Genomic DNA, 288,358 nt, shown 5'->3' on the forward strand with positions numbered 1-288,358 from the left:
TCAGTAAGAAAGAAATTAGAAAAAGTCACTTACCTGTGTTGTAATCTCAAAATAAATCAACGAGGGCTTCCCTGGTGCCCTCCACCTGCCAATGCTGGAGATGCACGTTGGATCCCTGTTCTGGAAAGATCCCACATGCTGCAGAGCATCTAAGCCCCTGTGCCACAACGACTGAGCGTGTGCTCTAGAGCCCAGGAACCACAACTACTGAACCTAGATGCCTGCACGCCCTAGAACCCGTGCTCTGCAACGGGAGGAGCCAGCACAGTACAGCGTAGCTCTTGCTTGCCGCAACTAGAAAAAAGCCCACACGGCAACAAAGACCCTGCACAGCCAAAAATAAACAAATAAATTAACCAATAATAGTGACATCTGAAAGACCAACCTTCCATCCTAGAAAGTAGTCTGTAGTTCTTTTTGTTTCAAAATTTAGTATTATAATAATAAATGATTGCTTCCAATTACTTCTAAATATTCTGCAAGTGTTAGGATGATGAATAACTTTGTTTTTGTTTGTATTTGAAACATACTTCACAACTAGTAAGTTGTGGGTTAATGTTAACACTATTGCTAAAGTCCACCTGATATTTAAGAGACATCTATTTTTGTATCTTCGTTCATTTGAGATATTAGAACATCTTCATTCCAGATTGTTAAACTTGAAAACAAGTCCACTTACATTTTTTTTTTCCCAAAACCTGGATCCAAACAAACAAGACTAGCAATCTCCCATCCATTTACCACAGAAAACAGTTTCAACAAATTTTTATCAGACAGAACTCTGGCTGTGTGCATGTGGATCTTAGTTCCCTGACCAGGGATCTAACCCACACCCCCTGTGTTGGAAGCACAGAGTATTAACCACCGAATACCAGGGAAGTCCCAGGATTCTCAGTATTAAGGCAACAGCAAGCAGTGCTATTAGTAGAATCAAAAGGTTAACTACGATGTCTGTTTTGGATAAATCTTAATAGCTAAATTTAGGTTAACACTTCAAAGCATTCCTGCTGTTAAAAGGTACCAATACCAAAATTTATCACAAAATTTGAGAGAATACTTAATGTCACTCAAATGGTAACACAAATTTTTTGAATTATTTATTTTCAATTTAAGTTTCAATGAAAAGATAATGTAAGACATCCCCCTAAAGGAATAGTTCATTTTTTGTGAATCATGTCTTTAAGCATCTAATTATATTTAAATAAGTAAAACACATTTGTTTTCTATATTGCTTTAATTCCTCTACACCATCAAAAATAATTTGTATTAAATAGCTTGATGGACAAATGTCACACTTAAAAAAATTAAACTAAAAATAACTAACCCATGTCTCTTAAGTATAAAGTCATAGAAATCATTCCAAATTTGAGATATCTCTGTGATCAGTGTATTTTCAACAAGTTTAAAAATTCACAGTTCGTTTGTAAAGTTCTTTAACTCATGAATGCTGTATTTTATATTTTCTTTTTTGTCATGATATTTTGCTTTTGATGGTGGAGGAGAAGGCACGTTCATGAAGAAAAGAAAAAAGAATGGAACAAGGAAAAGGTGATTAAGAACAGAAGGGCTAAGGAAAAATAGAGGCCTTGAAAAGTGAAGAATGAAAGAAAAGTAAGAGGCAGTTGTTATGTTTGGCAGTGGAAAAGGAGCCAGGAAACCCCCTGTGGGGAAAGGAAATGGATCAAATAGCACAGTACAGTTATCTGTTTTGGGTGCAGGGAGAGGGGATTGAGAGTTCTGCAAGTAGTATAACCCCGCAATAAGCTATCATATTACAACAGTAGAAATGGACAAACCACATCTATAAGAAACAACTTGGGTGGATTTTATAATGAACAAAATAATGCATATTGTATGACGCCACTTCTAAAAGCACAAAGCAAGTACAACTAAGTGATAATGTCAAAGTCAGGATCGTGGGTAGGAGCGATAGTGACTGGGAGGGGGCACAGTTGGCACTTCCAATACTTTGGTGCTGTTCTGTTTTTTGACCTGGAAATGCGTTCATGGATTTCACCTTGTGTTAGGTCATTGAAATATACGTTTGCGTTTTGTACACTTCTCTGTTTAGGTGTTTAATTCAAAGTAGAACTAAACAAAGAAGTACTGAGGGAAAAAGCAACAAGGTAATGACAAAGATGCAAAGCTAAATACTCCACTTCAGTCACATAATTATTAAGGCTCAAATACTAATACTATTTCATCTATATGGACATAACTACCCAGGAAAATATGTGTTTAATTAAAAAAAATTAAACCAGTGAACTACAAAAAAATTCAGATGTCAATCTTTTTAAATCCTTTCATTGAATTAAACAAAACAAGTTTTAAGTAAACAAATGTTAACTACTGTACACAGCATAGGACTTAATGGGGGAACTATGAAAGCATTCTTATTAAATTAGGAACAAGTAAAATGCATTCTTTACCATCATTATTGTTGAACACTCGTTTATTCGTTCAACAAACATTTATTTAGAGTCAGCTGGTGCTAGGCACTTTTCTAGGCAGCTGGGATAAATCTTTGTACAAGGCAGCTAAATACCCTGCCTTCATAAAGCTTATAGTATTAGGAGAAAACCAATAAATAGGCAAATAAATGTTAGATAGGGATAACTGCCATGGACAAAAAATAAAGCAGAGAAAGAGAGAAAGAGTGAGAAATACAAACATTTGAAGAGAAAGAATTATCATTATTAGTAGATAGTAAAGTCATTTACTTAGAAAACCCAAGAGAATCAGCTAAAAAGCTATTCTAAATAACAGTAAAATGACCAGGAATAATATTAATATTTAATCAATAGCCTGCATATATGCAAACAGCAACTTAGAAGATAAAATTTAAAGATCCAATTATAAACTCTAAGAAAAAGGTAAAACATCAAGAATAAAATTGACAAGTAATATATTAGCTCTATATGATGATAACATTAAAATATTATAAATGAACACAAAAGAGGAGATAGAAAGGCATACCATGTTCTTAGACTATAAAATTTAAGTTCATAAGTAGTTTAATACTCTAATATTTAGTGTTCTCTTTTATCCCAGTAAAAATAGTTAGACAATATTTTTGGAATTTGACAAGAAGCTTATAAAGATCATATTGAAAAACAATCAAGCAAGAATGGCCAGAGAATTCTGAAAAATAAAAGAGTCCTACTCATTTAAAGCACTAAAATATTCCAAGTGGAATGGGAATAGTATTCCAGGTATTAAGACATTGAAAAACCACATTAGTTAAAAGAGTATAGATTGGTCCATGAATGTGTGGGTCTGTATCAATGAAAAATTAATAAACCCAACTATATATGGGAATATTATAAACAATAAAGGAGGCATTACAAATAAGTGAGAAAAAAAGACTGGATTATTCAATAAATAGTGTAGAAAAAAATACCAAGAAAACACAACTTTGTAACCATACTGCATACCTCACACTGAAGTAAATTCTAGGTGGATCAAAAATGTACTGTAGGAAAAAAAAGTCATAAAACTTCTCAGGCTGGGAAAAGTCTTTTAAAATATTATATTTAAAAGAAATGTATAAAAATATGTAAACCATATAAACTCAAAATTTTATGCATAATAAAAAAGCATAAATCAAGTCAGATATACAAATTCAGGAAAGATATTTGCTACTTGTATTACAATCATTTGATTTCTTTAATATATTTAATGATAAGAATCTTCAATTTTTTAGAAGTCATTTAACTTTTTAAAAATCTCCCCAAATGGGCAAAAGACATAGACATTGCACAGAAAAGAAAAACAAACAGTCCTTAGATTATGAAAGGATTTTACCTTCCCTTATAGAAAAGAAATGCAGGTTAAAATAGCAGTGTATATGTGTGTGCTCAGTCCTGTCGGACTCTTCGCAACCCCTTGGGCTAAGGCCCACCAGGTTTCTCTATCCATGGGATTCTCCAGGCAAGAATACTGGAGTAAGGTTGCCATTTCCTACACCAGGAAATCTTCCCAACCCAGGGATCAAACTTGAAACTCTTGAGTCTCCTGCATTGGCCAGGCAGATTCTTTACCACTGTTCCATCTGGGAAGCCCCCCCCATTCTACGCTTGATCTTAGCCAAAAGTCCTCAATAAGATACAGTTTTTAAAATTTATCAGAGTGAAAAACAAGAAAGTTAAGTACATACTGTATTGTATTGTCCTGTATGTCAGAAAATAGATACATTCATAAATTACTAGCAGGGGTGTATGTTGATATATGTTATCAAATTTTTTAAAGTGTAAATCATTTTATTCAGCATTCCACTTCTAGGCATGTTTGCTTGCACAGATGAAAAATGATGCCTGTAAAAATAAATACAAAATTGTTGGTAATAGCAAGATATTGGAAAAATCTTAAATGTTCATCAATAAGAAACCAGCAAATAAATATTACAGGGTGTTAAAACTGAAGTTTCCTCCAGGACATATATGAAGTTCCAAAGACAGATTGTTATGTATTGAATTTACAAAGCACATTAATAAAATATTTCATCAAATCTAAAAACTTGTTCATCAAAGAATACAATCAACATGGTGAAAAGGCAACTTACAGAAATGGGAGAAAGTATATGTAAACTACATACCAAAAAAGCAGTTAATATCCAGAATATATGAAGAACTCCTATAACTCAACCATAGAAAACCAAATAACACAACTTAAAAATGGGCAAAGGACTTGAATGGACATTTCTCCAAAGACTACATACAAATTGCCAGCAACCATATGAAAAGATGCTCAGCATAATAATCATCAAAAAATGCAAATCAGAACCACAAGGAGATAATCTCTTCACACCTATTAGGAAAAGCAAACTAACAAGTGTTCATCCAAATCTGTACAAGTTGAAACTCTTGTATCTCTTGATAGGACTGTAAAATGATTGCATCCACTGTGGCAAACAACATGATGGTTCCTCAAAAAGTAAAACTAGAACTATATGATCCGAGCAATCCCACTCCTGGATTTATAGCCAAAAGAACTGAAAGCAGGGTATCAGAGAGGTATTTGTCCACCCATCTTCACAGCAGTACTATTCACAACAGCCAAGTAATAGAAGCAAACAGCAAGGATAAACAAAGTGTAGCTTATACATACAGTGAAATACTATGCAGCCTTAAAAAGGAAAGAATTTCTGTCACATGCTACATGGATGAAACTTAAGGATATTATGCTGAGTGGAATAAGTGCGAATATGCAAATGCTGTATGATTTCACTTATCTGAGTCATCTGAAGTAGCTGAATTGATACATAGAGAAAGTAGAATGGTAGTTACCAGGTTTCGGGTCAGGAGGAAAAGGGGAGTTGTTTAATAGGTATAGACTTTCAGTTCTGCAAGATAAACAAGTTCAGGAGATCTGTTCCATAACAATGTAAATAAACGCTACTGAACTCTACACTTGAAAATGACCAAGATGCTAAATTTTATGTGTTTTCTACCACAATTAAAAAAGTAATGACTAACACTTAATCTATCATTACTAACAAGTACTTTATATGAGTTTATTCTTTTAAACCTTACAGGGACTCCATGAGGAACATAGTGCTGTTATCTCAGTTTTACAGATGAGGAAATTGAAGTTCAGAGAGTTTAAGTAATTTCACTTATAACTGAAAAAGAAGGATGTGAATCCAACCAATTGATTTCTAGAGTTAACCATGCTACTTCCTTACCAACTACTCAGAGCCAATTTCAAGACTGGTGGATGCCTCATCCAGATCAAGCTATAAAAATAATTCAGAGAGCCCAGAAGTAAACCCACACACCTGTGATTAACTAATCTATAACAAAGAGAGCAAGAATATACAATGGAGAAAAGATAGTCTCTTTAACAAGTGGTGCTTATAAAGCTGGACACCTATGTGTAAAACAATGAAATGAGATCATTCCCTTACACCATATATGAAATAAACTCAAAAATGGTTTCAAGACTTAAATATAAGGCAAGATACCATAAAATTCCCATAAGAGAACATAGACTTTTTGACATAAATTGTAGCAGTACTTCCTTAGATCAGTCTCCCAGGGCAAAAGAAATTAGAGCAACAATAAACAAATGGGGCCTATTCAAACTTTGCACAGGAAAGGAAATCACCAGTAAAACAAACAAAAAACAACCTATGGAACAAGGTGGGCAGGGGGGAGGCCCACAGGAAATATTTGTGAATGATGCAGCAAACAAGACGTTGATATTCAAAATATACAAATAGCTCATAAAATTCAATACCAAAAAAACAAGCAATCCAATCAAAAATTAGGCAGAATACCTTAATAGATATTTGCAAAGAAGATATACAGAGGGCTGACAGGCACATGAAATCATATCCAATATCACTAATTATAAGAGGAATGCAAATCAAAACCATGATGAAGTATTGCCTCACACCCTCAGAGTGGATGTCATCAAAAAGTCTACAAATAATAAATGCTGGGGAGGATGTGGAGAAAAGGAAACACTCCTATACTGTTGGTGGGAATGAAAGTTGCTGCAGCCACTGTGAAGAACAGTATGGAGGTTCCATAAAAAACTAAAAATAGGATTACCATATGATTCTGCTATTCCATTCCTGAGCATATAACTGGAAAAAATTAAGCAAAAAGCCTAATTTGAAAAGATACATGCACCTCTATTTGTAACACTACTTATAATAGCCAAGATGTGGAAGCAACCCAAGGACTCACCAACAGATGATTAACTTAAGAAGACGTGGTATGTATTTTACATACATATATGTATGTATATATACATATATGTATATAATGGAATATTACTCAGCCATGAAAGAGAATGAAATAATGCCATTTGCAATGATGTGGATGAAGCTTGTGGAGAATAATGTAATTAGTGAATTAGAAAATACTATATGATCTCACTTATATGTGGAACCTAAAAAACCAATACAAATGAATGCTTATACAAAACAGAAAGAGACTTATAGGAAACAATCTTGTGATGACCAAAGGAGAGAGAAGTTGGGGAGGAACAAGCTAGTGGTATAGGATTAACAGGTATAAACTACTACACATAAAATAGATGAACAATGAGGATTTACTGCACAGCACAGGGAATTACACCCATTATCTTATAATAGCCTATAATGGAATATAATCTGCAAAGAAACACAATCACTATGCTATACACCTGAAACTAATAATATTATAAACCAACTATACTTGAAAAAAGCACTTCAAAGTATGAATCTACAGAGGAGTTTGTGAAGAGTTTTTGGTTTTTTTTTGTTTGTTTGTTTGGTTTTTTTGGAGAGAAGTGTTGGACTGATGTGAAGGCGAAAGAATGAGGGATTTCTTCTCTTTCAGCTCAAGGAAGGAGCAGATCCAAATGCAAAACTTAAGGGAGCTATCTATTTTTTTTTAAGGGAGCTATCTTTTGTCTATTATGAATAATGCTGCAATGAATATTTTTTATGTGGGTATATGTTTTCATTTCTCTTGGGCATATCAATAGAGACAGAAAGTAGATTAGTAGTTGCCTAGGGCTGTGGAGAAAAGGGACTGACTGCTAATGTGTTTTGTGGGGTGATTAATGTGTTCTAAAATTGTGATTTAAAAACTCTGAGAATACACTAAAATTCATTCAATTGTATACTTTAAATAGATACTATGATGTGAATTGTACCTTAATAAAGCGATTATTTTTAAAATTTAAAGAGGATGCCAAACAGTAATCAAGATAAATAATAGTTAATGTAAGATTTTTAGAAGTCAAAATTAATGCAGAACCAATCCACATTGAACAGAATATCAAAATTTTAAATAAAGATGAGTTGTTTGTTTCTGTTTAGGATGCTACATTATTGTGCAAGGGAAGAGTCATTTCTAAACACCCCTCCTTTCAGACCAGCACAGTCATTGTGTTCTTCCCTCTAGGCATGTTTATGTGGGTTGGCAAAAGTGTGCAAACACATTGGACAAAAGTGAGGCTTTATAGGACTTTCCTGGAGACACAGTGGTTAAGAATCCACCTGTCAATGAAGGGGACATGGGTTGCAATCCCTGGCCTGGGAAGATTCAACATCCTAAGGAGCAAACAAGCCCGTGAATCACAACTACTGAAGCCCACAGGTTCCAGAGTCCATGCTCTGCAAAAAGAGAAGCCACCACAGTGAGAAGCCTGCACACCGTAACTAGAGTCGGTCCTGCTCGCCACAACTAGAGAAAGCCCATGTAACAGCAGTGAAGACCCAGCACAGCTATAAGTAAATAAAAATTTTTTAAAGAAAGTAGAATTAAAATTTTTTAAAAGTGAGGCTTTATATATACTCATAAGGGGAAGCTTTTCACTTTCTTTCACTTGGTTCAAAACAGGCGGATAATTTGTTAACTGTATAGAGGGGTGCACATCTTTTGCCTCGGACTCTACTGTAATTCAGTGAGGTACTAGAAAAGAGCTTTGATTGAGGACATTGGGACAACTTGACATGTGTAGCCTGTAGAGGACCTCATGGGAGCTGAGAAGTCCACAGGATAAGAAATGGGGGTTAACCAACCACTTAGTGATAAAGCCAAGAGAGGTCTGTTGTGTTGAGTAGACCACAGTCCCAAAATTGTCAGGGTAAAAGATATGATTCTCTAATGGACAAGTTATGGACATTAAAGAACAACCAGGTTAAGACCATCTTTAGTTTGGCCTAAGAGGGCATCTAGAAACTGGCAGAGGGTGAGGGGACTCATCACTGTATAACTATGGAGGGTGAATTACCTGGCAGGGAAATGTAAGTTGAGGCAGGATAGGAAAGACCCTGCTGAAAGAAAAAGTACATGGCCCATGTCAAGAGTGTTATATTTTGTGGGACCCTGCAGGGAACCTTTGAAAAGCCCACCAGAAAGTCCACTTTAGACATATGTTTGGTCTAGTGGGCATGAAAAGATCTTGATGACCCAGATAACCACGATGTTGTGATCACTCACCTAGAGCCAGACATCCTGGAATGTGAAGTCAAGTAGGCCTTAGGAAGCATCACTACGAACAAAGCTAGTGGAGGTGATGGAATTCCAGTTGAGCTATTTCAAATCCTAAAAGATGATGCTGTGAAAGTGCTGCACTCAATATGCCAGCAAATTTGGAAAACTCAGCAGTGGTCACAGGACTGGTAAAGGTCAGTGTTCATTCCAATCCCAAAGAAAGGCAATCCCAAAGAATGCTCAAACTACCACACAATTACACTCATCTCACACAGTAGCAAAGTAATGCTCAAAATTCTCCAAGCCAGGCTTCATCAGTACATGAACTGTGAACTGCCAGATGTTCAAGCTGGATTTAGAAAAGGCAAAGGAACCAGAGATCAAATTGCCAACATCCGTTGGATCATCAAAAAAGCAGGAGAGTTCCAGAAAAACATCTGCTTCTGCTTTATTGACTACACCAAAACCTTTGACTGTGGATCACAACAAACTCTGGAAAATTCTTAAAAAGATGGGAATACCAGACCACCTGACCTGCTTCCTGAGAAATCTGTATGCAGGTCATGAAGCAACAGTTAGAACTGGACGTGGAACAACAGACTGGTTCCAAATTGGGAAAAGAGTATGTCAAGGTTGTATTTTGTCACCTTGCTTATTTAACTTACATGCAGAGTACATCATGAGAAATGCTGGGCTGGATGAAGCACAAGCTGAGTCAAGATTGCTGGGAGAAATATCAATAACCTCAGATATGCAGATGACACCACCCTTATGGCAGAAAGTGAGAAAGAACTAAAGAGCCTCTTGAAAGTGAAAGAAGAGAGTGAAAAAACTGGCTTAAAACTCAATATTCAGAAAACTAAGATCATGGCATCTGGTCCCATCACTTCATGGGAAATAGATGGGGAAACAGTGGAAACAGTGACAGACTTTATTTTGGGGGCTCCAAAATCATGGCAGATGGTGATTGCACCCATGAAATTAAAAGACGCTGGCTCCTTGGAAGAAAAGCTATGACCAGCCTAGACAGCATATTAAAAAGCAGAGACATTACTTTGCCAACAAAGATCTGTCTAGTCAAAGCCGTGGTTTTTCCCGTAGTCATGTATGGATGTGAGATTTAGACTATAAAGAAAGCTGAGCACCAAAAAAATTAATGCTTTTGAACTGTGGTGTTGGAGAAGACTCTTAAGAGTCCCTTGGACATCCCTTGATCAAACCAGTTCATCCTAAAGGAAATCAGTCCTGAATATTCATTGGAAGGACTGATGCTAAAGATGAAACTCCAATACTTTGGCCACCAGATGTGAAGAACTGACTCATTGGAAAAGACCCTGATGCTGGGAAAGATTGAAGGCAGGAGGAGAAGGGGATGATGGAGAATGAGATGGTTGGATGGCATCACTGACTCGATGGACATGAGGTTGAGCAGGCTTCGGGAGTTGGTGATAGACAGGGAATCCTGGAATGTTGCAATCCATGGGGTCACAAAGAGTCAGACACGACTGAGTGACTGAACTGAACTGAACTGAGAGGGCGTGAGAAAATATCCCTTGAAAGGGATCAGTCCAAATATCTTGCCCTTCCGCATCCTCCCAGTTCTAACCCTGGAGGGCTCAAAGACTAGCAAATTTCAAGGGTCAGGGTAGGGGTTTGGAGGAGCTCCATAAGGAAGAAGAATTTCACATCAAAACAACCCTGTCCCTAAGCTTGGTGTGTTATATCAATTTTGAATTGATTATCTCTGAGTTTTGACTAATCTCTAAGACGGTGCATTCTGATTTCTGAATTCAGTCTGTGTTTTGACAAAACGACTATAGGATTATATAATCTCTTAAAAGGGAGCAAAAAAGTCATGGAGAATCTGCCCAAGCTTCCACCATAGGGGCAGGGGAAGATTATGCCTACAAATTATATCTTGTGAGTTTCAGTGACATAATTATTCATGGATATAAAATAAAATATTATGCACAATTAAAAAGGATGCAGCAGTTGTATATGTTTGTATATGGAACTACATTCAAGATATAATAAGTTTTAAAAAAGTATAAAACTGTGTATGGTGTATGCTATCATTTTTATTTAAAAACTAAAAATATTTATGCGTGCATGTATTTATATATATATATTTATAAGTGCATGCATGCTAGGTCACTTCAGTTGTGTCCAACTATTGGTAACACTATGGGCTGTGGCCCGTGAGGCTCCTGTGTCCATGGGATTCTCCAGGCAAGTATACTGGAGTGGGTCGCCATGCCCTCCTCCAGGGGATCTTCCCAACTCGGCCCAAATCCACATCTCTTACGTCTCCTGCACTGACAGGCAAGTTCTTTACCACTAGCACCACCTGGGAAGCCCATAGAAACATGAACATATATATTTATTTTTTATGCACAGAAACCATTCGTTTTTGGAGATTTACACTAGAACTGGTAACAGTAATTGTCTCTAGGGAAAGAATCCATATTGATGGAAGGTAAGAGTAGGAAGAATACTTACTTTTCACTGTACACACCTTTGTATATTTTGCATTTTATGCTGTGTGTTGCCTATTCAAAAAATTAAAGTTAATTAAAAAGAAAATAAATGATTTCAGGCTTACACATAAGGATGGCCAAATGAAATCATATTACAGAATTGACTACAAAAAAATAGTAAACACTAGACAAAAAATGTCATATATTCAAGGAAAGGGGCATAGTCTAAGGCCATTTTTTAAAAAAAGGCACGGGAGGAAGTGGTTAAGACTCCATGCTTCCAATGCAAGGGGCACTGATTCTATCCTTGGTGAGGGAAACTAAGATCTCACATGCCATTTAGCGCAGCCAAAAAGTAAAAATTATTGAAAAAAAAAAGTAGCCAACAAAATAAGAAAAGGATTTTGGAAGACAGCATGATATATCTCTCAACATCAGCCTCCAACCTGCCCTATCCCCACCTAAATTGCTCTATTGAGGTCACTAAGGGGTTCTCTCTGGCCTTCCTGTTTTCTGAAAGGGAAAAATGAGAATTAACACAAGGTATAGGCAGTCCATGGGGTCGCTAAGAGTCAGATACGATTGAGTGTCTTCACTTTCACTTTTCACTTTCCTGCATTGGAGAAGGAAATGGTAACCCACTCCAGTGTTCTTGCCTGGAGAATTCCAGGGACGGGGGAGCCTCGTGGGCTGCCATCTATGGGGTCACACAGAATCAGACACGACTGAAGCGACTTAGCAGGAGCAGCAGCAGCAGCATAGGCAGATGAGAGACGTAAATGTTTCATTTGTAGCTGAAAGAAGTTAAGTGGATGACACAGTCCAGAGTTAGAGCAAAATGAGCAACCAGCTAAAACCCAGAATTAATTATGTTTATGTACCAAATCACAGGCATCATTATCCATCAGAGAAGTAAATATCATCTTTGGCACAAAGAGTTAAGAAAGGTCAGAAAACAGTGCTAAGGAATCTCATTCAATAGGAAACATACCATCAGAAGTAAGCAACTTTCCCTTTTCTTTATCCTGACTGGAGAGTAGTGGAAATGTTCCTAATGGAGAAGGAGATGATAAAAAGCAAGTGAACAAAGAAGTGAGGTCTACACTTAGAATTAAGAGACCACCTTAATTCCAAGTAAATTCTTCTTTAAGAGTGAGATATCCCACCACTGCCCATGAACCTTGGTAGAAAATGAAGCAATGGAGCAATGAACCTTGGTAGAAAATCTTTAATACAATTTATGAAGTGATAGCAGAACCCAGATGTTCACATAATCTTGAGTTCTCCTACTTGTTCACTTTGCCATCTTGGTTTGAGAAAAAAAAAACCTAGAACACTAAATTCCTAGCTATCAACTGTTTATGAAGAGAAAGCAAACTGGTTTTAGTTAAAGTAGCAAGTTATCAAAACATTCCTTTAATTACAAGAAAACAAATACAGGTCCAGACAGATCTCCATGCACATGCATAATGAAAATAAATAGTAGGCAATAACACAAACATATTAGGAAGGGAGGAAAAGCATATAAAAGACCGACATTGAACCAAGCCTAGAAAAAAGTATAATGCAAAAAAAGTGAATTAATTTCTCTGCAAAGCTTTGCCATGTAGAATAAACTTAAGGAAAACAAGAACTCAAAAATGAGTTTTAAAACAGCAGAATGAAGAAAAGAGGGATCGCAAACCTAAGGAAGTAGAGCACTAAAACAATGTCATAACGAATTAATAATAAGTTTTAAAAGCAAGAAAGAACTGACCTGAGGTAATCATAGGAATGCAAATGAATAATAAAGAAGTTAATAAATTGGAAGGTCATGGCACAGTGGTAAAGAATCTACCTACCAATGCACAAGACACAAGAGACATGGATTTCATCCCTGGGTTGGGAAGATACCCTAGACTAGGAAATGGCAACCTGCTCCAGTATTCTTGCCTGGAGAATTCCATGGACAGAGGAGTCTGGTCGGGCCCCCTACAATCCATGGGATCGCAAAGAGTCTGACCCGATTGAGCATGCACAATATGTGCTCTTAGGTTGTGCACAATAAGTGTCTCTTAGGTTAGAAAATTCAGAGAAACATAGCAATGTACTCAAAGACATAATTTCTTTCTTTCTTTTTTTCATTAAGGAGAATCTTCCTTTGAATTGAAGCAAAAGTTTAATTTGCAGATTGAAAAGTAACATATTTTGATTAGGAAGACTCATCTCTGAGATAAATCCACAGTTAAATTACCAATCTTCAAGGATAAAGAATTCTTCAGGCATCTGAAAAAAGAGCAAATCTCCAACAAAGGGAAGTATCCATGCTGGTCTCATATTATTCCACAGTAATAATCAATGACAGATGTCACTGGAAAATATCTAAGAAATTTCGGAGTAAAGGAATATAACAGTAATGTAAATGTCCAACATACACAAAGTATACATGTACACAAGATAAACAACAGCAGTGTGTAGAACAGGCAGATGTTTTCAAACATGAAAGAAGTCTGAAAATACAACACCCTTGCACACTTCTTCACCAAAACCACACAAAACACAAACCAAAAAAACAGAGGAACACATGCTACTTGTTAACGAAATCCAACTACTTGAGAGATGATGGAAAAATAAAGAGAAAACACATAAAAAGTCTTGGGCAAACACTGAATCAATTTAAAATATGTCTAAATTATAGAACAGGATATAAATGTAAAAACCTTGACAATATATAAATAATAATATAAATAAGATGGAAAGGTAGAAAGGGAGCAAAGAGAGAAGTTAATATCTTCATCTTTCAGAGCATGGAAACATTCAATGCCATCTACAAATTGAAATGGGTAGGTGTTAAAGCTATGACTCAGCATTTGCTTATTTTTAGTCATCTCTTCTTAACTTTAGAGGGATCTCTTAAGAAATAATAGAATTCGTATTGGATACAACATTTATTTGAAATTTAGCAGTCCTTTCCAATTCATTTCTACTTCATTTGACTTCTTTCTAATTCATTACTTATTTGTAAAAAGAGTAAGTATTATAAAATAAAAAATAGCAAGTACTGTGTGCTAATAATGGTTAAAAAGGGATTTGCGGTGATTTTTATAAAAACAGCTCTTTTTACTTTTCTGCATGACTTGAACTCATTAAAATGAGCAAGCGTTACATTTACAAAATCAGTGAAGAATTTTTCTTTAAAAATGAACAGGAAAGATAAAAACAAGGAAACATTTCAGTTATTTTAATAAACTTATATTGAGCTCAGTAGAAATAGTGTTGTAATTTAATTATTTCTCAGACTTAAGATTTTCTGTGCACTCAGATATATCTCATCTTCAAATTCCAGATAAGCACTTCCATTTGAAAATCATTTGATTCTGTAAACAGAATTTAGCATGCAGGAGAAGTCCAAACACTCAAATTACTGACTTGGCTGCTAAATCAACAGTATAGATGTGATTCAGAGTTGGGGCCAGAGGAAATGATGAAGGTTTGAGAGTGGAGTTATTACATTATAATAAGAATGTAAAAAACTGCTTCTGCTTTTATGAAGTCATCTTTTGTTCTGTTCCCTTCTGCTTATTCCTCCACCCATTTGAATTGGTCCTCATTTCTTTGGGGGAAGCTCATTTTTACAAATGCTGTCCTCACATACATAAGTATGATATGTTCGGGTTAAAAACAATACTCACAGAACATGAACTACAGAACTACATAGGCTTTTAAATATATATATATATATATATTCACACAGGCTATTTATGGGGGGTGTGTGTGTGTGTATGTGTGCTCAGTCACTCAGTTGTGTCCAATTCTTTGCAACCCTGTGGACTGTAGCCCACCAGACTCCTCTGTTCATGGGGTTTTTTCAGGCAAGAACACTGGAGTGGGTTGTCATCTCCTTCTCCAGGTGATCTTCCTGACCCAGGAATTGAACACATGTTTCTTGCATCTCCTGCATTGGCAGGCAGATTCTTTACCACTGCATCATCTGGGAAGCCCATGGGCTACTTACTACATAAAAATTTCCTTCTCAGACTCCGTAGGATTTTTAGTTCATTACATGAGTTCCCTAAAGTCAAAGTGCCTGACACAACTTTATTCGTCTTTGTAATTCCTAGAGAGTAGATGTTACAGATACCTGTTTACGATGAGAAATATTTTTTTGTCACTACATGGATGTGTTAAGTAGAATAATGACCCTCCCCTAGGATGTCTATGTTCTAATCCCTCAATTTTGCAAATATACAGCAAAGGGAAATTAAGGTTGCAAATGGAATTAAGGTTGCTAATCTGATGACCCTGAGATGGGGAGAGTATCCTGGATTATCCAAGTGGGCCCAATGTAGTTGTAACAGTCCTTATAAAAGAAAGAAACAAGAGAGTCAGTATCAGAGGGACACGATGTGAGGAAGACGCCACCCCCATCATTGCCTTTGAAGATGTCAAGGGGCCACCAGTCAAGGAATGTAGGCAGTCTCAAGGAACTAGACAAAACAATGAAACATATTCTTCCCCTCAGCCTCCAGAAAGCAGGCAGCCCTCCTAACAGCTTGATCATAGCCCCAAAAGACCTGGGCTTATGACATAACAAAGTTTTTGTTTTAAGCCATTGCTTGTGGTAAGTTGTTGCAGCAACAGTAGACATCGAATCCAGTAATAAAAGGTGAAGACACAGCACAACCTTTCTCCATGGACCATGCTTCTGAATTTCCATGGATACGGGGCAGGCTTTAGGCAAAACAAGAAGTAGCTGTCTAAAGTAGCTTGTTCCCTCTCAGCATCTTACTGCTCCTTTTGGGTAACCTTGCCTAATAAAACCATAGGATTTAGAAAAATTAAAAGGGCACTGTCCGCTATATACCTATACTACACTGCCTTTCCAGGACCAGGCCATAAATCCTATTTCACTTTCTGCCCCCTACCATTCATTTCTAAGACCTAGGTGGTGGGTGAAACAGCCGCGTTGAGAGAGAATGGCATGCACAAAAAGACTGGGTGTCTGAACATAGAAACAAGGCAAGAGAGTCATTATTCAGAAGACAGCCATTCCAAGTAAAGAGTTCCATCTTTTGTCTTCCTGGGGAGAATGTAAGAGGACAAGGAAGCAGAGCAGAGAGGACACAAGCACAGTTGGCAAGTAAATCCTGTAGCAAAAAAAAAAAAAGAGCAAATACCTAGGCAGGTAAATATTCCCTGATATTAAACAGGGAAGTTGAAAGGCAGGTATTGAACACTAGGACAGGTGATGAATAAGATCTGTGCATGGTCATAACAGGCAGTTAATTATATGAGAATCTAGTAATCCCCACTAGCAAAGAAAAGGGAAAACAAAGTAGGAGCTCTCTAACTAGAAAATTATGGTCAAAGTAACAGCAATAAAGTCTATAAATTGCTGGGCAATTCTTGAAACAATCTTTATAAACCGAATGTTAACACCTCAAATAATGTGATGTCTTAACCTTATTAAAGTGTTATCAATATAAAGCTTCTTAAGGACAGACTGGAATAGAATGTATTCTACACTTTGAGTAGGCTGTGTCAATTAACATACTGCTGCATAATGAACCACATCAAAACTCAGTGGCTTAAAGCAGTAAGCATTTACTATTCCTCATGTGTCTGTGGGTTGGCTGGGCAGTTCCTCTCTTGGCTGGCATTATTCATATAGCACCTGTGGAACCTGCAGGCAACTCTCCTGATTTTCTCTGGGAGTTGACTGGCTGTTGGCTGGCCGGGATGTCCCAGTCTGGCATACCCGGGTTCTCCTCCATGTGCTCTCATGTCTGAATACGCTACTCTGAGATTACTAAAATGGTAGTGTCAGGGTACCAAGGAAGAGGAAAACTGCAAGGATTCTTGAGGCCAGGGTACACTGTTACTACTGCCACATCCTGTTGATCAAAGCACTTCACAAAACCAGCCCAGATTCTAAGGGTATTGATAGAGACAACTTCTCTTGATGGGAGAAACTGCAGTGTCACATTATAAAGGACATATTCTTTTGCTCAAGCCTGCAGCAGAGGTTCTCAAATTTTCACAGTCATCAGAATCTTCTGGAAGGCTTCTTAAAACTTAGATTTCTAGGTCTACTTGGGTTTCTGATTCAGTAAGTCTGGAATGAGGCCCAATTATTTTACATTTCTAATAGTTTCTCAGACGATGATGGTGATGATGTTTGTAGATAATACTTTGAGAACCACTGGTCTGTAGTTGACTCCTCTCTATCAAAAAAAATTAAAGTTTAACATACATTTACTTTTATTTCTGAATAAACTATTCCCTGCATAGCATAACATTTATTATTCACGATATATTTATCTTCTAGTAAAATAAGTAAGTGTTGGTCACTCGGTCATGTCTGATTCTTTGTGACCCCATGGACTGCCAGGCTTCTCTTGTCCATGGGATTCTCCAGGCAAGAATACTGGAGTGGGTTGCCATGCCCTCCTCCAGGGAATCTTCCCGATCCAGGGATTGAATCTGGGTCACCTGCATTGCAAGCAGATTCATTACAGTCTGAACCACCAGGGAAGCCCAGTAAAGTAAGAAAAGTTTAAAATCTAAGTCCTTTTAGAGGATTTTGATTTTCCCTTTCTTCTGAAAAATATAATTTCCTTTTTGAGGTCGCACCCTAAACACACAATAAACTCTAGTCAATCAAAAACTATTGAAAGATGTTCTTTTATCTCTCTTCTTTCCTCTGTTTTACTTTCCATTCTGCTTCACACAACTACAATTAGGTCAGTAAGGGGAAGGTCTTGATTCAAATGAGAAAATTGTGTTTTATATTTAAAATTAACTAGAAGCAAGTAACTGAATACCTTAAAAGTGTATTGTTTCATTTTCTTATTTAACAGATGAAGGAATAGGCTCAGAGGAGTTGAGTAATTTATATCCAAACCCTATTTTTGTTTAGTCACCTCTGCCTGACTGTCATAAACATGATCTAAATTAACTGCCATCTACCTTCTCTTTTTATCTTAGATCTCCAAGTAATGGGCGAGGGGTATGGGGTGGGGCTTCCCAGGTGGCTCAGTGGTAAAGAGTCTGCCTGACAATGTAGGAGACAAAGTTTCGATCCCTGGTCAGGAAGATCCCCTGGAGGAGATCACCCCAGTATTCTTGCCTAGAGAATCCCATGGACAACGAGTCTGGCCGGCTATAGTCCGTGGAGTCGCAAAGAGTTGGACACGACTGAGTGACTGACCAACCAACTGCAAGTAATTCTGGAGATCTTTGGTAAACTACAAGTTAATTGTGACTTCCTGGCTATTAGCAAATGCTCCCTGTTTTCTGTTCTTTATTTACAAGAGGTAAAGAAGTAATTACTGCATTCTTAACTATTTTTTGAGAAGACAGAGATTAGTTACATTACACTGAAGAAATGAGACTTAGATTGTTTTATCTAGAATTATACACTGAAATATATATACACTGTGGGAGAGGGTGGGAAGATTTGGGAGAATGTCATTGAAACATGTGAAATGTCATGTATGAAACGAGATGCCAGTCCAGGTTCAGTGCACGATGCTGGATGCTTGGGGCTGGTGCGCTGGGAAGGCCCAGGGGGATGGTATGGGGAGGTTGGGAGGGAGGAGGGTTCAGGATGGGGAGCATGTGATTTTTTTTTAAATAAAATTTTTAGAATTATACACTGAAATATAACTGCATCAAACAAAATAATAAAATACCCAGATTAGTCCATGTTAACTATCCATGATAAACTATTAACTGACAATAAATTTATTGTGCACTTCTTTAGTCTGTTTTTCAAAGTGCCAAAGAAAATACCTTTATTCCATTAGTTAGCATATCCACTCCTTCCATTTTTCCTTTCCTAAGAGATGTGTTTCTAGGAGAACTGAAAGGGAGATCAGGGAAAAGTGAACTTAGTAAAAAGTATATTTTTCAGAAAGTCTTCAAAATTGTTGAAAATTAGAAGTATACAACTGCATGCAGTTCTTGGTAGAACTCCTATAAATAACCTATTATTGTTTACCTTTTAAATAATTCAAAGACTTCTCTATTTGCCTAACATAGTCTTATCCTAAGTGATGCTTGTTGATCACCAAGTATATCCCAATCATAACACACAAAGTTCATAAGTATTATTTTATTTACTATTCACAATTCTCTAAGATATTAATAGATACTATTTTTATCTTCATTTTACAAATAAAAAGTAGGCTTAAATGATTAAATAAATAATCATTCAAATTACACAGCTGGTGAGTAGTAAGGTTGGAGCTCAAATAAAATTCTGTTTGATTCAAAATCTTACCAGTATTATTATTTTGTTTTGCTATTTGTACTTTTCTAAAAAGCAACTCTAGTAAAATTACAGTACAAAAATGGCTTTCAATCAAATGAACACTGAACTTGTTTCAGAAAAAAGAAATTTATGACAGAATGGAAGGGGAAAGATGAAAAGGAAACATCTGGTTTATCCAAAGAAATTCCACCTGAGCATAGCTATTACGTATTCTTGCCAGGGAAATCCCATGGACAGAGGAATCTGGGCAGGCTACAGTCCATGGGGTCACAAGAGTCAGACACGACTTAGAGACTATACAACAATAACAACACAGTTATGAAACTGACGAGTTTAGCTAACATGTATGACCAAGTGTGTAGAACTCCAAAGCAGTCATCTTCGGAAGACATATTCATTTAAATCATGTCATCAGTGTTGCAACACATTTTAAACCTGATTATTTTGTGTACATATCGAATTGTTTTTTACAGTAACAAAAAATGTTTATTTTCCAGTTTGTGATTGCGTACTTAATTGACTAGATTTGACTCTGAACAATTTTTTGGATATTTTCCAAATTCAAAATCAATCTTAAGAGTACATATTTGTTGATCTTTCCAGCATGCCCTAAAATTATGATTCAGATTCTGAATATAATCACTAAAAGAGGGCATTTAAAATTGTTTTGGCTTTGCCGGTAAATTGGAGTCATCAATTAAATAAGCGTAGTCTTCCCAGGTGAGGATTCTGAATGTTGCAATATGAATACACTCCAAGGTGACTATGCCTATATGTTTATTTGAAAACGAAAGCAAAAAGGTATTTTATTATGAAAAGAAGGTGGAAAGACATCTGGATTAAATAAACTCTAAGTTCAATCTATTATAGACAGTTATGGGAATTCCTTAAAAAGAACTGTCAGTTGAAGGACTTCCTCAGATAAATGGTCCTTACAAACCCACTCTTGGTTCAATCATTTGAGCAGATCATCCCACCAGTACTAGTGACCTGATGTGGGTGAAGTCTCAGAGTAACCTTTACCTAGAATTCTTCAAAATGGCAGACATGCAGAGTCATTTGAATAATCAAGCAGATTTTATGTATAAGCAGGAAACTATAACAACAGTAGTAGATATGTCAGCTAGGAAAGCTTCAAGCTCCAGAATACTCAGCTAAATACAGATTAAATAAAGAACAGTATATTTTTTCATATAAAACAAAAGTTCCAAAGTTAGGAATCCCAATTCTTCCCATCTTTATTTTCTACCATCTTTCAGAGATTGGCCTTCAACTTATTGCCTGATAACTGCAAGATGGTTGTTCCACCTCCAGACATCACATAATATTCAGGCAGGAAGAAGCAAGTAGGGCAAAGGGGCAAAAATGTGTTGGCAGCTGTGTCTATTCCTCTTGCATCAAGAAAGCAAGTTTTCCCAGAAGCCCCCTCAGCAAATATGTATTAACATTTAATTTTCCAGAAATACATCAAACAGCCACAACTAACTGCAAGTAAAATTGGAAAACTCAAATATTCAACTTAGCCTCTAAATTAGAATAAGACAGGAGGAAGGAAGTTGAGATTTTGTTTTCAGTTCAGTTCAGTCGCTCAGTTGTGTCCGACTCTTTGTGACCCCATGGACTGCAACACACAGGCCTCCCATCACCAACTCCCAGAGTTTATTCAAACTCATGTCTGTTGAGTCGGTGATGCCATCCAACCATCTCATCCTCTGTCATCCCCTTCTCCTCCTGCCTTCGATCTTTCCCAGCAAGTCAGTTCTTCACATCATGTGGCCAAAGTATTGGAGTTTCAGCTTCAGCTTCAGTCTGGAAGGACTGAATGAATATTCAGGACTAATTTCCTTTAGGATGAACTGGTTGGATCTCCTTGCTGTTCAAGGACTCTCAAGAGTCTTCTCCAATACCACAGTTCAAAAGCATCAATTCTTCAGCACTCAGCTTTCTTTATGGTCCAAATCTCACATCCATACATGACTACTGGAAAAACCATAGCTTTGACTAGATGGACCTTTGTAGGCAAAGTAATGTCTCTGTTTGTTAATATGCTGTCTAGGTTGGTCATAGCTTTTCTTCCAAGGAGCAAGCGTCTTTTAATTTCATGGCTGCAGTCACCATCTGTAGTGATTTTGGAGCCCAAGAAAATAAAGTCTGTCACTGTTTCCATTGTTTCCCTGTCTATTTGCCATGAAGTGATGGGACCAGATGCCATGATTTTGTGTTGAATGAGCCCAATTGCAATGGGGTTTACACTTTACTAGGTGGTGTGTTTTCATTCTTTGTATCATTAAATCATCACAATGGTAGTTTGTCCTTGCTCTTAATTTTACTAAAAGGAAAAGTGTAGTCTAGAGTACTTAAGAGAATTGCCCAAGTCATCCAGTTTATAAGAATTGGAACCAATTTCTATATGACTCCAGAAACCCTACTACCTAATATGGGCAAAGAAATCTCAACAGCACAAAAATAATGCTTTCCTAGAGGCTGAGTATTGAAATTGCTCTTAAAAAGGCAGCACGCAGGAGAATCTTTTGATTCCTTATTGGAGTCTTACAAGAATCATCTTGCTCTTTCTTGTAACAAAACTCACTGAGAGGTTCCTAAAAGGGGAGAGTCAAGGTCACTTGGGATGAACCACTGTATTCTACGAGTCACTGAAACCTTGGCATGACTCTCAATATTTACCCACTGGTGGGAGATTTACAGATGGTAAATTACTTATTTAATACCTAGCTTATATATTTTCCAGACCTGGTTTGTGTTTATTGATGATAATCTCATTCTTGATGTATGTCAAAGAAACTATTTTGTCCTCTATTTTTCCCTGCTACATACAGCAAAGAAAATAAATCAGGCTTCTAATTGTAATAAAATAGATTTAATAAAAATAGAAAATAGAATATATTACCTTTTTCAGGTGTTAAACATCCTTTTTAAAGTGTACTAATGCTATAACATAGGTTATCATGGAATGGGCTAGAGAATTTTGGGAGGAGAAACACTTTTGCAGAATGGTAAGTTTTTTGTTTTAACATATCTACAGTTTTTCTTTGGGCTTGATATATCCTTCTCTCCTAGGCAAAAATCAATTTACATTTAGGCATATGACTCTTGCTAATTTAGTACAACTGTGTTCCACACTAGGCTCCAGTTCTCCTCATTAATGCTGAGTGAGTTGATACGTCTTAATAATCTCCAACTGTGTTAACGTCTCCCAGGTGCAATTTCATGTTTTGCAAAGTTAATACATTTAATGCATACATTTACTGGAGCTATTTTTATCACATCTTAAAATTTTAACTTGTTAAAAGACCCAGTTTCCAAATGTATTGTTCATTTCTTTAGTCTGTTTTTCAAACTGTCAAGGAAAACCCCTTTATTCCATTAGTTAGCATTCCCATTCCTTCCATTTTTTCCTCTCCTAAGAGTTGTAGTTCTAGGCTGGAGGAGCAGTGCAGGAGACCAGAGAAAAGTGAACTTATTCAAGTACATATATTCTAGAAGGTCTTCAAAACTGTTGAAAAGGAGTGTAGGGGGAACTTACCCAGTCACTTAATGAGCTATTCTTTGAAAAATGTCCTGGGTACCTTCAACCAGAAAAATATGCTAAAAAAGAAAAGTCCTTAGTGTCTTGCCAAACTAGGTCTTGAAGTAATGGTGAGTTTTAAGAACAAAATAAACTTTTATTCTTTATTATTACACTTATAATAATATACTACAAAAACCATTCAAGCTCTGTCTCCACTCACAACTGTTTTTATGAAGCCTTATATATTATGCAAATTATTAGTAAAACAATGTAAGAGGAAATATCTTTTAAAAAAGTTTTCTATGCTCTTTAAAGAGCTATTTACATAGAAACACTTATTTTGTTAATTATATATAATTCATATTCTTATTCATTAAGGTGTATCTCTAAGAAGTTCCAAGGGTTGTGAAAAGTAGTTGGTTAAAAGAGGGGAAAGTTTTTGTGCCCTTGAAGGTTAGGAACAGTAAAGTCAACACCATATCCTTTTTTCCCCCGTATGCTGAAGGTCTCTGACAAGATCTCTGCTTGCTGTCACTAAATGTGGTTTCTTATTAGAAGCAATTAAAAGCTACCACCGGTTCCTTTACCTTCCCTTTGGATCAGAAGCTCTTTGAAGAGTGGCATAAAAATCGTCTTTAGTGCTCTCCCACGGCCTAGAACAGTCTGCAGAACCTATTTATATATGCACAAATTTTAAGTGATTAATAAATAGCTGACATAAAAACGGAGAGATGCTTCATTATACATAAACTTTCTGTTTTCTCTCTGCTTTCTCTTAACTGCTGTAAGGCATGAAGAAAATATAGAAGTCGATTACAGTGTCAGAGAAATGGAGCTTCATTAACTCTAATAAAAATAGATAAATATGATCCACGCGCTTCTGGAGAAGTCGCTCAGGTTGTTCGAGACAGATGCTCTGTAGCCACATCAACTGGAGAGCATCACAGTAAGTTGGGAAATGGAAAGTTGAGTGTAAAATAACAATCTATTTGTCCACACAGAGAAATAAAGTAGACCGTAAGCCTTTCCCATACTTGAAAAATCACTGCTTGTTAACAGGAAAAAGTATCCGCGGATGTTTTCAACCAGGCAATAGGAAGGCAGCGAAGCAACGATTCAAGACTCTTCACAAAAGAGGCGAAAAGAGAGACGTTTTCAGGTGCTTTCTGCCTTCTGGGGGGTGCAGAGCGAGCAAGACGTAGGAGTGAGACTGGGAGGGGTGGCAAGGTTGATGGGAGGGGAGAGGTAGAGTCGTGGAAGCCGAGACTTTGATGCGCACCTGCGAGGGCGGCGCTTCCGGACCAGGGAGCCGCGCCGAACTAGCAAACGGGACGGGGTGTCGGGCCGAGGTGTACCCCTCTGTCGGGGACCAAATCCCTGGCCCGCTCCGCGGGTCTCGGACCCGGAACTCACTCCATTACCCTGGCAGCCCCCTGCCCGGCCGATCTGGCTTTCAGTCCAGCTGCAGGGTGCCTCGGCTGCCGGCTGCGCGCGGTCAGGGCGCCGGGACCCCTTCTTGCAGTCTGCTCACGGGCGGGGACCTTTCGTGTGGATTTTATCCCCACTTCTCCCTCTGCGCCCGGCCCCCAGGTTGGTTCCGGGAGGAAAGCGGAGCGCTGGGAACTCAGTCTCGCGCCTCCCGAAGCCGAGCGGAGGTGCGGGTGCGACTGACTGACAGTTTTAAACTATCCGCTCGTTAAAGTCCCGGGCGCACGACTGCTCCCCTCCTGCCCCAACCTAGCTGTTCTCTCCACTTCCACTTATGCCTGTATGCTTCGATTTTATGATCTTCTCTTTCCTTACGGACAAATTCGCTATCCATTATCTGTTCACATGGAAAGGATCCGATGGTTTTCATACTTTTTTGAACGCTGACAGTAGAAAATCCCAGAGGGAGGTGGAGAAAGACGGAAGTGTGCGTGTGTGTGTGAGAGAGAGAGAGAGTGAGAGAGAGAGAGAGAGAGAGACCATCCGATCTAGGGGGCAGGGCAGGGGGCTTCCCTCTCCTGGAGGACAGACAGAATGATACATATTGTCATTAACAGTTTTGACCCACCCAGACCCCACCCTTCGGTTGCATCCATCACACAGTCATTACAAAGGGGCAGCGCTGTCACACTGCCTGCCCTGCTCCCGGGGCTCTCGGGCTGGCTTAATGAAGTGCACCCAGCCGGGGCTATTGTGCAGCGCGAATGAGGCAAGGACGAGACGGCAACGATCCTAGCAGCTGCTCTCTGCAGCCCCGCAGCAGTGGCCAAGCCCAGACCTCAAGTGGATGGATGCCTCTGGAAGTGTCTTCCTGAACGAACCCATCAGGCAGTAGAAGACTGTGGCGGGGCTAGTGAACTTAGATGAGGCGTTCGTCTCCTGCAGTTGAGCCGGCCGGAGGCAAGTGCAGACACTTGGGTAATCGCGGGGGTGCTGGGGGCGGGGAAGAGAGAGATAGTGGTGGTGATTTTAAGCCCGTCTTCTGTCTAAAGGCGGCTTGGACCAATTTCTCTTCCAACCACTCTTTACCTTTTGTTTTGTTAGCTTGGCATTTCCCACCCCACCCCCTCCCTGGTGTGGTCTGAACCTTGCATCTTGCTCTGGGGGTTGTGCATTTTAATGTAATTCTGATTGGTGAATGTTCTCTCCTTTTTGTTGTGATTACTAGAGACACTTTAGTCCTGCCTTCCCAGTTCTGCGCCCTGCACAAGCAGTTTTGAAAAATTAAGTGCAAAAAGCATGACAAAGCAATATGAGGTTGCCGTGGTAAGTGAACTTTTAAACAAAAAATTACCATTTCTTCTCGTGTGCTCGGTCTGTGGGTGGTTTGAAGGGGACTCATCACACACAAAGGGCTGGGGGCTGGGTGCTGGGAGCAGGGGGCGGTGAAACAAAAAACAGTAGTTTTAATTGTTTTCTCTTTACTATGGTCAGTCAGTTAACATGTTCCGTGTTAATCTGTTTGATAATCTTGGGATGGCAACGTACCTGATGCATTTAAAGTGGGTGAGAGTTGGCAGTCTGCAGGGTCGAGGTACAGGGGAGGGAGAAGGGAACTAGGTTATTGTCTGGTTTCAAAAGCTCCGTGCAGTTCTGACTTCCTGAACTCTGCACAGTAGCCGGGTCATTCCTGATCAAAATCCTAAAGAGAAAAGGAACAATGGGGTCACTGCAAGTTACTACAACGATCTCTTGCTGTCACCTGCAGTGTTAGACCTCCCTCTTTCTTCCTTGCACTAACTCAGGTAGCAACCTTAGAAGCCATCATTCTTAGACAAATTTTAAATGCTAAATGATGATCAAATGATGCATTTGGAAAGTTGTGATCTTAAAAGATTGGGTGCTGGAGAAGAGGATTGCTTGCTACCCTCCTTGCCACTTCTCCCTGCCCTCCTCCCGACTCCATCCTGTTTTTCAGCTAAAATGACCAGGTTCATTTAAGGGTCTTTCCTCCATCTCCTCTTCTAATCCCTTTTATTAGTTTTTTTTAATGAGAGGTATATTCCAGGGAAGGGTTTCTGAGTTTTGACCCTGTATCTCATTTACTTTCCTGAGGATAAACTATCCAACTTAATATTTGTGGCAAACTCAAATGATTTTCAAGTTTGGTAAAGGGCTCAACCTTTCATCTAAAATTCTGAATTGTTTGGCCAGCTCTCAGTAGTCCTAATTTTTTCCGTTTGTGAATCTAGTTGCCTTTTAACTTGTCAAGGGCAGGCCATGGAGATGACTGGGCCCCCCAGTATTGGAATGGACTTGCACATTCTCTGATGAGGCAAGGGCATCCAAGTTTTCTCATTTGAAGGATGGGATGGAAGCAAAAGTACTCCCTTGAAAGTAATTGTTCTCATGTTTTGTTGAAACCACTTCTAACTTTGATTTATATGTGTGTAAATATATAATCGTATGTGCTTACATTTCTCTCAAGATGTATTCTGAAATAAAGTTTTTTAAAGTTGTTACAAATGTCCTCTGATCATGAGAAACACATATAGTAACTTTTAAAACTAATTATTTTGCAATAAAGATTAATGTATTTTATTAGACTTACACTTTAATAACTTATTTTAACAACTGACTTATTTTTTGTCTATTCTACATGAAGCTAACTGTCATTTACCAGTGAATATCACAGGAAAATGACACCTTATGGTTAACTTTCAAAATAATCACTATTTGCAATTACTATCCTTAAAACAGTTTTCAGTTTGAGAGTTTAAATACAAAATAACTAAAACACTTATCTGTTGGTAAAAGCAGAATCAATTCAGTAAAGTTTTGACTCTCAGAAGAGTTTAGGTTAGAATATAGTATTTTATATATTTTTAAAATATATAATTAAATCCTATTACAGTTGGGAAGTTTGCTTTTCTTATGTATTGATATTCTTAGAGCACAGGTAGTCAACTAACAATCTTTTTCAATTGTATAATTTATTTTGGACCATACTACTCAACTTTCATACCTATTTAAATATATGGCCTGAACATATATATAGAAAATTAGATTGCTTTGACACTTGAACTGAGAAAAACATCTTTAATCAGATTTACTTTATCATACTCATAATCTCAAACAAATCCTCAACTTTACTGTAGTTTTTCATTTATACATTAAAACTACTATTTCAGCTAAGGATAATCATAAAAATTATTATTGAAATAAGTTGGATAGTTGAAAGTTGTCTTCTAATATTCTCTATATGCAAATTTCTTTATATCAGAATATAATATTATAATCATTTTTTTCTCAATGTTCTAATTATATGTTATTGGCACATTGGAAATACAGTGGCCATGTTTTGATATCTTCCCCTAAATCTTGTTCCGTTAGAACAAATTTTACAAATAACAGAAAGCTTATAGTATTCATAAGAACAAAATTTTAAGTGCTTTCAACTAAGCAATATTTCTGTTTTCTCATAGAAATATTCATTTCCCATGACATTGACTCACTTTAAGTGAATAGGTATCATAAATAAAGGAGGAAAAATGGATGAGATATAGGGAGTGGGGATGAGTGATAGCCAGGGTCATCTAAAATTATATTGTAGATTTTACCTTTTAAACCGTATCTTGGACATAAAATGTTCCTGTAAGCAAAAAGTACAGGTAAAAAAGAAATGGCTGAAGTGAAACTATGATTTTAAAAGTGAAAAAATAACTTTCATTTATTATGTCTAATTAGCATTAAGCTTAGTGTGTATCTTATATCAAATACACAATGTAAAACAGCTAAGAAGTTAACTTTAATAGTTAATATTTGTTGTCTTTCTACCATGATCCAGTCAGGCATCCTATCATATATGTAAGTGCTTTACCTGTGTTATCTCAGTTCATCTTCAGAATGCTCTAGGTGGTAGGTCTAAGAACTGAGTAGTTGAGTCAGACAGCTCATAAACCATGAAGTGAGGATTTGAATCCATCTGACTCTAAACTTGGGTTCAATATCAAGCAAAATGAAAAGGAAATAATAGAAAATGTGAGCTCATTTACTAAATTTAAAGAGACCTGCCACATAAAACCCATGGTATCTCCCCAGATTCCAAACATAGGAATGACTACCTGTTACTCTTGGCACTTTCCTCAATAAAACATTTTGGAGAAAAAAAAATCTTACTGAAATATTCCTATGTCCCCAAATTGGGTTTGGATACATTTTGCTGGTTTGGCTGGTTGTTTCTTTTTGAGGATGCTAATGGAAAATTTATTGCATCTTCTATCCCACCCCAAAAGTTAACAAAAGAAGAGGACGATTAAATTTAATGACAAAAGTATTTTCAAATATGTGCCAATATATTAGAAATGTACACAACATACACAAATATGTAGCAATAACTTCATAAAAGGAAAGACTAACTGAAAACCAGTTTCCCTTAAAAATAAGGGACTTAAAAATAAGTCCCTTATTTAAATTTAACTTAAATAAGCAGTGATTTTTTTTCATTTTACCAATGTAAATAAGATTAATTTTCCGTTTTAAAGACTTTTTTAAAATAAAAAAATTCAGTTACAAAAGAAATTCAGTTACAGTAACATTTGCTAAAGTAGTGAAATGTTATATGACTCTATAGGTAGCAAATCATTTCATGATTTTTTTGGCCATATGTTTATTTTCTAAGAGTTTAATCAATTAAGTTTTAGCCTAATTATTCAGTGAATAGGGACCTCCATTTTAAAAATTACTTTCATTTAATGAACTAAGAGACTTAAAGATAGAAAATGATATAGAAAAATAAAGTCTCAAATGGTGCTTCATTTTGTGACTGTTTTTTAAATATTATAAAATGATAGACTCTAAAATACTAGGAAAAAAATCTTTTCTCTTTAAAAAGCTCCAATTGTTCATTTTTATTTATAAAATATTTGAACCTAAGAGATTGGGACATAGATACTGTATCTGCTCAGGCTTATTTATTTACTACCTTGGGACTGCAAAACTGAAGATGTTAAGATTTTGTCAGGAGCATCCACTCAAGCCCCCCTAAGTACTAATAAAAGATCTTTAAGCACATCATGTCATTCAACAGAAAACTGCTCAGTTTTTTCACTTTCACCTGAGAAGAAACGAAAGCACTGTAACTGCGTTTTTTGCAGTGGGTAGAGTCCTCAGTTGTTTTGTGTAGACCCTTCTCTTTTAAAAAAAAAGAGTTGCTTTTATTAAATGCAGAGAGCAGTCATATTTAAAAGGCATTTGAATTAGTGCTCCTCCCCTGATAGCTCAGCTGGTAAAGAATCCATCTGCAACGAGGGAGACCTGGGTTTGATCCCTGGGTTGGGAAGATACCCTGGAGAAGGGAAAGGCTACCAACTCCAGTAATCTGGCCTAAAGAATTCCATGGACTACTCCATGGTGTTGCAAAGAGTTGGACATGACTGAGCGACTTTCACTTCACTAAGTAAAGGACTTTTAAAATGGATTCATTTTGATATTTGGCAAAACTAATACAATTATGTAAAATAAAAAAAAATAAAATATAATCAAAAGCAAAAAAAATAAAATAAAAAAAAAATAAAATAAAATGGCTTATCCACTTTGTAAGTTTGACTCTTAGAAAGAGAAATCATCCAGCCCTATCCTGTTTAAACCTATGAAAATTCCTTTTCAAAAAAAGTTACTTTTTAAAAAGTCTGATAATTTTGGACTTTTAAGAACAATGTTAACAGTCTAGGAGTCAGTCACATATAATTCAGTTCTGCCTCACTTTGACCTAGGAAACCATGCCTTAAAAGACACTCTTAGACTTTTACCCCTGATCCCCAAATCTAATTCTAGTTATTGCCTTATTTTAATTAAAATTAAGGCTAGGTTGTTTAACAGCATTAATAAAATATTTGTGTAATCTTTTATCTTATTATATATTTTATATGCATAATATATTTATCATAATATATTTGTTATTATACATATATTTTAAAATACATGTATTATTATAAATATGTATCTGTACATAATAATATATATTTATTATTGTAATCTATCCTTGATTTGAAAATTCACATTCCATTATTACTGACTAAAATCATAGTTTTATATATAATTTTCTTTCCCTTAAAATTCATCAAAGTACATAAGTCTGTATGTATAAATAATAACTATACAAAAAGTTATATTAGTATGAAGCAAAAAAGTTATTAAAGCAGTTTTTCAGTTTCAGTTTGTGGGATAATGCCACAAAACTGAATTTTGTCTAATAATAATATTAACATTTATTATTCACTAAAAATCTAAGAGTATTTTAGGATAGGTTTGTGGCATCTCTTGCACCTCTCCTCCATCGCTGTCCCGTAACTTCAACAAAATAATAATTTCACTTGAAAAATTAGGAAAATGTGGACTCTGTTTAAATTAGAAAAAGAAATGAAAAGACCTTAAGATAGTTCCTGCATAGGTCCTGGAATCTTTAATGCTATGCATTTCAATTATTACTTTAAATTCTTTCAAACATGAAATCTTTACATTTTGTGTTCAAAGTAAAATTACATGTTATGGATTTTCAAAGCCCTTCAGAACACGAAAAGTTTATAGCAAAAGGCTGAATAATACTAGCTGCTGCTGCTACTGCTGCTAAGTCGCTTCAGTTGTGTCCAACCCTGTGCGACCCCATAGATAGCAACCCACCAGGCTCCCCCATCCCTTGGGATTCTCCAGGCAAGAACACTGAAGTGGGTTGCCATTTCCTTCTCCAATGCATGAAAGTGAAAAGTGAAAGTGAAGCCGCTTAGTAGTGCCCGACTGTTAGCGACCCCATGGACTGCAGCCCACCAGGCTCCTCCATCCATGGGATTTTCCAGGCAAGAGTACTGGAGTGGGGTGCCATTGCCTTCTCCAATAATACTAGCTACGTACCGCCAAACCAGACAAAGTTTGACAATGGCTGAGAAGGCAGTATTAATGATTCTAACTTATAGAAAGAAAGACATGGAAAGCTAATGAAACCTGAAGTCATTCCCATTAAGAAGTGAGAACTCAGTTTTGTGAGTGTTTCCATTAAAAAAAAAAATTACCACTGGACACATTATATTTAATAAAATCTAAAGAATTACCCTTATCCTTTGTTAAACATAAGGAGAATAAGGACTGCCACAGAAATCTAGACTGGAATTTCTAATTTCTCAGTGCTTTAGATCACCATTAGATCACCATTTAGATCACCATTAGATTTGATGTTATGGTAGAGATAGTATTTAATATATGGTTGATCCTTATTAATCACCATAACAGTTTGATATGTCTTGGAGTATGGAAATGATAAACTTCACTCAACAAACATTATTGTATGTTTACTAGGTTTAAGGTACAGTGCTGGAGCCCAGGAATACCCTGCTGGAAAAAGATGGCTTTGCTGTCAGGCTATATAGAGTCTGTGCAGGAGAAGGGCATGTCAGTCTCCTTATAATGCAGTGAGATAATTGTTATCAGAGGTGTGTATGAAGTGCTTTTAGACAGTAGAGGAAGCCATCGCCAATATGTCCACCGTTGGCTTTCCTGTGGGTATTCAGGAAGTGCTTCCCAGTGGAGGTGAAATTTTGCACACTGACTTTTTTTTCCATTAATAGTGGAACTTCAAATAATATAAAGAAAGATGAAAGTATATATATTTCCTACTCTCTACATTATGATATGTACTTATGATGAGGAAGAGCAAGTTTTCTATGTAGGATGCTGAATTTTTCAAGATTCATTAGTGTAATTTCTCAGTTATACTGTTTTTGACAAATGCGCACAGCCAGGAAAGACTTTACTCTATTGATTATGTTAGTGTTTTCTTGGTAGTAGCATAATGGATAATGCAAAGGCCTCATTTTTATTCTTCAGTGCTCTACCAAAAAAGGGTATCTTGTAAAACCTTGAAAGGCACACAAAAGCAAAAGTAATTAAATAACACAAATGGTGGGAGAGATTGCCTGTGATCTGGGCTAGCGTTAGAAAGGGAGGTGTAAGAAAGAGGTTATTTGAGAGGAAATAATAGGCAAATGTTTTAAAATAGGAAAAAGGGTTCTGCTTCATAGCAATTGGGGATCAACTTAAGCGATTTCACTTTCCTTTGTATTGCTTTCCCATTTACAGTGGAGGAGGAAAGTACTATTAATCTTCAATTTTCCTTATTTATGATTGTTTCATTATTGATCAGACTAAAACCACCCCATTTTCTTTCTTTAAATGCATGGGAAATCTTCTCTTCAGAGTGATTGGTACTTCCTGTGAATATCATGCTCACCGATGTCGTGACAATACTGTTTAGTCCATTCCTTCTGGGATTCTCTCTTGGCAACAATTTTTTTTTCTTAATTTCCTTGTGTTCATTTTTAGGAAAATCCTCTCAACATTGTTATATGTATTATTTTATAGGAAGGAAGCATGTAAAATACTCTTGAACTCATATTACTTGTGAGTTTGAATAGCATTCAGATTAGAATGATTTCCCCAGAATTTTATAGGCTTGCCCAATCCAGCTGTATATTTTATATGCTAATGTAAATTCTATTTTTGTTCCCCTTGGGGGTTTAAGTGATTATAATTGTTGCTCTTCAAAAGCCAAACAGATGATGATTGCTGCTTCAGGAGTATACCAAAAGAAACTGGCTTTCATTAAACCTGCTCATCCACTTCATAATTATCTCCATTTTATCTAGCTAAGAAGCAGGAAAAAATGGCAAGTACAGTTCACTGAAGCCAGTTCAGTTATTTAAACATCGCTTTATTGAACTAGCAGGAGGTGTTAAAGTAGGGGGAATGTTTTCATTCTAACACCGATATGTAGCCAGTGGCCCAAGTCAAGAGTTAGTTGAACATCAAATGCCAGAGGCCACAGGGAATGAGAGGAGAGATATGTTGAGCCATTCTGAGAGGTATCCTCTGGTGAGTACAGTAAATAGTACTGCAGTGGCAGCTATTCTGAAATAGTCTTTTTGCTTGTTCTTCTTCCTATATGTTCAAAAGGGAGTTATTATTTAGTATCCATTGGAGAAGGAAATGGCAACCCACTCCAGTGTTCTTGCCTGGAGAATCCTAGGGACGTTGGAGCATGGTGGGCTGCCGACTATGGGGTTGCACAGAGTCGGACACGACTGAAGCGACTTAGCAGCAGCAGCAACAGGAATACTGGGGCTCCCAGGTGGCTCAGTGGTAAAGAGAACCTGCCAATGCAAGAGACGCAGGTTCAAGCCCTGGGTTGGGAAGATACCCTGGAGAAGGAAATGGCAATCCACTCCAGTATTCTTGCCTAAAAAATCCCATCATTAGAGGAGCCTGGTGGGCTACAGTCCGTGGGGTCACAAAGATTTGGACATGACTGAGTACCTAAACAACAACAAACAATTCATTAAGAAGCACTCAGAAATACACCCTAAATAAAAGGGAAATTTCCTATAAAGTGTAAAAAAAAAAAAAAGCCAAATTCTGAGACTGGTCAATATCAAAAGTCCTTCAAGGAATCTTTATGGTCACATAAGCCTGAGACCTAACCATGGGTCAGAAAGCAGATTTTTGTGGAGGTTGGTTTTCCTCAACTGAGAGACTATTTCCGCTAGGTGACCCAGGGCTCTGAGTTATCTGTGCCCTAGTCCTAGGGAGAGGATAGAAGGGTAGCCTTGGAAATGGGCTGGCGTGGGACGTACTTCTGACCACATACATTGCTGAGTGTCCTCCTAATGGCATGAGGAGGGTCCATGAACTCTCACCCAGAGGAACAGAAAAGTGTCAAGTCAACAGCTGTTCAAGCTTCCAGCTGGGAGAAAGCAATCCTCTCTGGTTAAATGAAATATTCTGAAACGGATCTCTCCTCTAAAACTTTAGAGAGCCATGTTTTAGAAGCCAATTGTCTAAGTCTAGACTTATATAAAACATTACATTCACAAACAACCAAAAAGGAAGGTTTCATTTTTTTCTACAGATTTACATTTCCATGTTAATTGTTCAGCAAGTGTGAGGCAGTTTCACTTTTTAAGGCATAGGGTTATCTTCCAAGTTGATTTTGAAACTTTTGGGGGAATTATATTGAAAAGAAAAGAAAAAAAAGCTTACATAATAAATAAAAGTAAATATATTCCTGAAAGGCTTTGGATAATTTGCTAGAAAGCTATGTACATTAAAAAATAATTATTTTTCTCTCAATTCTTATGCCACAGCAATAAGTATTTTTTCCAGTTTTCATATATGTAATCTTATTTTGACTTCATGGCATCCTTATAAAGTAAGAAAAGAAAATACTATAATTTCATTTTACCCTTATAGAAACATAGAGATTTAAAAATAGTTTTGCAATTAGAATTTAGGGAAACCCACTTCTTGGTCAGTATCTTAATCAACATTTCTTTGATCTACCAACAGCTTGGCAAAACATGATGTTGAATTATATGTAGACTGTAGAGTCATTAGTGAACCCTGAGATGGGGTTGCAGGTAGAATGTTTCCAGATGTTTTCCCAGAGAGATCTTAGGTGAATTTTTGCATATTTAGATCCAAGGAAAGGGTATTGGCCTGCTCTCTAGAAACTCTCTAAATTCAAAATTCTATTTGGGGGTATGGCTGTATTGGATTTTCTTGGATTCCTGTATAGAGATGTACATGCGTTCTAAGTCACTTCAATTATGTCTGACTCTTTGTGACCCCATGGACTGTAGCCCATCAGGCTCTTCTGTCTATGGGATTGCCCAGGCAAGAATACTAAAGTGGGAAGCCCTCCTCCAGGGGATCTTCCCAACCCAGGGATCGAACTCACATCTCTTACATCTCCCGCATTAGCAGGCAAGTTCTTTACCACTGGTGCCACCTGGGAATCCTGAATAAAGATATGCTAGAGTATAAAGAACTCTGATTGCCTACCAACAAAGAAGGCCTTAAGTCTGAGACCATACCAGCTGGACCTAGAGCAGCCCTAGGCAAAAATGGTGAAAAAATGGTGAATGACTTATCTCACCTCCCTATCACCTACCCTTGATACCCCTAGCACCTGGCTATCCCTTATTCCCCTAGGTTCTCATTGCCTCTTTACAAACCTTGCTAAAATCCAAGATCTACTAGGACAATCTCTCTTTCAACAGGGAGACAGTTTATAATCTAATAAACTAATCTCCACTAATGGGACGATATTAAGGAGAGTCTTGAAAAGTGAAAGTAAAAGTCGCTCAGTCATGTCCGACTCTGCAACCCCATGGACTATATACAGTCCATGGAATTCTCTAGGCCAGAACACTGGAGTGGGTAGCCTTTCTCTTCTCCAGGGGATCTTCCCAACCCAGGGATCGAACCCAGGTCTCCCACATGGCAGGTGGATTCTTTACCAGCTAAGCCACAAGGGAAGCCCAAGGAGAGTCTTGGTTTCAGTTAATATTTAAAAGTTGCTCCCAAGGAAAATGCCCTCATTTTTGTTAAACAATCATGGTGAGTTAACTCGTTGGGTGGTCATTTCAGGCCAAAATATATCTTTCTCTGGTGGTTGCTTTTCTTAATTGTGTGGCAGTCCTAATCTGTATCACTAAGAAGATTGCTCACTTGTCTTGGAATAGGAGAGTTAGAAATGAACTCAACAGGAAAATATATCACTGGGAAAAATTGATTTGGTAGTATTGGCTTATCTGCTTAAGTGTGTTAAACAGAAGCAAAAGCTACAAGAGGTGGTAAACACTAAAATATATCCATGCCAGTGGAATGACTGTAATTTCCCAGGTTTATCTCACAAGTCTGTTCTTTTATTATAATAACAGGAAATTGTAGAAAATCATGCTTGCTCTGTGACCTCACAGACATCTGAATACAAATAAAACATTTAAAATGTCTCCCAGTTAAATCTCTCAGCATAATCCAGAATACAGATTTGTCAATTACTCAGTTCATCTACTCAACGGAGAAAGCCAATCCAAAACAGTTCAAGCGAGAGTTTACAAGTCCATATTTAACTGAGCAACTGAAAAATCTGTATCATTTTTTGCTTTAAACCAGTAGCTCATGAGAATCATCCATAGAGGTTTTTATAAACATGTATGCTTAGCCCTCACCTTGGAATTACCGAGTAGAATTACTCCTGGGATCAAGACCAGGTATCTGTACTTTCAAAGGAAAAAGCCTCTGCAAGTGGGTTGAGGTATGAATGAACTTTCATCTGATCTCTCACAAGTTCTGTTGTTCATTGAAGACCCACTCTGTGCCAGGCACTCTCTTAAACACTTAACAGACATTTTTTCACTTTATGCTCACAACATCCTCCCTAAAAGGTAGCTATTATTTTAATTTTTTTATATTTATTTATTTTTCTGTGCCAGGTCTTAGTTGCGGCATGTAAACTCTTAGTTGCAGCTTGTAGAATCTAGTTCCCTGGCCACGGATCAAACCCAGCCCCCCTGCCACTGGATCCCCAGGGAAGTCACCTATTATTTTTATACTCATTTTACCAATGAGAAACCTGAGGCTTGGAGAGATCAGGCAACACGGCTAGAGTCATATACCAAGGAGTGAGGAGAGGCAGGACCAAAATGAACGTCTGCTTGAGTAGTTTGAACCGCTACAACCCTGAAAAGGCCTTTTTAATATACAGATTGCAAATGTATGGCTGCATTTTATAGCTGTAATTTCCAACCTAGAAGCTTCCATTTTGCTGCTTTGATTACCCTAAGATTATCTGGAGCGTACAGGGATTGTTTCATTTTATGGCCTTAAAAGAGAGCCACTATATTCATGTGAAAGGAGACATGGTCTAATAGGTAAGAGATACTTTAAAATTACAGGTAAAATGTTTTCTTTCTTTGTGTAAAAGTCACAGATGGCTTTGTACCTTAGTTCTTAATTCAGAAACTCAGGAGCTGCTGAAAACTACCTTTTAATTTGGTGGCTGAAAAATATTCAGAAGTAAGACAGGGTTTGAAGAGCGTGATTTTCGTTCCAAATCAATTTCTTATTTTAAAAATATTTTTAAATTGTATAAAATCATTGCTGAGAAATGCAGTTTCCAGTGTGGAATATGCAATTTTAGGATATGTTCTTTCTGATTTGGGACTGACGCCATTATTTAGAATAGTGATGACTCATGTCTAGGACTGAAATCTGTTTTTCATGGGTTTATACATTTTTCCCCTTGAATTGCACCAAAAATGGTTTTTTAATTGGCTTTAACTCATGCCCAATAAATTGGACGAAAATTGATTGCCGCAGTCATGTTTGGTTTAAAATTATTCAAGATTGCACCATGAGTCAAATGAGTGCTTGAGTAAGGGCAGAGGCATTTTATGTCCTCTATTTATGACAAATAACTTTTTTTCCAAAATGGTCATAATTTATGTATAAAAGTTAATATATATTCACATTTTATAAAGCTTAAAAGATAATAACAGGTCCACATTAAAACACACACATCATGTTAAAAAATAAAATTCTCTTGTTTTGATATTGTTTCTTAGTACCTTCTTTTTCACTTCTGTCAATACAAGTTTATTCATAGTATTCCTTTAAAAATAAATAATGCCTGCGCGCAGTTCTTGTTAGATTCATGGTCACAATGTTAGATAAATGAGGCTGTTTGGACTGTCCCATCCTATAGAGCTGAGATAGTGAAGAGTGATTTTAGAGACAAAAATTAAACAATATGAAAATTGAATTAACTCAGGTAACTGTCTAGGGCACTGAAATAGCAATTCACTAAATGGTACCTGTCAGGAAGCCAGTTATTGTTCAATCTCATTATAATTCTTTACTGTATTAGAGTTTTCATTTATTTATTTGCCATAGAAATATAAGGGCTTTCTTAGTTGGGAATAAAGGTTCATTGTATGAGATTCTTCAGCAACTTGCAAGAAAGGATAGAATAGGGAAAAAGAAATGTTTAATTAAATGAAAGAACATCCCTTGGTCATAGGCAGTGAATGAAGAAAATAGTTGTTCCTGTGTGCAATTCATACTGGGCAATTCTAAATGGACAAGATAGTTCTATCTGATACTGCATTATCCTTAGAAACTGGTAGAGCAATTTCTGAGATTTTTTTTCATTTTGTTCTATTATATTTATTTTTTATATACATTAAATCTCAGGATTTGTCTTTTATAAATTATTTTGTTTAAACTATAAAGCCCCAGAGCTGTTAATATGTCCTTCTCTAAATCTACATCGTCTTTGAAGAGGTCACCAGTCCTCACGACCCCGTATCATACAAGGCTAAAACTTGACTGGAGCTGTAGAGATTTTTTTCCTTCTCAAAACTCAAAACTACCTGTTTTTCTGATTTGTAAAAAAAAAAAAAAGCTCAGAATTTTTACAAGCTCAATATTGCAGAAAGTGTTAAGAAAAACTAAAGTCCAAAAAAACAAACTTAAAGTCCAATCCCTATTACCTCTAAATAGGCACCGTTTAATATTTTGGTGACCATCCTTAACTGTTTCCTCTACGGTTATGGAGTAAACATATGAACACTAAAATTTACAAAAGCTAAATAATTTTTTCTTTTTTTTTTCTGGCCTTGTCTTGTGGCTTGTGGGATATTAGTTCCCCAACCAGGGATCAAATTTGCAACCTTGACAGGGAAAACATGTAGCCCTAACCACTGGACTGCCAGGGAATTCCCTAAAAAAGCTAAATAATTAAGATTTCTTCAACCCCCCTGAAATTGCCAGTGGTTAGGACCTCCTAGTACATATTATGTAATATTTCTCAAAATTTTATTGCATTTGATCTGAATTGTAGAAGCAAATCATCCACTTATCACTTTTATCTCTTTTTCATTTGTCAGCAATAGGTAGCATGGCAAGACAGGAGTATAATTATTTTCATAATAAAAAATAGAGTTTTGTTTGGTAACTGTAATATCTATTTTCCTTATGCCTTTGTTTTCTTGCACGTATTAAGTTCTGATTTGTTTCTTTAGAATTACTGAATTTTATATCTGAAAAGTACCTTACAAGTCATCTACTAAATAGTGGTTTCGGACTTGGACCGTTCAAATGGTCTACTGAAGGTCAAATCCCAGCTTTGTCAACTTCTAGTTGTGTGGTCTTGGGCAAATTACTTAACTTCCTTAGTTACTTCATCTTTAAAATGATAGGATTGTTGTGAGGCTTAAACGATTTAATGCACATAAAGCATCAGAAACTTTCCAGGTGTGTAGTGGTTGCAGACAACACAAAAGATGCAGGTTTGATCCCTGGGTCAGGAAGATCCCCTGGAATAGGAAGTGGCAACCTCCTTCCTTCAGAAGAGTGAAGAAGCTTTTTGTCTAAAACTCCAAGGACTCCCTGGATGAGGTGGCAAGGTCAAGGGACAGAAATGTGGAGAAGACTGATATATATAAAAGAAGGATTTACACAGATAATAATGAAAATGTTTTAATGGTCAAAGTATTTATAGCAGATGTTAGGGAAGTGATAGCGTTCTAAACAAATAATACTTTTGAGCCAAAAAAAGCTGAAGAAAGCTATGAGGAAGAGAAATCAGTAATCAGAGCCAATCATGTGGTAGCCTAATTAGCAGTGAAAGTGAAGTCACTTAGTCATGTCTGACTCTATATAGGGCTTCCCTGGTGGCTCAGAGGTTAAAGCGTCTGCCCACAATGCGGGAGACCTGGGTTCCATCCCTGGGTCAGGAAGATCCCCTGGAGAAGGAAATGGGAACCCACTCCAGTATTCTTGCCTGGAGGCTCAGAGGTTAAAGCATCTACCTGCAATGTGGGAGACCTGGGTTTGATTCCTGGGTCAGGAAGATCCCCTGGAGAAGGAAATGGCAACCCACTCCAGTATTCTTGCCTGGAGAATCCCATGGACGGAGAAGCCTGGTGGTCTACAGTCCACAGGGTCGCAAAGAGTGGGACAGGACTGAGCAACTTAACTTTCAATATATATATATATACCTTGTATCCAGTAGTTTTATGTCAGTTTTCTGCTCTGCTGGCTATCTATGATGTGAGGCCACAAAACCTAACCAACCTGGTAATTCTGTTGCTCTGCAGCCCACTTCCTTCATGACAGTCAGCCTAGTCTCCTCACCTCTCAATCTCGTTTGCTCTAAACATACACAAACACACACACACACACACAAACATGCCCCTGCAATAAAGTAGATTTATATAAAGTTCTTTTAAAACTAAAGAGTAAAACACCATAATATATTTCATATTTTCCTCTTCTATAAAAACCTTGTAAAGAGGCTCAAATTTTTCTGCATCCTTTTGATATGACTAATATGAAGATGCACCTCTATTTTAGTAATAATTACATCTAGGAAATACTAGTATTCTGCAAGACAGTGCTCTTTGAGTTAAATAATAAGCCCTGACAAAATAGAGACTTTTTTTTATTGTTTGCACAAGAAATCAAGAAATATCAGCAAGAAAAAAAAAGAAATTTCACAGTAAATTATGTCAAAATAATTCAAGGAAACGTCTGTTTGTTACTCAGACAACTTAAGCAGTCTGAAACACCATTCATTTATGTTATATCTTCCAACTCGTGTTTATAAAAACTGACATTTCAAACAACCTATTCTCTAATTTGTCATCCTGGAATGACAGTGACCAAAGACACCAAACATTATTTCTATTACAACAGTACTTTCAGTCTTTAAGATGCATATACCTGTGCTCAGTCAGAGAAACAGATTTTCCATTTAGTCACATCAACATGAAGGGTTAAAAGGGGTTGGTGTGAAATGACAGTGAAGAGTAGCTCTGGCTGTTCTGTGTGTGTGTGTGTGTGTGCTTTTGTTTACTCTTGGTGGTAATTAGACTTTCTGGTAGAAGTCTGGCAGTCACATGGTTGGACTTGATTTTGAGTGGGTCAGTCCTATCAAATTATAAGATATATTTAGGCTATAGAGAGATGCCTACTGAAGTTTAAAGAATAGTAAGTTTGTTTTTCCATTGTAACCTATGAACTTACACATCCAAAAGCCTAAGCTTCATTCTTTTATCAGGCTGCAAAGTTTGGTTTCCTTTTGTTCTGCTTACTCACTGAAAGTCCGCATCTGTAGCTACATCTGTATTAATCCATGGCAAAGTAAGCCCAGGAGGGAAGTGCACAACCATAAACCATACGCAAGGTTTAGTATTCTTTTGACGTCTTATATTTTACAATGTCAAGTGGACATTATGGCTCCATTTTGTTTCATTCAAAACAAACTATTGTAAAAAGCATAGTCTCCTGTGCCCTTTATAGAGTTTACCTCTGTGTTCTTTTGGATATTTATTTTAATAGATTTTCAAGCACAGACAACGTAAGAAATACAAAACTAGAGCAGAAAGTACTGTTCACCTATGTAAATGGAATAAATATAATAGCCTATAAAAATATATGTGGAGAGAGGGAATGAGCCTGGGGAGAGGCAAGTGATAAAGAGGTGGAAACTGATTTCTTTCAAGGTCATAAATGACAGGTAACTTCTAAAAATCTTGCTGTAAAGGTAACAAGAATGGTAAATAAAAATGGATAATGTATGTATATATGTATTGTGTTAGTCACTCAGTCTTGTCTGACTCTTTGCGAATGGAGTATAGCCCGTCAGGGTCCTCTGTTCATGGGATTCTCTAGACAAGAATACCAGAGTGAGTTGCCATTCCCTTCTCCAGGGGATCTTCCTGACCCAGGGATCGAAACCAGGTCTCTCACAGTGCAGGCAGATTCTTTACCATCTGAGCCACCAGGGAAGCATATATATAATATATATATATATGTATATTATACATATGTACACATACATATACACTTACATAGGTACATATACATATGTATATTATACATATATAATGTACTTGAATAATAAAAGTTTCTCAGCACAAAATGAAAATATTTTTATTTGATTAGACTGTGATAATATATATTTGACTCATCTTGATTTCTGTGAGTATTTAACTGAATTATAACCTATACTTAATGCCAAACACTAACATTGGTAGCCTAACTAAAAGAACAATGGTTGCAATTAATGCCAAAGAGAGTAACACATTGCAGAAAGAGTGGTATTCAGGAAACCTATTCTGTATTCCTATTAATCTTAGAAATGTTACCTAAATTCCTCGTGCCTCTGTTATGCCCTTGAAAATGAGAAATAATTTATATCCTTCCTTTCCTCCTGAGTTACAATGATAAATATGTAAAAGTACATTGAGCTTTTTGTGATAAAAGTTACTATAAAAATCTAAGGTGTTTTTATTATTATATCAATCAAATGGGATCTCAGACTAAGTTCCTTTTTGAAGACGCACAACTTTTTTACAGATGAATCATGAAATTGTATTGGGAAATATATTGAAGCTACCTTACAGGGGAGACAGAAGATTTTATGCCTTTTGAAGCCTTTTAAACTTGGTTACAATTAGAAATGTCAGAAGCTATTTATCATAATATATATCAGGAAATTAATGAGGGCAAATGAAAATGTTTAAGAGACAGCATATACACACAGGAATTCTAATTCTGGCGTCATCAAATAAATGTGCTAAGTCACCATTTTGTTCCATAGTTGTAGTTACCTTGTATGGACTACCTCCTCCATGCCAGGAAGTCTGAGTACTTCACACTTATGGCTTCATTTAACCTTACGGTGATCCTAAATTAAACAATATCATTACCATTTTATGGATCAGAAAAATCAAGGCTTAAATGAGATAAAATAACTTATCCAAGACCCCATACTAGTGGAGTCAGGTTCAGATTCAGATGTAGCTGAAGTGAAAACCCAAGCTCTTAAAATTTTCAGAAGTGTAGCTCATAATAAAGCAACATATCAATTTCTATTTAAAGGACTAATTTTTGGATGAACCATACTATTAAAAAACTTATAAGAGATATTTTACAAATATAGGCACTCAAAAGATGCTTAAAGCAAACTGAAATGGGTCTTTTGTCAAAGATTCAGGAATAGTTAGAAATAGGAAATGACTATGTACCACTCATCTGACCCTCACCTGAAGATAAATGTTATATCTGGGAAGATACATTTAGTTGTCTGGTTTTTTTAATAATAAAATTATAATCAGTTTTAAATAAAAATATTTTAACTTTTATATATTTCCAAAGCTTCCAATATTTTGCCTTTATACATCATAGAGAGACTGTTTACCTTAAAAATCTGTGATCCTATTTCCCACAGAGAAGAATTAACATGGGGAATCATTTTAAAAATAAATTTTGCACTTAAAAATTTTAAATTATTTTTTATCATTCATAATGTATTGCTATGCTTTTAGAAACTATATATATCATTTGTGACAAAAATTAGACAGGAGTGGTCTTTATAATAATTTCATGCTAAAACACTTTTCTGTTCAATAGTGAAAATTTTCTTTTTAAAATTATCTTTTCCTTTTGAAATGTTACAATAATTTATATTTATAAAATATATTTGTCTCACATTTCAAACTTATAATGCATCTTTTAAACCTTATGTAAATTTATCATCTTTAAAAAGTCCTACTTGTAGTGACAAAGAATAGGTTAAACAGTTCTTTGTATGCATATTTTCTATTTACTTAAGGAAAATAAAAATAAAACCCATAGCTTAAGAGACTCATTAAAGCTGGCAATTCAAATTTGTTTGACTATTTGTAACAAGCAGGGAAATGTCTCATTATCAGAAGATAATATGATATTGCCTAAAACTCTGGAATTCATTAAAAATATTTCTTAAAACGTGTATATAGCCTTCATTATTTAAACTAATACCATCACATTATGGAAAGTGGTGTTATGGAAGGGAGAAATTGCTTAACATAAACTTAGATTTCTCTCTCATGGAAGAACCCTTGCAGCACTCATTCATTTGTGTGCTTGAGTGTTTTTAATACCTCTTGGTGTTACAAGGCATGAAGGATTTTTGCAAAAAATGTTCAACAGAAACATGTTTGAGGTTCCATGGCTTATATTTATTTGCCTACTTCCCTATGAGTAATCAAATGGCAATTTCAAAGTTTAAAAGAAGTGTTTTTTTAATATATCTAAGTAGTTCAATAACTGGAAACATACACTAGCATCTTAAATTTTTTCTCATCATTTTTCTTGACAAATTTATTTTCAATTCTTTCTCACCCACTGTGATTTATGCAGCCTTTATATTGTCAATTAAGTGCACTCTGACATTGATCAAAGTTTTGGGGTTAAACAAAGTAAAAACTGATCGATTTTCTAAAACTGTGTTAACCATGTCTTATCAGCTGAAGGTATCTTTTTAGAAAGGTTGCTAAAACTTAAAATATAAATGCTGCCTGGAAAATGTACTTCGTCCTCTCATACTTGCACACTCTCAAAAATGCACACCAGTGAATTTGCAAACTATTCAACAAAATAGAGAACAAGATACAGTGCAGAGTCATCAGTGAGTCAAGACAACAAGGTCACTGGCTATATTCTGGTTCTTTTACATTTGAAACTTTTTGCCAAACATTTATTTAAATAATGCATAGAATTTCATGTCCCATATCCATAAAGCAGAAGTGTGTAGATGTAAAGTGTGCTGAGAGAATCAGGTGATGTCCAAATACCTATGTGGAATTTCTTGAGTTCTGAAACAACCCATAGTGATTATCTGGGTAAAGAGGGTGGGGTGGATGAAATAGAACTCTTATTCTTGTAAGTAGCTAAAGCAGATTCGTTTCTGTGGTTGACGACTTCTTTGGCTATTCTAAAAGCCACCCTGGAATCTCTCCTGTGACCCCATCACTTCAACAAAAAGGTCAAGTTTACCTCCGTTTATGGTACGTACACTCCTCTGTATCTGGTTAATCTACTTTTCTTACAACAAAAGGAAAATTTGAGAGCCCATTTGGAATCAGAGAGCTTCCGATTCTAATACTGGAGTCAGAGAGCTTCCTCTATCCTACGCTCTGAAAAAGACGGAATCCTGTTTTTTTAATCTGATTGGTTTAAATTGGCCCTTAATCTGTATTTACATCAAACTTCACACAACTTTATTTTGTTCTAATTGTTTCTACATCGTAACTATGACTAGGAATCATGACTAAGATGTTGTGTCCCTTTGCAACTTTTCCTTACAGCTTCCTCTCCCCAAATAATTTTTAAAACCGGTGGACTTCTCTCACCGCTCCCCTCCCCCCATTAAAAAAATAGATCCCGTTCCGGGCGCCCCCTCTCTGCCTGCCGAAAGCATTTTAATGACAGTTTACTTTAGCGGTCTATCAGCCGACTGCTGCCTCTGCCACCTGAATTTCAATTTCTTAATTTACAGCCCAGATAAAACAGAATGGAGCAGGATCTGGACTGCTCTCTACATGGTTGGCCTTATCAAGCGTGAAGTTTGGCGCATTGCAAACGTATTCAAGTGATTATCTGTTGAGGACCTCTCGAGCCATCTCCATCTCTGCAGCGGGCTGATAAGACAGCTGTTTCTCTAGCCGCTGTCTCCCTGGGCCTCAGTCTTCTTCTGATACAAACTCTGCCTTTGTCACCGGGCTCCGGTGCGGTCACTTGCTCTATGGGGCAAGGGTTTGATCTGAACACACGTGGGGGAAAAGTGGGAGTGTGTGAGACAGCAGAGGAGAGAGGAAATAGGAGGGGGAGAGCAAGGAGAGCGAGATAGGGGGAGGAGGAAAGAAGGTTAGGGATCGAGGGAGGTGGGGGCAGGGCTGCGTGCCGAGCAGCGTTGATAGCTCTGATTGACTGGTTGCTCAGCCCGGCTATATTATTTCAAATTAGACGTGCATCGCACACAAGTGGAAACATAAATCTTGAATATAAGAAAGAGTCTCCGAGCCTCGGAAGCAGAAAAACCGCTTCTTCCCAGGACCCGGCAAAGGGACCGACGAAAAGACTGATTGCCACCAGCTGAGACAGATGGTTTCCTTTAACTTTGCAAACTGCTATTTTTAATTACTTGTATTAATTTTGCATGAGATGTATCGGCTCTAGGAGGAAGCTTAGATAAGGCTGTTAGCACCTCTGAAAGAAATGGACACGAAGCTCTGATTTGCCCTTTCTCACCTCCCGTTTTTCTTACTTCACCCTCCCTGGTCGCCTAGATCACCCTTTGCATGCTCAGGAAAGACGTGAGTTTATCTTGCTAAAAGTTGGTCCCGAGTAAAATAGAGGAGGGAAAGAAATCTGAGGGCATTTGTAGGAGCGTTTACATAAATGATCGTTGACCCGAAGCTGCAAATAAATTTTCTGAAACACTCTGGGGCACATGCAACAGATTTTAGCCTGAATATCCGCTGGCAAATGATCTAAAGGAGAATGAACCCCATACAAATTTTGCCGAGAAAAAAAAAAAAAAAAGCGATGGTGGTGGGGAGGAAGGAAAATATAGGCTGATCTTGAAATTTTACCGAGACACTACATTACGTTTATTTAAAAAATTATACAATTCATGTGTCTTTAAGTGTAAACAGTAGCCTCAGAATTTAGGGTCAATTCTTGCTGAGGTGTTCCGTTTACAGCTTTTTCCATTAAATAGGAGTTTAAAGACAAAATTAAAGAGAAAGTAAAGGATGTCTGTGATCCTGCTCACTGCCATCTCTGGCACAGTCCCTAATAGAAAGTGTTTGCAATGTAAAGGGTTCCTTGCAAAATAGTCTCCGAGGTCACTCACCTTCTGATAGAAGGCTTTGCCCCTTTGCCAGGCAATGGAGGGAGCTGGGGGAAGAATTGGGGGAGGGGAGAGTAGAGGTTTTTGTTGCGATTCCTCTGGGAATTTCGAGGATTACAAACTCTGGAGTAGGTTTAGTAGACTTTTTGATGACTACCTGGATTTGCATTATTTTGTATGAACACACTGATGACTGGCAGGCTCACTAGGGGAAGAAGTGTCTGAAAGGATTAGAGTTGAGTGTGCACAGCCAGTTCGGGGCATTTAACCTTCCTGGCGGTGTGTCACTATGGCCGAGTCTTAGCAAAAGCAAGCCTAATCAAAATAAACATGTTTCTATGGATAGGAGAGACTCTTCCTTGAAGTCTGTAGACATGAAATTTCCCCCAAAATTGCAGTTTCGGTGTCTCACTGGGAGGGACAGAAAACTCTATTAAGCTTTGCAAACGTGTAGTCAGGCTGGCTCGGCTTGTCTCTGTCCATGGTGCTAATTCCCGCCTCATTCTTTTGCTCCGCTGCCATGTTCTAATTCAAGTAGCATCAGTTTTCTCTACAACTTCCCCACCCCACCCCCCACATCCCCCGCCCTGTTTTTTAAACCGTGGAAGTAAAGTTGACATACTTCTTTAGGAAGGATAAATAAAATAGTAATTATCAAGCTATATATTTCTCACGCAGGCAGTAAACTGTCACAGTTTCAACATTATGAACCACAGACATTCCCCTCCCTCATCCCAAACAGCCCAACAAATTAACACAGACAAATATTTTTACTTACCTGACAGGATATGATGTTTTAAATCACCTTAAGCCAAACATTGTAAACTCATTTAAATAGCTTAACTGCTTTATTTACTTAAAAAAATGTTACAATTGTAATGTACAGTCACCTTTATCATAAAATCCTGAAAGTTTTAGAGGATACTAAAAGAGGATAGTATTTCTCCCCAGATCTAATATAAGGGGGTTATTTATCATAAAAAAATTGCCACAATAGCTTATGAATATTCCTGTGAATGACTGTTCCTCTATAAAGATATTTTTGTAAAAGAATTAATTGAATTCATTATTTTTTCCTGCTTTGAGAACCATTCATTTTGCAGCTTTCTCTATGTCAAACTTTTTCTCCAAGCTCTCAATGACTCCCCATACCTTTCCTCCTCTGCTGTAGTTTAAAATAATATCAAGTACTTTGAAGACATATCAGAGTTAACAAGACAATCATAATTCAAATGCTTTTCTAATGCAAGACCAGATGCTCTGGATAATTCTTTACCCAACTATGAATGAAGAGGGATTGATTATAGGTGCTTAATGTACAATGTGATGTTTACACATGGTCTGTATTAATTGCAAGATAGAGTATATTAATATTTCAGTTTATAACAGTATAAATTTCAAAGTGAAATCCACATCCAGATACCATTTGTTTTAAAGTGATTGTATTTCATTTTTTATTGTTAAAAGTTGGAAAAGTACAAGTTACTTATACTATATCCATTTAAAAGTTTTTAAATTCAAAAACATTTGTTTTATTGAGGAAGTAAACTAGTATTTTAAGATATTTTCAATTTCTTACATAATTTAACTCCACGTTACAGAGAAAGAAACATGTTGAAAATGACATTTTGAAAAGTATTTGCTCCTCTGAAAAAAACTGAAAAAAGCATATATACTGAATGAGTAGAATTTAGCATTTTGTGTTTGAATGGACAAGTTTACCATTTTTCAGGTAATTTCTTTAATGACATAACACACATGCTGGATTTTCATCACTCCACACCACACCCAGCTTTCCATATCCACCCTCCCCCAAATCTTGGAAAAATATACTACTGTTATCTACAAAATCTTTCTTGTGGATACAAACATCACAAAATAAAGTATTAGTTTCCATAGTTAGACAAAACTTATGTAATTATAAGTTAATGGTAAAGATTTTCTTCAAATTGCTGAAAATATTACATGATCAAATGCAACTCATTCAATATTAAGAGCATATTAACAAGGAGAAAAGACAATTTACTTCATTGGTAATTCTGACTAAACAGTATTACACTTTTACCCAACTGGCATTTATTATTTTATTTTTTGTACAGATCTAGGGGGGAAGGGAACGTTCGAAGGAAGATGACAAATGGAATCTTCCAGCTGTTTATTCATACATTGATTATTGTGGATGAGGTGGAGACTTTCTGTTTTTTTCCCTTGATTTGTTGTTCCCTCCACCCCTTGACTCTCTTTCTTTAAACAGCTTTGCTTTCTTCTTCCCCTGAGTTCCACGCAGGTCTAGAGAAGAGTCTTAAGTGAAATTATGACCCCAGGCCTGTTGTTATGTAAAATGTAGGGGTGGGGATTACAGCATGATAATTATAAATGGTAGTTATATAGATACAGGCCTTGTTTCTCAACTCCCAGTTATTTTTATCCAAGGATCTCAGACATATTATATGGGCTATATGGGAAATAAACAGGTTTTATGTTTTTTTGTCAGTAAGCATTTATCAGCACTCAAGGACACTTTCAAGGAATTATGATTTACTTCAACCCGACTTTATAGTCATTTTGCGTTGTGACTATCTGTCCGTTTTCCTTCCATCCCACTCCGCCCTCCTGCCGTCTCTAACTCTTACCTGTGCCTCCTCTTTCCAGCATTCTCAAAGATAGTGGCTAGTAATAAACAAGTAAAGGAATTTCTTTTGGAAAGGAATGAGCTTCTAGAGAAGATATTACATTGTGTAAGAATTGTAAGTACTGTGTAGGAAGCTGGTGCTATTTTTCAAGATTAAAAGAAGAAATTCAAGCTGGAAAAGAGCCTAGGTCAAGTGGATATTGTTTCTACTTATACATCAAGTCGATCCTGACGACTACAGTTTCACTTGGAGGATGAAATAAATACCATGAATAAAACTCAATTTCAGCTTCCTGAATGTTATTAATATATGGAATTTAATAAAGTAGTCTTCATCTATAAAGCAGAAGGGTTGACAGCAAGCACCTGGTCTTCTGGTTAAACTTTCTAAATCCAGATAAAGGCTCGACTATCTTTACTGTCAGCAATACATGTGTGGTCCAAGAACTGTACCGCCAGCAAATGCAGAGGAGTGGCTTGTTCTAATTTTATATACAGCTGCTCTTTTTGAGAGTCATCATACACCTCAAAGTGAAGGACCTTAGCTCAACTCAGTACCTCTTTCCCTGGACAGGATGTTTATCCTGCACTTTTCTATTGTAACATGAAGTGATAGGTAATTCAAACCGTGCAGCTTTATTTGAAAGCATTTCTGACTTCATTCTTTTCCTAAAAACCCAGAGAAACAGCAGCACTATGCATATATTCAAATAGAGAAACACATAAAATTGCCTACTATCTAATATAGCATACTGGAACACAAATCGAAAAAGGCATGCGTGCAAGTAATGGATGTACATTCATCCCTTTCACTCAGATCAAAGACAGGGAGCTCTCAATGACTCATACATACCGGACAGAGTTTTAATGTTATAAAGAAACGTGCCACAGATGCGGCAGTGATGGCAAAGGAAATGAGTCTTTCCGAAGCAGAAAGATTTAAGAAGAAAGGAGGTCGTGCCATATCGCAAACTCTGATAGTACAGTTCCAACCCTCCCACGTTGCTCTCTCCCCATCTCTTTTTGCTTCTTGCATTTCCCTTCGCCGCCAGTGTTAAGTGTGTACCTCTCCGCACAACTTACCTTGAAACGGGACTCCATTGAGCTCTCGAGAGTGACACAAGCACCTAGCCAATCATATCGCGCGGCCTCGCTTGGGCGGACTCAATAGAACCGTCTAGGCCAATCAGGATCCTAGGGAGATGAGCAAGTTGCGTTGTGAAGCGACCTAGCGTATACTTCCGCGCGTGCTGCTTGGGATAGGAGCCTGGCAGAGCAGCTGCACACACGGCAGTGCGGAGGCAGAGAAGGGGTTGGTGATACCGTGCTATAAATCTGTGGTCCAGTCCACCTCCCTTTTAAGACGTCCTCCCCCCTTATTTCTGTTCTCAGTTAGAGATGCAGCAGCTTACTCCTGTAGCGACCTACTAAAAAGCAACAAGGAGAAAGACATCGTCTTTTTGAAAAAACGTTCTTTCGTCTCTTTCTTTGTTCCTTCGTTTGTTTTTCTTGCCCCTTTTTGTTTAGTTGAAAGGCAATAGGAGGGTAGTCTCTCCGTCTTTTTAAACTCTCTTTTTTAAGTTTCCCCTCCCCTTTCATATTTTTTTTTCGCCATTTCTTTTAGCGTTGGACTTTGGGGTCGAAAGCATTTCTTTTTATTTGCTTCTTTTAAGCCGAGCACAGTTTAGGTTTCGTGCTGTCTTAAGAGAACTATCCAGCAGCTTCTTGCTCATCCTTATTGGGAGAACTGCACCGTTACTTTAAAAACACACATACACAAAAACCTTAAGGGAGAAAGGTAAGTTTCGGTTTGGTTTCTTTAATCATTAGTTGCAGCGATGCGCTGGCAAACCCAGAAAACCTGTAAGTGAGCGGAATACAGAATAAGAAGTTAATTGCACATGTTTGTCTCATTTCAAAGCTACTGCTCTGCTTTTTAATTCTAGAGAGCTAGACTAAAAGACAGTGGACGCATGCTTGACGTATTGAATATTCGCAAATGTCAGGGGCAAAAACTTAAGTGGTAAATGTGGCCAGTGTATAACAGGGGTACAGTGGGAGTCTAGATGATCAGTGAACTGGGATTCAGGTTGGAAGTTCATTTCGTGGGAAGAGAGGGATAACTTGGGTTTAAGGGAGGATGCATGCCTCTACTTTCGCGAAGCAACCGAAGGACCGTAGAGGCTTTAGAACCATTAAGGGGAATCAGAAGCCTGGACTTGGAGATTAGACCAGCGAAAACCCCATACTTAATTGCATTAACCAGATAACATGTGCTGGGGAGATAGGATTGCCAGATGGAATTTAGATGCTGCACCAGGCAGCGAGTTGTAGTTGACTGAAAAAAAGTACATGCCGCCCGAGGGCTGGGGCTGGGGCTGGGCTGGGGTGGGTAGAAGCTGTCAAAACTCATCATTGCGAGGTATACGGACTCTAAATCACGGTCGCCAATTATCGTGCTTCTGTTTTAAAAGAAGATAGCCAATTTAGGGCCGAATTCTTAAGCCTGTACCGGATATGAGATTCCCTTTGTTCAGAAAAGCGTAAATAAGATCCTTAGAGCTGTGTCTGTGGAGGGGCGGCTGCATGGAAGCCGAACTGTGCTGGGCGCTGGGAAGTGGATTCCAAGCCCTGTCCTTGGTCCTACGCGGCTGACTTCGCCTTCTGGGCGAGGGGGAACCCCTTAGCAGCCGACAGGGCTCCACAGCCACCTCAGTAGCCAACTAGGCTACAGAGCCCTCACTCACCCCCTTCCTTGCTGCACCGCCCCCCCCCCCAGCCCCCGTTTTCTCGAATAGCTATTGTTAAACTGACGCCTGAAGAAAGATGGTTGGGGATGAGACGCTGGGCAGACTCTTGCTTCATTTTAACTTTTGTGATTTGTCAGGGTTTAGGAGAAACCAGCTGGCTTTCTGCTGCGAAAAAGAGAACTCAGGGTAGAGGTGGGAAAGGGGGAGGATGTTCGCGCTGGAAGGGTGATCTTGGGGCGAGGAGGGTGGAGGGAGTGGTGGTGGCGCTGGCTTTGCCTAAGAGAAGTTTAAATTATTGGCACGAGGGGATGTGGGTGAGTGTGTGCGTGAGAGCGCCTGTGTGGTGCTTGAGAGGGAGAGGATGGGGGAAACATACAAAGCCGGCTGGGGTTAATTTCTCTTTGCTCTCCTCCCCACCCACCCACCTGGTTCGAAAAGCCAACGCTCGGCCGGCCTCCTCTGGACTCGACTCTGCCATCTCTGGGGCAGTGGGGGTTGGGGATTGCAAGGTGGCAGTGCCTACCACGGGATCTCAGCGGCGAACAGGACTTCGTGTGGCCATTGTTGCTTAATTTATGCCCAGCACGTTGCCACATACCCACCTATTTCACGTTTGTAAAGAATTAATATGAGAGCTATACAACTGTGGGAAATTGGAGGTTGGATACATTTCCCGTTTTCCATTTTCGAGCATAGGTTAGCGAAACTGATGTCGCTGGGTGTTTTCTCTCATAATTACCAACTGCAGATCTGGCTTTATTGTGGCCCGAGTGAGAGAAATAGTCAACCATTTAGAATTTACTCTTAATACGGCTGGGCCAGGATGGATGTTCCTGTACTTTCTCCGCGAACAGGTTCTTTTCCCTCTCCTACTCATGTACAAACACTCCTGTTGGTTAAGATTCTAAACCTTCAGGCTTTTCCTACATTTATTATACCCATCCTCTGGATGTTGAGAGTGCGAGGGAAGTCGAGGTGATTTATTTCTTAGGCCTACAGTGCAATCTATAAAATGTAGTCTTAACATGGTGGGGGGAGGGTAAAGAGTGGACATTAATAACCTAAGAAATTATTTCCCAAACAGGAAATCAGTTCCTAAAAGTTAGGGGAAAAGGTGTGAGTGTTTGGGGGATGGAAGGATAGGAAGTCTGGGGCCCATAAAATTTCCTTGGTAAAATGGTTTCTTAAATGGGACATCTGAAAGATGTATTAGAATCTGAACAAATAAGTCTGAAAAAAGAGAGACAAAATGCCGAGTGTTTAAATATCACCTTTTGGGGGATTAAAAAGTAACTATTTCTCTTAGTTATTGCTTAGTGTGTCTTACACCAGGTACTCCTGGGTTCCCCTTCCCTCTTTTAACCAAGTGATTGGCAAGCCTACTTTATAAAGCTTAACCTATTCTGGAGTTCTCCACGAAAATGCAGTGTTAGCCAAGTAGAAGCGCTTTGGAAGACTTGGGGAACTCTGTTGAGAAAGAGGACTCCCATAACTTCAAGAAGTCAGTTTCAGGAAGTAGGGCGTCGTAAGGCATTCTAAGAGTTTTAGGCTTGGATTGGCAAATTTGGTAGGCCCATTTTTGCCTGACGTTTCGAAACAGGCATTCTTAGCAATCCCGCCTGCCTGGGATGGAATATTATAATTGACTGTTTAGAGGGAGGTCAGAGAGACGCAGGCGCTTTGAGCCATTTTCCCAGGAACCCGTACAAAGTCAATTAAGGTCATTTAATTGCAAATCGTAACTGGAGTGACAACAGAAATGCTGATACAGAATCAATTAGCTCTTTCTGGTGTCCCTCGTCCGGGTCCCCCAAGTTGAGGGATGGACTTCTCCATTTCGATCATGGCTGAGCCCCCTGCTTTACTGTGTCTGATTTAACTTCACGCAAGAGGGCAATTTTGTCTCCCCTACCCTGGTCCTGGGTTAGATGAGTCTTTCCCCTCTTTTCCCCCAGCCCCGCCCGTCGCGTGGGGGCGGGGAGCGCTGGCCGCCCTTAGCGGACCTTGCTGCATCAAACCCGCATCATGCCCTTGAAGCTGTAACCTCGGTCACGTTCTTGCGGCGACTCAGCTGCCCACTGCTCAGTTCCTTTCTCTTACCTCTTGCGATTACAGGTAGGTTTGACAGGTGATATTTTTAAATGTAGTTTTTTAGGGGGAAGGGTTAAAACGGAAGCTTTTGCAAAGGAAAAAAAAACAACACGACAGGTGCTCTCGTAATTAAACGGCTGAGCAGGTGTAAAAACGTGCTTCCGCCGCGTGGCTTGGAGTCGGTTTTGACTCCCAGCCTTGGGTTTGAGGACGGGCACAGGTTTTTCCTGAGGAAAGAGATTGAGCAGGGCGTGGGGGCGGGCCAAGGAAATACAGCGATGGGACGCCCCCTCGGTGAAGAGTTGGCCATTTCAGGGCTTCGGTGGGTGGCGTTGGAAGGATGCGGCGAGAGGCAGGCGCTTATACAGTCGAGTGCAGGATTTCCTACTTTTGCGTTTGAAGCAGAGAATAGCACCCCGCACAGGTACTCGGGGCTTATTTGAACATCAGATTCCATCTAGAAAGGCAGAGAAGGGCAGCGCCGGCAAGCCTGTAGTTTTTCGCGAAGGGACCGGACCCTTCCGCTGTGAAGTAGGAAAAAGCCCTTTAGCTTTGCTTGCAAGATGTGAGTGTATGTGTGTGTATATATATATATATATATATATATATATATATATATATATATATATACTTGATACACATGATATATCAAAGTACCCCTCGCGCAAATCTCTCTGGTTGCCGGTTAGCGTCCGGAGCCTCGGGGTTTGCAAACTTGCACCTGGTATTTGACGCTTCTGGGTGCGCGACGCTTTCCGCGCTGCCCGGGGAACCTGGTCAGGGGGCCTGCTCGGAATCGGAAGCCGGGCGAGAAGGACGGGAGCGGCTGCAGTCAGACGTCTGCTCCCAGGCACCGACCCTCGGGGCGGCCGGGCAGGGCACGCGCCGGCGGCAGCAGCCGCGGCGCCGCGAACTCGCCGCCGGCCCCGCCTCCTGGCGCTCTTCCAAGCAAGCCCCTCCTCCCCGCCCCGCTACAAACGGCGGGACCGCGGCGCCCGGGCGTCACTGAGGCAGCTGCCGGCCGGTTGAGGAGGCCGGTCACCGGCGCGCGCGGGTGGGGCGTGGGTTCCGCCGGGTTCCAGTCCGCCTTCCCGCCACCGTCAGAACTGGGGACGCCGCCGCCACCACCGCCTCTCCGCGGAGCCCGCCCGGAGCGAATCCTCCGCGGCTGTGTGACGGCCGGCGGCGCGAGCAGTAGTAGCTGCAGCTCCGAGTCGCAGCAGGCAAGTGCAGGGGGCGTGGGGTGGGGGCGGGCACGCCTCGCCGGGCCATGAGTCGCTTTCGGACGCCGAGGCTGAGGGCGGTGCGCGCCGCCGCGGCGCTGGGCTGCGGAGTCCGGCCTCGCCTCGGCGGGAGCCCTCGTCCGGGCTCAGGGCGGGAACGCTGTTGGGGGCGGCGGAGGTGGTGCACGGGAAGTTCCTAGAGCTCGGCCCCTGGCGGCGGGAGTCGAAGGAATTGGGCGCCTCGGGAGGTGGCACCGCCCCTCGTGTGGGCACGGGCTGGTTGGGGGCGGCGGGAGCCTAGCGGGACCAGTCGCGCCCGGCAGCGTGCACGGGCGTGGACGTGCCCGGGTACGGCCGCGTGTAGCGCGAGAAGCACTGCGCCGAGACGCAGGTGAGTGTATTGGAGGGAAAGTGGGGGAGGGGGCTTTTCTAGAAAAAGGGCAGGATTCCTGTGGTGCACTGGCACCTCCGCCTTGTGGGAGGTGGCGTGCACTGGCTACCCCAGCCGGGTGGTATCAGGTCGTGTGCCCCGTGGTCCGGCGCCCCAGCGCGCGTGGCCCCCGGCGCTCTCGGGGCGTCTCGAGACTTGCCGCGGTCGCGCAGTGTGCGGAGGTTTGGGACCGTGGGCGCCCGGGGCAGAGCGGAGAGGCTCCTCGGGCCGCTCTCCTCCCTGGCGCCGCGTCAGGTGAGGTCGGGTGCAGTCGCGGGAGGTCGCAGCTCGAGGTCGCACCCGGGTTTGCGCGCGAGCGGTGCACTGGGCGGGAACCGCGGGTCGGGTCTGGCGGCCGGGTGAGGCAAGCTCCCGGCTTTGGCTCGCGGCGGCGGCAGCTGCCTCTTGCTCTGCCAGCTGCGCCCCGGGGCACGGACGTGTGAGCATGCCCTGGTGAGACCGGTAGAGTCTCGGGCGGACCTGCCTCGGTTCACCAGCAGGTGCTCCTCCAGTGGTCGTGACAATGACCAGCAAACAGCCTTCCACGGCGTTTCCTTAAAAGCCGACTTGTTATCCTAGAGGGCTGGAGCGCAGAATCCTGCCTCTAGATGTGACCTACAAGCACGGAGTCGTAGTTGTCCAGTTGATCATTTTAATAGTGTGCGTTTTAAAAGATCGTCTTTACGATAAAAAATTTTATCTCTTCTCTACGTTTTATAAAAATGTGCAGAGACAAGGGTTTCTTATCGGCTCTCTACTCTCCTTTTTTCCTTCCCAAAGGATGGCGTTTAACAATGCCAAACGAAATATGTCCGGCAAGGACAAAGAGGTTTTAAAAACTTAATATTTCGGTGGACCTACCCATAATAATTCTATCTTCATAAAAATGTACCTTAGTCCCGAACTTACCGGCAAATAAATCCATTTAGGAACGCTGCTAATACCAGTTGGGGTGTAATTTCCCCATCCCCTTAAGTAAAATCGGTTTGTTTGAAATACTGTTCAGTTGCCCTTGAAGACAACATTGTCCAGAATCGTTTCCCCCAGAGTCGTCTGAATTTTTCATTTGTGCTAAGGTCGCTCTTTTTTGCGGAAGCTGATCTGGAGTCTCCATTTTGGTGAGCGGGCGGAAAAGGTTTCCTGGATCTACTTTCTCATCTGGACCTTTGGCTCTAGAAATGCGAGACGGACTTGCTGGAGGACTGCAAGGTTACTGCGTTTGTTTTTGAGCTGTTCCTTATAATAGGTTTGTAGGAATGTTGATGTAACACTTTTTAGGGGGCGGGGGATGTACATACTTAGAGAAAGTTCTCTTGGAAATGGAGGTAGAGCTATGAGGGGGCAAGAGGGTTCTGGAAAATCAGATTTTGAAGGAACACATAACATTTGATTTTCTATGCTTCCTCTACTTCTCTTTTCCTTCTTGAGAGAACATTTTTGTGTCTGTGTGCTCAAAACTGGCCCCTTAATGCCCTTTTGGGTAACTTTGTGCTGCCACCTTTAGGGGAATAAGGTTTTTTTTCTCTTCAAAGACGAGTCGTAGGCGTTTAAGGTGTCCTTTCTCTCCGTTTTTTAGGTATTTCCTTCTCTGTATCTTGTTTACTCTTAGAAATTATATCGGGTCATCTGTTTAAGCTTCACACATTCTTTCTCCATGGTTCAAGAGAATTCTAGTTTTAGGATATTCTCCTAGAATCGACCAGGTACCCCAAACTGGTCAATGTCCATCAGGCCTATTATTTCCTACCGAACCTAGTTTTCCTGTTCTAGGCTCAGAGTGTGTTAGTAGTTAGAGTTCCTTTTTTGGTTTTGGTTTTTCGGTTGGTTGGTTCTGGTTAATGCTTCTTCACCAGAGAAGCAAGATAATTCTGTCTGGTTGGGCGCTTTTAGGTAAGACCCAGCTCCCAGCCGGTTAACTGGAGAACAATGCTCTTAAGTGGCATTTCTGCTTTCTCAGTTCTTAATCTAGCTTCTGGTTCTTTGTGTATAGACAGATGTTCCTGGCTGGATGCTTGTTGTCCCCTTTCAGCCTTTCTAGCTTTTTGTGCTTTTCATGTTAATGTGATTGTTACAAAATACTGCTTTACCTCAAACGTCTTTTTCTCTTCTAGAAGGAAGGTGCACAGTTCTCTTTAAGGACACAACAGAGCCATCCAGAATACCCCAGCTTCTAGGCTAGGGTCAACCTTTTCCTCTTTATTTGATTGGAGAGAAATCTTTCTAAAAAGTGTGATGCCCTTTAGGCCTCAGCATGGTGCAAGAGCACTACAGTGGCAAAACACTCTTTGATGTTCTTTGTCCCGGAAGGCCTAAAATACTCTGAAGCAGCATCTTACCAAGACTGACTTTTCCCTCACCTCTTTGATGGTTTGGGCTGTCTGGTAGGGTCAGTTCTTTTTCTCTTACTTGAAATCTTACTAAATCTACCATATTATCACATTCTTATTGTCACCTTTCTCGCTGATCATGTTTACTTGGAAGTAAGGAAGGTTGGAGATACACAGTATTTAGCCTGGCCAGGTTAGTTTTTTTGATGGTGTAGGGCCTGGATGATGTGCCACCCTGTGGAAAACCTACCCTAGCGGTTTCTGGTTCTTTGGAAAATCAGCTGAACAGGCCAATGATCATAGTAAGCTACCATATCAAAAACGGTGATGACGATGATGTTGTTTTCTTTAGCGTTAGTAGTTGGTTGGAGGCAGGGCTGCTGAATGGGCCCGTGAAACGGACTGAAAGGGGCCAAGCCTGCCCCTTGAAATTCTTGATTTTGAACAAGGGGACCAGTACTTTCGTTTTGTTCTGGGTCCCACAGAGTATGCTGCTTGTCCTGCTTAGAGGCTGTCTCAATCGTTAATATTTAGCTGCTAGCTTTGCTGCTTTGTGTTATGGAAGTGTTGGAAATCCAAGGCTTTGTGCAGTGGTGATGCCACACCCAACTCTTGAATTAACTCGGTGGAGGACATTAGATGCATAGAATGTTTACTTGCTCTGGCCAGTTTCCTTTTACAGATGTGGAAGTCTTCACTGGTTCTCCTTACTTCCAGAACCCACATGTTGTGTACTCGGATGCCAAACCCATTGTTTTGTTACTAATTTGGAAAGAACATTTATCATCTGTTTATTTGATTCTAGATACTGGTTGGTTTGCAACGCTTGTTGATTTTTCTTTGATTTCAAGTGCTAAGTATCAACAGAAGGCACTTAAGCTTAAAGGCAGTAATTTGTTTTAAGGCTTTTTTGTATTAAAAGATATGCATTTTTTATGGTTTAAGTAGAACTGGTAACTTGAAGTCTGAACTAAAAATAGGAATTAGTGTAGAGTAAAATCTCACAGGGTTTTATGGTATATTTGAGAAAATTTTCACTAACAAGAAATGAACAGATTTGGCTTTTAGCATGCATCATGTATATCATGACTTTAATTTTGGTAAGGTCACAGGAATTTTTTTTTTTTCCCTAAAGAAAGATGACTTTCTATATCAGCAGCCTTGTTTGTAATCCACTGTATAAAACAAAACAGAAGGCGGCGACTCTGTAACACTGCACTAGGTGCATCTCATGTATACCGGCTAATACAAATGCTGAGTTTCCAGAGATTAGTCTACGTAAAAATACTTGTTTTTGGGTAAAGATATTATTTATTTTCTCAGCGCTTTGGGTTAGATTTTGAATACATCAATTTTATTAATATTCTTAGCTGTGTATTTCCCTTTACAGGGTTGCTCATTAGTTTTGTGTGATGACAGATAAGGGTTTTCCTTGTTAGCAGCCTTTATGCAGAAGAAGATAGGTGCTTTGGCAAGGAGTGGGATAAGTAAAATAACGGAGAAGGTCATAGGAATAGGTGGTGTGGGGTTGAAATCGAACGAATTTGGAGGTTGCCTTATTAATTGCAAGTAATTGTGTTTTTTTTTTCTTTTTAATAAACTTGCACTTTCCTAGTATTTGTTTTTATTACTGATTTCATTATATCAGTTTCTGACTGAAAATGAGTAGCAAATAAGGTTTGGCAGTCAAGACCCTCTTTCCTGCTTTTAGAAATTATTTGAAAAAAACCGAATGCTTTTTCTCAATAGATTTATTTATCCTGAGACAGTTATAGTAAAATGTTAGATTTTTTTTTTTTTTAAATCATGAAGGTTTTGTTTTAGCATCAGTTAAGTTTCAGACTATTAGGTTGAGGTATCTGTATGTTTTTTCTTTCTCTAATAGTGGTAATTTATACCAGCCTTTTTCCTTGAATTAAATAAGGAATCTGTCTTATAAAAAGGAAATTTATATTTTACATGACTAGTGTTTCTTTTTCCCCAGAATTTTTGTTGTTGTGGGCTGTTGATTACTGGAGATTATTTCAGCAGCTTTAAAGACTGTTAATGGAATAGCACAAAAATCCTTATTTTCATATATATCAGACTGATTAACTGTTCTTTCAGGATGGATTTTCATTTTATTTTGTTTTGCTTTTAGTTGTCAGATTCACTACAATCCAAGCTCAGTACTCCGTTTGACTTATCTCTTTAGGAGAATATGGGCAATGGTTGCTTTAGAATTCTCAGCTTTCCTGTGTTTCCTTATTATGGAGTCACTGTAAAACTGAAACTTCTTGTCAAGATTGAGGAGTTTTGAAACTCTCTGAGAATCTGAAGAAAGCTGTGGGCCTTCTTTCACTGGAGAAATTCACATCTACAGAAATTTCCATACAGTTTTTTGCCATCTTGCCCTCTGGAATAAAGACTATTAAAGTTCTATTTGTGAAACGGGACTTTGAGACTTGGAGTTGTCTTGTGTTGGTGAGAGCAGGGAGAAGTCACTCAGCTCTGTTCTGTGTGCCGGCGTGTTAGCGGTGCGGGCCTTCAGCTTTCAACCAGGACAGACTCTAAGCTCCCTTGTCTCCTCACAGTTTGTTTTAAAATCCATTCTGATTTTGTAAACAAATATTATACTTGTAAGGTGGTCTTGTGAGCACGGTGCTGCCAGTTTAGCTACTAAGTTGTCTTGCTTGAGTAGGTTTTGTCACTTCAGTTGAAATTCTTCATTTAGCAGAGCCAGGAGGAAAATACTAGGCTGGAATTTTGAAGTTTCCATTGTCTGATTTTTGACTCAGTTACCTGTGTCCTTGGTTTCTTAACCTTTGAGTATAAAACCTCAACCCTCCACATCTCTGTGATGGTGTGAAGATCAGCATATTAAAGTATAAGATTTCCGGCAGTGGAATGACAATGTTTCCTGAATTGGAAAGGTGGTAATAGGTGGACCTTATAGATGACTTTTATATATTTGACTTTCAGTGTGTTTTATGAACCATTGTTTTTAGAACATACCATCCTTATAGCATACTGTCATATAATATATATTTCTGCCATGGAGAAAGAAAATTCCCAGACTGTAGGGAGGTTTTGGGAGAATTATGTCTTTGAACATTTCAATATGGAAATAGATATAAATATATCAGTGGAATTTGGAAGGGAAGTTTAAAATGTATTTTTTTCTTGAAAATATAAATAAAGTTAAGAGATTACATGTAAAATTATGAGAATTTAGCCAGCTGACATTCCAGGAATATAAATGTCTCAATTTAAATTTTCCATCTTTTTTTCAATGAGAAATCAAAGTCTAAAATTTAAGCATTTACATTAAAATAATCAGTCCATATTTTCTTGATTTGAATTTTAATCTCTTATCAAGGATCTATTCCTATACATCAAAAAAAAAATGAAATTTACACAGAAGTAACATTTTTTTCCGTGTTTGTTTTAATACCCTCTCACACCCCAAGTGAAAAGTCATTGATGAATGCCCTGTCAAGTAAGTTATTGGAAATTGCTCACCTGTTCAGTTTTTAAAGGATGTTTAACACTTTTTTATCCTTTAGGCATCATTTGTGTATATCAGAAATAAAAGAAGTATGTCTCAAAGCAAATAAATCACAGCGTATTTGAAAATAGATTCACCAGATTAAGGTGGGGAAAATATTCCTGGAACTGATGGTACTTGGTCCTGAATTTCCTCTGAGCTGCTTTTCAGAAGTGAGCTTTTTCTATTTCTCCGTTGCTGCTGCTCTGCTGGAGGTACCTCTGGTGACGCGAGGATCACCCACCTTTATTGCAGAGCTATCTAGAATGTTTTAAATATACAAAGCTTATTATAGAGTGAGCAAGTTTCTATAATCTCTTCCAAGGTAAGGCCTATTTCTGTATGAGTTTACTCAACACCACTTTGTCTCCCCTAGGTGCTACTTACTGGTGCCTGGCTTGTTTTGTTTAAACCCTTTGGGTCCTTTCTGGCCTGTGACTGTGAATGACTCATGGACTTTCCCCAAATACCAGAACACCAGTGCTTTAGGCCTTTATCCTTTCCTTGCCTTTGTTTCTGCAGAAACCACCCACAGCCTTCCTCTCCTCTGTGACCCCTCTGTGCTGGCCCTTAGTCACCTGTCTGTGCTGCTGAGCCCCGTGCCAGCTCTACTAGCCTGGCAGTTCTGGGTCAGGTGTAACCTACTCACTTGCCCTTTTCTTATTTGGCTTGCACTTTTGCATTGGCCCTTAAACATTTTGTTGCATTTTACTCACTGAAGACTCCCTTCTGTGACCAAGACAATTGCTATTACAAAACAAAAAGGAGAAATAGGTATCAACAGACAAGTGAATTCAGCCCCTGATTCCAAATGGTGGCCCATGGGTTACATATTCTGAAGTTTTTATTTGGCCTAAATTATGTTATTAGAAAAGTAGTGAGTTGTTGGTTTAGGCTTTGGGAAATATCAAATAGAGATCTAGAGCCCTATTTGTGTTGTCTCGGAAATGTGTGAAGATGGAGCAACACTGAGCCCATATTCCTTAACTGCACCCTTTATGTGGAGCCTGGTTTATTTCACTTCAAAATAAATTGCTGTCTGGCCTTTATGGGTATTTGAGCCTGTGAGTTTAATGCTACAATTCCTAAAGTCATGGGAATTAAAAAGTTTATTCAAATATTTAGGCAAAGGCAATAGTTCTAAAGGCTTTAGTTCTTTTGATTTTCTTTGTGTTTACAAGTAATATTTGAATTACGTTAGGTTGTTCCTTACAAATACACATCTTGAAGTCTTTGTTTTAGATAGAGAAGTCTTGTCTTTGACCTTCTTTTCCTTAATGCCTCCTCCTTCCTTTATATGTGCCTGCATCAGTTTATCTTACCTTTTCTCCGCTCCCACTCTGGGATTGTAGACCTGCCCCTTTGGGAGCAAATATTTCTTTCTGCCTATTGCCTGCTTATATTTGTTCAGATGCTTCCAGGTCAGCAGAAGTTTCTTGGTGCTGTGAAAACTAATAGGATGTTCCAAACTGTTTAAAAGAGGCCCGTGGCCCACCTGCTAATCTCAGTGCTGATGGTGTCAGCTTAGAAAAGACATTGTCCCCTCAGAATCCTGTGAAGAAGAGCTGATACGAGAGGTTACCAGGTGTGAGGTTTATATGTGTTGTTTTTCTCTCCTGCTCCCCCCCCACCCACCCCTCTTTTTTTTTCCCCAGTCTTCAGCCTTTTCTCCTCTCTAGAAACAGCAGGGCAGCTCTGCAAAGCTTTCTCCCACGTGTGCAGTAGAGCAGGTTGATGCGCCAGCAGAAGTAGAGAGAGGCTCCACATGTCATGTTTGGACCAATGCTGTAATTTTATTTTACAATAAGGAAGGTGGATATTATTAATCTGCTCCAGAGCATAATAGCACAATTTAAATAGCAGAGAGCAACTTTGGTGTGTGTTAATGTCTAGTGAGATGAATACAGATGAATGCTAAGGAGGTAGAAAATGTCAGTGTAGAGCTTTCCTTTTGGTGACTTTAAGCACTTACATTTCTAGTTAACTTTTTGTTCAGCCCGGCACACAGATATGAAGATCTGTTTTATCAAGCTGGCATTAATGTGGCTTCTGAGGACAGAACAATGCTTATAAAGCCCTGCTCTCCTGGCAGCCTCTTGAGCTGGGCCAGTCATAACGAGGAATTCTGTATTGAACTTCACAAAACCCTTCAGAATAATAGGAGCTTAATGCTGGCAGTTTTAAAAATTGGTGCAGTCTTTAGCCCAGCCAGATTTTTTTTGTTTTTGATAACTTGGAGTGCGAATAAAAGTGTGTGCCTCATTTGAGAAAGCAACTACTTTTGAATTAACTCTGTGTATAGTTTAAAAAATACTGTAGGTCTATTCTGAACTTATTTTTCAGAGGCACGTAAAAATAACTCTTGATACTAAGAGTATCTTCTTGGTGTCATCTTCCATGATTATATTATTCTTTTAGATGGGTATGTTGCTTATTTTGACATGCCCTGGAGTGTTTGGTGGAAGGGCTTCCAGGGTGTCTTTCTTGTTGGGGGAATTGAGAATTTTTTTCTTTTTTTAATTGTGTTTTACCTTCCTAAAGGTTGAGAATCATCGTCACGGAGCTTCTGCTGTGCTATCAGAAAAGCTTTGGTTTTGGTGGGCCGGTGGGCTAGTCTACCTTGGAGACAATACTTATTCCAATTCACCTGAAGTTTTTTCTTCCAGTTTTAGTAAAGGATCTTAAGAAACGTCTTCAAGTCTTTTCGTATTGGAACTATGTTCAGAAGCCACGAAGTTTGTGTAATACTTAATGTTTCATCACACATCAATCCTGAGTGCCTAGGTACTGAGAGAGCTTTAGAGGAATTTGTAAAATATCGCTGTTTTCATTCCTTGGTCTGCTTAAGGAGATGAGGCAGAAAAGAATAACTTGAAAGATGTCACAGGCCTCTCCCTCCAACTTTAATAGTCTTTTGAGGACTTGAGAAAAGGGACATAGCTCTGTAGTCTGGGTATTAAGGACATGGCCGGAATACTGCATATTGTTTTGGGGAGAGGGTGTGTGGTTTTCTTGCTCTCCGTGTATATTATATTTGCTTAGTTTTTGTCTTTCCTCCTCCTCAGTCTGTTCCTCCTCCCCTCCCATGTCATTGTTGTTTCTTTTGGGTATATCTTTTGTGGCATGAATAATTACTTCCTGGTTTGCCAGGAGTCCGGCCACAGGTAAAGAATGTCTGTGCAGTGCAGAACCTGCCAAGTGTAAGTTGTGGCTGAAGAGAGACACCACTGCGGCTGTCTTAATTCTGCCATTGTCCAGCAAAGCTTGGAAACATACGTGTGTGTGGAAACACTTGACGCCCCCCTAGTTTTCCCCCCATACTTTTATTCTCTTGCTAACATGTTGTGTCAGGAGCTTCCTCCATGTATAACATTTACTTTTCAAAACACTTAGGAAAAAGTCGTGAGGATGATGTGGCTTCTTCGACTCCTTCCCTGCTAGTGTAGTTGCAGTAGCAGTGAGTGAGTGACAGGCCAGAACCCGGGATGCTTTTCCGAGCACTAATCTCTGCCTTCTCTTTGAGTCTTCCTCATGCTGGGATCACGTGTCCCAAGACCACGTGTCCTTAAGGCTGTTGAATTAGCTTTCTGATGCCCGTTCTTGGTATTCTCAGCTCTGCCTGTTGGCCTTTCTCCATTAGTGGCATTTGCATTATTTTTCTTCTGAAAGGTGATTGGACAGCCTGTATGCTGCTTCATCTCCTTGTTTTGCTGGAGAGGTTCATTCCTTCAGGTGGAACTGGCTCTTCGGAAATATGTATTCTTGTTTCTTGGACTTTTTAAAAAAAATTTGGCTAAGCTACCTGTATTGTTTGTGGACAGTAGGGGGCAAAGTTTGATTTCATGGTGAGCAACATAGTTTGTCATCCAGAGAGGAAAAGTGAAGACGTTGGTACAACTTTCATACAACTTCTAATGGTAGGTTCAGAATTACTGCCTTGTAAGAGTGCAGTGAGAGTAAGAAATTTTGTAGTGGGCAGTCAAGTTGGCATTGTATTAGGTGGTGGGGCAGCAAGAAGCTGCCTGTTTTTAGTTGCTCTAAGTCCTGGTCATTAGGATAGAAAGACAGATGGAATCAGTACTGGAAGGTGGTGTACTGTGCACAGTGATGGAGCCGGGAGACAAGCATTTCCTCTAGGAACAGTGATGACAGCTAGAGTTTCTCTTCTTCGAGGACCTTAAGAGTTGCCTGGGACAGTGAGTTTAGAGGTGAGGGAAATGAAGCTCAGAGCTCGGTGGTTTGTCAGATTCATCCTGCTGAGTGGGGATGAAAGTCTGTGACCCCTACCTAGTTCATGACCTATTACCCTGGACTCCAGAATGATGTTCTTTCTACCTCTGGTAGTTCTGTTGGTTATAGTCTAAGGTGGCTGAGGACAGAGACAGATCCAGGAGGCACCTCAACAACTGTATATCATCTCTAGGTCGTCTTATTTGGCTCCTCAGTGGTGGGGCTGTTTTAACAGGTTTTTGTTCAAAAAGCTTCACTCTGGTCTCTGTAGCAGTCCCAGCGGAATACCCACACCTGTTTCCCCAGGGCCAGGATTCTGACCTTGCATTATTTTAGGTCTATGATCAGAGATCTTCTAGGAGAATTTCATCACAGGCTGGTGTCTTGATGCCAGCTTGCAGTCTTAACCTGCAGGAGTACTTTTTGGAACCATATGAAGTATGGATCTGTAAGCAAGGAAATGAAGACACTGTCTTTTTCAGACTTTCAGGATTCTGTTGGGTTCAGGATGGGGAACGCGGGTATACCTGTGGCGGATTCATTTTGATATTTGGCAAAACTAATACAATATTGTAAAGTTTAAAAATAAAATTAAAAAAAAAATCAAGGGGAAAAAAAAAAAGTTGGTGATACTGTGTGCTGTATTCCTGGTACAGTTGTCATTCCCCATTACCCTAACTTGTTGAAGAGAATCTGTAAGGGATGTTCCTTAAAGTTGTTAGGTTTCTGAGACTAATATGTTCCAAATCTGGTGGGGTTTTAGAAATGGAGCTGTCTTTGTTCTTAGAGAAAGTTGCAGGTCACGTATACCGTAGAATGTATGATGTATAAATCTGAATAAACAAAATAACTACCCAGTAAAGATTGTTACTGATTTATCTTGGTTCTCCAAATTAATTTAGAAAATCCAATTGGAGGGAGGGTGGATGGAGAAGAATACAGATTCAAGATAATCTTTTTGTTTTTCCCTTGAAAGGGGACATCTGTCTTGTTTATTATCTCTTGCACCTAGTGTGCTACTTGTAGTAGAAATTCAGAAAGTTTTTGTTCGGTTCAGTCGCTCAGTCGTGTCCGACTCTTCGCGATGCCATGAATCACAGCACGCCAGGCAGTACCTAAAAAAAGCTATCAATTGAGAAAGTTTTATTTGCATCTGTAGGTAAACCATGAATTATTAAAATTTTAATCACATTGAGGAAATTTTAGCAAAAAATATTGTTTTAACTAATACCATGTTTCCTCAAATCCTTTATGTACAATTTTTACATGTTTTTGAATCTCATAAATATGTCCACTTAATGTACTGATTTTTATTTCTCTTACAGCTGGGAAGCTTAGTGATGTATCTTTCGATCACAGTATTGGAGAATAGAATAGCTTCTTGGTTTCTTATCCTTATGTATATTTTACTTTTTCAAACTTGTAAATATTATCCTTGTGCTCTGTGAAGCTGTTGGAAATCTGAAAAAAAAAAATTGTCTCTACATATTTCAAGCAAGTGTCTCTGGTGTAAAATTGGCCCAACGGGCTATGTACACAGCGAAAGTATAGCATAGCAGTCAGGTGGAATCCTGCCAAGGGTACTCCGTACTGTTTAGCCATATTTAGGACATCACAAGATGAAGTAGAAGTTAAGATAGGTATTGAGAATTCAAAGCTGAATAGCTTTTTGTAAAATCATTTAATTGTAGAGGACACCACAGTCCTCAACTTTGACTTGAATACTGCCTATTTAGATACCCCCCTACTTCTTAATTTCTCTAGGTTTATTTTAAAGTTTGCCTTCACTACCAAAGACTTTGAGTGAAAGTGGTCTACAGTTGCCCAGTTCTCTGAGACACTAAAAAAACATAAAGAGGCCAGGGGACTTGTGATCAGGTCTTGGGCATTTTATATTGAATTTCCCTAAGAATCTTTATGGAACTTTATCTTATGGAATTTTTTTATTGTGACTGGCGCTTCTTTCTCTTCCCCATTCCCTGTGATGATTTCCTGTTTCTTATTGTGTAAAGAAATGAAGCAAATTTGCTGACAGTTTATTAAATAGCTCATGGGTATTTGAAAAAGTCCACTATACTTTTTTGCTAAAAACTGGCTTCTTAAAACTTTAGAAGTTTTTTTTTTTTTTTTGCTCTGGACCCGTAGTTTTATAGGATTTAAATTTTTATGGTTATGTTGTGCCTGTCCTCCTGACCTTAAGGATATTTTGCTGTCTTCTTGATTTCTTATTCATTCCCATTTTTCTTGGATTGTTGATCAACCTCTTTTCTCTGCAGTAGTTTAAAAACAATTATTTTTCAAGCTTATATGTGAAAATATCTTAGTTTCCTCAGTTTCATTTACTTGATAAACATTTGATTCATACTGTATGCCACACACTACCTTAGATATTGAGACATAGTGGTGAATGTGATCTAGTCTTTGCTGACATGAAACTCAGAGTTTAGGAGGAGACATATAATAATAATTCTGGAAATTATTATTTAGAATTGTGACTTGTGCTATACAGGGAAAGAGTCTTTGGGGTGCCTAACTCTGTGGATGGTCAGGGAAGTTCATTTGCTAACCTTATCTTCCGTCCCCCATCTTCCTGCCTTACTCCCACAAAAGCAGACTTTTTTTTTTTTTTTTAATTTCATAGGCATTAGGATATTAGAATAGAAAGGGGTCCTGAAGTTGAACTCTCTTCTCCCTGTTAAATTCATGGTGAACTTTGAATCCTGGATCTGATGTATTAATAGTTTATATCTCACCAAAAATCTGTTCTTAAGTATACAGTAATTGGACAGTTTTCGCACTATAACCTATACAACCACTGCCACGTCCGGCAGTGTTATCTGCATAGTCTGCATCCTTTATTCTCTTTACTCGTGGTTTTGAAAATATGCTGTCTTACCCAGTTTTGAAGTATAATTTATCAACATTATTTGATAATACTTTTCTGGTATAAAGATTGCATTTATAAAAACTGTAAAGAGGAATGTTTGTTAAGCTTTCTGCTTGGTCTAAAGGACTGGACCAACTTGCCCAAAACTATCATTTGTCGTGGTTTGAATTATTTGGTTAATTTATAAATAAACTTTGTAGAATCTCTTTTATATAAATTCCTTTTATAGAATCTTTTATAGAATCCCTGTGCTAGATCAAGGGAACCCACCCTATTACTTCACAGTACTGTGTTCCTCCCAGTATGCATTTAAATTTGAGCTAAAATCAAGTACCATATTATTTTGAAATTGTCTTTGAAACATTTGTTGGGATGGAAGAACTTTGGCAGTTTTTTTGTAGAAACCTTGGAAGACATTTATTGGGAAACACTTTTTTTCTTAAAATGACCTGAATGTCTTTTGGCCAGTCCCTTAATCATAAAGGGCTGTGTATGTTTATAAGATATTGATTGTAGAGTCTGGGAAATTGCTCTAGGTAATTAGAAAAAGAGAAGAAAAAGAGGTTAAAAGAAATGAGGAAGTGAATTCTCCATGTGGCTTATTTCCTCTCCCGCACACATCATCAGAACAGTACCATAAACTTATAGCATGGTATTTTAAAATAATGTCTTACCTACCTATTGGAGCATTGTATTTACTAGAGTATATTGTTTTTTTTAATTGGAGGGTAATTGCTTTACCATGTTGTATTGGTTTCTGCCATACAAGAATGCGAATCAGACATATATATCTATCCCCTATATTATACATATGTATATGTATATATATCCCCCTCTTAAGCCTCCCTCCCCCCATCCCACCCCTCTAGGTCATCACAGAGCGCCAGCCTGGGCTCCCTGTGTTACATAACAGCTTCCCAGTAGCTGTCTATTTCACACGCAATACTGTACACATGTCAGTGCTGCTTTCTCGATTGCTCTTACTCTCTCCTCCCCCACTGCCTCCACAAGTCTGTTCTCTACATCTGCATCTCCATTCCTTCCCTGCAATAAGTTCATCAGTATTATTTTTCTAGATTCCATACATATGTGTTAATACACAGTATTTGTTTTTCTCTCTCTGACTTCACTCTGTATAACAAACTCTGGGTTCACTCACCTCACTAGAACTGACCTGTTTGTCCCTCTTTATGGCTGAATCATACTCCATTGTATGTATGAACCTCATCGTCTTTACCCATTCATCTGTCCATGGACATCTAGGTTTGTTCCACATAGAGTGTGTTCTCTACTCATTGGTTTCCTCAGAGACATGAACTCTGCTGGCTAAAACAGTTGTTTTTCTCTTGTTTTTAATACTGTGTGGTCTTTTGGAAGGTAATCAAAACGTTTATACCCCTGAAGGTTACATCATCTAGAATTGTTTTTTTCTAGTTGGATCTTATTTCATCAAAGCTTTCAGATCTTAGTCCTTTGTTTCTTTAGGTGGAGATTGATGTCAGTGAAATGACACATGAATAATCCCCACTGTTGATTGAGGGAACATAGAAGTAAAACAAGTTTTAGCTCAGAAGAGAATTCTTGTTTTTTTCCTCCACTTTTTTTTTTTCAATTTTTTAATTGTGATAAGATCTACATAATGAAATTTGCTGTCTTAATCATTTTTAAGTGTAAAGTTGAATGGCATTAAATACACTCACATTTTTGGCCAACCAGCAGCACCATACACCTCTGGAACTCTTTTCATCTTGAAAAACAGAAACTCTGTACCCATTAAACATTAATTCTTCATTCCCCCCTCTCTCCAGGCCCTGGTAACCACCATTCTGTTTTCTGTCTCATAATTTTAATTACTCTTCAGTACTTCATGTAAGTAAAATCATTAAGTTTTTGTGCCTGTCTTGTTTTACTTGGCATAATGTTCTCAAGTTTCATCTGTGTTGTAGCATGTGTAAAAATTTCCATACTATTTAAAGCAGAAGAATACTCCATCGTCCATATATACAACATTTTGTTATCCACCTATGGGTGAAGACTTGTGTTGCTTCCACATTTTAGCTATTGTGAATAATATTACTACAAACATGAATGTATGAATGTCTCTGAGGCTTGAATTGTAATCCTTTTGAGTGTATACCAAACATGGAATTGCTGGATCATATGGTAATTCTATTTTTAATTTTTTGAGAAACTACCTTTCTGTTTTCCACAATAACTGTCCCATGTCATTCCCACCAACAGTGTACAAGGTTTGCAATTTCTCTGCATTCTCATCAACTATTATTTTTTTTTGTTTTGTTTCGTTTGATAGTGGGCATCCTAGCAGGTGTAAGTGAAATGTGAAAGTCGCTCAGTGATGTCAGACTCCTTGCGACCCTATGGACTGTAGAGTCCGTGGAATTCTCCAGGCCAGAATACTGGAGTGGGTAGCCTTTTCCTTCTCCAGGGAATCTTCCCAACCCAGGGATGCATTTCGCTAATGACCAATGATGTGCACGCGTGCTCAGTTGCTTCAGTTGTGTCTGACTCTGCGACCCCGTGACTGTAGCCCCTCGGCTTCTCTGTTCATGGGATTCTCCAGGCAAGAATACTGGAGTGGGTTGCCATGCCCTCCTCCAGGGGATCTTCTTCACCTAAGGATCAAGCCCACATTTCCTGCATTGTTGGTGGATTCTTTTCCACTGAGCCACCAGGGAAGCCCAAGCGATGTTGAGTATCTCTTAATGTGCTTAACCAGTTGCAGATCTTCTTTGGAGAAATGTGTGTTCAAATCTCTTGCCCATTTTTGAATTTGATTCTTTGTTTTCTTGTTGAGTTTTAAGTGTGTCTGTGTATTCTGGATATTAATTTTTTATAGATGATTTACAAATCTTGCATTCTGTAAGTTGCCTTTTTACTCTATTGATAATGTCTTGATTCACAATAGTTTTTAATTTTCATGAAGTTAAATTTGTCTGAATTCTAATGTTACTTCCTGCATTACATGAACAGCAAGCATGAGAGTTAAGGGGCTGGTGACGGAAGTGGATTTGGGGGTAACAGTTTCCCATTGCCTTGAGTATAGATTTGTTCTTAATGGCTCTTTGAGTGAGTTTGCATTTTTAGGACACTTACTTAATGTGTTCAGCTCCATTGGAAGCTCCCTGAGGTCAGTGGTTGTGTTTTACAGCTTTGTTCCTTGAACATAGTAGATCCTGTATTTTAAAAATAAAATTTAAAATTATACAGGCCAAAAGTACTGCGTATAAGTTTAATTTTTTAGAGGGATGGTATGGGGAGGGAGGAGGGAGGAGGGTTCGGGATGGGGAACACATGTATACCTGTGGCGGATTCATTTTGATATTTGACAAAACTAATACAATTATGTAAAGTTTAAAAATAAAATAAAATTGGAAAAAAAAAAATAAAGGCATACTCAGCCTTGGTACTCAGACTACTGAGAAGTTGCTGTATATAACATACATATTTGACCAGTTGGGATTAATCAAAATTCTTAATGTTTGAACTGAGCATTTTGAGGTTTTTTATAGACATTAATCATTACTACACAAAAGTATTTTAAGTGCTGGATAGTACATAAGACTAAAAGTCATCTTAAAATATTAAAGTAACAGTGCCGTTTCTCTTCATCCTTTCCTGTGAATAATTACGACTTTCCCAGTTCTCTTTGCACTCTCCTGGCTGGGAAGTTTAACAGTTTACTTGGAGCACACAGGAAAAGACCTGGTGTGGTGCTTCTACAGCCACTTTGACATGACTGAGATTATGCCTTTTACATGTATTTATGACCTCTTTTATATAGCTTCAAAGCATGCTGTATTAAAAAAAGTATCACTGCTTCAGGACTGAACTGAGGTGGCTGTGTTTGCCAGAAGTAAGGAGGCAGGCTCCAGGGATGACTGCCAGGCTGGTCTTGCAGTTTGAAACCTCCTCTGGCTGTTGGGAAAATGACTGCTTTCTGCTCAGCACTGAGTCTTTGGAAGCAGAGATGCTGAGGTCCAAGGTGGAAGCTTTGATCAAGGAAGGCTCATCTTAAGAAAGGTTATTGGACTGGGTACTCCTGAGGTGCGCGCTTGGTGAGCAGACACACACACAGTCCCGGGTACAGCAGCAGCTCCATCTGGTATGTTGCAGGCCTGCCGTGACATAGGACTGTTTGTTCTAAAGCGACTCATTTGAAAACTGCAATATGTTAAACGGGCAGCCCTTCATTGGAGGCCCCTGGTATGCTGGCAGTTCATCAGCAGCAGGGTTGTGATCCTGTCACTTCTTGTTAATGAAGGCTTTTATTTAGCATAGCAAATCATATCTCCTGTTTACATCCACTCTTTCAAATGGTAAACTTGAAAGGGATGTGTGTGACTTTTTATTAATTAGTAGCCATCAGGGTGCTGTGGTTGTCCCTTGTGATCGCCATTTAGCTGCATTTCTTCTCCTGAGATGCTGCTTGTCTTGACTAGGAAAGCCTCCAGATGATTAAAATGATCCTTTTTTTGTTTGTTTGTTGTTTTTGAAGTGGTTTTTTGTCTTTCCTCTTAGGTGGCCATTTCCTCCAGTCTCAATTTCACTTCCATTCTAAAATTCCTAGCAGGGGTTTTATCAGAGCATTTACTCTCCCAGTGCAACAATTTGACTTTCCCAGCACTTGTTTGCTTATTTCTGGGCAGCCCAGGAGAGTAAGTGTTTTGTCTTCAGATAGAATATGCATTTGTTATATACGGCAAATTCAAGAACATAGAGAAAATCAGAGCTGAAGGGGCTCTTATCCACAGTGTTGACCAGCACCTTCATTTTATACATGTGGGACTTACAGTAAAGATGCTGTCAGATGTCTTAGGAATAGTGTCAGCAGTTGGTAACTCTCCACCCACTGCTGGTTCCTGACATACTTTTCCTTCTCCCAGTTCCCTCTCCACATTGCTGCATTATTTCCACTTCATTTTTAAAAATGCAGGCAGTGTCTTGGTGGGATTGTAAATTGATAGAACTTTAGAGGGCTTTTTGGCAGCAACTAGCATAATTAAAGATATAAATTGACTATGAACCAACAATTTCTGTCTTTGTATTTTTGCTCTCTTGTGTAGGGTATTTATTGCAAGTGTTTGAAATAGGTAAAGCCTTGGGTATTTATCAGGGGATCCGTTATATAAATTTGGGCACATCTCCTATAGTCAGCCCCTTTGTGGATTCAATGAACTGTGGACTGTATAATGTGTTTACAATCTGTAGATATGGAACTGAGACTGTGGATACGAAGGGCTGACCTTGGGGCTTGGGAATCCTCAGGATTTTGGTATCTTTGGGGATCCTAGAACCATTACCTTGCAGCTACGAAGAGACCACTTTATAGCTGTCCTAAAGAAAGCATTCTCGTATGTCTGATACTTAGATCTAAAAACCAAGTTGCAAAGACAGTTACAGGATGATCTACCTCTGTGAATGTACAGAAGTATTTGCTTTCTTCACCTGTGCGTGTTTATGTTTATATTGGCTTTGAAAATGTTCAAATTTTTAGTGAAACTGTTAACCTCTGGTGTGTGTGTTGGAAGGATTATATTTTTTTTTCATTTTACAGTGTACGACAGTTAACAGTCTTTGTGTCATATATATCTAATTTGCAAAAACATTAATGTATAGTTACTAATTACTGCAGAAAATAATCCCTCATGTATTTTTGAAAGCATTTTAGCAGATTTTCATCTCTGCATCTCAACTATTCATTAGTGGTTCGTGCCTCTGAGAGCCCGGCTTTGTGCCAGGTCTTTGGGAGTTCAGGAAAAGTTGGATGTGGATACTCTCCTTAGGTTAAGTCTAGTGGACAGCCTATCATCAGGAAATGTGATGAGCTGATTGTGGGAGAGGCGATTTGGTGAGGGCTGCCACTTCGTTGGGAAAAGGTTTGTGAAACTACGGAGATGTGAGTAACACTTTGGGGAGGTTTTATATAGATAAGACTCTTTTCCTCAGACAAAAGGGGATTAAGCATAACATGCTCCCATATTGAGGAAACGGTTTTGACTATTAGAGGGTGGTTAAGTTTCCAGAGAGCCTTGAAACTCAGGAAGGAATGTTTTCCCCTCTTTATATGGTGTAGGGTGTTTAAGCTTAAGGCCTTTGGACTGTGGGCATAGTGGGATGAAAGCTAGAGAGAAACCAGATTGGGGACAGTTGCAGGATGGCCCAGGATGAGGAAAATGGAAGTAAAAGATGTCGGTGCCACAGCAAAAGCAGCCTTAGAGAGGAAGGAGCAGGGCTTCTGGAGGAAAGTAGAATGTCATTTGGTGCCTGACTCTGGTTGAATTTAGCAAATGGAAAATGACCATCTGGTATATTGTATACACTTAGTATTGTCTAAGCCGAAGTAAGTATGCAACATGAAGTATACCTTATTATGATGCTTTATAAAGTGTCTTCTCTGAGATTACATTCATGGTTCCTCTATCATGGTTTTGTAGCATTTCTGTCGGAGAAGGCAGTGGCACCCCACTCCAGTACTGTTGCCTGGAAAATCCCATGGACGGAGGAGCCTGGTAGGCTGCAGTCCATGGGGTCGCTAGGAGTCGGACACGACTGAGCGACTTCACTTTCACTTTTCACTTTCATGCATTGGAGAAGGAAATGGCAACCCACTCCAGTGTTCTTGCCTGGAGAATCCCAGGGACGGGGGAGCCTGGTAGGCTGCCGTCTATGGGGTTGCACAGAGTTGGACACGACTGACGCGACTTAGCCCCAGCAGCAGCAGCAATTCTGTATCAAAGAAAGTTGAACTGATTAAAGTAAGTACTGGGATAAGAAGTAGTTTACATAGTCCCAGGGCTAGAGAAACATCTCTTGGAAGATAAGGAGAGCTATAGGATATCATTCTAAGGTTTATCTGTATTTGCTATAAAAATTCACCATGGAAGAAAACTTACTTAGCATGCGATTCTCAAACTTACCAGAGATTCTCAAACTTTTTTTCTTTGGACCTCTTTTTACACTTAAACTGCTGAGGACTGAAAAGACATTTTGTTCATGTAAGTTATGTTATATTAATATTTTTATTGTGTTAAAAATTAAGATGAGAAAGATAAACATAGATATTTAGCTTAAAAAATCCAGTAGTATTAACAAAAATAACATTTTTAAAATGACAGATATGTGTATTTTTCTAAAACAAAAATAGTAGTGGTAAGAATGGCATGCTTTTACTTTTTTTTCATTTCTTTAATTAAGCTTAATAGAAGTCAGCTGTTTTCTTAAATTGCACCGGCCTGAATGTAGAAGCAGCTATCACATATCATATAACTTTTAGAAAGCTCTGCTGTATGCTTATGAGAGGATGGGAGAAGAAAAGGTATTGTTTTGACCTCCTGAATCTATGAAAAGGTCCCTGAGACCTTCGGAGGTTCCCGGAGCACGAACTGCTGAGTTGGGCTAATGTCTTCCTGGGACAAATAGGGCAAGGCTTATTTGAGCCTTAAAGGAAAATTTAGAATCTGTATCATGGGTATTCATGGACAGTCATGTTTCCTGCGAAAGTGCAAATTTAAGAATAAAGGCATGATATTAGGGTAATGAAAAGTTGAGACTGTGCTGGGAATCGAAGCCTTGAATGGTGTAACCAGGTCTGTCACTCGCAAGTTTTACCTTGGTCCAAAGACTGGTTCTTATTTTCCTTACCTAAAACTTGAAGCTGTGACTAGCTCTCAGAAGTCCCTTGTAGCACTAATGTTCCATGAGTTATTCATTTTTTTATAGTGCTCGCAACACTTCCTCTAAACACACACATGGCCACACATCTATGTGCACGTTTGGAGCGCCGTGGGAGGTCACGTGAGCTAAAATGCACGTTGGAGCACCTCACCTAAGCGTTTTCTTTTTCCTGCGTTGGCTTCATTGTCCTAGTTTGTTTCTTAAATAGAAATTGACTAAATGGTACTGTGGGTGTATATAGAATCTTAACCTCTTTTGTCAGCTGTTGAACACACCTGCAGTTTTTTTAAACCTCCCACTGCATTTATTTACCCCCCAGTTTAGTCATAGGACTGGAGGAAGGTGAGATGTCCTCCAAACCACTGTGTCAGGCAGGGCTCTGCTTGCCCGTTCCAGGTTGCTGAGGTCCTCACGAGAAGAGAATGGCACCAGAGTCCCTTCCTTTGAAAAGCAAAATGGGGCTGGTGGTGGTGAAGTGGTGCCCATTTACTTTTTTGTAATACCACATTCATTTAATGTCCTTATAGAATTAATTTCTTTAAGTTTCAGATTTGTTCAGTTAGACATTTCCTGGATTTTAATTTGCATAACAAATTCCTGGATGTTACGTTGTCATTTATTGAGGCCGTCATATACCCGGATGTGATCAGGAAATAGCCACTTATATGTGGAATCTAAAAATTACAACAAACTAGTGACTATAAAAAAAAATAAAACAGACTCAAAGATAGAAAAGACTAATGGTTACCAGTGTGGGGAGGGGCGGCGGGAGGAGCAGTGTAGGGATAGTGGGTTAAAGAGGTGCAAGCTGCTGTGTATAAAATAAACCACAAGGATATATTGTACAGCACGGGGATTATAGCTAATATTTTGTAATAACTGTAAATAGAGCATAACTTAAATTTGTGGGTCACTGTGTTGAACACCTGTGACTTATATTGTGTATCAACTACATGTTAATTTTTTTAAAAAGCTTATTTTTAGCTAATAAGAAAAATCCATACCAGCATTGTCTAGCATTCTTAATGGTGTTGATTTCTGTTTAAAACCAGAGTCCCCTTGCTAGGATACCTCTGGTGGGTGGTGGTGAGGTTTATTGATATTTTGGAGTTTCAGGTTGCAAGAAACTTACTTCTCTGAAAACTCTGAAGTCCCTGAGGACAAAATGACACTTGTATATTCTGATGGTTCCGTGAACACAGAGCTTAGTTAGTATTTATTGAATGAATGACAGTGAAACTTTTATTTCCTTTCAAACACAAAATTCCAAACAAGAAGTGTTAGTTCCTTTTTTATTTTGGAAATCTCTGTAGCTATAAAAATGAAATCAGTCTGAGAAAATTTCTGCCTAGGTTAAAAAGAAATAAGGTTGCAGTTAATATTATTTTATATGCAGGCACACACTCATATATATTTAAATTTGGAACTTTCCAGTAGTGCTGCTTTTGTATGTCGTTTGGGCTTTTATATTTCATCCTTCCTGGAGTCTCAGGGTAATGGTGTCTCTACAGGTAAATTTTTGGAAAAAAAAAAAGTCTGGAGGACACCTGTATCTGTGTTATACAGCTCTGCTTAGTAAATGAGAATGAGATCCTTTGAAGAGATTTAAGAAACATACTCATTGCCCTTGAAGGCACCCACATCCAAAGAATACAGATCTAAGTTAGTACTGGAGTAAGAATTTCAAATGTGATATGTTTCTCCAAACTAAATTTAAAAATTAGTTTTAAGTTGTTACTGTAACTAAGTAAGTTGAGTTTTTTAAATTTTGTAGATTCATTTGCTGAAAAGGATTCTAGACTGATTCTACGCTCGCAGACAAGTCATCTGAAGTAGCTTTTCATTCTCACACCTTAGGTCACAAGAAGTTACCATTAGTCAGGATGGGGACCTAGGCCCTTTGAAAGGTGCTTTAAAATTTCATTCTTAGTTTTTTAAGAAACTGAATGGGGCTTCAGTCCATTTCAAGTTACCCTTGAATGAGAGAGGCTAGGGAGAAGCTGAATTGCAGGTTTCAGAGTCACTTGGTATTGAGGCCTGCTCATATATAAGGGCTTCCCTGGTGGCTCAGTGGTAAAGAAACACAGGAGACACAGGCTCGATCCCTGGGTCGTGAAGATCCCCTGAAGGAGAAAATGGCAGCCCACCTCAGTATTCTTGGCTGAGAAATCCCATGGACAGAGGAGCCTGGCGGGCTGGAGTCCACAGCTCACAGAGTTGGACACGACTTGAGAGACTGAGGCAGCACACGTGCTCATACCACCTTGGCAGAGCTGCTCTTTGGCTGCACCTTCTGGGGTTGGAGGTGACCCGTGTAGGAACTGACAACCTGGTTATTTCTGCCTGTGTTAGAAAAGCTAAGAGTGAGAAATATGAACTCTCCCATTTCAGAGCTTGATTGTTACACCTAAGGTTAGGAATTCAGGGTCCTTATTTAAGTAACCAACCTCTCTAAGCCTGTAAGTTTGACTTACAAAACGGAAATAGTGGTGCTACGTGGGGCAGAAGGTTAACTGGGATGCTATAGTGATGCTCCCCTCCCCCAAACAGTAGGTGTTTTCTTTTTTCGTTCCTGAATTGGAATTCTTTGGAAAACCAAAGATACTGAGATTGTTTTAGGAGAAATTTAAGGCTTCGAATCCTGCATAAAGATCACTTGTGTCCTCTGCACTAGAGTCCTTGGACAAGTAAGTTTAAAGGAACAGGCTTGGTATAGATCTGCTAGGAGACCTCTCGTAGCTTTTTGAGAAAGTAAAAAGAAAGGAAAACTGAAGAGATGAAATTTCTTTTTGGTGATAAATAGAGTCCTCTCAGGGTTTTCTAATTCTTTATGGATTTTTGGCCAACCTCGTGTCTCTTGCTGGGTGTTTTAGGGCTGTGAAGAAGCTTAGTCTAGCCAGAAGGGACTTGGGTGTGGTAAGGCAATTACAGGCTCTCAATAGATGATGCACTAATTAGTGATCTGCATCCCTTTCAAACTAGGATGTTGGCTGCTGGGAGTAGCAGGAGTTGCTATTAAGCATCAGTGACTAAGAATTAATCTTATTTAGCTGGAAATGGGGATGGATATTGTAATTAGATGTAAGAGACACAGCTATCGGGCTTGAAAATGTAGGGCCTCAGAATTTCAGCTCTCCACACAGTGGGGTAGAATACAAAACGCGTTTTTTTTTTTTTTTTAAACTGGAAGAGACTTGGGTTCTAGCCTGAGTTTGATCCTGAATGTCATAGGAGGGTACCAGTTCTTAGCATCTCTGTTTCTTATGTCTAAAATGTGGGGTGGGAAACAAGCATAGGGTTGTGCTCCTCCTTTGAGGGCCTGATTTGCTGATGTCAGAACCAGGGTAGGGTTGAATGCCGTTAGCAGTGACTTTGTTTTCTTGTTCGGAAAGCACTAGGTGAGAGTGAGATACTACCTTCTATTTTGGGCTTTTTGTGGGCTGTTGTTTAGAGATGGAGGTGAAAAATTTAAAAAGCTGTTATGAGATTGCATTGGGTTGTGTTATGCTCTCTATTCTCAGATTATGTCTTTCATAATTGGGTAATAATTAGCATTTTAGAAGGCCATTATGATAAGGGTTTTAATAGTTCTTCCGCCCTTCACTTTACGTGACCACCACCTGGGAGAATATTTTGTGCACCTATCAAGGAAGAAAATGATCAAGTTTTGGATTTAAGAACCCAATTGTTAAGTCTTGATTAAATGATGCCTATTAGGTTGTAATTATATCTACCCATAAAAAAAGATGATAGCAGATTTGATTGCTGGGTTTCCTAAAGCAATCTTTTAAGATAATGAATTTTAATTACATATGTGTGCCTGGGAACCATTTTAAGCCATTGAGAGGGGAAAATGTGTGAGACATATTGAAAGAGGAAATGTTCACCTGGTTATATAGCCTTTGGCTTGTGGTTTTAGGGGAATAGGAACAGAAAAGTCTGTCTCCTCATGCTGTCCTCTGACATAACCTCCTCTACAAAGGCTCCTGGATCAACAGACTTCCATTTTATAGGAACTGTTTTTATAGGTAACTTTGGTCAGATGTGAGAAGGGTGTGGCACGGTAGAAGTGGTTGTCTCAACTTCACTAGGAGGCTTCTTCTCGATGCTCGGCATTATTGTAAGCAGTCCTCATTCTTTCACTCCAGTGCTCAGCACTCTGAGGTGCACACACACAAGATTCACCAGTTTTGCAGATGACAAGTGGCAGCCCAGAGAGGTTTGTAAGTTACTGACCTGGAGACACAGAGTGGGAGGGCTAGAATTGGAACCCGTGCAGACTGGCTTCCGAGTGCACGATTCTAACCATGCTAGAGTTCTCTGGGCCCAGGTTTCAGACCTAAATTGTGGATCAATTGGGAGTACTGTTCTACTTTTGTAACCTTTTCAGCATTGATTTTTATGAACCATCTCCTGGGATAAAAATAGCTCTGTAGGATTTAGGCACATTTGAGTTAGAACCTTGGCAAAAGACAGGTAAAGGGCAGCTCTGGCTGTCACGCCTGCTGGAAACCTTCCTTGCCTGTTGGTGGCTGTAAGAACAGATTTCAAGCACTTTCAGACATTTCAGGTTATCTGTTCTTTCTCAGATGTAGTATTCGCTTTGTGAACTAGCCAAATATTCTTTTATTCCTTTAACGTGATCAATGACTTCTTAGCCCATAGTTTTTATTCACTCACGTGTTTTTGGTAACCCTAAATCCTAGGCATGTTGCCTTTTTCATCTCCTCTCAGCCCATCTTTTATTAATTCTGTTGACATCTCCCCCGCTCCTCTGATCATCCCCCCGCCCCTGCCCCATAACACTGTCCTAAATCCTAGTGCTGGCATTCAGGTCTCCTTTATGTGTGATTTATATGATTTTTATGAAATTAAATGAATATATAAGTTTATATGAAATTTATGTTATTCATTTATATGAATAACATAAAGATGACTTACAAATTCTATTTACACTGCTCCTATCAGGGTCTTAAACTCAGGGTTCACACATATACTTTGGATTGCTTTGGGTTTTTCATATAAATTCATATTCATTTATATGAATAACATAAAGATGACTTACAAATTCTATTTACACTGCTCCTATCAGGGTCTTAAACTCAGGGTTCACACGTATACTTTGGGTTGCTTATATTTTACAATTCAATTAATCATTTTCAGAAAATAATTCTCTTTGCAAAGCGCTTTTGTTGGTTTGTATTGTGGGAAAATGCTTTTTTTAAAAAAGAAGGCTCATTTTTGGGTTTAAGCAGAAAGTAGGATTTAGTCTGGATTTTGGTTCATCTTTGTCTCAAATCTTAAGCCATTTAATCTTACTGTTAGCAGTTTAGGACTCAGCTGGGCAGTTAGTGTCCATTGTATAACAGTCAGAACATTGAAGCATAAAGGTCAGGTTAATTCAACCTGTGCCCACTTAGGCTAAATTGGCTACTATGTCATGCTTGTGGGTTGGTCTCTACATCAGCCAGCTTTACTCTCCATTATCGTATTCCTCGTCCTTTGTGGGTTGCTGTCAAATGCATCCTTACTTGATTCACTCAGCTAGGGAGAATGGGGTTAAAGTGAGTGGATAAGCAAGCCTAAATTCAATCCCTCTATTGTATTCTATGATTATGAAATTGAATCAGTAGGGAAATCTATGCAAGTGTAGTTACTCACAGAATACCTTTTGCGTATTTGCGACAGTACTCTGTTTTGAAGAGACTTAATTATAGAATTGTGAGTAAATGCCTTTCTGTTCAGGGAGCCAAATATGTAAGTAGAATTGACTGTGGTAGTGTCAAGGCTCCCTGTAACATCTTTCTTACGGAAATCATTGGCCCAGTGAGGGAAATCAGAGGTCTTTGGACCATAATGACTATGTAGCAGAATTATAATCTGGCAACTTTGTAGATTTACTGTTAGAATGTGAAGCTGTTTTTGCCATTTGGCAGTATTTTGCTTGTATCAAAATGATCTCAGCTTTCATTAAGTTTTCATCTAATTGAAAAGATTGATTTTTGAGTAGGTGAGAGTCCTTTTATGTAATGTCTCAGAGGACAGAGTATGGGTCAAATCACTCTTCGAATGGATGGTAGTTGTGAATGAAGATTCTTGTAAAATGGAGATAGCAAGTTATCCAGAGCTTATTGGAACTGAGAGCTTTTATATGTAATGAGCTTCCACATTTGTAACCTGAACCAAAATAACCCAGTGGAACCCCGAGACCAGGGCTTGAACCAGACTTCTGCTTTTCCGTTCCTCACCCTTAGAGCACTCAGGCTTTGTATTAGGCACTCCTGTAGTAGGACCTGAAACGCTTGACAGTCTTCCCTTGGATTGCTGAAGTATTTTACTCTTTGTAGTTTCGGTTCTTGTAAAATTAAGACTAAGTAGAAAAATCCAAGGACCAAAAAGAGTACACTTCCTTTGTATGATATTCCACAATGTGATGGGGAAAAATACTGAGATCAAGTAAGTCAGTTAAGCATCCATTTAAGTGTTTCCCCCAGTCTATAAGGAGGTGGTGGTGCCACAGCAGGTTGTGAAGAGGAGTCAGTGTTGAAAACTATTGCTTAAGTCTTGGAACTCCTTCCTTGGAGTAAATCAGCTTTCAGGAAGGAGACACGTTGGCATTAAATGTCTTATTTTTGTGTAAGCTTTGTAATGAACAAAGGGATTTTTTTCTTAAATACATGGAATCTTGATATTTTAAATGTCTTCCTAATACTGACAATTGGAAATTTCTGCTCTGTGTAAGATGTTTCTTATTTTATACGTGTCCCGTTCTCTTTGGGGTAATTTTATATGCTGTTAAAGATTATGAACTTTTTATTGTTCCATATTTAAAATTCTGTCTTCTCAGTATTTTAAGTAGTCACTGGTAGGGTAGGATCTTGGACTCTTTGGGAATCTTTATATAAAATGTAAACAAATAAATTACACACTTAATCATGAGCCTATTACTCTTCTGGTGTATGAAGGTAGGGGCTTAATTTGATTTTCAAGGTTGTTGGGTTTGAAAATACTGCTTAGAAATGTGTTTAATGTCTAAAGACTGATAATGTTACTTTATTCCTGCAGTTTATTTTGATAGCTGTTGATAGGTAAGGGGTGTGTGTGTGCGTGCATGCACATGCATGTGCTTTCCGTGTGTCTAAAAATAAGAGAAAATTTGATTCAAGAGAACTGTTGGTCATTTTAACTTTCGTTAAGTATTATTTTTCTAGGAGCTATGTGTACCTACCAGTACACTCCTGACTCTGCTTATCATTGTAACAGTAGAAGGTGGAGATATTAATACTTACTTTGTCATGTTTTGTCTGTATTTCATTGGTCAGGGATTGTCCCTGGATTTTAGAGAGCAGTGCCAAGTAGTTGATGTGCTGGCACTGAAAAGATTAGGTAGCTTTAACCACATGAATTTTGAAATGATTTCCTTAAACATTAGGGATTGATTGTACAAGCTTTGTGTAATTTTAATAGTCTGGTTTGACAAATGTATTTCTTTGATCTGAAGAGGATTGGTATTTTGGAAGTCTCAAATTATAGGAGTTTTTAAAACAGAAAGATATCTTATTAAGTCCTGAATTTGAGAAAGGGTGCTGTCAATCCAGTATGGGTTGATATATATCTTGTCACCTTTTAAAAAAAAAAAAAATGTTGTCCTCAGGAGCTTTTAAGCTCTCTGGCAGGACAGCTTGCCTTTTCTCCTTTGAGAGGCCTGCTGTACATGTGTTGAACAGTCAATCTGTCGTAGAAAGTGGGTGGTTCTTTCCCCCTTTCGATGGGAAGCTGATGGCCCAGCCCTCCTGGGCCCCTGGTGTTCCAGGAAAGGAGAAAACCTGAAACAGTCGCTGAAGTCTCTGAACGTTACACTCTCAGTTTGCTTCCGACTCTGGAGCCAGATTGTAGCTCTGCTTGGTGTCACCTCTCTGTCCTTTCACGCCACAGTTAACGTGGGAAAGATAGGGTCCTCGGGCAGTCTGAGTGCTCCTGGCGTGCTAATGAGGGACCCTGGAGTATTTCTGGGTACTGCTGACTGCAGGGTACTTTGATTTGGGATGGAGCAATAGCGCTTAGTTTCTTCTGATTTAAGTTTCTTCTCTGGTTAGGTTTCTACATAAAAACTACCACTTACAAGTGGAGTTATTGGTGGGGTCTTAAAAGGGTCTGTATTGATAGTGCATGCTAAGTTAACAGGGTAATTTTTAAAGAGAAGGAGGGATTTGAAGGTGCATGAAGTTTTTATAGTGAGGAGCTTGCGTGTGTGAAAAAGTGGAGAAAATAACAGTTACGAGAGTATGGAAGAGAAGGTCCACTGAGTGGGACAGAGGCTATTTTGGTGCATATGAAATTACGAGCCAGGCATTCACTTTGTGTAAATCTTGGTATATTACTGTTTTTGTCACTCACATGATAAAAATCAATAAGATATAATAATGTAGGTTATGGAGCTCAGTTATATCCTCAGGAAAAGAAGGTTGATGAGGCCTGGGAAGTTCTTTAAAGAGTCGATAGGGGAAGGGATCATTGAAAATCAGGAAGATCTGACAGAGACTATTGATTAGAAGTTTCGTTGCTGGCATATAGGTGGAAATTAAACTGGGAAATAAAACAGAAACTGGGAAATAAAACAGTGGGTTTGAGAGAGGAGCTAGTTCAACCTGGAGATCAAGTTCGTGGGTGCCTCATGGTCTCCACAGACCTTATGTGATGCTTACTGGGATGGTAAGATTTAGGGGGAGTCTTTGGAAACTTTCTGAATTTAATTATGTATGATCTCCCCCATTTCCTGTTTATACGGAGCTGAAATTTTTATGTGTTGTGAAAGTTAAGCATCATTGACTTTAAGTAGAGCATGTAGTCTATTTTCAAGGGCCAGTTAAAACCTCATGGGTTTTCTCCTCCCTACTCCCAAACCAGAAATACTTGGGATATATTATGAAATGCATGGACATGATGTGGAATTTATGATCACATTTGATTATTTCTCTTCTATTGGATGGTACTGTCTTTCAGGTCTTGTGAAAGACCTTGGCATGATGCCTTGCTGAGGCTAAAAGCCTATTTGAATAAAATAAACAGAGCAGTATTTTGGAGCAGAAAGTTTTACCATAGCCTCTTCTGTAATTTTCTTCAGTAACTTCTCTTCCAGCCACCATTAAGAAAGAGGAAATAGAGCAGAGAGGACAGTGCAATTTGTAACAATAAAAAAAAAAAAGGAAAATTGAAGAGAGATTCACAGGATGGTGCTGGCTCATTTTGACCATGTGCAGGGTTTCTGCATGAGAAGTTGGAGGGAAACATTAGGGCAGGTAAGTTGTTCCAAAGTTGGAGAGGTCCTTGAATGCAGGTCTGTGTGTATGCAATTGATGGTATTTCAGCAGGTGATAGAGGGAGATGTTCGTGGGAAGTTGAGGTTAGCTGCGTTGGGATGAAATGTAGGTGATGAGGGGAGACAAAACAGTAAGCAGTGTATATGGTGATAAGACTCGCCCTTGCGTTTTGGGAATTGGAAGATGGAAGGGTGGATGTCGTAGTGAGGGGAAAATTAATGGTTGTAAATTCAAAAGTAAGGAGGTATTGTTTAGTGGAGACATATAGATGTACACACATATACACACCCACGGTTCAGATGCCAAGAGTCCATAAAGGTTGGGCAGCAGCATTAGGAATAAAAAGAGAATGGAGAGAATGAATTAGCCGAGGGGTTGCATCAGTCTACTTGGGCTGCCATAACAGAATAAATACCGCAAACGGGGTTGCTTAAACTAAAGAAATGTATTTTCTCATAGTTTGGGAGGCTAGAAATCCAGGATGAAGGTGATGGCAGGGCTGGTTTCTGGTAAGGCTTTGCTTCCTAGCTTGTAGAGGGCTGCCTTCTGACTGTCCCCTCACACGATGTTAACTAGTGTATGCTCCTGGTAAATCTTCCTCCTTTTCGAGGGGCCACGGTGCTGTTGGATTGCAACCCACCTTTATGACTGCATTAACCTTTATTACCTGCACAAGGGCTCTGTCTCTCCATATGCAGTCACACTGGGGGTTAGGACTTTGACTTATGAATTTTTAGGAGAGGGGGGTAAAGGTATTTAATTCCTCCGGGGATGAAGAGAAATTAGTCTCTTTTCCTTGCATTTCTGATCTATACTTTGCCTTTTTTTTCATTGCAGAAGAGAAATACTTTCTGATCTTTACAACTAGTCAAAGACTTTTTTTCTTGCTCCTACGCAAGGGATTGGGCATTTCCATTGTGAAGTTTCCCTCCCCTTGCACCCTCTACAGCAGTTTCTGACCAGCTTTACCCTTTAAATTTGGTTTTTGACAGTTGATATGCAATTGATTTCTTATCTCTTCAATTTTATAGTCTGACTTCTTACAAACTGTTTTTAAAGGCATGGTGCTTATGCTTTAAAGCCGCTTAAATAGCACATGTATTTAAAAGAGACATGATGCTTTTGCCGCAGGTGTCAAGAGAGTCTTGGCAGTGTTTTTCCCGAACGTCTGCTGAAGTGTGGGTGCAGCTCCGAGACCCTCTGGGCCCCCTTTACTTGTAAAACATCAAGAGGTCAAGTGTTTATTGTGGAATTTGTGGTATTTTTGTTGGAAATGTTAAGAGATGTGAGGTTTGTGGTGCCTTCTCTTTCTTTTCTGTACTGAAACAGAGCACACATCTGCAAGTCACAACTTCTTAGTGAGACACTGGTTTTCAAACTTAGAGACAGAACGAACACTGGAATCCTGTTACAGGACAATAAAATCAAAGCTCTGGGATAAATGACTAGCACCTTTTTACATGGATAGCTAGCCAGTTGGTGGTTATTGGCTCCAACCTAACGTAACTATTGTTTTCCTGTCTCTTCAGGGTAACTAGGAGAGGGCCAAAGCTTTAACTTTCTTCTCTTGGGGGAACGCAACAAGATTTCTAGCTTTCTTTGGGCTGAGGTTTATAGGTGTTAGCGAGATTGAGTTGTGAGAACAAGATGGTGCCTTAGATGGCTATTACCCCATTTCCATCAGTCAAGTTTTTAGTGTGGCCTCATTTTATTTGAAAGTAAACTCTCAGGGCAGCTGATATGCCTGAAATTAATCCTAAGTAGAAAATGCATTCCAAAACCAAAACTATTTTTGGTTGTTTCATCCAGGCAGGCCTTTCAGTGTATGTGTGTGTTTTCCTCTACTCTTCTCACCACGAAATGTGAATTTCAGGGTTCCCTCTCTGATCTTTCCTGGTGTTCATTATAACTGTTATCTCTGTTTTGTGTCCAGCACAGAGCAGGAGAACAGCAGTAGGGCGCTTTGCCTCTCAGAGTGCTTCTCTAGCCAAAGCATGATTTAGGAGAAAACGTCTCATTTGCTGCAAGGCCATTTTTCCTTCTTCCAGAAACTACCATTTTATTTGTGTCTTAGAGTTACCCAAGGTGTTATAGTGTTTGTCTGTGAGAACTGGTTTCAGAAATGGAAAATTAATGTAGTAATTACTTCACTCTAGAGACCTGCATTCCTCTGAGTTGCCCTGTGTCTCTACACTCGAGAGGGTTAAAAGAACACAGCTCTTTAAAAACACCTTCAAATATCTTTTTAAAAATAATTTTTAAGCTATACTTAGTAGACTTGACCGGAGAAGGCAATGGCACCTCACTCCAGTACTCTTGCCTGGAAAATCCCATGGACGGAGGAGCCTGGTAGGCTGTAGTCCATGGGGTCACCAAGAATCTGATACGACTGAGCGACTTCACTTTCACTTTTCACTTTCATGCATTGGAGAAGGAAATGGCAACCCACTTCAGTGTTCTTGCTTGGAGAATCCAGGGACGGGGGAGCCTTGGTGGGCTGCTGTCTATGGGGTCGCAGAGAGTTGGACACGACTGAAGTGACTTAGCAGCAACAGCAGTAGACTTGAACAGTAGAAGTTAGCCCTTTTTATATCTATACTCTGTTTTATTCCTCATGTTGGGTCCTCTCATTTTTAAAAAAAATTATTTTTATTTTTAATTGAAGGATAATTACAGTATTGTGTTGGTTTCTGCCATGCAACCGCATAAATCAGCCATAGGTATACAAATGTTCTCTCCCTCTTGAACCTTCCTCCTACCCTCCCTTCCCCTCTTATTAAGAGTATTTATTTTCTTGGAGAAGGAACCCAAGTTCCTTTCTAGTTACCAACTTAGGTTTCTATCATAATGACTGCGTATGATAGCTTTTATAATATAACATTATTAAGGAAGCAATTTCTTGCCATTCAGAGTGTGGGTTTAAAGGTCACTTAGGTAAAGGATTACCCACTAAGTGTGTAGAAAATCATCTTAAGACATAATAAGGTATATGAAAACAAAAGTTAAATGGGAAATCTTACAGACTCCCAAGCTTTATCTTGTGTGGCCTATTTTGACGAATAATTGAAAGTTTAACCAACTCTTATTACTGGATTTGTTTCCTGAATATTTGTCTCAAAGAATCCAGTTGAGGACATACAGAGTATATTTTAATACATAATTTATGCAAAGTTAGTACCATCACTTAATATGTAAATTCAGTAACCATCTGTAAAATGACAGTCATTTTGCAGGTGGTGGGGTACATTCCACCTTACAATTAAGGAAAAATTTCCATCTTTAAATGGCTGCATCTTAGCTTCCTGGGTACTTGCTTGGACTGATAAAGAGAGTAACTGAAAATAGAAACTAAGCAGGCAGGCCAAGCTTCTATTCTACATTTATAAGTCTTTAAAGTTATCAAGGCCATCTAAAGATGTACTGGTAAGAAGGAAAAAAATTGGGGTACTATTTTCTTATACTCCTGGAATATGGCTGCTCCAAGTCTGTTTTATTTGGATTATCTTCTCATTTATTCCTTCCAGTAAGTGGACAAGATGACATGATTATTTTCTCCATGTTCTAAATGAGGAAATCGAGGCTTAGAATGGTGAATGCTAGAAAGGATCACTGCAGAGTTTGTGGTTACAACCACCGTGCTGCGTCTGATTGCTCAGCAAGCCCTGATCATTATCCGTGCCTTCCTGTACTTTGTATCTCTGCCCATTTACTTTAGATTAGTCAACTCTTATTTCTTATCTACCTAACATTCATAGCCCTTTTGTCACATTAGCTGTAAAAATTACGTTGTGCCCCTTTCTTATTGTAGTCTTGTGAGCACAGCCTTCCTGGCCTGTACCTTGCTTGTGCTGTCAGCAGACAGGTTCCAGTTGACTGTCCCTGGCCTTTTAGTCACTGCCTTGCTGAGACTCCCTGAATGACCTCTGGCTTGGCTCTGCCTCCACAGCTTCATTGATGCTCACAGTCCTGTGTTCCCCTAAAAGTTGGACGCCTTTCCCTTCTCTGCTTGTTTGACTCTTATCTGTTCTGCATGTCCCAGCTGCTATTCCACTTGTTTTTTGAAGGTCTTTGCAGTGGCTCTTAACTTTGGCTTCATGTTACAATCAAATGAGGTGCTTTAAAAAATCCCAGTGTCGTGGGTCCTTACGGGAGAGATTCTTATTTAATTGGTCTGGACTGAGGCCAGGCATTGGATGTTTTAACTGCTTTACTGAAGTGGTGCAAAGAGCATGTGCTTTACAGTCTGATAGACCTGGATTTGCAAGTTTTGTAGTTCAGGGCAAGTTAATCTTTTCTAAACCCATTTCCTCATCTGAAAAATAGGGATAAAATGACCTATTTCCTTAGGTTGTTAGGATTGCATGAGGATAGTGCCCCTGAAAAGGATTTTTAGTGCACTGCCTGATACATCCCAAGTTAAACGAATAATCGCTGGTGTCTTTCTCACCCCATCCAGCAATGTTGTCTTCCTTTTCTAAATGCCTGTACTCTTCGTCACATTTGCTGTTTATATATTTGCCTCTCCACCATGTTTATATTTTTTACCCATTAAAATTTGTTTACAGGTCCAAGGTTGTCCTCAGTGATGTTTTGTTCCATTGTGTGCTTAAGTAAAAGCATACCTTTAAACTTTTAAAATATATTAGACATGAACATCTTCCAAAGAAAAATAGATACATAACATCAAAATTCTTTGAATAGAAAAGTAAACTGGGTCATGTGGGTGTCATTTAAAATTTCACTGGCTTAGATTTTTAAAAGGCTTTCTTTTCCTTTTCTCTTGTCACTGAAGGCTGTTCCTGAATCCACTGCAAGTTTTCTGCTAATACACTTTTTGAACATTTACCTCTTACTTTTTTGTCTTAATAGGCTCCCAGTCCTATCCTCACCTGAAGTTTAAGTTTTTTCCCCCCTAAGCTTCTTATAGCTTCAGGGTGACTTTCTGAGTGATATATTCTATCTCCAGTGATAAAGGGGAGATCAACACGAGTTGAAAAGGATAACTGTCTTTCTATTTTTAAAAGATGGGTTTTTATTGAACTGTACTTTTTTTTTTTGAGAGTAAAAGACTTCTTCAAAACTCCCATTGTTATTTTTCTGATGTTAGTAGTTCGCCTTTGGGTTGTCACCATTTTAGTTGCTCAGAGTCCATGTATGTTCCTAAATCATTCATGTTTTATAAATCTCAGTATGAAATAAGCATCTGAGTTCCTTGCCTAAAATAGCCTGAGCTATGTAATTCTGTAGTATATAATAAATTATATCTTTATTGCTTGCATTATTTTTATAGAAGTAGGTATCAAGGCTTTATTTTTCATAAAGTCCCCTTGACTTTCCTTATATATAATGGAAGAGTGTTTTAAACTACTGTTCTGTGTTCCTTTTTTTTAGTGCACATGATGTGGGCTTTCAAGGCAGTTTTTTTGCAAGGTGACTCTTCTTCAGTAACAGAGATAAATGCTCTGTTACAGACAAAAATGTTTCTGATGTCCTTGAAAGATTTAGAAATCTCTCAAGTTCAGCTAGCTGAGACAGTGTTCAAGCTAGAGCGTAGCATCAGTGAAGACCAGCCAGGCTGTTCCTTACAGTAGACCAGTCCACGTTCTCTTCAGGGTGACCTTAACTGGTGACCTTCAGGGCACCGAGGTCTAGAATTCTTACTTAGGTCACTGCTTTTCCTTTGGGGCTGTGAATTAATGTGAAAAGGTTGAGAGAAACCTGCCTTAACAGGGACCCTGTATCTCGCCAGTGCAGAAAGCTGTAAACTGATTGCTTTTTTTCCCGTTACCCCTTCACTTTTAACCTCTTTCTTCTCAGGCTAAACCTGGTTGCACACTTTAGAAGTGTCTATTTGCAAGTTAACCTGGACCTTGAGCAGCAGCTAATAGGCAAAATAGGTACAAACTTCTGTTGTAGGTCTGGTTGTGCTTGTGGGAGTTCTTGGTTAACCAGGCATGAGACAGTGAGGGGTGAGTTGTCGCAGCTCCAATCCGAAGGGCATTTCTCCCCATGTTCTTTTTGTTCCTATGTGATCTTTAATGTAAGAATGGAAAAACAGGTGATTGAAATGTAATGTTTCCTTTTTGACTCTATGTGACTTCTAAGGACAGTTGTAATAACTTAAAAGGTTATAAATCCCTTTGTCAAACAGGACACAGAATTAAATTGATCAAAATTCTCAGTTTGTAATACACTTTCATCTGTGCGTGGGCCTTCTTATTTCACTGCTGAATAATAGTTGTGTGAATGTAAATGACCATTTATTTATCTTCATGTCTTCCTGTTTATTTCCTTGAAAAGTACTGGAATTACTTTCATTTTTTTGCTTTAATGAACTTTCCTCTTAGGGACTCCTCACATTTTCCCAATTCTCTGTAACAGTTGTTCCTCATAAAAAAGAAGTGTGTGGAGCTGAGGGGACTGATGGATTTGCCAACTCTTTTTGCCTGGAAGAGGCTTTGAAAAAAATCTGGCAGAATCACTATTATCATTTCCTGGATGCTTAGATACCCAAAAGTAGGATGCATATAACTTCAAAAGAGAAAATGAATACATTTCACTTTACAGAAAGCTGGCTACGTTTTTGATTTTGTTCTGATGAGGAAAGATGATTCCACAATGATCTGAGAAATGCGTGGCTTGGAGTCTCCTTGTTTTCCCTGCACACATTAAGCATTCCTTGTACAGTATCAATTCACTGAGTTCTGATCGTCCGTATGAGTTTTCTGATAAACAATCTAATGGGCAATTAAGAGATTAGTGTCCCCACCTCTGCCGCTGCCTAGTTCAGGGACAGTCCCTGAGCCAATCTCTGGGCTTCATTTCCTTCATTAAAAAGAAAAAAGAAATGGTTACGCTGAGTGGGTTTCAGGATCTCCCGAGGTCCTTAAGCTTCCATCCTGGTAAAACTCAGTTTACTGGGCTTCTCCATCCAGCATGTGCATGCTTCCCTAGGAAGAGATTGCTCAGGGTGTAGGTTGTATCTTATTCAGCATTCCCTCCATGTCCCCAGCACCTAGCATGTGGCCTGGCTCCATCCCCTCCCTCCAAAGAGACAAGTATTAATACATCTAAACATGTCCCTTATCTTTCAGGTTTCAGTTTAAATGTCACTTCTCTAAGAGACATTTCCTGATCACCCTTCCTATTTTATTCACATGGATGCTTTTTTTCCCCCCGTGGCATAGGTTGCAGTTTTAAACAATAGTTTATCCCTTTTCTTGTTTGATCTCTTTCCCACCAAGTTCCCCAGGTGCCGGTTGTGTGGACTCTCATAGTAGGCATTTATTAAATGGCTAAATCCACGTGTGTCTCATCCCCTGTGTGAGCACATGGCAATGGATAGCTTAGTGCAAGTGTCCTTTTTGTTTTCTCAGCCGTTCTGATTTTTTTTCCTGTCATCAAGAAATAATCCCTGCTCCCCACACATGCCAGATTGTGTCCTCTGTTGTGGTTCTGCATGTGTTCCCTTCTTCGCTAGACAGAGTGGGAACTGATCTGAGTCATCTTGAGTATCCAGCACAGGACACTGCATGTTACAGGATTTGCATATTAGAATGAATGTGAATGTCTTTGTCCTTCACATATGTTTATTTGAGGCATATCTATTTTTTCTGTGTCCTTTTGGTTGTGACTCAAGCCTCATTCGAAAACTCCGTCTCAAAGGATCCCTGATGCTACTTCTTATGTAATAAAAGCTCCCGCTTTGCAGGCTGGTTGTAATGCATGGCCACTTTGTAGTCCGCATCGTGTGAGTTTGCCATGCTGTCGGTAGTGATGTGTGTTTCTTCAGTTTCACTTTGGTTTTGCTTGCCGTCATTCCATTTAAGGGCTCCTGGATCGTAAGCTGAGATCTTGCTGTTTTCCATCCTTGGCCCTTTAAGCATTTCCTTTAATGTTCACTTTAGCCATTTTCTTTTGAGCAGTAAAGGTTAACGGATGAGGTTAAGATAGTTCTGCCCAATAGGTCCTCTGGGAATGGGATGACGCCATTCTCCAGGGAGTTTGGCTGTCTTTTCACAAGTATTGGAATACATTTAGAGGTATTTCTTGCTTTTTGAGGTATGGGTTTGTTGGATGAGGAGAAAATGCATTTACTTCTCTCAAGGCAGATATTTACCAGTTAGTATCTTGTGGGTATTTGGGGACCCAGCTGAGCTCTAAAATGGGAAAAGGGATAAGGGCTCATTGAGCAGCAGAGATGAAAAGCTGGGAGGGAAGAGAAGAGGGTTGGTAAGGTAAGTGCAAGACTATCAGAGAGATTTGGCCCCCTTCCTGCTTTTCTTCCTATCCCACCCCTCCCCCACTTCACCCCCTTTTTTCAGTGCTCTGGGGTTTCCATCTTCAGTTATGCTTATCCTTGTGCCTAAATCTGTTTGTTAGGCTTGTAAGTAGTTTATCAGTTATTCAGGTAGGATTGCCTCATCAGCAGATTGTACCAGAAAGTATTTGGCTGTGTAAAGTGGTTTTCTTAACGTGGTACATGCTAAGCATCTTTAGGCTTAATTTTAGTTCATAATTATAGCTCTCTTTAAATGGCCTAATCTTTTACATTTTAAAGAATAGTAAGCATTAAGCAGTAACTGTCAATTTGTTAACCATGTTAAGACCCTGTGTCTCTGCTAGGCTCTGAGCAGATGCCTATCATGTACTTCAGTTATTAATTATCAAAGGATATCTGCAGTACATGGTCTCTAACTTGGCATCTGAACATCACCATCAGCTGTTTAGCAGGAAAGTGTTTTAACTCAGTGTGTTTAAACATTCTTATGTTAAACTTTATTCAGATAGTCTGTTCTGTCTTCTGTTGGTAGTTTAAATATTTGGTACTTGAAACTTAGTGTATGAGAGTTCTTGGTCTGCTTGCAGGTAAATTTAAGGTAGAAACTGGCCCCCCCTTTTTTTTTTAAAGCAGACCCAGCCTGGTCCATATGCAGACCTTTGTTAATTTGAATTTCCCGAGTTATGGTGATTGTGACAACTTGACCTTAGCACAGATTAGAAGCAGCAGAAAATAGTTCTCTAGAAGGTTAGCGTCTAAAGAGCAATACTCTACATGGCATTTTACAATTTTTATAAGCTTTTCTTTTTAAAAATTGTTATCAAAGAATTTAAAGAACAGCCTGTATATAAGTATGTATTAAAAGTATGGTGAGAACAATAGAATCATACATGTTGTGTGCTAAGTCGCTTCAGTTGTGTTTGACTCTTTGTAGCCTGCCGGGCTCCTCTGACCATGGGCTTCTCCAGGCAAGAATACTGGAGTGGGTTGCCATTCCCTTCTCAAGCTGTTAACTCTGATTACATCAGGTGAGGTCCAAAGGGTGGTTTTAGAGGAAGACATGGGGGAGAGATTTAAATTTGAATGTATAAGCTATTCTTTTATCCATTAACTTATAAAAGCCCTGTTTGCTGGGCATAGTGGGAAAAACCTATACTTGAAAGATGAGGAAAGTTACTAAGGTTAAAAAATTTTTCAAAGATCACAAACTATGAAGAAATACAGTTAGGACTTGGCAGCAACCAGCTGCTTTACTTCACATGGGCTTTTACTTTTATTCTTCACTGTTTGCATATCCCAATTAGTTGTCTGTTAGACTTGGACCTAGAAATCAGATATATATATATGTGCCCCTAATCAATTCCTAGCCCTCACTTTGTTTGATGGTGAAAGCTTAAATTCCAGAGTTCTAATGCTACATAGAACTGAGACTTGTCTTTTCTTGACCTTACTGACTACCTCTTCTTCTGAAGAATTAAACTGAAACTTTTATTTTAATACAAATGAATGCAATTTTTTCTGATATTTTAGGTCTGGGAAATAGTAACTATACTTGGAGTCACCGTGTGTTATAATGATATTTTATTTGAGTACAGACTGATCAATCACTGCACTCATTTCTGTAACGCTGGCCCTTAATGAAGACTATAGTAAGAATCATGGTGGGGGCCAGCATAGCTAAATGTGAGCTGAAGGAGTGTAACTCTTACCTGCAATTCACATATTCCAGAGTTTAGCTTTTATAAGGTTATATTAAATTGAACAAAAATATAGTGAGAAAGTGATTAGACAAAGACCCATAAGGAGTCAGTATTTAAAAAACTTTGTCAAATTGGAGGTTATTTAGTACATAGAAAATAATTTTCCCAATTTTCTTAGGCTGAAAGCATACTTTAAGAGTTAATGACAACCAGGTGTCAAGGGGAGAAGATAAATACTTGTTTAAATGTGAGGATTTCAGATTCTGTTCAGTAAGTCCTCTGTTGTTTGACTGCTTTCTTGTTTCGAAATCTCATACTGGACTAGTAAACAAATAAATATTTAATGCCAAATGTTGATCTGTTCCCATTTTATGTTTTATAATACAGTCCTGGGAGAAGAGAGAGTCAACCTAAGTTACACATCTGAGGCTTTGGGGCTTCCCAGGTGGTAAAGAATCCATCTGCCAGTGCAGGAGATTCAAGAGACACGGGTTCAGTCCTTGGGTTGAGAAGATCCCCTAAAAAGGAAATGTTAACCTGCTCCAGGATTCCTGCCTGGGAAATCTGTTCTGTTAGACAGAGGAGACTGGCAGACTACAGCCCATGCGGTTGTAAAGAGTGGGCACACGACTGAGCGACTGAACACACACATACACATCTGAGGTTTATCACAGTGGGCAGTGTACTTTGCACATTTAGGAATTCATGCCTCTGACCTTACTATAAAGATTGGACTGGAAGTTAATGAGGTTGTTTTTGTTTTTTTTTAAGGAAAGTTACCATGGATTCTGGGGGGAAACAATAGCATTACAGTAATACTCTGCAACTCTAAATATAAATATTGGCAGTAGATAAAGCATAATTTAATGTGTCCTATAAAACCCTCAGTTTTTTTTTTTTTTTTTTTTTTAGTTCCTTTGGCTTTTTTAACTGTGGCTTTTAGTTAAGGAGAAGAGGTGAAAACTAGTTTTCTCTTAATCTCCCTCTGAAATTACCGAAACTGCATCCTTAGTTCAGGAGATCCTAGAGGAGACCATTATTAGGCATTGGGTGGTAGTGTCTTTTGCTTTGTTCAGCCTTCTATTTCTAGAGTATTCTTTATTTCCGGAGAATTGGAAAGAATGGTGAGTCAATTACTTAGGATGTTACCGAAATTGTAATTGTTATGATATTGCCAAATGGGCCTAGGGACAGTTTTGCAGTTCTTTGAAAACTCACAGTGGAAACAAAATAGCAGTTCGGGCCCTAGAAGAATGCATGCAGCCTAGCCCCTGGCGGTTCATTCCTTCAGCCCCCGCCCAGGTTGGGCATTCACCCCCTGGAAAAGTGGCCAGTCCTAGGCAGGCTTTCTGTAGGCCCTGGATTGCTTTTGTCCCACTGCCTGCCCTCTCTGCAGGGTTGAAACAGGTTTTCATGAGAATCTATTTGGGTAAACTGAAGGCAGCAGGGAAAGTGTGAAGTAAGACCTTTTTACACTTCTGTTCTGTCCCTCCTTACCCTCTATTCTGCTTCCAAAATATAAATCGTGGTATGTCATGAGACAGTGTTCAGAGAAGATGACCTTGAAATTTGCTTGTATTCTGTCAAGGGCTTCTGGTAAAATGCAAGGTAATTTTTATCTTTTTCTGGGTGGATCACCCCCCTGCCTGCCCCACATCCTGGGGATAAAGCAGCTAATATGTCCCTTCCATTCTTTATGGTCTCAAAATATTTAATTAGATCTGACTTTTTCCTTAGTCTCTGGAAAGGACAGGATATACTTAGTTCTATATGGACAGGATGGTTTTCAGTTAGTCTTAATCGGGGAGTATAACATGCCAAAATAAATCTCCTTTTAAGAGTGTTCTGAATGTAAGTGGCGGTCTTAATTAGGATGTATTAATACACAGAATTGGAGCCTTTTCTTGGGCCATGGCAATGTAGAATCTTAGTTCCCCAACAGGGATCAAACACGTGCCCCATGCACTGGAATGCCAGTAAAGCTTCAGTCCTTTTTATGCTTAGTCCTTGGAATACTTCATAGATAAATAGGTCCAAGATGAAAAATGCTGAGTTTTGAGCAACATGATATATCAAAAGTAGTTAAGATGAATTCATTCCACTCTAGCCCATCCTTGGTGCATCTCTGTGCAGTACCTACGGTGACATTTTCGCATGTTTTATACTAGGGATATTCTTGTCATTTCTATTCTCCCACGCACTTGCCAATATTCTGGTCTTCTGAACCTCTCTGTCACCATAGTAGAAAAGCTGTGCACCCTTCAGTAAGTTTGACCTTTAGGCTGTGATGATCCAGCCCTTGCAGCTCTTGCAGGGACCAGGACATGCAGGCCAAAGAGAAAAGCTGGTGCTGGAGGGAACAGTGGAGAACATGATCCATTTGAAGGGCAACCTGCTGACTCAGAGCTCTGTGGGAATATGGCCTCTGTTGCCAATCTGTTTATTTTTTATTTTTTTAAAGAGAAGCCGGGAATCTATTAAATAAATGTGAAATTGCTAAAATGGTAAAGTTTTATACGTTGAACACTACTAATTAAAAAAAAAAAGACATAAACCAAATAACATATATTTGCAGGTTAAGTCCACCCGCTGGTGTTCAGTTGTGACTCTGACCTCAAGGTCTTGAGCCTGACTGCTTGTTTCTGTCTACCTCTTGGCTTTCCTCCGAGAAGCATATGCATGGTTGTATGTGGTCATTATGAATATTTTTTTGGCTCCCTTTCCTTACAACGTTTAGATGTGATCCTATAACCTGTTAATAACTTTGTGTATGAATTAAACGAAGTCCACTGTTGTCTTATATTTTTCATTTTATTTAAGCATCTGACTCAGCCAGGTGAGAATTTGGGTAATACCTTAATTAGGAAAATTTTTGTCTACCTACCCCACATTTTCTTCCTGCTGGTCACAAGCACTGTTAGTTCCTGTTCGCCACGCCACTGGTGTATGATGAACTGCAGACCACAAAGAGCGTTAAAAGAGCCCTCCCCCGGCTGTTGTCATTTCTGTTAGCCCTATTGATTAGATCTTAGTTCATGTGTAGCCAGTTTTGACAGATAAACAAGAGGATTCATTTGTTTGCCTTTTGGTCAGTTCCTAATGCAGGAGACCAGTCATTTTTAGTCTCAGCAAGTCAAGATATGGGTTATTTTCAGTCCGAACAAAGAGTACTACTGGTGAAATTGTATTGGTGAAATACTGCTGTGTCTTGGCCAGTGATGCATAGTAATTGTTCTTTCTTGATCTGATGGCAGTGAAACTCACTCTAATGAGTGTTCCAGCTCAGAGCAAGTTTTGTCCAGTCTTAATTTACTACTGCTGCTTCTACTTCAATGATTCCCTTCCTCTGTCCTTGCTATTCTTGAAGTACGGAATGAAGAGTATCCTTTTTCCTCAACACACTTCTAAGGCCTGCCAGCCTTTGTCTGTCGTGAATCTTGGGCTTTAGCCTGAGACAAGATAGCTTTAAAAAGCATGCTTGAGTATAGAAAACCACATTTGAAGCCATTCTACTTCCCTTATATTGATGATTCTCAACCAGAGATTGACAATCAGAATCAAGTCAAGAAACTCTTTAAAATTTGTGTGAGAGTGTACTTGAGTAGATCTCCACTCTCTTTACAGAACAAGTGAAAATTTGGGTTTGGGGTTATAGTCTCAAGGATGGCTTGAGAATTTTGTTTGTTTGGCTTGAGGATTTTGTTGTTTGTTTTTAATCTATCTGTGAATAAAATAGTAGCTGATGGTAAAAATGTTTCCTTTTAGGCTGATCTGAAATAGATTGCAGTCATAATTGCTCTGGACTGGTATGTTACTTGTTACATAGTAGGTACTTTTCTGAAAGTCTTGTCTGAGGTAAAATACTGTGCTTTTGCTGCCAAGCAATTTAAGTGTTCAATCTGCTTTAGTGAGAAAATTCTTGTAAAGAAACTTGCTCTTTATATGGGATAAAAGTATGGCAGACAGTGGGTACCAGGAAACTCTTAGTGGTCCTAAATCAGGAAAAATTTTCAGCTTGTGCTTCTTTGTAACTTCATATTTTCCTAATGAGGCAGAAATCCAGTTTAATGTTTAATTGGGAAAGCTGTATATAATCTCTTGTTATCCTTTAGCATTTTAAACACCGGGAAGCAAGATGCTTCATTTCTGCTCAAATATATGTCAGGCTCAGATGTTTAAGTTAGCAGTGGTAGTTTCCATGGCAGCAGTGACTCTGCCCTTTTATCTTTTTCTTAGCACAATATTTAGCATAGGTTGTCCAGAGAGATTATTATTCCTGGCTGTGGGTTCTTAAAGACTTCTGCTGAGCCTTTGACATCTCTGGGTGAAGCTGTGGTCCAGAGAAGCTCCCCAAGGGGTAGGACGTGAGTCTGTTTTGTGTATCCTTGCTTTCATAGCATCTTGCACAGGATACCTGTCACATCTGGTGAATAAGGGGCGTTGCTTTTCTGCCCTGGTGGTTTCTTCTGTACTCCCAGCTTCCTGAGACCTTGGCTGGGCTGGAAGAGAGAGATTAACTCTCGATGTGGTTTTGTTTTTTTACTTTCATGGTGAAGCCTCCTTTGTTTTTAACTGTGATGTGATGACAACGGACCACTCCTGTAGTCCCCTCTCTTCCTTCTGAGGCTTGTGGTGTTTTAACAAAGGCTTGTAGCTAGAAATTTTTTTTTTTTAAAGCTGATTCAACTTGATGCTTGAGCTCATAATAGAAGAATTAGTAGGTGTATCTGGAAAGGGACGTGTGTGTTTGTTAGGGGTGGGGGACTACCTAGAATATGTCTACCTTCCTTCCCCTTCATTGACAACCTGAGGTGACTCTTGCTACTCCAGATGTATAGAGTTGCAATAGAAGGTTTCCTGCTTGTCAGGGAAGGTAAAACCGCATGAAAAAAAATTCCATAAATAAGTGGGAATTTTTTTTTTTTTTTTTTTTTTACTCATTACCTTGAATTGCACTTCTCTGCACTGATGTGCTTTCTTTTATGGGTCCTGTGCACTTTGATCGCAGAAGAGACTGAAGGTGAGTGTGGGCTAATAGCTCAGAGGAGGAGTATCCGTCTTGGGTCTCAGCTTAGCTGCTCACAGAGGGCTTCCTTCCTGGAGGCGTTGTGCCTCCTTTCATGTGCTGAGGATGTTTCCATTCCCAGGAGAAGAAAGGTAGTGAGACTCTTGAGGGTGGAGAGAGGAGGGTGGAGAGAGGAGCGTGAGTATCAGTGGGAAGCAGCCTGGATGTGAGAGGAACCGCTGGGAGATTGTTAGAGCCTCCTGTGTGATGGGGCATGGTGGGTGGGCATTCCCCTGGAGAGGGAGGTGGGGACCAGCTCAAGTGCCGACGATGCCCCCTCTGCAGGCTGAGATGGTACTTTGTAGGCAATGTGGGGTCAGTGTGAAGGCCTGAGAAACAGAAATGGTCCTGGGATGCTGTTTTTAGGTAGATCATAGTAGCAGTGGAATGGAGGGTGGATTGGAGAAGGGACAAGCCCGGAAGCAGAGATCAGGTAGGAGGCTTCAGACATAGTCTCAGCACTGGTTACAAATCCTAGTTCTTCTTCTATTTAATACCTGATTAGACTTTTGAAATTCTGAAATCCATTTGTAAATGGAAGCTAATGTATACAGCTCATAGTGCACGAGATGACTAAGTGGGATTTTTGTCTGTAAAATATGTAGCTTCAAGCCTTTCCTAGACTAAGGAATAAATGCTAATTTTCCTTCCTTGCTTTTCCTTATTTCAGTCATAGGATTCACTAAATTCTGCTTCAGGAGGTGGTCAGATCATCTTTCCTGTAGCAAAAGATCCCTAAATCCTTTGGAGGGTTTAAGAGGATGCCTTATTTATTTTTTATTTTAATTAAACATAAAGCCTAGTGTAGGCTCAGTTGTTCATTCATGTCCGATTCTTTGCGGCCCCGTGGACTGTAGCTCACTAGGCTCCTCTGTCCCTGGGATTCTTCAGGCAAGTATACTGCTTTGCCATTTCCTTCTCCAGGGGAATCTTCCTGACCCAGGGATCAAACCCACGCCTTCTGTCTTCTTGTATTAGCTGGCTTAGGAAATGTTTAAATTCCGGTCATTTTGAAAATCATAAGAGGAGAAAGATGGTGGGAGGCCATGGAGTTGTGTGTGGAATTGTATGGAACACTGATCTGTGAATTGTGGAAACTGTGACAGCATGCAGCACATCTCAGTGTGCAGCTTGTCGAGCTAGATTCTAGAGTACCGCTGTGAATGAGACTCTGTTCCCTTTCTGCCCTGTATTGTAAATAACTCTGAGTATGAGGAGAAGATGCTTGTGTCATCCTTGGAATTCTTAGCTAGTGAGGTAGCAGTTTCTAATCTTAAATAGTAAAGTTCCAAGAGACTGAGCAGCTGATGAGAAGACTAAGTTCAGGAGAGTGGAACCTGTGTACTGCTTTGCGGGTGTGTATGGGCTATACTCTTTAAGATAAAATAGACAAGGCTGTAATTCCGATGTGGAACGTTTAGGCTGTTGGCACTGTATGTACTAATTTGGAGGTCGGGGGTTGAAAATTGCAGCATTTTAAGTAAAAATTCTAATCCTCCTCAGTCACCATTTGTGACCACATGCTAAGTATAGTTTAAGGTAGCATGTGCATCGGGGTCACAGGAGTTGACAGTCATGACCGGGCAGTCTTCACACTGAGCTTTCTGTCCACCCGTGTTCCCTTTTCATGTTGAGAAGCTCCCAGTGCAGCTCTGCACTCTGTTGCCCATTTAAACATGAAAACAAAACAACTGCGCCATAACCTAAAAGACAGGTAAGCAAGTCCTCTATGCCAGCACTTCAAGATGCATCTTCCTTTGCCCAGCAATCATGATAATAGCACTTGAAAATTTGTAAAGTGCACGCACATATTATCTGTCTAAATTATATGCATATAATTGAAGCTTTTATAGAAAACAAGCCTCTTTACTTCCTCTGCCTCTTACCAGAGTAGAAATAATTCAAAAGCTAGATTAAAACATTTTTTTTTCTTGTTAAAATATAGCATTTGATCGCACACGTGCCCCCCTTCCCCACTTCAAACCTATAGGAGATGCTTCTCTTCAACTTTGGAACTATGTATGTACATATGTAAACAGGTTCTGTACTTCATGCTCACACATTTGCTTCATTGTCCATTTGTACAGTAGGGGGACTTGGCCCAGTGCACTTTGAGATACATTCAAGCGTTTACTTCAAATGTGCTTTAGCTTAGTGATAAGGTAACTTGTGAAGTGGGAAGTCTGACAGCAGTTGAAGTGACAGTCATTGGCAGGGAACCCAAGCACCTTAACTCCTTTTCGTGCTGGAGAGAGCTTTGAGTCCTTTGTTTTCTGTGTCTGAAAGTGCACACTTTCCAACATCTTAAATGTTGAATCCGTCTGCTGAGAATTTTTTAAAATTAATTTTTATTGGAATATAGCTGCTTTACAATGTTGTGTTAGTTTCTCGTGTACAGCAGAGTAAATCAGTTATACGCATACGTATATTCCCTCTTTTAGATTTCCTTGCCGTTTAGGTCACCACGGATCACTGAGTAGAATTCCCTGTGCTATAGAGTAGGTTCCCATTAGTTACCTGTTTTGTACATAGTAGTGTTATATATAAACATGAACTCTTTTGTAGGCAGCAGATTAACCAGAAATTTACTTGTGACCCTCTCCTTTAGGCCCCCTCCCCCAATTGGAATGTCTAGAAGTGAAAATAACACTTTATCTGAATGCAGATTCTTGCCCCTTCCCGAAATGCCGTAAATAACCAGAAGCTTTTGTACTTGTTTTTCCTAGCTGGGATGTAGCTTTTTAAGAACACCATCTTTTGAGGAGGAGGGGAAGAGAAGATGGACCAAAGGAAATAAAGTATCTTTCTTAGTGTGAATCATGTTTTTTAAGATGCTCCAACTTTCTGTGCTAAATAATTCATAGTGGTGTTGCTAAATCAAATGTAGCTATCTCTTGGGAGTCTCAGGACTTCAACATCAACTGAAAAGAAAAATACATTGCATAGGTGAATACCAGTGAAGTGTTCCACTTGCCAGGAGAGGAAAGAAGCTGGCCCTCTGTGCTGACCAAGGTTTATGCTCCCACAAATCCTACTGTGGACGGGGGAGAGCCCCTTGGTCATGTCTAAAGGTAGTATCTAGTATTTTCAGTTTCTTTAAAGTTCAACAGAAGTATTTGTAGCCTCCCAGCATTATGAAGAAAACATTTCTTGTTCTGTTGACATTTTATTTTGTTCACTTTAGTTTGGTATAAGCTACTTGGGGTTAAACACTTAACTATAGTTTTTGGTTTTCTGTGTGTACATTCTGCCAGATGACACTTAAGAGTAAAATAACCTTAGTGGCCAGATGGAGTATTGTGGCCCTTTATAACACTTCTGAGTTAAAAAACAATATTTGTGACTGTAAACCTTCCTTGTCTTTTATATTCCCTTTAAGACTAGGCATACTTGCTCTTTTGGAGCTCGAATATGACAGTATTTTAGTGGCTGTATCCTACAGAGGAGCTATGTTTTTAACCTACCTAATGAAAACACTCAACTACTGGGATTAATTTGAGGATTTCCAATCAGCCTTTTACAATTTGTACAACCCTGAGGGGGTTCTCCTTAGCTATGACTTTTGCAGAAGAATGTGAAGTTAATCCAATTTCTATGTTGATTACTACTTTAACTGTCTTAATTTAGCAATTCAAATTTATCTGCCTTTTCCAAACAAGAACCCTGCTACAAAACTGTGGGAGTAGTTGATTTTCTTCTTACTATGTTCATGTCCTATTTTAGGTTCTACAGCCAAATAATGGCGTAGAAATTAATAATGCCCACTGAGGTTGGAATGATTCATCACTAGATGACAGTGTATTCTAGCCTGTAACCAAGATTAAACTCACCCCTGGCCTGACCTTGACTACTGTGGAGAGGGGTGGGTGGGTGGGTGGGTGTGTGTGTGTGTGTGTGTGTGTGTGTGTGTGTAACCCTGTTGAAGATTATAGATTTAAAGTTTAATTACATATCACAGAAATGTAAGTTATTCTCATTATTTTCATGCATCATCTACTTTGTTTTACCTTTTGGGGTGAACTTTTGAGGGTTTTCTTTTTGAACTCTGAGCCTTAGGGGCTGTCGTAGGTTACAAATCAGTGGCTGACATATTACTGAGAGTTGCATCTTTTGAATTATTCTGGTTTTTATAGATTTTGCATTTGCTATTAAATGTTTCACTTGCAGAATTCTTTTAAAGACTCCATAGATAAAGTGAATAACTCTTGATTTAATATTTTTAAACTCAGATTTTCAAATGTTGGATTTCTTTAAGGAGATCTACTCCCAAAGTAAGACGCTAACTTTCTATAAAAGCTAATCCTTTTCTTAATCATCATGAATTCTTAGTGGCCAGAAAGATGAATTGATTCGAATGTGAGTAGTTAGAATCTAAAGCAGTTTCTCGATAATGGATTTAAATAGTTGGTTGTTGTTGTTCAGTCGCCTAGTCGTGTCTGACTGTTCGTGGCTCCATGGACTGCAGCGTGCCAGGCTTCCCTGTCCCTCACCATCTCCTGGAGTTTGCTCAGAGTCCTGTCCATTGAATCGGTGATGCCATCCAGCCATCTCATCATCTTCTTACTGATGTAATTAAACTAACGCATTGATGACATGTTTCCTGCTGGGTTTGTCCACTTCTCCCCTGGTATCACCCTGATTGGAATCACTGTCATCCTGCATCTTGGTTACTGCAGTTGTTTCTTGGTTGGTCTTCTTGTTTCCAAAGTTGCTGAGCTCTCCCACACAAACATGCCCAGTTTATTTTCACAGTAGCCACCTTTTCTGCTCAAAACCTTTTCTATGGTTCACTTTCTTGTGGCGGCCTTTGATGAAGTTGAGGATAACTGCCCCAAAGTATGTTACTTTGGCATATTTAATATCTTAAGCTGAAGGAGTTTGAGAAAATAACAGAAGTAGAAAGGTCATTCTAACCTCCTCCCTCTCCTTTCTTCTCTGAAATAGGTAGTAAAATTCCCATGTTGAAGGAACCCTCCCTGTACTAAGAGGAAGGAAGGCATTCTTAACATCAGTACAGTGACTTGGGGCCTGGAAATCTTGAACCAGCATACTTTGTTAAACTAACCCTTATCTTCCTACTTTGGGCTTTCCTGGTAGCTTAGCTGATAAAGAATCTGCTGGCAATGTAGGAGACCCTAGTTCAATTACTGGGTCAGGAAGTCCCCTTGGAGAAGGGATAAGCTAACCACGCCAGTATTCTTGGTCTTCCCTGGTGGCTCAGCCAGTAAAGAATATGCCTGTGGTATGGAGACCTGGGTTAATACCTGGATGGGGAAGATCCCCTGGAGGAGGGCATGGTAACCCACTCCAGTGTTCTTGCTTGGAGAATCTCCATGGACAGAGAGGAGCCTGGCGGGTCCCAGTCCATGGGGTCGCAAAGAGTCAGACGTGACTGAGCGACTAAGCACAGCACATCTTCTTAGTTCCATCCTTATCACTCACTACCCCCAACCCAAACCGCCGTCTAGTCAAGTCTTTACACATCTGTTGTTTCTTTATCTAAGAGAGGTATATAAACTTCTTGCTCAGATTACTTCTCTCTTGTGAAGGCTCCCGTGTACATGTATAAATAAATTAAATAAAATTTGTATGATCTTCTCCTATTAATTTGTCAGTCTAATTTGCAGACCCAGCCAGAACCCTAAGAGTGTTGAAGGAAACGTCTTCCTCCTCTACACCTCAAAGGTCCTGTATGTCTGGCTTTCCACCTCTTAGACTCATCTCTCTCTAGCCTCCTCCTAGCTTCACCCTGGCTGGTCTCTGCCTGGTTTGTCTTCGAGATATCCCCATGGGGATGTATTTATTTGCTTATAAATCTTTAACAAACTAACCATAAACTTGGTGCTTAAAACAACACGGATTTATTAGCTTGCAGTTCTGAAGGGCAGAATCCCGTGACATGGGTCTCTTGGGCTATCATCAGGGTATTGGCAGGGCTGCATTCCATCTGGAGATGCTGGGGGAATCTTTCCCCTTGCCTTTTTCAGCTTCTGGAGGCTGCCCACATTCCTTGGTTGATGGCTCCCTTCCATCTTCAAAGCCAGTGACTGTGGGTTGAGTCTTTTTCAGGTTGTATCACTCTGATACCAGCTCTCCAGCCTCCGTTTTCCATTCATGTGGACTCTTCTGATTACCCTGGGCCCAACTGATAATCCAGGATAATCTTCCCATCTCAGGGCCATCTGATGAGCAACATTAATTCCATATGTATGTTAATTCCCTGTCATGTAATATAGTCACATATTTCAGAGTTGAGGGTGTGGGCATCTAAGGTGAGCTGATATTCTGCCCACCACAGGGGTGCTTCAGATCAGATCAGATCAGTTGCTCAGTCGTGTCCGGCTCTTTGCGACCCCATGAATCCCAGCACGCCAGGCTTCCCTGTCCATCACCAACTCCCGGAGTTCACTCAGACTCACGTCCATCGAGTCAGTGATGCCATCCAGCCATCTCATCCTCTGTCATCCCCTTTACCTCTCTTTTAAATCTTGCCTGAAGGCTCATCTTCTCACTGAGATCTCCTGTTTAATACTGGAAACTGTCCATTCTTTATCTCCACATTTTCAGCCCTCTTACTCGGCTCTACATTTTCTTTTATTCCAAAGCACACTTATTTCCAGCTAATACACAGTTTTATATATGTGTACACCTCCTGTTGCAGATGTACACTCCAGGATATTTCTTCACTGCTGCCTCTGAAGCATGTAGGACAGTCCTTAGTTTGTGGGCGTTGTGAACTAATGTTTGTTGAACGAATGGGTGAATGAACAGAGGGTGAACCTTAAGCAAATCTTTTTCACAGGATCTTTGCTTTCGTGTTGCCCGGCATGGAAGCCTGATACGGACCTAGAATGAAGGGGAGGACTTGGGAGCGACCCCTAAACTCACACTTTACTCTCTCACCTCAAAGCTTTTAATTCTGCCAGCTCTAGAACTACAAAACCTCAGAAATCAGAAAGACTGGCGTCAGAAGGACTCTGTAGGAGCCATAAAGGGCCAAGAGACAGAGAAATGTTCGCATTCGCTGCCAAAGAACATTCTCCCTGTGAGTCCTGCAGCTGTCTGGGGCAGTGTCTCTGGCAGCTCTTGGACCCTTGTTGGCCCCAAGGCGAAAAATCTGAGCTCGACAAGGCTGAAGAATCCATGGAGCTGGAGGCAGCTAAAATGGTATGGGAGTGGGGCGGGGAGTTGACAGGGATTCCAGGATTGAGGATATCCCATGAAATGTAAAGCTGCAAACCTTTATTCCTTTAGGAACCACATAGCAAAGTGAAGGGGTTTAAAGAAAACAAAGAAATGGCTTATTCTTGTAGCCAACATGCCAGTGCCATGATTTGAGTGCTTGGTTGACCCTTCTGTTGTTTTAATTCAACAAAGCCGAAATGTATCCTGAAAATGCCATTTTAGTGATTTGAATGGGAAAGATAAAACATTCTGTAGGCATGGTGTTTGCTAGACAGATGACCCACCTTGCTGCTTACCCAGCTCTCATTTGTGAACTCTAATTATTCACTTCGCTGATTATTTCGAGAGCTTTAGCTCCTTGCCTTGAGTTCCTCAAAGGAACATGCCTTTTGGCCATAGCTGCTGCCTTTTTTTTGTGGTGGGTTCTGCTCTTAAACTAGAGATACTGTTTCCTTTCTCCTTGTGACTTGGCCTTTAGAGAGGTTTGATGTCGTCTGAGGAAAAGCTTTGCACTATACTGATGCTGCCCTGGTTCTGTGTTAGTCAAGAACCCTCTTCCTGTAAATGAATATCCAAGGTCACTCCATCCAAGCCAGACCATTTGAGTATGAGATACTTATCCTTGCCTCTAGCTGTGATTCTTTTTAGAGATCTTACCTTTTGTTTGCTTGTTATGTTTTCTAGTCTCTATCAGTTAAAAAACCCTTTGTGATCTGTAACTTAATCCCGATGTATTTTTTAGGTACTTTTGAGTTAAAATTTAGTGTTTTTTCACTTCTACCTGTACTTCTGCTGGTTTGTTTGAAGTTAGACCCAGGTTCCAGACGCCACAGCTCGATGACGCTGTTGGCCAGAGGCTTGGAACACATTTGTACCATGTTTTTGGATTTGTCTTGGTTTCTGGCTTTTTTGTAGTGGTCAGGTAGCCATAGCAGGCTCTTGAAATGACAGTATACAACTGATCACTCAAAAGATAGTTTCCTTTGTTGTGCCATTTAACAAGAATTTAGATTTTAATGGGTGAGGATGGCTAATGCAATACGCCAAAAAAATGAAAATATGGTTTCATAATTATCTGTGGTTCGAAATACCTGAAGTGAGATAGAAAAACAAGCTACCAAGTTTGCATATTATTTACAGAGGTGATTGCCCTTTCATGCTCGAGTTTTGTTTTTGTTTCCTAAAGGAACTGCTCTTGACCTTAAGTATATTTTTGATTGCTTAGTATGTACAAATCCCGGAGCTGGATATGGAATAGGTGTGACTTGGGGGCCTTCCTGGCAGATAGAACTGTACAGGCAAAGCCAGAAGAAGGTATGGTCTTCAGTGTACTGTGACTGCATGGAGGACAAGGAGCAGTTCATATTTTTAGATGCTTGACTAAGTAGCCTGGTGAAAGCAGTTGTCAAGGATCTCAGATGTCTGTAGACTCTTCATATTAGCTGTTTGCACTTTATTTGCTAGGCAGTGGAGAACTATTGAGAGTTTAGGAAAGTCTGTTGGAAATAGTGTAACGTGTGAATGAGGATGATGAGGGAAGGTTTGGGAGGCTGTAATTTGGTGGTCCAGATAAGAGATGAGGGCTCAGATCAGGATGGTCTACGTCTCAGTGGACTGGCTGGTGCAGATAGATAGTCCTCATGAGAATTGTGCAGTAGGCTTTTCTGTGACTTTAAACCACACAGATCTGATCCCTGAATCAAGTGGGTTCTAGGTCTTGGAAACTTTTTTCCCCCTAGCAGATGGTGTACTTAATGAGAATTCTCAGACTGTCTTGATTAGCTGTCTGTCTTGTTTGGTGGCTGTCTGAAGGAGGTTTGAAAATAGGAAAGAAGCTAATTAGTTTTCAGAATTTTTTTATTAGGAAGTTTGGAAAATAGGGACTTTGCTTTTTTTCTTCATATGACCAGGAAGCTGTTAGTCCTAGCTGTGAGCAAACAGTAGCATTGGTTTCCCCAAATCCATTATTGCAAGAAACTTAAGATATTAAAGTATACAGAGGGCCATTTAAGTAAAAACCAGGGTGGGGGGCAGGAATTCATTTAAAAAGTCTTTTTGGAAATTTGAAAGTAAACTAGGAATGAAAACATAAAGGCCACTTCTTCCCCTGCCCTCCACCCCACCCTTTAAAATCCATGTTCCCACCAAGCTGACACCTCGAGGATCTTTATCTCTCAGAACCAGGGAAAGTTTAGAATAGTCTAGGTTGATCTATGCCCAAGTGTCTTTTCATAAATGATTTCATGAAGAATGACAGGAGAAAAAGTAGTCTTAGTTGGCACAATTGATGTCTAAATTAAGAGGGGAACATACATTGAAACACTTTCTTTAAGCTTTAAAATTAATGGTTCTATGTTGCTGGAATATGGCCTTTTATTTTGCTTCCAAAGAGTTTCAGAGCCAGTAGAATCTATAAATAGTGCACAGCCTGGTTGTCTGTGGTAGACTGAGTAGAGCAGAATTGCCTGTCCTTAAGTGAAGGGGAAGTAGCTTTACATTTTTAGTAACTGAATTGTTGGCCAGCATAAAGGTAAGGGCCATGTGAGCAACTTATTTATAACTTCCCATAAAGGTATGTGTCTGCCTCAAGCAGAGAAACTGTCTGGGGTGCTTGAAATGTAAAAGTGCAGTAGAATCATTTTCCATACACAGCCTTCCTAGCTAGTTGGTGCAATAAAGTGATTGTTCGCCTCCCTGGGGCTTTCAGAAAGAGGGGTGTCAATAGATTAGCTCGTTAGCGTCCACTTCCTGTGGAATGGAAGGGATGAGGCCATTAAATTTGAATCTGTGGTTTTCTGTAGTGACGAATGTTTAGATATTAACTCCTCAGGGTATGGAGGACATGCATTTAAGCTTGATTTAACCTGTTGGGCGTGGTCCTCCTAAATGGTCTACCTGTGTAGCCTAACCGCAATTAGATTCTTATCAAAATATCGATACTTCATGGCTATGAAAGCATCTTATTTTTTCACAGGTTCAGTTCAACTATAAGTAGTGCTTTTTCTTTTTGTAAAATAAAGAACATACAATCAGACCGAATTCCCTGGTAACAGTGGGAGAAGGGAAGAAGAGTAAAACATTTTTATGGCATCCCTTAAAGAGTATGGTAAACCCTTTAGGTAGATGCCAGAATATGGAATCCATCGTCACATGTTACAAATTTCATCACATATGCATCAGGGGTAAATCATGTGCAGCCAGGTTTAACTCTAAGGATGAAATTTTTATAATCATAAATATGCAAGTAAAAGACCTTTTCAGCCCTCGTCTGTTGCTTATTTATTTTCATAGACCGAGTTTTTCTGAATATTATGTTGACCATTAAAGTAGCTGCATATATGGCTAAAATGTAAACTTTGGTTTCTTTGCCAATTTTGTGACTCTGTTTAGTATTGGAGCAAGTTGTATTAAGTGGTAAATGGCCCATTAACCATATTGGAGTCCTCATAGCAGCTCTTATTTCAAATTGTGCTGGCTTTACAATTTACATATTAAAAAATGTTCACTTGATTTTGTTCAGGGACAAAGCTGACATCCTATATAAACATTACTCCAAACAGTCCTGTTTATTGGTCCAATTATTTCAATTGAAAGATGCTGGTTTACTGCATCTTAGTGTATGTGAAGGGAACTTCCCTGGTGGCTCAGATGGTAAAGCATGAACTATTCTCAGCAAAACTGTTAGAGATCCTTTGACTGTAGTGGCAGAATAACCTCACAGGGTTTCAATTCACTTTTAATTTTAAGCTCCAGGATTAAGGATCATTTATAGTATAATGTAACAGTGTGGGCAAATATAGCTTTTCTTAATGCCCTTCTGATATTTGGGGGAAAGAATGTTTTTATGCAAGGCATTCACTAATGAATTACATGACTGCCTTTTCTCACTGTAAATATAATTTCATTCACATTTCCTCCCTTCTCCCACATCCTTAAGAGATAGGACAGCATGCAGTGTTTTGCTTCATTTTATTATGAAAAAAAATTTTTTTTAAGATGTGGTTTAAGGTAGTGCTTTAGGATAGATGCCAAGGTAACTAGTTAATACTGTTTTAAAATCAGGCTCTTAATTAAAAATGCTTAATTTGTGCAAGAAAACTACATGTTAAAATGAATTTGGAAAGATTAGATTGGAATTGCCTCAAATTCAATTAAGCCACACTGCATGGACGTGCTGGGAATATCAATACAATCACTGTAAATTTTGTACAAACTGATTTGTTGCATTATCTTGCTCATCTAACATACGGTACTTTTTGTGTCCATATTGCAGACGGCAACTCCAAACTAACATGGCAGTCAGACTGTGTGATGTGGCTTCTCTGCTTAGAAGTGGTTCGTGGGCAGCAGAGCCTTGGACCGGGGTCTGTGGGATTTTTCTTAAATTCTGTAGGCTACTTTTTTTTAGCATGTTGCAGGAGTGCTGAGGCCATACCAAACACTTGAACTTTTCATTTGGCATACGAATTATTCTTACATTTAACCTATTGCGGTATGGCCATCATTAGGATGTAAAGCACATTGCAATTTTAGTGGTATATGTAGTATCAGAACCTGCTTTTGTATGTAACTTTTATTATCTTAATTAGGATTTAGTGCAGCCTCAAAAGAGTGACAAGCTTTTTTAAAAACAAAAAACAAAAGTTTTGGTATGGTCTGAATACTAAGTTACCATAATTTTTTCATTCTGTTTACTATGTATTTTTTTGGTTACTAAATTTTGAAGTTATTTACAATTCCTGATGCTTAAAAAAATGTCAAAATTGTAAATCTGGCTGAAAATTATTTGCCCAGTAACTGTTGAAAGAGTTTGCATTCTGTGAACAGTTGTGTTGAGCCTATCAATGGAATATGCATTATTTGTAAAATATAGCACATTAGTATCATTTTATTCTGAGCAGATGGTCCTATAGCTGAGAGATGCTGTAATTTTCAGCGCACACAGCCTACTGCAGCTGTTCACTTGAATGTTGGCTTAGGAGCTCATTCTTGCCACCTGAGCATGGAAATAAATGTGCAATTAAGTGAGGAGTGTTTGTTGTCCCTGCTAAATCCTGCTAATTTCAGTCAATGAACATTTTATATTTCAAATGCCATCCCAGTGAGCTTTAGTCCGAATCTTGTATTTGGGTCTCATGTAGTCTCCACATATACCCTAAGTTTTTGATTAGTGATTTGTTTTAATTGGCCTTGGCCACTCTCATCTTGCAGATCATTGTTTTCCTGACTGCTGGACAAAGGTTAATCTCACATACATTTTCCTGTGGAAAGAGTGACCCTGGGCTAATATTCTATAAACTGGAACGGTTATGCTTTATTAGCAAATCTGAAACCTCCTTTCGCAGTTTCAGATAAATTGGTTAATTACAATAAAATGCATACCTTGAATTGCTTCCGGTTGTTTTTTTTCCCCCAATACAGATTTCCAAAGGTTTCTTTATTTCTCTTCACCTCCCTAAAGTATTCTCTGAAAATACATACTTGAGATAGGTAGTTTCTAGCTTGCAGAGTAAAGAACCCATTTCTTTTGAAAAGGAAATGAAGTTTTGGAAGGGGTTATAGTTGGTTTGACATTTCATAGATAGGCTGGATTTTTGTCTCCTGTTTTTTATCCTGACAGCACGGCTCTTGTCCAGTCTGACCAGTCTCAATCTGTTCAGTTGACCAGTCGCAATCTACCCTGTGCTGCCTTCTTTTATAAACATCTCTTGGCAGTAGAGTTCTTCCTGTTTGCTTATCCATGGTTATGCCCTTTTATTTTTCTTAGGCAATATGCTTTTTAAAAGATATTTTTCCCCCTCTTTTCTTGTAACAGCCTTTGCCTCTACTTTGCTTTTTAAAAAAATTTTTTAAATTTTACCTCAAATTCTTTGCCTTTTTATATGTTAAACCTTCCCTAAAACTAGCATCCTATCAATTCAGGATTGTCAGTTTTGTAGTTCTTTGTGGAACTGAAAGATGGATGGAATATGAAGGGTAATCCTTTCAGTGCTGCTTGGATTTTTGGATTCCCCCACAATATTGGGTTCTAAAGTAGATTGTTTTTGGAAAATGGTTTTAGAGAATTTGGGGCTGTGGTTTGTAACTCTTGCTCAAAGAGCACAGAATTGCTTTTTAGGAAACTAGATCTAAATTTGCTTAGTAAGAGATTTTTAAAGTAGCCTGAACAATTTGAGGCCATTTTCCCCAACTGCTGTTTATTCTGTATTTGGAGTTTATAGAAGATACCTTATCACTTGTGTTTTCAACAGGCTTAGGTGCTCAAATGAAAATTCCTTGGGCTGGTCTGTTTGCAAAAGTTGACGCATTTGCATTGTTGTTCTGGTGAACTAGATAGGTTTTTTTGTTTTTGTTTTTCCTTTTAAAGTCCGAGTCAAGGCAAAATATCACTTGGCATTGTTTGGGGGATTTTATTTTGATGCTGTGGATCATCTGCCTTGTTGGTGATCTTTAGCTGCCAAGGTTGACAAGAATGGCCTGTTAGATTCACAGGGTACACTAAGTACTCAGCTTATTCCCCAGGTTATCCTGCAAACCCTAACATAAGACATTTGCTATTTTCTTATTTCTTACCAATGATAGAGGTATGAGATATTGTCAATTAAAAACATTTTCAATATGTAACCAAAACAGTACATGTTGACAAATTTATAATTTTTCAAAGTGCTCTTGCTCCTTGATTTTAATTAATGGATGTCTGTCAGTTTCGGAATAAACTCCTAGGCTAACTAAATATCTCTGCAAAGTTAGGGTTCTTTTTTTTTTTTAACTTTGTTTCTGGTAGCATGTTAAACACTTTTATTTTCTGGTATTTTTAGTCAGGATTTAATTCTGTGCCCTTTGCTACTAAATTTCCTCAACTCTGTGGACACAGCAGGTGAGTAAGGATTGTGAATAGACCCAGAATGGGGTTCTAGAGAATGTTAAAGATGTAAATTGTGCTTTCGTGCATGTGTGGAATATGTATGTGAAAAATACAGCTGTGATCTTAAATAGCTTAATGTGAAGTAAAAGTTAGCATAGGTGTTGTACTTTTTGAAGCTTTGTTGTAATTTCAGCAGGACGACTTGTGTTTAGTGACAAGCGTTTAAATTTTTGGATGGAATCTCTAATAGTTTGTGAAATATGAATTCTGACATGTCTTGTTTTCTCTGTTTTTAGCAGGTAATTGCTGCCATGGAAACACAACTGTCTAATGGGCCAACTTGCAATAACACAGCCAACGGTCCAACCACCATAAACAATAACTGCTCGTCACCAGTTGACTCCGGGAACACAGAGGACAGCAAGACCAACTTAATAGTCAACTACCTTCCTCAGAACATGACACAGGAGGAACTAAAGAGTCTTTTTGGGAGCATCGGTGAGATAGAGTCCTGTAAGCTTGTAAGAGACAAAATAACAGGTATGCAGTTTTAGATAAGGTTCCTCACATGTAAATGATTATGTTTCACGGTGTGAGAAAATTAAGTTTACTGCTTGTAAATCATTCAGTGCTAGAATTGTACACATCTAGATTTTCTCTCTCTGTTCTCTGGCTACATCAGCACTATGAAACTTTAAGTTTTAGATAGTTTTAAGTTTTTCTTTCAAAGCATAAAATATTTTTATGAGCAGTATATATTTAACTAGACTTTTATATAATCTGAACTATACAATAACATTTTTGAAAATGTTTCAAAGTTGTACGTGTATCTGGAACAGCAAGCATCATGTTAACCTTTAGTTTTGAGCTTGCATGGTTTAACATTTCAACAATGAAATAAGGGGAGAATTGTGTTTAGCAGAGGAAAATGACCTTAAAATGTCCTTTTTCCTTAAGTCTCTGTAGTTCTGCTTATATATGACCAAGTAAATGGTAATACTGACATTGTCAGTGTATAAATACTTGTACAGATACAATTTGAGTATGGCAAGATCTTAGCTTCTGTCTGTTAACAAGGAAAGGAAAAAGTGGTATCTGAGTGCTCCTTTTAAAAGATAAGAATGAAAGGATGAGTAATTTGGGTTTTAATAACAGCACATTTTGAACATTAGGTAGTAGAAAGTCTCTTTAGTATTTTGGAGGATTTGACTAAACTTTTAGAATAAAGCAAAACCTAAGTAAGTGTTTTTGACCATAGATGGGTTGATAGAGGAATTGTTTGCAGACACTGAAAACGGATGAAATGTAGACAGACTGTAGCTTTTTCATGTTAAATATGAATGATGGTCATATCAGATGGTTTATCACCAGAATATTAAACTAAATATTTGAAATAAGCAGTTTGAGAAGCTGGACCAAGAATTTGAACTTTGACTGATCATGTGATCTTGGACATTTCAGCTGTTGGCTTCAGCTTCAGGTTTCCTTGGTAAAATGAGTTAGAAGGCAGAGGAAGGGGTCCCTAGCTAATTTCTGGAGTCAACTGTGACTTTTTGTGGGATGGTACCTTTAGCTGTTCTTTTATCAAGAGAGAAGGGCTTATTGTCTCCAAAGTGACTTGGAGCTGTTAACCTGGGCTTGGCCTTGTGGTCATATTTACTTGAGATGCAGATTGAGGTTCACAAAAAGAATTTATTCATTAAAATCAAGTGAAAACCAAGTAAGACTTGTTTATCATCAATCCATAATTATATTTGAACTAATTATATTATTTAGATGTTCACCATGATAATCAGGAAGGTTTGTTTTTTGTTTTTGAATATTGATAATCAAATGGATAATATTTTTCCACTGCCCCCCAAATCAGTGTGAGCAGTATACATAAAATTTGTTTTTTAAAAAAAAAGTTATTGAAAAGTTGGGAAAAATAGAGAACAAAGACTTTTTATTAACATGTGTCTGTCCTGATACTGAATTTTATGTTTTTAGCAAAACAGCATCTTTTTATGTGTGCATTTTATAGCCGCTTTGACATAAATGTGATAAGTGGTGTTAAGGTTTTAATATAAATGATGAGATTTCTGGTTTGATTGCTTAGTTATCTTATTTAAAAAATGATGCTTGAATTGGTTGTAAAGGTCACGTTTTTTGTTACGATAGATGAAAGCAGTAAACAAATCATACATCCAGTCGTTCAGTCATGCATTGAATTAGGCATTTTCCCACAGGAAACACCTCACAGATTTTCATCTCTTACCTCTGGTCAGTCTTGAATTATCTTACTCTCTGTTAACCTTTTGCTAGAGCTGTTATGTGGCAAAGTTGGATAAATGTGATTTCTTTGTCTTCATGCCCTTAGCTTCTCTGGCTCTGTTTGGAGGGTGGTGATAATAGAACCACAGTGCCGAGTAATATGAAGTAGTGCATGGTTAGGTACTTAGGTGCTGCCAAAGCATGTTAATACTTGGTGTTCATTTCCTTCACTTCCGCACCCCTTGACCTTTTCGTGGAGAGCTGGATAATGAAGGTTTGCATCCTAGTAAAATTCTGTTTAAAATCTCTCACAAGCAAACCGAGTACCCAAGTAAAAGAATAGTAAGCACCAAAGATCAAAAGCTGTTTTTGCTAAGCTTAGTTCCATGAGATTTAGTCATAAGTACTCCTCAAAACAAGTGAACAAGTGTTCCACTAACAGACAAGTTTGAGAAAAACTGCACTCCATAGTTCACTGCTTAAGAACCATACTGCAGATAATTTATATAAAAAATTATGTTAAAATCCTGCAGTAAAGAAACCAGTTTGATCTACTGTTCCACCCATCTTATTTAATCATAGAACTCTGGGGAGGGGGTGCTATCTCCACGACCCTAGAATTCCATTGAACGTGTTACTTTGGAAGTATTTGCTAACTAGTTATCAGACAATCTGTAATTCTGCCATAAAACCTGTTCACATCAATAAAATATGAACATGTTTCATGAAGTGAACATCCATGATAATGAAAGAGTTGAGTAGACCCATTAGAATACTGAGGACCTCTTCTGTTAACCCTGTTTTGACTCGGACCGCTAACATCTTATTCTTGGTATGGGTTAAATCAGCGTTCAGAAGGTTCTGACTCCTTTAGCTTCAAACATGGTTACTTTAGATTTTTTTGTAGTTGTGTTACTCTGAGTTTCTTAGTAAATACTTATATTGAACAAAATAGTACATAGATTTCTGAAACTGGGTTTAGAATTGTTACACTTGGCAAAGTGGGCATATCTTCTGAAGAAACTACTGTTAACATATCTCTGAAAAGGTTTTGAAAAAATCTGTGGGGATTTGAACCCCACTCTGGTATTTAGCATTAGTCATCTTGAGCAGTTTTTCAGTATATGCTTTTACAGTCGGGGCAGAGTTTTTCAGTCACTCTAATTATCCAACTTACTCTATTTCCTGGGGTAGCTAGTGGGCCAGCTCCTGCTATCTAATTTTGTAGGAGCATTTAGTTGATTGGGTTATAAGAAAACTGGGATCACTCTGTGCGAAGAAAATTTAAATCCCCCTCCCCCCACTTTTCACTTATGTTAAGTCTTTATTTAAATAATGCTAAAATTAGGAAACTCTTATCTTAACTACAAAATACCTAGTTAGGAAAGTGTGTGCCTCTTTCCTAAGTCCTAAAAGTATATAATTTTTAGGTTGTGTCAGTGTTAGCAGATTAATCCACTATTTTGAAAATATGAGGATTAGGGAACTACATTAAAAAACATCTTCGGTTTCAAATACAGTAATCTTCTCACTGGTCGAGATGCTGTTTATCACGTCGTTTGTCAGGCCCTTGCTTTGGGCTCATGCCAGCTCTGTGCTCTACCCTGTTTCCCATCTATAGGCATTAAATACGAGACGCTTCCGCTGTTTGTACAGCATGGCTGACGTCGCTTGGACCCTCTGGGTTCTCAAATGCACTTCAGAGTCCTTGACACCTGCTGATGCTGCATTCTAGAGGAGTGAAATGGATTTTGTGATGCAAGGAATGAATAATAGAGCGTTGGAACTGGAAAAACCCTCGAGGTGACCTTAGCCAACTCCCTCACTGACCAGAGATGAGAGGCCTAGGTTTGCTGACATGTCGAGTTCAAGATTACATGTCCATTAAGTGGCAGAGCAGGGACCCTAATTCTGGTTTTCTCATTCTTTCTGAGCATGTCTCCTCCTTGCCTTGTTGTTGGAGGGCCAGAGCTCTTCAAAACCTAAGCATAGGGCCAGCAGTTGAATTTCTAGTGAAACACATAACTTTTCTAGGATCACACAGGGGCATCATCTGGTGAGTGGTGAGTCTTCCACAAAAGGAGAATGGAAGACTTTTGAGGGTCAAGGACTGAGGGATACCTAACAACACGATCATCCATGCTTCTCTAGAAACTTTATAATCCCTGATTGTCAGTTTAGGTAGTCTAGCCCAGTGACTGCACGACCCAAGTCTGGCTGCACATCTTTACCTGAGGGAATTTTTAAAAATAAAGACTTTGGAGGCCTTGAAAATCTGTTGTCAAGAAGGCTCTCTCAGTGATTTGATGGGGCAGTCAATTCAGTATTTAAAGTCTGGTCAGTAGAATACCTGCTTTGGAGTCACTTGGGATGACTGTCAGAAATGCAAGTTCCAGGGCCCTGCCCAGACCTACTTAGGGAATCGGTCTATTCAGGGAGGGCCTGAAATGTGGGAATTACCTGGGAGTTACGGACTTCTTTTTCCTGAACATTTTGCAGGAGATGATAGAGCCAGGGATATCCAGGTTTATCTTATTTCTGGCTGGAAGTGGGTGGGACAGGTGGGTATGATTGCAATGCCCAACTGTATGGCAAACTTAAGTGTCAGATGCTGTTCCCTCTCCAACTTTTGATCTCTTGGGTTTCAGGACTAGAAACATTGAGTGTAGAAGTCACTGGGCTGTGTCTTTACTGAACACCCGACCTGTCCCTAGAAGAGTGTATGTGTGTGTGTGTAGGTATGTATGTGTGCACGTGTGTGTCTGTAAGTGTGTAATCAGTTTTTAAAACTCTAGGGTAGTTTGTTCTGTGGCTGTTAACTTTGCCTTCCAAAAGAGGAGGTAAGAGAATTACAGTTGAAGACCTTAGGAAATGAGTGTTGCTGTTTCACATCTTAATGTGATAGCTTCACTCTTAACCTAGGAATTGTTGAGGTGGGTCCTGTGCTGACCCCATAAGCTGCCAATTAGAAGCTTTCAGACAAAAGGAAAAAACAAAAGGCCAAAACAGACATAAAGAAATACAAATTACAGGGGCCCAGAAGAGGGGCTTTGCAGATGTAGATTATCTCTGGACAGGCAGTGCCTTGGATAGGAACACAGACCTCTTTTTTTCCTCCCTTCCTGAGATCCCATGTGGTGAAGTCTCATACAAAACATGAGGGATGTTAGCTAGGTTTAACTTATGTCTTTGTTGCTTCCTGAGAACTTCAAAGTTAGTTTTTAATGCTGGTTTATTTTATGAGGATTATATGATTTTCAAACTTTATTTTGACAGCATGGTATTTTCTCCTCTTTTTAAAAGCAATCTTAGCTCCTCAGGATTGAAAGAGATAAGTGGTATTTTATTAGTCTAATGCATAACTTCAAATTTAATAGCTTTTTTTTTTTTTTTAACTGTGATGAAGTCAGTCACAGTGAGCCCAAGGCGGTGATGAACATTAATTTGAGAAATGTGGTTTTGTGCATCAGTTGTAGTCTTTAGGTCAGCTGATAGTTGTTAGGTATTCATAGTATCGAGAGGTTAAGAATCCTGATTCTTGTAGACAAGTGGTTGAAAAGAGCAGGATGGTTGAGTGAGTTGGTGGGTGATGGTAGTTTAATAAATACCTCATTTTTGCTGACTCTGGGTGTATTTAGTTAGAAATTTGGCACAAAGGCTGGGCTTATGCCCAGGTGTTCACAAAACAAGAAAGCTTGGCAGCACAGGGTAAATGCATTGCTGCCGAGTATATTAACTGTGGAATATAATACGTTTGAATATGTCCATCTTTAGGTTTTAGTGGCTAAATTTGTATAAAATGAAATTCATATAAAATAAGATGAAATTTATTTTTTCATGGTATTGAAGAAACTATCAATGTGCTGTTGAAGAAACTATTTATTAGTATATCTTAAAATTACTTTTCTGTGTACCCTTGTTTCTTCCAAAAGTCATGACTAATCAGTCATTTCAAAAATCTGATGTTGCAAATTGAGCTTTTTATAAAGTTTCAGGGGAAAACTATAAAATTTATTCTTTTAGCTTTGTTTTTCCACTCAGACCTTTAACTTGGTGTTTTGTAGAATAATTTTCAAAGTGTCAGTATTGATTATAGGATTTAAGAAACTAAATACATCGATTTTTAAATTTTAATTTTTTATTCATTGTCAGGGAGAAAAAACTTTTTCTGTACCCTCTTAATTTGCAAGCCCCCAATTACTGAACCTAACAAAAGACAGGTTACACAGTGTTATATGTCCACTGTATCTCAATAAAATCAGGGAGAAAAGGGCTTACCAGAAGTGGCAATATGGTTTTTACTAATATTTCACATGCATTGGAAGTTCACAGAAAAGAACTGAAACAAAGAAGTGACTAGTCTCTGGGGCTTGTATGCCATTTTAATAAAACAGAGGGGATTTGGGTTCTGAGAGTGGATAAACTGCAGGTAATGACCAAGAAGATATATAGGGGAACCTAATGGAAGATGAGAACGGTTTTAGCAGGGTTTATTTATGCAGCTTCAACTTGGTGCTGGTTCTCCATCTCCATTGGTAAGAGTGGCTCTCCTTTTCCTGGTAGAGGAGAGGGGAACACTTTCACAAGGGAAGTTTATAACCTGTTTTTAGGCAGAAAAAGCTAGGGGAGAGAAGAGTATCTGTTGATTCTTAATTGCCTTTAACTCAAAATAATCCTTGTGCCTATAAGTTTGGGGTGAAGGGACAGGGCATATTCTGACTCTCTCCACTATGAAATAAGTTTAATTCTCAGCAAACTGCGACAGCAGTTTCTTCTGATTGTTGCTGTTGTTCAGTCGCTACGTTGTGTTGACTCCTTGCGATCCTATGGACTGCAGGGCGCCAGGCTTCCCTGGCCTGCACTGTCTCCTAGAGTTTGTTCAACTCATGTCCACTGAGTCGGTGACACCGTCCAGCCATCTCATCCTCTGTCACCCCCTTCTCCTTCTGCCTTCAGTCTTCCCCAGCAGCAGGGTCTTTTCCAATTTTCGAATGTGGGGACAGGACATATTCTAACTCTCTTCATTATGAAATAAGACTAACTCTCAGCAAACTGAAATAGAAAAGTTTCTTCTTCTGATAGTCTGTGGTAATGAAACCTTTAAATGACTAGTTTCTGAAAGGAAAAACATCTGTTGTGAGGATATGGACAAGTTTGGAAGAGAACCATTCTCAATTAATTTGTAAATTATCTGTATTTTTGTTTCTTTCTTTTCTTGATGGTGATCTTTGTATTGCTTTGTTTTATTCCATGAGGAAAAAAAAAAATGAAGTGTATTGTAACTCCCAAGAACAGGTTACCTAGTTTCTCGGCAGCTTTTGAGGAGCTTCCCTGGTGGCTCAGATGGTAAAGTCTGCCTGCAGGGTCAGAGACCTGGGTTTGATCTTTAGGTCAGGAGGATTATCTGGAGGAGGAAATGGCAACCCACTCCAGTATTCTTTCCTGGAGAATCCCACGGACAGAGGAGCCTGGTGGGCTAACAGCCCATGGGGTCACATAGAGTCAGACACAATCGAGTGACGAACTCTTTCACTTTCTTTCACTTTACTGTGAACACGAGATGGAACCTGTTGGTTAAATAAAGTTGAGTTTTGACTTTATACTTTTTTAGTCCTTGTTGCCCCTGAGACTTGCCTGTTTTGCCAGTAGATTAGGAACATAGTGTTTTAGTGCCCTTGACTTTTTCCCTTAATTAGTTTGATACAAAACACAAACTTTGTTAATGTATTCAGATGTAAGTATACAGTTGAAATTCTTCTGTGAGCATTTCTTCTGTTATGTGAACGCCCTTAGTGTTCTTCGGACTTTTCCATGATGTTTCTTCTAGTTTTTGTCTACTTGTACTTTGGAAAAAGTATACATACACACATCTGTACCTCAAGTGATGTAAAATAGAAACCATTTTCAATTATTACTTAGTAGCTGTCATCATAATGATGGAAAACGTAGATGAGAAAAAAGATGGTGAACGAAATGGGAGAATATACAGAACAAATTCTGACCCAGGAATCCCTCCTCTGTTTTAATCTATAGAATGTTAAAATCCTGTTTTTCTGGAATGCAGTTGATTTATCCATCTGTTTTTCCTACGATGGTTTTTTCTGTTATACTACCTTATCTATTGCACTACCTTATCTATTGCACCTGCCCTTGCTTTTTTACCTTTCTAAATTACGAGTACAGCAGAGTGTTTTTATTTTGCACCTGTTGAAGCATTTTAAGTATTTCTTGAACAGAATAGTAGATGATTGAAACTAAAGCTGTGCTTCAGCATACACCTCCTTCCTCTGTGCTTGTTTTAAGGTACTTGCTTTCGCTTGAGTCCACTGCTGCTACGGGATTTTGAGAGCTGAGGAAACCATGAGTGTCTTTTTACAACTAAAAGCGCTAACTTTAAAAAATACTTTCTGACATTTTACTTGTGAGTGTCTTTTGATCTGTCGGGCCTGTGCAGTGGCTCGGTTAGCATGTTTTACTTTAAAAAAAAAAATAGTAATTTTTTGGCTGTGCTGCCTGGCTTGCAGGATCTTAGTTCCCTGACCAGGGGTTGAACCTGGGCTGTGGCAGTGAAAGCCTCCTAACCACTGGACTGCCAGGGAATTCCTTAGCGTGTTTTACTTATTAATGTATCTGGTTTTGCTTCTTAAAGTATCAGAATGTCAATATTTTGACATCATTGGATATCCCTTTATTGCTGATGGTATCTTCATACATTTTTTGAGGGACTTTAAGCTGCATTGGCAGCTCCTCCCAAGTATTATGAAGAGATGGAGTCTCATTTAAAACTACCTTTTTTGTGTTTAACTACCCAGTAATCTCTTATATCACCTTAGGTAATTGAAGGGTCATAGCAGAGGCCACGGTCTAGGACCTGCTGTCCTCCCTGTTGGAGGACCTCTGCCCATCCCAGAGGGTCTTAGGCGCAGCCTCCCTTGTCCAGTGCAGTCCTGTGACTCAGCCTGGACCAGCCCTGAGCCAGAGCACAGAGTAAGTCTGTTCAACCAGAAGAACCATTAGGGCTTCCCTATTTTTCAGATCAGCTGTGATCCACTCCTAGCATGCTCTGCCCATACTGACGAAGATCATTTGTTTGGAATCCAAACAGTTGAATATGGTGCCCTGAAGCCCAGAGCCCCTGGGGTAGGCTGAGTGTGAAGAGGGGACACAGCCATCTCAACCTCTTAGGGCTCAGGAGACTGCTTGGTCACTTCAAAAGAAGAGGGGAGAAGTTGGGGTTTAAACTGTGCTGTTAAGCGTTCCTTCCCATCTTTCCATGAAAGGGACTTTGAATGCAGTGGTAATAGGATTTACCAAACTCTTGTGTATACCAGGGTTGTTATTAGCTTAACTTGGGATCAGGTTGTTGGGATTAACAAAGAAATGAGACAAAATGCTTGCTATCTTCAACTCCCTTGCTAGGGAGATGGGCTAAGGAGCACAGATTTTCGATGTTTTAGCCTAGAAAGAACATGTTGCATTTACGTTCAAATAAAGGCCTGGCCATTTCCTTGTGTTGTAGTGTTGAATTATTTGACTCTGAACTTGTTTCTTCCAATAAAGTGCCTTTCTCTCTCTCCCCAGTCCCTTATTCATTCAGTTAGAAGACAATTGCAGATGTTTTTTTCCTCCAGGCAAACTGTTTGAAAAAAAAAAAAAAATCAAATCTTTGATTTTTCTCATGATGTGGAAAGTTCGCAAAACATTTTCTCTTCTTTGCTTTCTAGATGACTTGACCAACAGAATTGATTTTCTAGGGATGGGACAAAGTGGGACTAGGAAGTACAAGTCAGGACTTGGGAGCCCAGAAAGATGATTAATGACATTACACCAGCTTCTGTGAACTGGAGCACTGGAGTGTAGAGTTATTGCTCTGTGTGGTATTGTGTAACTGTTATTCAGAATGAATTAGCTTGACTTAAAATATGAAGGTACTCTCAGCCAAGCTTCCCCAGTGGACTGTTAACTGGCCTGGAAGGTCAGCACGTTGTTAAATTGAGCCATGAGGTATCAGATGAAAACTAACTGAGGCTTGTTTTCACTGTTACTGATAGCTTCTTCCTTAAGATTAATACCCCTTTAATATAAATCATAAATACCAGTACTATATATTCTGATTTCATCAAGTAAGATTTTGAAGAAGAGAAATGAAGGGATCTGTGTGTTTGGATGTTAAGAAGCCCAGTGTTCCTGTAGTGTTAGGAGATCAGAGGACTTAGGGAAAAAAAATTGCTGTCCCTTGATTTTCTTTTGTTGAAATAGTCATTGAAAATATTTAAAGCATTGCCTTATTCAGTCATCACAGACTTTACAGATTCCAGTTTGTGTAAATGGGGGGTGGCGATTTCCATGAGGGCATGGTTAACTTAGCAGATGCAATTTTACATCTTGTTTTCCTTTTTTTGTTAAATCCTTATGCATATTGTGAATTAGAGTTTATTTTTAGCTCTTAATGAGTTCTTTCCTCATCATTGTACTTTTTGTTGAAACTCTGTTTTCTACATAACACTTTGATTTTGAAGGGGGAGTTTATATAGCTCACAAGTCCTGTATCTATCCCCAGTCTCCACTCCAGTTCAACTAGAATTTGTATTTTTTCATTTGCAGTAATAGATCTGGTTATCTGTTACTTTGTAGAGTAAGTGTGGTGATGCCATTGACTCTTCACCACCTGTTTGACCTTTGCAATTTATCCTGAGAAAGTTAGATTTAAAGGAGGCATAGCTGCTTGTAAACAGATAAACCAGAATTATTTCATTGTATTCAAGGTCACTGGAGCCTGAAGGAGCAATTTTATTTCTTTATATTTTGATGCTTTACATTCAATCTTAAGGAGTCACTGGGTCATTAACACAGTAGCTTCCAAGATACTGTGTTCTGAATCCTTCTTCCTGACCCTGGTGCTTGTCTCTGAGAGCTTTTTTCATACCACTAAAATGAATTACACTTTGCTTTCAGTCCACTTGAATAAAATGTACCTAAATAGGCTGGTTATGGTGTGTCAAATCAGTTGACTTCTCTCTTCCTGTAAAATAAAGGTGCTTTCCTAAATGATCTGAAGTCTTACCTAGCCTTGATTTCTGTGACCTTTCTCCTTTGTGAACAGAACTGCAAAGTTAACTCTTCAGCATAGTGCGGAGGGATTCTGACATGTATGGTGCAGAATCATTCTGCTTCTCAGGCAGAATGATTTGGGATCTAACATTTAAGCTCAAGATATTTAACTAGGGTGGTTTTTTTTTTTTTTTAACTCTTAGTATTCCAGGGCATTTCTTTCAGGGGTGAATTCCCTTCTTTCATGTTATAATCAGGTTAAAATACAGAATTGTCAATATTGATTTGTTACTGTGTTTTTTGTTAATGCATTTCTTTTTGTAAGTGCTGGAAATTGGAAGCCTTTGCAGAAAGGCATGATGGCGTATCATTGTTCAGTGCATTAATGTCCCCCAATTCCATATTTGGGGACATTAAAAACAGACCTAATGAGCTCTTAAAAATCGGAATGTGAGATCCTCTGAGGTCAGGTTCGCTGATCTTACTTGAGATTTTAGTTTCCTGAGTGTTTACTGAAAACAGCATATGTGGACATAGCCATCGGGGGAAGGAGGGCATCTAATATTCTTCCTGGTTGGTAGGGCTGGGCAGAGACTTTTAAGAGCCCCTCTCCCTTTGTGGTGGGGCAGTGGTGAGATACTGCCGATGGACTTAGTTTCGTGTATACAGTTCTTTTTTTTTTTTTTTTTTTTTTTAGGCAAATCAATAGGGACAGAAAGAAGAGGAGTGGTTGACTGGGGCTGGCCACGTCGGGCCAGAGAGAGGAATGGGCTATGGTTGCCACTACATGCTGCATTCCCCTTTAGGGTGATGAAAATAGTCGAAATGTAGGTTGTGATGATGAGTGCACAAGTCTGAGAATATTCTAAAAACCCACACATTGTACGCTTTCAATAGGTTAATTTTATGGTATGTCAACTATATCTCAATAAAGGTGTTAATTTTTTTTTATTAAAGGAAATGTATACAGTTCTTAGGTAGTTTTGGTTAGGTGAAAACGAACATCTGAGAGGGAAAGTGAAAGGAAAGTGAAGTCGCTCAGTCGTGTCCGACTCTTGGCGACCCCGTGGACTGTAGCCCACCACGCTCCTCTGTCCATGGGATTTTCCAGGCAAGAGTACTGGAGTGGGCTGCCATTTCCTTCTCCAGAGGATCTTCCTGGCCCAGGGACTGAACCCAGGTCTCCTGCATTGTAAGCAAGACGCTTTACCGTCTGAGCTGGCTTATCTGCTTCTTAAGACCAAATTCTGCCATAGGTTCAGGCATCAAGCTAGCTGGCTCTAATTGACTGATAAATTACTTTGCAAGCTTGATGGAAGTGCTAGTTCTCTGTTCTTTTTTGAGGTGCTTCCAACACACCTTTTATGAAGTGCTCACTTGTGGCTGACAGCATTCCAGGGGTGGACATCTGTGTCCTCTGTTTGCATCATGCAAAAAGAAATCCTTCTGAACAAGGCTGAATCGAGGACTGTGTCATATTCAGCTTCTGTCCAGAAGTGCACGAGTGAAAGACCCCTTGGATTCTCGTGTCCTGTTGATACAAGACCGGATAGTGTCTCTAAACTAGTTGAACACATCTGGAATACCTTTGATTTGACTGAGACCGCCATTTCTAATGCTCAGTACACTAATTAACAAATAAGTAGCTTAAGGAACAAAGATGCTTTTTGACATTCATTATTGTAATTAGCAGAGAATTGGTTGTTGACTTAGCTACAGATGGTAGATAGTCTTGTAACTAGGCACTTTTGGAGGTTTCTCCTTACTTGTGTTGGACGAACATAACATCACATTGATTCATGACAAATTAAAGAAAAATTTAACTGCAGTGAAATCTACATACCATAAAGTTGACCATGTTGACCATTTTAAGTATATACCTCTGTGGCATTAAATACATTCACAGTGTTGTGCAGCCATCACCACTGTTTCTAGAACTGGTTAATCATTCTGACCTGAAACTCTGTGCCCATTAAACATAACTCCCCACGCTATCTCCCTTAGCCCTTGGCAACCACTGTTGTACTTTTTATCTCTCTGAGTTTGTCTGTTCTGGGTAAAGCAGTGAAATTGTTTGGTATTTGTTATTCCAGGGCTTCCCAGGTGGCGAAGTGGTAAAGGATCTGTCTACCAGTGCAGGAGACATGAGAGAGATGGGTTCGATCTCTGGGTTGGGAAGATCCCCTGGAGTAGGAAATGGCAACCCACTCCAGTATTCTTCCTGGAGAGTCCCATGAACAGAGGAGCCTGGCGGGCTACAGTGCGTGTGGTCACAAAGAGTCAGACACAGCTGAGCACACGAGCAGAACATTATACCAACGTGTTTTTTGGGGTTTTTTTTGGTCGTGTCATGCAGCATGTGGGATTTTACTTCCCTGACCAGGGATCAAACCCCTGCCCCTTGCATTGGAGGTGCAGCGTGTTAACCACTGAGCCTCCAAGAAAGTCCCCCAAAGTGTTTTAAAAGTAAATTATAGCAATTGTTTTAAGAGGTACTAAATTTTTGTCTTGGGCCATGGGGTTTTTTTGCATATTTTATTTCCTTTTATTTCAGTGTGCCTTCAGGCACCAACCCCTCCTTTTGAAATATTTTTTTGTTTTCAAACTTGGTTCTTGCCACTTTCCCCATAAAAGGGGTGTCCAGGAAGAAAAGAGTGAATTTGTACACTGTTTCGGCAGATGGCCTGCTACTTGCAGGGACTTCATCTCACCCCCTTGCAGTGGTCCAGCCTGGTTCGGGCTTGTTTTCTTCTTTGGACGTTGTCTCCAAGCTCCATGGCTTATCGGCAGACCACCTGGAGGAAGGGGTGGTGGCACACACAGAAGAATCAGGAAAGAGAAGCAAAGCAGCTCTGTGCCCCAGCAAGCCCTCTTTGCCTTCATACTCATCTACTTCCCCTTCTCCTGGAGGGGCATGTCCTCCAGGGACGATCGCCTGTGTGAGGTCCTGGGACGACACGGGGCAGTGGCCTCAGGCTTCTTTCTCTTTCTCTTGCTTCATCCCCTCTTCTGCTGAGAACCTGAAGGCAGTCTTGGCAGAAAGCTGTTGCTCAATAGAAGGAGCCAAAGAGGAAAAAGTAGACTTTCTCTTCTATAGTTGTAGCTTGACCTTCTGTTTTTCCTCCTTCTCTAGCACTCCTTTTGCCCATCCCATCCCACCTCCCCTAAAACAAACAAACACACACACACACACACCAAAAAAAAAAAATCCAGCGAGGGAGATCCCTTTTAGACCACTGGAACAATTGCTGTAGTAAAGGAAGCCTTAAGCATCTTCCTGCTGCACCTTTGGGTGACAGATGCTGATGTAGGTTGAATGTAGAGGCAGGTGTTCTGTGGCCTATTTCCACCTTTACATTATTTCAGATTCTGTGTTACTGAATAGAGCAGTCTTCCTTTAAAATTTTAGGTCCCATTTCTTGGCCTCTTGCCTTGTCTATTGGCATCTGCCAAATGCCTGCTTGGCTACAGGAACATCATTCCACACTTGGTGACTGTATTTATTTTCAAATGCTGGCTATTGACAACTCAAGAGCAATTCCACCAGTTGAAACTTAGCAGAAAGCTTCCCCTGTGGTGGAGATGTTAATAATTTTTTAAAGGTCGTCCTTCTTATGGTTTAGGGTCTGAACTGCAGCTTCATACAGGCTTCTCCACACTATGTCCTTTGTGGGGAGCTTCCGAAGGTCTCTTTTTGCCGTAGGGAAGAGCAACTTCTGGAGCTGGAAGGTCTTGTCAGGTGTTGGTGGTGAAGGTGACTCACGTCAGCAGCTTTTGTTAACTGAGAACGCTGGCGCACTGGAGAACACCAGCCAGAGTTGAGTACTTGATTTCAAGGCGGTGGCTGTGTCTCGTAAGAGATCCTGAGTCACAACATATTCTGCTAATCTAACTTCTTACTTTATTGGCACCTTGTTTTTCAGGTGAGTCAGAGTTGGAGGGAACTGGATATAGTTTGCAGAGGGGAATGAAGAATGCTCTGAACGGTGACTTGTTTTGGAGCTAGGATTTAGAAGCAGTACTTCCTGGGTACTCCACATCAGGAATGTGATTTGGAGAAGGTCTGGTTCACTAATGAGTTGTTGATTATTCCATTTGATGGTTGAATCTTTGAAGCAGTCTTTTATTTGAACAGAAATGAGAGAGATTTCAGTTTGTATGGAGAAATCTATAAGACACTTCATGTATCCTAGAGCATTGTCTAACTTCATTATGACCATTCCATATTGAGATATTCTCTATCCTCCCTCTGTCCCTATCTTAAGTATAGGCAAGGGGCCAGTATGGGACCATACCAAGATCAGTTAGGTGTTTTCTCCCAGAACCTCAAGGAGGTGATAGAAGGATGAGATGGTGATGGTGGCCCTTCTCATTAGACACCCTGTCTGTCTGACCTCTGAGATGATTGCTCTTTTCACTGCTTAGCTCACTGGAGCCTGGTTCCTAGCTCCTCTTGATTCTAAAAATTTCTGTGCCTCTTCCAATAAATTCCCTTTTGCTAGTTAGCTGAATGCAGTTTATGTTACTTATAGAACTCTAGTGAAACAATTTTGCTTAATTCACATTCTGTCTCTGTGTGTCAAAATTGACTTTTCAATACACCCAAAAGTAAGCTTACCGATTTTTTGGAGGGGCGGAGCTGGTATCACTTAGACTCAGAAGAGTAACTTTTGTAATTGCTTAGAAGTCCTTGTTTTGAACTTGTCAACTTTCCACAGAGGGCTCTCAGAAAAGGTGCAGATTCTAGGCCTCACTTTCTAGGTAAAACCTCGTTTAGGCCAGAATGTTTTCCATTAAGAAGTTATTTGAATCAGAATGGGAGATTGAGCCCTTTTCTGGCTCAGGTCATAAGACATTTCCAGTTAGTTGGATACCTTTCACACCTGTATCATTCTAACCTGAACTTTCAGTTCTTTAACATAGCATATGTGTTGAACTAGATTCTCTAAAGCATTTGTGATGTGAAAGAAATTAAGCTGCTGTCTAGAGTCCTCAGACTGCTTCGTGGCGACAAAGGTGTTGTGATTTTTTATTTTGGTTTGTTTGGAACAGCTTTTACCTTTGAGTCTGAGGTTTGTTTAAGGACTATTTTTCACTTCCAAAAAAACCACTTACCCCTTTTTGAATAGTACTCTGCATTGCCAGTAATCCTCTAGGCTTTGCATCCTGACCGTTTTGCAGGGTCACAGTTTTCCCTCCTTTGAACCCGTTAAATTTGTCATGTCTGTAATAGATGAACTGCCCAAGAGAACTGCTTACTCTCCCTGAGACTTAGCTTTGAGGAAAACAAAGGCTATCGGTAAAGATGTTTGTTGCTGTTTTGCGAGGTGTGTATGAATGTGTATTTTATAAAGTCATTTGTCTCTGTCTTTCAAATAGTTGACTCGTATTTGATCCACGTTGTCATTGTTGGAGGGAAACCAAAGTTCAAGTATAATTATGCAAAAATCATAGGTGCAGTGAAGCTAATTAATAATATTCCCTCCTAAGTAATATCTTGTGACTTCTCTCCCATTTCATTATGTTTTATGGTCAGCCCTTTCCTCCTTGAGTGTAGTCAAGAACTACCTGAAGAATGGCTGAGATGACCAGTAGTAATGGCATTCTTAGTGATGACTCAGTTGATCTTTCTGGGTGTTTCTTCTCTAGCTTTTATAATCTTCAGAGGTCAGTGATGTTTGATGGCTGTTGTTGTTTATAGCAGCTGATGAGAGTCATAGACCTTATAGAAAAACAAGCTTACTTGTGAATGACCTCCATTTATTCCCTCTGCTTACTCAGTCATCATTTAATTAAAACCCATTGGTGTCTAGTCTTGTGGGAATGCAGGTAGGCTTAGAGGTATTACATTTCTTTGTTCCGTGGTGTCAGTGATATACATCGTTAGTATCAATTTTTTTGAACAGCTTTCAGTTCTCTTTGAGAAGATCAAACCCTAATTTTTAATCTTTATTTTAGTATATTTATTTTTAACTAATCATTGATGCAGAATCATAACTCTTGTTTGAAATAATATCCAATCAATTTTATGTCCTTACCTTGCAGCCTCTTGGGATATTTATGTAAGCTTAAAGGATTAGAATGGGATATCTGTTCAAGTAGCTTTAAGTGAAAACACAGCATGAAGGTGAGAGGAAGGATGGTTTGGCCAGGATATTACCAGGTTTTAGGAAATGATACAGAAAATCTTTGAATAACACCTTAATTAGGTGGTAGATTCTGCACTCTGAAAACAAAAATCCTGTGGGAATTGTTAAAGTTTAACTTAGGTCCTGGTCCCTTGATTCGAATTTTCTTAGAAATTTTGCTTCACTTTTATTTTTTTTTTATCCTAGATGAAAATGATAGAAAATTAAAATGAAAGAACACCTTAGCTTTGTAAAGAACGATGAAATCTAGGGCGGAGGCAGCAGTCAAGATTGGGGAGTTGACCAAGGACAATTATTTGATGAATTTGATAACTAATATAGTTATCACGAGGATTAACCTTTAGTTTTTTTATTTCTGAATATTTCTTAACCAGAAGTCTTGAATTGCTAGGGAAGAGAAGGAATTATGGGTTAATTTCCATGTTTTAACAGTGGAAGGGCTATAATTAAGATAGCCAAGTAGCATAGAATAGTTAATTGAATTTTTAAATTATATGTTTAATATAATCTTTCATATGCTGGAGGCTTATGAAAAATAATTTGCCTTGGTTTCTTGCTTCAAAAGAATGCTGTTTAGAACCAATCAATCTTTATCTGAATCTTAAGTAAATCTCAGAGGGATCTGAGGTTTTTACACATACGCAAGTCACAACTGTAAGACGATAAAGCTTTTTAAACCTTAAAACAAGTTCCACTTCCTTTAGTCTTGGATGTAGCATTTTAGGGAGGAGCAGAGGATCAAGACCCCAGATAAAGTATAGAAGGCTTTTGGGTTAAGGAGATGCATTGCAATTCAGAGTATATATGTGTGGTTTCTTGCTTGAAGATTGGTAATTTAGGTATATATGGACTACCTTAATAATGTTACTATTTATTAAGAGAACTAGAATGAGCATTATATTATTTTTGGAAATAGGGCTTAACTAGTAAGTGATCTAGCAGCATACATAAAGTCTTCCAATTTTTCCCCCAAATAAAGGAGATTGGTTTGCAATATGTAATTATTTGGTACCCTGCCTCCTTTATAAATAGCAAGTAAGAAATTATCAGCAACAAAACAGGAAAACACCTGGACACTGAGGGCTATTGAATACTGAAGTAAGGTAAGGACTAGTGTTTGGTGAAATGTTCATTTAAGTGTTATACTTGTCGAATACCTAGTGTTTTGTATAACATTCTCCAGCATAAGATGCTCCTTTAATGAAAGCGGCTTACTCTACTGCACAGGCCTGAAATTATTTGTGAAACTTAACTTGACAAGAGCAAGGTAGATGGTAGAGTCATAGGGGTGAGCATTAGGGTGCACTTTTAGTCTGGCTTTTGTCACTGATGAGGTATCTTTAATGAATCTAGGTCTTAGACATAGCAGGAGGACATAAACTCCTTGGCCCCTTTTTTTTAGGGGACAGTTCAGTTCAGTCACTCAGTCGTTTCCGACTCTGTGACCCCGTGGACTGCAGCCTGCCAGGCCTCCCTGTCCATCACCAACTCCCAGAGTTCACTCAGACTCATGTCCATTGAGTCGGTGATGCCGTCCAACCGTCTCATCCTCTGTCGCCCCCTTCTCCTCCTGCCTTCAGTCTTCCAGCGTCAAGGTCTTTTCAGGTGGCCAAAGTATTGGAGTTTCAGCTTCAGCATCAGTCCTTCCAGTGAATATTCAGGACTCATTTCCTTTAGGATGGACTGGTTGGATCTCCTTGCTGTCCAAGGGACTCTCAAGAGTCTTCTCCAACACCACAGTTCAAAAGCATCAGTTCTTCAGCACTCAGCTTTCTTTATAGTCCAACTCTCCCATACATACGTCACTACTGGAAAAACCATAGCTTTGACTAGACAGACCTTTGTTGGCAAAGTAATGTCTTTGCTTTTAATATGCTGTCTAGGTCGGTCATAACTTTTCTTCCAAGGAGCAAGCATCTTTTAATTTCATGGCTGCAGTCACCATCGGCAGTGATTTTGGAGCCCAAAAAAATAAAGTCTGTCACCGTTTCCATTGTTTCCCCATCTATTTGCCATGAAGTGATGGGACCAGATGCCATGATCTTAGTTTTCTGAATGTTGAGCTTTAAGCCAACTTTTTCACTCTCCTCTTTCACTTTCAAGAGGTTCTTTAGTTCTTGTTCACTTTCTGCCATAAGGATGGTGTCATCCATATAGCTGAGGTTATTGATATTTTTCCCAGCAATCTTGATTCCAGTTTGTGCTTCATCCAGTTGGGCATTTCTCATGATGTACTCTGCAATAAGTTAAATAAGCAGGGTGACAAAATATAGCCTTGTTGTACTCCTTTTCCTCTTTGGAACCAGTCTGTTGTTCCATGTCTGGTTCTAACTACTGCTTCTTGACCTGCATACAGATTTCTCAGGAGGCAGGTCAGGTGGTCTGGTATTCCCATTTCTTTAAGAATTTTCCTCAGTTTGTTGTGATCCACACAGTCAAAGGCTTTGGCTTAGTCAATAAAGACCTACAAAGACCTTTAGGGGACACTTGGTGGCAAAAAGATGGATTCGTATGAATGAGAGCTCTTTTGTTAAGTGTCTTTGCCCAATTCTTGAAAATGTGTTTGTAGAGTTGCTGTGAATTTTGTAATATGGCCCCCAATAGCCGAGAAGCTCTGTTTATAGATGTTACTTCTGCATCAGATGGTCCTTTGTACTAATCTGTTGCCATGAAAATATAGCACCTTCCCCAGGAGTGAGCCTCATATATGTGAGAATAAGCAAGTAGTCAAGCTTCCATGTGATATGAAGGTGGCGGCTGCAGGAGCTAACCCATTTTGTATCTCTCTTTAGAAACCATCTGTTAATTGGGAGAGGGATTGTGCTGGGGTCTCTGAGTGGTTTGCTGTAACGTACCTGTCCCTTAGCACAAAACACAGTGGATATTTATTTCTGTCAGGGTGCCTCTTTGACTTAATTATAGCCATGGCTCCCATCGGACCTGCAGCCTTTACCACTTTTACCATGTCCTGCTCAAGTTCCTCTATAGATTTTGTTCCATTGGGATTCTTTCCTCTTTATTGCTTCAGAGAGGGCCCTTTTAAAGTCCTTGAAGCTGTATCTGCAGTATTTAAATAGGTTTCCTTTACAGTCAGCATTTATACCCTAACCTGCCTAAACAATTGGTCTGTTTGGGGATTTCTCCCAAGTATAAAAATCAGTGCTTTCGTGTGACTATTTTAAATTGAGGGGGAGGAAAAAAAAAACACACTCCTCATAGTGTCTTGGAAATGTAACTGCCTTTCTTTATTAAATATAGACTAAACAAAATGTCCTGAACAAAAAGAAGGAAAATCATATGTTATTTATACCTAAATCTTTGTGCAGATTGGGGACAATGGATGTCCTTTGGAATTTTACTTCCTTTGTTGTTGCTAAAAATATCACTGATTTCATTCTGGTCTGTCTTTTTAAAATAAAATGAACTAAACTGGAGAACTGTCCCCAGAAGGAAGCCTTGTTACTTGTATGAAAGTGAAAGTGTTAGTTGCTCGGTCGTGTCCAGCTCTCTACGACCCCATGGACTGTACCCCGCTAGACTCCTCTGTCTGTGAGATTGTCCAGAGAAGAATACTGGAGTGGGTTGCCATTCCCTTCTTCAAGGGAGCTTCCTGACCCAAGGATCGAACTTTTTCAGGTCTCCCACATTGCAGACAGATTCTTTACCACCTGAGCCACCAGAGAGTCCTGGTGTTACTGTTACTCGTATAGAGGATGCTTGATCAGTGATGCAGATAAGAAGGTGAAATGTTACCTGCTTTTACTTCATTTGAAACTTTTTGTTGTTGTTTGTTGGCCATGCCATGTGGCACATGAAATCTTAGTTCTCTGACCGGGGGTTGAACCCATGCTCCCTGAATTGGGAACGCAGCATCTCAACCACTGTACCACCAGGAAAGTCCCGAGCCTTTTTTTACTTGATGATATGATGCTATGCAGTGTCTCCTCTAAATGACACGGCCTTCCTCCTCCCTCTCTTTCTTTTTTGACTTGTTATCACCATATTGTATGAAAAAAGACTTAGGTACATGTGTGAATTCAGAAGTCCATGTGTGAATTCAGAAGTCCTGTATCACTTTGTGATTGCTACACAGAGTGTTAGAATAAGGTTTGTTAACACTTTGTGCCCACTTAGGGTAGTTATTAACACTTTCACTCATAGTAATGGCTTAACTGGGTGTGGGAGAGGATTCGGATGTACATGTTTTTTATAGCTTTGTAAAAGAGATCTCGGAAAATCATAAGCCTTCCTTAGGGCAGTCATCTTGAGTTTTGCTCTTTTTTGACTGGGGTTATCCTGTTAGATACCTATGAGTGTGTGCTCATTCACTTCAGTTGTGTCTGATTCTTTGTGACCCCATGGACTATAGCCCGCCAGGCTCCTCTGTCCATGAGATTATCCTGGCAAGAATACTGGAGCGGGTTGCCGTTTCCTTCTCCAGGGGATCTTCCTGACCCAGGGGTCAAACCCACATCTCTTGCATTGGAAGGCAGATTCTTTACCACTGAGCCAGCTGGGATACATAGTGAATGGGTATTTGAGAAGTTGTTGTATGGGTGTTCTGCATTAATGTCAGAGTATTAACCTAAGATTCTAAAGGTTCCTTGTGTCTTATTATTATGATGAAGGTGAGAAGTTATCACCAAGGGGCTTGAGGGGCTTGCCTTTTTTACCCGTCCTGGCCCTTGGTCTGAAAGGCCCTCTGGAGGGAAAACAGTACTTGTTCTGAAAGTTCAATTTTGGGTAAAAGGCTGCTTGGATTGAATTAATTGTGCTCCTTTTTCAGGTAAGAGTGTACTTGACAGAGGCTCAGTCAGTGGTAGCATAAGGAAAAGTTTTTGTGGAATAGACAAAATAGGAATAGAAGACTCGGGCTGGAATTTGTCCAGATGAAAAGTGAGCCATTTAGGATTGAGGCGATTTGTAGGGACTTGTGAAAGATATTTTGGATTTTTAGCCTCTCATTTTTGCCTCTTCAGAGATCTCTGGAACCTTTTTGAAAGGAATTTGGGGTCAGATCCCCATTCTGGGTTGTCGCAGCTTCTTGCCCAGTGTTCTCCTTGCTCTTAGGTCTGCGTTTCCTCTTGATTGTCACCAGGGGTGGCTCCCTTGGTCTGTCTCGTGAGTTTCGTGGTCACTCCTGCTGGGTGCGTCCTGCAGTGTGGCCTCTGCAGAGCTTCGTGCGGGGAAGCCCCTGCTCCAGTGCCTGCTTCTCAGCTCCATGGACCGCTTTGTGTTCAGTGTGTCTTTCGTCTAACCAGCTCCTCTGTGCTTCTCTACTAGTTAGCTCTTCTCCATATGCCTGTTTCCACAGTTGCTCTGTCAAGAAACTTCTAAATTTTATCTCTTCTATTTCAAATGACTAAATAAAGCCTTCTCTTCAGGTTCTTCCTGGTGAAGCATGAAATGCCAGTGATTAAATATAGGTGTTCCATGTTTATTAAGTGCCATCTCTCTTGCTTCTTCTTTGCATCTCTCTTGTTTATCGTCTTGCTTTAGATTTTTGAGCTAAGATCTTAGAGGGCAGACCATGTGGTATTGATCCCACCTGCTTTTCTACAGCTAGAAAACCATGCTAGGCGTGTGAACGCATTTTAATGCAATCTGCTGACGAGGGAAGCGTCATGTGTGGGAGACGATTTTGGCAGTAGCAAACATGTTTGGCTTTAGCCATAAGAATTGCTTTCTGAGTTTCTGGAAAGGAGGTATGTAAATTAAGTCCTGTTTTAAATGAATATTTTTACAATGTGGAGATCTCTAATCTGTTTTGTAGTGATGGATTTGTTTTGAAGGTTGAAGTGGTTTGTGCACCTGTGGGGTGATGAACCTTTTCTTGTTTTTTGTTTTGTTTTTTTTTTCTTGTATATCTAGTGTCTTGATGGATTGAGAAAGAATGGTAACATTCCAATGAGTCAAAACATGACAGAGAACAAGCAAAATAATGCACGTTATTTGGAAACTATAAATATCCTGGTTGAAAAGTTGTGTACTTTGGATGCACAGGAGTCTGCCTCAAAATAATTCCTAAGCTTGGCCAAAGGCAGTGAAGTGTATGCTGAAAAGACTGGGTTTGGATAAGTCAATACTAGTTTCAAGAAGTATCTTCCATGTACCAGCTACCTCTGTGCCTTTGAGCAAGTTAGTTAATATACCAGGACCTCCATGTTTTTATCTGTAAAATGGGTACACATGTATCTATACAGAGCTTTGCTTTGAGAATTAAGTACGATGGCTCTATGTTAGTACAAGTCTCATAAGTTGCTTGTTCAGTTCAGTCGCTCAGTTGTGTCCGACTCTATGTGGCCCCATGAACCGCAGCACGCCAGGCCTCCCTGTCTATCACCAACTCCTGGAGCTCACCCAAATTCATGTCCATTGAGTCGGTGATGCCATCCAGTCATCTCATCCTCTGTGGTCACTTTCTCCCGCCTTCAATCTCTCCCAACATCAAGCTCTTTTCCAGTGAGTCAGGTCTTCGCATGAGGTGGCTAAAATATTGGAGTCTCAGCTTCAACATCAGTCCTTCCAATGAACACCCAGGACTGATTTCCTTTAAGATGGACTGGTTGGATCTCCTTGCAAGGAGACTTTCAAGCGTCTTCTCCAACACCACAGTTCAAAAGCATCAGTTCTTCTGTGCTCAGCTTTCCTTATAGTCCAACTCTCACATCCATACCTGACTACTGGAAAAACCATAGCCTTGGCTAGACAGACCTTTGTTGACAAAGTAATGTCTCTGCTTTTTAATATGCTGTCTAGCTTGGTCATAACTTTCCTTCCAAGGAGTAGCGTCTTTTAATTTCATGGCTGCAGTCACCATCTGCAGTGATTTTGGAGCCCAAAAAGTTTGCTTGATCGCAGTCAATAATTAGGTAGTGGTACTGTTTGCTTCCAGACACCTAGATAAAAGCACTTATGGGACAGTGAGAACAGACTTTGACCCCAGGCTTACCAGGCTTTCCCAATTGGAAGGTCTTGGCTGATGAACCTTGAACTTTTGGGTGAGTGAGAGAAAATCCTGTGGGCCTGGTAGGATTTGCATGTTTCCCATTCTTCTGGACAAAACCCCACAGAGCTCTCTATAGTGGTCTGCGAGACTCTCATACAGTCTCAGACAGGGTGCTGGGCTAGTTATAGTGTTTAGGGCCTTAAGGTAGTTCTTTGTAATACCTGAATAAAACAAATGTCTCACAAAGAGAGAAGCACATTAAGAAACTACTGGTTTTCAGTGACCTCCATGTGTGTACATAGATGGGCACCAGCTGGTAGTGGAAGCAATAGCACACACCCTCTTCACTGCTGCAGTGTTAACTGGTTTCTCGTTTCCCTCTTTACTGCAATAGTATTTTGAGGAATATAATTCCGTGGCCCTCACCTCAAATCATATTTATTTGGAGAACTCCATTGCTTTTCAAGTAAGCACAAGATAAAGCAGATTACGCAGCCCCTTTGTGTGTGTGTGTGTGTGGCAGGGGAGAGTTGATTATAATTAACAAAGAAACGAGACTATTGCAGCAGACTCAGATTTTAACTTACGAGTTGATTTTGTCTTAGCTCAGGGTATGTTAATATCCTAACTTTTTTTGAACTGTAGGGTTTGACTTTCTGGCCAACTAACAGTTTTTTGGCTTTTGTTCTCACCATGGGGATAGCTCAAGCATTTAAAGGTAGGCTTGCTGATTTTTCTTTAGGACCTACTATGTAAATAAATAAGTGAGTAATGAGACCTGGGTTGTTTTTTTTTTTTTTTTTTTTGATAATGGTCTTGAGATGCTGTAATAGCTTAACTTTTTCTCAAGCTGGAGAACCTGGTCCAAGTTAAAATATTCCCCTAAAATGTGTGGACTAGAGGAACTAGTTTATTTTCCCACTTTAAATAAAGATCATATTTCCTAATCTTCCTGGTCTTGGAAGCAAGACATCTTAGTATCCATGTGCACTACTTGAGAATTTAGAGGATTTAACATGCTCTACTCAGAAGCCTAAGACTGGATTATGTGGGAGTTCTTAATGTTGCCTAAAATGGTGATATATTAAGAAACCCACAGTTTTGCCGACTTAAGCAAGGTCACACTGCATTGCCAGCAGATTCATAATTATTGGGACTGGAACTGTAGGAAAGTGGAGCTTTACCAGTTGTATAATCAGAGGACAGATATGGCCATTAAAATTAACTCAGTAGGAAAACACTACTGCCGAGGCCATTAACTGCTCCCTCTCGAATTAGGAGTAGTATTTACCAAATGATTACTATTTACAACTTTGATTTCAGCAGAAAAGGTATGATTTGAACTCTTCTGTATTATCTCAGTACATCTGTGAAGTCCTGAAAACCATTTTAAATTTGGGCACTTAAGTCTCAGGCCAGCTTTATTAGCATTTGAGTGGAAGATGAGTCTTCGAGTGAGCCATCTGTTTTCTGTATTATGTGAGTGTCTAGGTTGAATTCTCCATCCTGGTGATAATCCCTGTTAATGTCCTTTGGGAAACTGGTAAAAATGCTCCGAGCTTTCAAGGGAGTCTGGCTTGGTCTGTAGTAATAGGATCACAGCAGTTCTCTGCCTCATAGTTTGATCTTTCCTGTTAGAGGGTGGTGAGAAGGACCTGTTCAATTTGACCTGAGTTAGTTGAATGTTTAAATGGAAGGACTTCCTGCGTCTGGCATGCTGCATCTGAGGAGGCTTGGGCTAAGTCAGGAATTAAAATTTGGAGAGAAACGTGACTAGAGAAGATTGCATTCCTCTGTTCTCTAGGCTTCTCTCAAAGCTTTCCCCCAATGTGTGGTCCCCACGTGGCTTCGTTCACAGGAGATCTGAGCTATTAAGAAAGAGCCTTTGTAAAGTCTGGTGCACCTTGCTTTGGTGCCAGAGTTGCGGTGCACAGCCTGTCTGAACAGACAGACAAGGCCAGCGCCTGAGAACAGAAAGTCCATCTGAAGCAACACAACACATTTGCAACTTTATTGTTGGGGGGGTGGCAGGGAAGGATGATGTTATGCTGTTAGCATGAGGGAAAGGGGTTTGGTCTGTCTTTAAAAATGAAAATTGTCCCCCTTGAAGTGAAAACTTGTTTTCCTAAATATCATTTTTTTTCTTGTTGTTTGTTCGTTAAGGGATTAAAGGATGCTGCTTTATATAGGGACCATGTTTAGAGACAGTGAATCTTCTCAATCTGCCTTTTTTTTTTTTTTTTTAAGTGTTAGGTTATTAGACCTCAGCTTGCAAATAGTCTTGCTTGTCAGAGAGGACCATAGTGACCTGTTTCTGCTTCCTGGGGTATTTAGAAAAGAGTCATGCTGCTTTTGTCTTTTTTTATTTCATAAACTATTACTGCTGCTCTAAATAAAATAATAGATACACATCAATCAGCATAGTCACCTTTTATTGTTGATTCAACTACTAGGTTTTTGCAGAATTCACTCTGCATTTTATTTGACTTGTACTTGAATAGTCTCAGCAGACTTAATTATATTAGTGAAAAAGCACTTTCAACAAAATTATATGCTGACATCCCATAATTCATACTTACAGATTTGTGAAACAGATTTATGTAAATCTATCAAATTACTCTAGGTGACATTATTTTTTTTTAAATTGAGATTTCATTTAAATAGTATTTGTAGAAAATTTTCATATGAAAAGTTTTATATGAACTGCTTGAAAAGGAATGTATCTCACATCACTCCCTTAGAAAGACAGAATTCTGTCACATTTGAGCATCTTGTCTCCTTTTGTTCTGTAACCATCTGGTGCGATGTAGGGACATGGATGGGGAGCATGTGTATAAGGGCATCTCTCTTCTCAACCATAAGTTCCTGGAAGGCAGACGGCTGTTTCTTCATTTGTTCATCCTCCTCCCTCCCCCCAATTAGCTTGTTCGTTCATTCATTGTTTCCGTGAGCATGTTAATAATCTCTGCTGCTGCTGCTGCTGCTGCTAAGTCGCTTCAGTCGTGTCTGACTCTGTGCGATCCCATAGACAGCAGCCCACCAGGCTCCGCCGTCCCTGGGATTCTCCAGGCAAGAACACTGGAGTGGGTTGCCATTTCCTTCTCCAAATAATCTATGCTAGGGTCTTCTATATCAGGATCTATGCTCAACTTCCCCTTGCTCAACAGTCTGAGCAATGGGATGTCCAAATTGACTCAGTACCCATATGTAGTAAGATAAAGGTGGATAATACAAGGGCTGTGGAAGGACTAGGAAAGGGCACTGAACAGTGAGCACTGGGAGTGAAACAACTTACAACAGGAAAAGGTCTTAGACAAAGCCTTGGGGCAGCGCTCCCCAACCTTTTTGGCACCGGGGACCGGTTTTGTGGAAGACAGTTCTTCCATGGACCTGGGTGAGGGGCTAGTTTTGGGATAATTCAAGTACATTACATTTATTGTGCATTTTGGAGAGTTGGACCATAAAGAAAACTGGGGGCCGAAGAATTGATGCTTCTGAACTATGGTGTTGGGGAAGACTCTTAAGAGTCCCTTGGACTGCAAGGAGATCCAACCAGTCAATCCTAAAGGAGATCAGTCCTGAATATTCATTGGAAGGACTGCTGCTGAAGCTGAAGCTCCAATACTTTGGCCACCTGATGCGAAGAGCTGACTCATTAGAAAAGATCCTGATGCTGGGAAAGATTGAAGGCTGGAGGAGAGGGGACGACAGAGGATGAGATGGTTGGATGGCATTACTGACTCAATGGACATGAGTTTGAGCAAGCTCCAGGAGTTGGTGATGGACAGGGAAGCCTGGCGTGCTGCAATCCGTGGGGTCGCAAAGAGTTTTAGACATGACTTAGCGACCAAACTGAACTTAATTTCTATTATCATTACATGAACTCTACCTCAGATCGTCAGGCATTAGATCCCAGAGATTGGGGACCCCTGTCCTAGAGGAGAAGATGTGTATTCCAGGCACAGGGAACTGAATATGAGTTTCAGCGTATCCATAGTTGTAGGAGTCTTAGAAGTGAGCAAGAAACTGATGATAACCTTGGAAACCAGATTATGATTGGGATTTTCTTCTAGAAAGACTGGTTTTGGAGTTAACAGGAGTCTAGGGAAGGGATGATGGTTAGGGTACTGTAGCAGTAATCCATGTTAGAATAGTATGTGAGGACCTGTACTAATGCCTGGGGGTGGGGGGTTGGAGGGGTGGGGCAGATTTAGCTGGTAGAACAAGTAGGATGTGATACGCCAATGGTAGAATGTGCACTGGAATGAATCTGCTTACACAGCCTCCCTAATAAGACTATGAGCTACTTCCTTCAGGTCTTGGATCAAATGTTACATTCAGGCCAGGCCCACTCTCATCATTATATTTAGGTCAGAGGCCCTGACCCCGCGCCCCCAGCTCTCTACTCTGCTTCTTTTTTCCTCTTTAGCCCTTATTTTCTTGTAGTATGTACTGTAGGGCTTGTTCTTTTGTTGTCTCCTAACTAGAATATAAATTGTATAAAGAGGAACTTTGTGTCTGTGCTGTATTCTCCAGGATTAGCAAAAAGTAGCTTTTCTAAAATCATTGAACAAATGAATGCTGAATGTTGGTGAAAAATATGTAAGATGACTTTTAAATACAGAACTTTATTTTTCACAATTCCATGTTGAGAAGGATCTCACTTAATATTGGTTGGGTAAAATTAAATTAATGTACCAGGTTTGTAATCAAGAATTATGGTGATCTATTGCCTTTACCTTTAAACCTGAGGGGGTAATTTGATATTCGGAACATTGGTAGTAATTTGAAATAGAAAAGACTAAATAAAGTGACCTTTGAATTAAATGGGTTCAGAAGATTGTGTATTTTTAATTAAAATATGCAATTAAATTTTTAATTAAAGTGTGCTATTAAAAGCAATGTAGGTGGCAAGGGAACGGCTGCTGCTTTGAGTTATGCACAGTTTGGGATAAATTGGAGTTTACTGTGTTTCCCACTAGCACTCTGTCACTAAAGAGATTCTCTTCCTATTTTCCTCTTCCTGCTCTGACCCCCCTGCAGCTCAGTGCGCCTCAGCCCCATTCAGAGACCCTTGGAGTGTTTCAGCTCTGTGCTTTAGATCACTTGACCATGGTTCTAAGCAGCCTGTTTATAACTGTTCTCCTTTGCCCAGGAGCAGTTGATAAGGGATTTTTCTCTTTTGTGAAGAAGCCATCCTTCTCTGTGGCATGTATTTAGATTAAAAAGAAGGGTGCGAAACAAAAGCCATTCACATTCACACACTGTACAGAATGCCATGTGCTAAAGTGCAGTATTAACCTGGAGTTTAAGGACCTGCTTGAAGTCATAGACCTATGACTGTTCAGAAAGCTTCTTCTGTAGTGACGTTCTAGAATCCCTGCCATGGCTGTTAGGACCAAGGCTAGGATGAATGGTTTCAAAATCTCTGAGGACCATGGGGCCACAGGTAGCTTGTGAGGACTAGTGAAGTTGACCTTATTTTTGATGTTCAGCTACCAGAGGAACTTCTTGACTTCTAAAGAGGATTTATTGGTCTTGAAGGCTTTTTTTTGGGGTGAGCCTTGGCTTTGTTATTTTGTTCAGAATTTCTTTTGATCATGGTGGTTTCCATAATTGTTACACTTGGAATTTAAATGTAGAGCTTTATAAGTTTTTTAAAGAAGTGATTTTTGGTTTTGAGATTGTCAATATGCACATTCTAAATTCAGAATGACTTGAAAAATAGATTTGGAGGATATGGATAAATGATGCTTGGTTTCTGAGCCTTCCTTGGTAGTTTATGACTGTTACTAGCTGATGCATACAAAAGTGGGAGAAAGTGGTTCCAGGCTAAATATTTTTTTCTTTATGTTTGACTTCCTTCTGCTTTTCTTTTTTAAAAACCTGCACTCATAATAAATAACCTGAAACAGGCACTATATAAATCAGGTGACTTTACACTGTCATAGGAATAACAGCGTAAAAACTCATATATACTGAAATTGATACTTGCACAAGAAGTACTGGAATTTAAGACAGTAGGCAGCTGTCTCAAAACAACTTTTTTTTGGTAGAGCTCTGTTAGAAAATGCGTGGTTACATTATATTTCAAGCATACTGAAGATGGTCCAGGTTCATATATAAACTAGTCGTGAATTGAGAGAAGAACATAGTGTTTGAGATTTTTGGATTTGAGTTCTGATGACTACTTTCTGCTTGTTTGTTTTTTTTTTTTCCTCTTTGATTTGAGGATACTGATCGACCTTACCCAGCTTCAGATACCATTACTTCCTTACAGAAGAAGAATGAGTATCTCACAAGATCAATGTGAGGCTAAAATTAAACACTAAAACACCACACAGCTGAAAAATGAGAATGGGGAGAGGCTTGCCTATCTTTGTATCATTTGTGATACCTTTATATATTTTAAGCATTCAGTACATGTTTGCTGACTTGATTAGCTCACTTGAAAATGAAAATCTGTGAAGTTACTAACTCCCTTATAGTTGCAGTGCCAACATGTTGGTGCATCTACTGCGGTGGATTTAGGAAAGAAGCCGTTTAGCAGCAGTTATCTCCCTTCATATTATTTTGCTTAGGGTTGTGATAACATTTTGCTTACCTTAAATACTAATTGATGAGTGTTGCTCTTCCTAATACCAGCACTAAAAAAGTTAGAAACTTTGTGTCAGAGAGCTCGTTTAGGGATAAATATTGTTTGAGTGTACTCAGTTTCCAATAGTTGAAATTTGGTTCAGTTCAGTTCAGTCACTCAGTCGTGTCCGACTCTTTGCAACCCCATGAATTGCAGCACGCCAAGCCTCCCTGTCCATCACCAACTCCCTGAGTTCACTCAAACCCACGTCCATCGAGTCAGTGATGCCATCCAGCCATCTCATCCTCTGTCTTTCCCTTATCCTCCTGCCCCCAATCCCTCCCAGCATCAGAGTCTTTTCCAATGAGTCAACTCTTCGCATGAGGTGGCCAAAGTACTGGAGTTTCAGCTTTAGCATCATTCCTTCCAAAGAAATCCCAGGGCTGATCTCCTTCAGAACGGACTGGTTGGATCTCCTTGCAGTCCAAGGGACTCTCACGAGTCTTCTCCAACACCACAGTTCAAAAGCATCAATTCTTCAGTGCTCAGTGCTAACCATGGCTGCTTGAGGGGGTCAGATCAAAGACTGACCTAGGTCATCTGATGGTGACATGGATGACATCAAAAAGTGTTAGTCACTCAGTGGTGCCCAACTCTTGGGATCCCACGGACTGTATGTAGCCTGCCAGGTTCCTCTGTCAATGGAATTTCCCTGGCAAGAATACTGGTGTTGGTTGCCATTTCCTTCTCCAAGGGATCTTCCCAACCCAGGGATCAAACCCTGGTCTTCTGCACTGCAGGCATATTCTTTACTGTCTGAGCCACCAGGGAAGCCCATTGATGACGTTGCCTTTGGTTAAATGAATAACAGCCACTGTGCTTCTTATTCGTGCATTTAGCAAACTTTTTGAGTGCCCCCAGCGTGCTAGGAGTAAGAGCTTAGAGGAAGGGCAAGAGATGGCTAAGCAGACAGGATTTTGACTTTACCCAGCAACACAACTCCAGCAGGCCCCTGCTGTTCCAGAGAGTGACTTCAGTAGGCAATGAACTGTTCCTCTGCAGTGATGGATAACTTGAAGTATTTAGAAGAAAGACATCTACTAATGTTTTACAAATGCATCTGTCAAAAGGCAGGCAGTCTTCATTGCAGAGTCACTTCGTACCCAGACCATCAGCACCTGGCCCTTCTTAGGGCTCCCAGAATCCTTATTTGCAGTCTCAGATTCTCTCTCACTATTAAAACTGTGATTTTCAGCCTTGATTACATGTGTTAGAGTCACTAGGATTTAAGAAACCTGGTTTGAAAATTGAAAAAATTTTTTCAATTGAAAAAAAAAAAAATTAGGGGAAAGGGACTGAGACACCACTTTCTGTTTTTGTTTTTGAAGTGCTGTGGATGATTCCAGTGTACCAAGATTGAGAAAGGACTTTGATTAGAAACTGGTAAAATGTAAGTGAGGTGCCAGTAGATAGGAGAGATGGACTCAGTGCTTGATAATTTGGTTTATTTTGTTATAAAATAGCAATGTGGAAAACCACACAGTGTTCACTTTGCCTTTCCTTCCCCTGTTATTTTGGTAGCATCTTGTCTGGTTGAATTTTAAATGAATGTGTATAAACTCCTTAACATGTAGTAGATATGTTATTTTTCCTTTATTTTTTCACTGGAGTGGTCTATCTCCATCGATAGTGAAAAGTTCTCATCACTGACTCGGCAGTCTCATTGGGTAGGAATTATCCACGTTCTAGAAATAAGGAGGTTAATGACTCAGAGAGGGTAAGCTGTTTCTTCAAAGTCACACAGCTGGTAAACAGCGGAGCCAGGATTAGAACTTATGTATGTTTATCTCCTAGCCCATATTCTTTCCATCATAAAGTGCATCCTTGAGCAGCCTTTTTAATGTTCAGCCAGTTTGAATCCTGGTCAGTGGTAACAGGACTGCAGCACATTTCATGAGAGGCCACTGTGCATGCAGTAGGCACATGATAAATGTCAAATTAGAAAAAAGCTGAATGCTTAAAACTTTAGTGATTCACATGCAACTTTAAAAAATCAGATCTTTGAGTAAAACACAATTTCTGTGAGTAGTGTGAGGAAAAAAGTTAATGAACTTAGTTTTAGGTCTCCCCTCACCCCCTTTTATAAAAATAGGAAAACATGTTTGATTCAAGAGTATAAGTTAGCAGTGATTATCCCCTCAAAATGATAGTGGTCCTCAAAATATAATCACAAGTTTTCATGGTTATTAGGTATTATATTTACTCTTCTCTCTCCCTCCCTCTCTTTGTATATGTGTGAGGAACCAAGTTAGGAAAACCAGAGTGGCCTTTCTAAATACCTGTATTCATCAATACTTAGACTTAAGGGTGCCACTTAAAAAAAAAAATTCTCTCACTTTGCTATGAAATTGATCCAAAAACGGTAGATTATAGAAAGCATTACCTTTACTGGTAATCTTCCAGGAAACCCTCAGTTGGTTTGGTTTGACTTTTAGTAGACTAAACCTTTTAATGTCTTTTTTTGTCACCACCTTTTAGTATTTTTCGTCTTGTCAAACTGAGAAACTTTCCTTGAGTTGAAAAATGGAGACCTTTAGGGTTGACTTGACTTGTCTGTGCATTCCGTTGATTCCAGTCTCTTGTTATCTCCCGTTCCCTGAGAGTCGGGACACATCGGTGAGCCAAGGATGAGAGGTCTCAGATGATGGATACAAGCAACAACAGACTCATTAGAAGCAACTCTTATTCCGAAATTTTTCTGTTATTTTTATGTTTTTTCTTTGTTTTCCACCCATTCTTACAGGCTTGTATGTCTTCAACCATAAATCTTTGTATTCATATTTCCCTTTATTCCTTAGCTAAGTTTTCAGACCCCTTTAGTAAATTGTATTTAGTTTATTTGAATAAGCTCTCCTCTAAAATTAATCTACTTATGCACACACACACATAGATTACACTTGTACACACACATACTCATGATTCTCCACTATTTTGGACTCTGAAATAATTGTACTTGGTAAAGGCTGTAAATTTATCAGGGTAATGTGTACAGAACAGTGACAGATTCTTGGTTGATTCTTTTCACTTTCCAGTTTTATGTGTAAGGAAACTGAAGCTGAGCAAGTCGTGCCCGTGAAGCCCACACAGCAGCTCCCTGGAGACTTGCACCCACAGTCGCCTTGCTGCTGGGCGCTGGGGCTTAGGCAGGGCATGTGCGATGGAACACTGGGGATGTGTGTTTTTTAAACAGCACAGCTTGCTGTGTGCTAACTGATGTTTAAACTTGAAGCTGTAATAGACAGGAGACAAAAAAGGCCACATGTGTATTTCTAGAATTAATGTAGACTTCTTTTTACTCCTGAGAACATATGCTGGCGTTAATGACAAGACTTTATGCCAGAACGAACGTGGATGTCTGTCATCAGCGGTGGAGAACTAATGTATGCCTTTCTCCCCTTCCCTTTCATTAGGGCAGAGCTTGGGATATGGCTTTGTGAACTACATTGACCCTAAGGATGCAGAGAAAGCTATCAACACCCTGAATGGATTGAGACTTCAAACCAAAACAATAAAAGTATGTTTACATTTTTTTTTATATCTACTCACAGAACAGAAGTTGAAAACAATTAAGGTCTCTTTGTAGTTCTTTTATTCATTTTGTGCCCATATAGACACTTCTCTGGGAGGCATAGCAGAATTTTTTGGTTTGTTGCCTGATGGGGGAAACTTTATTCATGAGGACTACATGTATGTGCCTGTGCTTAGTCCCTTAGTCGTGTCTGACTCTTTGTGACCCCATGAACCGTAGCCCACCAGACTCCTCTGTCCATGGGATTCTCCAGGCAGGAATACTGGAGTGGGTTGTCGTTTCCTTCTCCAACTACATGTATTGCATTGGGCAAAAAGTTCGTTCAAGTTTTTCCATTACAATTTACAGAAAACCCCCAATGAACTTTTTGGCCAACCCAGTAATTACTTGTGTATTAATTAACAAAGGGACAGAGCAGGAACTTTCTTAGATAAGTATCTTACTGAATTAAACTTCCATCCTTTATAGAGAATTACTTGCCTGCTGCTGCTGCTAAGTCGCTTCAGTCGTGTCCGACTCTGTGCAACCCCATAGACGGCAGCCTACCAGGCTCCCCGTCCCTGGGATTCTCCAGGCAGGAACACTGGAGTGGGTTGCCATTTCCTTCTCAAATGCATGAAAAACCGTATCTGTTTCTCCTAGCATAGGGATCGGAGAAGGCAATGGCACCCCACTCCAGTACTCTTGCCTGGAAAATCCCATGGACTGAGGAGCCTGGTAGGCTGCAGTCCACAGGGTCGCTAAGAGTTGGACACGACTGAGCGACTTCACTTTCACTTTTCACTTTCATGCATTGGAGAAGGAAATGGCAACCCACTACAGTGTTCTTGCCTGGAGAATCCCAGGGACGGGAGAGCCTGGTGGGCTGCCGTGTATGGGGTCGCACAGAGTCAGACACGACTGAAGCGACTTAGCAGCAGCAGCAGTAGCACAGGGATTGACGGTTTTGTTCTGTAAAGGGCCAGGCAATAAATATGTTAGCTTTGCAGGCCATTATCAAATGTAAAAATCATTTTTAGTTCTCAGGTCATAGAAAAGCAGGTCCTTGAGCTATTGTTGGACTCTAGTCTAGCAGATTCAGCTTACTTTGAGGAGACTGACTAGGAGAGTGTATATGCCACACGGGTTATTTTTTTTCTGTTATAGTTTTCTTTTCATGACAAATGGTAAATAACTTTATGGATGTTTTCCCTGCCTTTTTGAGTTTTTGAAATTCTGATGTAAATTCTCTCTGCATAAGAAGTTAATTCAGTTTGCTGTGTAGATTTCTTTCCCTTTAGAAGATAAAAGGGATGTTGCCTCTAGCAAACGCTTAGTACACATGCCATCAATTTTCCCTCTTCTGCCCAGTGCAGCCATTCCTGATCAATCATGGCAGCCTTTCTCACTGAGTCTGGATGTGGCTTCCGAATATTTGTCAAAATAGTGTTCCAGACAACCTCTATCAATTGACTAAAGTTGGAACCTATTTTCCACCCTTGATTTAAGAAGTCAGCTCAGACCATAGCCTGGAGTGGTGAGGGGAAGTTAGTCAAGGCTGACTGCGGTATCCATCTTGCTTAGAGGATTGTCTAGGAGATTTCTGCTCATTTTTTCAGGTATCTGGAAATGCAGTGTCATCTTTGTGTTTAAAAGTTGCTTCTCTCAGAGTTGTCAGTGAAGGTAATTCATTAGCCTGGGGTAGTTTTGACATCTCATTCTTTATATTTGTTGGCTCGGAGGGAAGATGCCTCCCACCTCTGTCTCTTCTAAAGGAAACTGTATGCAGTGACCCCCAAATATACGTGATGTAAGATGTCTGAGATTCTACATGCTTCTTGGTCAAGAAAACGTCCTAAGTCCGAAATGTCTAATTACTAGATTTCTAGTATATTCTAAGATCACAAAGGACTTGTTTGTTTTGACCTTAGTTTTTCAATCTGGAGTTTCTTTTCTAATTGTCTGTTCTTTGCCTACTATCTGTGTTACAGAGTTGAACCTTTGAATAGTATTTCTAAGTGTAATGATCAACACCTTTAAAAAGAAGACATCCAGTGTCCAGTTACCTTTTCCTATTCTTTTGTGAACACTCTATCCTACTGCAGATTTTTGTGAGGCTCCCCCAGTGTCAGTTGACTTCAGGATTGCTGCTCATGAATCGTGGTTAAGAAAATGGAATATTGATGGTTGGATTGACACACCCTTTCTCCATTCCAGATATAAGCACCCTTGTTTCTAGTGGGTCGGTTCTTTTGCTCTACATCAGTTCTTTTTGCAGTAAGGTCCACACGAAGGTAGAAATGCAGGAGAAATGGGTCTCCATAGAAGAAATGTCCATGGCCTGTGGAGAGACCACTGGTGACAGCTGCTTCCTCTTTGTCTGTCACCGGGCCTTCTCTTCCGGGCCCAGCTGCTCAGGCAGAATACGTGCAAGAAAGGACAGTCATGCCTTGTGGCTTTTATACCGTGACATCTGCCCCTTCTGTTCAGATTTTCTGGGGTGGGGGTAGGCTTGGTAGGTAAGCAGCAGGCTACTTCTTTCCCACCCCTCTTGTGCGGTTCCGACAGAAATATCAAGTAACAGCTGGTAGCCTCAGTTTGGCCCCGATTTGTCTGAGGCAAAGCAGACCATTTCCCAAAACTGTGTAGCACCATTTTTGTCTCTCTGTTCTTCCTGATTTTTTTCAATTAGATGTGTTGTGTGTTCTCATGCAACATCTGAGGCAGGTTTTTCCTAGTGTTCACTGCTTTCGTAGTTTTTTGAAGCTGTATTTAAGCCTTTCTGTTTTCTATTCTGTGAATCAGTTTCTTTTCGCTTTCTGCGGTCCATCCTGGTGGAGGCTCTGAAGCTAATCTTACAAAAACACCACTTTCCTCATAGTGCTTCTCACTCAAAATTCTCTTCTGTCCCCCTACTGTTTTACCATATCATTTGGCTTAACTTTGGAGTGACCCAGCGTTATCACTGATGACTGTTCTCCACAGTAGTCAGACTGGCTCTTCCATGGCAAGCTCATCTTACTCACAGCCTCTGCATATATGCTTTTATGGCTCCCCTGGCGTATTCTTTCTCACTCAGTGTAATAGCAGCCATCCTGTCTTTTGGAGTCCATCTGAAGTTCTTCTTGCTGCTGCCTTTCTGGGTTTTTCTACCTCAGGTTGGGTCTCTCCCTTCTTTTGAAGTAGTGCATGAGGGATCACAGAAGTTTGGGGATTGAAGGGAACCTGTAATATAGTTCAGACTTAAGCATTAACCTTTACCCGCAGTAAAAAAGTTGAGACCTATGTGGTAGTCACAGAGTTGAGCTTAGACCAGGCAGTTGAAGTCAGAGCTGTGACTCAAATCTTTGTCTTTTGATATCTACACTGTTACCATGACACCATATTTTCCTTTAGAAAGATGCAACAGAGTAATTAATATATGTGTCATTTATAAGTATACAAGTATTGGTGCACTCCTTGAGCTCAGGTTTCTCTCATGTCTTCCGAGCCACCTATGCATTTGGTAGAATTCCTATTTATTGGAATATTGAAACAGCGAATCAAGTGCTGTGAAAGGTTTATTTAGCAGTTTTTCCTGGGGCTTCCTAATAGCATTAGCCCAGTGGGGTTTTGTGTAATAGATGGATGGCATGTTGACAAATAGTCACTATTTCTGCAATGAGTGAAGCAAGAGTCCCTCAGTCACTGAGAAATCTAAAGCAGTTGTTCCCAAACTTGGTTGCAAAATCACAAGGAGGATGAGTTAGAAATACAGATTCTGGGACCCACTTCACATCTACTCAGTCAGTGTCCAGAGGTAAGATGCAGGAATCTGTTTTTTTGTTTTGCAGGTAATTTTTGACAGTGAGTCTAAGACCTAACACTTAGGAACCGCCAACATGTATATGGGTTCTCTAAATACTTGGTATTTTTGCATGCAGAGTTCCATTTGTTTTCATCTTTTACCTTGATAATCTTGTGGATAATGCTCTTAACTGGAATATAAATCATGATTTTACTTTAATGCCAATTCAGCATTTGGACTAAAAAGAAGTTCATACTGTCTTCACTTTTTAAAAGGTGTGGCTTAGAAATTAGAAAAACTTAATAAGTTCACCTTATGTTAGAGATTTGTTATGTACAGTGGCATTTATAGGTTAAACGTTCAAGATGGCGGTTCTTTTAAGGTTCAGGTTTTTTTCCTGGTTGAGTTAATGTCCCAGCAGCTTACATGGCTGGTGGTAAGAGGCAATCATGATGAGTAAAGCCTGCCTGTGTTATCCCTAATAATGAGCTGGTAAGTAAAGTGTGGATATTACAAGATGTTTTTAGCTTTTGCTACTAGGGAGGGTAGTAAAAAGGGAGTAAATGCACAATTTTTTCCACTCCTAAGGGAAAATGAATTTTTTTGCCTAGGTTAATGATATCAGACCTAGATTCATGCTGAGTAAAACACTCATTTCTGAAAATACTTAGACTTCCCCCCCAACATCAAGTGCTGTGAATAAGAGAATATCACATATACAGTAAAATTTATATTTTGACTCGCAGCTTCCCCCATTTCTACAGTGGGCCTGGGAAGTTTTATTCCACAAAGTGGCTTTGCTCTATTTGAAAGTAGTAGTTGCTGTTGGGCTTCCCAGGTGACTCAGTGGTAAAGAATCTGCCTGCCAGTGCAGGAGTCACAGGTTCTGTCCTTGGGTTAGGGAGACCCTTGGAGGAGGACATGGCAGCCTACTCTAGTGTTCTTGCCTGGGAAGTCCCATAGACAGAGGAGCCTGGTCGGCTACAGTCCGTAGGGTCACAAAAGTGTCGGACACAACTTAGTGACTAAACAACAACGGAAGGAGCTGTTATCTCAAGGAATAGAGAACTTTTCATCTTTATTGATAGGTTCCCTTGTGACTCAGCTGTTAAAGAATCTGCCTGCAATGTGGGAGACCTGGGTTTGATCCCTGGGTTGGGAAGATCCCCTGGAGAAAGGGAATGGCTACCCACTCTGGTATTCTGGCCTGGAGAATTCCATGGACTCCATAATCCGTGGGGTTGCAAAGAGTTGGACATGACTGAATGCCTTTCACTCTCACCCCTAGGAATCCATGTCTCCTCTCTCAGAGCAGAAAAAACCTGTCTGGAAATGCTACTAGCATAGAAAAACTGCCTAAATTTGACTTTGATTGAATTGATTTTTCTTAATCATCAGACATAAGTCAGATTAAACCTTACCTTTGCTTAAAAATTATTAATTGACATACATTAATGTGTAATTTCTCATTAAAATAATTAAACTGCCATTTCTGTCTATATGAAAAAACTTAACAATAGGAATATTAATTGAAAATAGTAATGTCTATTCTGTGAAGTGTTCAGTTTAATAGAGAGCAATTAAGTAAAGCTTAATACACCTTTTTTTCTGAGCTACTGTATTGCTTTTAATTTTTGTTAAATTTATACCTTTTCTACCTGTAGCTTATCCTTTTCTCAATTAGTAAATGTCATGTTTGTCGACTGTTTTTCTGTTTTGTGTGAACTGTATCCTTAATATAGGAGGAATCTATACATTTCTAAAGTTTTACTCTCCCTGATACTGTTTAAGTGATTTAACTGGCTGTATAAGCTTGGATGCACTCGATTTTTTAACCATTTTAATTCTATTTATATCTGTAAAATCTTTAAAAATAATGAATCAACTTATCACTGAGTCTGTTTATTACCTGAGTCTCTTAACTTTCCATAGTGTTCCAAATTCTTTTCTAAGAAAAGGCATAACTGTTTTTAGTGAACTCATGGCTATCACATAGGATGGTTTGGCTGAGAATGCATTTAGAGGGAAGTGCAGCACCCTCTCCTGAGGCGGTAACAGTTAACTCTTTACACTGTTGAACGTTTAGCAGCCACAGTAACATGTGTACTGGAAAACTTGTCCGTCTCAACCCTCGGTTCATGATTATCTGGGATGGGGGTTGGTTTTTGTCTGTCATTTTAAGTTGTCGTTTTATAAAACTTAATTCCGAACCTGAGGAAATACCTGGTGGCTGCTGCATAAATCGTCTCCCCACTCATTAGTGGAGGGGAGGGCATGGAGACAGGAGTGGAAGTGAAGTTGGACTCTAGGCTTGCCTCTTGTTGGCTGCTCTGTTTAAAGTTTCTGCAGCACTCACTATTCTAGGGTATGGCTTTTATAACAGCAGGAAAGCTGAGAGCTGATACTTCTGCTGGGAAGTTTGAAAGCGGGTGTTAGGGAAATCACATATAATTAGAGGAGAAAGCAGGGTGAGGAGTGGTGTGGAAATGAGCCTGAGAGCATTCAGGGATCTGAAAAGGTGTGTGTGCCAGGCTGAGTGAGGAGCCTTGGTTTTATACTGTAGGTAAAGGAGGACCAGAGTTTTCAGCAGAACAGTGACAGGATTGGATTTGGGTGTTTCTTAGGAGGGGAAAATCTGCCTTGGATTTAAACTCTGCATCCCTCTGAGCATCTCAAGCCACCTCCAGCTCTTGTGGCTTATTTACATAGTTGATATTTCTCATGAAGGTACAAAGTGTAAATGCTTATGGAAGAAGTGTGGGCTTCACAAATTTATAAGGCCTCTTCTGTAAAGTACCCATCAGTTCAACAAGAGTATAGATCATCATTGACTTTTTATCTTGACCAGACTGGGGAATTTTGAAAGTAATATTCTGAAGGACAGACCTCACAGTAACTGACAACTTTTGAGATGTTATCCTAAATTTATTATTTATCTGATCACATCTCTGTGGAGAGACAAATGGAAACTTTGAGTAAATGATTTCTATACCTTTTTTAAGAAAATGAGATTGGGTGTATGTTTTTCTAATTTCATTTTTAACCCATGATCTGGAACTTTCTAGAGCCAGATTCTAAGTGTATTTTTACTACATGTGATTATCAGAAACTCTTCAATGCATTTGAATAAACCTCACATCTATATTGAATCCAGTTTACATAGTCCTTATATGAGATGAGGAATAATAGATTTTTTTTTTTGAGTAATATGGTTTTTGTGGAATGCTTTACTTTCAACTTTGATTTTTTTTTTTTTTTTTAAACATAAAAATCTCCAGAGGTTGTTATTATCTAGGGGGTCTGGCAGGGTCCAGAACCTGGTCCTGACTTCAGGCCTGTTGTGTTATTTCTGCTCCTTAGAAGCTTTGCCCATAGTGGGAATTAGACATTGGAAAGTTCCCAGGGGGCAATACCTTGGCATTCTCTGAACAGCTTTTCTGTAGAAGGTACTTCTTCATGGTTGCTGGGGCAAAGGCTACGACTGGGCAGAGGGAAAGTTGAAGACGAATGTTCCTGGGGTCAGTGTCCTAGCCCACTTCCTGTCCATCCCTGCTTGTGAATCACGAAGGGTGGCAGTGGGAGTCTTAGCAGCTGACCTAACCCATCTTCCTTGGGAGGGATTTTGTAGATCATTGTATTACGCAAGCGTGGCCCTTCATTTCCTGCCTATTTCATACATGTACACCAGCAAAGGTATTTCTAATGCAAGGCACTGTTAGCACTTCTCTGCTTAACTTTTCTAGTGCTCTTTAAGGGTAGGGTAGGGCTTGTTATTGTTCATGTATAACCCAGGAGAAGTAGTATATGCTCAGTTTGGTGGCTTCAGCCTGTTGTTCCAGACTGACTAGAGAAGTTAAGTAGATGTGCTGCCTTCTAACAGAGCCTCAGTTCCTTGCTGTATCTGCTTTCGTGTAGTATTTTCATAGGATTTTTATTCTTCTGTTTGTCTGGATTCATGCCAAAACAGCAATAGTTTCTTGTAGCCCTTTGGCCAATGAAATGAAGTGCAGGTTAAGGGGCTTGTTCAGAAGTAAGATCAGATCAGATCAGTCGCTCAGTCGTGTCCGACTCTTTGCGACCCCATGAATCGCAGCACGCCAGGCCTCCCTGTCCATCACCAACTCCCGGAGTTCACTGAGACTCACGTCCATCGAGTCAGTGATGCTAATAATAATACTGCTAGGACCAGGAATGGGCCATGGTGGCTGATGCTGGCGCCTTTTATGGTTTTCTTTCCATTTCACGTTACTGATGTTCAGATATCTATACCACTATAAACAAATCGAATAGTCTCTTGAAGACCTTGATTTGGGGCTCTTAGTATCCTGAGATTTTCTGAACCAGTTTTGTTAGGTGCAGGGGAGTGGAACAGTGCCTGGTGATGAAAGAACTCTGTTGTCTTTCAGGCTGAGCACTGGAGATAGCCAGACCTCCAGTTTGAGAAGAAAACTGCTCTCTGGAGATCCTGTTTAGCAGATAGGTGAATTAACATTTCAATGGTAATTGGACAGTAAAAAGAATTATTATAGTAACTTTCTCAACCTCTATTTTGTAGGAGACCATTCATACTTCCAGAATGTTTTTCTGGCAGGATCCTTTGAGCCCTAGACGCTAGTTTAAAAATCACAGCAAAGCGCATTTCTCTCTCTGTAAATTTGTGTGGACTCTTTAGAAAAGCATGTGTGGTCCATTTTCTTCTACTCCCACCTCTGCCAGGTTTTCCTTTAGCATCAGTTCTCAGCCACAAGTACTGCGTCAGAATTCCTGGAGGAATTTTTGCTTCAGAAAGTTTCTTGGCATGCTATTTATGAACAAGCAAGAGAGGCGGCTGTGTTTTGAAAACAATACAGGAAATCTGTTCCTTACTGTGCCCCGCCCCCCTTCTTTGAGAAGAGCTCCTTTGAATGCTGCATTAGGACATAGGGCCCTGAGTCCCAGATTTGTGTTCTGCTCTTGTCTGTTGGTCTAGTTTCCTCAGCTATAAAATGGTAGAGATGGTACCAGGTTACTTAGCTCCTGTGAAACATTTGGCCTGAGATCTAGAGGTAGAAAATACTTGTGTTGGCCTGTTATTTTCAGAAACAGAAGATCAAGAATATTTCATTGTTTTTTAGTTTGCATTTTCTATATTAAAGTGATATTTTTAGAAGTCTAGTTGGGAGGAATTAAGCTAGTTTTATTCTGAAGAAAGTAGTCACAGTGTTTAATTCTTTAGTTTAATTTTGTTGGATATTTTAAAAATGGCTCTAGTTACTTGAGTTATAGAGAAGTGGATTGTGAACAAAAATAAATCATGCTAATAGGCTTTCTTTTGGGTCATTAGTACCAGGTTACCTCCTCCCAGGGGAGAGGGAACTTTAATCCTTCCTGCACAGGTTCTGGGCTTGCTAATGAGTCTTGAAATGACCCTCAGGTGAGCCGCAGGAAGGAAAAGCAGAGCATCTGCCTGGCCCTGGAAACTGATCATTCAGAAAATGCTTTAGTTTCCCCAGAGTGATTCTTTAGAAGTCTGGCCATTTCTGCTTGCTTCCCCCAAACAACCCTGTTCACATTCCTAGAAAGATTCTGGAGTCATATGGAATCAAGCACGGCAGCCTTTTCCAGAGACGGGCCATCCTGGTGGGCTTCCCAACTCAACTGAGCCATATATAGTTGGTCTACTTCTTGGAAATAACCTTTGGGTGGGTTTTTTGGATTTTGTTTTACTTTTGCATTTTTGTATTTGTTGGTGATTTATAGTCACATGTGCTTTCAGGATACCTGGGAATTTGTCTTATTCAGAAATTAATGCTGGTAGATGGCAAAGAGGAGGGCTTGACATAATTTTTATGAGCTCCTCAGGAAATCCAAAAATACACACTAGACTTTGAGGATTACCTGTTTAAAATCCCTTGACATAAGGGAATGCTAAAACTTTTAATGTTCATCAGAATCACTGTGGTGTGGTGGTTAATAAAATGCAGATTTCTGGACCCTAGTCAGGACTTACTGAATATGATTATCTACAGAGTGAGGCCAGGAAAGTTGTAAACCGCCACCGCAGGTGATTCTTAACAGGTGGTGGTCTAACCTGAGGGCCATTGTTTAGTGGTTTACACTTGAACAGCTTTCTGCTGCTTGTTTTAAAACATGTAAGTAAGATTTTCATTTTGGGGTCTTGTGATTAACAGGTGTAATTTTAATGAATATAATGCCCTATCTACCCTCCCCCTTTCTCTCTCTCACACACATGTGCTCATGCACTCATTTTCAGAGCATTTGAATGTCATTAAATACTTGTAGCATTACAAGTACTTAAACATCATGTAGTACTTGATTCTGAGAGTAGGGAATTTGCAGCATGGCTCTTCTGGGGCCCGTTCATTTAAAATGGCTATTTCATAGTGTAGAGATTGGGAGTTGAGTTTTGTGATCCCAGATGGTTGTGAATCCTTAGATTAAGGAAGTTGCTTTTGTAGTACAATAAAAGTTGGTCTCGTTTTTATAAGTGCCTAGCCACACTCCTGACCCACCCTCCCCAATACATGGATATTTGAACTTTCCAAGCAGGGTCCAAATAAATGGAAATTTGTGCTCTTATAAAGGACTCTTCCACATAGTGTGTTAAAAATATTTAAAGAAAAAAATTTACAGTATGCTGTTTTAATTTATAAACGTTTTGACCTATAAACTGTATTTTGTCTCAAAGCTGTGGGAAAGCAGTATGTACATACTGGGGTTAGTATGTGTCTGTTCTGCTCAAATTTGCAAAAAGGGTTAATAAGTACTTGTCACAAACTTGCAGGATTTTCCTTCGTGTTCTTCTTCATTAACCAGTGTTCTTGGGGGAATTGTGAAATATGCATTGTCTGCAAACTACTCTGAAGCACAAAGTCAAATGAACTGTGAAGGTGAGGGCTAAAAACACCCCTCTCACCTTTGTACTTTGTTCTTTGAGTATTAAAGAACATTGATCTGCCAAGTGGCAAAGGGGATACTATTTGGCGGTTTAATTACAGCCAGTGAATGTTATTGATGCTATCAATCAGTGAGACCCAGGGAAAGGGCATGGTGCCAGACCATTCTGTGCTCCCAACAGTGTAATTAAATACCGAAGGACTAGATTCTCAAGGTAAAGGGAGGTGCTTCCGCACATCTGAAGGAGGAGTACACTTTGTCTTGCAACAGAGGTAAAGGTGGCTAGCCCCTCCTTACGGCCACCTTTACGTTTCTGGAGGAGTTCTGTGAATGGCAGTGGTATGGTCTCTTCTTTGTGTACAGTTAAGGTTGTTGGTGTTTTCCTTAAAAATCCTCTCTCTTTTCAGATCTTCACGACTGTCATTTAAAAGGCTCTAGTAATACAATAATTACTTTCTGTTAAAAGCTGTTTTGGGGGAAATATATAGCCCAGGTGTCTAATAGATATTTGGCAAATGAGAGATGATCTTTGAATGAGACTATTAGTCCTGCAAATCAGTTCATTTAAAAAAAGCTTTCCCCATGGTTATTCTCTAATGTCTAATCATGTTGAGAGAAAAATATCTTGGTTGGTTTGAACTTATAAAGCATTCAGTAATATTTCAGGGTTTATTCCTTTTAAATCATCTATTGAGCACAGTTTTCATAGTTGTATAACTTAGGTTTACAACATCTATGTAGGTGAAACTTTATTTGGCTGCAGGGAAGGCTTATAATAACGTTTCTCTTATCCTTTTATCATATATTTCATACACACACACACACACACATATACATATGTGTGTCTGACACACAAATCTCTGCTAGGCCTATTTGAGAGAGAAGAAATGCCATAGCTAATCCAAAATGTTTTCTGTTACTGCCTATTTTTTTTTTTTTTTCCAACTGATGTATAGCTTGTAATGACGGAGGGTTACCAAAGACAATCTGCCCTTGAAAGAGATTGGATTTCTGATTTTTTTTCCAAAGGATATATGCATACATGTACACACTAGATCCATGACAAATGAGTCAAATCAGGCCCCAGAACAACAAGTCTCAGCTATTGTAATGTACTTGTAATACAGGTTTGGGTTGTAGGTTGTTTATATTTCTCACAGGTGTTTGAAGGGGGATTGTTGAACTATCTTCTCCTTTGTTTAGAACAGAAAGATTGTTAGAATTTTTTTTTCAGAAGGTTGAGGAATAATTTTTTTAATATACATTAAAGGTTTACTAAAACTGCCTCATTGCATTATATAGAGCCATAACAAGACCAGTGGTCAGCCTCCCAAGTTGGGAAGGTCATATGCTTTAAAAGTCTGTTTTCATCATACATGTGCTTTTTCCCGTCTTCTCCCTTGCCACCAAGGGCAAAAGTATTATCATAATGTTAAAATAATTGCAAATTATTTTAAGACCGTATAATCATGGTTTTACAGTCTTGGATAGGGGATATCTGTGAGTAATTAAATAATTCTGGGGGCATTTTGAGTGGCTAGTATGTCCAAGTCAGCTTTGCTAAATGTTGAAGCAGTGCTAAAATGTGCCACGATACAGTCTTGTCCTTGACATCCGTGTGTAGTAGGGCAGACAGCACTTACTTCATGTGACCATCGTGTGGATGTGCGGTAAGTGAATGCAGAATGCAGTGGCAAAGGATGTGTCACTGGGTGCTAAGAGGCCTCTGAAATGGTTTCAGAGGTGATAGGGTTTTACAAAATAGGATTATCAGGCAGAGAAAGAAGAATGGTATTACACATGAAGGGATGTCTGATCCAGAGACACAGAGGCCATTGTGTGACATGGACCTTTCTGGAGGAAACTACATGTGAGAATGATAAAGTGTGCTTATTCTATCAGAATGATTCTACAAAAATGATTGGTAAAAAAAATTTAATCCAGCCTAGCCCTGTATTTTACATTTCTCCTTTTTTTTTTTTTAGTGAAGACTTAATTTATAAGAGGAACTATGGGAATGGACTTGGACAGATTAATTCATTCATTTGTAGACACGTTATCTTCCTTGTTTTGAAAAGATCCCCTGTGGCCTATGAGGCAAATGGTACTGAGAAGACATTTCTCTTTGGAGTATTTAGTATCCACACAGAGATAGGATCATTATATTTCCTTTACAGTATGTATACATAGGCCAAAGAAGACTTAGATATCTGAGCTATAATTGTAGTGAAGTAGTTTTTTCTTCTAGTTATAGAACAAAAGAAAACTTATTGTAGATGGTTTTCTTTTTTTTTTTATTGCCACACTAATTTTTAACTGTTCTCTTCACCCAGCTTATTATCTCAATATTATATATGTGTGTGACATCATGTGTATTTCTGTAGCCCATTATTCCTTTTTATAAAAGCTTGACTGTGACATTTAAGGCTGTAGAATTACTGTTCCAGTGTTGTCATTGTCCTATAGAAATTTTTATCCTTTCACATCTGGCTTCTTCACGTCCTCCAGGATTCCAGTCTGATTTTTATTTCCTACCTTGGGGTCATCCCTGCTATACTACTATATACCATTGTCATTACTTCCTAAGTTTTTTTGGCTAATAAAGCATTTATTTTTCCTTGCATTTTACCTTTCTCTCCTATTTGGTGGTCTGCTTTCTGAGAGCAGGCAGTCTTTGTCTTCAGAGCACCTCATGGAATACTTACGCTTTCGTTTATAATTTCTGAATGAGGAAGTTTCTGTCCATTGACTCACAAGAAAGAGTGGAGACCCGCTCAGTATACTCAAAGATGGGAAAATTCATAATATAAATGAAATTAAAAGTGAACCTATCTCTTCCTGTTAGGTGTTCTGATTCAATGAGGATGTGGTAAAATGATTAAGGGACTTACCAACTCTTTTTCCTTTTCTACAATAAATGAAGATTTAACTGCTCTTTTTCATGTGAGATTTTCTACATAATGTCCATGACTCTGTGTCTTTGTCTATCATCTGTGTGTCTCTTGTAGATTCTGTTTTCCTCTCTCACATCTTAGATGGAGTATGTGAAAGCCCTAGAATATTTAACCTCCTGAAATTGACGTGCTGAGAACCTTTTTCTTTTCCCTCACTTTACCAACCAGTAAAAAAAACAGCTTAGTTTTTATTCTTAAACAGCTCCACTTATATCAGCTGTAGTGTGTAGTCCCTTCTTTAGGTTTAACTTTCTAACTCAGCTTTTTAATCCATCAACAATGCCTTAGACATACTAGATGCTCAGATACTACATAAATCATATTTAAAGTTTATTTTTGAAGGTATCCTGTTGTGACAGGTATCCTGATAGTATGGTTTTTGTTGGAGATTGCATCTAATCACGTATCAGAATCTTGAAAGAACCCTTTAAGAAGCTTTTACTGCAGAATAACTTTCTATGAATTGGAAGAATACAGCTATTTTTCTATAAGCCAGTTTAACGTTTCCACTGAAGTACAAAATGCCAGATAGTTTGGACAAGCATCGTACCTTCTGGTCATCTTGCCTGAGGGGTACTTCAGAAATAACCCCTGCAGGAGGCCGTGGAATGGATTCACTCAGCAGATACTGGCATGCTTACTTGGTGCGTGGGGTATCCATATATACACACATACAGTCAGCCCTGGGGTTCACATCTGCAGATATGGAGGGCTGACTGTGTTTGTTGTACTAAACTGTTTTATATGAGAACCGTGCGCATCTGTGGATCTTGGTATCCATAGAGGCTCCATGGATATTGAGATGACAGTAAATATAAGTTTCAACCCTCTAGGAGCTTAACGCCTAATACTAGAGAAGTTTTGTAAGTGCATTACAGTACTCCCAGTCACTTGGGGGCAGCAAGTGGGGAGGCTATGAGACAGTCTTCTGCTCTGGCCCTGATGAAGAAGCCCATGCACTTCTGAGTATTGAGTCTTAAGTAGTGAGATTTCCCGTCTCTAAATCTCCCCAGTGTCCTTGTAGTATAGTTAGTGAAAGTGTCTGAAGTGAAAACTTGACATTATCACCTGCTAGTGTAGCGTTCTTAGTGTTTTTTCATGCTGTGGGTTCACATGGTGTCATTGGGCACTGGCTGCGTGGTGATTTGTAACCATCTCATATTCAGGAATAAACGTGGAACCTATTCTAACCTGATGTTCGGCTGATTGCATGAAGTTCATTTATTGTGTCTGCTGTTGACTCCCCCAGAAGAACCCCTTTTCTCATTTGGCATTTCACATTAAGCTCTCAGAGACCTCTAAGAAGGGAGTGACAAAGTGGGAGGATTTGATATGTGGCACTTTATTTGGAGAAATTAAATTGGCCTTTCTTATCAGCCCATTTAAAGGTGCTGGATGGGAATTCCCTGGTGGTGCAGAAGTTAAGACTCACTCTTTCACTGCCGAGACCCCAGGTTTTATCTCCTCCCCATTGGTCTGGGAACTAAGATCCCACAAGCTTAGAGGTGTGTTCAAGGAAAAAAAAAGGATGCTCTATGTTGAGCCTTGAGGTACAACAGTCGGATGGCCTTTCCATCAGGGTTGGTTTTAGCCAGGCTTCAGGCTTTCCAAACCTACTCATCTGTTGCTCTCTTGTAAAATACTTGTATCGTTTTGTGATGCTGTAACTACAGATTTTATTGTAATGATATGAATTTTGATAATAACTGCAATACATTTGGAATAAGGCTTACTTGATCATTGAACAGTTTTTCTGTTAACTTAATCTTTGAACTGTTCTTCTGTTAAAGTACTTCTGCTCTGTGCCAAAATTCTCTCTGTCATCTTCTCTGATCTCAGAGATAATGGTATTATTTGAGTCTTTTTCTTCAATAAATTGGGGCCTCTGATAATAATAGCCAATTAATACTCTTGTTATGAGAATCAGCCAAATTACTAAGTGTAACACAACCCAGAACAATGCTTGGCACATGGTAAGCACTTACTAAACACTAAGAACTATCATCATCTATATTGTTACATGATTCTACACATATGAAATCATTATATGATAAAGCATTATTATTGTTCTCTAGCTCTGTACTCTTAGTTTTATTACTTCATGTAATCCATGTAAGGTCACTGTGAGGTAAGAACTCTCATTAACCTCAAATTACAAATAAAGACATAGAGGCTGCCAAGAACCTAAGGAAATATTCCCAAGTTATATAAATGGTGAGTGACAGAGCCAGGACCTGAGCTTAGCTTGTGAGACCCCCTTGCCCCATGTTTTCACTCCTTCGTGGGTCTGGACAGTTAGTTCTAGCACAAGCACCAGTTTCAGGGTACTGGTGGTTCAAAATATGCTCTCTTGTGGCCTGAATTTCACCAGTAATAGTATATTCTCTTTTGCTTTTGTAAGTTTTTTGACCAGGTACTAAATTAACTCATGTTTGTTTCAGTTACACCTTGTTCGTGTTACTTGACATTTCTAAAGATTTTGTGGCCAAATGAACACAGGCTCATTTTTCATTTTTAATACTAAAAGGAATCTGCTTTCGTAACCACTGTTGAAGGTAGGAGTGGATTCTTTGGTGGTTACAGCTGAAACTCTCATCTGTTTTTTTTCCTGGTGGCTCAGAGGTTAAAGCGTCTGCCTGCGTCTGCCTGCAGTGCGGGAGACCTGAGTTTGATTCCTGGGTCGAGAAGATCCCCTGGAGAAGGAAATGGCAACCCACTCCAGTATTCTTGGCTGGAGAATCCTATGGATAGAGGAGCCTGGTGGGCTGCAGTCCACGGGGTCGCAAAGAGTTGGACATGACTGAGCGAATTCACTTCACTTCACTTAGTATAATCACTTTAAAAAATGTTAATGGGCTCAGTGAAGGTATGGGGTTAGAAATGGAATACGGAACATTTTGATTGACAGATTCCTGCTTAGACCTTGAGATGACTAAGTCACTGCCACTGCAGTGGTGGATATGATTTAACCACACACTCCCATTCACATGCCATATCTACTACTGTTGCTCTGTTTGTGCTTTATTTTTTGTTAAATTATTTGCATGCAAAGATCTTGAGGAATTTGAAAGGCATTTGTGGCCTCTCCAAGTTGGATTTCAAGAACATCTTTACCACAGACTTCCTGTTGGTCTTGACCAGGCTGAGAGTCCTTGCTGAACCGACTGTGTACTACAGCCCAAACAGAAGAAATAAAAGAACAGATACCTGCCAACTATGATAGTTTAATTAAAAAACATAAAGGTGTCTATGATGACCTCATTATGAACCTTCATTTAATCAGTACACATGAATGAAACTGTTTTGGGTAACATTTAATAAACTCTGCTCAAAGTAATTTTTCAGAAGGTGTTTTAAGATGTGTGAAAGGGGAACTCTAATCTGTCAAGTCCTCTCTTTTTGATTAGTTACTTAATAACAAATTGTGCAACTAGTATACTTTAGTTTTTCTGAGGCTCTTTAGTAGTTTTAGTGTTGTTTTTTAATAGTACCATACATCATCACTTATTCTTACAGCATTACTGATTCTTTGTTGTTCAGTTGTGTCTGGCTCTTTATGACCCCCTAGACTGGAGCACACCAGGCTTCCCTGTCCTTCACCATCTCCCAGAGTTTGCTCAAACTCCTGTTCATTGAGTCAAATTTACCATCCAACCATCTCATCCACTGTTGTCCCATTCTCCTGCCCTCAATGATTCTTAGCTGATTCTTAAGTGATTCTTAGCTACATCTTTAAGTTAGATACAGGAATTAGCTGGCTTGAATTTTATTTAGTGATGCTGCACTAAAACTTGGAAATAATGTGAAGCCGAGACAGTCTCTCTAGTATAAAATAGCCAGTTGCTATGTTTATGTTAAATGGTGTATGTGTGTGTGTGTATATATATATATGTATATATTTTTTTTTTAAAGGAGACAAAGCATTAGTCTCAGGTATTGTAATTTAATTTTTTTCTCTCCTCAACTCCCCTCACCCATGTTAGATTTTTCTCAAATATCTCCTAAATAGTTCTCAGGCACTGCTAATAAAAGAAATATAGTAACTGTCCTAAGAGAAAGACTCATTTGATATGTTTCAGGTTTTCCTTATAAGGAAAAATTTAGCAAAGTTAAGGTTCTTCTTGCATGTTTTGTCTAGTATCTCCATATTAAATGTCTGATCATTTCTATAGAAATTTGCATGATTTCAGACTGTGTTACAGCCAGTGGCTTAATAGAAAACCCCTAGAAGAAGAGTCAAAACTCCAGAATTCTACATTCAACTCTTCTGATCTGTCTTTGGACATGTCACTTCACTTTTATGAAATCTTTTTTTTTGCTAAATACAAAGATATTGGACCAAATAATGTCTGTATTTTTGCTCTAAAGTTAAGATATCCTCATCTGTGCTACACAGTACTGTGTTTAAGAATTTAATGTTTCTAGAGATTTGAATCCTCAATATAAAAAATGAAACTTCATCTTTTTTTTAATGTTTAATGGAGTCTGTAGTCTAGTATGATGCTGTAAAAGGGCTGCACTCAATATGCCAGCAAATTTGTAAAACTCAGCAGTGGCCACAGGACTGGAAAAGGTCAGCTTTCATTCCAGTCCCTAAGAAAAGCAATGCCAAAGAATGCTCAAACTACCACACAATTGTACTCATCTCACACTCTAGTAAAGTAATGCTCAAAATTCTCCAAACCAGGATGCAACAGTATGTGAACCATGAACTTCCAGATGTTCAAGCTGGATTTAGAAAAGGCAGAGGAACCAGAGATCAATTGCCAACATCTGTTGGCTAATCGAAAAAGCAAGAGAGTTCCAAAAAGTACCTACTTTTTCTTTATTGACTATGCCAAAGCCTTTGACTGTGTGGGCCAGAACAAATTGGAAAATTCTGAAAGAGATGGGAATACCAGACCACCTTACCTGCCTCCTGAGAAATCTGTTTACAGGTCAGGAAGCAACAGTTAGAACTGGATATGAAACAACAGACTGGTTCCAAACAGGAAAAGGAGTACCTCACGGCTGTATATTGTCACCCTACTTATTTAACTTATATGCAGAGTACATCATGAGAAACGCTGGATTGGATGAAACACAAGCTGGAATCAAGATTGCCGGGAGAAATATCAGTAACCTCAGATATGCAGATGACACCACCCTTATTGCAGAAAGTGAAGAACTAAAGAGCCTCTTGATGAAAGTGAAAGAGGAGAGTGAAAAAGTTGGTTTAAAGCTCAACATTCAGAAAATGAAGATCATGGCATCTGGTCCTTTCGCTTCATGGCAAATAGATGGGGAAACAGTGAGAGACTTTATTTTTTTGGGCTCTAAAACGACTGCAGATGGTGACTGAAGCCATGAAATTAAAAGATGCTTGCTCCTTGGACGAAAAGTTATGATCAACCTAGACAGCATATTAAAAAAGAGACATTACTTTGCTGACAAGGGTCCATCTAGTCAAAGCTATGGTTTTTCCAGTAGTCATGTATGAATGTGAGAGGTGGACTATAAAGAAAGCTGAGCACTGAAGAATTGATGCTTTTGAACTGTGGTGTTGGAGAAGACTCTTGAGAGTCCCTTGCACTGCAGTGAGATTGAGCCAGAGCATCATAAAGGAAATTGGTTCTGAATATTCACTGGAAATGTTAGGTAGTTAGAATAGGAAACAGGAGTCCAGAATGGCTGTGGCTAAAAGACAAGGAAGGGAAAAGCCCACAAAAATAAAACAAAGGAAAGTATGAGGACTGGAGTGTGGACCTCAGGTAGAACATACAGACAGCACTCCTGGCTAGTGTAATTTACATAGGGCAGGCCCAGGGGGAGGAAAAAACATATAAAAAGAGGAGCCAAGGGGGCTGGGGGTCTCTCTCTCTCAGGCTCTGTGACTTTCTTTCTGTCTCTCTCTCTCTCTCCCCTCTTCACGCCTTGCGGGTCGGCATGCCCTCACACCTTGAGGATGTATTTTCCTTTATTTTCTAAATAAAACTGATCTGTCTGAGAACTGTCACGTGGCCTGTCCGAGAGCTGTGACACGCTGAGGGCTTTAATGTCTGTTGCTTCAAATCTTTGTTGTGACAAGACAGAACTGAGGAGACTACACTCCCCTTACAGAGGGACTGATGATGAAGCTGAAACTCCAATATTTGGGCCACCTCCTGCAAAGAACTGACTTATTGGAAAAGACCCTGATGCTGGGAAAGATTGAAGGCAGGAGGAGAAGGGGATGACAGAGGATGAGATGGTTGGATGGTATCACTGACTCAATGGACATGAGTTTGAGTAAACTCTGGGAGTTGGCGATGGACAGGGAGGCCTGGTGTACTGCAGTCCATGGGGTCACAAAGAGTCAGACACGACTAAGCAACTGAACTAGAATAGTCTAGTATATGCACAAAGTACCATAACATAGAATTTTTGTTATATTAGCAGATTATAGCCTTTTCTAACTTTCTAGACAAGATTTCAGAAATTAAGCATCCGCAGTAAGTTTGTGAAGATCATTCGTCATCATTACAATGAATATGTGGTAAGTACTGGAGTGTACAGCGAAGCTAAAGACAAGGTGTCATATTTCAAGGAATTAAGCCAGTCACAAGACATGGGTAACAGATGAGTATGTCTTGGTTTCCTCAGTATTTAGGAGAACGAGGCATATAATACAGTGTGGGCACAGGTGAGAGGTAACCAGCTCATACTAGAGTGGAGGGGATGGCTGGAGGTGATTTTCAGGCCTAGGTGATGCCCACGCAGTGTCTGAAGTGATGAAAAGTTAGATGAGTGGGAAGAGCGGTTTACCTTAACACAGGGACAGGAGAGCAGGACACTTTGGGAAACTGTTGGAGGTTGTGGTGTTCATATAGAATAAGTGGTCAGTACCCTGAGCAGGAAAGGTGGTTATTGAGCCACAAAAGGCGCCAGGATTCTTGTCCTCAGGAGGAGAAGTATTCAATCCAGGGCCAGTGATCAGAGCTTTTGTGTAATAAAGAAAGTGAAAGTGAAGTCGCTCAGTCGTGTCCGACTCTTTGCAACCCCATGGACTGTAGTCTACCAGGCTCCTCCGTCCATGGGATTTTCCAGGCAAGAATACTGGAGTGGGGTGCCATTGCCTTCTCCGATATAGCTACTAGCAGTCTGCTAATTAGAGAAAGGAAATGTCTCAAAACTCAGACTGGCACCAGGCCCCTCACCCACAACATGCGTTTTGAGATAACATTGGCACAAGGTGAGTTGTCCTGGGCCATAAAATTATTGACATGAATCTTGAAGAAAGGCAGGTTTCCAAGTAAATACAGAATTTCATTAACATAGGAGAGCAATGTTACCAGTAAAACATACTGGTTTGTCAAGTGGGTTCTGAGTCTTAGGTGGAACAGACTTGAAGACAGAGTCTAGGGTAAATACATAGTTCATTAACATAGCTTAAGACAAAGATTTCCATAAGAAAAACACATTGGTTAGCTCAAGGTTTGAGAAAAGTTAAGTTCAGGTAGAACCAGGTGTAGTCATGGCAACACAGAATTTTAAAAGAAACCCCCTTTTAAATTTGTATAGAGAAGGGGGAAAAATAATAACACTGGTAGTTTGTTTCTTCCTGCCACTTAAGAGAGATTAAAAATGTCTGACACTTGCAGCCTATTTCCTCCATTTGGAGACCCCTGGCCTTCCTGCCTGTTAGCCTGTCAAGCATAAACAACCAAGAAACTTGAAATTAGTCTTAAAGCATTAGGGAATCCGTGAGAGAAATAACCTGATCAGATGTATTTTGCAGTATTTCTGAATGTCTCTTTTGAATCACAACAATCTTATATAGCCTAAAGCATTCAACCAGCCCAGTGTTCAATAAAATCTGAGGTTCTATGTGTTGTCCACTGTTGCAATATTCTACATTCTGTGTCTTGGTAGCTCAGATGGTAAAGCATCTGCCTACAATTGGGAGACCCAGGTTTGATCCCTCGGTTGGAAGATCCCCTGGAGAAGGAAATGGCAACCCACTCCAGTATTCTTGCCTGGAAAATCCCGTGGACTGAGGATCCTGGTAGGCTGCAGTCCATGGGGTGGCAAAGAGCTGGACACGACTGTGCGACTTCACTTTCACTTTTCTCTAATCCATAATACCTTTGCTAAGCCTTCCTGTTAGGTGTGATTATTCCTGTTAGCTCCAACTCCTTCACTAGAGCTAATCTTTAATTTCTTATGAACTTATTTCTGTATGCTTTGTTCTCTCTCAAGTTTACTCATTTGCAACTCTCTGTGAAACATGCTTGCTCTTATGCCAAACCTAACCTTGGACTGATATGTGTATATCCTGGTGTGTGTTTGAGACCTGTTCCTGATAGGGTTTTGCATTTAGAAGTAGATCAAAGGACACTGCTTCCTTTTTGGTGGATTTTGAGGTCTATGGCCTGAATTGTGGTTAGAAGTTAATGCCTTTCTGTGTGCTTCTGAGTTCTCTTGATGGGTCCAATGTAGCCCCCTGCCTATAAAGCCTTGGTGCTTTCACAAGAACTTTGCTACTGTCTGCCAGAGCTGGAGCTAATTTTTATTTAGCGATAGTGTCATTTTTCTTAGTCCCATCAAGGCTGCATTTTTTGATATGAACAGCAATTAACTCTCAATTTAAATAGGCGTAAATGTGACCTTGTCCACTCCTTTCAGCTGCAGAATGGAGCTTTCCAAAAAAAAAGTCTGAAGTGGCACGTATCTCATTTTTTCAGGTTTAGTTTTTGTAGTCCTGGGTCAGTAATTGACAAGTGATAGAAGTTGTTTACTGGTGATCTTGCCAGTGGGAGATTTTTCAGATGTCCTGAGTTTAATAAAGAAGAGATTGCTTTGTTCATTTATAGTCCTTATCACTTTAATCTGTTGGTATTAATGTCCACTGTCACTGATCTTTCTGTTGGTGAAGTGGAGAGAATTGAGAGCAGTTGTACTTTTGGACAGAAGCATTTAGACATACTTCTGTTAAAGTGATGTACAGGGATTTTAAACTTTATTATGTACCTGTAATAAAGTACCAGTTCTTGTCCATATTTTCATTCCTTTTAGTTCTGTGTATTTTTATTAACTTGTATTTTGACAGCCCCTTCATAGTGTGTGTGTTACTTTTCCTTGAATGTTTAATGTATAATTAGTTTTATTTGCTGATGAAGATGGCTCAGATGATAAACAATCTGCTTTCAATGTAGGAGACCTGGGTTCAATCCCTGGGTTGGCAAGATCCCTTGGAGAAGGGAATGGCTACCCACTCCGCTATTCTGGCCTGGAAAATCCCATTGACAGAGGAGCCTGGCAGGCTGCAGTCCATGGGGTTACAAAGAGTCTCACATGATTGAGTGACTGTGCATGCTGATTAAGAAGTGAGTTTTTAATTACAAGGAATATGCTGTGTCTCAAACTATTCAATTTTCAGGACCTGATTACTTTGATAAATCTATTTTTACCTCTATTTTGTCCAGTCAGGTCTCTTTTGTGAAGAACAGCTTGAGAAGCCATTGACTAGAGCATTTATTGCCTGGTACTTCTATCTCCCTTCCTTTCCCTTCAAGTAATTTCAGCATTGCTTGTCTTTGTTTATAATATCACTTGTACACTTGTGAGGAATTCCAGAATAAACCTGAGATATAAAATGCTATCTTTGGAGTAGATTGGTGTTCAGTGTTGTACTTTCTGTATCATCTTTAAATATTTAAATTGCAGACTCTCTGGCTGCCTCTTAAATTAGATCCTTCACTTAGTAGTTTTGACATTTCATAACCTTGCTCCTCAGGCATTAAATATTCACCTGTTTAAATGGCAGTGAAATGTAAAACCCCAAACCTATCTCTTAATCCAGTGATTGCAGATTGAAGAACACCTTGCATTTGGTGAAGGAAGAAGCTGTTTTGACCCTCCTGGAACATATGCTGGAGGTTCATCCTATTGAAGTATTTCTAATACAGAAATAGCCATAAAACAAAACCATCTCGTGGCTCTTCTCCATGGAGTGTTATTTTGGTCTTTGAAGAACCACAAAGACAGACTTAACAATTTGAAGTTTTGGATAGCCCTAGAGTCGTTCTCTAGGTAAAAATTAAAGCAGGGCACTAGTTTGAGCTCTAAATCTATAGAAAAATCAGAATCAAGAATTGCTGATTAAAAAAGAATTGCTGATAATTGTTGGATAGAAATTTGGTCTAGAAACTGATTTGAATCTGCAAAGTACAAGTCCTTATCTCATTCATTGCAGGTCTTCCTCAGTTCAGTCGCTCAGTCATATCTAACTCTTTGCTACCCCCTGGACTGCAGCATGCCGGGCCCCCCTGTCCGTCACCAACTCCCAGAATTTACTCAGACTCATGTCCATTGAGTCAGTGATGCCATCCAACCATCTCATCCTGTGTTGTCCCCTTCTCCTCCCACCTTCAGTCTTGCCCAGAATTGGCGTCTTTTCATATGAGTCTGTTCTTAGCATGAGGTGGCCAAAATATTGGAGTTTCAGCTTCATCATCAGTCTTCCAATGAATGTTCAGAACCAGTATCCTTTAGGATGGACTGGTTGGATCTCCTTGCTGTCCAAGGAACTCTCAAGAGTCTCCTCCAACTCCACAGTTCAGAAGCATCAATTCTTCGGTGCTCAGCTTTCTTTATAGTCCAACTCTTACATCATACATGACTACTGGAAAAACAATAGCTATGACTAGACAGACCTTTGTCGGCAAAGTAATGTCTCTGCTTTTTAATATGCTGTCTAGGTTGGTCATAACTTTTCTTCTGAGGAGCAAGCATCTTTTAATTTCATGGCTGCAGTTCTCATCTGCAGTCATTTTGGAGCCCCCCAAAATAAAGTCTGCCACTGTTTTCCTATCTATTTGACATGAAGTGATGGGACCAGATACCATGATCTTAGTTTTCTGAATGTTGAGTTTTAAGCCAACTTTTTCACTCTTCCTCTTTGACTGTCATGAAGAGGCTCTTTAGTCCTTCTTTGCTTTCTGCCATAAGGGTGGTGTCATGTGCATATCTGAGGTTATTGATATTTCTCCTGGCAATCTTGATTCCAGCTTGTGCTTCATCCAGCTGGGCATTTCTCATGATGTACTCTGCGTATAAGTTAAATAAGCAGAGTGACAATATACAGCCTTGACGTACTCCTTTCCCAATTTAGAACCAGTCTCTTTTTCCATATCCAGTTCTAACCGTTGCTTCCTGACCTGCATACAGATTTCTCAGGAGGCAAGTCAGGTGGTCTGGTGTTCCCATCTCTTTAAGTATTTTCCATAGTTTGTTGTGATCTACACAGTCAAAGGCTTTGGCACAGTCAGTGAAGCTGAAGTAGATGCTTTTCTGGAACTCTCTTGCTATTTCAATGATCCATCAGATGTTGGCCATTTGATCTCTGGTTCCTGTGCCTTTTCTAAATCCAGCTTGAACACCTGGAAGTTCATGGTTCACGTACTATTGAAACCTGGCTTGGAGAATTTTGAGAATTACTTTACTAGCGTGTGAGATGAGTGCAATTGTTTGGTAGTTTGAGCATTCTTTGGCATTGCCTGTCTTTGGGACTGGAATGAAAACTGAACTTTTCTAGTCCTGTGGCCACTGCTGAGTTTTCCAAATTTGCTGGCATATCGAGTGGAGCACTTTTCATAGCATCATACCTTGGTGTAAATACATTTTCTGTTTCTAATCCTTTGAGGTGGAAGAAGAGGAAGAAATATTTTCCCTTTCCTGGAATGGAGGATGTTGCTGATAGTAGAATCCTCAATAGAGCAGGGGAAGGGGTTTATTTTAAATCAAAGAAAATAGTAAACATGTTTGTTTATCAAATAAAGGGGGAGAGATGGCGCATTGGTTTGGGAGGAGAGCTGTTTCCTTTTCTTCATCTCTTGGATCTTCATCTCTTCCTGTGTTTCCTTTATCTCTTGGAAGTGGGTGAGGGTGGGGTGGTGGTACGTGGCTCATTTGATGGTATTCAAAAAATTAGAAAGTAATAAAACCAATTTCAGAATCCTAATTATGTATGCATAGTTCTCCAGTTAATTGTAATTACTGGCCACTCATCCTTTCTTGGGAAAAATTGCTTTAGAAAAATATTAATGAAAAAATGAAATAAAATAACTTTTGACATAACTGTAATTTCTGTGCCATCCTGTTCTGCTGTCTGTCCTCATTTTCACTGTTTTTATATTTAAGAAACAATTAAGATTCATTTAATTTTTCTAATTCTCAGGACAAGTGCACTGATAAACTGGTTACTGTTATGTGGTATTAATGGCAAGAAAACTGGACAAGGAGACAAGGACAAGGGTTTCAGTTCAGTCCAGTCGCTCAGTCATGTCCGACTCTTTGCAACCCCATAGACTGCAGCACACCAGGCCTCCCTGTCCATCACCAACTTCCGGAGTTCACTCAAACTCAGGTCCGTCGAGTTGGTGATGCCATCCAGCCATCTCATCCTCTGTCATCCCCTTCTCCTCTTGCCCTCAATCTTTCTCAGCATCAGGGTCTTTTCCAATGAGTCAGTTCTTTACATGAGGTGGCCAAAGTATTGAAGTTTCAGCTTCAGCGTCAGTCCTTCCAGTGAATATTAAGGACTCATTTCCTCTAGGATTGACTCCTTGCAGTCCAGGGGACTCTCAAGTCTTCTCCAGCACCACAGTTCAAAAGCATCAATTCTTCGGCGCTCAGCTTTCTTTATAGTCCAACTCTCACATCCATACATGACTACTGGAAAAACCATAGCTTTCACTAGACATACCTTTGTTGACAAAGTAACGTCTCTGCTTTTTAATATGCTGTCTAGGTTGGTCATAACTTTTCTTCCAAGGAGCAAGCATCTTTTAATTTCATAGCTGCAGTCACTATGCAGTATGAAAAGGTAAAAAGATAAGACAGTGAAAGATGGACTCCCAAGACAAGGATTTAGAAGATCAGAATTTTAATCCAGAGTTCAACACATGTGTATAGCATTAGCAGTGTTTACCTACCTTTTCTGTATCCCTTTCCCCAGCTATAAGATACTGATATGTGCCCTCCGTACCTCACAGGGTTGTTGTGAGGCACAAAATACTGTATCTGAAAATGCTTTCCAAATGGTGAAGTCCCATAAGCCCTGAAGTGTAAGTTAAATAGAAATATTGTTGCCAACATCAGTTTCTGTACGATTGAGTCACCCGTGTCCTGCCTGTGGTGATAGGAACCAATTCTTTGGCAAAGTCAGTGCAAAACAGGATTGAGATGGTTTTTTATTGAGACTTGGAGCCTTATTAGTGTAGCTGTGTTCTGAAAATGCACCTGGGTAATCAGATAAGACATACATAAATGATTGTTATGAAGGAGGAAACTTATACTTTAAGAATTTCAGAAAGAGGAGGTACAGCATGCCATGCAGGGTCACATGGGCAGGCACCAGAGATGGCCAGGAGGCAGAGGGGAGAGTGCAGAGTGTGGCCTGGGGCCTTTTTTGGGGTCCTGGTGGAAAACTAAGGACAAGGCAGGACAGGTAGACTGGGTGAGTTTAGCATTGGAGAATTTGAATAGTTCTTGACAGCTCTGGGCTCTAGGGGTGGTAGGGCTTCCCTAGTGGCTCAAACAGTAAAGAATCCGGCTGCAGTGCAGGAAACCAGGGTTCAATCCCTGCGTCGGGAAGATCCCTGGAGAAGGGTTTGGCCACCCACTCCAGTATTCTGGGAAATCCCATGGACAGGGTGGCCTGGCAGACTGCTGTCCACAGGGTTGCAAAGAGTGGGACAGGATGGAGTGACTAACACTTTCACTTTCTACTTGATTGTCTGGTACCTGGCCCTAGGCTGATTCAGAGTGGGAAGAATATTGGCTTGGTCTGAGGATTTGATAAAGGAGATGAGGTGTGGCCTCTGGTTTGTATATCAAAGGTACCTCCCAAGGGAGTTGTTTGCTCTCTAGAATTAACTATTCCTGGGAAGGGAGGTCTCCTGGATCTAGGCCATAAATGCTAGAGCATTGAGAATTCAGAGGATAAGAAGATACAGTCAGTACAGGTTGGAATTAAAGAAGCAGTGTGAACTGAAAACCAGACACTGAAAGAAAAAAAAATGTGGATAACATGATTGACCCAAGTATGTTTTCAAAGCTTTTACATAAGCACTAAATATAAACCCGTTTTCCTAAATATATTTTAGGATAACTTTTAAAACACTCCACCCACACTCCTCTGAAATGTTCAAAGCAGTGAATGTCACTGCATGAGTAAATTATTATGGAGCACAGTAAGGGACTCAGGTTACCCTCAACTTTAATGGCCTAGGTCTTTACCTGCATTCTTAGATGTATTTAGAGGTGAATATTTATAGTATAGTCACCCGGGTTTTTAGGCTCTGTGCTAACAGAATTTTATGTGGATTAGAGATTATTTCATTATTCACAGGATACCCCATTTGCCAGACCATTGACAGAAATGGTTGAATCCTAGAGTGACTAACGCTGATTCTCCCAAAAAATAATATAGATTACCTGTGGTGATTGTTTATATATTGGAGCTTCCCTGGTGGCCAAGATGGTAAAGAAGTGTAATATATGTGCTCAGTAATGTCTGACTCTATGTGACCCCATGGACTGTAGCCTTCCAGACTCTTCTTTCCATGGAATTCTCCAGGCAAGAATACTGAAGTAGGTAGCCATTCCCTCCTTCCCTTCTCCAGGGAATCTTCCCAACCCAGGGATTGAACCCAAGTTTCCTGCATTGCAGGCAATTTTTTTTTTACCATCCAAGTCACCATGAAAGCCTAAAGATTGATACTAATGGTTATAATCAATAGGCAGAAGTTGACCTGTCATGGTAGTCCACCAAATAAAACCCAGAGCTAGACTCATTTGGCCATTTTTGTCAGTGGTCTGGCAAACGGGCTATGCTGTGAAGTTTCTGTCCTTGTAGTCAGTCTAGAAGAGCTTACTATTAAACTAAAGGAAATGGGGTCAAAATAGCACATGAGACTCAGAGCTGACTTAAAAATTGGCAAAGAGGTGTTATAGGCAAAGAGGTATCGATCACAATTTGGGCAAGATCTCAGTGACTTGATGAACTCTCCCTTGACTGCTGTGTGCTTTGTGAACTGTTGTGGATCCACAACAGATTGTGGGACCACTGGGGTACTAGATTGGCTTTACTCAGCAGATACTCTAGCACATGCAATGTGCCAAGATGATGAGGATGCAGTGATGAGAGGGGCAGCTCTAACTCCTTCCCTCCTGGAGTGTATGTAAGGTGTGCTGATGATAAATACACACGGGCTTATTCTGTCTTGGTAGAAGTTTAGACACTCTATCTCAAAGGTGGGAAGCCTTTTGAAAGGGCATGTAAAGTCAATAAATCAATAGATGGACTTAAGGCCTTTTTAATCAAGATTGAAGAGATTTGTGGATAAGACAACAGACAAAGGATGCAGGAGATACAGTCCATTCATACATCTCAGAATTTAAGGATGATAGCTATTTTTTCTTAATGATAATCTGCTTCAAGATGTTTATTTACAATGTGTTTATTAAATAATACAGGGTTTAACTGAAATTGCTAAATAATTTCAGAAAAGGGCATATTTAAGTTCTTTAGAAAGTTTGTACGGTCCCCCACCCCCGGTGAAATGGGAGGCCCAAAAACAGGTCACACAAATGTGTCAGATGAATTTAGAATCCTTAAGCCTGAGCATTCAAATTGAGCCTAAATCGCTAGTTTAGGAGGTTGGCCCCCTGGAGGACAGATTATTACAAGGAGTCCTCTGTGTGCACCACTGGTCAGTTTTGAACACTTACACACCTGGGGTAGATATGCCCTTCTCTTCACCCAGGGGAATGGTGTTTCTCTTGTCAAGAGTTTCTCCAGAAAGGAGTGAAACAGTTCATACTGGACACGCTTGAATGTCTTGTTGTATGCTCCTTATGGAAAAGCTAACTTGAGGCAGTTTTCCAATTTTGGAAGGAAAGTCACTGAGTGTGCATGTACATTTCGCTACTCTTTTCCAGGTTTCCTATGCTCGCCCAAGTTCAGCTTCCATCAGAGATGCTAATTTATACGTCAGTGGACTTCCAAAAACAATGACCCAGAAGGAGTTGGAGCAACTTTTTTCACAATATGGACGCATTATTACTTCTCGTATTCTTGTTGACCAGGTCACTGGTAAGTAGGCAGCCTCTGCTCTGACTGGCAGATGGTGAAATAGTCTGCCTTCTCATACAAAAGTCTTGCCTCTAGAATACATCAAAGGTATATCTATGGGCCAGAAAATGCAATTTTCTGATAGGATTGTTCATAGATATGCATGGGTAAGCATAGATACTGTAGTGAGCAAGCTTGAGTCATTTCCTCCCCAAAGGTCAGGTTTGGAGCCTGTTTTGTGGCTTATAATAAATTTATAATTATTGCATATAAGTTATTCAAAATAATTATTACAAATTAATAACCTTCATTTCTAAGCTGCTGCATGAAAAAAGCTCCCAACCTCCTTATGAAGCATTAAGTAACAGTCTTACTCTTTGTGAAAAACATAGTTTAATGCTCCTAATTCTCCAAGGGAGAATTCCACTACATCTACACTAGTGATTGCTGTTCAGACTTTTTCAGGTCCATGCTGTGTTGTATAGGCATGCATAAGAGTTTGAAATTTTAAGTGTTAAAAGTTAATTTTAATCTCATGTTACTTTTAACCAAACCAAAATAAGAAGACCAATATGTTTATTAAAAACTTTGTGTGGAAGGAAACTTTGTGTGTAAGGGAGCTCTTTCTGCTAAAGCTTTCAGTTAAAGAAAAACTAGCAATACAGATTTGATTATGGATCTTAAAAATAAAGTAAAGGTATATTTTTCTATTATAAAAGCAATATTCTTTTTAAAACATATTAAAATTAAAGAAGCATGCTAAGCAGGGGGAAAAAATCACCTGTAGTGCCATATACTAAAGCAGTCACTTTAAGATTCTGTGAGTAGTCTTTTTTTTTTTTTTTTTTTTTAAAGAAAATAGATTTTTCTCTTTTCTGTGTGATTCTTCTTTCTGTCTTCCCTCCTTCACTATCCCTGTTGTCTTTCTCTCTCCTTTTCTGTCTCTCATAATTAGAGTCCCAGTGGAAATAGTTGTGCCTTATAATTTGTGATTATATTTTTAAAGAAACGACGGACCACAGAATACAATTAGGCCAGTTTTTTTAATTCTTCAACTAATGATCAATTTAGTTGATCAGAACTTAATCAGAAGCATCCTTTGTTATATTCCTCTGTGCTGGTCATGAGCTTCTTACAGAGTCCGAACACCATACTTCTGAGCTCTGAGTATAGTGGTATCTACCATCATCCATATGCTTGGGAGAGGGGCCTGTAGATTTTACTGTATGGAGAGAATTAGTCCAGTGAGGGTATATAAAAATGTGGTCTTCTTAGCTACGTTTCATGGTTTTCATACATTCTATCACAGTGTATTGTACACACAGATGGCAAATGAGGTTGAATAGAAGTCCAGGCCTAACAGTCCAAATATATTTGTTTAGAGCAAAATAAAAAGGCCTTTAGTTTTGTTTGTATTCATGCTTTTTAATTCATCCGTTCTCAGTGAGGACCTGAATCAAAAGTCAGTTTCACCTGTGATGCAGAAAGCCATTTCTCAGCTGCAGGTCCATCCTGAGGGTGTAGGCTCACAGGTAGACTACCTGGTCACCTCCTGATTGAGTCAGTGTATCTTAAGTGTGGTTCTGCACCTGCAGCAAAGGCACCCTCCTGGAACTTTGTTAGAAATGCAGACTTGGGCCCCTAAACCTAGTGAATAAAACTCTTAGAGTGGCCATTTTACCAAGCCGTTTAGGCTGTTCTGATGCATGCTCAGGTTTGAGGACCATAGGTTTAGGTGACTCATCCTAAACTGAGGCTGTTTCACTGCCCATCTAAGGCTTTCCTTACGGAATAATAGTTTTAGGGGTTATTCATGCTCAATAGATAATGGAAAGGATAGATTTGGTGTCATTTCATCTTTACACTTAAGACTTCAGTATGAATTGTCCACTTTACCTAAAATGAAAAAATCCTGCAATTTTGTTATTCAGCCATCAGGAGCATGCAGCATGTGTGTGCACATGCAGTAATGTGCACGCAGCAGGTACAGCGTAAAAATAGGGAAGGTGAAGTGATAGGGGCTGAGATAGTGCATATGGGGAAAAAAATGCCTTACCTACCTTAGAATAAAATTCTGAGCCATTCACTTACACAGTATTGATTATAAAGTTCCTATAAATCATAATGGTCTAATGCTTTTTCTTAGCTTACCTTTCTTAATTGCTTCTCACTGTTCCTCAATGACTGAATCATCTAGGCTTTTCCTGCTGCTAGTCCCAAGTTAGTACTGCTACTACTGATTTGTTTTGCCAAGAAAGTCTTTCCGTACAGCTGCTGATCCCATGATGCCCAGCTCTGGCCGCCCCAAAAAGTCTGTTAAGCTAATTAAATGGAATGGGTTTCTCGTTGCCATTTCTCAAAAGCTGGGCAGGTACTTGGCCATCCTTCTGCTTCCCCCCTTCTGGTCTCTCAAGGTGGGGCGAGCGTGAGCTGGGGAATAGCATTCTGTAGCCAGAAGTAATGCTGCCAAAGAAAGTAAGCTTTGAGGCTTACTTCTGTCTTGTTTAATTTTACTCTTACCTCCTCTTTTCCCTCTTTTTCTCCATATAATATTATTTCTCTAATAAAGAAGAGTCAGTTAAAAGCAGTGGGGGAGCTTCAGGGAACCAGAAAAACCTCTTGAGGCATTTCTCTCAAAGGGTCGGTAGCCTGTATAATTAAGTAGAATTTTACTATTTAAAAGTGTAGCTGAAATATGTTTTTCTACCCCTGTGCATATATTTTTAGCATAGCTTTTTAGCATTTTTAGCAAATGCTTGGTTCTCTTCTCCTCGTTCCAAGAGAAAGAGCTCCTGTGCCCTTTTTTCTGAACTGTTTGTCCAGTAGCATAATTTGAAAAGTACAAGTCAGTCATACAGTTGACATCATTAAATAATGCATGAGAGGGAGAGAAGAAGGTGGGGAAAAGAAACATGGACATACTTGTGTGCTTTCTTCTTCCTGGCTTATTGGTAGCATGTGGTAATGGACTTTAAAGTGCATTAATTTAATTAATGCATTTCATGTATTTAAAAATACAAAATTGAAATGCTAGACTGAATTGCTACTAAGCAAAGGCGAAGCTTTTCTCCTGGTGTGATTTTTGTGGCAGATGTTACATGTGGGTGAAAACGTTCTTGAGAAGGGAAAATTAATGTATCCTTTCTTCTCTCCCTCCTGTCTCCTTCCACTCCCTCTTTCCCAAATCCTTACCCACATCTACCTTAGGCATATCAAGGGGTGTAGGGTTTATTCGATTTGACAAGCGGATTGAGGCAGAAGAAGCTATCAAAGGCCTAAATGGCCAGAAACCTCCCGGTGCCACAGAGCCAATCACTGTAAAGTTTGCTAATAACCCAAGCCAAAAGACCAATCAGGCCATCCTTTCCCAGCTGTACCAGTCTCCAAACAGAAGGTATCCAGGACCACTAGCTCAGCAGGCACAGCGCTTTAGGTAAGTCCAGTCTACTTCTTATGCCCAGCTGCTCAAACCAGAGCTCTCAGGTTCGCTGTCCAGCACTTTTATTATAAGACAGGATCTCTGGTTTGCTATTATTGTTGTTTTCTTTCTTTTTCTTATGGGCACAGGGAAAACCTACTTGGGGTATAGCGTCTTTTGCGGAGTATCCAAGGTGGGGGTGAAAGTTCAGTAACCTGCGGCAGGCAGTGGTTCTCAATCGGGAATAGTTTTGCTCCTCTGGGAGCGTTGGCAGTGTTTGGAGACATTGATGTCGGCATCAGCTGGGTGGGGATGACTGGCATCTCAGGGGTAGAGGCCACGGGTGCTGCCCATCATCCTGCAGTGTACAGTAGTAAAGCTCCCCAACACCAGGGGACTATCTGGTCCCAAACGTCAGTGGTGCTGAGGCTGAGAAACACTGACTTGCAGAATATTGGGGGTCTTCCTGATTGTTTCCATTGCTTCTGATTTCCCTCTTTTCGTTTTTTACTTGAGAAGGTCTTTTCCTCGTATTTTAATTTTTAGGTCAAGCTCTTTCAGTTACTTGGTTTTATAATACGTGCACAACTAAGGATATATAACTTATATGGTTACATTATGTTTTTATAAATGGATTCATCTTCCCATTTTAAGTTTTTAATCTTTGCAGTTTAGAGGTTGGCAAACCCCTGTAAAGGCCCAGATAGTAAATATTTTAGGCTTTGTGGTCACAGTATCTGATGCATGTCTTTAAAAAAAAAAAAAAAAACAACTCTTTAAAAATGTAAAAACCATTCTTAGCTCTTGGGCTATAGAGAAACAGATGGCAGTCTGGATTTGGCCTGTGGGTGGTAGTTTTCTAACCTCTATAGTCCATGGAATGACCATGCATTTTTAGTCCAAAGAAGACATTCTATCTCATAGACAGGTTAAATATTCTAATTTTTCAAATTTTATTCTAATACTGGGGCACCAACCAAATCTAGTCATTTTTTTAAAAAATTCCTTAATCTGCATGTGAAGAGAATGGTGACTTTTAGATGTTAAACAGAGCACAGATACATAAGTAGTTTTTATTTTCTCGAACATTTTTAAGATCCTTTTTGGCCATATGGTATACTGCAGCCATAATGCCATCTAACATCCATGCTAGTATTTTTTGTTCTGTTCTTTATCACAAGTGCATTATTTGCTTGCTGGGGCATAATAGTTAATTATCAAAAATATTATCACAAATTTAACTTAATAAAGATTTATATGTTTTCTAGCTTATATCACATGCATTTTTTTTTCATTCGGGTATTTAGAATGCTGAAGAGAGTAAAGATAAAAATCACTCAAATGTCTTCTTTAAACTTCAGTTACCTCACCTGAGGTGTGAAAGAGAAGTTTTCTGTAAACATCATGTTCAGTTCCTACTTGAGGTGGCTTTTGCCTTGGGAGAAAAAGTTGTACTGTCAGGAGGCTTCATCTGGAACTGGATGACTTGGTACCCAGTTGACTGAGCCTGGCGATCACTTCGCTCTGCTTCAGCTTTGCACGGTTAAAAGGCGTTGGCAGAAAGGAAACACTGCCACTTTTGTCTGTGGTGGTTGGTGGTAGTGATTGGGCTGGAGGAAGAGATGGATGGAGCTGCCTTTGTGGAAACAGAAATTTCACAAAGTCGTTTCTTAGCTCTGCTTGTAGGTTTCTTCTGTGGCATCTTAAGTGGGTAAACTTTTTTTTTTTAATTTAGCACAGACATGAATGAAGGAATTTTAGAGATTTTTCTTGGGCAGCCTATCCAGTTAACCCCAGAGCTCTTTGAGGCCCAGTAAAGAATTCTGATCTTAGGTACAGGAGAGTTCTTTCTTACTGGTTGATTTTAACACTGAAAATACCACGTTAGATGTTAGAAGAAAGCTCTGTGAGTTTAAATCGTTATTTTTGATGTTTCCTAATTTAAGCTCTGGTTTTTGTCTTATGGTAGTTATTGAGTAAAACTGTGCTCTTAAAATCAAGATTGAATTCTGAGAAAGGCTGGGCAAGAGGACTGAAATGATAGTATCTTCAGGAGAATGCCTGATTACTGAAACGGCAAGACTTGTAGGGGACTCAGATATTAGGTTGTCTAACTATTTTATTGTTCTCAATTTGATATACCCCCCTCCATACATGGTATGTGTTTGGTTTTTTGTTTAATTAAAAAATGTTTTTTATTGGGTAAAACTTTACAGGTTGTTCTGGTAGTCAGACTTAATATTATTTTTAAAATATTGCCCATTCTGTGTTTTATCATTTAGTTCCATCTGTAATTAATTTTAGAGATTCTTCCTTCCCTTCGCTCCTATTAAAAATTAATTTTGGGAAAAGGGAATAAGAGTTGTCTGTAAATTTTAAGGGAAACTTGGTTTCAGAAAATGAGAAAGATGTTTATTGTCCTTTCAGATTCTTAACTCTTGTGTCTGTCACCTCACTTCCCATTCTTCTCATAATCCATCTTCAGATAATAAATTATGAACTAGTCTTTGAGCTCAGTGAAGGCGTTTGGTCTAGATTCAGTGTTACAGGAAATTGAGAGCTTCTATTCCTAGGGTTCAAGTTTAGCCTGATGTGTGTTTGGCTGTTTTTCTTTAATATCTCTGAACCTGGTCTGTTATTACCTTGATTTTTTTTTCCCCTTCCTCTATTGAATTAAGGTTGAATCTTCTTCTTTCATCTCATGAAGGAAGGACTGGCTTGCTTTGTTGGTATTTTGCTCTTCTGTAGTTCAGGCCTGGTTCATTACTTAGAGCTTTTGTTCCTCATATCTGTGTTCTAATGCTCTTAGCCTTGAGTTTGTCAGCTTCTTGCCGACATTTAGAAAATTTGCACTATGTTTTTATATTATTATAGTATCTCGGTAGTTGAGAGAGATTGGAGAATACAAGTTATAAATATTAATAGTCAGGGATATTTTTTAATATTTATGAAATGTACTGTATCTTTTAAGGTTAAAAAATTAAAATCTATGTAGTAAGAGTTAAGTTTAAAAGTGGACTTATGGTGTTTATGGCTCAGTCAACCTGTATGAATAATTAGAAAATTATTTTAACATGAGCACTGCTGATCTAATATGCTTAGCTAATTGACTGCAGTTTTCAGAATAAGACCAGCCTTATTTATTTGGATGGCTACTGTGAGTCCCTTAAGTATATTCCTGGGATACGGTATCTGAATTAAACTTCCAGCCAAAGTTTTTTTCATCTCTCTTCTTGTGGAGCAGCCTTAGTTTTATTAAATGTGATCTAGTCTAACGGCCTGTGTGCCTGCTTCCAGAAGCCTTTATGCATTTTTAAAGGAGCGTCTAAGTCAGCCCTTGAGGTTCATTTAAGGCATGTGCCTCCTGCACTGTCACAGCTCCTTTGGGGAAACACTGGTATCAGTCCTCCTGAATAATTGTTTTCTCTTTTGTAGGAATTAGATAAGGACATGGATTGATGATCTTGTTGTGGGTTAACTTCAAAGCAGTCTTGGTTGGTGATCTTTAGAGAGGTTTTGAGAACCACTATTTGTAGAGTTCAGAGTTTTATTTTCTTAACCCATTAACAATCTGTTTATATTTTTTTGTTTCTGACTTGGACCGACATTTCCCTTTACCTGCATGTAGACCCTAGCATAGTCTGTCAGCCGAATTTCTTGGAAACTAGGCACATATCTTCTTTTTATTCTCTACTTATCTAGCTTCGAAATGGGAATATGTTTCTATTCAAAATATTGCCCACATATAGTCTGAAACGAGGCATATAGTCATGAACTATATGCACATGGGGGCTTGTGCTGGTACATTCATTAATTCATAAACCTGAATCAAACATAGACAGTAAAGATAACGATGAAATAAACAGTATATCAGTGTTTTGCTAATTATCATGCTGACTCATTTTTCACATATGTAATTAGTAAATATTGAGTAATACACCTTTGAAGCAAGAGTCATAGAATTACGATCTTGATCATTTGACATTTCTTGACTGACTTCATGTGAGACAGGTTAGATTATTTTGTCTAACCTCAGTGTAGCTTATCCTAGGAGCAGCAGGAATAACCAGCCCTCCTTTTTCTTATTTACTCCAGCTTTCCTTACAGGTGTCACCCTCTCTCAGATTATGACGGTGATGATGATATTGATGTTTATTTGCAGGAATCTCTTTTAATCTACCTCTCCTTTGAGAGTTGTTGTAGTTACAGCAAGGTTTCCCAGTCTCATCCTTCACGTCCACTTAGCCTGTTATTTGTGAGTGGATTGTGTCCACGCTGAAGGACGGTGGCTGTGTCCCTGTCCCTTTGAGAACCGCCAAGTTGTCCCTCAGGAAAGTGTGTGATGCCTGGGACTGATGAGGCTATTGGGTGCAGTGTGTTGATTCGGTAGGAATAAAGATTATTTTAAGATGAAGAGTGTATTTTTAACAGACACTTTAATGTGTATTGGCCACACTGCTGTACATCATCAGGCACGTCCCCCTGGGTCATTCTGGAGGCCACTAACTTAGTCTCCCTTAAAAATTTGTTTCTGTCATTAAAAGAGCATATATACAAAAGGCGGCTGTCTCTGAACCCTGGACAGACTGAGGAGAAATATATGATTCTGGAGAGTGAGAGTGGTCCTTGTGTCTCAGGTAACCACCTGGTTGACAGTTTTCCAGCTGCTGCAGGACTGGGGTACATGCAGGCCCGTTGGAGCTCACACAGCCTTCTCCCAGCCCCCGTTGGGGTGCTGAGAGCAGGGAAAGCCACCAGGTTCAGCTGCGTGCAGGAAGGGCTTTTCAGCATTGCTGGGGTTCTGATTCTTAGGTGTTGTATTCCTCCCAGCTCTCCTTGTTGATGGGAGAGGAGAGAGGGTCAAGAAGAGCAAGGAGGGGAGAGAGAGAGTTAAGTAACTTTGCTTGAATTCCATAGGACTGATTTTTTCCTAAAATGGATATTGAACAAAGATATCGGTGGTCAGGATCATGGTGTCATACAGGGTTTCACAGGTAGGGTAAATATGAGGCCCATTGAGAGAGTCCTCAGAGATCCTAGTATAGAAGTCTCCTGCCTGGAGAATCCTGGGGTGGGGAGTGACAAATGAGATCTCTTCCTTTAACACATGTAATTCACTTCTAGGGCAGTTCTGGTTTCTGCCCTGTCTTGAAAGTACTGGAAACTGACTCGGGAGTTTCCTGTCTCTGGACTTTGGGCTGGCATCCTATCCTAGCTGATGGTGGCAGAGCGTGCATGATGACGTGACTCTGCTTTGGTGCCTCAGCTTCGGGATCATCGAGTGCTTTGGAAGGAGACTGCAGTAAGCTGCTCCATTCCACATTCACATGCCAAACGCACTCTGTATTGGTCATTCCAGCATTTTTATTAAATTATCTGTATCATTACTTTATGGTTGGTGGTTTTGTTTGCATCCCTATTTCTGGTATTTGTGGCCTTTATTTTGGAGTGCAAAGGTGTGGCATCTTTGACCAAACAAAACCCTCCCACCCTCCAACCTCTTTTCCCACACAAGTGCCCGCTCCCTTGCATGTGCAGACAGGCCCCCCAGCCTGCCTTCCTAATAGTTCTTACTCTGGATTAAATAATTAAGGATGCTGTTAGCAGCCTCATTGCTTTTATTCAGTCAACAGATACTGATGGTAAACCTGCTGTGACCCAGGCTATGGTCCATGCTTAGTAATGTCCCTGCTCCTGAGAGGGTAGGAGGGACAAGGTACACACACCACAAGGTACTCCTCTGTCATTGGGGTTTGTTCCTCTGTTTTATTAAAAAGATAGTTTGCATTACATCAGCTTGATTCTTTTCAGTTTTATAAAACATTCAAATGTGCAGAAATAATTGGGACTAGGAACATGTATCTACCTGATCTCGTAGACCTTGAGTAGTAGCACTGCACTTCTTGTAGAACAATCAAAATAAACATCAGACTGGGATCTGAGTCTTGCCTTATTGCTCAGTGAGTCTGTAGTCTTACGTTCAGTGGACTTAGTTGAGCATATTGAGAAATGGGAGGTTTGGCTGAGGTTGTGTATAAGGTTCTTTTTATCTGTACTAGTTACACTTTGATTTTTAGAAATGAAAGTCCTTTGTATATGGGAGGTTTAAGGGAAATTGTGAAATTCTGTGTAAACTGCAGAATTTGAGTGTCAGTGCCACTGCTTTCTAAACCCTTTGGCCTTGGGCGAGTACTCAGGAGCCAACAGCTGTGAAAGCTAAGAGTAACAAAGACTATGTAGATGTATGTGGCGTGCTTAGACCTTGCCTGCAAAGGTGAGAACCCAAATGCTAACTATTTCACAGCCCCCGCATTTCCTCTCAAAAGGGTTTTCTGAGATGACCAGCAATGATTTCCCTGCATTGCACTGACCTAGAGATTGGAAGAGCTACTGTCATATGGTAGTGGTTCCCATTTGCTCAGAAATGTAAGAAGACCCATTAGTTTGAGACTTCACATACAGTTAACATACAAACAGCCCCCTTGGAAGATGGCAGTAACGAGCCCAGCTTTCTTGGACCTCAAGGGGAAAAGTTAAAAACTGAAGTTTGCTGAATGTATGTTTTGCAGGTTGGACAATCTGCTCAATATGGCTTATGGAGTAAAGAGGTAATGATAGAGGTTCATGACACTCATAATCCCTTCCCATAATTGAGTAGTTTCTTTGATTTGGGGAGTGACAGCCATCATAAGTTTGTGTCGGGTTTTCTTTTGCATGTACAACCTAATGAAAAGCTGTTTCTTGAAGCATGGTTGACTCAAAGAGTATTTTTATACCACTTGATGCCACCTGGTGTTTAAAAACCTCATTATTTATTTTCTGTTGTGTTGCAGCGTTTAAGCATGTTTATGTCTGTGTTGGTCCTTCCTGCTCCCAATCCGCTTAAGTTGGTGAAACCAGTTCCAAATATATTTCATTTTCTCTAGTGGATAGTATTACTCAATACAGCATATAATGGCCATTTCATGACTTGTGAATATCATGATAGTATAGCATGCTGCTGCAAGCCACATATGGACTTTGGTTGAAACATCAAATAGTTGTGTGTATCTGTTGAGGGGAGGGGAGTTAGGGAAAGAAAGAAATCCATCGCTGTAACCAACCTCTGTTTCTGTTTTGTGTGTGTATGTGTGTGTTTCCTCTTTTGTTCAGTAGGTTTTCTCCAATGACCATTGATGGAATGACCAGTTTGGCTGGAATTAATATCCCTGGGCACCCAGGAACAGGGTGGTGTATTTTTGTGTACAACCTGGCTCCTGATGCAGATGAGAGTATCCTGTGGCAAATGTTTGGGCCTTTTGGAGCTGTCACCAACGTGAAGGTCATCCGTGACTTTAACACCAATAAATGCAAAGGTTTTGGATTTGTGACTATGACAAACTATGATGAGGCTGCCATGGCGATAGCTAGCCTCAATGGATACCGTCTGGGAGACAGAGTACTGCAGGTCTCCTTTAAGACAAACAAAACGCACAAAGCCTAATGAGCTCTTGTCCTCAGTCCATTTATATATGAAAACTATACAACAAAGGCAAGTTAAGAGAAACTTTATACATTAGTAAATGTCTTTGTAAGTCAGTGTTGAGATGGGGATAAAACGACTACTTAGCATCCTAAGAAATATGTGAGATTTTTTATTGCTAGTATTTGAATTAAAACTTCTTAAAATATCTTTTATGTTTGAATATGGACAAGAGGTACAGGGTTTTTACCTGTCACATTGCATTTTATTGCCTTCTTTGAAGAAGGTGGACCTTTTAAAGTGTTTCAGCTAAGGGAAGACATTTCTTTTCTTTTTACATAACTGCCTTGAACCTGTGAGTAAATATTGAGGCTTTGTGTTGTAATTCTTCAGTTGGTTGTGTCCTTCCCCCCCTCCTTTTTTTCTTTTTCTGATTAGCTTTGTGTTTGGTTTACATTTAAAGCATTGCTGTTATGTCTAAGAAAAGTATTTTGAAGTTTACATTTTTATTTATGAAGTTAAAAACAGTATTTATTTTGTAATTATGATTTGGGTTGGGGAAGGGGGGGCTACATTATAAACGCTTATTGTAAGAATACTGGAGAACTTTTCGTAAAGCAGTACCTTGCCAAAGAGATAAGAGCCTCTTTGATGTGGGTTTAAAAAAAGCATCTATTTTTATAAAAAAGAAAATTTGGAGAAACTTTTTACTGGTCCTGGAACAAATATTTTGACTTGAATACTTTGAGAAATCTCTTCATATGACACCTAGTGAGCTTTTAAAATTTACCAGGAAATTTGCAGTGGTTGGAAAATTTAGAAAGATTTATGATGTAGAAAATACTTTTGAGATCTTTGTATGAAAGGAGTAGAATCAATGGGGGAAACACTGCTGGTTTCGTTTTTGTAATCACCAGTGTAGCGTCTGATCATCCTGGTTATTACCTGATAGGTGGCTCACATTGATTTGTGATTTTGAAACAAATAAAAAAAATTTACAAAAGAATATATAAGAGCAGGCAAGAAATTTAAATTACCAAGAGATGGGGGAAAAAAAATCTGTTCTTCCTAAAGAAATCCCTTCAGATAGAGCTCATGGTGTTTAGTGATGTACTTGCAGTATTGTTTGAAGAATTGTTTTGTCTTAAGGAAAAAAAGATGTTGCACATGATTTGTACTGCAGCAAATCGGCAAAAGTGATCTGAGTTGGATATATTTGAAGGTATTTTGAAAGTTACGTTCAAGGCTAACACCTGAGCTTTGTGTAATGTAAATAAGACCTTGTGTTTATGAACCTTTCAGCTAATTTGATTTTTTTTTTCCCTTACATGCCAAGTGATGTTCAGGTTTTAAATGTTTTTGTATCAGTTTTTTCCTTTGTAAATGGCATTAACATTGTTACTTGAGGTCTTGCTTAATCACTTTTGTTGTCCTGAGGACTTGGATTTACAGTGCATCAGATTTGTTGCTAATTTTGTCTGTAGATAGTCTAGCTTCTGCTGTTTATGGTGATGCTACATTTTCGTTTATAAATATGTTTGTGGTAAAAAAAAAAAATGAGTATAACCATAGGTTTTGAACAAATTTCCTTACATTTTTCATACAAAAATCATAAATATCTGTATGCTATTGAAATTTAACTTTGTATGATGCTTAAACCACTATTTGGGGAAATAATAAAATAAGTCTTTACCATGTATGAAAGAAATTTTAAAAAATACAAAATATTTTCTGATTAGCATCTAGCTTATAATAAATTTTCAAAAAAGCTGAAGGTAAAAATGCCTTCATCAGGATGCACTGAGAACTATATAGTTACGTCCTGCTTTTTGTATAAACTGAGATGCTCACATGCTTCCCCTTAGAACAGGCAATGTGCTATGCATAACATAGTTGTACATTATCTTTGCGGTTGCGTTGTTTTATTTTTTATTATTTAAAATTGTAGTTATAAAATTTTTCAGTATAGTACAGTACATATACTGTGAGGCGCGTGCTAAAGTGAATAAGCGAGTTTTCATGCTGACCCACTCAATGCTATTCAGAAATCAATTGGCTTAGCACTTTCTCATATCCTTAGGTGCATTTAGATTGTCAGAGTTAACCTGCGTTTAAAAAAAAAAAAACTAAAAAACAAAATACATGTATATACTTAAAAAAAAATAAGGTTTCCCCTCACGGGAAAACAGCAGCTACATGCTTCTTTCCTATACTACTGTAGCAAACCAAGGCATTGATGAGAGGGCATGCAAATTGTGCTTCACTTCACTGTGTTTATCAGAGCACTTAATAAAATGTAAGGCTGGTATTTATTTGAAGTTGTACAGTATGACTTAATTCACATCTGTTGGAATAGAAAATATATTCTGTTGAGTATTTAAGAGGCTGTACATGTTTTCTTTTGTGTTTGGATTCTTTGTACTTTTTCATGTTCAGTACATCAATAAACAAAGTTGAAGGGAAAGAACAGTGTGGTGAGTAGGTCTTTATACATTTTTGGGGGCTCCTGTGCTCAGTCTAATAAACTTGCTCTCTTGAGCTAAAAGAGGTTACCTCAGAGCTCTCATTGAAAGCAGTGTTATTGAACAGATTCCGAAAAGCATGTTATTTGAAGTAGAACATGCAAAAATTTTTCTTTCAATGACAGCTTCTTCTTATTTTTCAGATATTACTTCATGAGTAATTCGTATAAGGATGTGTGCTTTCATTGGCTAGTTGTAAAGTAATTGGATGCTGACATCGTTCTATACCTCCAACTTAATAACCATCAACTTTTTTTTTTATAAAAACAAATGGAAATTGTCCTCACACATTTACTTGAGCTAAAGAAAACCAAATAGAAGGAAGATAACTTACTCTGCTGCCACTAACAAGATTTAATTCACCCATAGCATCAACTGTTGTTGAGTGAAACTTACTTTTGTTGCTAGTGCCAGATTGTCAGACTCATCTGTAAAATCAGAGAAACTCCATTTTCGTTAGGTTAGGTTGCTGTATATAGTACATGTGTCCATATCATGAACTCTGCTGGTGGTTTCACGTATATATTCAACAGTGGTAACACATCCTTAAGAGATCTCTGGGGGACGAAAAAAGGTGTCTTGCTCATCTTTTATATAAAGATTCTACTTCTGTAGAACTTAAGAAATACGATAATGAAGTACTTTCTTTTTCTTTTTTTTTTAACCCAAGTGTACTAAATGGCTTCTTCTAATTTGATTGTATCTGTCAGCTTTTTTGGTAAAAAGCCAGTCTAAAAGTAATTGTCCTGAATTCACAACTTGGTAGTCAAGAGCTTAGCTGAGTGACAAGACAATTCCTTTTCTTCCAACATGCAATTAATCTCAAATCTCCATACTCCCTTTTTTATTATATGAATTTAATACTCTAATTTTGTGATGTTGGAACAGCCTCCCCTCACCTCTCTCCTCTTGCATGGTTATCAGTATTTTGACTGGTTTGCGTGTCAGCAGTTCTTTTGTATTTGAACAGATAGGGGGAAAATTCTCAGTATAAGTTTTGTGACTCTACTTGGTGTGCTTGAGGAAACATATTTTTTTCTTAGAATCCCCTCTCACCTTCTGCTTTCAAATCATCCAGGGTGTCATAATGCAGTGTTAGAGCAGCTGATATAAATTTTTAATCTTAACATCATTTTACATTATTATATTCTGATTTGAGGAAATGTATTAGCAGTTTAACCTGTTTTAAAAAAATAGATTGCAAGTGTCCTAGCCTTACTTTTTAAGCTGTTCAAAATGTAGTACACACTTGTAACTTCTATTGAAAGGATTACCTAGAAATAAAATGCATCCACATTAATAATATGTTGAAATTTTAATATAGTTCCAGAACACTATGTGTTTGCCTTGTAGGTAGAAGATACAAAAAAAGAGAGAAACAGTGATCTTGATCCTATTTGCCTCTGTTACCATAGAGGATCCTCAAACGGTAGAAGAGAAAAATATTGCTAAAATCATAACAATTGTTGTGAAGAGCATTTTTAGCCTCAGTTATTTCAGAAAGTGGTTCATTTTTTTTTTTTCTTTACTGTTTTTTATATTCTTTCTCTGAAGACTTCCAAAACTGGTCTCCACTCCTTTCAGGTTGAAAGGATTAAAACATCTACACTGTTAATATAGACAGACTGTTGATGTGGGGTTGCTGAAATGAACCCTCCCAGTGTTCTGGTTCATAGAAGTAAACAGAAGTTTTTTTTGGCTGCTCAGCACAGGTTTATTGATTATGTGCATACTTATGCTGTTTCCTGGGTCTGTAAAAAGGAGCAGTACATGGCTGTTGACCTTCTTGGAAACTGTCACTTAGAAATGAGAACAGGCAAGCCACCCTACAAGGCTGCAGTGTCGTAAGAGCCATGGCAGCCAAGAGGCAGGCATCCAGCTAACTTGCTGGAGTTGTTGCAAACCCCTTTACAATTCAGAAGAGTGGATCTGCTGTGTCCTTCTCAGAGGTCCTGCTTTTCCTTCTTTGGATTGATTAACTCACTTGTGTAATTTTCAGCCCAACATCAGTATCATTTAGGTTAATAAATGATGTTCTCCTATCCATGAAATTGTCCATTTCCTTTCTGAAGCAACATGGAAGTTATAATATACAATAAAGACACTGCCTATATGAATAGTTGGGTTGATAGAGGAATTGACTGGACCGTCTTATTCTCTCTAAACATATATATGGAGTGACAATTTGCACAGGATTCATATAGTAAAATACCTTGAATATTAAAAGTGTGCTGACTAGCATTATTCTGCTTTGAATGAAGACAGGTCACAATCTTAGGGTCTCAAGCTCATTATTATTACTACTACTTTTAGTTTAAAAAACTAAAGGTTTAGATTAAGATGAAGTAGTTGATACTAACCCCCAGAAATACTCATGAATATTTTCAAATACCATATAGGCACCAAGCGTGAACCCATTTGGAAGACTGGCCTCTCCTTACACAGCCTGTCTTGTTCACCTGAAGATTTGTCCACATCCACAAGTAACTACACAGTACAAAGAAAGTCAAGAATGCTGTGCACAGAATACATTAAAAAGAAAAGGAGGACGGGTGTGACGTGTGTGTGTGTGTGTGTGTTGGGGGAGGATAGTTAAAAGGGTGGGAGTGGGCTGCCACACAGAAATGTGCTGCATCATTAAGTGGGATTTGGAAGAGAATGGAGAAGGGAATTCACCAAGAGAACACTGACCAAAGGCTTGTAGGTGAGCTTCTGTCTATGTGTGACATTTTCTCAGCTTCCCTGATAGCTCAGTTGGTAAAGAATCTGCCTGCAATGCAGGAGACCCTGGTTCAACTCCTGGTTGGGGAGATCCACTGGAGAAGGGATAGGCTACCCACTTCAGTATTCTTGGGCTTCCCTTGTGGCTCAGCTGGTAAAGAATCTGCCTGCAATGCAGGAGACCTGGGTTTGATCCCTGGGTTGGGAAGATCTGCTGGAGAGGAGAACGGCTACCCACTCCAGTATTCTGGCCTAGAGAATTCCATGGATTGTATAGTCCATGGGGTCCCAAAGAAAGGACACTACTGAGTGACTTTCACTTCACAAGTTATATTTAATACAGACCTATGAGCTTATTAAACATTTTTGTGTCCACAACTAGTTAAATCTCAGATTAATCAGAAATTAGAGTTCATAGATGAAATACAAACTATGTAAACATTGAAATTTTGTTCTCATTACTTTGCCCATTTCTATTGTAACACTGAAAGTATTTTCTGTGATTATATATGATTTTTGGAGTTGCGTAGACCTACCTAGTAAGGATACTGACTGTTTAAAAGAAGGCATTTATATTTGGAGCATGTTGTTCAGTGTATGCAAAAAAGACCAGAAGAAGCTAAACATCCCCAGTATTAGAACTGGACCAATCTCTTTCTCTTAGTGTATCCTTTTCAAACTCACTAATTTAAGATGATAAAGTGATCTTTCTTTAGTATTTACACTGTTTCTAATGCCATAGTACCTGGTTCACTCTAAAACTTTGGATTTGTAGTTATTACTTTCTGATCTATCGTATCACCTTTGTGGAAGGTGCTGCTGCTGCTAAGTCGCTTCAGTCGTGAGGGGAAAATTATAAAATCCAAATGTTTCTCAGATGTTTCCAAGATGAGGTTTTAGTTTGACAACCTTTTACCTCTTTGTTGTTTTGATAGCTCAGTTAATACTCACACCGTGTATTTCAATGAAGAACTGAAGGAAGGGAAGGCAGCCCATTTAAATAGCCCTTCCGGAGAAGGGCTTTGTTTGTCTGTTTGTCCTGAAGGGCCCTTGGATCCACCGATCGTCTATAGCTCGGTGCTGTCTCTAACTCTGATTTTTATTGTGCACCCCTTCTGAGAATCCTTCTTGTCCAGATTTGAAAGCAACCAGCTCTACTGTGGACCTTCTTGAAGAAGTGAAGAAACTGGCCGCGGTCTTCAGGGTGACCCACCTGTGGAATGAAGCACAGCAGGTGAGGTAGCTCGGTTCTCTGGATTGGGCTGGATTGTGACGAAGGTGCAGCAGCTGTGCTGAGAATGGAGGAGGGCGGCTTCCACCCATGAACGCAAGCGGTCAGACATTCAGGAGGTGCACAGCTTTCATTTCAGACCCAGAGATAGCATGTTAAGCACCATGTTGAAAGTGCCTGAGCACCTTACGTTTACAGGCATGTACTAAGTCCTTTCCTTTCTCAGAATGTAACTTTTGTCAAGTTGCAAGGAGTAGTAATTATTAGAAATAATGCAGATTTCCACACCAAAAAAACCCCAAAACCTACTTATCAAAAAGGTTAAGTAGCTATTGCTATAAATGTTGAAGCAGCAGTTGCAGTTGTTATTGTATTACTTAAATATCTTCAGCAGAATTTCATCTCTTGAGAATGGCTGCTGCTGTATTCTGCATATGAACCCAAGTATATGGTGAGAGAACCTTCTGCTTTCCAGGAGTTACACTTTGAGAAGTACCTGTTTTACATCCATACATCACGTAGGGAGAGCCTCTTTGCTTCTTCAAGTCCATTGCTCCTTATGTTCTCTGTCCAACGAGTAAATGGCCTGAGTACCAGATGAATAGGCAGACTTTCTGTCTTTGCTAAATGCAGGGTGGTGAGAACGTCTTAGAAGTTTATCTGAAGCTTATCCTAATACCGGTGAGTTGGTTTTTTATGTGATGGTGGTGTTGTGCTTCTCATACTTTTTTCCATGTTCACGTCCTGAGAAGATCAATCTCTCTACATGCCTTGATCCTTCTATGTTGCACACCGTGGCACACAGGTTGGGGAATTGTCTTTTAAATACACTGTTTTGTTTTTTTTTTAAACTTCCTTTCTTTCATTAAATGTACATTGAGCTTGTGCTCTATACCAGTTGCCTTGCTGTTTCAGGACTGAAGATTTAATTTATGTCTAGCTTCAGTCTGGTTTTGAGCTGGAGGACACCTCAGGCATCCTTAATTCTCACCTCACCTTAATTCTTCAGATGTCAGTCAGACCCAGAGAAGGTAAGGTTCTCTAAAGTTCTTCTGCTGCCATGAGATGTGGCACTTGAACTCAGTCCTCCTCACTCTTGAAATCTGCCCTTTGCTCTCATTCAGGTACTAAAACTCACACTGCATTAACTTTTGTAACCTGTGTCCTTTTGTGTGATCAGATTTTATGATTCTTGCAGGATTTGGGTATTTAGAAGTTGAATACGGGTAAGAGCATTTTTTATTTTATTATGGTGCACTCAATATAATTTACATTCTTGTGGATAATTTTAACCACTAAAATATGGTCAAAATAGAAAATTTGTAAAGTTCAAAAAGTAACAAGTTAAAAATTACTCAGCTCTTTCCTGAAGAAGATCACCTTTTATCCCCTCTGATACTTTTCTTCTTGAAGTTATGATTATGTATCTCATCTTCATAAAGATTTTAAACATTCAGATTTTAAAAGTTTGGTTTTTTTCTTGATAAAGCTGTTTTACTTTCTGGTTTTGTTCATGAGCATTGGAAAACATTTTTCAACAGGCGTAAAATAATCCATTTTGATTTTAGTTTAAGGCACGTGAAAGCTGTTATTTGGTTTTGATTGTATTGATTGTTACTGACATGTCAGGGAGGTTTATAAAAATCAGGGATTCTGTATGGTTTCCCATTACAACTCCCATTACAACCTCATTCTTCCAGGTTTTCATAGAGACTGAAGACCAACTGAAGGATAGAAACTGGGGCAATATCTCAAAGTCTCAGTGTGGGGAGGTGCTAAATGCCTGCTTGCCACTATTTAAGGTGCGCAATTTGGTTGCACACTTCAGCTAAGCAACAGGGGCCTGGATGGGAAGTAGGGAGATGTGTGAAGCTACTTTTTCTCCCTCTATACAGGGACACACAGATTCCCTAGCATACTGATAAGTCAGCTGCTTCTGTCCTTTCTTTCTTTAGAAGAAGGCAGTGCTCCCTTTGTGAATAGGGGCTCGGAAGAGAGGAGGATGATGAACTCGGTTGTGGGTGAGTAATTTTTCCTTCTTCCATGGGTCTCTGATTGCAGGGATCTTCTTTTCTGCAAGGGTCTGGGTATATACCGACTCCCTATTGCATGTGCTGGGAGAAATAGCTGATAGAAGAAGAGCACTCGTCGAAGGATGGAGGAGGCTGAAAAATGCTTGTTAGAGTGCACCTGGATGCTGCCGTGACGTCAGAGGCGGACCCTAAATGGCTCTCCAGCAAGTACGACAGCCTTTTTTCACCCCTTTCTTAACAATGAGATGTAGATTGGGCTTGTTCTCTATTCAAGCATCCTTATGAGTAAATGTCTATTTTTATGGTAGAGCTGCACTTTAAAAATAGCTCCAATCAGTGCGACTCTTTTCCCCCATATGTTAAAAAGTTATATATGAGTTAAAATATCTCAGATTGCTTAAATTCTTCCAGACACAAGGCACTTTTCCTTTTTTCTTTTCTTGTGGGGAGAAGTGGAGGGTGACAGGGGAGGATGAAATACAAAGTAAGGACTTTCTTTCTGGGCCTCCTCAACCCTGTGTTTGTTCTTTGAGACTTTTTCAACCAGTCACGAGGCTTTTAAACCAAGATTTGGGATTTCTGACTGTTAAAAAATTCATTAATATTTGGCAGGTTACAGTCTTCTTCCTGGAGCGATTGTTTATTTTTGTTGCTGAGAGCAATTAGCTAGAACAGTCACAGTTGCAGCTGTTAGATACTCCAGGCTCCAGCAGAGATCACAAAAAGCTCTCTGCACATTTAGAGTCTGCATTTGAATTGTTTGTAATGGATGATTCTTCTAGAGTATACTCTGCTAGCAAACTCGATTGGGTGATCCTAAGCCAAGTCAAATTACAATGGGATCCTGAACCTGCTGTGTTGATTAGAGTCACCTAGGCCCCTTGCTTTGTAGAAGCCTGAGTAACTGTGGCTGCTGCGTGTGGCAGGAACCTGTCCCATTCCTGTCTCTCTGTATCTTTATCATGCAAACCTTGGTATGGCTTGTCCCCAAATGCTGTGCCCAAAACACAGTGTTTTCTCAGGAATTTGTCCTGGGGTGTTTATTCCTTGTTTGTTGCTCTTAACTTGTTGAGGCTTTTGTGAGATAATCTGCCTGTGCGAATGTGAGCAGAAGAGTCATGAGTATAATCTGGTGCCCATTGACATAACATCTTTAGGAAAGACTAGCTTCTTAGAAAATCTTGGCTCCAGTTAAATGCCTTACACTTCAGAAACAGCAACCCAAATGAAGGGATTGTTTCTCTATTTTTATGTCTGTACTTTTGCCTTTGCATATGCTTTTGATGGAAAAGTCTTTATGTGTGTCCATATTTAATAGCCATACAGCTTTAAGGTTCACACTATGTTTTTTTAATATGAATATCAGTCATGTGTGAGGCAGGGAATGCTGTGTTTTGTCAGTTTATGGAAGAATAGATAGTCTCACAGGTGGGTGGGTAGCCAGCAACCTGCTTGGTTTTCTGTACTGTGGCCATTTACTTTGCGTAAATAAAAAATATGTGTTTTGCATATTTCACTGCTCATGTACTGAGCTAAAGCAGGTTGATGCACTTAGCTTTATTTGAAAGGCTGCTGGAGAATTGCTCTAATAAGTTCAGGGCTGGAGTGAGAACTCAGTAAAGCAGGGTAGAATCAGGATGATGTTATTTCATCTTTATTTCGGGGAAATTATTTGGGAATCTTGGAGAGGCTTGATAATCGCATTACAAGTAGGGATCCAAAATGTACAGTGAAAGTTTGTTTCCTGCTAGCTAGCATAAATTAAATTAGCAGTCATTACATTTTGATGAGATTTAGTTACTTATACGAAGATATTTTTAAAACAGCCTTTCAAATGGCAGTTGATTGACCAGATGGCAGTTTGCTTGATTAGCCAGCTTGGATCTATTACTAAGTCAGGTAGGTTGTTTTTCTTTAATCATGCCCCCTTCCAATAAAAATTTTTATATACTTAGATATGAACACTCCTGAGATCTCTGTATGCAGGTCAAGAAGCAACAGTTAGAACTGGACATGGAACAACAGACTGGTTCCAAATAGGGAAAGAAGTACATCAAGGCTGTATATTGTCACCCTGCTTATTTAACTTATATGCAGAGTACATCATGAGAAGTGCTGGGCTGGATGAAGCACAGGCTGGAATCAACATTGCTGGGAAAAATCCCAATAACCTCAGATATGCAGATGACACCACTGTTATGGCAGAAAGCAAAGAAGAACTAAGAACCTCTTGATGAAAGTAAAAGAGGAGAGTGGAAAAGTTGGCTTAAAACTCAACATTCAGAAAATTAAGATCTTGACATCTGGTCCCATCACTTCATGGCAAATAGATGGGGAAACAATGGAAACAGTGACAGACTTTATTTTGGGGGGCTCCAAAATCACTGCAGATGGTGACTGCAGCCATGAAATTAAAAGACACTTGATCTTTGGAATAAAAGTTATGACCAACCTACACGGCATATTAAAAAGCAGAGACATTACTTTGCTAACAAAGGTCTGTCTAGTCATAGTGATGGTTTTTCCAGTGGTCATGTACGGATGTGAGACTTGGACTGTAAAGAAAGCTGAGCACCGAAGAATTGATGCTTTTGAACTGTGGTGTTGGAGAAGACTCTTGAGAGTCCTTTGGACTGCAAGGAGATCCAACTAGTCCATCCTAAAGGAAATCAGTCCTAAATAGTCATTGGAAGGACTGATGCTGAAGCTGAAACTCCAATACTTTGGCCATCTGATGCGAAGAACTGACTCATTGGAAAAGACCCTGATGCTGGGAAAGATTGAAGGCAGGAGGAGAAGGATATGACAGAGGATGAGATGGTTGGATGGCATCACTGACTTGGACATGAGTTTGAATAAGCTTCAAGAGTTGGTAATTGAAAGAGAAGCCTGTGTGCTTCAGTCCTTGGGGTCGCAGAGTCGGCCACGACTGAGCGACTGAACTGAACACTGGTGAATAAAAGTTCAGTAATTTTAATGAAATTTTAATGTAAATATTTTATCTCTCTCACAGCTTAAATGATACTATGGTCTCCTGAAATACCATGATTTGAATTGAACACAAAAAAATTGCAAGCAGAATGCAAGACTCTCTTCTCTCTTCCCTTCCGAAGATTACATAATTACATTGATATGAATTACTGATGGTTTTCTTGTTTCTTCAAACTTTTAAGAATAACTCATGTTTTTAATGGGCTTTCCAGGTGACTGAGTGGTTAAGAATCTTACCTGCCAGTGCAGGAGATGCAGGTTTGATGAGGAAATGGCAGCCCACTCCAGTATTCTTGCCTAGGAAATCCTATAGACAAGGGAACCTGGAGGGCTACAGTCCCTGTGGTCGCAGAATCAGACAAGACTTGCATGCACGCGCACAATGTTTTTAAATGTTGGAAACCTTGGTAGTATCTACTAGGACACCACAAACATTAGCATTAACTCTTAAGTATGTTTGAAAGCAGTGTGGCAACATCATCTTGGATAAATTAATTAAGGACTCAAGAGTGATGCAGATCAATGAGAAGGATGTGAAAACGCAAGGATAAATGATTTGGCCAGAACATGTGAGTGGAGCAGTAAGGGCATCTCTGTGATGCTTTCGTTTCCATCACAGTAAATGGAAGCCTGGGGTGAGGTTGCTGATAAATCATTGAGAACCCCATTAGGAAGATATATGCACAGAACTTTGGATAGTGATCCTGAGATTTTGAAGACTGGTGGCTCTATTAGCCTCAAAGTATAAACCATCAGAAACACAAAAATAGTTTGTGTTTCACAGTTCTTCTCAAACTTAGGTATGCATGATACTCCCCTTTGAAGCTTATTAATACAGATGCTTGAGGTTCACCTCAGATGCTGATTCAGGGGGTCTAGAGCAAGTCCCAGATAAGCTTCAAAATAGAGGAGGGTCTTCAGCCAAGGTAAAGACGTTCTGGCCTGGTGTGTACCGGAATGAGCTGTCGAGAGTATAGGAATTCCAAGTGTTCTTACTCTGCCTATTCTTCCTTCTGTGATGCATTCTCTTTGCTTTTCAGGAAGCCCTTGGTTGGCTATTCCTAGCCCAATTTTCACCTAGAAAACTGAGATTTTGGGTCAAGCAATATGCTATGTGTAGTATATCAGTAACATCAGAGGAGAGGTGCGCTAAGGATCCCTGCTTTACAGAAGCATAAAGTGGAACTTAAAGAGGTTGAGCACCTTGTCCGAGAACCTCAGCTGGACAGTTGTTGAGCAGCTGCAGCTGTTGAGCACCTTGTCCGAGAACCTCAGCTGTAAATCCCTGCTTTACAGAAGCATAAAGTGGAACTTAAAGAGGTTGAGCACCTTGTCCTAGAACCTCAGCTGGACAGTTGTTGAGCTGGAGCTGCAGCTCCCTGTCTGCCTTCAGAGCTGTGGTCTGAACGACACAGTGTCCCGCAGTGGTTATCAGTGGGCAGCCATGGTGGAAATACTTGATTTTACTCTAATATGAGCTAGTTTAGTTTAACTGCTACAAGTACATCCCCTCGTGGAAAAGAGTCTAGCTGTTTGTTGTTGTTGTATGTGGAGTTTATAATGTAAAGATACGTTTGCTTTGTGTTTTAGCTCACTTTTTAGACTGGGAAATTCCTTAGGGTAGGATCTTTCTGTGATTCAGCTTGGTGTTTCATTTCCCATATGTCCACCATGGTGCCTTGTACTTGCATCGTGAGTGCTCAAAGGGTTGTGGAATACATAAAATGGAAAAATGAAGTTTGAGGAGCTGTTACCTACTCAGAATTCAGGCTGGTGTGAGACCTGGTGTATTCTTACATTTATTTTCTCCTTTGGAAAATTAGTACTGATACTATTCCATGTTTCTTGAACATTTCAGGTGTGTTTTCTTGTTTTGCCGATGAGTCAAGGTTGAAAATATATCAAATTGTAAAATGATGATCCCAGGAAAAGTATGGAAAAGGAATTACTGTGCTCTGGGAGAAAGTGAAAGTCTGTACACCAGGGATTTTTGCTATACATTCTGGTTTCTCTTCTCCTTGGTTAAAAATGTCTTCTAGGTGAATGTGAAGAATATGATCAATTAATTTCTTTTGTCGTGGACAGTGCTTAAGCTGGTCCCATGTCTGAATAGTGTAGAAGACAGAAATATAAAGGAAAGTTGAAATGTCTTTGATTCTGTTGCTCAGGAGTCCAAGGTGACCCAGTATTTTGTGTACATTTTAAAATAAAAGATATCACAGCTCTTCATTTATTTATATATTTATTTTTGGCCATACCGCATGGCATATAGGATCTTACTTCCCTTACCAGGAATCAAATCTGTACCCCCTGCATTGGAAGCTTGGAGTCTTAACCACTGGACCGCCAGGAAAGCTCCTCTTTGATTTTTTTAAGAGAGATATTATGGTGTTAATAGGAAGAAAGTAGCTATACCTTTTGGATTTACTCTGAGAGGTACAGTGTCCTCTGCTTAAAGTTTATAGCTTGACTAATGCCATCTGTTGAGCAAATCCAAAACTTTCTTAGTGAAAGTCATATAAGAGTATCAGAATGTTAAGTATAGTGTATTAGTTCAGGCTTCTGTATCTGAATGCCATAGGCTGGAGGCTTATAAACAACAGAAATTTCCCATCGTTGTAGAGGCTGGATGTGTGAGATCAGGGGGGTCGTATGGCAAGGCTCTGGTGAAGGTCCTCCTCCAGGTTACAGACTGCCAGCTTGTCACTCTGACCTCACAGGGTGGAACTAGCACGTCAGCTGTCTGGCCACTCCAGTATTCTTGGCTGGAGAATCCCATGGGCGGAGGAGCCTGGTAAGCTACAGTCCATAGGTTCACACAAAGTCAGACACGACTGAAGTGACTTAGCACGCATAAAGTGATTTGCTTCTGCTAATCTCAAGCGATTAGATTTTAATATATGAATTTTTGTGGGGAGACATTCAGTACACAACATTTAGTGTGGAGTTCTAAGGTATATTTGGGTAGACATCTCTCTAATTCACCCTGTGACTCTCATCATATAAAACTCTTCTTGTTGTGATGATTGTCTTCTATTGACCCAGTCATAAGGCTGGGCATGTCACATGAGTTAATTGTTAATTTTCACGATGCTGCTGAAAAGATACATATTATTCCCATGTTACAGAGAGGAAAATCTGAGACTTGGAGAGACCTCTGATGGAATAAAAATGTTTCAACTTCTTTCATCATCGCTAAGTAAAATGGAAAAGAGAGTTCTCCATTTCCAGGTAGGTTGATGATAAATGATATATTTGGTAACTAAAGCATGGTCAGGGGAAACATTTGGGGACTGGAACTCAGGTTACTCTCTTTGTGTCTTGTACATGCACCTCTGAGAGAGCAGTTTTGCAGGCTTTAGTGGAACCTAGTTCACATTAAATCTTTATTTTTCTGATTTAAGAGACAAGAGAGCATTTGTTCTTTTGGAAGTAAGATACTCATTTATCTTATTGCTTTCTTATCTCAGTGACAGTTGCGACCATTTCTGTTTTTACTGTTTCCTATTGGTCATGCATGTTACTGTCCCTGTAAGAAATATGTAAGTCTGTGGATTAGTTGTTATAAGTGCCTTCATTTGGCAGGTGAGAAAGTCGGGTAAAGGAGAAGCAATTGACTTGATTAATGTACATTCTCTGTGTAATTAGAACTGCAAACCGTCAGGTACCAGGCTGTGGTTTAGAAACGGAGCAGTGTCATGTGAAGTGGTACCTGGAAACACATTTGGCAGTAGCACTCACTGTCTGGACTGACGTGCATACAAATGGAAGGTTTGGGCTGTGCTAAAATACAATGCACAATATTTCAGGGAGTGGTCCTCTTACCTCCCATTATTACCTCTTCTTGTTCAACATCATGCCGTCCTGGTTCCCTGAATAGGTGGCCAATATTATTATCGCAATACACAGAATAAGAATACTGGACTCTGTTCTCTAAGATCTTGGTCTTCCAGTGTTAATATATATGGTCACTGACAGCTCCTGGGAATGGTTAGAATGCAGACTTGGTGTATTTTCAACCCCCAACCTGCTCAACTGTCATCTGTATTTTAGCAGAATTCATGGGTTGATCCAAGTGCATTTTAAAGGTTAAGATGCAGTGTTCTAAGTCAGTTTCTCAAACCTGAACATGCTGAAGATTGACCTGAGAGCTTACTAAAACACAGATTCTTGAGCCCACAGATTAACTTGGTAGGTTTGGGGTGCACACACTGAAAATCGTTCTGTCCTTGGACACTTGCAGCATTGCTTGGATGATTCCTGGTGCTAGCACGTTCCAGGTATTATTATCATTTGGGTGGTTGAACTCAGTGACCGTAAGATACTGCACAACCAATTGTAGGAACTTTTACCAAGGGCGGAAGATAGATTCACACCAGTGCCACATTTATTTATTGAAAAGTTACCCTGCAGAGGACTAAGGTTGATGGAAAACTGTTCTGTGGCCACTAGGAGAAGGGAAAATCTATTTCTCTATATAAAGATAAATAGAACAAAAGAATAATGTCCAAATAGTTTCCAGTAAACCATTTATTGGGTTGACCAGAAGCACTGCCCTCTTTGTCCATCAAAGAGGAAATCTTGCATTCCTCAGCTTTTCTAAGAGTCCACTTCCTTCTAAAAATTCTGATTGATTCCCTTGCCAAGTATAGCAAACACAGATCAGATGGGAGTAGCTGACATGGCCATCCTGCCTCCCCTTTTATATCGATCTAGGGAAGTTCTTGTGAAGCTAAGGGCTGGCCTCCTACTACTTTGCTTTAAGGCATTTTTTATGTTTTTCCCTTGAGAGAAAGGTACCTTTGAGGACTAAACAATTCTTGATCCAAGGAGTCAGAAAATTCTGAACCCTACCCACCCTTATACGTCACCTAATCTTCAGGGAAGCAGATACTGGATCCATTTTTCTCTTTTTTACTGAAGTATGATTGATTTACAATGTTGTGTTTCTGGTGTACAGCAAGATGATTCAGTTATACACATGTATTTAGATATTTTTTTCAGATTCTTTTCCATTTTTTTATTGCAAGATAACGAAGTATTCTTAGAGCTTTAGTATACTCTTGTGTCATGAAATTTTAAAACAGCAGATGCACTGGAAAATTCACACACATACCAAAAGTACATTTTTCTTAAGAACTTTTTACTCTGCAGCATTTAAACAATTTTTGTCTTCTGTAGTTGACATTAAGTATTTGATGTGTCTTCAGGAAAAAAAAGTTGCTTCACTGTCTGTGGCAGGTGTGATATTCAGCAAAGTGCATATGTTTGAAAGTAAAGCTTTGGGTATGTGAGGTTTTATCCATTTGCCCTTAGTTTTTAACTGATTCCTTTAATTATACTAAGTTACTTATTCATAGATACATAAAGAAACTATTAAAGGGGGAAATTCCTATATGACAGATGTCAGGATTTTAAAACCCTGTAAGTTTCTTTTGGTTCAACTTTCTTTGCTTTTGAAACAGTAAGAGTTGAAAACATTGGATGGATATTTTCTAGGAAATGCATACTAGGAATAAATGAATTTAGCATTCATTTTGGACATGGCATGTATATTTACTTACTATATTACATCAAAAATATCATGTATATGAAGATATATTTCTCATATACATTATATATATATACATATATATATATATATATGAAGTCTACTAAGTCACTTCAGTCATGTCCGACTCTGCGACCCTATGGACTGTAGCCCACCACGCTCCTCTGTCCATGGGATTCTCCAAGCAACAGAACTGAAGTGGGTTGCCATTTCCTTCTCCAGGGGATATATATAATATATATACTATATATATGAGATACATCTCATATCAAAGCTGATAAATAAGCATAGACGTTTTATTTGCGACCTCAGGATTAGAAGGAGAAACCAGTGTTTAATGGAGTAGCCACTGTCAGCCTAGCACTGTGTAATGCACCTCACAGTTTTGCCGAGTTGTGTGTTCTTACAGCTGAGGAACCAGAGGCTTAAATCAGTTACCAGATTTATTTGCAGAGCTGAGATTTACATTTGATTTTGAATGTGAACTCTGGAGCCCATTCTCAACATGTGCCTTACTTTATTGAAAGCTGGGTAAAAGAGATTTGATTCCATGCAGGCATTATAAACAAATCTAATGTCTAAACCTAAGGATTTCAAAGTTTTAAGTATGTGTTTTAATTTGATTCTCAGCGTGTTGTGATGTAGATGGGGCAGGTGCTAATTGTTCATTTATAGGTAGTGGGGGCGGGGGTGGATGGATAAGGATTTGAAACTCAGAGGTTGAAGGATTTGCTGAATAGAGCAAGGCTAGTGAATGGCAGAGCCTTTAATCAGACCCTCCTGTTGATTCAAGACCTTTCTTGAGTCACCTCATGTGCTTTCTCACTCCTGTCCTCCCTGTTTGCTAAAAGTGTATTTCAAAGAGGCTGGAGGAGTTGTTAAAGCAGAGTGTCTCAGGATTATAACATCTCATGAAAAGGCTTGTGAAACACTGCTTTCCTTCCATGCTCTCCCCATCCCAGCATCCTTTGTAAATGGATTCTAGCAGGAAGCTGTGTGCTGCCCAGAATCAGCTGAATGAAATGCATTAGTAGTTGGGATCTGTTCTAATTGTATTTAATACTCATGTCGTAAGAGCCTAATTTTCTTAGGAGAAAGTTTTTCAATGTCCTAAACAATCCAGTGATTGATGACACATACCATAAAAGTTTGTGATCTTTTGGCTTCTGTTCATATCACTAGTTTTTATTTGTAAGACAAGGAGGTTTTACTCACTGTAGGAACATTTTTAGCCTCTTTGCTTCTTGGGAGACATTTGGGGTTTGAAGGTAGTGCCCAATGTGAACATTTGGGACTCTGGTTGGGAATGTGGCAGGGGTGGGTTTTAATTCCTGTGGGGTGACTTCCCTTTCACTCTGACCTGTCAGGTCCGTGTTCTGGCTCTAACTAGTCACGTTTGGGGGTCTGGTCTTTCTCTCTGGTGAACCCCAGCTTAGGAAGTGACTTGTCGACCCTGCCCTAGGAGCCTGCCTGAGAGGTTTGGCAGACCCTCCTGTTCTACAGTGAATCCCTCAGGCTTGTGCGGGATGACAGATGGTCGAAGGAAACTCAGGGCCACCCCTCTACGTAATGATGAGAAGGGACCAGCCTCCTGATAAGTGGAAATCAGAACCCACGCACCTTTTAATTCTGGTAAATGGGACATTGAAACAGACACAAAGGGAAGAGGGGAGGAAGACCTTTCATAAGTTACCAGTTTGTCTTTGTCTGTACTTCTTGCACTTACTGGTCGAAAATTCTTCATCTGTATCTTGTTTTATGTGTATAATGAGTACACTGTACTGACCGTATAATGTACACTGTATAGCACATACATAGCACACTCTATATAGTAGTGCACTATAGACTACTGAGACTGAGGAATTGTCTTTTTGTTCCCTTTTTGGATATAGATAATCACTGGAAATGCCAAAAATACGAGGCAGGATCCAAATGAGGGTCCTGTCGGAGCAGCCACGGGGCTCCCTGTGCTCTTAGCCCCTCTCCTGAAACTCGTGCTGAGGCCTCCGTAGCCCTCCATAGCCGCTTCTGTACCTGGCCTCCCTAATCAGACCTCTGGCATGTGACTAAAGGACATGGGCTGTAGGCTAGCCAGGGAGTGACTTGGGTCTCCTTACAGAGTGGACACGCATTAGTTGAAGGCAGAGAAGCAGCTGGTAGGGTGGCTGAGTCCCCAGGCATCGTGGACTCAAGAGGGAAGACTCCTGAGCTTTTGCTGCCTAGTTGCTTTGGCTACAAAGCATGTCGTTGGACTCTTGTAGCATTTCTGTCTTCCTCATTACCAGCATATCCTTATGATGAGACTTCTTGGTTTAAGCCAGCCTCTACAGGAGGCCTGTCCACAGCTTGGCTTAAGTGCCATCTCTGCCCATTGCTAGCTGATGACTTCTTGGCTGCCTACCCTCTGTAAGCATTGGTTTTCTTCCCTGTACAGTGAGATAATAATACCTGCCTCAGAATATTGGAAGGATGAATATGTAACAGATGTGCCCCATAAGCTTCTGCCATCACGGTGATTGCTGTTTGTTGTCATAGTTATTGCTCAGAGGAGACCATATGCACATACTTCCGTTTCCTAAGAGGATACAAAATCCCAGGGTTATCATTGTCCAGTGCTGACCACTGGCGTGATTGATTGTGTTGGGGTCTCTTGCAACAGTAAAGGTACATTTTACAAGGCTTTCCTTTCCTTTCCCTAAGCCCCTTAGAACCCTGTTGGCCTCATCTCTGCCCACAAACCTGAGGCTTTTTTTCTGTTGTTCCTATTTGAGAGAGAAATATCTAGCATACAAAAGGGGCCCCAAATGCCATGAGTCTCAGGCTACTGACAGGTTATCATGCCGGGATAAAATCATATGGTGTCTGTCTAAAGTATACATGCACTTCAAATGTGTCTTTCCTGACCAGTTATAAAAAAAGGAATTATAATAACATCCCTATATATGTCCCCAGACAACTGTTGTTCAGTGAAATACACAAACATACCACAATCTTTTGACTAGGTCTCTTCTCCTTCGATGACCAAGGCTCTCTAGGTTCTGATATGCTGGTGGCTGGAACAGGAGAAGAAGGTAAGTAGAGATAGTCTTTTATCTTTGAAGTGTTCACCTCTGGCTCAGCACCCTACTGTTTGTGTATAGGAAAGAGAAATAAAAAGTAATTATTAAAGAGAACTCCCCCACTGTCAGTGCTGTGACCTCCTTCTCTGGCAGTCAGCTTTTAAAACAAGCATCTTAATATTTCAGCAGATGGTGCTAAGGTTTGTTAAAGCAGCCTACAGTATTCCGAGTTCATTGCCACATTTCTGGATTCTTTGTAATTAGCTCACGACATGGGTGAAAGTGAGCTCAGATGTAACCCAAATCCGTGGAGCTTAGAGAAAGAGAAGCATTTGGTGAGAGGAGCTGGATTCTTCCTTTGCTTTCAGGGAGTTGCCCAGAGGTGAGCTCTGTGAGATTAACGGCAGCTGGAAGTCGTTGCAGCTGCTGAGTCTGTCCTGGCTACCTTCTTCCTTCCAGATACGATTCAGGTATTGATTTTCATGTATAGGAGCCCTTTGTCATTTTCATACCCAGCCTGGTTTCTTGAAATGGACCCTTGCTCCTCTGTTTATTATTTATTCCTTGTCTCTGTTCCTGCGTTTTGTCCATGTGTCTAGAGATCTCATGTAGAAGGTGTTAACAGTTTTAGAAAAACACTGAGTTAGATTTCGTAAACAAAGAGTGTGTTGTTAAGAAAATCTTGTTAGACTGAATTTAAGCACTTTACTGCATGAGGATGGGTGATCGTATTTCACTAATGTTATAGCAGTCCTGAATATTCATTGGAAGGACTGATGCTGAAGCTGAAATTCCAGTACTTTGGCCACCTGATGTGAAGAGCTGACTCATTTGAAAAGACCCTGATCCTGGGAAAGATTGAGGGCAGGAGGAAAAGGGGATGACAGAGGATGAGATGGTTGGATGGTGTCACCGACTCAATGGACATGGGTTTGGGTGGACTCTGGGAGTTGGTGATGGACAGGGAGGCCTGGCATGCTGCGGTTCATGGGGTCGCAGAGTCGAAAACAACTTAGCGACTGAACTGAAACTGAACAGCTATTTACACTCTCTTTGTCAAAGGAGCTCTTTATTTCACAACCCACTCTGCCTAGATAATGCTGGGCAGGTAACTATTTCTTGATGAGTGTATGTGACATAGCATCATCTGCAGGAGCCGACAGTTATTGGAGGCGGCATCTTTTTTCCCCCTTGATGTCACACCCTCGTGAGATAATGTTGGAGCGCTGTGTCATACTCACAAGTAGCCTCACAGAGGGTTTTTGAACCAAAGCACATGAAAGGTGGGAGTGCTTCAGTATTGCTCATGATAAGAATAGCAAAAGTAGAATACCATCTTTTCTACTGAGAATTTGCCTTTGTCTCCCAAGTGTTTGGCTTAGAAGAAAGTCGAGAAAGAAATCTTCCCCTTGTGACTTCTTCCCTAGCCCACTTGTGTTTCTGTTTGTAACAATCACTGCGCTCCTAACAGGAACTTTGCCCAGTAATGATTCTTAATTAGATATTAAGGACTTAAGTACATATGCAGAACTTACTATGAAGCAGACACTGCTAACTATTTATATGCATTTTAATTCAGTTCTTCTAGAGATAACTCCACAGGTAAATTGGTTACTATTTTGTTTCATAGATGAGGACCCTAAGATTATTCAAATAGTAAATGGTAGAGTTGGGACTTGAACTTCAGTCCATCAGACTTCAAAAGCCTGTCAATTGAGACTGGCTGGAAAGAATTCATTTGGATTTGCTGTCCTTAATGCTCTTGTTTCTTCTTTGTCAGCTCTTAATTTTATCTGTTCCTCACTTGGAGACAAGACAGACACAACATATACACTACACTATGGAGTAGAATTAGGAACAGAATGGGGGAAAACTTCAGTTTTCCTGGGATAATTAACTGTAGCAAATGTATGGTTTGTTACTCTTTAGAACAACAGGGTCAGTAGCAAAAGTGAGCTAGAGCACTGAATGAAAGGAACGGCATTGCTGTGTCCAGGGGAGAGCAGCTCAGAGCAGATCTGACAGTAAATGCTGCTGCTTCTGCTTTCTGCACGTGGTGCAAATATCTGGGTGTTATTTTCTTCCCCGGGGGATTATTTGTTGTAAGAGGAGTGAACAAATTCTTTGAAATGGGACCTCTAGATGACTATTAGCTGTTCTTGTTGTCTTCATCCTTATCATCATCTTCTACCCTTAAAATTTTTTGAGATATCTTATCTCAAGGGCAGAGTTGGAATGCGTTACTGACATTTTGACAGAGAGCAAATAACCTGAGATTCTAGCCTTGGTACCTAGGGTTTCCCTCCTGAATGCTAAACTGATTCAAATAGCAAAGGTACTCCTGAGGAATCCTCTTTGGCCAGATGGATCAAGGATATATTTCCAAAATTAGTGCTGCATGGAGAATTCTCTCTCATGGACTAATTCTTCTCCCCTCTCTAAGGACCATCTGTCTCATGGGCAGAAGAAAAACAGGCATGTGTTCAGCTCTGCAGGGTTGCCACCTGGACCTGTTCCTATAGTGCTTCCAAGTGGAGGGTTGGGCTGTCTTTGGGCCAACCCAAAGCCTCAAGTTCTGGTTCTTCAGTCAGGAATTATAGAATGAGGACAAAATAATTTTGATCCAGAACCTATTTTTGTAGAGCAAGGATTGGTGGGTGACCCATCACTCTACACCACGGGTGAGCAGATTTTTTCCATAAAAAGCCAGGTAAATGTGGCTTTGCAGATCAACTCAATGGATATGAGTTTGAACAAACTCTGGGAGACAACAGAAGGACAGGGCAGCCTGGCATGCTGCAGTTCATGGGGTTGCAAAGAGTCAGACATGACTTAGCACCTAAACAACAACAATCTCTTGTCACGGCTATTTAACTTTTCCTTTGTAGTGCAAAAGCAGCCACGGATAATTCATGAGAGAGTAACCCTGGCTGCGTCCTAGTAAAACTTTATTTACGGCCAGCCAGATTCGGCATGCAGGCTGTAGTGTGTTGACCCTGTTCTAGACTACAAGCATTCAGTATAAGGGGAAATTTTCCCATTAAAGGATTGGGATTCATGCAGTGTAGTTGTGAAGGCTGGTGTTGAGAAATGTAGACTTCTGGATTTGTAGTTTTTTTTAAAGGCAGCTTTGCCTTCCACTTCCACAGTGTTCAGTGTTTAGTCACAGTTCTGATTATTTGAAAGTAATTTCATCAGCAGCACAAGATGATACCGGGAGGATTCAGTGCTGATGTTGGACTCCCAGAAGAACACCAGATGCATTGGAATGTCAGTCTGAACACATCAACTTAGACATGCTGCTTTTAAACTGAGTGTGACCAGCTTGGTCCTGGATGTCATGAGCTATACTGAATAAAGCCAATCATGTTGAATAGACTGTTCCTTTCCTTCTAGATTTTGCTTCCATATGGGTTGGAGTTCTTTATCACGAAGCTGTAACTTCCTTCTAAAGATGCTGTGGGTGTGCAGCTCATCACAATTACGGTGATGGATTTGGGCCCAGTAACTATGTTCCCTTCCTCATTTTGGCTCTGAAAGGATACATTGAAGACAGAAAGCTGCAGATGTGAGCCACCAAAATAAACGCGCCTGTGACAAAGCCGATGCTTCCTGTTTCTTGGTCGGGCTTAAATTCTTTACATCCAGACTGATGGTTAACTATCTAGGCAAGTGAATTGGAAATTGTTTATAAGCTAGAATGTGAATACCAGTCAAATATTCCCACGTTATTTTGTATCATTTCCTTTCTCTTCATTCTCCAAGGGGAGGGATGGTAACTGTGCCCATCTGAACGTTCTACTTTTACTGCCCAGTTTAAAGAGATAAAGCCTTGTTTGACATGTACAGTGTTTGCTTTTTTTTAATTTGTGATCAGGATTATGTAGTAGGGAGAGATACTAACCTCTTTACTAGGTGATTGAAAGGCAGTATTTAAGCATTTGTATTAAGACTTAATTTTCTTTGATTGGGTGAGTCAAACAACGGGGTAATGACATATCACATAAATTAAATATCTCGCTCTTGGAAACACATGGAAACCTCAAGTGCACATAGTAGGCCTTATGTACCTGAGCTTGTTTTTACAAGGAAAATTCACTGTCAAAACAACAGAGAAGAATGAATGAGAAATGAAGAAAATAAGGAATTGTAGTGAGACAGAGGGATGAAGACTGGTGTATATGTTCTCCCATCTGAGTCCAGTGGACTATAAGCTTCTAGGCACCATTAACTCATGTTAATGGAGTATATATAGTAGGGTCATGTGAATATATAGTTGTGTTTTTTTTTCCTTTAGTATTTTCCTCAGACTTGGAGGAAGAGTTGTGAAAAATGAGTGAAGTAAATAATACACACATATCAGCAAATACAGTAGTATTAACTTTACGTAGAAAATGGTTCACTTTTTCATGCGTGAGATTGCAGGGATTTAATGAAATCTCCCACAGCTTCTTAAGATAATGAGTGAGAAAGACCGAAGGAAACATGCAGGGCAGAATGTGAGGGTGCTGGAGAGGAGAGGAGAAGCTCCTCGCTGAGGCTTGCAGAGATAGATTGGTCTTCCTGGTAGAACTGCTGTACAAGCTGAGCACTGAAAGGTGAGGGGAGGTAGCGGGGTGCCAGGAGAAAGCAGGGAGATGCCTGCCCTGTGCAGAGCCTGGCCTGTTCAAAGGTAAGAAAGTATATATGTGAGTTTAGGGACTTCCCAGTAGTTCATTTTAACTAGAGTATAGGGACAGGGAGAGGAGAGTAGGTGAGAGGCAAGCCTTACAGGCAAAAACAGAGGCCTGCTCTTTTTTAGAGGGCTGTTTATTTATTTTGGCCTGCACAGGTCTTAGTTGTGGTCCGTGGGTTCTTCGCTGTTTCACTCCGGCTTCTCTCTCATGGACAGGATCAGTAGTTGCAGAAGGCCACATGTGGGCTCTTCGTTCCCTGACCAGATATTGAACCCACCCTCTGTGTTGGAAGGCAGATTCTTAATCACTGGGCCATCAAGGAAGTTCCAGGGCCCAGATCTTTTTTTTTTTTTTTTTATTTACTTTGGCCTGCATCAGGTCTTAGTTGTTGTCTGTGGGCTCTTCATTCTTTCACTCCGGCTTCTGTAATTGGACAGGCTCAGTAGTTGCAGTAATCTCACATATGCAGATGGCACCACCCTTATGGCAGAAAGTGAAGAGGAACTAAAAAGCCTCTTGATGAACATGAAAGAGGAGAGTGAAAAAGTTGGCTTAAAGCTCAACATGCAGAAAATGAAGATCATGTCATCTGGTCCCATCACTTCATGGGAAATAGATGGGGAAACAGTGTCAGACTTTATTTTTTTGGGCTCCAAAATCACTGCCAATGGTGATTGCAGCTATGAAATTAAAAGACGCTTACTCCTTGGAAGGAAAGTTATGACCAACCTACATAGCATATTCAAAAGCGGAGACATTACTTTGCCAACAAAGGTCCGTTTAGTCAAGGCTATGGTTTTTCCACTGGTCATGTATGGATGTGAGAGTTGGACTGTAAAGAAAGCTGAGAGCTGAAGAATTGATGCTTTTGAGCTGTGGTGTTGGAGAAGACTCTTGAGAGTCCCTTGGACTGCAAGGAGATCCAACCAGTCCATTCTAAAGGAGATCACCAACTCCTGGCATCACCGACTCGATGGACATGAATTTGAGTGAACTCCGGGAGTTGGTGATGGACAGGGAGGCCTAGTGTGCTGCAATTCATGGGGTCGCAAAGAGTTGGACACGACAGAGCGACTGAACTGAACAGTAGCTGCAGAATGCCACATGTGGTATCTTCGTTCCCTGACCAGAGGTTGAACCCACATTCTCTATGTTGGAAGGCAGATTCTAAATCACTGGGCCATCAATGAAGTTCCAGGGGCCAGATCTTGATAAATTTTATAAGCCATGTTAAAAAGATGAGGGTTTTTTGTTTGTTTTTAACCCCTGTCTGGCAAGTGGGATACCTTGAAGAGTTTTAAGCAGGGAAGTGATTCAGTTATATTTGATCACTATGGAATATATGGATGAAACATTGGGAGGAAGATAAGATTGGAAACAAGGTGATTGATTAAACCATTGGTATAAGCAAATGAGAGATGGTGGTATACATTTCTGAAATCTCCAGGAATTAGTGATTGTAGAATCCTTTGAAAAATAATATTCAAAATCAGAGTAAGGGAAAGGTAAGAGTTGTGACTGATGGTAAGATAGCTAACAATTTGCTATATATTCAGTTGCTCATTTATTGAGATAGAAAGCAGGGGGATTCAAACAGGTTTGGAAAGGGAGCAGATGAGTTAATGATGTCTTATTGAAGCCATTAACAGGTGCTTGGGAAGAGCCCTAAACTGAACATCAAGAAATGGAGCAAGAAATGAGGCTTGGGACTAGGTTGGGGGCTGCAGTGGTCTGTGAATCCTCTGTGTGAAACCAGATTTCCAGGTAAAGAATTTGTTGTTGTTTAATAACTAAGTTGTGTCCAACCCTTTGCAGCCCCATGTACTGCAGCACACCAGGCTTCCCTGTCCAGCCCTCACTGTCTCCTGGAGTTTGCTCAAACTCATGTCCATGGAGTCAGTGATGACATCCAACCATCTCATCCTCTGTCATCCCCTTCTCATCCTGCCTTCAGTCTTTCCCAGCATCAGTCTTTTCCAGTGAGTCGGCTCTTCGCATCAGGTGACCAAAGTATTGTAGCTTCAGCTTCAACAGCAGTCCATCCAATGAATATTCAGGGTTGATTTCCTTTAGGATTAACTGGTTTGATCTTGCTGTCCAGGGGACTCTCAAGAGTCTTCTCCAGCACCACAGTTCAAAAGTATCAGTTCTTCACTCAACCAACTCTCACATCCATACGTGAATACTGGAAAAATTATAGCTTTGACTAGACAGACCTTTGTCTGCAAAGTAATGTCTCTGCTTTTTAATATGCTGTTTAGGTTTGTCATAGCTTTTCTTCCAAAGAGCAAACATATTTTAATTTCATGGCTGCAGATAAGGAATTGTGACAGAATTTGAGCTGTAATTGAACGAAAACTCGAGGGAGGTGGAAAAGAACTATGAAACTAAATGGCCTTTGCTTTAGGCTGGGTAAGAGGAAGAGACAGTGTCTGTGGAAATGGAGGAAGAGGCTTGCAATAAAGCACCAGGGTGGATGATGGAACATGGCCACGATACGGGGGATTTCAACACAACTCTGAAGCAGATCTCCTTTGCTCAATGGCCCAGTACTTTCCCAGTCTCACCTTATACCTCCTTTCTTATGCTTATGTTCTTTTGCCAACCTGGATAGTTTGCAATTTCATGAATATATGAGCTTCATTTTTTTGTATTTTCTCCCTATATTTTTCCTTTGCCTTTACCTTAAATGCCCTTGTCCCAGTTAATCAAATACCAGTGAGCCTGGAAGAAAGTAAGAAAAGAGAACTTTTTCCTCTTGGTAAGCTTCACTTCAAAAGCCACCTTCCTACATCTTCTGCCCTTAGCCTGAAATCTGTTGTAGGGTATCTTCGTAGCTGGTTCTCACTTCTGGCTCCACTAAGCTTTAACCTCACTGACAGCATATGTCTCCATTTTCTCAGGTCTGTTTTCCTTCTTCTGTACCTGGTACTTTCTCAGTTAAAGATTTACTCATGCTTACTAGAGTCCAACAGACTGGAATCAGATCTATACTGTAGCACTTACTGGTTCTATTACCTGGAGTAATTTATTTCATCCTTTGAGCCTCAGTGACTTTCTGTGTAAAACATGTGATATGAAGGGTAAGTTAGGTCACACGTATCCTGTACTTACTGTGACGTTTGGTACACGACAGCTGCCATTACTGAGTGCTACTGCTAATGGCCGTGTGGATATTGGATTATAGGGGGCACGTCACATAATGCTTTCTTGTAACTAAAAGAGGACACCTGTACTAATGGATGTCCCAAGGTGTATGAATGAGGATATGTAGGTCCAAATGATGGATTCTGATCATTTTCCTGTATTTTTAGAAGAACTAGCAGATACCTGACATGTAACCAATGGAAGTCTGGTGGAAAATAAATCTGCAACATAAATAAATCTGCATAAACCCATTCTGCTTTATTTTGGATTAAAGCATATCCAAAATAGACCCCCCAGACCGCCCGCCCCCCCGCCTTTTAATCTACTAAACTGTATCAATTTGTTTCCCTATGACAAAGGGCCTGATGCCTCCCTCCCAATTTGGAATGTCAGGAATACTCGGGGAACTTTATGGCAGTGCTCTAGATAAGTAATATGCCTAAAAATTTTGTCAGTCTGATAATGAAAAGGCTCATCTGAATTTAAGTAGCGTTTAACAGCTTTTTTTCACATTTATATGCGGCAATGCCAATTCTTAAAGGGTTTTTTTTTTGAGATTTTATTTTACTTTATTTTTTCTTCATTGCATGAATTCTCTTTTGCTGTACTTGAGTAACTAATAAATTGGCTGTTTTCGGCTCTGAGTTACAAAATCCTGTTTTCCTCAGTTCAGGCAATAGACAGCACTGATTCCTATGGGCTGTCTCTTGCCCATCCTCCCCATGGACTTTTCTGTTTGGCTCAGTGTCTGTAGATACTCTCCATATCCTGAAAGTTTGGTTTCCAACATAATTATCTTGAAGTGAAAGCTGTTTGTGTTTTCCATCCATCCAGGCAGTTTCCCATTATAATACAGCTTCCACACTCGAGTACTACTGATCTCTTGTGTTGTTGAAAATGGTTGGTGATTAAAATCACCCTTTTTGCAAGCAGCTACCCACGGCTGCTCTCCACAGAGAATAATAAACTACTACAAAGAAATATTAAGATACCACTTAAGAGTACTAGAATTTTAACCACTTCATGTGTCTAAGGCACCAGAGCCTTTTCAGCCTCAAAATTGGTAACGGGCGGGCCTAGCTTAACTAGGTGCTCCCCTGGGGCCCAGGCCACCTCCTGCAGTGCAGCGTGAAACTTAACTGTAATTTGTTGTGACTGATCCCTAATGCAAGTGTTAACAGTGGCTACTTGCCATGAGTAGGGAAGTGAGAGTACGTGTTGTTTATCCCGACAAGAAGTGATACCAAAATGAGACTGGAGGTGTGATTCTAATTTGCACCTCCATTTCGTTTGCCTGGAGAAACTACATTTCTATGTCATTATTTCTGAATATATATAGTGACAGGAGAAGGCTTCCCAAATGCGCTGCTGACAGATGTGGCAGTCACACCATGCAGCGCCTCGTTTTGTTCATTCATACTTTCTTCAAACCATCGTGTGTTTTGGAGAAGGGGTCTGTACCAGCATTGCCCCAAATCTCATCCAAGTGGGCAATACGAGTAATAATGCCAGGGAGCATTTTGCAGCACTTTCATCATCCTGTACTTTTCTGTAATGTGACACTATGTTTTAGATTGTTTGTGCAAAATATCCTCCTGCTGCTGCTGCTAAGTCGCTTCAGTCGTGTCCGACTCTGTGTGACTCCATAGACGGCAGCCCACCAGGCTCCCCCGTCCCTGGGATTCTCCAGGCAAGAACACTGGAGCGGGTTTTCATTTCCTTGTCCAATGCATGAAAGTGAAAAGTGAAAGTGGAGTCGCTCAGTCGTGTCCGACTCTTCGCAACCCCACGGACTGCAGCCTACCAGGCTCCTCCGTCCATGGGATTTTCCAGGCAAGAGTACTGGAGTGGGGTGCCATTGCCTTCTCTGAATATCGTCCTAGAAAATGGGAAATAGTGAAGAATATATACGTGTGATAGAAAAGATAGTAGAAAATTTCTGACACTTTTAAGTGACCAGTTTTAGAGATTGCAAAAGTTTGTGCCATGGAATGCTAGCCCTGTAGAACATGACACTGTATGAAGAAGGTTCAGTGGTAAAACATTAAAGATGTAGAACACCCGTCTAAATATTAAAGACTCTGGGAAATTCAGCAGAGGAGCATCCCAGTTAACTTCTGTTTCACTCTGAACGTCTTGTATTTATTCTTGTACTTATTTGCTCAGAGAAAACTTGTTATGCCCCACTTAATAAATTATACTTTTGAAAACACCAGCCTGTTCTGATTGTCAGGATAGATAGACATTTTTGTCACATGAACCAGCTTTTGTGACCCTGCGTTCTTTGACAGACTAGTAGTGAGTTCAGGAGTTGATGCAAAGTACAGCAATTTTTCAGTAAGAATATTCATGACAAAAAAAGAATATTCATAACATTGCCATTATTATTATTTTTACTGCTGCAGTTGACTTTAAACAGCTCTGTCCTAAAGAAAACCAAAGTGTAAGTTCAGGGAATAAAGTATAGTTGGCGTCACGGTGTGAGACCGTTGTATTTCTCCCTCATGCAATTGAGGAGAGAGGGACAAGTCCTTCGAGAAAGCTAATCTTAGCAGCTGTGGGAGGCTTCCTGAGTCGAATGCCGAGGAATGCTTTTACCCTGTAGCCGTACTTATTAGAAAGCCATGTTGGAGGTTTTCAGGCAAATGGAGACATTCCTTCATTTCTAGCTCTTACCCGTGTTCTGTGGAAATAAAGCTTTAGGAGATGTAAGATCGATTAATGCCCTCCTTCCCTTTGTGACTTTCAGCAATAGCTCACAAATATGTACTTTGAGTCAAATAAAGAAGTATTGTATAAAAATAACTTGAATACAAACTGAACCATATTGCCTTGTAAAAATGCAGGGCTGGAAAATATCATTCTGTTGAATCAAAAGCAGCTCCAGCGTCACTGGCCAGCCCTGAATCATGTTAGAGTGTGACCCACATAATTGGTTTCCTGTTGTCATACGACAGACATAGCACCCCAACATTCTATCAGAGAGCTGAAAAGTAAACAGCCTGCATGACAGTGTCTGGAGCTAGGGAAATAATGCTTGCAATTTTGCCGTCGTTGCTGTTTCGAAGTTTGCACCTCAAGGTGCTGCTTTGGGAAGAAAACTAAAGTCAAAGGGAAAGTGCCCAGGTCTAAGTTAGCCATTAGATCCAGGATCTTTTTCAAGAGATCTCGGGGAAGCATTGCCAATGATACTCCCGTTTGCCTATGTGAGTAGAAAGTTGGGCAAGTCTAAAAATAAATGCCTGGTTTTTCCCAAACTTAGACTCTTTGCAGCATGAAATTCACACTGGAAAAGTGAAAGGATTAAGCCTCTTTCAGTAGAGCAGATAGAGGGATCTTCCTACATAGAAGGAAAATTCTTGTACAGGAAATGGACACATTTCACAGTCCAATCCCATCCATGTTCTCCATTAAAGAACGAGGTGAGCAGGATTCTATCCCAGGCACACACAGGCCTGAAGATCTTTTGGTAGAAGATAGTTCTAGCAAAGGAAGATTTCCCAGGACCCAGATCCCAGAGTTACTGGCAGGTTTCAGATAACTGTGTCTGGCCTTATTGGGGAACTCTCGGGTGGAGGGAGACAAACTCACATAACTAGGGCCGACAGGTTATTTTATCTTCAATTAAGTTGTAACATGCCCTGAGATCAGATTGTTCTACTTAAATTAAACATGTTCTTTCTCTTGCAGTTTGTGAAGCAGGAGAGAGGCTCAGGGGATGGGTGGGACCACAGCAGTTAGAAGCTTGTCAGCTTCATCACTAACCAACCACAAACAAATCAGAACGTACACAACCTGCTTTCACTCTGCTCACTGTTTCAGCTTGAGCTTTCCTCACAGGCCGAGGTGAGGACTAGGAAGCAAGCGCTGACTGGGTGGAACCTGCCAAAAGTAGCTGTAAGTCATTGGGTGAAATGATTTTTGCTAGTAGAATATGATGTAAAGCCAGTGGGTGTTCAAATTCTCCTTTTCGAGGTGGAGACTGTCTCCTCCTGGGCTGTGTGCACTGCTGAAGGTCTGGGTAGCTTGTTTCTTGTTCCCAGCTCCTGGCAGTGTACGTAAGAGATCTGCTGAATGAATCAACTCTCATGCTTGATTTCCTCATTGTCTTGGTGGCCTCTCCTGATCAGATTGGCAGGGGAGAAAATGAAAGCATATGAGTCTGGGACATGATTCTTGTCCTGCCCTTGGACTGGACTTTACATCTTCAAATTCCCCAACCTTCATAATCCTGCCAGCCAATGTAGATTCTGTTTCTCTGGAGACCCCTGCCTAACACAGAGGGCACTCTGCTGTCCTCAGTCTGGTGATTTGAATGTTCATCTCATTCCCAAAACACCCTCACTGACATACCCAGGATGTTACTTGACCAGTTGTCTGGGTAGGGTACCCTGTGGCCCAGTTAGTTGACACATAAAACTTGAACATCACACTGGGTCATAGACTAGGAGAGGAGTACACATAAGTTTGGAGAGAAAGAAAGGCATGGGCTCATGCAGGGTTTATTCTGAAAGTACTGGGAGCGGGGTTGTTGAAGGCGCCTATTACACAGGGAGTATATATAATACATGTATCTCCTTTCCAAGCCCCTCACTCACATTTCAAGTTTGGGTGGAGGTCGCTTTGAAGGTATGAGGCAGGATGATGGGAGGTGGAGACACGTGGACTCAGTGGAGGAAGATGAGGAAGGTTTGAGTTTGGGGAAGGTGTGACCAAGTCTCTAGAGCAAGGCTCTGCTTTGCATTCTCCAAGGTACGATGCTGAACGTGATAGTTGTCTCATTCCCAGACAGGTTTCAGCAAACTACAGCCCATACCTTTTTGATGGCCTGCAAGTAAACAATGTCCTTTACATTTTTATATGGTTGAAAAAAAGACCAAAGAATACAGTTGACCCTTGAACAAAGCAGAGGTGAGGAGTGCTGACCCTCTATGTCATCCGAAATCCCCATATAGGCATGTATTTTGTGACCTGTTACAAATTATGTGAAATTCAAATTTCAGTGCCCACAGAGAGTCTTATGGGAACATTTGCATAGTGTCTGTAGATGCCTTTGCCCTAGAATGGCAGAGTTGAGTAGCTCCAGCCGAGGCCGTGGCCTGCAAGACCTGAATTATATATGGTCGGGCCTGTTACAGAGTTTGATGATCCCATGCTAGCGGTCTCTGGAAAAACATGTTAGCATTCATCCGTCCATCTTACCTAACCCTGAGACACCTCTTGGCAGGAGCATTGTCAGAGGTGTGAATTTTTCTGTCTTTGCTGTCTGTGGACTGAAGAAAGCCAGCCTTAAAGGGAAGGGGCACTTTGTTCGCCAGCATTAGTGCCTTGACCCACTCTAGCAGCCAATTAAGGCAGCTTCAGAAATTGAACAGATTATAGAGGTGGTGACCAAGGATCATAATAAGCACAGCTGCCTCTGTCCTGGAAGAGACTGGCAGGCCAGGGCTCCAGGAAAAACAAACCAGAGGGCGCTGGCTGCCCTGATGGTGGAGGGACTAGGTGTCAGATGTGAGGCAGAAAAGGTGCCTGATGGTAGCTCAAACCTAACCCTTTTCATTTTTGAATTCTGCAGAGATTATCTTCCAGTTCATTCAGCTGTTGGCCGCCTGCGAGATGAAGTTGTGTGTTAGGCGTCCAGCTTTTGCCTCCATACAGGACTGGTCCTCAGTAGGGATCTTGCAGAGCCCCTAGAGCAGAACCCACCCCACCTGCTTTTCAGATACAAAGGGCACTATTCCTGAGTCCCTTGGGGATAGGCACTGCACCTGTGTGGTGCATATGCTTTCACAGGAATGAGTTTGACACGAAGTTTTCTTCATTTGGGGGGAGATAACTGCACCTTTATGGTTGGGACACAGTTTCCTAAAACTAGCATGGCTCAAAATTGACCTTATCAGAATATGTTTCTATAAATCTGAGCGTGACTTCATGAATTGCCACCTCAGAAGCACAGAATGGCACTTTGGTTTGCAGGGGAGGGGTCCTTGCCCTAATTTTTTCTAAGGCTCCAGGGGTTTGAGGGGATTTTGCAAGGCTGTTTCCTTGTCTATGAAGAGGCCCAGCTCAGGGCCACAGGCCACTTCTTGAGGCCAGTGGCGGACCATCCACACTGCCTTTGTGCTCTCTGCAAAGTCATCTGAGAAGCACTTTTCTGGGCTCCACGTGTGCAAGCTCTGCTGGTGAACTTTTAGTGATACAAGAGGGAGAGCCCTGCCCTCAGAGAAATGGCATTAGAGCTTTAAAAGGCTGAGACTGTCTAAATAGGACCCAGGCTTAACCCTGAAGCCAGAGAAGGGAGGCTTCCCTATACAGGTCTTGAGGCTGGTCGGGGCAGCTGAAAATTCTCAGACTTGGTGAAATTGACAACACAGTGCCACGTAAATGCTCCTCAGTAAAAAGTATTTAGTCTTCCTTTTTCGTTTAACTTCCTGTTTTCTATCTTCTTGACCTCATGTTCCATCTTGCCTTTGCTTATACTTCCTGGAGAAATCTGAAAAGAATACTGAATAGGAAGCATTCTTTAAAAAAAAAATTATTCTGCTGTTCCAGCATTATTTTTTCATACTATGCTAATCGTTTCTGAATACGTTGTACAGATGGTAGGTTGTATTTTTGCGGAGGGTTTTTTTTTTTTTCAAGCCAAGTTCATAGACATGATCTTGAATTTGTAATGCTGTATTCCTAAGTGTCTTTTTTGGCTGTCAAAATAGTGCTGTCTTTAAAAAGTACAATGTAGATACTCTGGGTAGCACTGATTATATCTGCTTTCTTTATAAAAAAAAAAAAATCTTTTCCCCTTATTATAAAAGAAACATTTATTATAGAAAATTGGGAAAAGGGGAGAAGTAAACAGAGGGATAATAAATTGGTTTAAGTATCACCCACCAGAAGAACCACCTCCTTTTTCTTATCCTCCCACCCCCTTTTCTTTTTTTTTTGGTCATACGATGAGCAACATAATACACATTCATTCAGTTCCATCTTAACTGTATGTGTCAGATATGCCTGGAACAAAATACCTGGCTTGGAGAACGGATTAATTGAACAAAACAGCTGGCTTGGAGAACAGATTAATTGTATGCAGTTTGGATGATAGAAATAATATGGGTTTTAGGGACATAGAGATCTGGATTTGAATTCAAGAATTGGAGTTAATGTGTTCTTGGGAAATCACTTGCCTGCATTTTAACTGTAAATTAGGCAAATGGTATTTTGGAGAGGTACTGCATGAAGGGCCTCAGCTATTGCCAGCCTCAGAACTAGGGGGTCCACCTAGTCCGTGTGATGGCCCTCACCTCCTGACTGCCTACTGCGTGCAGACCCGGCTCAGGGGCGAATTTGCATTCTAAAGGGTCACGTGAAAAATATTTTAGGCTTTGAGGACTAAGGGCAAAATCAAGGATATAATGCAGATGCTTATGTAATCATTTAAAATATAGCCGTTAAAGAATATAAAAAGACAGCATTCCTAGGTCACAGTCCCATCCAGACAGGCAGTGGCCTGTAAAGCCATGTTCACATATTGTGAAGTAGTCACACTTCTGATAAATCCAGAGCCGGGGGTGGGGGTGGGGGTGGGGGGTGGGTGCCAGTCTGCACGCCTCTAGTGCCTGCAGGTCGGTCACTGTAATCCGAGTAACCACCAGGACCACCTTTCCGTTGATCTGTCGGCTCTGCTCTGTGTCTGTCTTGGTTGCACACGCCCGCTTGCTCTTCCTCTACCCTGCCCTCATTCTTGAACCCACCAAGCGCTTGTTGTCCTCTGGACCTTTTCATTGGAGGTCTCTCATTATGGAGTGCCCTGCCCCCAAGTGCCTGGCAGACTCCTAATCCCTCAGGTTTCAGTTCAGACGTTAACCTTATCTGGAGAATGCTGCTTAAAATACTTACCCTGCTGCCCCAGACATTCTGTCACACCATTCTTTACCTTCACACTCTTTCCTTCCTCTTCACTTCTTAGCGTTCATCACATTCTATAATTGTGTTGTCTCTGCTTCCTGGATTGTCTGCTTCTGCCCAGTAGGACACAATCCCTTCCTCAAGGGTAAAATCAGGACCAGTTTCTTTTCGTTGATAAACTCTCAGGGTCAGAAGAGTGTTGAACAGAATAGGTGCTTAGTAAGTATTTGACAGATGCCTTTACTTGTCTCGATGTCTGTCCTTATTTTTAGAAATCAGCTTACATTTTCAGTGTGGGCTTGCCTGATTCTAAGTGCAGGTAGTGGGTCTCTTACGGTACCCAGTTCTTTCCCTTTGTGGCTACAAAAATCACCTATCATTTGATAAGCCCAGCATCAGAAAAGGATCCGTTTCCTCTCCTGTGGAAGGAGGTATGAGGTGTGAGTTTCATGAATCCAGAACGGCCAGGATTCCTGCATGAGATAGAACCTCAGCCTCAGCAAGAAAAGGGAAATTGCGTAGGAAGAAACTTCATTTTGCTGTCTTTTTTAAAAAAAATAATTTTATTGACTTCTTTTGGCTGTGCTGGGTCTTTATTGTGTAGTGCAGGCTTAGCTGTGGTTGTGGTGAGCAGAGGCTACTCTAGTTGCGGTTCATGGCTTCTTACTGCAGTGGCCTCTCTTCTTGTGGAGCATGGCCTCTAGGGCTTACCGGCTTCAGTAGTTGCAATTCCAGGACTCAGTAGTTGTGGTACGCGGGCCTAGTTGTTCCGCAGCATGTGGAATCCTCCCAGACCAGGATCAAGCCCATGACTCCTGCGTTGGCAGGTGGATCCTTTACCACTGAGCCACCAGGGAAGCCCCAGGAGAGACTTGTTTGACAGAGGCATCACTGGATTGCAGTTGTAACTGGAGCAGTAGATGGTGCTTCTCAAATTTCAGTGTGCTTAAGATACTCCGGATCTTATGCAGGTTCTGATTTAGGTCGTTTGAGATAGGACCATAGTTCTGAATTTTGACTTGCTATTAGCTGCTGCTCAGAGCTGCTGGTCAACTGACCACTTATAGTAATATATAGTAATAAATACTTAGGTCAGTAGAAAAACAAGGAGAAATAAGAAACCCTTCCTCAGTGATCAGTGCAAAGAAATAGAGGAAGACAATAGAATGGGAAAGACTAGAGATCTCTTCAAGAAAATTAGAGATACCAAGGGAGCATTTCATGCAGAGATGGGTTCAATAAAGGACAGAAATGGTATGGACCTAACAGAAGCAGAAGATATTAAGAAGAGATGGCAAAAACACAGAACTGTACATAAAAGATCTTCACGACCCGCATAATCACGATGGTGTGATCACTCACCTAGAGCCAGACATCCTGGAATGTGAAGTCAAGTGGGCCATTGGAAGCATCACTATGAACAAAGCTAGTAGAGGTGAAGGAATTCCAGTTGAGCTCTTTCAAATCCTGAAAGATGATGCTGTTAAAGTGCTGCACTCAATATGCCAGCAAATTTGGAAAACTCAGCAGTGGCCACAGGACTGGAAAAGGTCAGTTTTCATTCCAATCCCAAAGGCAATGCCAAAGAATGCTCAAACTACTGCACAATTGCACTCATCTCACATAGTAGCAAAGTAATGCTTACAATTCTCCAAGCCAGGCTTCAGTAATACGTGAACCGTGAACTTCCAGATGTTCAAGCTGGTTTTAGAAAAGGCAGAGGAACCAGAGGTCAAATTGCCAACATCTGCTGGATCATGGAAAAAGCAAGAGAGTTCCAGAAAAACATCTATTTCTGCTTTATTGACTATGCCAAAGTCTTTGACTGTGTGGATCACAATAAACTGGAAAATTCTGAAAGAGATGGGAATACCAGACCACCTGACCTGCCTCATGAGAAACCTGTATGCAGGTCAGGAAGCAACAGTTAGAACTGGACGTGGAACAACAGACTGGTTCCAGATAGGAAAAGGAGTACGTCAAGGCTGTATGTTGTCACCCTGCTTACATGCAGAGTACATCATGAGAAGCACTGGGCTGGAAGAAGCACAAGCTGGAATCAAGATTGCCGGGAGAAATATCAATAACCTCAGATATGCAGATGACACCACCCTTATGGCAGAAAGTGAAGAAGAACTAAAGAGCCTCTTGATGAAAGTGAAAGAGAGTGAAAAAGTTGGCTTCAAACCCTCAACATTCAGAAAACTTAAGATCATGGCATCTGGTCCCATCACTTCATGGCAAATAGATGGAGAAACAGTGGAAACAGTGGCAGAGTTTATTTTGGGGGGCTCCAAAATCACTGCAGATGGTGACTGCAGCCATGAAATTAAAAGATGCTTACTCTTTGGAAGGAAAGTTATGACCAACCTAAACAGCATATTCAAAAGCAGAGACATTACTTTGTCAACAAGTCTGTCTAGTCAAGGCCATGGTTTTTCCAGTAGTCATGTATGGATGTGAGAGTTGGACTATAAAGAAAGCTGAGCACCAAAGAATTGATGCTTTGGAACTGTGGTGTTGGAGAAGACTCCTGAGAATCCCTTGGACTGCAAGGAAATCCAACCAGTCCATCCTAAAGGAGATCAGTCCTAGGTGTTCATTGGAAGGACTGATGCTGAAGCTGAAACTCCAATACTTTGGCCACCTGATGCAAAGAACTGACTCATTTGAAAAGACCCTGATGCTGAGAAAGATTGAGGGCAGGAAGAGAAGGGGACAACAGAAGATGAGATGGCTGGATGCCATCACCGACTCAATGGACATGGGTTTGGGTGGACTCCAGGAGTTAGTGATGGACTGAGAGGCCTGGCGTGCTGTAGTTCATGGGGTCGCAAAGAGTCAGACACGACTGAGTGAGTGAACTGAGCTGAATTAGGTCAGGGTTTCTCATCCTTAGTGGTATCGATGTTTTGGACCACATTTGTTGTAGGAGGCTTTCATGTGCATCATAGAATGTCCAGCACCTTCCCTGGCCTCTCCTGACTAGATGCTGTAGAAGTTCTCCTGGAAATGTCTTCAGACATTGGTAAATGCCTCAGGGGTAAGGGGTGGTGCAAAGTCCTTTCTTGGAGAACCGCTGGCCTAGATGGTTCTCTACTCTTAGTTTGCTTTTCAGTGCTGCTTTAGATTCTCTGAGACAGTGAAGTTCCCTTTTGCTTAAGCTAGTTTAGTTATTTTTGAACCTGTAATTGAATCTTGCTACTTAGCTACGCGTACGTATGTAGTTCTCTGCATGGTTTTATATATAGTGCCTGTGTATTCCACCAGGCTCTGTAAATGTACATTTGGTGTCACTTTTAATACCCAGTGTGGAGTCCATCTTTGAGAGGTAAGTTGATAAATGCCAACTGAACAAATTAAGTTCTATAAGGGATGATGTATTTGTACTCTTTTTTCCCCTTTCAAGTGCAATAATAATTTTTAAAAAGTTTATTGAAATATTTTACATATATACACACACACACACACACACACACACACACACCTAAAAGTATACATAAATGTGTGGTTTTTTAGTTGCCAAATTGTGTGTGACTCCATGGACTGTAGCCCACCAGTCTCCTCTGTGCATGGGATTTCCCAGGCAGGAATACTGGAGTATTCCAGTATTCCCTTCTCATGGGAATCTTCCCGACCCAGGGATCGAACACCAGTCTTCTGCATTGCAGGCCCTGATTCTTTACTGCTGAGCCATCAGGGAAGCCCACATGTAAGTATACATAGCTTGATAAGTTTTCACATATTTCATTTGTGTGTTAACAGCCTCCCGGATCCGGAGCAGAGCATGCCCAGTGTCTCAGAAGCTTCACCTGCTACTTCCTTCTACTCGCTCTAGCATCTTTAAAATATTTCTTACTTTTCAATAATGAAAGGGAATCCATGTTCACTGCTCAAAATTTAAAAAGTGCAGATAATTAAAAGGAGAGAAACATGATACTATTTTAATACATAAATTTTAACTCTTTGATGTATATCCTTCCAATTTTATGAATGCCATGAATGCAAGTAGATGTGTTTTTTAAACCAAAATGGATTCACTATATTTATCTTGTCCCCTGACTAGTTTTTCTCACTTAATACCACATTGTGTCCATATGAGGAAATGCACATCTAATCACTGTCATAATGACAGTGTGGAATTCCACTATATTGATAGACCACAATTTATATAACTCATCTCTTCCTTTCTTGGAAAATCGGGTATTTAAGTGACTTCCACCTTTCACTCTTATAAACATTGTTTCAACACTCTGTGATTTTCTTTACTTCTTTGCCATTACAGTTGCAGCATTAAATAAAATGGACTCCCCTCATAAAACCTCTAACCATATATGTTTGGTTGCTAGAACTGTTTTTTAATGAACTAATTAGAAAGTGTTTGTGCAGTGGAACTTTGTTCAGTATTGTGTGGCAGCTTGGATGGGAGAGGAGTTTGGGGGAGAAAGGATACATGTATATCTGCAGCTGAGTCCCTTTGCTCTTCACCCGAAACTATCACCACATCGTTAATTGGCTATACCCCAATACAAAATAAGTTTTTTTAAAAAAATATGTGTGCATGCATACAAGTATACATAGAAATTGAGTTTAGCACATGCTTTTGCTAAAATAGTCAAAATGAACAGGAAGAAAGCAGAAGAGAGTAGCTGTTCCTTCCCAACCCTCCAGCCTTTCTCCGAGCAAGTGCTGTTACTGGTTTCTTCAGGGTACAGGAATGCTGACGTGAGTGGTCAGGTAAGGCCTTTGATGTTGGAACTTTGGAACTGTGGTGCTGGAGACTACTCTTGAGAGGCCCTTGGACTGCAAGAAAGTGAAACTAGTCAGCCGTAAAGGAAGTCAGCCCTGAATATTCACTGGAAGGACTGAGGCTGAAGCGCCAATAGTTTGGCCATCTGATGCGAAGAACGGACTCATTGGAAAAGACCCTGATGCTGGGAAAGATTGAAGGCAGGAGGAGCAGGAGACGACAGAGGATGAGATGGTTGGATGGCATCACCAACTCGATGGACATGGGCTTGGGTGGACTCCGGGAGTTGGTGATGGACAGGGAGGCCTAGCGTGCTGCAGTCCATGGGGTCACAAAGAGTTGGATACAACTGAGCAACTATACTGAACTGAGAGCCTTTTAAAATAAAGTCAGTGGAACTGTTCTCTCGAGCTTGAAATTTCCCAAAGACATCAAAAGGACTTACTGGATGACTAAGTCTATACTCTTCATCAGAGGTCGGCAGACTTTTTCTTTGTAAAGGGCAGGATGGAGAGTCAATACTTTGTAGACTTTACAAGCCATATGATCTCTCTCATGGCTACTGCCCAGGCTTTCAGCCTCCTTGCAGTGTGGGAGGAGTCACATGCTGCTCTGTTGGGTGGTAAGGTTTCTGCCTAAATGAGATTGAACTAAAAACTATTTCTCACGGGGTTCAGATTCCCTGAAATCTCTTAATTGTTACTGTTAAGTTAGGTGCATGCTCAGTCAGGTCTGACTGAAGCCTGCCAGGCTCCTCTGTCCATGGGATTTCCCAGGCAGGGATACTGGAGTGGGTTGCCATTTCCTACTCCAGGGGGTCATTCCGACTCAGGGATGGAACGTGTGTCTTCTGCCACTTGAGCCACCTGGGAAGCCCCCTCTCTTTATCTGTCAAAACCAAGGGGTTCCCTTCTTCCTTCTTGAAAGGTCCAGGTTTAATGTGTGATTATACCTATAGGAGCATTTTTGGTGCTCATTTGATGAAGGATTCCGAGATCAAAGGTGCTTTCCTTCTCTCTGTCTCTTTTTTTAGCTGTACTGTGTGGCATGAGGCATCTTAATTCCTCATCCAGGGATCAAGTCTGTGCCCTCTATGGTAGAAGCTTGGAGTCTTAACCCCTGGACCACCAGAGAATTCCCCAAGGGTGATTTCCTTCATTAAAGTTGTGCAGAATTCTCCCAGTTAGGGGTTCTGTGCCTCAGCTGAAAGCTGTGCCCAATAGTCCTCACTCTGGGGTCTCAGTGAACTTCTGGGCTTCTTCTCTGTCTTCTGTTCTCTCCAGGTTGTAAGTGTGTAATGAGCTGCCCGTGCACCTTTGGATGAGTGTTGTTTCTCCTTTTTTTCCCTGAACAGTTGAAAAATCACTACCTGACTTTAAGACATACTGTAAAGCTACAGTAATTAAGGCCATGCGGTAGTGGTGGAAGTACAGACAAATAGATCACCGGCTGAGAAGAGAGAGCTTGGAAATAGATCCAGGAGATTCTAATCAACTGACCTTTGTCGGAACGAAGGCCACCCAATGGAGAAAGGAGGCCTTGTCCACAAATGGAAACAGCTGGGCATCCACATGTTAAAAAGTGAACCTGACACAGACCTTGCAGTTTTCACAAAAATTCACTCAAAATGGATCACAGACCTAGGTGTAAACTGTAAAAATCCTAGAAGATAATCTAGTAGAAAATCTAGGTGATCTGGGACTTGGTGTTGAGTTTTTAGAAACAACCCCAAAAGCATAAGCCATGAAAGAAAATAATTGACAGGTTGGATTCCATTAAAATGTAAAACTTTTGCTCTATAAAAGACTGTTAGAGAATGAAAACAGAAGCCCCAGACTGGCAGAAAATCTTTGCAAAACCACGTATATTATAATGGTGGTATGTCTAAATTATACCAAAAAAGCTCTCAAAATTCAATCAGAGAAAACCCAATGTAAAAAATAGGTAAAATACCTGAAGAGACACTTCAGCAGAGAAGATACACAGAAGGAAAATAAGCTCGGAAAAGATGTTCCAGGTCATATGTCATTGCAAGCATGCGTGCTCAGTTGCTCAGTTGTGTCCGACTCCTTGTGGTCCCATGGAGTGTAATTTGACAGGCTCCTCTGTCCATGGGACTGTCCAGGCGAGAATACTGCAGTGGGTTGCCATTTCCCCCTCCAGGGGATCTTCCCAAACCCGTGGCTCCTGCATTGGCAGGAGAATTCTTTACCACTGAGCCACCTGGGAAGCCCCCTTTGTCAGTAAGGACTGCAAAGTAAAACAAGGTATACTACTACACGTCAGTTAGAATGGCTAAAATCCTAAATCCAGCACCAGGTACAGAAGAGAATATAGAGCCACAGAAACTGTCATTAAGTGCCATTAGGAATGCAAAAGTGTACAGCCACTTGGAAGACACTATGGCAGTTTGTTATAAAGCTCAACACGGGCATACTGTATAGTCCAGCAATCATGCCCCTAGTTATTTAACCAAGTGAGATGAAAATTTATATCCACAGAAAAACGTGAATGTTTACAGCAGCTTTATTCATAATTGCCCAAATTTGGAAGCAACTAACATGTCCTTTAGCAGGTGAGAGGATAAGCAAACTCTGGTACATCTATGCAGTGGAAATCTGTACAGTGACCAGAAGAGAAAGCGTTAACAAGCCACAAAAAGACATGGAAGAACCTTCAATGCATATTAGTAAGTGAAAGAAACCAATCTGAGAAGACTACAGCTGATTTCAACTATATGACATTCTGGGAACGGCAAAACTATGGAGACAGTGAAAAGATCAGTGGTTGCCAGGGTTTCAGGAAGAGAGAGGAAAGGAGGGAAGAGCTGGCAGAGCCTGGGGGATTTTTAGGGCAGTGAAACTGTTCTATTTGATACTCTGCTGGTGGATCCATGATACTGTGCGTTTGTCAAAAACCACAGAACAGTACAACACAAAGGGGGAACCCTGATCTAAGTGATGGACCTTAGTTAACGATGATGCATCTATAATGGTTCATTAGTTTTAGTAAATGTATCACATTAATGCAGGGTGTTAATAGTGGGGGAGCTGATATGCATGGGTATGATACAATGGGAGAAAAGGCATATGGAACTCTTCACTTTCTGTACAATTTTTTTATAAACTTTAAAGTGCTTTTTAAAAAGCCTGTTAATTAAAAAAATCAGATACTTGCCTTTTCCACACAATTATTTCCATGTGTGTGTGTGTGAAAGTTGCTTAGTCGTGTCCAACTCTTTGCGACCCCATGACCTATACAGTCCATGGAATTCTCCAGGCCAGTAATACTGGAGTGGGTAACCTTTTATTTCCATAGTTGTAACAAAATAAGACTCTAAAAGACATTCATAAGCAACTGAGCAACTAATACTAGTGTTTGACGGTATTGAAAAGAACACCAAGCCTGTGGTTATCACTCCCCTGCCTATATGTGAAACCTCATCTTTCACTACTTTCTTCTTTTCCATTCTCCACAGGACCCACAATCTAACCCCTTACCGCTTCTTCACATGGTTTTTCCTGTGATTGGAAAAGCTCCTGCCAGATTTGTGCTTCAGGAATCGGGTTAGGCGGGTGGGATACTTCCCTGGTGGTCCGGTGATTAAAACCTTGCCTTCCAGTGCCACAGGTGCCAGTTTGACCTGGTCGAGGAGCTGAGATCTCACATGGCTTGTGACCAAAAACCAAAACATAAAACAGAAGCAATATTATAGTAAGTTCAATAAAGACTTAAAAATGGTTCACATTAGGAAAAGAATTCTTTGAAAAGAAAAAAGTCAACTTGAGAATCATGGCCCATGTTTCCCTAGCACCACTCTCCAGTTGCCACGAAAACTTTCAATTAAGAGCTCTGCACGTGTTATATTCATCAAATTTAGGACCATGCATCCTTGGATCTTTGTCTTCTTGAACTGTTTTCCCATGATTAGTGAGTTTTCTGGGTTGAGTGATTTGTTTCCTGATTTTATGGCATGTGTGGAATAGCCAGTATATTATTGTTTTAACTGAATCAACATAGACGTTAACACATGGAGCAAAACAATTGTATTAAGCTAATGTCAGCCACTTCAGGAGATAACAGCAGTAGTTTACTGCTCCAGGCTCCTTTCGTTTTGTGGCTCTGCCAGACTTCTTTCACAGATGTCCCCGAAGGCTGGTGCAGAAAGATAAGGAATGTGGACAGTTGTCTCTTTGGGGGTTTATGGGCCAGGCCTGGAAGCCATGCATATCACTGAACCTGAACTCAGCCCTATATTCAACCCTGTCTGCCACAGAGGCTCAGAAGCCTGTCCAGCTAGACGTCCATGAGAAGGATGGATATGGTTTGTGAATAGCTAGCAAGCTTTCTGCCATGTTTATTTAGAATTAATCTGTGTTGAGATCTGAAGTCCCATTACTTTCCATTTAAGATAGCCACTTTTTTAAGGTTTTTATTTCATATTGGAGTATAACTGATTAACAATGTGGTGATAGTTTCAGATGGCCAGCAAAGGGACTCAGGTGTCCATGTGCCTGTATCCATTCTCCCCCAAACTCCTCTCCCATCTAGGCTGTCACATAACATTCAGCAGAGTTCCATGTAGTATACAGTAGGTTCTTGTTGATTATCCATTTTAAATGTAGCAATGTGTACATGTACATTTCAGTGGAATATGGAGTGAATAGCAGGAAGGGGAGTTAAGTCCCTCTTAAAAGTAAGTAGATAGTTCTCTCTGCGTTCTAGTGGTTTTATATATATATATGTATATATTTCTACCTTATTTAGGATACATTAAGATATCAATCTTATCATTTTGCAAAGCCAGATTTACTAGAACACGACACCATGCCTAATCACACTCCTTGTGCATAGCACCACTACTTTCATCGGTATGTGGCAGTGATTCTGTCTCTTTCAATTAAATGTCATATAAATTACGTTATTTTTTGGAGGATCAAGGAGTTCCTGTAAGTGTGGTATGTGTTTGAAGGAAATGGCTTTCCGGAATTCAACCTAGTAAGTGAATTAGAATTCAATCAGTGTGATAAATCATTGAACTTGCTGTTGAAGGGCCTAAATTTAAATTAAACCTTTAAAAGCAATAACCTCTTTTCAATTTTGGTACTACTAGGAGATAATGGAGCTCTTAAGTGGAATGAATTTAATTTACAAGAACAGCAATTTTGTCTTCAATTGCTGATGTTTTCCACAGTATATGTTTTATTCTTTCAAAGTTTAATCAATAACTAAGGTAAGTGAAATGTCTCTTTCTTACCTGTTTCCTATTTAAAACATTGTCTGGTTTCTAGATGTGTGAAGCTTTTGTTTGACATCAGGATTATAGGTATAAATATCCTGGCCAGAGAGATGATTTTAAACAGATACTACAAATGTCAGGGAAAAATGTATTTAATGATAAGTACACATTACCCCAGGTAGTGCTGGCGTGGCTGGCGTCCTGGATTTAACTCACTTTTAACAATGTACCACTCAAAGGTGCTGTTGTCATTCTTGAACCAAAACCAAGATGGGGATTGCCTTCAGGCACTGCTCAGCCAGAGTGAACCTTCTGTAGCCTGATGTAAATCGAGACCACTTTCCTATTTGACTTATGTATGTATATATTTGTTTTGTTTATTTTGGCTACACTGCGTCTTGTCGCAGGCTTTCTCTAGTTGCAGTGAGCACGTCTGCTCTCTAGTTGCCATGTGTGGGCTTCTCACTGTGGTGGTTTCTCTTGTTGCCAAACGTGGACTCTAGAGCATGTGGGCTTCAGCGCTTCCTGCACGCAGGCTCAGTAGTTGTGGTGTGCAGGCTTGAGACATGTGGAATCGTCCCAGATCAGGGATCGAACCTGTGTCCCCTGCGTTGGCAGGTGAATTCTTAACTACCGGGCCACCAGGGAAGTCCCATTTGCCTTCTTTGGACTGCGGCATTGCAAAAATTTGATTCCTAGGGCTGCTGTAATGAATCACCACAAAGTTGGTGTCTTAAAAGAAACTGAAATTTATTCTCGTGATGCTGGAGGCCAGAAGTCTTAAACCAGTTCCTTTGGGCTGAAATCGAGGCATTGGCAGACCTGTGCTCCTCCATGGAAGCTCTGAGGCATTCCATTTACCTCTTTCAGCTGCTGGTGGCTCCTGGCATTCCTTGGCTTGTGGCCACATCACTCTCATGTCTGTCTCTGTGGCCACAGACCTTCTTCTCACCTGTCTTTGCCATATCTGTCTCCCTCTCATGACAACACATGAGATTGCGTGTTTGTCATGAGAGGGCCCACGCAGGTAATCCAGGATAATCTTCCATCTCAAGATCCTTAAATTGGTGACATTTGAAAAATTCTTTTTTGCCATCTAAGGAAAATTCACAGACCATAGAGATGAGGATGCAGATATCTTCTGGGGGAAAAAGTGCATTATTTAGCCTACTGTAGGCCTGTAAGCTGTTCTGGAAGTGATGTTTTGGAAGTGACTTCCCAACTATAATGCTGAACTTAAAAAAAATCTGTATTCTTGGTAGGCAAGAATGTCTCATCACAGTGTTACACTGTGTCTTTTGCAAAAGCTAAGGCTTTCCTTTCTAATGAAAGGCGGCCCCTCTACCTTGACAGAAAAAAAACAAAGGCAGTTTTAGCACTTTGGGCTCATTTTTCATGTTTTTGTTTTAGTTTCTGAGCTAGGTTTTTTATATTCTACTGAGTATGAAGATGAAAATGATGACATTGTAAATAGTTCTGTTGTAAAAGCTCCCCTGGGAAGCAAATACATTAGACTACCTTTTAAAATGGTATCTAACATTTATTTTCTGATTAGAAAAGGATAGCTCATTTTTGGAAATTTATAAAACCCAGGGCAGCATGAAGAAGAGAAAAACCTGTGTAATTTAACAACTTGGAAATGATGACTGTTGATATTCTGGCCTCTTTTATCGTCTTACATTAGTTCTCGCCCTAGACTGTTCGGCAGTTGTTATGCCATTTGTCCACACTGGGTTGAAACATCATCATTATTATTGTCAGGAAGTGGGATTTTCTGAAATGCTGGAAAACTGAAAAAGCAGTGCCATTAAGGTAGACTCTGCTTTCTTTCTACAGTTGAAGAGTTGGCATTACTGACACTGAGTTTGAGTCAGGTTCAGAGAGGTCTGGATATTTGCAAGCTTATCCTTAAATGGAAGGCCGTCAATTATTAGGGTAAGTTCTTCCTGAATGCCTCTTTAAACTATTCATTCTAGCATGTTTTAGTAGAACCCCAATCCTGAGAGATGCTCTGAGGGAGAAACAAAAGGAACAAGTGAGTTTGGGAAACCATGCACGCACATGCATGTTTTATTAGTCACAGTGGGAGAATCCCAGGGACAGGAGCCTGGTAGGCTTCCGTCTGTGGGGTCGCACAGAGTCAGACATGACTGAAGCGACTTAGCAGCAGAAGGCAATGGCACCCCACTCCAGTGTTCTTGCCTGGAGAATCCCAGGGACGGGGGAGCCCGGTGGGCTTCCATCTATGGGGTCACACAGAGTCGGAACTACTGAACAGCAGCAGCAGCTAGCAGTAGCAGTGCATATTAACATTTTAAAAATCCAGAGACCTTGTAGAATAAAGAAAACTGTTTAACCTAGAGTTTCCCTCCAGCTGATTGATAGGTTTTTTCCTAATGCCTGTTATAAGAACTATGTGGAGCATACTTTGGGAAGCACAGTATTAATGAATTTAGATAAGGGATATCTAAATGTTTTTGGTATGACACAATTTTGGTTGGTCAAAAAATATGTGTATGTGTGTGTGTATAGCTCTATACAAATAGTATTGTTGTCATCCTTGTCAAAATCAAAGTTTTTAACAAGTGCCTTATTTGATTCTAGTATTAAAATCCTTTTTTAAAAAGAAAAAAACTAAAGATATCTTAAATTGTATTAGATGGCTTTTCTCTACCCTTTGGGGAATTAGGAATTAAAATCTAGGAATAGTATCAAGCAGAGTGAAAGTTCAAGGGAAGAGTGAAAGAAATGTGTATGTTTAAAAAAAATGTAGTGTGAAAGCTTCCCAACCTCTCCCACCAAGTGTCATTTTGGCCTGAAGCTGAATTAGTTCTCATCTGATTAAATCAGAACCAAATTCTGCTACTTCCTAACTGCTGTGAAGTGCAGATTTTTAAAATGTGTCAAAAAAGCAAGAATTTAATCCTGGTAGGAAACAACTCTCTTAAAAGAGAATAATTAGCATTTCATTTATATCATCATTTTACAACTTTTCAACGTACAAAATTATTCATCGTATTTGTGTAACATGTAATTATTAAGTGCCTGGTCAGAACACCAGCATTAATTTTGATATTCAGCTTTCTAAATTTAGATCTCTGAAGGCTTGAGAAATCTTAGGAGGGGGAATGCAAAGCTAAACCAACTTTGTTTTAGTTTCCATGTCTGTCAGATGAAAATGGTGATCTCAGAACCATAATTAAACTTTTGAGTTTTACACTTATGGAATCAAGAAGGAAGTCAGGTAATGTAAACAAGTGGCTAATCTGAAAATTGCTTATTTGAAATTAGGAAGCAACTACAGATGCATACTTTTACACATATCCTTTCTACACAAACACATATCTAGACTGGTGTTTGGCCAAACAACTGGCATCGCAGTCTAGCCAGTCTAGATGTTGCTGTGAAGGTATTTAAATCAGTAGGTTTTGAATAAAGTGGATTACCCACCATAACCTGGGCGGGTCTCATCCAATCAATTGAAGACTTAAAGAGAAGATTGAGATCCCTAGAAGAGGGAGGGGTTCTGTTTCAGACTGCCTTGATACTCAAGACTACAATATGGACTCCCGTTGGAATTTCTAGCTTGCTGACCTGCTCTGCAGACTTTATGTTTGCTGGGCCCACAATCATGTGATCCAATTCCTTAAAATAAATCTGTATCTGGTATGAGTGTGTATGTTTTTATATATGTGTATGTGCACACACTCAGTCTGGAGTGGGTTGCCATTTCTTCCTTCAGGGGATCTTCCCAACCCCAGGACTGAACTGCATCTCTCATGTCTCCTGACTAGCAGGTGGATTCTTCACCAACTGCACCGCCTGGGAAGCCTGTGTGTTTTTACATACATACACAGATCCAGCACACACCATATGGTTCTCTTTCTCTGGAGCACCCTAATATACTTGAGTGTTGGTTAGAAATGCAAATTCTCAGGTCCCACCCCAGACCTGCTGAATCAGAAATAGCAGGGTTAGGACTCAGCAGTCTTTGTCTGCAAACCATCGGGCTGATGCTGATGACACCCTGCCCCCAAAACGTGAGCGCCACTATAGAAAAATGAAAGCAGCCTCCTTTAGCAGTTGAGAAAATTGAGATTCAGAAAGGTTAAGTAATGTACCCAAAGCTATCCAGTCCTGGGGGAGCCAAGATTTATTCTTGATCTTTTGAAAGTGTAAAATAATATTCATGGATAGCTTAGCAGTCTCTGAATCTGCTTTTAAAGTGCCTTTTGGGGATGTTTATTTTCTTAAAAAGCATGCAGGGAACCAAGTGTGTGTATATAGTATGCGCCAGCAGTGGTTCCAAGTCTTTGTACCCTCACATATCACTTTTATTACTTCATGTGATGAAAGATTTTGTTGATTAAAGAAACTGTATCTTAAAGTAATAGTTATTTTGCCATAACGGCTGTGCAGAGCCCCTGATTTGGCATGAGATCACCAGTACTGCTGCCCAGAGGTGATGTATCCCAGGCAAAAGCAGGGATGTTTCACGTTTTAATCAGCTTGTAAACCCAAATGTAGATTTTTCCATTTCCGTTAAGCATTTTCATATTGGAAGCAGCCAAGGGCTCTCATTACAATATTACAGTTTTCCAAAGCATCTGGAGACTCCTAGTTGGATGTATTTGCAGTGAAGGACACTTTTAGATACAGTTCCTGAGTGTTGGCTTGCAGCAACGAGGATGTATTAGCAGGGTATAAAAGATAAACACCCAAATCTTAGAGTACATCACTTTTGCTTTCACCAAAATCGATGTACTTGTCTGGGTATAGCTTTCCTCTAATCAACAGTTCAGAGACCCAGAGTCTTTTTTTTTTTTTTTTGAGGCTTAACCTGAAAGTGATTTCCAAGGTTGCCGTGTAAAGAAGAGAGCATGGAGGTTTCCAGTGCACAGGGTGGGAAATGAGGTCATTTCCAGCCCCTTTCTGTTGTCTGGAACTCAGTCACATGACTGCACCTTAACTGCAAGGGAAGCTAAGGAATAGGGTCTGACTGTGTGCCCAGAGACAAGCAGAAATGAGTTTGATGATCTGCCATCAGTCTGCCATCAGGGCTCTGGTTGCTCTGATTATTTGTAGGTTTGTGTTTCTGCTCATGTTGAACTTACATTCTTTCCTAATAACCAGAGCAAAGTGGGTGTGAGCAGTAGGAATAGACATAGTCATTACTGATACGTCTTGACTCTTCCCAGGTCCCTTACTGGCCTGTGGGAACAGAGTGTACCAAGAAAATGTCACTCAGCTTGCACTGGCTCTTGCCCTTAGCTTCAGCAGGGATCTTCCACCACCTCTAGGTTTTCATCTAGTTGTATCTTATGGATCAGTCTACTAGCAATGCATGTAATATGCTGTCTTCCATCTTTTTTGTCTTCCATTTCGTGTGTACCCCTTACCCATGGTGTAAACTCACTGCCTTAGTCAACTGAGGGACCCCTCAGGCTGCCACTGTGCCAAGAACACTGACTTGGCCTCCATAAACCATTGTCCCCCAAGAGGCTGGAATGGTATTGTGTTCAGGGCAGAAATAAGGAGAATTCCTGTTGCCTTGGTTATCTACTGCTGTGAAGCAAACAACTCCAGTTTATCTTTTTTCAGAAATCTTTGGGTTGATTGGGCTCAACTGGACACTTACTCTGCTCCATGTCTATTGGCTGGGGCTGCTCAGGTGGTTGCTTTCATCTGGGAACTCGGCTAGAGCTGGTGAATCTGAGATGGGCACCCACTCTCCAGGACCTAATCCACATGGCTCTCATCCTTCAGCAGTTTCTCCTAGACTTCCTTACAGCTTAGCAGCCAGGCCTGGAGAAGGGGGAAACTGCCAGGCCTCTCATGGTCCTGGAAATCAAAGAACTTTACTTTTGCTACATTTTATTGGTGAAAGCAAGTCACAAAACCAGCCCAGATTCTAAGAGAGAGGAAATAGGTCTTATGTGTCCAGGGACGGGAGAAATTGGCCGTGATCATATTTGGAGATTATCACCATGTTGTATCACACTGTCCATATCTGTTTTCTCAAGGTTGTGCCACTTGTATTTTGGTATATCAAAATCACCCATGAAAATTATTCCTTCATCCCACCACCAGGATAACCTTTCTCCTGAGAATTCAGGCTACTGACATCATTGCTATAACCTTGGTCAGGGAGTCCCTGATTCTGGGAATATGTGAAGTGTGCACAGGGAATAATGAATGAGCTACTTTGGTTGGTGATGAAGGTTTGTGTTAGGAGGGTAGCGAGCTTGAAGAATTCAACAGTGGCCTGAGTTCGAGACTAAAGGCTCAGGAAGCCTTGAACTAGTGATGGTAGGTCACAAGACAGTATTTAAGGAAGACATCTCACAACAGTGTATGAAGAGGATTGATGCACTGTGGCATTGACCATGGGGCTTCCTTGGTATTTCAGTGGTAAAGAATCTGCCTGCCAATGCAGGAGACATGGCTTTGATCCCTGGGTTGGGAAGATCCCCTAGAGGGGCAACCCACTCCAGTATTCTTGCAAAGAGTCGGACATGACTTAGCGACTGAACTCACAGAGCACGGTATTGACCATGACCTCCACGTGTAGGTGTGACATGAGCAAGACTTAGACCAGAGGCAGAATAGTGGGACCTGAAAGAAACAGTCATGAAAGACAGAAATAATCAACTTGACTCAAGAGACTGAGGAGGCAGAAAGGAAAGATGGAAGTCTGGATGCAGTCAACTCTGCCACAGATAACAGTTTTAAAATGCTGTTAATTGGAAGGTTTGTACTGAACATAATATTTTAGAGCTACTCAGAGATAGGTAGCTAAGGGGCTCTTTTATTTAAATCTTAGTTTGGCCTTGTTTGGAAGTGATAGTAAAAATTCATGCATCAGTCTGCTTAGAATTTATTATGCTATTGAAGCAAACAGCTCCAAAATCTCAGTGGCTTATGATAACCCAAGACTTATTCTCACTCATATTATGACTGTTAACAAGTCAGCTCAGATCTGCTTCATAGCTTCTGTATTTCGTGGTCAGGCAGAAGGAGCAGCTCTGTCTAGAACAGCCTTGTCTCAGGGTGGAGGAAAGATAAGGCACATGCTAGCTCTTCTGCTTGGAGTTGCACATGTCCTTTGGCTGTTTTATTTTACTTTATTGTGTTAGTCAAGCAGATCACATAGTTAAGCCTCGTGTCTGTGGGGATGAGAATTATATTCCTCTCACAAGAAGAGGCACCAGCAAAGAGCTCCTTTGGGGCAGCACATATTTTTTAATCAATAATACAGTCAACTGTGGTCACATTTTCCCCTATTTTTAATTACACAAGTGATGAAAATCATCATAGATAATACAGAAGGGCACATGGCAAACATCTCCAGTCACCCCGAGTTTCTCTCACTAGAAATAGCTGCTGCTGTTAGATTTTTGATGTAAATAATCTTCAGAAATTTTTCCCTGGAAAGTTTATATAACATAGTCAAATGCTAGATAGTATCCTGTCACTTAGGTACTGACTTCCAGGTACACAATGTAAGTAAATACATGTCTGGATCCCACACACCCATGTAAGTCAATATGCATCTACATACTAACTCAAAATTACTCTTTAATATTCCTCTGTACCAGTGTACCATAGTTTACTTAATTGCTGGACACTTAAATATTTTTTCCAATTTTACTGTTTAATAAGGTGCTATCGTAAGTCTCTTATATGTACATATTTGCACATATATCAGACTATTTCTCTTGGAAAATTTCCTAGCAGTCATATGATAAAAGACACTGAAGTCTTTTTCGATACATCATTGACAAGTTTTAAGCTCAGATTTTATGGTCCACTCTTTTCCCTCTCCTAAAATGGAGAATTGTTACCATAGCAATAGAAAAAAAAAATCAGTACTTGTGGAAGGGGCTAATTTATCTTTGTCTTCATTTTAGCTCAGAAAGTTAGGTTTTGTGCCAAAGTTGGCACATAAAGTACCTGCTCAGAATCCCTCCTGGATTAGGAGGTCAGTTGCCCCTGGAGATGACCTCCGCACCCCTGGCTATCCTGTATCACAAATTGGCTCCCCCGTCGTCTGCTGCAAAGGTCTTGTCCATCACTGCTGGTCATGTAAGTTATCCTGTCTAGGGAGACAGTGACTGCTGAGTGTCCCTTTAGCCTGTAATTTAGAAGCAGTCAGTCATAAACAGGGTGGTTTATGTAAAGATCATTAATCTAAAAAAGCCCGATTCATTATGGTAGATTTATTTGGGGATCTGATTCATTTCTCAAGACCAGTTGGAGAAACTACCTGTCGTCCAGGTAGTTTGTGCAAACTACCTGTCATCTGATTTTCTTGAAGACAAGAAGAAAATGAGTGCATGATGAGATGATTAATTTATCGCCTCCCACTCTTAATTTACCCCACCTTGTAGGGAGGGGGTGCTGCTTTGGAAACAAAGCTTGAAATTGGGTTCTCAAACTGATAGTTGAATTAAAAGATGACCAAAGATGGTCCCCGTGTAACTTCAGAGGCGTCCGTGTGAGGCAAGTGAAGTGCTCTTGGGGTGAAGGGCGGAACACAGTTCTTGGGGCATGGGGAGAGCAGAGAGAAGCAGCAGGAAAATGTCCAGTCATTACACAGCTGCTGAGATTGGGGTGGGGAACCCTGAAGCTAGACTTAAACAACTCTTCAGTGGTGCCAACTGCAATACCAGGTTGCTTATTCTGTTGTAGCAGAAAATAAATTTACATTTATGTTGTAAAAGGCAGAGTCCCAGGTAGTAACTGAGGCAAGGGCCATGATACTGCATTCTTCTCATTTGTTTCTTCTTTAAAGAAGGCAGGTAGCAGATAAAACATGAGCTTTGGAGAGAGACAGCGTAGGACTTGAGTTTCAGCTGTGTCGCTTTCTAGCTGTGTGACCTGGGCTTGTACCTGTTACCTTCCCTGGGCCTAAGCTTTGTAATTTATGAAATGAGCCAGGGTAGCATTGAAACTGAAAGTGAAAGTCGCTCAGTCATGTCTGACTCTTTGTGACCCCATGGACTATTCAGCCCATGGAATTCTCCAGGCCAGAATACTGGCGTGGGTAGTTGTTCCCTTTTCCAGGGGCTCTTCCCAACCCAGGGATCAAACCCAGGTCTCCTGCATTGCAGGCGGATTCTTTACCAGCTGAGCCACCTGTACCTGTTACCTTCCCTGGGCCCAAGCTTTCCAGTTTGTGAGATGAGCCAGGGTGGCATTATCTACCTTATAGGATATTTGTAAAATACATAAAACATATGGTAGGATCTCTGCCTAGCACACAGACTGAGGTCAGTAAAAGGTGGCTGTTTTTCAGTATGATATATATGATAATTACCATTATTTTCTTAAAGCAGTGGTATAGTTGATGGGTTTCAGTCACATAATCAAAGGCAGTACCACAGCCCTCCTAATCATGCATATGAAGATGATTTGAACTTTAAATGGTTCTAGTCTTCTTGGTATTTTTGCTTTAATAAAGTCAACTGCAGTATTTCAGTGACTGGGTACAGTAAAGTGAATTTCTTAATGTGTCTGTTAAATGGGATGTTATTGGGTAGAGGATCACTTTCACGTAGTGATTGAGATTCCACGTTTTTTGCATTCTGTACCTCCACCACCGCTTAAGACCTCAAACTGGATTGGTGCCAGCAGAGAAGGGAGACGCCTAAAGGGACATCAAGAGGTTTTCCGTGGTTCTGGTCTGGGAGTGGTACACATCACTTTTGCTCATGTTCCATGGTCTAGAACTAATTCATAGTTTCACAGCTTACTGCACATAGTGGGACTGAGAAGTAGAACCTCTGAGTGGGTAGCACTTCTTAGCAACACTCTATCCCACAGAGAGGGGACAGGGATTTTAAAGACCAGCTAGCCAGCTCTGTGATGAATGCTCTGGTTCCAAAGCATGGTCAACTGATGTTTTGTACGGTTTACCTTCCCCTGATACTTTAATGATGCTGGGAAAGATTGAAGACAGAAGGAGAAGGGAGCAGCAGAGTATGAGATGGTTAGATAGCATCACCAACACAATGGACATGAATATGAGCAAACTCCAGGAGATAGTGAAGGACAGGGGAGCCTGGTGGGTTGCAATCCACAGAGTTGGCAAGGAGTCAGACACGACATAGTGACTGAACAGTATTTTAAAGGAAAAAGTGATGAGATTTTTGTGGCAGGGGAGATAAAAGGAGACAGGAAAAAGGATTTGAGAGTTTGAGGTATTGACTCTAGGCTGGTGATCGTTACATTACAGGAAGTAGGGATTGGGAGCAAATCAACATCTTTGTGGGAAAAAGATCAGTGAAGGATGTTTGAGCCAACTGTGAAGTATGCCATGGAAATCTTCCTTAGGCACTTGGAAACAGGCCTAGAGCATCAGTGTGGCCATCTTTCACAAATGAGGATGCATTTGCCTATATCCATCTTAGATATTGAGCTGTCAGATGATGCTCAGGATTTAACCTTTTCTTTCTGCACAACCCAAATGGAGGGAAAAAAACTAGACTTTTGGGGGGATATTTTTTTAAGATTATGCATTCTCCAGAAGACCATGTGTAATGTACCTTGTTGTACATTTCTTTCTGTCGTCCCCTTCTCCTCCTGCCTTTAATCTTTCCCAGTGTCAGGGTCTTTTCCAATGAGTCGGTTTTTCGCATCAGATGGCCAAGGTATTGGAGCTTCAACTTCAGCATCAGTCCTTCCAATGAATATTCAGGACTGATTTCCTTTAGGATTGATTGATTTGATCTCCTTGCTATCCAGGGGACTCTCAAGAGTCTTCTCCAACACCACAATTGGAGAGCATCAATTCTTCGGCACTCAGCCTTCTTTATGGTGCAACTCTCAAACTTCCATACATGACTACTGGAAAAATCATTGCTTTGACTATATGGACCTTTGTTGGCAAAGTGATGTCTCTTGCTTTTTAATATGCTCTCTAGGGGATTGGTAATTCTATCACATGGTTTATGATTTGTTCCTCTGCTGCCCAGGGAGAGTGAGCCACCCTTGAGTGCAAAAGATCTCTTGAGGAATGTGGATCCAGCAGAACTTCCAGCAAGCTATCGAGTGAGCCATGTGCATTATAAAATCATAGATCTGGTGTCAGCAAACCTTTGATGGTATTTTGATTTAAGTTGGCCTCAGTGTAGGACTGGGTCACTGGCTGCGTGCATGCTCAGTCATGTCCTACTCTTTGCCACCCCATGGGCTGTAGCCCACCAGCCTCCTCTGTCCATGGGATTTTCCAGGTAAGAATACTGAAGTGGGTTGCCATTCCCTCCTCCAGGGGATTACTGGCTGCTGTACTTAAAGAGTTTGTTAACCTCACACCAGAGGGGAAGAGTTTTCTGACATTCCTCAGATTCTGTAAAGAAGTATTTGTTGTCTGCAGAGTTTTTTATGCAAATAACTCATTTAATAATTCAACCTGGGTGAGCATTTCCTTTAGTTTAATTTTCACTTCATCAGTACTATCTGTATTTAATTGACTATGACTTTCAAGCTAAGCATCTGAGTTTCCTGTCCTCAAAAGTCTTACACCTTGATACAAGATGGTATACCCAGGCTACCTTCATCTTGGCAAAGTCCTGTGACACAACTGGTAATCACTCTGTTAGCCTGCTTGGACTGCTGTAACAAACTATCAGACTGAGGACATTTGTTTCCCTCAGCTCTGGATATGAGATGTCCAAGATGGAGGTGCTGACTGATTCGGTTCCTAGTAAGGACCCAATCCCTGGTTTGTAGATGGCCACCTCAGTGCGAGCTCACACGGCCTTTCCTTGGTACATGTGCATGAACAAAGAGAGTTTTCTGTCTTCCTTTTACAAGAGCACTCGCCCCATCATGAGGCCCCACCCTCATGACCTCATCTTAATTATGTCACCTCCCAGCAGTCTTACCTCTAGGTATCATCGCATTGGGGGTCAGGAGACATACAGATATTCGACCTATAACACCTACCTTTATCAATTCAGTAGGTTTTACACAGAAACTTATTTAGAGGAGCTGAGAGTCTTTTCCAGATTTCAGATGGAAGAAAGAAAAGGGTGCAGATGAGTCACCCTGATGTCACTCTTGTGATAGCCTTTGATGTATTCATTTAGTTCTTAAACATCAGTGACACATTTAGATACCAGGTGGTGAGCTAGGTGTTCAGGATGCAGAGATTTTTCAGATATGGTCAGTACCTGCAGATAAAGTCAGTTAAAATAAGTCAACTTTTACACAAATATCCCTGACAGAGTGCTGTGATAGGAGCTAGTGTAGGGCATGGTGGGGAAGCAACAAAAGGAGTGGGTCCTTTTGCCTGAAGATGTCGGGGAACGGATGCTATCAGAGGAGCGTGTGAGCAGTGGTGGATTGGTGTTCAGAAGTCAGGTGCAGAGGACTCAGGTACTGAACTGAGGAATCAGTGTGGCCAACGTATGTAGCTCTGAAATGACCTGGTGTGTGTGGAAAAGCAAATAGGTCAGCGTGGGTTTCAGGTGAGGACTTATCTGATATGGAAGCAGGTACCCTATGCACGAGGACCCCGCCCCACATAAGGATTTTGGACCTTATCTTTTGGGTGTTGGAGAACCACTGAGGAGCATTAAGCTTGGAAATGACATTGACCTGCAGTTTTGGAAAGATCACTGCAGCAGAGTATGCGTGCCTACTCAGTTGCTTCAGTCTTGTCCAACTCTTTGCAACCCAGTGGACTGTCACCACCAAGCTCCTCTCTCTATCCATGGATTCTCTAGGCAAGAATACTCGAGTGGGTTGCCATGCCCTCCTCCAGGGGATCTCCCTGAGCCAGGCATCGAACCCACATCTCTTCTGTCTCCTGCACTGGCAGGCGGGTTCTTCACCAGCAGCACCACCTGGGAAGCCTGTGTGTGTGTGTTGCTCAGTTCTCCAGGCAAGAAGACTGGAGTGGGTTGCGATTTCCTTCTCCAGGGGATCTTCCCCACCCAGGGCGTTATTGCAGGCAGATTCGTTACCGTCTGAGCCACCAGGGAAGCCAGCAGCAGAGTATAAATCATGTTAAAATCATTATAAGTCATTAGAAAATCATGTTGCATTTTATTTTGTCAATAAATTGGACCTTGAAAGTTTCTTCCATGGGTGTCAACTGTTACCATCTTTTGTGGATCACTGTGACTCAGGTCTAAAAGTGCATTTATGAGAAAGTGTGCAAGAGACATGAATTCCTTTGCTCACAGCTCTCCCTTGAACTTAGACCTAAAGAAGACGGAGGTCTTTCCATCCTGAGGTCACTGCCCTCAGGTTCTGCCGCTTCCACCTACTGTCAAGCAGCGTACCTGAGATGAGAAAATACAGTTATGGTTGTGGCTTGTTTTTTTCTTGAAGAGAAATTTTGGCAAAATGTTTAATCTTTTCTGAGTCAGTTTCCTCATCCATAAAATTGGAGTTCATACTACCTGGCCTGCAGAATATAATCAGTTCTGCTGTAATTATGTTGAAACCATTTATTTATTTTGAACCCATTAATTTGTTCTAGTATACTCAGTCAGGGAGAAATTTGATCATAACATAGATTTTGTATTCGCTTATGCAAGGTTTTGTCTGCAAGGGGCATTTGGCAAACACGGAAGACTATAGCCAGCTGACCAGGCCTCACAGGAATACACAGATCACAAACCCACGCTTCGGAAATCTGCCGGCTGCCTCAGTGCTGTGCTAGGGTTGTAAGCCCCAGCCACCCAGGTCTGCTCTCACAACTGTCTCTCTGGTTTCAGATAGCCCTCCCTGCATCAGTTCAGTCTCTCAGTCATGTCCGACTCTGCGACCTCATGGACTGCAGCACACCAGGCTTCCCTGTCCATCACCAGCTCCTGGAGCTTGCTCAGACTCGTGTCCATTGAGTCAATGATACCATCCAACCATCTCTCCCTTCATCACCTCATGGTAAAACCTGAGCTGTGCCCATCTGATACCCACCCATTTCCACAAGGAAACTTTGGGCCTTTTTCCAGGTAAAGTTGCATGAAGTTTGATACATATTTATTATAGTATATCTTGATCATTTAGCATGTATAAAATGGTGCTGCTCTTCTTATTAGATTTCTCTGTGTCATTGACAAAATTTTGTGAGAGTTAGATCCTCACAATTTTCCCATGAGCCCTGTGCTTTTTGTCATGGGATTTTTGCGTTGCACAGTGATTTTCTTTTCTTTTTGTTCTTTTTGTTCTTAGGTCACAACATGCAGGGTCTTAGTTCCCTGACCAGGGATTGAACCCGTGTACTTTGGGAGCATGTAGGTTTAACCACTGGATTGCCAGGGGTATCCCATGACACAGTGATTTTTAAGAACGCCCGTGTTGAGTTATAGCAGAACTGACTGTCCTGTGAAGATTAAATGTTAGGATGCCTGTGATACAGTTCTTAGCACAATATTTGCATGTTGTGGGCACCCACACAGGCTGATGTTCTTCCATTCATGAAGCTGTTCAGGTGGGAGCCACATGAAACGGGAGCTGTCTTTTCAGTTGGCATTAGTGTGGGTCACACTTCATCATCAAGTGAGGGGACGGGGTCACTGGTGGTGGGTACCTGGGAGTTGCTCTGTTACTCCATTTACCTGTGCCCCCCTCCCCCCGAGGGGATGTGTGCTGCTTCTCACTACGCTTTGTCTCCAACTCCAGACTCACCTGTGTACTCCACCTGGTGTTTGGACTTGGACTCAGTCCTTGAAGGTGGCTCCCGTAGCACTGCGGGGAGACGGGTTGCTGGAAGTGGGAAGGAGGGGTTGCTCCTTCCTCTGTGCTTGCTGTGGTCCTGGCAGTGGCCCTCCAGCTGGTTTGTTGGTTTGACATGCCCAGCACCAGCTGGCCAACACCCACTCCTCAGATGTGTGCACCCAGCTCACAGAGCCCCTTCTCCAAGCTTCTAGAGTGCTTCCATGTCTTTCCTAAAGGTGGTGATTCCTTCCTCGGGTTTTCACTTCTGCATTAACTCACTGATCCCTGTTTACTTTTTTGATTCCGCAACACCCATTTAACTAGTTCCTTATATCCAGGTCTCTGGTAAGATGCTTGGTATGGTTTCTGTTTTCCTCCCAGGATCCAGGATGAAAGATATGGTAATTACAGTCAGTAGAGGTCATGCAAGAGCAGAAGGTAGGGTGGCTGGTTGATGACCAGAACTTAAGAGGCTCAAGTGAGAAGCAGTAGCCCAGACAGCCTCTGGCTAGGATGCCAGGCTAGTGCCACTGGGGTGAAGAACTTGGGCCTTGGTGCCTCAGCTCTGTCATTTAACTTGTTTCCTCAACAATTTATTAATCCCTTTAACTATACCTATCTGTATCTTAAAAAAGAAGGATAATCATATCAGTGTGTTGTGGTCAGGACTAAATGAGATGACACTTAATGATGTGTTTAGGACAATGGCTGACACATAAATAAGCTCTGAATTAAGGAGATTTTCCATTTCCATCCTGCTGCTGCTTGGGCAGTCAGCCTGAGGAGGGCCTTTTGATGTCTGTGGCTATAGGTACTCATGTCCTTTTGTTTTTGAGTGGCATCAGAGGAGGCATTTCATAGCCCAGATTTTCAGTATTAAAGTTATCTTTCTGATGGTGATAAAGAGTGACTCACCTTTTTGAAGCTCATTTTAAGCAGAAACCTTTCCTTGATGAGTTGAATTTAGAATGGTTGAGTGACTTTGCAGGGGAGTGAATTGGGGAAGCTGGTGACCCTGTCCCAGCGCCACACAAGCTGGATGTTGGAATGTGCTGTGGGCTTGAAGGTGTGATGCAAGAAGATGCCATGACGTCACTGTAATGAAACAGGGCCTCCACTGCCTTACACTCAAAATCTCCACACAGAGTCCCTGTGGGTCCCGCATTTAAGTGCTAGCTATGAATTTGTTCTATTATAATTGGATGCATGAATCTTACAGTTCCTCTTTGTTCAAAATTCAGATTAAATCTGAGACTAGGCCCTTTCTGCCAAAGTGGAGAGATGCCCAACCCAAGTTATTGGGATGGAGATGATATCTTCCTAAGGTTTCCCATGAATTCCGGAGACCTTACACAGTTCTTTCATTTGGCTGTGCTGGGTCTTAATCGCTTTTCATTGTGGCAAGTGGCGGCCACTCTCTAGGTCCGGTGTATGGGCTTCTCGTTGCACTGGCTTCTCTTGTGGAGCGTGGGTTCTGGGTGTGAGGGCGTCGATGGTAGTTTGCAGCTCCCAGGCTCTAGAGCACAGGCTCAGTAGTTGTGGCACACAGGCTTAGTTGCTCTGCAGCGTGTGGGGTCCTCCTTGATCAGGGATTGAACCTGTATCTCCTGCATTGGCAGGCAGATTCTTTACCACTGAGCCACCAGGGAAGCCCCACTTAAACAGTTTTGACATTCTCTGTCAGTGTCCTGGTTATTACCGGTATTGGTTGCCACCGACTCATTATTTAAGTCAGTGTGATCCATTTTAAAGGCAAGCTGGACGCAGCAGACATTCATCCAGGTTCTGAGCTGAGGATTTGGTTTGCCCTTTCAGGTACCAAGTAGAAAAGCTCTTGGGCACCCTGTTTACCTTCTCATTTGAAGGGAGCTTAACCCCCTTTCCTCCCCTTGCCACCTCTTGTCCCTTTTAACCTCCAGATAAAGCCCCAGAACTCTGATCACAAGGATGTAGCTGTGTTCTTACAACTGGGAAAGTACTGCTAGGATTTTGCTTGTTAGAGGTGTGAGTCAAAAATCAGATGGTCATCTCAACAGATACCGTGTCACATTCCTACTTGCCAGAAATCATGCTTTGCTTTCACTACCCCTAAACCTCGTTAATTCTGCATGGTATTGACCCTGTTTAACAAATAAGGAAACTGAGGCTCCAAGAATGTAGATGACATGCCCGAGGACTTAAGCTGTTAAACGATGGAGCTCAGGTTAGAGTTGAATTTTTAATATTTGAGACTTGTGTGCGTATTTCTTTCTAGATGATTTGATGATTGGCTCAGAATGAGAGAGGAGCGGCACTTGGCTAGCCACTTGAAAGAGAATGTCATACCTTAGAATTATATTTGTACCGTATTCACCTTAAGTGTTTTGCATTTTGCCTTTAAAAAGAAAAGTGAACATAATATTGATGAAACTGTGACTGTGACTGAGTGCGTGCTCTGGCACCTCTCCTGTGGGAAGCCTGCTTGTTACATGAGTGTCTCAAGGCATATGCTTTTGATTTCTGAGCCCCAGGCCATGTTTGCTTGGTGACAAGTATTTTGGTATGTTGGTATTTTACCTTATTGGCCTAGAGCTGTTAAATACGAGTGTCACTGGTTATGGGCTTCCCTTGGGACTCGGCTGGTAAAGAGTCTGCCTGCAATGTGGGGGACTTGGGTTCGATCCCTGGGTTGGAAAGATCCCCTGGAGAAAGAAAAGGCTACGCACTCCAGTATTCTGGCCTGGAGAATTCCAGGGACTGTATAGTCCACGGGGTTGCAAAGAGTCGGACACGACTGAGCGACTTTCACTTTCACTGGTTATAAGGATGTGAGCGTCATTACCGTGGCCCCTTTTCTCTTGTTCCCACATGGTGGTTTTGTGACCTCTTCTTTTTTTTCCTCTTGATACATAAACTGCAGTTAATCCTTGTTTTAAGAGCTGCTGCTGCTGCTGCTGCTAAGTCGCTTCAGTCGTGTCTGACTCTGTGCGACCCCAGAGACGGCAGCCCACCAGGCTCCCCCGTCCCTGGGATTCTCCAGGCAAGAACACTGGAGTGGGTTGCCATTTCCTTCTCCAATGCATGAAAGTGAAAAGTGAAAGTGAAGTTGCTCAGTCATGTCCCACTCTTCACGACCCCATGGACTGCACCTTACCAGGCTCCTCCGTCCATGGGATTTGCCAGGCAAGAGTACTGGAGTGGGGTGCCATCGCCTTCTCCGTGTTTGAAGAGCACCTGAGCACAAATATGGGCTCGTGGCTAAGAAATGAATATACATTTTTTAAATGGAAAAATTCATTTTATCAAAAAAATTTCTAATATTGTATGGTTTAAGTTCTTGGGTCTTTCAACAAAGAGGATCATACAGTCTTTTGAGAGGAAGTAGGGCATTAATACTATGCATAATATGTACATATATACACAGGGACATAGAAAAAATAAGACAAGTGTTGTAGATTAAAAAAGAAAGTAAGGGATATCAGGAGACAGGCTGAGGAGTGTTGAGTCATTGAATACAGCATCCAAAGGATTAGATATACATGAACATATAGTGGCTGTTGCTCTAAGTTTGAATACAACTCAGCAAGGGTTTGCAAAATGTATTTAGTGCTAGACCTAGTTATTTGACATGTCATTTCTGTGTGGGATAGTGCAAGCTATTATAAAAATCTGGCAGTCACTATTCAACTAGTGTTAGACTTTATTCATCAAATATATATTGGGAACATTATATCCATTTCACAGAAGTTACGATATTTGTATTGGTAAATTTTACCATTCAACATTTTGGCAATAAACCCATATAACCCAAAGTCAAGTCTCATTATAGCAATACCATTTCAAAAGATTCTATTTAACACAACTGTTACTTTTTTCTTAGTTTTTTTTCTGTAACAGAAACACAGAGTTTTTTGTTTTGACCTCAAAGAAATCCTGTTTAGGAAGTAGTGCAGTCGAACAAAGTCCTTTGAAAGGTCCTTTCTAATTCTTTGTTAGTGTATAAATTTTAATTATATATGTAGAAAGGAAGAAAGAAGCTAAACTGGAATTCTGCTCCTTACTTTGGTTCAAAAAAGAACTCTTTACACCAAGGAGGGAAAGGGGCTGCGATGAATTGGGAGATTGGGATTGACATATATACACGATTGATACTATGTCTGTCTGTTAAGTCACTTCAGTCGTGTCTGACTCTTTGCGACCCTATGGACTGTAGCCTGCCAGGCTCCTCTGTCCATGGAGAATTCTCTAGGCAAGAATATTGGAGTGGGTTGCTATGCCTTTCTTCAGGGGATCTTCCCAACCCAGGGATCGAACCCGTGTCTACGGTAGCTCATGCACTGCAGGCGGATTCTTTACTGCTGAGCCACCAGGGAAATACTATGTGTAACATAGGTAACTCATGAGACCCTACTGTACAGCCCAGAGAACTCTCCTCAGTGCTCTGTGGTGACCTAAATGGGAAGGAAATCCAGAAAAGAGCAGATATATGTACATGTATAGCTGATTCACTTTGCTGTAACATTGTAAAGCAACTGTACTCCAATAAAAATTAATTAAAAAGAAAGAACTCTTTAGCTTCCTCAACCCCAGCATGTCTCCAGTATAACACCCTCCTGCAAAAGAACTGGCTACAGACATGCGTGTTCCCAGCGCCTGCTCTGTGCCACCAGTCTAAGGGAGAGGAAAGGGGAAAGGAGCTGACTTCAACCAAGGGGTTACTTGGAGGTGGTGATGCTGTGCTGGGGACAGTGATGGCAGTGACTTCGGCTGATGTGGGAACTCTGTCCCAAGCTCGCTCTACATAGCACAGGGCATCATTGTCTGTGATTAAACTTGGTGGTGGGTGGCTGATATTATCCCCGATGTACAGGTGAGGAAACTGAACCCTAACTAAGTCTGCCTACATGAGTTTTAGCTAGTTCGGCTGGGTTTCCCTCCAGGGTGAAGGGGGATGAGAAGGCAGGGTTGTAACAGTGCTTCTTGCTCCTTCCTTGTCCAGGAAATGCTCTCTGTGACCTTAGAGAACACTTCCTGAAGCAGCCTTATTATCCTATCATGACTCATGTATTCTTCTGTCCTTTCTCTCCTTTCTCTCATGTGGCGCTTGGCATGGTCTGATTTATAATACACATTTATTTGTTGAGAATCGTCTTTTTCAGTGGCGGCAGAAACTGTGTGTAACTTGCTACTGTTCCCTAGCACCTAGACCAATACCCGACTTTGAAGTAGGCATTAAGGAAATTTTTACTGGACAAAGCGTGACTCCACTGGACTCCAGGACTTCAGTGTGCTCAAGCCTGTGCCCTGCGTTCCCGATGATTCTCAGAATGCAGGGTGCAAGCTCTGCCTGTCCAGAGTAAAACATTTTCCCTCCTTCATCCACTGGACTGCCCACTTCACAGAACCAGACCTAGGGGCTGTGAAATCCTCCCTGATCACCCTTAACTTTGATTTCTCAATTCAGTCACTCAGTCGTGTCTGACTCTTTGCAACCCCATGGACTGCAGTATGCCAGGCCTCCCTGTCCATCACCAACTCCCAGTATGTACTCAAACCTATGTCCATTGAGTCGGTGATGCCATCCAACCATCTCATCCCTTCTCCTCCTGCCTTCAATCTTTCCCAGCCTCAGGGTCTTTTCAAATGAGTCAGTTCTTCACATTAGGTGGCCAAAGTATTGGAGTTTCAGCTTCAACATCAGTCCTTCCAATGAACATTCAGGACTGATTTCCTTTAGGATGAACTGGTTGGATCTCCTTGCAGTCCAGGGGACTTTCAAGAGTCTTCTCCAACACCACAGTTCAAAAGCATCAATTCTTCACCACTCAGCTTTCTTTATAGTCCAACTCTCACATCCATAAATGCCTACTGGAAAAGCCAGAGCCTTGACTAGATGGACCTTTCTTGGCAAAGTAATGTCTCTGCTTTTTAACATGCTTTCTAGGTTGGTCATAACTTTCCTTCCAAGGAGTAAGCGTCTTAAAAGCGGCTTAAAATTTCATGGCTGCAGTCACCATCGGCAGTGATTTTGGAGCCCAAGAAAATAACTGCCACCATTTCCACTGTTTCTCACTCTGTTTGCCATGAGTGATGGGACCAGATGCCATGATCTTCGTTTTCTGAATGTTGAGCTTTAAGCCAACATTTTCACTCTCCTCTTTCACTTTCATCAAGAGGCTCTTTAGTTCTTCTTCACTTTCTGCCATAAGTGTGGTATCATCTGCATATCTGAGGTTATTGATATTTCTCCCATCAGTCTTGATTCCAGCTTGTGCTTCTTCCAGTCCAGCGTTTCTCATGATGTACTCTGCATGTAAGTTAAATAATCAGGGTGACAGTATACAGCCTTGACGTACTCCTTTTCCTATTTGGAACCAGTCTGTTGTTCCATGTCCAGTTCTAACTGTTGCATGCTGACCTGCATACAGATTTTTGATTTCTATCCCCAAACAAGCTTTTTTTAAAAAAAAAGTTTATTTACTTATTTTTTGGGCTGTGGTGGGTCTTCATTGCTGCACAGGGGCTTCCTCTGGTTGCGGTGAGCGGAGGCCGCCCTTCGCTGCAATGGCGGCCATCTCATTGCAGTGGCCTCTCCTATTGTGCACAGACTCTGGGCACACAGACGTCAGTAGTTGTGGCTCGTCGTCTCCAGAGTGCTGGGTCCATAGTTCTGGCACAGGGGTTTAGTTCCTCTGCAGCATGTGGGATCTTCCCAGACTAGGTGTCAAACCAGTGTCTCTTGCATTGCAAGGTGGATTCTTTACCACTCAACCACCAGGGAAGCCCACCTTCAAGAAATGTTTGACCATCATGATATTCAGCTGGCATGTCCTTGTGTGTGGAAATCATTCTTTCAGTCCCTGAAACGCTAAAGTTTTAAAACCCCTCATTTTGTCAATAAAGCTAATCAGGAGACTCAGATCATTCGGCCCTAATATCTCTGAGAGCAACTCATCTTGAGAAGCAGAGAGAACCAAAAGACTTATTTCAATAAATAAGACTGAGTGTAGATATTCAATGCAGACTATTTGATAGTGCCACATGCCCCTGGAATCCTTGCAAAACATCCAGACTAGTTCCCTTTTTATTTCTCTTCCTTGGGAATATTGAACCTAATATTAAGTTTGCTTTGAGAAAAGAAGGGAAAACATAAAAGGTATTTATATCCGAGGCTAGCTGGAAAGCTTCTGCAGGTCCTTCTTGGTTATAGTTTCAGTTCAGGTACCTAAGTTTTAGCTGGGCCTCTACTTTGTCATATTTTCTGCTTCTCAGATGATCTGCAAACACTTGCCTTAAAACTTTGGTCAGGGGACTTCCCTGGAAACCCAGTGGTTAAGACTTGGCTTTTCAATGCAGAGGGTATGGACAGGTTCAATCCCTGGTTTGGGGGAGCTAAGATCCCATATTCCTCACAGCCAAAAAACGAAAACATGAAGTAGAAGCACTATTGTAACAAATTCAGTAAAAACTTGGAAAACGGTGCACATCAAAAAAATGGATTGATCAGGTGATGCAAACCATTGATCTCTCAGCTGCACAGGACACCAGGTCTATTTTTGTTTGGCCCAGATGTGTTTCAGATCATTGCCAACATTATAAAAGTTGGAGAAGTTCATGTTAAAATTTATAGTTCCACTTCTCTTGAAAATCAGAAGATGTGTCCATACTGGACCTCCATGTGGGCTGGTGTTGAAAGGTGACTGGCATTTCTGTAGAGCTGGAGGGCCTCAGCTTGCCACCGTTCTCTCCACTCTCGAGTAGTGTCCATACTTGCTTCCCTGAATTACTTGTCTGATCCCTGCAGAATTCAGGCACTGGCTGACTCAACATGGGCTTGGAAAAACTAAACTCTCGGTCATCACTTCGTGCCTTTGTGTTCTCCTTCCGAAAGTCTGGGAGTCTGTCCTTCCTGTGTGTGTGTTGGTCACTCAGTCGTGTCCGGCGCTTGGTGAGCCCATGGACTGTAGCCTGCAAGGATCCTCTGTTCATGGAGTTCTCCAGGCCAGAATACTGGAGTAGGTAGCCATTCCCTTCTCCAGCGGTTTTCCCAACTCAGGGATGGAACACTGCAGGCAGTCGCCCGCATTGCAGGCAGACTCTTTACCATCTGAGCCACAGGGAAAGCCCTGTAGAAATGCTTCCTGTCTCAGTGTCACTGGTGTAGCCAAACTGCCTTTGAGAAAGACTCCGGAATTGATTTTGGAGACTAGCTTGTTTCTCTCTATCCACTGAGATGGGAGTGTTCGATTCAGTGCCTGGGAGATTCGAGAAGCTAGATAGACTGTAGCCTTCTTCTCCTCCTTGAGCTTTTTTCATCAATCAGGAGGAGACTCAGTGGAAACTCTCAGGAGACCTTGAACACGCTGTGCTGATAACTGGAGCCAAGTGCATTGACAGTGCTGTTTCTGCCTTCCCACTCTTTTGGATTTTCCACACTCTTCTCATTTTGCAGCCCATTTTAGTTGACTTTTATGTGACCCAGTAGATAGAAACTTTAATGTCAAGGCCATTATTAAATCGGTACCTACAGAAATAATCTGGTAATGCTAAACCCTGGCAGGAAGGATGTTCCAATTAGTACGGATAAAGGTCCAGTGAGCTGAAAACAAAAGTGAATTTAGCCAGTAGGAAAGACAAAGTACAGCTCCTCTGGCTCAGTTGCAACATGCAGAGAGTCTCAAGAATTATCTTCCTTGTTAAGTATTTCATTTATTTCCAAAAGATAGTTTCCCTTGCTCTTTAATTTACTTCACTGGTTGGTGGGGACATGAATCTTTTGCAAGGATAGGGTTTTAGGATTGTTCAGTTCAGTCACTCAGTCGTGTCTGACTCTTAATGACCCCATGGACTGCAGCATGCCAGCCCTCCCTGTCCATCACTAGCTCTCAGAGTTTATGCAAACTCATGTCCAAGAGTCAGTGATGCCATCCAGCCATCTCATCCTCTGTTGTCCCCTTTTCCCACATTCAATGTTTTCCAGCATCAGGGTCTTTTTAAATGAGTCAGTTTTTCGCATCAGGTGGCCAAAGTATTGGAGTTTCAGCTTCAGCATCAGTCCTTCCAATAGATATACAGGACTGACTTCCTTTAGGGTGGACTGGTTGGATCTCCTTGCAGTCCAAGGGACTCTGAAGAGGCTCCTCCAACACCACAGTTCAAAGCATCAATTTTTCGTTGCTCAGCTTTCTTCTTAGTCCAGCTGTCACATCCATACATGACTACTGGAAAAACCATAGCTTTGACTATATGGACCTTTGTGGGCAAAGTAATGTCTGTGCTTTTTAATATGCTATCTAGGTTGGTCATAACTTTTCTTCCAAGGAGCAAGTGTCTTTTAATTTCACGGCTGCACTCACCATCGGCAGTGATTTTGCAGCCTCCCAAATAAAATCTGTCACTGTTTCCATTGTTTCCCCATCTATTTGCCATGGACTAATGGGACCAGATGCCATGATCTTAATTTTCTAAATTGAATTTTAAACAAACTTTATCACTCTCCTCTTTTACTTTCATCAAGAGGCTCTTTAGTTTTTCTTCACTTTTTGCCATAAGGGTGGCGTCATCTGCATCTCTGAGGTTATTGATATTTCTCCTGTCAATCTTGATTCCAGCTTGTGCTTCATCCAGTCCAGCATTTAATAGACGTCCTCTGCATATAAGTTAAATAATCAGGGTGATAATATACAGCCTTGATGTACTTCTTTACCAATTTGCAATCAGTCTGTATTTCCATGTTCAATTCTAACTGTTGCTTCTTGACCTGCATACAGATTTCTCAGGAAGCAGGTCAGGTGGTCTGGTATTCCCATCTCTTGAAGAATGTTGTACAGTTTGTTGTGATCCACACAGTCAAAGGCTTTGGCATAGTCAATAAAGCAGAAGTAGATGTTTTTCTGGAACTCTCTTGCTTTTTCAGTGATCCAGCGGATGTTGGCAATTTGATCTCTGGTTCCTCTGCCTTTTCTAAATCCAACTTAACCATCTGGAATTTCACAGTTCACATACTATTGAAACCTGGCTTGGAGAATTTTGAGCATTACTTTGCTAGTGTGAGATGAGTGCAGTTGTGCAGTAGTTTGAGCATTCTTTGGCATTGCCTTTCTTTGGGATTGGAATGAAAACTGACCTTTTCCAATCCTGTCGCCACTGTTGAGTTTTCCCAATTTGCTGACATTGAGTGCAGCACTTTCACAGCATCATCTTTTAGGATTTGAAATAGCTCAATTGGAATTCCATCACCTCCACTAACTTTGTTCATAGTGATGCTTCCTAAGGCCCTCTTGACCGCACACCAGGATGTCTGGCTCTAAGTGAATGATCACACCATCATGATTATCTGGATCGTGAAGATCTTGTTTGTATAGTTCTTCTATGTATTCTTGCCACCTCTTCTTAATATCTTCTGCTTCTGTTAGGTCCATACCATTTCTGTCCTTTATTGTGCCCATCTTTGCATGTAAGACAAGGCTGTGGTCCTAGTGTGATTAGATTGACTAGTTTTCTGTGAGTATGGTTTCAGTGTGTCTGCTCTCTGATGCCCTCTCACAACACCTACCATCTTACTGGGTTTCTCTTACCTTGGACATGGGGTATCTCTTCTCGGCTGCTCCAGCAAAGTGCAGCCGCTGCTCCTTACCTTGGATGAGGAGTATCTCCTCACTGCCGCCCCTCCTGACCTTGAATGTGGAATAGCTCCTCTAGGCCCTCCTGCGCCTGCACAGCCACTGCGGGGTTGCTCCTCCCGGCCACCACCTTTGGCCTTGGGCATGGGGTTGCTCCTCCTGGCCTCCACCCCTGGCCTCTGGCATGGGCTAGCTCCTCTCGGCTGACACCCTTGGCCTTGGGTGTGGGGTAGCTCCTCCCGGCCGCCACCCCTGACTCGGACTGGGGTAGCTCCTCTCTGCCGTTCCTGCGCCGTCGCAGCCTGGTGCTCTCGGCCACTGCCCTTGACCTCGGACGTGTGGTAACTCCTCTTGGCCACCACCTCTCTGGCATGGGGTCGTCCCGGCTTCTGCCCCTGACCTCGGACTTGGGGTAGCTCCTCTCGGCTGCACTAAGTGAACTTCCAGATGTTCAATTCAAGCTGGTTTTAGAAAAGGCAGAGGAACCAGAGATCAAATTGCCAACATCCGCTGGATCGTCAAAAAACATCTATTTCTGTTTTATTGACTATGCCAAAGCCTTTGACTGTGTGGATCACAATAAACTGTGGAAAATTCTGAAAGAGATGGGAATACCAGACCACCTGACCTGCCTCTTGAGAAATTTGTCTGCAGGTCAGGAAGCAACAGTTAGAACTGGACATGAAACAACAGACTGGTTCCAAATAGGAAAAGGAGTACGTCAAGGCTGTATATTGTCACCCTGCTTATTTAATTTATATGTAGATTACATCATGAGAAACACTGGGCTGAAAGAAGCACAAGCTGGAATCAATCTTGATTTCTTGAATATTTCTGCAAGGGAGAAATATCAATAACCTCAGATATGCAGATGACACCACCCTTATGGCAGAAAGTGAAGAGGAACAAAAAAGCCTCTTGATGAAAGTAAAAGAGGAGAGTGAAAAAGTTGGCTTAAAGCTCAACATTCAGAAAATGAAGATCATGGCATCTGGTCCCATCACTTCATGGGAAATAGATGGGGAAACAGTGGAAACAGTGTTAGACTTTATTTTTTTGGGCTCCAAAATCACTGCAGATGGTGACTGCAGCCATGAAATTAAAAGACGCTTACTCCTTGGAAGGAAAGTTATGACCAACCTAGATAGCATATTGAAAAGCAGAGACATTACTTTGCCAACAAAGATCCGTCTAATCAAGGCTATGGTTTTTCCTGTGGTCATGTAGGGATGTGAGAGTTGGACTGTGAAGAAAGCTGAGCACCAAAGAATTGATGCTTTTGAGCTGTGGTGTTGGAGAAGACTCTTGAGAGTCCCTTGGACTGCAAGGAGATGCAACCAGTCCATTCTGAAGGAGATCAGCCCTGGGATTTCTTTGGAAGGAATGATGCTAAAGCTGAAACTGCAGTACTTTGGCCACCTCATGCCAAGAGTTGACTCATTGGAAAAGACTCTGATGCTGGGAGGGATTGGGGGCAGGAGTAAAACAGGACGACAGAGGATGAGATGGCTGGATGGCATCACTGACTCTATGGGCATGAGTCTGAGTGAACTCTGGGAGTTGGTGATGGACAGGGAGGCCAGGCGTGCTGCGATTCATGGGGTCGCAAAGAGTTGAACACGACTGAGCGACTGAACTGAACTGAACTTACATGCAAAGTTCACTTGGTATCTCTAACTTTCTTGAAGAGATTTCTAGTCTTTCCCATTCTGTTGTTTTCCTCTATTTCTTTGCATTGATCACTGAGGAAGGCTTTCTTATCTCTCCTTACTATTCTTTGGAACTCTGCATTCAAATGGGTATGTCTTTCCTTTACTCCTTTGCCTTTCACTTCTCTTCTTTTCTCAACTATTTGTAATGCCTCCTCAGACAACCATTTTGCCTTTTTACATTTCTTTTTCTTTGGGATGGTCTTGATCTCTTCCTCCTGTACAATGTCATGAACCTCTGTCCATAGTTCTTTGAGCACTCTGTCTATTAGATCTAGTCCCTTAAATCTATTGCCCACTTCTACTGTATAATATAAGGGATTTTATTTGGGTCATACCTGAATGGTCTAGTGGTTTCCCCTACTTTCTTCAATTTCAGCCTGAATTTGGCACTAAGGAGTTCATGCTCTGGGCCAGAGTCAGCTTCTGGTCTTGTTTTTGCTGACTGTATAGAGCTTCTCCATCTTTGGCTGCAAAGAAAATAATCAGTCTGATTTCAGTGTTGACCATCTGGTGATGTCCATGTGTGGAGTCTTCTCTTGTGTTGTTGAAAGAGGATGTTTGCTATGAGCAGTGAGTTTTCTTGGCCAAACTCTATTAGCCTTTGCCCTGCTTCATTCTGTACTCCAAGGCCAAATTTGCCTGTTACTCCAGGTATTTCTTGACTTCCTACTTTTGCATTCCAGTCACCTATAATGAAAAGGACTTTTTTTGGGGTTGTTTGTTCTAAAAGGTCTTGTAAGTCTTCTCAGAACCATTGACTTCAACTTCTTAAGCATTACTGGTCAGGGCATAGACTTGGATTACTGTAATATTGAATGTTTTGCCTCAGAGATGAACAGAGATCATTCTGTCGTTTTTGAGATTGCATCCAAGTACTACATTTCAGACTGTTTTGTTGACTATGATGGCTACTCCATTTTTTCTAAGGGATTCTTGCCCCAGTAGTAGATGTAAGGGTCCTCTGAGTTAAATTCACCCATTCCAGTCCATTTTAGTTCCTGATTCCTAAAATGTCAATGGTCACTCTTGTCATCTCCTTTTTGACCACTTTCAGTTTGCCTTGATTCATGGGCCTAACATTCCAAGTTCCTATGCAATATTGCTCTTTATAGCATCTGACTTTACTTCCGGTGTTTAGGATTGTTGGGCTCAGTATTTGTGTGGTTGTGTGCATGCATGCTTTCTCCTACACAGGAGAGATGGGATTTTAATTGTTGTCTTTTCCCAACTGAATTTTTTTTGAATTGCTGTAGAGTTTGCCCCATATGTCCACTGGGCCATCAGAGGAACTACTGCGGCCTGTGTTAGGAAAAATGAAGCCAACTTCCCATGATCTTCAGAGAGATAATTTGATTGGCTATGCTCAGATAAAATCTGAGTTTCACATGGTTATATGAGACTTTGAAAACTTTTACATACTTGAAATTTGTTTTGTTGTTATCTGTGAGAAAACTGTTAACTACTTTAAAATGGTATTCTTCTTTTTACGCAAGTAATTCCTGCTTATCCTTTAAATCCCTTTATTCAGGCAGTCTTTAGTACTCCCACCCCATCTCTGTCTAAGCTAGATGTGCCTTCTCTTTGCTCATAGAACATCATCTGTAATCTCTAGTATACTATCTTATGATCAGTGATTTGTCTCTGCCAGATTCCAAGCAATGTCTTCTTAAAAGAGTGTCTGTTACTTTCATCTTTTTACCCTCATTACCTGTCACATAACAGGAGCTTAGTATATGATGAGTGAATAAATGAAATGAGTGAATAATTGGATGAGTAGATAGATATGTAAAAGCATTTTTTTAATGATTGTTGAGTTAGCATCATTTCTGAATTTTATATATGATTGGACTAAAATACATCTTCCAGTGTATCTTCACTTGTCATTTTGCTTGCATTTTATGGGTTTGCGGATTCTGATTTTAGGTCCTACTATATGATATGTTTTTAACATAAACAGGAAGCATTTCTTTTTTCAAATTGTTAATCGGAGTTCTATGAAAAATATGCAGTGTTGAAAGAAAGACTTGACCCTAACGGAAGTAAGGGTAAAAAGCAGATGTTTAGTGAAATATTGGCAAGTTTGGCTTCAACGGTGCAGAGGAACCTAACAGAAGTTGTTTTTACCTCTTGGCCACTTTTCCTGCAGGGAGAGGATGCAAGGAGATTTGCCAGCTTCTTTCCTTATCAGTAATGTCCCTGTAGGAGGGGACAAAAGGCGCTTCAGACTCTGAATCCTTGGGTTTAACCCACCTTATGGACATCTCTTCTGCTACGTTAGAAAAAAAGAAAAAGTTAAACTCTAAGTGCTTTTGGAGTAGATATGAACCCTCCCTCCAGAGCGTGTCTTAAGGTAGCTGTCCAAATGCTGAATACATTTACTCCATCCACTCTGGTTCTCTTTCTGTCTTAAGCTTTGCTCTTTCTGTTTCTGCCACAGAGGTTTAAGGACTTGTCCAAGGCTTCAGGGTTCAAGTCTCCTACCTTTCAAGTTCACTGCAGCCCCACCATTTTGTAGGCACCTTGGTGATTCCCATCTCTACCAACAACAATAAAGATATTCTTTTAAAAAAACGTGATTTAAAATGAGAGCTTTTGAGTGAAAAAAGTCTCAGAAAGCAAAGATTTTCTGTAAAGCAAACATTTATTGAACTGAAACTTTAAAGAAAGCATGTTGCTTTTGTTGATGGCCTCATGCATCAGAGCTTTGTGTTCTGTGCTACTCTAAAAGCCAGCTTAAACCTAAGCCTTAAATGTGTTCAATGCAGGAGTCCTAGCTCTGGGGGCTCTACAGATAAAATAGTTTCAAAAACACACCATACCTCTAAAAATACTCCAGAAGGTAAAACCAGGTTAGGAGTTTGCCTTGAGCTTTTAGCACAGAGGAGACACAAAAATCTAAGATAGGTGTAACTTGCACTATCAATGTGGAATTTTAACTCAACAAAATTGACATTACTAGACAAAATGTACTTGCTAAAAATATAATATGAAGTAGAATTATTTAGTAGATACTATGGTATAGTGTGTATAGATGAAACAATTGCTGAAGCTTATGGAAAGCTACAAGGTATATTTCAAATTATGGGTTTGAGGAAATATTAAGATGTCATTCATTCATTCATTCACAAAACATATATTTCTTCCTTATGGTATCCAATGATCCTTCATTATCCCAGACAGATGAGGAATACTGGAGGTTATGACTTCCAGAGAAGTTGTTTCTATTTTTTCTTCAGTATCTCACTCCAAGAAACCAACCAAAAAATTCCTATATCTTAAAATTATATGGAAGATGGAGAATAAACTTCCTACTTTCCATTGTATAAAAGCTGTGCTCCTACTTGAAAGACCCATCATAAAAAGTTTCCTCATGGTTGCATCTGAGCACTGAATAAAATAATTTTTTAACTTTGTAGATTAGTATTTCCACCACATCCTATCTCTGACATGCATGTTTAATGAAAATTAGAACAGACTGTAAACTTTTATAAGAAAATTACTCTATCCAGTCTCCATTGAACTTTATGCTGTTGTGACTTGGTAAGCTCTCTAAATTAATCATTTTGAAAACCAATCCTCTGAATCAAATTTCTGACATCTCCTCTGTACTATGTCACTTTTCGTGACCATATTGGGAGTACTTCCACTTTAAAGAGCCATCCAAGGATTTTTGTTTGTTTTTCACTTAGTATCCACTTATGAATACCAGGGGAAATGTGAAAACTTGGACATTATTAACTGAAGGGCTTGTGTCTTTGTCTGTCTATGCAGAGAGTTTGAAACTTTTATCAGATACTCTAAAGGGTGGTAGTTGTTGTTTAGTCACTAAGCTGTGTCTCTTTTGTGAGCCAGTAGGCTATAGCCTGCCAGTCTCCTCTGTCCATGGGATTTCCAAGGCAAGAATACTGGACTGGGTTACCATTTCCTCTTCCAGGGGATCTGCCTGACCCAGGGATCGAGCCCATGTAGGCCCTGCATTGCAGGCAGATTCTTTACTGCTGAGCCACATGGGAAGCTCGCTCTAAAGGGTTGGTGATCCCTTACAAATAAAGAATAATTAAACTAGACATCCCTCTTTTCCCCACCATTTTAACTTGAGCACTTTTGCAGCTTGCCTGAGATCCATTGTTAACAGTCTTTAGATTTGTATTCTGGTAGGTGTAACTCATAGTTGGCCAAAGTGAGTCCCTACCAGTAATAGATGAATAGGGGCCCTGGTGTAATCTGCCCACAGAGCACACTGTCAGTGCAGCCGTCTCAGACATTGCCTTACACCTGGAATTTCCGGAATCCATTTGGATATCATTTTAATGTTCATAAGAGTGTTGGGGCAGAGGTAGGAAATATAGGAAAAGAATGTGTATTCTGCTATTAGGACATAGGTCTTTAGACTCAAAAGAGCAGATATCAAGATCTGAAGAAATATGTAGTTCAGTCAAAATGATGGAACCATCAGAGTGGCGGTTATAGGCTCTATACTGAATTAAAATTTAGAAATAATGTGACTAAAGTCTTAGGAACCTGGTTATGTGAGTACCAGCTTCAATTTGAAGTCCCTTATGTAGAGTTTAATAGGAGGTTTCAGGATGTCCCTTAAGTTTTGCCAAGAATCCAGTGAGTGTCCTGTTAAGATCAATAGTGGTGTTTGTTAGCTTTTTTATAATCTTTTTAACCGGACAAGGTTTTAAATTAAATATAGAAAATATTTAAGAGAATCAAAACTAACACAAAATGCTTTTGTGTGTGTTTGGTATTTAAAGTTTTATAACGCTTAGAATTTGGTACACTCACAGATCAGTTTCATAATTCCAATTTAAAATGTGTAATTGAGTAATTGATCTAGATATGTGATTTTAGGTTGAAATATTACTAAATTAATCTACAGTGTTGGACTATTTAAAAGAATTTGGTTCACTGTATTTATAAATTTAATTTGTTTGTAAGAGATTTGTTTAATTACTCTGGAAAGTTTTAAGTCAGACAATTGAAGTACTTAAAGGAAATCAAATACATTAAATTTATAAATGAATTTTAAAATGCTTGAAGAGCATTAATTGTTTATAAATGGAGCTAAATGTTCCTGTAAGTCCTCTTAAAAGTGGTTGCTAAATTTTAGATTATAAATAGAATTAAATTTGTAAGTTGAACTAAGACGCTTAAAGAAAAACTAGGCTTCTCAATTTGTAACATGAATAAGTCAAACATTAATATTTAAAACCAAAGCACCATCAGATTAATCTTTTCAAACCCAAAGGTCATCCTCAAGGACTCTAGAAACCGCTAGGATTTTTCTTCACATCTCCATGCAGGAGTATACATTCCTTTTTTCCCTGGAATCATGCAGTACTTTAGGTAATTTCCTTTTTTGATAGACACATTTTTACTGAGAAAGGAAAAATCAGTGCACATGTGATCTTTGGGGAACAATTAAGAATGGTAGGGACTATGACAATTTAAATAATGCCTACTTGTTGGCTAATTATTTTTTGGTGATTATCCTGTGTATGCTAACATCTTTTGTTTTGTTTTATATTCCAGAAGAAGTTGGAAATCTTGAAATCTCTCATATGAAAAACTTTGGTATCAGTTTTTAAAAATAGCTGGATGTTGGGAATATGGGAAGCAAAAATCTACATCTGAGAGTAAATTAGCCTGCAGATCACTGGTTTCAGGACTTTGTTATAAAAGTTCTCTGAATAGTCAGCTTCCCCTTGTCATTCCATGCCCCAGAGAAATTAGAACTCCATGACTTTCTGAGTGTCCCTAGAATCAACTTAGACCAAAGCATTGGTAAATAATGTAGTTTCTACTGAAGATTTTGAAGAATAGAAGGAGAGGGAGTTTAATGTATGTTCATACACTCATGCCATATTAAAACACAAGAAAAACTATAGATTACAGATCCCCCATTGTACACATTCCTCCAGGCTTTTATACTGCTGCCCTGCTTGGGGTGGGAAGCACAGTGGTTTTCCCTCTTCCTCTCTTCACACAGTGCTCAATAACACAGGCTTCTTCCTGTTCCCTTCCCTGATTGTCTTTGTTGTTGTTGTTCAGTCATTAAGTTGTGTCTGTCTCTTTGCGACCCCATGGATTGTAGGCAACCAGGCTCCTCTCTCCATGGGATTTCCCAGGCAAGAATACTGGAGTGGGTTGCCATTTCCTTCTCCAGGGGATCTTCGTGACCCAGGGATTGAACCTGAGGCTCCTGTATTGGCATATGGATTCTTCACTGCTGAGCCACCAGGAAAGCCCCTGATTCTCTTAGAGTTCTTCAAATTCCACTCCCCTTTATTAAGCAGAGCAGTCCAGTTTCATCCCATACATAGGCGTCTGGGGCACTCAGCAGTGGTAGTGGTGGTGCTGCTGAGACGGATGGAAGTCCAACAAATACCATTATCTGGATATTGAGCACTCACAGCCCGTGCTTTCTGGTTTCTTGTAGTCCACCTCGCCTCCTTCCTGGCTTTTGTTCTTGTAGCCGCAGCTATAATTGCTGCTCTTCCTACATCCCCTGGCCTGTGCCATGTCGGTGCACACTGAGCTTGACTTCCCATGGCAGCACCAGCTTCTCTTCTCACCGCTGTTTCCCCCTGCTGCAGATGGGCAGGCTGGGGGTGCCTGGCGAGTAAGACCCCTCCCTCCACCCCAGGCAGGTCACATGATGAGAGTTCGTATTTGGAAACACCAGTCCCTCCTTACGCAGGTGGAAGGAGTATGAGGCTGTTCTCAAAATTCCTCAGTGGGCTTGAATTCCAGTTGCCTATCCTAGTAACCAGTTAATGATGACACCTTGAATATCTCTCTTCCTTTTCCTTGTCTCATGTTTTTATTGATGTTTCCCTGAATCACTTCTTGTTATGTTCTGATACCCACCTCTAGGGAGGTTCCCAGGTGGTTCAAGTGGTAAAGAATCCACCTGCCAAAACAGGAGCCTCAGGAGATGCAGGTTCAATTCCTGGGTTAGGATGATCCCCTGGAAGAGGGTTTGACAGCCCACTCCAGTATTCTTGCCGGGAGAATTCCATGGACAGAAGAGCCTGGTGAGCTACAGTCCATGGTCGGACATGACTGAGCATACACTCATGATCCACCTCTAGACCTACTTCCAGTGGAACCTAAACTGCAATGCAGGAGACCGTGGTTCAGTTCCTGGTTCGGAAAGATCTGCTAGAGAAGGGATAGGCTACCCACTCCAGTATTCTTGGGCTTCCCTGGTGGCTCAGCTGGTAAAGAATCCGCGTGCAATGTGGGAGGCATCGGTTCGACCCTGGGTTGGAAAGATCCCTTGGAGAAGGGAACGGCTACCCACTCCAGTATTCTAGCCTGGAAAATTCCATGGACTGTATATCCATGGGTCGTAAAGAGTTGGACATTATTGAATTACTTTAACTTTCACACTGTAAAATAACCTCAAACCAAATGCCACTTTAATGAGATAAATTAGGCTTGGAATTTAGTCCTTAGCAGTCTCCAGAGAAGACATATGCATTGCCAGCAGGATGCTACTGTGTTTGGTACTAAGACCCAGCTCTGCTCTGACTCACTGGAAAGAAAAACGTACTCTGATAATAGCCTGCCCTTGATCATGGGCCTGGATGTTAGAAAAGGATGTTTTTCTCTCTGGAAGTTTTGGTTCAGCAATTCGAATTTTAATAAATGGTGCCAACCCCTGTTTTTCTGACAAAATCAATTCCCAGGAATCCCACCCCAACTTAAGGTAGAAGATAATGATGTTCTGGGCAAGGGGAGGGTTTCCTCTTTAAACTCTTTCACGGCCGTCTTCTCACAGCTTCGGGATGGGCTGCACTAATGGTTTTCTGCTCAGCTCTATTCAGAGGCCAAGTATACTCCTGAGCCTAATGGATGCTTATGAAGTAGTTCATTATTCCTTGCTTAAGGTTTTCTGTCTGCCTCTAAATCACCTTATTGGTGATTCAACCACCCCTAGGAAATTTGCTTCGGGGAAGACATTTAAAATTTTCTAACCACTGACCAGGGAGTGGCTTACTCACGCAAAGGATACAATATATTCATGCTGACTAGGCTCTAATGCAAACATTATAAAGTATTCATAAGCTTCCCCTTTGCCTCAAAATAGAACCCATTTCTCCATTTGGATAAGGTATGAGAGCTTTAAATGCCTCTACCGTGAATCTGCTCGTTTCTGGGTTCTAATTTTTTCTCTCTCCTCCTTGGAGGGTGACTCTGGTGCGCTCTGCTTTTCTTGGCCATCTGTCCGTTTGCATTTACTCTTGCCTCGTCTCCCTGTCTCACTTTTCCCTTCAGCCTTGTTTACATCGCTTTTTCTGGAGGGGTACTTGCGGAGTTAACTTCCCAGGGAAAAAAAAAAATTAAATATTCATGAGAAAGATAGTGCAGGCTTATGGGATCTGAAAGAAGGCAAACCGAATATATAATAAATGAAAAAATTTAAACATGTTCATTTTAATAGTTGAACAAGCACTGGCATGTCTGTAGCCCCTCACAAGATGTAGTCTTCTAGATAGCCTGTGCTATACTTATTTTAGTCATGCATGATTTTTCAACCCCCTCTGTCATTAAATTAGAATATGATTACCTCCCACAGCCAAAATAGCTCCCTTTGGTACTAAGTAATATAATTTATTTCATAAATAGGATCAAAACACCTTTATTAGATGGTGGTGACTGGGGAAAAACAGCATTTTATTAACATTTTAGTATTGACTCTATTATGTTTAATCAGAGTGGGATTTTGACAGCTACTGGGAGATGTATTCTAAACTTTCATCTGTGCTTCAGCTACCTTACTTGAAAGATGCTTGTTTTCTCTTTTAACACAGAAACCAGACTGTTGGTGACAGATTCTTTTCAAAACCACAAGGGCTGCATGTTGAGTTTGTCTGGGATCTGGGTCCCTATGGCTTTCTTTCTCTTGGTAGGTTCACATGAACAGGGTCACAGAGAGCATGATGTGCAGAGCTCTGGGGAGAGGACCCCTGAAGATACTTCTCCCCACTTCCCTTCTTCCCGTTCTTTTCTGTTTTCCACAAATATTTATTTAACACCTGAGTATCCAGCAGTCAACAAAACAGACATCTTCCCTTGTGGGTCTGGAATATAGGAGATAGACAATAAAAATAAAGACACGGGGGCTGTGCCGTGGGGCGCGTCCCTCGTTCAGCCCAGGTGTTCTGGATCCAGTTTCCGGGTGAGTGCTGCGTGAGGCACCACCTACAGCTTTCCCCGCGTGGTGGCCGGCAGCCATGTTTAGTTGTTCTGTCACGGTTTTCCCTGGGGATGACAAAAATAGAATATCACTTCATTTCTAGTTGACGGCATACTGTGAAACCTAGAGGAGACATTAAAGGTCATTAAAAAAAACCCAAAAAGAACCACTGCCACTTACCAGAAAGATGATCTTGGCCATGTTATTGGGCTTCTGCATCTCAGTTTTTTCTACTGTAAAATGATGACAGTACCTGCCTCCACGGGTTGTCATGAGGGTTAAATAAGTAGTTATTTTTGATAGACCTCCAGTAATGCTGCTAACATGCAGTAGGTAACATCCACACGGTAGTGTTTTGGTCTCATCTCCAGTACGAAGCTTGAGCTTTTTGTCTCTGTTGGGTTGGTTGGCCGGTTTCTGCTAAACAGCTCTGCTGATGAAAGTCAGGGCCTTCTGAAGGGCCTTGTGAACCCTACCTGTTTGTGCCCTTTCTCGTGTAGAGCTGACATCTCTCTTTCACTCACGTGGCTTCTACCCCATGGCCTTTCCCTTGGGGATCAGTTCAGAGGAATTTCCGTTCTTCTTCCACATGATGCCTTCCTGATATTTGGAAAATGTACACCATTGGAGAGTATTTTTCACTAGGCTAAATATCCCAGGTCCTACAATTTTCTCTCAAAAGACCTAGTTTGTGAGTTAGTTCTAGTGTCCTCCCAGGCTACTGGAAGGACACACACCAGATTCTCCTTCATATTCTCCGTCACACATCCAGTGTGGCTCGGGGTGTCCTAGTTATTCCAGGTGCTCGCCTTGGATCTATTTTCTCCATGTCTGTTACCTGGCATGGGATGGGATGTCTAGATGTGAATGAATAGCTCGTGGAGTACTGCCTACAGTACGCAGGTAACAAGATGCAAGAGCCCCTGCACTCATAGAGCTGCATTTTCGTGGTGAAGACAGATAATTCTGTTGCATGTTTGATGGACAGGGAGGGCCTCTTTGAGGAGGAGATCACAAGTGGAGAAGGAACCAAACATGTGATTATCTAGGAAGGAGTGTTTCAGGCAAAGGGAAGAACATGTGCAGCTACCCTGTGGTGGGAACCAGCTTAGCCATCAGATCAAGCAGCAGAAAGGAGGTGCCTATTGCTGGAGTGGATGCGAAGGAGGAGGAGAGTCCAGTAGACAGCCATCTAGATCTCTGCTCATCACATGGGATCCCAGTAACAACTCTTCTCTTGCATCCAGAAAGTTTAAAGATTCTCAGGGTCGGAAGGGACATTTCCCAAATGCTCCCAGTCTCTCTTCTCCATATACTCATATTCAGCCTTCACTCAAGCTGTACTTAGGTTCTTCAAGATGCCCTCTTTTAGCAGTGTTATAAACACTAAAATTGTTTTAAAAACATGCAGATACCCATATGTAACTATTGCAAAATTTTTTTTTCCTGAATTGCTCTCCTGGAATTCTAGCACCATGTTCCCTCACACTTCTGTCCCTTTACTCAGTGTTTTCTCTACTTGAAACTCCTTTTTCCAACTTATTCTTTGTGTTTTTTTATACTCTTCATGGGGTTCTTGTGGCAAGAATATGGGAGTGGTTTGCCATTTCCTTCTCATTGAAAAAGACCTTGATGCTGGGAAGGATGGAAGGCAAAAGGAGAAGCAGCAGAGGATGAGATGATTGGACAGCATCACCAACTCAATGGACATGAACTTGGGCAAATTCCAAGAGATGGTGAAGGACAAGGAATCCCGGCGTGCTGCAGTCCGTGGGGTCACAAAGAGCCAGATGTGACTTAGAGACTGAACAGCAACAACAAGTGCATATTCTGTAAAACTGAAGGGGAGGCCACCACACCTCTGAGAGGGCTTTCCCACTCTTTGTATAACCACACTGACGCTTGGATAGTTAGAGGAGTCTGCTATTCTTTCAGTACCTGTTCAGATTTCTGGATTAGCCATGTATAACTCTCTTGAAATTGCTTACTTATTTCCTTATCTCCCTCCACTAGTCTTAAGCCTCTTGCCAGAAAAAGGTTCATCTTGCGCTGATAACTGTAGCATTTAGCAAGGTGCTTGTAACTTAGTTCCTCAACCACATCCTTGCTGCATGATGGCTTATTGAGCATGAACTAAAACATGCCCTCCAGGATTTGTCTAGCCCACTATTTCTCAGTGGGAGAACGATTTGCATGTTGGGTAGTAGAGTTATTTGTTGGGAGGGGTCATCCCTTGCCTTGCATCCCATCCTCTTCACTGAGTGCCTCCATGAATTTCCCAGCACTTCCTAGGGGGCAGTGGTGGCTTCAGTTGAGAACCTTTGCTTACCCCTTAACTTATTTATTCATCCAAGCCCTGTGACCAGTCTCCATGTTTGAGTCACACTAAGGCAGGAATTCACTGCTGCTTGTTCAGCCCATCCTCAGTCATCTCTGTAGGACACTTCTTCCTGTTTATATCAGAATGTGCCTCTCCTTGTTACAGAACCAGACTTGGGTCTGCTCTCCCAATCTACTGACACTGGATTGTGGTGGAAGAAAGTGCAGCGTTTATGGTAAGGTGCTGTACAAGGAGTCTGGGGCAGGTAGTACTCAAAACACCCAAACTCCTCAATAGGTTTTAGCAAAGTTTTTCAAGGCAAGGTGAGGGAGGGATGGCCCAGGGTGTGTGATCTGTTAGCACTCAGTTCTCTGATTGGTTCATGGTGAGGCAACAGGGTGGTATCACAGGGGTGAACATTATCAATCTCTACATACCAGTAGAGGGGGGGAGGTTCATGGCCATCAAGTAGTTAATTCCATTTGGTTGCTGGTTTTCTTATCTGTGAAACAACAGTAAATGTGCATCAGCTGCTGTTAGTGAGCTAGAGCAGAGGATATGGGCAAGGGCTCTGTCTGGGGAAGGCCCCATAGGGTCCGACTCAGTTACATCCTAACTTCTAAACATTGATTCTTGTATTATCGTCTAGTGTACTACAGATCATACCCAGTGTTTTTCTTTTGTGATAGCCTTTCAACCGTTTGGAGACATTTTTACTGCCCTCCATGCATTTACAATTTTTCCTTTCTCTGAGTGAAACAGTACAGATTTTTTTGGACTGTTCCCTCTGACGGGCATTTGAGTGATCTCAGCTCTTTGTGTCAGTATGCATTCACTTTGACTGTCAGGCTATAATATTTTTACTCTGCTTTCATGTTTAGTGTTTTCTCCATTGTTTACAACTCAAGCAGTGATAGACCTGCAGGGTTTTGTGTGGGTAATATTTTTAAATGCAGCAGGTCACATGGATGTAGCTGTAGCAAACGCTTCTTTGTAAAATGATTGTCTCTTTCTAGGCTTCTGGCAGGTGGCAAAATATTAGCACCTACTGTGGATGCAGTGCTGTGTTGAACAACACAGAGGACAAAGAGAAATGTAAAACACCACTGTTGTCAAGAAGATAATGAACTTGTTAGAGCAGTTTACAAACATGAAAAAGTTAAAACCAGTGGTATATCAGTAAATGGTTAGCAACTGACTGTGCGTGTTGGGAGTGGAGGGAAGCCCTGATCTGCGTTTGCTGATTTCCGTGATGAAAACTCTACTGTCATGATTGATTGCAAGCTGCCAGTATGATGTCATAGTATGTGGAGTTGGAAAGAGAGGCAAGTAACCCTCATTTTATACTATTTCTTCATATGCATATAACAGACATACATAATGTGGAGGGCATTGGTCATAGTAAAATACAATGCAAATAGCTAAACTCACTGCAGATGGTGACCGCAGCCATGAAATTAAAAGATGCTCCTCCTTAGAAGAAAAGCTATTACAAACCTAGGCAGCATATTAAAAAGCAGAGATATCACTTTGGCGGCACAGGTCCGTATAGTCAAAGCTATGGTTTTACCAGTAATCAGGTACGGTTGTGAGAGTCGAACCATAAAGAAGGCTTAGCGATAAAGAATTGATGCTTTTAAACTGTGGTGCTTGAGAAGACTCTTGAGAATCCCTTAGACAGCAAGGAGATCAAACCAGTCAATCCTAAAGGAAGTCAACCCTGATTATTCATTGGAAGAACTGATGCTGAACCTGAAGCTCCAATACTTCGGCCACCTGATAGGAAGATCCAACTTGTTGGAAAAAAACCCTGATACAGGAAAAGATTGAAGGCAAACAGAGAAGGAACCGCAGAAGATGAGATGGTTAGATAGCAACACCTACTCAGTGGACATGAGTTTGAGCAAACTCTGGGAGATAGTGGAGGACAGGGGAGCCTGGTGGGCTACAGTCCATATGGTCACAAGAGTCAGATACCAGTTAGTGACTGAACAACAAGTAGAGGGAACCATACCTGTGAGCATCCTCTGGCTTGTCAAATCATCTGTTACACCTATGTTACACACCAGTGTTCATAATTATAGTCATCAACTAGTTGTTTCAAATACTCCTGGCACTTAAACATTGCCATCCACTTTTCAGTGATGGACCAAGCACCAGAGTATGCTTTCCCGTGGCTGTCACTGGGTCTTTTGGAAGATGCATGCTCGTTGCTTCAGTCATGTCCTATTCTTTGTGACTCTATGGACTGTGGCCTGCAAGGCTCCTCTGTCCATGGGATTCTTCAGGCAAGAATACTGGAGTGTGTTGCCATTTCCTTCACCAGGGTGTCTTCCCGACCCAGGGATCAAACCTGCATCTCCTACATGTCCTGCATTACAGGTAGATTCATTACCGCTGAGCCACCTGGAGAGCCCCTTTGGGGAGATGGCAAGTGACAAAAAACCAAGATGAAATTAAGTTAATGAAAAGTGACATTTATTGGTCACAAAACTGGAAGTACTGAGATAGGTTGAAGGTCAGGCACGTCTGGACTCAGGAATTCCCACTCTATTCTTCCATCTCCTCTACAGGTTGGTACTGTTATAGGCAGGCTTTCCCTTGGTGGGGCAAATGCATGGACTCAGTTCATGCCTATGTTCTCACCATGCTAAGCCAGGCAGAAAAGAAAAAGCAGCTCTTTCTCCACAGTCTAAGAAACTGGGATCCTCAGGCCATATTCTTGTTGAATCTGGGGCTACCCATTCTGGCCCAGAAGATGTTCTCTTCCAGCCAAGAGTGAGTCATGTGTCCCCTCTGCCTGCAAGATACGTGGTGAGAGTCAGGAAAAGATATTCCTAAGAGGGGTACAAAGGATACTGTTAGCTGAAGCCCGTCATACAAATGTAAGGAAGAGAACTGGGGGACAGAGGAAGTCAGAGGAGATGATGACACAGTGAACACAGAAATCAGAAAGAAATTGTACCGTGAAGAGGGTAGAGCACGTATCCTCTGAACCCTTCGGGTTAGAACACACAGAGAACGCAACTATGTAAACGTGTAGAAGGCGTTTAACACTTACAGAACAGCAGCTCCAGTATGGGGAGGGAGCTTGTGCTCGTAAGAGGTCATTTCCTCAACATTTTTGGAGCACCTACTATCTGCTAGACACTGTGACAGTTCACATTCATAATCTCACTTTTTTGTCTTTATACTTGGGAGAATTACATAGCTGTACATATTGGTACTTAAAATGCACACTTATATCCAACATACACATACACCCATGAAACCATCACCACATTTAGAAAACAAGCATTTCCATCTCCCCCGAAAGGTTCCCTAGTGCTCGTTTGTCATGGTGCCCAGTGCCCTTCATTCCTTCTGCAGGCAACTTCTTGAATGTGCTTTCTACCACTACAGATCAGTGACTTGTATTTTCTAGAATCTTATGTAAAAAGGAGAATATAGTATATATTCTTTTTATATAAGTTTTTCTGCATGATGTAATGGTTTTGAGATTTCATCTATGTTGGATAGATCAATACTGTGTTCTTTTTTGTGGCTGAGTAGCATTCCAATTGCATGGATATACTCTGGTTTGTTTTTCTGTTCACTTCCTAATAGCTGTGTGGGTTGTTTCTAGTTTTTATGCTGTTAACAGATAAAGCTGCAGTGAACATTCATGCACATCTCTGTGTGTAAACATATATTCTGACTTATCTTTGTAAATATCTAGGAGCAGAATACCTCAGTCATGTGGCAGGTGTTGTTTAGCTTTATAAGATGTGGATAGATGGTTTTCCTAAGTGGTTGTACCATTTTACATTCCTGCTATCAGTGCACGAGAGTTCCAGTTCCTCCAGTTCTTGGTCCATTGTATGAAAATGTATGTATAATCATTTTTTTAAACTTTATTTATTCTAATGTGTGCGTGTGCTTTTTAAATCTACATTTTCCTGATAACGAGTGACACAGTCTCATTTTGACATCATGTCTTACCTAGAGATGATGGAGACGCAAGAGACTCAGTTTTGATCCCTAGAATGAGAAGGTCCCCTGGAGTAGGAAATGGCAACGTGCTCTGACATTCTTGCTTGGAAAATTCCATGGACAGGGGAGCCTAGCGGGTTACAGGCCGTGGGGTTGCAAAGAGTCAGACACAACTGACCGAACACACACAGATGCTGAGGCTTTCCTGTTGGGTAAAATTTCCCTGTATATAGACTAAACTCCCTTGAACTCCCTGGGCACAAAAGATGTTATTTCTATGTAGAATAATGACAGTCCAGTCATACAGCATGTCTCTTAACTTATATTTGTGAAACTTTTATAAAGAAACTAGTTAGAATCTCTCTCAACATTTTTTGACTCTTAAATCTGTTGCTTGAAATCCGAGTAGTTTAAAATAATGTAATTTTAGCAGACTAGAGCTGACCTTCCTTTCTTTATGTGATTCCAATTTTACAAACTAGAAATTTATTAGGAAGTCTGTCTTTAGAAATAGTCAAGGCAAAATCTCAAGTATCTTCTCTCTGGAAAATTCTAGACTCGCAGCTGGAGATAAAATGACATAGTGAGGGAGAGGAAATTTGCATTACTGTCAAATGGTGCAGTTATATTTCTGGATCTGCTCATATTCACACATGTGCAATATCAAGACTTTTTAGAAATAACCACTTGATTACTGTGCTTTCCTCAGTTCTGATGCTGTATCTCCCTTTTTCTAATCTTAATTGAATGCTTATAATTAAGTCAGTATTTTCTGGTGCACATACATGCACACAAAGCTCTAATTTGAAGGAGAAAATCCGATTATTTGTCTTTGTTTTCCGGTTTCCAACTTCCTGGCATTCACGTCAGAGGCCTGCCTTTGAATGGTGTTTCTGAGGCAGTTATCAATCATTATTTTCTGTCCAGCAGTCTCTCTACTCACCTCCAGAATCAGTGGTGTTTCTCTGGTGGCTGCTCTGATGGCAGAAGGAAGGAGGAAGAGAAAGGATGAGTGGAGTCAGGAGTGTTTTTTAAAGACAGACTTCAGGGCTATGCTGGCAGTGCGTTTTAAAGATTCCACCTAAGTTTTAGTAAACTTATGGTGATCACCTCTAACATGAAGTGTTTGGTATGTGGCAGCTGTAGGGCTGGGTTATTTACTGGCATCCTCTGCTTTAGTGAGGATGAATGGTGGTTCTAGCCCCTTGTTTGTGGATGTGGAAGTTGAGGTTCAAAGACTTTTATTTGTCAAAAGTCATTATGTATGTCTTGGTGGAGCCTGGGTTTGAATCTGGGCCTGTGTGTTCTATAATACATTTTAATCCCTACATTGTACTGACTTGACTGGGCTCAACACTTACTGCTTTATCAGAAAATATGGAAGAAGACCCATTTTTATAGTCTTGGAAATGTTTGCCATTCATGTCTCTAAAAAGCTTGTTTTATGCTGGATGAGTGAGGAGAATTTACGAAAAATGTGCTAAGCACTTGCTGCATCCGTACATGTTCCACTGAGGGTCAACATAGGCTGACTTCCACTGAAATAGTCCTAGAAAGAAACATCAACTAATACTAAGATGAGGCGGATGTGAGCCTTAACAAATTCCCCCACTTCCTTTTCTTCTTTTTCTAGTTCTGGTTGCCTTTACGCCCTCCTGATGAAACTAGAATCCTAGTTTTGGAATTGCCCTTTTATTGAGACCTTTGTGTTCATTTTAGATGTCATCTTGACTTGGTGACAGGGAGTAGCGCCCAGATGGTTGTCAAACATTATTCCAGGTGTGTCTGTGAGGATGCTTCTCGGTGACATTAACATTTGTTAATAGATGGAGTGCTGGCCTTTGCAAAACTGTGCTGACCCTGCAAATACTAGGATTTGTCAGCCTCTATTAGTGAGCCAGTTCCTGATAACAAGTCTCTACATTATATGCACATACACTGTGTTGATTCTGTTTCTCTGGAGAACCCTGGCTCATACAGACCGTTAATGTGTTCCTGTACATCAGCAGTCCCCTACTTTTGTGGCTCCAGGGACCGGTTTCATGGAAGACAGTTTTTATGCCAGGCGAGGAGTGTGGGGTTGGTGGACAACACATGAAGGTTCCTGGTTGGCCCACAGTTCGCCTCCTGATATGCATCCCTGTTCCTGACTGGCCGTGGACTGGTACCAGTCGATGGCCTGTGGGTCGGAGTGCCCTGCTCTGCATAACTCCATGCTAAGTGATCATTCCATCTACAGGTCACCAGAAAGCATTTCCCACTCTCCCGACTCAGGGAGAAGTGGGGCTGGTCCATTCAGCTCTGTCAAAATCTGATAGTTATGTTGCAGAAGGAAGGACCGCCTTACAGAGGCCGAGGCGGGGTGGGGGGCTCTTGTCTTAACACTGGGCAATGAACCGTGCGAAAAGACACACCTGCTGACAAGAGACTTTATTGGGAAAGGCGCCCAGGTGGAAATCAGGAGGGTTGCTCTATCACCTGGCACGAAGTCCCATGTTTTAAGGTGATGGAGTGAGTTTCTCATTGTCTCTGCCCAAGTATTCTGACTCAGATCCTGGGGCGCACACATAACTCAGCCAAGATGGAGTCTAGTGAGGAGGATTCTCCTAGCCTGGTAGGACATGTGAACTGGTGTCTCCTTTTGATCTTTCCAAATTCTTCTGGTTGGTGATGGCTTGTTAGTTCTGCATTCCTTACGGGCCTCCGGTTGTAAAATAACTCATGCAGATGGTTACTGCGGCACCTGGCCAGGGTGGGCGGTTTCAGTCAGCGTGCCTCCAACAGACCTTCCCTTTCCAGCTTCTGCCCTTTCGTCTCTGGAGCTGAGAGTATCTAGGACATTTTAAGGCTGTCACGGGAGTGAGTTTTCTCAGGGACTGCATCTGGGGGGCTGAGCAGAGACTCTGGGTCTGAGTGGGTCTCTGCGTGCAGTGCTGGTGGGGTCCTGAAATGGGCAGCGGGCAGCACCCTGAGGCCCAGGCAGTGTCCGCAGCTTGTTCCGGGGAGCTCATGCCGTCTGTAAAGGCGGCCGTGGTTCTCACCTGCAGGGTCTCTCCAGGTGCACATTGCTTTCCCGAATGCTGGTCTCCAGCTTCTGCCCAGAACGTGGTTTTGTTTTCTAATCCTAGGTTTGTTTGTTTGACGCCCCCTCCTCAGTCCCTGAAGAGTTTTGTTGTTCAGTCACTCAGTTGTGTCGGACTCTTCGTGACCTCATGGACTGCAGTGTGCTAGGCTTCCCTGTCCTTCAGCTTCTCCCGGAGCTTGTTCAAACTTCTGGTTATTGAGTTTAGGCTTTTGGAATGCAAATGCAGGAAATGGCTCCATTTTTCTCTGCTCTGTCTGTCCCCTGAGGCAATGAGCGCAGGCCCCCTGGCTCAGAAGGAAACCCCGAAGGAAGGGTTAGAAGGAAAGCTTTCGAGGTGGGCGGAGTCAATTAACATCTCAGAACTACCATCTCCACATCTGATTTAGGCCAAAAAAGTGACCAGCTCCTTTTCTTCCCTCCCGCCCAGGGAAGATCCTTTACGTTTTTGGGAATGTGGTGTTAACATAAACTTGGTTTCCTCCAGGTCTAACATCTCCAGTTCCTTTCTTCATTCTTTATTCAGCTATTCGTTCTCATGTGACATCCGTTTAAGTCTCTTTCTTGTCCTGCCTGATCACTTTCTTTGAATGAGCTTCATGTTGCTGTTTTAAGAGTTTTGACTTGGCCTGGGCACCACCTGTGGCTTGAGCAGGCCGCGTGCATAATTTCAGGTGATTTCTGTTTTAGTGATAAAACCACACTCCTACCCCCAGTACCAGCGTCCTTACACGTGTGTATTTACACACACACACAAACCACCCAACCCCCCCACCAAGTCCTTGCGTGTACACACACACACCACCAACCACCCCCCCCAGTACCAGTTTCCTTGCGTGTGTACACAAACATACAGGCACACACATACCCTCACACCCTCCTGCTGTAAGAGCAAAAGCAGGTACTGTGTATTTTCCTGCAGCTTCACTTGGTCCTCAGAGTCTCTAATGGGTGGGGAGGCAGCTTGCAGCCCCCCCACCCCCGCCCGGGAATACTGTCCACATAAAATCAGGTCCTGCAGAATCTAAGAATCTAATTTTACCCTGGGCCTGAGTCACTTTATATTGTGTCTTTCATCACCGTTTAAAAAGAATTTACATACTCACTAAAGATCTCTGTGTATAATTCTTCCGCTTGAGAGGATATTTGCAAACTTTAAGCTCTGCCGGTTGCCGAACCAAACTTCTTTCGGAGGGTTCCATCTTCAGCGGGGGGGAAAAGCAGTCAGGGAGCAGGCTTTCTGAGCTGTGTGTCTTCCTCTGCTCTCGCCCATCCCGGAAAGCGCATTTGTTCGCAGTGCAGTGGAGCAGTGTTACAGGGATAGTGGCGAGGTTGGAGTCATGCATTATGGAGCACTGGTAGACCTGGCTTTGCCAAACAGCCCAGAATTTAAAGCTTTTTTCCCCTCATATTTTCCCCACCCTGAATCCCTTCATAGCCAGGGTTTAAGAACTTTAAAATTCTGATGAGAGTTTTTCCAGAGGAAGGTACACAGGGCATCTCTGTCAGTGTGAGAGTAGACCCACCACCCACTTTGGAACATGCAAGATGGAACGCTCAGAGGGCCGATGGCCAAGTGATGTATGAGAACCCTGATCCACATCCTCCACAGCAGTTAGCCCATTAAGGTCAGGACTTGGTCAGTGACTACCAGCTCCTCTCTTTTTGCCCATTTCCAATTCAGGATCAATCAGAGAAGGTCAAATATGCTTTTCGAACCAATCAGTTAAGAGGCTCTGATTCTACTTAGCCTACCATCAGATTTCCCATGCCAACAGCCTCCTATCAAAGCATTTCTGAAGCCTTCCCTTTTTTATTACAAGGCTGTCCATGGCCTGCCTGCCTGAGTCTCTGCTTGTATACTGGTATGGTGTGTGACTCCTTGCTATACCCAGCCTGTGTTGGTTCTCACTGGGCTTTTCTTTTTTGTACACATTTTATCATTTAATCCTTTGTCACCATTGTTCTGATGATGCATAAAAGGGATAAGTAATCTGCACAAGATCCAATCACTGCTAAATGATGGGTCAAGATTTGAATCTAAGCACCCTTGTGGCTCAGCTTGTAAAGAATCCGCCTGAACTGAGGGAGACCTGGGATCAATCCCTGGGTCAGGAAGATCCTCTGAAGAAGGGAAAGGCTACCCACTCCAGTATTCTGGCCTGGAGAATTCCATGGAGTGTATAGTTCATGGGGTTGCAAAGAGTTGGACACTACGGTGACTTTCACTTCACTTCAAGCTCTTATTTTGTGTTTAAACAGGTACCTCTTGCTGGCTGTCTGAGCACTTAGAAGCCGAGTGTTGGTATCTGCTGTCAGATGGATAAATATATGTCTATTTTAGGTCTTCAGGCCGCAGATGGGTAGCTGATCACCAGCCTGGTGCTCGCCTATGATGTAGACTTGTGAGGTGCTGTTCAGCTGGGAGTGCGTTTTCCAAGGCTCTCGTGTCTAGCTGAGGTTACGTGGCAACTTCTGGCTAATGAAACGTCAGCCTAAGTGACGTGTGTTCGTTTGGAAGAGGAGGTTAAGTTGGTAATGTGCTGTGTCCACACTCTCTTCCACATCCTCCCATGTAAGTTGTGTGCGGGTCATGTCACAGATGGTAGCAACAAAATTTGTACTTAAAGCAGATCCACCCAGGAGGGCATCCAGACCAGGGATATTCCAGGCATAAATGTGAAATAAATGTTTTTTCTCTGAAGTCATTGTGAAGTTTGGGGGTTCTTTTAGCAGTCAGCCTATCGTGACTAATGCATTTCTCTTAAAAAATACTTTTAGGGGGAGAGTTAAGCACTCAGATCACTTTTGAGAAGCAATTAGATTCCATCTGGATCAGTAAAATGTCCATGCTGATGTTTTTTGTAAAAGCATGTGTAGACTTTTTAGCTCGTAGAGCTTGAAGTGCACAGTAGACTGTTGTATGAGGAGCTGACATTGAATACAATTGATTGCAGCCACACCGGGAGCAAGACAGATGAGGTAAATAAATTATGAATTCCAGGGGAAAGGAGCTCGCCGTGGCTGCTGTTTCATTTCCCTCCTAACCCCCTGTGAGTATAAACACGCTTATAGATATATTTTATTAATCATTGTTTTGATGTGTTTGGATTCTGCAAGTGGCTATTGTAGCTAAGGGATTTCTGGACACCCCTCTAGCTAATCAGATTAAGAACATGAATGCTGTGGTGACAAACCAGTGGATGTGTGAGAAGACAAATAGAGACACCCTCCCATACCGGCACTTGTAATCAGCTGTTTGTTTGAAATAACAGCTTTAGACCTCTTTCCAACTGTGATTTCCTCACTTGTGGCTACAAATGATGGACTTTAGATTGAAAATTGCATGAGAAATATTTAACAAATAGATATCTTTCAAAGAACATCAGAATAAAACACTTTAAAATTCACTTTATGCTGCTTGGAAGAAAGATAGCACTGATAGGATATATTGAAAGAACCATCACTGCCAGAACCTTAAAAGACTTGTTCATTTTATAAAGATGGGGAAGCAAAGCATCTATATCATTAATAGCAGCATAGGCTCTGCATGTACGGAGGACAAGATAGGCTTTGCATGAGCTCAGACATACCCCCACAAGTGTGTGTGTGTGTGTGAGCTCCTGGTATATTTCTATCTTGTTCTTCATAGGATGTAGATAGTGATCACGACTAGTCTCAAACTTTGGTTCTATTCAAAAACCACACAGTGGAGTCTGACCCAAGATCCCAGGAAACTTGAGGAGATCGCTTTTCATTCTGATAGTCCTTCCTGACAGTCATCTTGCGGTGGTACCTTTTGCTATGGAAATTTGTTTTATTTTTCTGTTCTTCTGGCTCTGCCTTCTTTACCATTTGCCTGTTTTGATCATTGCTACATCTCCAGCACCCAACACCCTGCCGGGCACAGAGAATACTTTCAGTATTTGTGGAATATAGTCAAGCATGAGCAAGGTGACAGGAGACGACAGAGGTTGGGAAAGTCTGAAACATTTAAACAGAAGATGGGACTTGGGATAAGGTGTGAAGGTTGGATAGTTGTGACTAGGTAAAGAGGAGCAGCAGTGTTGCAGGTGGGAGATGGAACACACCCTGGGTTTAAGTCTGGGAGTCAGGAATGGTTTCAGCATGTTTTTCAGAACAGTAAGGAGACGTTGGGGAGATGTGCGCCATGGCTGAGTACTGCTTTCAGATGCCAAGGCTGAATATAAGTATGGAAAATTCATCCAGAGTTTTAGGATAGTCTTGTCTTCACTCAAAAGTTGTAAAATGTCTTTTGTGAGTTAGTTTTACTAGTTATGACCACACACTTTGAATCCTATTTGCGTGTTTGGTTCATCTGCATGGAATTCTCATTAATACTGTACATTAAAACCAGACTATATGAGCATTTATTGGTTTCGTGTTCCCAGAGAAAAGAATGGAAATTCATTTGTCACTCAGCCTTTGTAATTTCCCATTCCTAGCCCCAGGATGGAAGATTCTTGAGTCTAGAAGTATTTCCTGGCATGGATGAGATTCTGTCAGACATACTTCATAGACCAGCATTCAGTCACTTGGGTTCCGGATTGTCCAGGCTGGGGAGAGCTGGAGGAGCAGGGCTGGGTCTTACATCACTCTGATTTTTTTTTTTTTCTTTAATTTTGTCACCATATTTCCCCAGCTTACTTTTTAAAAAATTTTATGATTAGCTTAATTAACAGTATGACATTTTCATGTATTCTTTAACTTTATACTAGTTCTAATGTTCACAGTGTTTAAGTTCAGATCAACAGATGTTCAAGCCTACATGAGAAAAGACTGAAAATAGATTACCTTTTAATATAATCAGCTAAATTATTTTTAAGAGTTAAAAGTTAATGTTATTTAGGTGCTCAGTTGTGTCTAACTCTTTTGCACCCCATGACTATAGCCCACTAGGCTCTATAGTCCATGGGATTTCCCAAGCAAGAATACTGAAGTAGGTTGCCACTTCCTTCTCCAAGGGATCTTCCCAACCCAGGGATTGAACCTGTGTCTCCTGCATTGGCAGGCAGATTCTTTACTGTTGAGCAACCAGGGAATACTGGGATTTAAAAGCCTAAATTTCCACTGTTGCTGTTAATTTAGTCATATGACCAGTTGCAGCAGTTTCTCCAGCTCCTTATGGTCAGAGAAAAAGAAGCTTTTCATTGGTCACTCTCCCATAAAGTGCTTACTTGTGAAGTTGGGAGTCTTATCTCTCTGACATTTTCTTCTTACACAGGAGCAGAGGAATAGGTAGTCTGGCTGCCTCAGCTCAACTGTTTTTCTCACTTAGGAAGACTAATAAATCAGAATATTCTTCCACCTCAGTCCTTAATAACAATAACTACTAGCAATTAATAACAGTACTAACTAATATGTATTTCAGTCGTCAGTCAGTGACTCCTCTCAGTCATGTCCAACTCTTCAGGACACCAAGGGCTGTAGCCCGCCAGGTTCTACAGTCATGCCATGGAGAATGCCATGGGATTCTCCAGGCAAGAATACTGGATCGGGTTGCCATTTCATCCTCCAAGGGATCTTCCTGACCCAGGGATTGAACCTGCATCTCCTGCACTGCAGGTGGATTCTTTACCCACTGAGCCACTAAATGCTTAGAAGCACACTAAATTGTTCAACTATATTACTTTATTCTCCAAGAACCAGAAGTTTTATGATCCTTAGATCTAGAGAGATTGCTCTGAGAATTTAGGGAATGTGCCCAGTGTTATTGAGCCAGTGAGTGATTGGGTTGCCTGTGGATTCCTGGTATGTTTTGATCCAAACTATAATCACTATCTAATGCTAGCTTTTGCCTCCATTTAAAAAAAATTACTTATTTATTTGGCTGTACAGGAGTCTTAGTTGTGACATGCTGGATCTTTAGTTGAGGCATGTGGGGAGCTAGTTCCTTGACCAAGGATTGAGCCCAGGCTCCCTGCATTGGGAGCAGAGTCTTAGCCACTGGATCATCAAGTAAGTCCCTTTGCCTCCATTTTTTTTTTTTTTTGATTTTTAAATTAATTTTTATTGGAGTATAATTGATTTACAATATTGTGTTAGTTTCCACTGTACAGCAAAATGAATCAGTTATACATATACATGTTGTTGCTGTTGTTCAGTTGGTAAGTTGTGTCCAACTCTTTGTAATCCCATGGACTGCAGCATGCCAGGCTTCCCCGTCCTTCACTATCTCCTGGAGTTTGCTCCAACTCATGTCTACTGAGTTGGTGTTGCTGTCTAATCATCTCATCCTCTGCCACCCCCTTCTCTTTTTGCCTTCCATCTTTCCCAGCATCAGGGTCTTTGCATCAGATGGCTAAAGTTATTGGAGCTTCAGCTTCAGCATAAGTCCTTCCAGTGAATATTCAGGGTTGATTTCCTTTAGGATTGACTGGTT

The 288,358-nt window shown here is 40.4% G+C and overlaps 2 protein-coding genes across 37 annotated transcripts; both read left to right on the top strand.

Annotated features, from left to right (window-relative positions):
• Window positions 1-21,922: 21,922 nt before the first annotated feature.
• Window positions 21,923-48,262, top strand: LOC147366718 (uncharacterized). Of its 9 annotated transcripts, none has more exons than XM_086414233.1 (5): window positions 21,923-24,139; window positions 24,253-24,783; window positions 25,239-25,581; window positions 25,850-25,947; window positions 26,874-27,147. In XM_086414233.1, the coding sequence occupies exons 2-3, from the start codon at window positions 24,465-24,467 to the stop codon at window positions 25,415-25,417; spliced, it is 498 nt and encodes a 165-aa protein (XP_086270359.1). In that variant the 5' UTR covers window positions 21,923-24,139; window positions 24,253-24,464; the 3' UTR covers window positions 25,418-25,581; window positions 25,850-25,947; window positions 26,874-27,147. The 9 variants fall into 9 exon arrangements, 5 of the variants coding, with proteins under 5 accessions (XP_086270359.1, XP_086270362.1, XP_086270360.1 ...); XR_015169031.1 differs by having other exon boundaries at window positions 22,449-24,139; window positions 24,253-24,352; window positions 25,434-25,581; XR_015169028.1 differs by having other exon boundaries at window positions 22,451-24,139; window positions 24,253-24,352.
• A 2,745-nt stretch (window positions 48,263-51,007) lies between these two features.
• On the top strand, window positions 51,008-193,026 carry ELAVL2 (ELAV like RNA binding protein 2). Of its 28 annotated transcripts, none has more exons than XM_086414247.1 (8): window positions 51,008-51,138; window positions 112,810-112,900; window positions 115,701-115,941; window positions 149,851-149,954; window positions 179,550-179,703; window positions 182,890-183,115; window positions 189,670-189,708; window positions 190,253-193,026. In XM_086414247.1, exons 2-8 carry the CDS (start codon window positions 112,829-112,831, stop codon window positions 190,581-190,583), a joined length of 1,167 nt encoding a protein of 388 aa, XP_086270373.1. In that variant the 5' UTR covers window positions 51,008-51,138; window positions 112,810-112,828; the 3' UTR covers window positions 190,584-193,026. The 28 variants fall into 28 exon arrangements, with proteins under 28 accessions (XP_086270373.1, XP_086270371.1, XP_086270378.1 ...); XM_086414245.1 differs by having other exon boundaries at window positions 51,009-51,138; window positions 115,698-115,941; XM_086414244.1 differs by having other exon boundaries at window positions 51,058-51,624; window positions 115,698-115,941.
• The last annotated feature ends 95,332 nt before the right edge of the window (window positions 193,027-288,358 follow it).

This window comes from Bos grunniens, chromosome 8, assembly GCF_055505025.1.
Source record: "Bos grunniens cultivar Pamir isolate PY7600 chromosome 8, Bosgru_T2T1.0, whole genome shotgun sequence".
Taxonomy (NCBI): domain Eukaryota; kingdom Metazoa; phylum Chordata; class Mammalia; order Artiodactyla; family Bovidae; genus Bos; species Bos grunniens.

Excerpts from the sequence above, each read along its gene's own strand:
- LOC147366718 (XM_086414236.1), top strand. The coding sequence starts at position 24,465 with ATGCGCACCTGCGAGGGCGGCGCTTCCGGACCAGGGAGCCGCGCCGAA. Across the intron at positions 24,784-25,238 it reads CCTCTGCGCCCGGCCCCCAG|TTTTGACCCACCCAGACCCC; the intron begins GTTGGTTCCGGG and ends TGTCATTAACAG.
- ELAVL2 (XM_086414238.1), top strand. The coding sequence starts at position 54,946 with ATGGGACGCCCCCTCGGTGAAGAGTTGGCCATTTCAGGGCTTCGGTGG. Across the intron at positions 55,092-112,809 it reads GAGAATAGCACCCCGCACAG|ACGGCAACTCCAAACTAACA; the intron begins GTACTCGGGGCT and ends TCCATATTGCAG. Across the intron at positions 149,955-179,549 it reads TTCAAACCAAAACAATAAAA|GTTTCCTATGCTCGCCCAAG; the intron begins GTATGTTTACAT and ends ACTCTTTTCCAG.